The sequence below is a fragment of the Carassius auratus genome, chromosome 24, assembly GCF_003368295.1.
Source record: "Carassius auratus strain Wakin chromosome 24, ASM336829v1, whole genome shotgun sequence".
Taxonomy (NCBI): Eukaryota; Metazoa; Chordata; class Actinopteri; order Cypriniformes; family Cyprinidae; genus Carassius; species Carassius auratus.
Window position 1 is genome coordinate 1793192 of NC_039266.1, and position 288358 is coordinate 2081549.

General features: G+C 37.4%; 12 protein-coding genes, 3 long non-coding RNA genes and 22 gene segments (V, D, J or C); 22 read left to right on the plus strand and 15 right to left on the minus strand.

Annotated features, from left to right (window-relative positions):
* Positions 1-4239, minus strand: part of LOC113041824 (immunoglobulin kappa light chain-like) — a 17315-nt gene extending 13076 nt beyond the window's left edge. Inside the window, exons 1-2 of the mRNA XM_026200414.1 lie at positions 4174-4239; positions 2855-3038 (exon numbers count right to left, since the gene is read on the minus strand). Coding sequence (XP_026056199.1) covers positions 2855-3038; positions 4174-4239 — 250 coding nt within the window. The remainder of the gene's footprint in view (positions 1-2854; positions 3039-4173) is intronic.
* Positions 4184-5539, minus strand: LOC113041825 (Ig lambda chain C region-like). The segment is given in 3 exon segments: positions 4184-4602; positions 5390-5441; positions 5531-5539. Coding segments are annotated over 3 exon segments (378 nt in total).
* A 386-nt stretch (positions 5540-5925) lies between these two features.
* LOC113041826 (immunoglobulin lambda-1 light chain-like) lies at positions 5926-18133 on the plus strand. The gene is made up of 4 exons (XM_026200415.1): positions 5926-6099; positions 6189-6517; positions 17625-17718; positions 17817-18133. The coding sequence occupies exons 1-4, from the start codon at positions 6051-6053 to the stop codon at positions 18131-18133; spliced, it is 789 nt and encodes a 262-aa protein (XP_026056200.1). The 5' UTR covers positions 5926-6050.
* Positions 18134-20070: 1937 nt separating this feature from the next.
* LOC113041828 (Ig lambda chain C region-like) lies at positions 20071-25185 on the minus strand. The segment is given in 3 exon segments: positions 20071-20489; positions 25036-25087; positions 25177-25185. Coding segments are annotated over 3 exon segments (378 nt in total).
* Positions 25186-30541: 5356 nt separating this feature from the next.
* Positions 30542-31271, plus strand: LOC113042028 (Ig kappa chain V region 3547-like). The segment is given in 2 exon segments: positions 30542-30594; positions 30684-31271. Coding segments are annotated over 2 exon segments (387 nt in total).
* A 7187-nt stretch (positions 31272-38458) lies between these two features.
* LOC113042053 (uncharacterized) lies at positions 38459-40208 on the minus strand. The gene is made up of 3 exons (XR_003275520.1): positions 40190-40208; positions 40061-40109; positions 38459-38684 (listed from the first exon to the last, which is right to left on the minus strand). It is a non-coding gene; the product is annotated as an uncharacterized LOC113042053 (long non-coding RNA).
* A 572-nt stretch (positions 40209-40780) lies between these two features.
* LOC113041829 (immunoglobulin kappa variable 1-8-like) lies at positions 40781-41272 on the plus strand. The segment is given in 2 exon segments: positions 40781-40830; positions 40920-41272. Coding segments are annotated over 2 exon segments (402 nt in total).
* A 4442-nt stretch (positions 41273-45714) lies between these two features.
* LOC113042031 (Ig kappa chain V region 120-like) lies at positions 45715-46435 on the plus strand. The segment is given in 2 exon segments: positions 45715-45769; positions 45869-46435. Coding segments are annotated over 2 exon segments (384 nt in total).
* Positions 46436-49052: 2617 nt separating this feature from the next.
* On the plus strand, positions 49053-49740 carry LOC113042021 (immunoglobulin kappa variable 1D-13-like). The segment is given in 2 exon segments: positions 49053-49290; positions 49370-49740. Coding segments are annotated over 2 exon segments (396 nt in total).
* A 2765-nt stretch (positions 49741-52505) lies between these two features.
* Positions 52506-53332, plus strand: LOC113042027 (Ig kappa chain V region K-25-like). The segment is given in 2 exon segments: positions 52506-52861; positions 52965-53332. Coding segments are annotated over 2 exon segments (387 nt in total).
* Positions 53333-54157: 825 nt separating this feature from the next.
* LOC113041830 (Ig lambda chain C region-like) lies at positions 54158-55520 on the minus strand. The segment is given in 3 exon segments: positions 54158-54576; positions 55371-55422; positions 55512-55520. Coding segments are annotated over 3 exon segments (378 nt in total).
* A 315-nt stretch (positions 55521-55835) lies between these two features.
* On the plus strand, positions 55836-56466 carry LOC113042024 (immunoglobulin kappa variable 1-8-like). The segment is given in 2 exon segments: positions 55836-56022; positions 56120-56466. Coding segments are annotated over 2 exon segments (387 nt in total).
* An 826-nt stretch (positions 56467-57292) lies between these two features.
* Positions 57293-58929, minus strand: LOC113042052 (uncharacterized). Its single transcript, XR_003275519.1, has 3 exons — positions 58911-58929; positions 58782-58830; positions 57293-57518 (listed from the first exon to the last, which is right to left on the minus strand). It is a non-coding gene; the product is annotated as an uncharacterized LOC113042052 (long non-coding RNA).
* A 322-nt stretch (positions 58930-59251) lies between these two features.
* Positions 59252-59856, plus strand: LOC113042026 (Ig kappa chain V region K29-213-like). The segment is given in 2 exon segments: positions 59252-59402; positions 59507-59856. Coding segments are annotated over 2 exon segments (387 nt in total).
* Positions 59857-62720: 2864 nt separating this feature from the next.
* LOC113041831 (Ig lambda chain C region-like) lies at positions 62721-64126 on the minus strand. The segment is given in 3 exon segments: positions 62721-63139; positions 63977-64028; positions 64118-64126. Coding segments are annotated over 3 exon segments (378 nt in total).
* Positions 64127-64635: 509 nt separating this feature from the next.
* LOC113042038 (Ig kappa chain V region K29-213-like) lies at positions 64636-68415 on the plus strand. The segment is given in 2 exon segments: positions 64636-64688; positions 67967-68415. Coding segments are annotated over 2 exon segments (375 nt in total).
* A 2397-nt stretch (positions 68416-70812) lies between these two features.
* LOC113041832 (Ig lambda chain C region-like) lies at positions 70813-72239 on the minus strand. The segment is given in 3 exon segments: positions 70813-71231; positions 72090-72141; positions 72231-72239. Coding segments are annotated over 3 exon segments (378 nt in total).
* Positions 72240-74677: 2438 nt separating this feature from the next.
* Positions 74678-75620, plus strand: LOC113042036 (Ig kappa chain V-III region VH-like). The segment is given in 2 exon segments: positions 74678-74743; positions 74823-75620. Coding segments are annotated over 2 exon segments (375 nt in total).
* Positions 75621-75988: 368 nt separating this feature from the next.
* Positions 75989-77353, minus strand: LOC113041833 (Ig lambda chain C region-like). The segment is given in 3 exon segments: positions 75989-76407; positions 77186-77237; positions 77327-77353. Coding segments are annotated over 3 exon segments (396 nt in total).
* Positions 77354-77854: 501 nt separating this feature from the next.
* LOC113041834 (immunoglobulin kappa variable 4-1-like) lies at positions 77855-78321 on the plus strand. The segment is given in 2 exon segments: positions 77855-77903; positions 77993-78321. Coding segments are annotated over 2 exon segments (378 nt in total).
* Positions 78322-81287: 2966 nt separating this feature from the next.
* On the plus strand, positions 81288-81764 carry LOC113041836 (Ig kappa chain V region K-25-like). The segment is given in 2 exon segments: positions 81288-81340; positions 81430-81764. Coding segments are annotated over 2 exon segments (384 nt in total).
* Positions 81765-85162: 3398 nt separating this feature from the next.
* Positions 85163-85633, plus strand: LOC113042043 (immunoglobulin kappa variable 1-39-like). The segment is given in 2 exon segments: positions 85163-85217; positions 85311-85633. Coding segments are annotated over 2 exon segments (378 nt in total).
* Positions 85634-86848: 1215 nt separating this feature from the next.
* LOC113041837 (Ig kappa chain V region K29-213-like) lies at positions 86849-87470 on the plus strand. The segment is given in 2 exon segments: positions 86849-87031; positions 87136-87470. Coding segments are annotated over 2 exon segments (387 nt in total).
* Positions 87471-88841: 1371 nt separating this feature from the next.
* LOC113041838 (immunoglobulin kappa variable 1-27-like) lies at positions 88842-89311 on the plus strand. The segment is given in 2 exon segments: positions 88842-88890; positions 88980-89311. Coding segments are annotated over 2 exon segments (381 nt in total).
* A 9844-nt stretch (positions 89312-99155) lies between these two features.
* On the plus strand, positions 99156-99644 carry LOC113042037 (Ig kappa chain V region K29-213-like). The segment is given in 2 exon segments: positions 99156-99205; positions 99295-99644. Coding segments are annotated over 2 exon segments (375 nt in total).
* A 5747-nt stretch (positions 99645-105391) lies between these two features.
* LOC113042035 (immunoglobulin kappa variable 1-39-like) lies at positions 105392-105889 on the plus strand. The segment is given in 2 exon segments: positions 105392-105441; positions 105531-105889. Coding segments are annotated over 2 exon segments (375 nt in total).
* Positions 105890-112012: 6123 nt separating this feature from the next.
* Positions 112013-118395, minus strand: stub1 (STIP1 homology and U-Box containing protein 1). Its single transcript, XM_026200618.1, has 8 exons — positions 118134-118395; positions 117465-117696; positions 115845-116043; positions 114699-114864; positions 114540-114615; positions 114392-114448; positions 114176-114292; positions 112013-113058 (listed from the first exon to the last, which is right to left on the minus strand). Exons 2-8 carry the CDS (start codon positions 117576-117578, stop codon positions 112933-112935), a joined length of 855 nt encoding a protein of 284 aa, XP_026056403.1. The 5' UTR covers positions 117579-117696; positions 118134-118395; the 3' UTR covers positions 112013-112932.
* Positions 118396-119057: 662 nt separating this feature from the next.
* On the minus strand, positions 119058-125261 carry luc7l (LUC7-like (S. cerevisiae)). Of its 5 annotated transcripts, none has more exons than XM_026200609.1 (11): positions 125064-125261; positions 124018-124084; positions 122630-122724; positions 122456-122554; positions 122231-122341; positions 121820-121963; positions 121505-121681; positions 121334-121422; positions 120775-120804; positions 120030-120194; positions 119058-119767 (listed from the first exon to the last, which is right to left on the minus strand). In XM_026200609.1, exons 1-11 carry the CDS (start codon positions 125064-125066, stop codon positions 119644-119646), a joined length of 1104 nt encoding a protein of 367 aa, XP_026056394.1. In that variant the 5' UTR covers positions 125067-125261; the 3' UTR covers positions 119058-119643. The 5 variants fall into 5 exon arrangements, with proteins under 5 accessions (XP_026056394.1, XP_026056396.1, XP_026056395.1 ...); XM_026200611.1 differs by lacking the exon at positions 125064-125261 and adding an exon at positions 123654-123734 and having other exon boundaries at positions 124018-124143; XM_026200610.1 differs by lacking the exon at positions 124018-124084.
* An 890-nt stretch (positions 125262-126151) lies between these two features.
* On the plus strand, positions 126152-135003 carry fam234a (family with sequence similarity 234 member A). 2 transcript variants are annotated; one of them, XM_026200596.1, is made up of 13 exons: positions 126152-126306; positions 126778-126887; positions 127831-128105; positions 128177-128284; positions 128532-128714; positions 129584-129729; positions 129805-129937; positions 130020-130146; positions 130233-130373; positions 130451-130532; positions 131573-131725; positions 131805-131898; positions 132068-135003. In XM_026200596.1, exons 3-13 carry the CDS (start codon positions 127856-127858, stop codon positions 132295-132297), a joined length of 1647 nt encoding a protein of 548 aa, XP_026056381.1. In that variant the 5' UTR covers positions 126152-126306; positions 126778-126887; positions 127831-127855; the 3' UTR covers positions 132298-135003. The 2 variants fall into 2 exon arrangements, with proteins under 2 accessions (XP_026056381.1, XP_026056382.1); XM_026200597.1 differs by having other exon boundaries at positions 131811-131898.
* A 1634-nt stretch (positions 135004-136637) lies between these two features.
* Positions 136638-138776, plus strand: cox6b1 (cytochrome c oxidase subunit 6B1). The gene is made up of 4 exons (XM_026200627.1): positions 136638-136794; positions 137440-137560; positions 138344-138444; positions 138532-138776. Exons 2-4 carry the CDS (start codon positions 137455-137457, stop codon positions 138583-138585), a joined length of 261 nt encoding a protein of 86 aa, XP_026056412.1. The 5' UTR covers positions 136638-136794; positions 137440-137454; the 3' UTR covers positions 138586-138776.
* Positions 138777-139633: 857 nt separating this feature from the next.
* katnip (katanin interacting protein) lies at positions 139634-160601 on the minus strand. Of its 2 annotated transcripts, XM_026200571.1 has the most exons (27): positions 160502-160601; positions 158785-158870; positions 156199-156371; positions 156026-156123; positions 155756-155857; positions 154675-154776; positions 154316-154535; positions 153948-154076; positions 152803-152948; positions 152600-152673; positions 151895-151979; positions 150596-150787; positions 150372-150509; positions 147608-148433; positions 145797-146513; positions 145097-145311; positions 144142-144220; positions 143793-143970; positions 143557-143722; positions 143254-143444; positions 143101-143165; positions 142002-142112; positions 141730-141869; positions 141450-141551; positions 140822-140982; positions 140254-140339; positions 139634-140173 (listed from the first exon to the last, which is right to left on the minus strand). In XM_026200571.1, the coding sequence occupies exons 1-27, from the start codon at positions 160511-160513 to the stop codon at positions 140115-140117; spliced, it is 4653 nt and encodes a 1550-aa protein (XP_026056356.1). In that variant the 5' UTR covers positions 160514-160601; the 3' UTR covers positions 139634-140114. The 2 variants fall into 2 exon arrangements, with proteins under 2 accessions (XP_026056356.1, XP_026056357.1); XM_026200572.1 differs by lacking the exons at positions 156199-156371; positions 158785-158870; positions 160502-160601 and having other exon boundaries at positions 155756-155895.
* LOC113042061 (uncharacterized) lies at positions 156303-160025 on the plus strand. Its single transcript, XR_003275529.1, has 4 exons — positions 156303-156439; positions 158773-158927; positions 159263-159453; positions 159698-160025. It is a non-coding gene; the product is annotated as an uncharacterized LOC113042061 (long non-coding RNA).
* A 5937-nt stretch (positions 160602-166538) lies between the features above and the next one.
* On the minus strand, positions 166539-174447 carry LOC113042010 (DCN1-like protein 3). The gene is made up of 4 exons (XM_026200615.1): positions 174043-174447; positions 172897-172968; positions 169136-169680; positions 166539-167744 (listed from the first exon to the last, which is right to left on the minus strand). The coding sequence occupies exons 3-4, from the start codon at positions 169552-169554 to the stop codon at positions 167291-167293; spliced, it is 873 nt and encodes a 290-aa protein (XP_026056400.1). The 5' UTR covers positions 169555-169680; positions 172897-172968; positions 174043-174447; the 3' UTR covers positions 166539-167290.
* Positions 174448-174494: 47 nt separating this feature from the next.
* Positions 174495-176610, plus strand: lyrm1 (LYR motif containing 1). Of its 2 annotated transcripts, none has more exons than XM_026200624.1 (5): positions 174495-174616; positions 175038-175196; positions 175277-175337; positions 175456-175487; positions 175964-176610. In XM_026200624.1, the coding sequence occupies exons 2-5, from the start codon at positions 175047-175049 to the stop codon at positions 176075-176077; spliced, it is 357 nt and encodes a 118-aa protein (XP_026056409.1). In that variant the 5' UTR covers positions 174495-174616; positions 175038-175046; the 3' UTR covers positions 176078-176610. The 2 variants fall into 2 exon arrangements, with proteins under 2 accessions (XP_026056409.1, XP_026056410.1); XM_026200625.1 differs by lacking the exon at positions 174495-174616 and adding an exon at positions 174623-174780.
* A 53-nt stretch (positions 176611-176663) lies between these two features.
* Positions 176664-210526, minus strand: dnah3 (dynein axonemal heavy chain 3). 2 transcript variants are annotated; one of them, XM_026200549.1, is made up of 61 exons: positions 210347-210442; positions 209767-209862; positions 209496-209691; positions 209355-209409; positions 209113-209230; positions 207426-207618; positions 207095-207290; positions 206145-206270; positions 204540-204735; positions 202946-203125; positions 202448-202581; positions 202267-202363; positions 201993-202171; positions 201120-201304; positions 200831-200954; positions 200606-200759; positions 200244-200388; positions 199795-200006; positions 199571-199662; positions 199323-199437; positions 198898-199014; positions 198405-198584; positions 198155-198291; positions 197852-198053; positions 197447-197539; positions 197261-197371; positions 197053-197167; positions 196780-196978; positions 196459-196567; positions 196209-196322; positions 195943-196119; positions 195709-195800; positions 195419-195638; positions 195207-195341; positions 194832-194943; positions 194020-194261; positions 193831-193931; positions 192807-192912; positions 192598-192727; positions 192277-192513; positions 191902-192005; positions 190965-191259; positions 190116-190295; positions 189918-190041; positions 189580-189736; positions 189344-189487; positions 188256-188922; positions 186851-187016; positions 186545-186761; positions 185275-185457; positions 184720-184918; positions 182489-184630; positions 182140-182365; positions 181437-181681; positions 179667-179783; positions 179309-179466; positions 178629-178796; positions 178400-178542; positions 178063-178267; positions 177327-177464; positions 176664-177037 (listed from the first exon to the last, which is right to left on the minus strand). In XM_026200549.1, exons 2-61 carry the CDS (start codon positions 209860-209862, stop codon positions 176684-176686), a joined length of 12054 nt encoding a protein of 4017 aa, XP_026056334.1. In that variant the 5' UTR covers positions 210347-210442; the 3' UTR covers positions 176664-176683. The 2 variants fall into 2 exon arrangements, with proteins under 2 accessions (XP_026056334.1, XP_026056333.1); XM_026200548.1 differs by having other exon boundaries at positions 176684-177037; positions 210251-210526.
* A 20096-nt stretch (positions 210527-230622) lies between these two features.
* kcnj12a (potassium inwardly rectifying channel subfamily J member 12a) lies at positions 230623-240636 on the plus strand. Its single transcript, XM_026200602.1, has 2 exons — positions 230623-231291; positions 238659-240636. The coding sequence occupies exon 2, from the start codon at positions 238820-238822 to the stop codon at positions 240134-240136; it is 1317 nt and encodes a 438-aa protein (XP_026056387.1). The 5' UTR covers positions 230623-231291; positions 238659-238819; the 3' UTR covers positions 240137-240636.
* A 6232-nt stretch (positions 240637-246868) lies between these two features.
* Positions 246869-288358, minus strand: part of mprip (myosin phosphatase Rho interacting protein) — a 43561-nt gene continuing 2071 nt past the window's right edge. Inside the window, exons 2-27 of one of the 15 annotated variants that reach the window (XM_026200556.1) lie at positions 284875-284952; positions 282829-282894; positions 274941-275092; positions 274273-274357; positions 273258-273311; positions 272554-272731; positions 270445-271153; positions 266562-266724; positions 266170-266277; positions 264178-264234; positions 263967-264035; positions 263808-263897; positions 262072-262181; positions 261519-261557; positions 259231-259939; positions 259017-259133; positions 254560-258258; positions 253135-253282; positions 252738-252843; positions 252433-252592; positions 251133-251240; positions 250966-251052; positions 250725-250890; positions 250228-250304; positions 249672-249731; positions 246869-248031 (exon numbers count right to left, since the gene is read on the minus strand). In XM_026200556.1, the coding sequence (XP_026056341.1) occupies positions 249699-249731; positions 250228-250304; positions 250725-250890; positions 250966-251052; positions 251133-251240; positions 252433-252592; positions 252738-252843; positions 253135-253282; positions 254560-258258; positions 259017-259133; positions 259231-259939; positions 261519-261557; positions 262072-262181; positions 263808-263897; positions 263967-264035; positions 264178-264234; positions 266170-266277; positions 266562-266724; positions 270445-271153; positions 272554-272731; positions 273258-273311; positions 274273-274357; positions 274941-275092; positions 282829-282894; positions 284875-284952 (7368 nt within the window). In that variant the 3' untranslated portion in view covers positions 246869-248031; positions 249672-249698. Of the gene's footprint in view, positions 248032-249662; positions 249732-250227; positions 250305-250724; positions 250891-250965; positions 251053-251132; positions 251241-252432; positions 252593-252737; positions 252844-253134; positions 253283-254559; positions 258259-259016; positions 259134-259230; positions 259940-261518; positions 261558-262071; positions 262182-263807; positions 263898-263966; positions 264036-264177; positions 264235-264994; positions 265297-266169; positions 266278-266561; positions 266725-270444; positions 271154-272553; positions 272732-273257; positions 273312-274272; positions 274358-274940; positions 275093-282828; positions 282895-284874; positions 284953-288358 lie in introns of those variants that run through there. The other 14 variants (XM_026200554.1, XM_026200560.1, XM_026200559.1 and 11 more) reach the window with 14 other exon arrangements.

Below are 288358 nucleotides of genomic sequence, written 5' to 3' on the forward strand. Positions count from 1 at the left end.
TCTGAACCAACAGCAACCATGAGCTTCATCACCATCTTCATCTGGATCTTCACTAGCTGCTGTTTCACAGGTGAGGAGATAGACATGCTCTATTCTTACTGATCATCTGTGCTGGAAATATTGTCCTCCAACTGATATTAAATTATGAATGTTTATTCATTTTTTTAAATGTAGAATCAGTATCTGGAGTGACAGTCACTCAGACGCCTGCAGAGAAACCTGTTCAACCAGGAGACACAGTTACTATGTCCTGTAAAACCAGTCCTGAAGTTTACCAGGGTTGGGGTAATCAGCCTCTTTCCTGGTACTTACAGAAACCTGGAGAAGCTCCTAAACTCCTGATTTATGCTGCAAAGCTCCTCCAGTCAGGAACTCCATCTAGATTCAGCGGCAGTGGATCTAACAGTGATTTCACTCTGACCATCAGTGGAGTCCAGACTGAAGATGCTGGACATTATTACTGTCAGAGTTACCACTGGATCAACAGTGTTAATGTGTTCACACAGTGATTGTGAGTGATACAAAAACCTGTGTCAGTCAGAGTCACAGTGACTGAACTGATGCTGCAGCTGATCAAACACTATCACTCACTACTGACACACAGAGACCAAACACAGAACTACACATGAGCTCACAACTCATGTCCGTCCACTTCATTTCGGTACCTCGAGGGAGAGTAACAGAAATAGAGGAGGAGATGGGGAGGTGGAGGGATGCCAAAAGAATTGATGCTGGGACGCTGCATGAGTGCTGCTTACCCTTGTGACAAACAACTGCACTTAAGTATACTTTTATAAAGTGTACTTATTGCAGAAAAATATATTTTAAAAGAACACATAAGTACATTATATTTGTAATTAATTTAAAATTTATCACAAAGTTTTGAAAATATGTAAGCAGTTGAAAAATACAACACTAATGTTCACCCGAGGTTGTGACGTATGTTTTATTTGCCATTAAAAATCACTTCTTTAAGTGCGTGTGTGTGTACATGTTAAAGTTTAGTCATTCTTTTATTCAGACAACAAATGTGGCTTGACTGTCTAATTCTAGGTGCATCTATTCTATGAGCATCTGATTGCCTTGTATAGTTTACATCATCATTCAGGTGTGAATCTGAGCTTTAATTATGAATGTTTTAGACTGTCCTACTGTTTGGCGACGATGTGCATGGACCGAAAGTCCTTAAAGCTTGCCGTTTGTTCACATATCTCAGATTTTCTTCTTGTTAAATGTGTTTTAAATAACAGTGATTTGAAACAGATGATAAAATGACAGGCTTGTGCTGCAGTTCTAGAGATGTTTTGCCGTCTAACCTCAGGACGCTGATTACAGGATGTTTTTCAGGCCTCAAGCTGGTGCATTTATTCAGCTGCAGCGCCATCTAGTGATCTGCACTTGTAAATGTGATTTAATGTTTAAAGTTATATGTTTTTAATAATATAAATAATAATTATTCATATAATATATTATATATAATAATATACATTAATAAAATACTAAGATATATTTTGTAGAATTATTTTACAATAATATTTTATACACAAAAATGATTGCATTGATGCATAAAGTGCTGTTCATGTTAGAAAGCGAAACAAAAGAACCAAACATTTAAACGTTTAATGAATAATTATTCTAATATTTAAAACATTAAATGAACATAGGCCTAATTTCAACTAATTAAAAATATTTTTCAAACAAATTACATAATTTATGGTGAAATGTCTAAATGTCAACATTTTATTTTAGTGTGTACATTCTGTGTGATTTTGACATTGTAAAACATTTGTTTAATAGAATAAACGTGTAATCTTGTCATGTCAAAGATCAACTATCATTCATTATTTTAATGCTAGTATTTTTATAGAATAGTGTAATTATTGTTCTTATGATTATCTAGGCCTACTGCCGACATGTGTTTTATAATCATACTCAGAATATAATATGCTAATAACTGTAGAACTTAATGAGCTTAGAGAGTAAAGATGAAAGTTTTGACCCCAATGTGATTTGAACACACAACCTTGTGACCTGGAGTCAGATGTGCTACCGTGCCCTGATTCAGGATTTTCGGTGGAAAAGTCTGAAATTGTGATAGCGATTAAAAATGCTCTAAAAACAGATTTTGATGTACAAGTTTCGACAGGGAAACTTTCTCCTTTTCCTTTTCTCTTACTCTGCTTCTCCTCGGGGCAAATAATAACCCCCTGTAGCTCATTTGTGAAAGCGTGCCTGAAGACCAAGAGCATATTGGGGAAGTTCATACTCTGCCTGGAGACACACTTCTCCTCTGCTCCAGACTGTTGTGCTGGCTTTTCATGCAGGGATAAGAGTTGTGTTTAGCAGTGGCTAATTTAGTTTCTTCATGGACTGTTAATGGATGTTGTTCCAGGTTGTGATTGAGCAAAAGCTATTGTGGCTCTTTTGTCTCAAGTGATTTTAAATAATAGTCTGTGTGTTATGAGGGATGCTGTAGGAGGAGAGTGCCTTTTTCTGTTTCTACTGTATTTTGTATAGCAAGGGAGATTTTTCCTTATTTTTGTTACTTCATCTTCTGACCCCTAGACACTGAGGGGAACGTAACAACAGTCTGATAAAAAAGCTCATAATAAATGTTAAACACACAGAAAGTATAAGTATAAGTATAATTGAGTCAAACCCGTCTGTCACAGGACAGATCTGAGTCTAATAGAGCTGATGTGAGTCCTAACTCAGTTGTGAGCTCATGTGTAGTTCTGTGTTTGGTCTCTGTGTGTCAGTAGTGAGTGATAGTGTTTGATCAGCTGCAGCATCAGTTCAGTCACTGTGACTCTGACTGACACAGGTTTTTGTACGACTCACAATCACTGTGTCAGGACATTTCTGCTGTCGAATACATGTCCAGGCTTACAGTAATAATGTCCAGCATCTTCAGTCTGGACTCCACTGATGGTCAGAGTGAAATCACTGTTAGATCCACTGCCACTGAATCTAGATGGAGTTCCTGACTGGAGTCTGCTTGCCCAGTAAATCAGGAGTTTAGGAGCTTCTCCAGGTTTCTGATAATCACTCAGTAACAGACACAAAACACTGTTACTAATTAATTTTTCAATATTAGATCTTCTAATAACCAAGCTGTTATAAATTATATCAGATCATTCACTTCTGATGCCGATGATCCCCTTCAAGTTCCCCCCGGGTGTTCAGACTCACACACTTTATAACACACACTCAACAGTGAAGAAACACACATATGAATTCAATGCACTGCAAGAATGCAAAGCACTGAATTCAATGATGAACTGCCTTTAATTATCAGTTTGCATTATTGAGACACTGTTTTCCAAATGAATGTTGTTCAGTGCTTTGACGCAATGTATTTTGTTTAAAGCACTATATAAATAAAGGTGATTGATTGATTGATTGATTGATTGATATGATCTTGATATTAATGTCCATCATTCTTTTTTTTTTTTAAAGATTATTAAATTAATTTAGTAAAATATATTTTATGGTTTATCTCTAATACTTTCCACTCACAAATTTTTCAATGATGTATTTCAAATGATGTAAGTTTTCATAAATAATTTTATAAATGCAGAATTTCTTTTTTATTATAGATTCATATTCCAAAAAGAATCAGCAGGACACAAAGATTAATAGTTTATTCATCATCTTCTAGTCAAAAGTCTCCATCCGTAAACGGTTAATTCATAAGTTGTGTAAGTTTTATAAAACTATCTCTCAAACTCTAAAACTGTCTCATCAGTGCATGAGCAGAAGTGAAACTGATCCAGTTCAGAGCGTTTAACCGATCAAACAGAGAAACTATGTTTCTGAGCTTTTCATTTTCATGGATATTAAATTAAATATAAAGCATTCAATGAGTTTTCCACTTGCTTCAGTAAATATGTTAATCTAACACTATTTAACACATTAATGTAACACTATTTTTGTGAGGTTCATAATGTTTCATCGTCTATCTGCAGGTGTTTTTTTCATGGTCCACTGAGTTAAGTTTCTAAATGTGTTTTTAAATATGAGTTAAAACCTCGATCCAAAGAAAGACCTGAAACAAAAATGACAAAAATAACAAAGGTATAAGTTATGATAGTATTTTATTTTCATTGAGCACATTTTTATAGAATCATAACTGAATGATAAAGCAGACACGTATGTTCTTGTATGAAGCACACAAAGCAGAGCAGATGCAGATGCGAGCGACTGAAGCTGGATGTGGAGAATGAAGGAGTCGCTCATGTGCTGTTAGTCTCCATGTGAGACATGAGTGAGAAGAGCAGCAGATCTACTCTGAACACTGCTGTCTCGTCACGTGTCCAGTGAGCGCAGGCTGACCGCTCCGTGTGGCCTCACAGCTCACTGAGACGCTCTCCATCCACTCCTGCTCAGAGAGAGTCAGGCTGCTGCTCCAGCTGTACAGACCGTCCTTCTCCAGGAGCCCAGCGCTGCTCTCCTGAGACCTGCTGCTCCCGTCCACCTTCCAGCTCAGGCTCCAGTCTGACGGGAAGCCCTTGCTGGCCACACACACCAGTGTCGCTGTCTTCTTTGAGGAGATCTCTGCACTGGAGGGCGGCAGGACGCTCACTTTAGGACGAGTGACGCCTGACAAACACACAACACTCACCTCAGTCAAGAACAAAGCTTTTCTCTGCTTTCAATAGCTTTTCTATCATTGTAAAATTTTAACAACATTTAACTGCAAGTCACTGGAATGAATTTTTACTGTGATCAACAAAGCAATGAAAGTTTGGTGAAATTCATAATTTTTATTATTGACTTCAGTTTTAGTCACTTTGATTAAATCCCTCAAAGATCAGATGTGAAAAAACTTAATAACTGCAGAATTTCATTACAGTCTTGATTCAAAATTGGGTAAAAAAATAGTTTTAAAATATAGAAAATATAACTTTGTCTGGCGTGTCTACTATAAAAAATATTAACCTTTTAAATATGAACAAAAACACAATTAACCAACCATAATTTCCGGTTTTTAAAATATCTGCAGGCTTTAATTAAAAATCAACACACTAATCTGAAAATTTAAGTTTAATAATGTCTTAAGTGTTCACATAAAATCAGAGTGGTGCCAAAATGACAACCAAATGTAAATTTTATTTCGGTGCACGTTTTTAACCATTTATTATTTAATTAGCAATGAGGAATAGAGCTGAAGTTTTGAAAACTCTAAAATCAAGTTAAGAAATAACAAAAATAACTGTAGTTTACAGGATGAAAACAAATATGCCATGACAATAAAAACAAGGTTGACTGCCAAACATTCAATGACAACTAAAAATAGAATTAAAATATATAAATAATCCTTTCTATAGCGTAACAAAGTGTTTGTCAGTCAGTTGTTGTATTAATAATGAAATGATGATCGACTTACTGCCAACATCCAGTTTGGTGCCGCTGCCGAAAGTCCACCACAGTGATACAAACTAATAGAGCAGCTGAACAAAAACCTCCTGAACGCTTCACTAACTGAACAAACACACATCAACTGAGTCTCCAACAAACACACACTCACAGCACACATCACCTGCATTTACTTCATCTGTCTTATTACTAAAACATCAACCTCAATTATTGAAAGAAATTCACTTTTATATCAAGTGTGACGTGACTCACAATCAAACTCAGTTGATTCAGTGATTGACAGAGACACGTGTGATGATCCTCATGTCTGTAAAAACCTGCACAACATCCACGGATTTGACATCAAATTAATGAATTAACATTAATCATGTTTCTATCAAACTACAGTCAAAAATATTCTCAAAGTCTCTCAGGAGAGAGTCAGGATCATATACTAAAGTTGTACTTAATTTATTAAAGTTTTTAATAGTTTGGCTAATAGAAGATTGAATGATTTTTTTACCAGAGGAATTGTTTGTATTTCAGGCCTTTAACTGAGACTGAGCGACTGTCTGCAGGTAAATGATGTGAGAGTGTTTGCATATTGATCAGATGCTTCAGTGCTCTGAGAGTGTTTATAGTGCTGTGAGTTTAACACTTCATCACTGACACACACAACAATCTTCATCAACATGACCTTCATCATCATCTTCATCTGGACTCTCACAGCGTTTGCTCAAGGTTTGTGGAGCACAAGTTTGATATCAATTCATTTCTTCAAGTATATTGTCAAAGTTTTGAGTTGATTTTCTTCTTGTTGTGTGTTTCAGAGTGTAGAGGACAGATCAGCGTCACTCAGAGTCCCTCAACGACAGCAGCTCAACCAGGAGAAACAGTGAAGATCAGCTGTAGAACCAGCAGAGATGTGTTCAGATATAGTGGGTTTTATGATTGTTTAGCCTGGTACTTACAGAAACCTGGAGAAGCTCCTAAACTCCTGATTTATTATACAAGCAGTCTCCAGTCAGGAACTCCATCTAGATTCAGTGGCAGTGGATCTAACAGTGATTTCACTCTGAGCATCAGTGGAGTCCAGACTGAAGATGCTGGACATTATTACTGTCAGAGTTTTAATTGCAGAACAAATTATTATGGTTGTGTGGGTGATTATGTGTTCACACAGTGATTGTGAGTCGTACAAAAACCTGTGTCAGTCAGAGTCACAGTGACTGAACTGATGCTGCAGCTGATCAAAAAAGGAACTGAAACAACATCGTCACAAATGCATCTGAAAAAAATAATAATCATAAAATATATATTAGATTAGATTAGATTAGATTAGATTCAGCTTTATTGTCATTGCACATGTAAGGTACAAGGCAACGAAATGCAGTTAGTATCTAACCTGAAGAGCAATAACTAGTAAATACAGGATAAAGAGTGTCTACAGTATGTTAAAAATGTACAATAAATACACAAATAATGCAGTACTATGTACATAATTTACATATTTTAAATACTATCAGCATGATATACAGATAGGTGTACTATGAACATATATACAGATGGATCAATAAGTGTATGTACAATATAAGCAGAAACTGTGAACATATGAACATAAATTACACTAGTGCAATGGACAGTAAAAAGTGCATAGAAAAATTGGGTAGTGCTAGATGAAAGACAAAGAGCTTGAGGAGAATCGGGATCAAAAGCGGAGTTTACTGACAATAGGTTAGGATACAATACAAATAACAGCATTAACATAGACATTCACATTGAGTATACATTCAGAAGTGTTAATACAATCACAGACGAAGAAGAACTAAACAGACAGGGTGTTTAAGCACACAGAAGGTAATGAGGGAAATGGAGACAGGTGGGGAATAATCAATTAACAAAACAAGAAAAGGAAGGTGACCAAATGAAGGAACAAAAGTTCATTAACGTGACAGTGTGTGTGTGTGTGTGTGTGTGTGTGTGTGTATTATAAGTTTAAGAGTATGATTATTTATAACACACAATGAACAGTGTTTCTAAATAACACTTTATGAACGGACTAGTTTCATCACGGAGGAAAAAGACAGACAGAAAGAGGAAAAACATATCAGACATGCACTTGCACGATGCAAATATCCGATATGGGCCATAAACAAATGAAAAGAACAAGTCGCAAACAAGCAAATTGAAACCAGAAACTGGAAACAAGGACATAATAACCCTACCATATATCAGAGGCATAACAGAACCACTACAGCGGGCAATGAGAAAATACAACATAAACACAGTAGTAAAACCATACACAAAGTTAAGGCAGTTACTGGTACACCCCAAGGACAAAATAGAGCAAGACAAAAAATGTAATGTCATATACGAGATACCATGCAAATCATGCAATAAAACATACGTAGGAGAAACAGGCAGGTCATTCAACACAAGAAAGAAAGAACATCAGAAAGAATGTGAAAAAGAAACAACAGGACGACTAACTAGATCGCAAAAGGAAAAAGCACAACAGGAACAACTAAAATCAGCTATATCAGATCATTGCAAACGAAACAACCACATTATGGACTGGGACAACGGACACATTATCAGATCAGAACCAAACAGATACAGAAGATGGATAAAGGAGGCAATTGAAATTAATAAGCGGGCCAAGGATACCATCAACCGGGATGAGGGAGCCTACATGCTCTCACACACATGGAACACCATCCTCCAGAGACCATCGAGCGACGGGGGGGCAGGGCGTGGCCACACCCAGAAAATAACAGCTGATAAACGACACGTCACAGCTGTCAGATGACGCTTCTGAGGAAGACTGCAGGTTGCAGTCGAAACATGTCAAGGTAAAGAAAAAGTTTTTTTCTCCACCTGAACGTTTTTTGTCTTTCTAGAAGAAAACTGCCTGGATTTTAAATCTACTTCATTTTCCAGTATAATGGACTGTATCATATCTTGACATTGTTTATTTAAGATCTGCACAGCATCTTATTATAGCTTGTGAGTGGTTAGATGTTGAGTCTTTTTGAGTGTTTCCTATAGAGCTAATGTAAATCTATTGATGTGAGCTTAATACTTCAACTGAAAAAAATGCAAAGTTTTATATAGTTACATTTTATTTTGATGGTTCCCTTAATCAATCGACTATAAGCAACTTTGCAACTACATGCCAACTAACTGTCATTAGAGTACTTAATATAAAGTGTAACATTCTGGACACCAATCACAATTTATATGTAAACCATAACTTACTGGCCGCTGCTGTGTAATATCAGATTAATTTCATGATAAATCTAATATAAAGTGTAACACTTCTTTACAAAAAAGTGTCGTAGTCTTGTTACACATTTGTAGTTACACAAACCATTCAGTGGGTTGTTACATATCTGTAGTTACTTTAACACTAGAGCTGTAGATACTATTTACCAATGTGTACTTACACTGTGGTTACATACTATGTACACATCTAGTTACTTTGTTAAGTTACGCAGGTATTAGGGACACTTAATATAAAGTGGGACCAATTTTTTTGTTAACTAAATTATTGTATAAAGGCAATAACACATTCACAATCATGCTGTTTATCTGATATTCAGAAGAAACAGTCCTCTTGTGTGATTTTGCTTTATATCAATAAGGGATAATATTAATATGTGAACTCGTTAAATATTTTCTAAAGCATTACGTCGAGCGCAAAAGAACCGGTGATCCGTTTTCTTCAACCGGTTTATTGAATCGAACTGTCCGAAAGAACTACTGGTGATCCGAAAACTGATGCAACCGGTTCTTGACTCGTGAACGAGTCAATGTTTTGTTCGTTATCTGGCTCGGCTCGGTGTTCATCTTCAGTTCTCTCTTCACAGCAGTTCAGTCAGTGTACTGTTTGAGTACATGAATTACTCTGGGATATTGGTTTGTTTGAACTCAGAGGGAGTGTCAGACACATTAAACAAGTTAACAGCAGTTAACAGCAGTTCGATTTGGTGAACTGGTTCAAAAAGATCCAGTTACATCGAGTGATTCGTTCACAGACCGGATATGATCAAACTGCTTTGTTTTGAACTATCTCTCACAACAGACACGGAATAGAAGACAATGCTGAATAAAGTCGTGGTTTTTACTGACCCTCTAACTGACCCTCTGATGTCACATGGACTACTTTGATGATGTTTTTCTTACCTTTCTGGACATGGACAGTAGACCGTACACACAGCTTCAATGGGGGCACTGAGAGCTCTCGGACTCAATCTAAAATGTCTTAAACTGTGTTTCAAAGATAAACTGAGGTCTTACTGGTTTGGAACGATATGAAGGTGAGTTATTAATTTTGCTATTTTGGTGCACTATCCCTTTAAGTCTCAGCACAATAAACCAAATTAAACTTGTTGAAATTCTCCTGAAGTGTTTGCATAGAGAGTGTGTTTTACATGAGCGACACACACTTCAGTGCTCTGCATGTGTTTATAACTCTGACAAACATCAAACATGATCAACAACTGTTTCTCACTAGAACTGAACCTACAACCAACAAAAATGACTTTCATCACCATATTGATCTGGACTCTGACTGTATTATGTAGAGGTTTGTGTCTGGAAAGATATATTTGTTATTTTTAATGTAGTGAAGATATATGTTTGTAAAAGTGTTTGTGATTTCTAATCTTTCTCATTTGACAGAATCTATTGGGCAGGTGACAGTGACTCAAACTCCCTCAGTGCTGCTCGCTCAAACTGGACAATCAGTCACTGTGACCTGTACATTTAACACAGCTCCAGACTGCTGTGTTAGTGGAAACCATTTTCTTGGCTGGCTCTTACAGAAACCTGGAGAAACTCCTAAATTCTTGATTTATGCATCAATCAGTCAGCTATCAGGAACTCCATCTAGATTCAGTGGCAGTAGATCATCTGGGAGAGATTTCACTCTGACCATCAGTGGAGTCCAGACTGAAGATGCTGGACATTATTACTGTCAGAGTTATCACAGGATCAGTGGTAGTGGTGTGTTCACACAGTGATTGTGAGTCGTACAAAAACCTGTGTCAGTCAGAGTCACAGTGACTGAACTGATGCTGCAGCTGATCAAACACTATCACTCACTACTGACACACAGAGACCAAACACAGAACTACACATGAGCTCACAACTGAGTTAGGACTCACATCAGCTCTATTAGACTCAGATCTGTCCTGGGACAGACGGGTTTGACTCAGTTATGCTCTGAAGTGATATGAAATCAAACAGAAAACAATGATGCCATATTTCTCAGTTCCAGTGTTGTAGTTTTTGTGTTTTGTTAAGAATATATATTTTTAACCCTCTTTTTGTATTACCAGGAATATAAAGCTGTTTTATCAGATTTATAAAACACAAATACAGCTTTACCATTTCTCTCCTGGAGGTGTGCTGTGAGCGGAGCTAAATAGTCAGGAGCGCACAAAGCATTTCAATTGCTATCATCTGCAAGCTGTGACACCGACATAAATAAAACAGGAATGGAAACTTTATTGATTAAAATTAACTATGGCCAAAAATCAGATCCAGTCATAATATATTCCATCCAGAATTAACTTTCGTAACCCATATGATACGTGTTGATGCACAGACACTCTGGGGTATGTTTCCCAAAACCATCATCAGCTTACTTTGGTCTCAAGCTCCACTAAACTCTATTGGCAACAACAATACTTGTTAATTGGTCTCATCTAAAGAAGCTATGGGAATCATTTTTGTGCAAAAAAAAAAATAAATAAATAAAACCTTTATTCAACAATTGGTCTCCTCCACATCACCATGGCACCATTATGGTATCACGACGTATGCGTCTGCTTTGATCTGAATGTAAACTGTTTCTGTGTCCGCAGCAGCACACACATACTTTATGTTCAGGATAATGCACACTATACGTTACATCATGAGATCAAAAATATACCAGGGTTACACGGAGGAGACAAATTGTTGAACAAATTCATTATTTTTTATTTTCTTTTTGCACAAAAAGGATTCTCATAGCTTCTTAAAATTACGGTTGAACCACTGATGTTACATGGATTATTTTAACAATGTTCTTGCTGTGTTTCTGAGTCTTGATCGTGGTAGGATCCTTGTTGTCTATGGATCGTCAGAAAGCTCTCGAAGTTCATCAAAAATATCTTAATTTATGATCCTTAGATGAAAAAAGATCTTATGGGTTTGGAACGACATGAGGGTGAGTAATTAACGACTGAATTTTCATTTTTGGGTGAACTATACATTTAACATGATAATCCAACTCTTTAGCAGAATAAATAAGTCAGAATGCATGAAATAGCATTAGACATCATCTTTAAACAGATATTTACCACTATTTATCAGAACATTTACTCTCATTTCATGTGGTTTGGATTTTTTTTTTTTAAAGTTCACTCTTATTGTTAAACCATGATTTGTGCATCAATCATCAGTCAGTCGTTAAGAGTGTGTCTCAGTCAGTCCCTTAGTTCACTAGTCAGTGCACTGCTCAGGGATCACATAATGCTCATGCTCAAAACATTCCCACAATGTGTCACACCCTCAGCTCGTTCCCTCAGCCCCAGTCACCATTGCCAGTCACCATCCACTCAATCTCCCATGCACCGCCCACGTGAACCGTCACCTGAATACTAATTACCTGCACCTGCACCAGCAATCACCACACCTTTAAATACTCACCTCACTCACTCACTCACCGGCTGGAATCAAGATTGCATGGACATCTTTGTGGATCTTCTGCCTGCTCCTTGTGGACCGTATTGTGACTCTGTGGAGATTCAGACACAGCGATTAAGGGAAGTGACTCTTTGTTGTCTGGCCTAGCTTTGTGCTTGAACTCACCAATTGATCAGTGCTTGAAGATTCACCGTCTGTGACCACACTTACCTGCTCTGTTAAAGTCCTATGTTAATAAAGCTTCACGAAAATACTTACCCGTCTTCTCCTCTCCTTGTGTGGATGTGACAGGATTCCAGCCCCAAAAAACAGAACTCAATCTCCCATGGATGTTAACGCTGCAGCTCAGGGAGCGGCTCCGGACCCGTTCACCGAAATGGTGACTGCCCTCCGCCAAGTACTACAGTCAGTTTCACCACCCACCGAAACTGGTGCTTCCGCCACCAACAGCACGCCCCTTGCACGTCCCATGTGCTATACGGGTGAACCGAGTGGCTGCAGTGGGTTTATTCTGCAGTGCTCACTGTTCGTCAACGCAAATACCTGTAAATTCCCCAATGAGGCCACCAAAGTCGCCTTTGTGATCTCTCTTCTCACCGGACGGGCGCTACAATGGGCAGAGGCTCTTTGGAGCTCCCAAAGTCCAGTTCTATCCTCATTCGACGCCTTCGTCACCCACCTCCAGGAAGTGTTCGGGGTGGCTCTAACTCCTCTCTCAACCCATGATGAACTCTTAAATCTCCAGCAGGGAGCCGCTGAAATACACGACTACACTCTCCGTTTCCGGACATTAGCCGCCACCAGTGGTTGGAACCAAACTGCCCTACTAGCTGCATACCGTAAAGGTTTAAAACCCCAGATCAGAAAGCAAATGGTCATTTACGACGATAATGTCAGTCTAGAGACATTCATTAGAAAGACTATAAATGTTGCTCAGCACCTCTCGGCTTGTGCCTCCCCGGCTTCATATACCATCTCTCCATCGGCCAGAACGCCCTCGCCCCAACGTGACCAGGAGGAACCCATGATCACCAACTCCTACCGCCTAGATGCCTCTGAACGGAGACGCCGCATCCAGGAGCGGCTGTGTTTATACTGTGGCGAGGCCACTCACCTGATCCACGCCTGCCCGGTCCGTCCGCCTCGCCCAATGGTGAGTACAGTCTCAATTACCCCATCTGTATCTCACATACCTCATATCAAAGCCCAGATAACAATTAACTCACGTAATCTTTCCATCCTTGTCCTGGTGGATTCCGGAGCCGCAAGCAACTTCATCTCATCTCACTTCGTAACCAAGCACCGTATACCCATCATCCAGAATGAGACCACTTACCGTATCACTACCATCCAGGGATCACCATTAGGCGGTGGCAAAATAACTAGAAGGACACACGAGCTACAACTCGTTCTGCCCCACGGACACCGGGAACAACTGGCCCTCCTCGTACTTCCTCGCGCTACCGTTGACGTCGTCCTGGGTAGGCCGTGGCTGGCCCAACATAACCCACAAATCAACTGGAGCACAGGGGAAATCCAGGCATGGGACCCGGGATGCCAGAGTCACATTCACCGTTCACCAGTCCAGAGTTCACAGTCTGCGCCACCGCACCTTCAATTGCACTCCACCTCCATAGGAAGACCTGCCCTTTACTCCTCCTACTCCGATGTGTTCAGCAAGGAACAACCCACCCGATTACCGCCACATCGGCCCTGGGACTGTTGTATCGACCTGCTGCCAGGTGCCAAGCTACCACATGGGAAAATATATCCACTCTCCCGTCCTGAGCAGGTGGCGATGGAGGAATACATCCAGGAGGCTCTCGATCAGGGGTTCATCAGACCATCCACATCTCCAGCTGCATCCAGTTTCTTCTTCGTCCCCAAAAAGGATGGCGGACTTCGACCATGCATCGACTATCGGGTGCTAAATGACGCCACCGTCAAGTTCGCCTACCCGTTACCACTCGTTCCGGCGGCTCTGGAGGAACTGCGCGAAGCCAAGGTGTTCACCAAACTCGACCTCCGCAGTGCCTACAACCTGATCCGTATCCGAGAGGGAGACGAGTGGAAGACTGCCTTCATCACCCCTGCCGGGCACTACGAATATCAGGTTATGCCCTATGGGCTTGCTAACAGTCCATCCATCTTCCAGAGTTTCATGAACGAAATATTCCGTGATTATCTCCACCAATTCGTCATTGTCTACATAGACGATATCCTGATCTACTCCCGGAACATAGAAGAACACCAAACCCATGTCTGCCACGTTTTACAACGACTCCGAGAGCATCACCTCTACCTAAAAGCTGAGAAGTGTGAGTTTCACTGCACTACCGTCTCCTTCCTCGGATACGTGATCTCTGCGGAGGGAGTTCAGATGGAGTCAGCCAAGGTAGATGCTGTGGCCAACTGGGCGGAGCCCACAACGGTGAAAGAACTCCAGCGTTTCCTTGGCTTTGCCAATTTCTACCGGCGCTTTATCAAGAACTACAGCATGCACTCGGCTCCTCTAACATCCCTCCTAAAAGGAGGTCAGCGCCAGCTGCGCTGGACACCCCAAGCTCGAGAGGCCTTCAGCCATCTTAAACACCTCTTCACCTCAGCACCCATTCTTCGACATCCTGACCCGTCCAAGCCTTTCGTCGTAGAGGTTGATGCGGCCAATCACGGCATTGGAGCCGTGTTATCCCAAAGGTCTGGTGAACCTTGCTCACTCCATCCGTGTGCGTACTTCTCTAAGAAACTCTCTCCTGCCGAATGCAATTATGGAATCGGAGACCGTGAGTTGTTGGCCATTAAACTCGCCCTTGAGGAGTGGCGGCACTGGCTAGAGGGAGCTCAGTTTCCATTCACTGTTGTCACCGACCACAAAAATTTCCAATATCTGCAGAACGCCAAAAGACTCAATGCTCGTCAGGCTCGTTGGTCACTCTTCTTTGCTCGCTTTAATTTTCAGATCACGTATCAGCCCGGTCACAAGAACACTAAAGCAGATGCCCTGTCCCGTATGTACTCACCAGAACCAGACACCAACAAGCCTGATTCGATTCTACCACCCTCCGTTTTCCTCGCGCCCATCCTCTGGCAGATCGACGAGGAAATCCGAGCCGCCACCCTCGAGGAGCCTGCACCTCCGGAGGTTCCCACGGGTCTTATGTACGTGCCCACAAACCAGCGACTCCCTCTACTGGAAAGTGCGCACACGTCACCTGGCTCAGGACACCCTGGCAGCAGGCGAACCCTCTCGCTCATCCAGCAGAAGTACTGGTGGCCAAACATGGTTCGTGACATTACCCGGTACATCCTCGGATGTTCGGTCTGCGCCGTTACCACCACACCTCGTCAACTTCCCGTGGGTAAATTACAACCACTGCCCATTCCTCGCCGACCCTGGACCCATCTAGGGGTGGATTTCGCCACTGACCTTCCCCCCTCACGGGGGTACACTACCATTCTGGTTGTTGTAGATCGTTTTTCTAAATTCTGCAAACTAATCCCTTTAAAAGGTCTTCCCACAGCGTTCGAGACCGCCGAAGCCCTCTTCACCAACGTGTTCCGGAATTATGGCACTCCAGAGGACATTGTATCGGACAGAGGTCCTCAGTTTATCTCCAGGGTCTGGCGAGCGTTCTTCCAACTCCTCGGAACATCCGTCAGTCTATCTTCTGGATATCATCCTCAGACCAACGGCCAGACCGAGCGGAAGATTCAAGAAATCTCACGGTACCTCCGTACTTACTGCTCCCAACACCAGGATACCTGGAGCCAGTACCTGCCGTGGGCTGAGTATGCCCAAAACTCCCTTCGCCAAACCACTACAGGCTTAACCCCTTTTCAATGTGTTTTAGGCTATCAACCACCGCTGTTTCCCTGGTCAGGAGAAGTCTCTGAGGTGCCCGCGGTAGATCACTGGTTCCAGGAGAGCGAGAGGGTGTGGGACTCAGCTCACATCCATCTCCAACGGGCAGTTCGGAGGCATACAGAGACCGCTAACCAACGCAGATCGCCTAATCCCGTCTATCTGCCTGGAGACAAGGTTTGGCTCTCCACTCGGGATATCCGCCTCCGACTGCCCTGCAAAAAGCTGAGTCCCCGCTACATCGGGCCGTTCACCATCCATTCCCAGATAAATCCCGTCACCTACCGCCTGGACCTACCACCACGCTACCGGATTTCACCCACGTTTCACGTCTCACTGCTAAAACGTCACACTGATCCAGTTTCTCCTTCCTCCACAGAACCAGAACCGCCTCCCCCTCCAAACCAACCCGAGATCCTCGGAGACAACATCTACCAGGTCCAAGAGATCCTCGACTCCCGGCGGCGGAACGGCCACCTGGAATACCTCATAGATTGGGAGGGGTTCGGTCCCGAAGAGAGGTCGTGGATACCACGCAATGACATCCTGGATCCGGCTCTCCTCGAAGAGTTCCACCGACAACACCCGGACCGCCCGGCTCCCAGAGGTCGTGGTTGTCCCCGTCACCGCTCTAGGATGCCTGGAGTCACCCGTGGGGGGGGGGGGGGGTAGTGTCACACCCTCAGCTCGTTCCCTCAGCCCCAGTCACCATTGCCAGTCACCATCCACTCAATCTCCCATGCACCGCCCACGTGAACCGTCACCTGAATACTAATTACCTGCACCTGCACCAGCAATCACCACACCTTTAAATACTCACCTCACTCACTCACTCACCGGCTGGAATCAAGATTGCATGGACATCTTTGTGGATCTTCTGCCTGCTCCTTGTGGACCGTATTGTGACTCTGTGGAGATTCAGACACAGCGATTAAGGGAAGTGACTCTTTGTTGTCTGGCCTAGCTTTGTGCTTGAACTCACCAATTGATCAGTGCTTGAAGATTCACCGTCTGTGACCACACTTACCTGCTCTGTTAAAGTCCTATGTTAATAAAGCTTCACGAAAATACTTACCCGTCTTCTCCTCTCCTTGTGTGGATGTGACACAATGCACCATGAAAGCCAGTGTGCATCACTGCTGTCTGTTGTTGTGTCCCTTTTTTCAAGTGTTTTCTTTTGCTTTGGGAGGAGTTTGTGTGTCTCTGTCCAGGAAGAAGACTGATTGGTTCCTGCAGTCTAATTAGTGACACGCTCTGCCTGGTCAGCTGACTCCTAGCTGCTTATAAAGCTCCTTCATCACTTCCTGCTCCAGCCTCATGTCCTGCTTTTCAATAAGAAACTCTTTCATGATTCGCCTTTACCCTAGACGGGGTGTAACACTGTAGTGATGTTTCTTAAGGTACCACAAACCAACTGAGCTGAAATACATGTGTTTAATTCATATACAAAAACCATGAATGATCATTTGTTGAACAGTTTAATATATCCATAATCATAGTCAATCCTTAATAAACTGACAGATGATGAAACACCAGTCAACATAATTATACAAAACAAAGATTAAACAGTTTGATGTGCAGCTGCAATGATGGACAGGATGAAATGAACGAGCAATCTTCATTTAGAAGCTCATTTAAATACAGCATCAGTTCATTTGCATATTGATCAGATGCTTCAGTGCTCTGAGAGTGTTTATAGTGCTGTGAGTTTAACACTTCATCACTGACACACACAACAATCTTCATCAACATGACCTTCATCATCATCTTCATCTGGACTCTCTCATACTGCTTTATACTACAAGGTGAATAGTGTATATTTTAAATAAAATTAATTAAATAATTGCATTATGTGTCAAATAATATATTTATTTTTTAGGACTAATAAATGTTTGTGTTTCAGGATGTAAAGCTCAGATCACAGTCACTCAGACTCCTTCAGCTAAACCTGTCACACCAGGAGAAAATGTTAAGATGAGCTGTAAGTTTAGTTCTGCTCCATCCTATGTGTCCTGGTACTTACAGAAACCTGGAGAAGCTCCTAAACTCCTGATTTATGCTGCAAACACTCTCCAGTCAGGAACTCCATCTAGATTCAGTGGCAGTGGATCTAACAGTGATTTCACTCTGACCATCAGTGGAGTCCAGACTGAAGATGCTGGACATTATTACTGTCAGAGTGCTCACGTCATCAGTAGTAGCTGGCTGTTCACACAGTGATTGTGAGTGTTACAAAAACCTGTGTCAGTCAGAGTCACAGTGACTGAACTGATGCTGCAGCTGATCAAACACTATCACTCACTACTGACACACAGAGACCAAACACAGAACTACACATGAGCTCACAACTGAGTTAGGACTCACATCAGCTCTATTAGACTCAGATCTGTCCTGGGACAGACTGGGTTGAATTAATTATGCTCTGGTTTTGTGATAAATTGATATCAAATCAATCCAAAAACACACAAATGTTTCTCTGTTACAGTTTGATAGTTTTATGTTTTTATGTGTACTTACAATCATACTGATAAACTTCCTCATGAAACTATCACTCAAACTTCATAACTGTCTCATCAGTGCATGAGCAGAAGTGAAAGTGTTTCAGTTCAGAGCGTTGAACCGATCAAACAGTGAAACTGTGAGTTTGAGCTGAAATCAGATTTGCATTGACAGCTTTAGTGATTCTGATGGTCTCAGAATAGAGCAGCTCCGTCTCCAGAGACCATGTTCAAACCCCAAGAGCTTCAGTTCACATTTACTGCTAAACACAGCTGTTCTCAACTATTACAATTAAACAGAACAATTCTCAGAATCTAAGTCTAATTAAAATTTAGCTCAGTTCAAAATGATGCAACAAGTCATAATCATCTGGTGCTTACCTGCAGAGCTACAACCAAAATGAAAAAAACTGTGTATCTGCTGTCTGCAGGTAAATGATGTGAGTGTGTTTGCATATTGATCAGATGCTTCAGTGCTCTGAGAGTGTTTATAGTGCTGTGAGTTTAACACTTCATCACTGAGAGCTTTTCTAAATTTTAACTGAAAGAGCAACCAACAAGAAGAAGATGATCATCAGCGTCTGTATCTGGACACTCATTCTTTGTGTTCAAGGTTAATTTATTACTCAAAATGTGGTTTATATGCACGTGTTTGATAGTAAAACTGATTTTGTTCAGGATACTTTGAATTTAATAACTGTTGATTATTATCTGATTAAATATTATTCACAGGAACTACAGGACAAGTTTCTGTGACTCAGACTCCCTCAGCAGCTGCTGTTCAAGCAGGAGAAACAGTTACTATAAACTGTCAAACTAGCAGAGGGATTGGAGATCGATCACGGGGTTGTAGTTCCTGTCTCGCCTGGTATCTGCAGAAACCTGGAGAAGCTCCTAAACTCCTCATTTATTACATTAGATCTCTACAGTCAGGAACTCCATCTAGATTCAGTGGCAGTGGAGCAGCTTATGGAACAGATTTCACTCTGACCATCAGTGGAGTCCAGACTGAAGATGCTGGACATTATTACTGTCAGAGTGCTCACGTCATCAGTGGTAGCTGGGTGTTCACACAGTGATAGTGAGTCGTACAAAAACCTGTGTCAGTCAGAGTCACAGTGACTGAACTGATGCTGCAGCTGATCAAACACTATCACTCACTCTACAGAGAAGAAACACAAATTCTTTTGAGGTCCATAATTTTTTATTTAAATTTTTGTTTTGTTTTTTATATAAAAAAAATTAAGATATTTTATTATGTATCTCTTCTTCATTCCACTCACTCGTTTTCATATTGCATAATTTCTTTCTTCTTTCTAATTAATTGTTGATTGATTGATAACAACTGTCTAATTGTTGTTATCACTTTTGTTATTAGTCTTGTTATTGTATTTTCTTCCTAAAAGCCTCTTGTGGACAGGTGTTGAAAATTACCATTTATGCTATAACACTAAAACCAATGCACATGGTTCATCCAATTTAATTGTATGTCCATGTCAAATAAAGACATAAATAAATAAATTATAGATTCATATTCCAAAAAGAATCAGCAGGACATAAAGATGTAGTTGTATTTTATTTATTGAATGAATCGTAATAGAATCATAACTGAATGATAAAGCAGACACACATGTTCTTGTATGAAGCACACAAAGCAGAGCAGATGCAGATGCGAGCGACTGAAGCTGGATGTGGAGAATGAAGGAGTCGCTCATGTGCTGTTAGTCTCCATGTGAGACATGAGTGAGAAGAGCAGCAGATCTACTCTGAACACTGCTGTCTCGTCACGTGTCCAGTGAGCGCAGGCTGACCGCTCCGTGTGGCCTCACAGCTCACTGAGACGCTCTCCATCCACTCCTGCTCAGAGAGAGTCAGGCTGCTGCTCCAGCTGTACAGACCGTCCTTCTCCAGGAGCCCAGCGCTGCTCTCCTGAGACCTGCTGCTCCCGTCCACCTTCCAGCTCAGGCTCCAGTCTGACGGGAAGCCCTTGCTGGCCACACACACCAGTGTCGCTGTCTTCTTTGAGGAGATCTCTGCACTGGAGGGCGGCAGGACGCTCACTTTAGGACGAGTGACGCCTGACAAACACACAACACTCACCTCAGTCAGGAACAAAGCTTTTCTCTACTTTCAGGTTATATATATACAATATAAGAACAATAAATACAAAACAAATTTTCTTATTCATTTTAGCAACATTACACTGCAAGTCACCTGAATTAATTTTTACAAAGTCTGTGATCAGCAAAGCAACGCATGTTTTGTGAAATATATTAATATACTAAAGAGTCATTTTCATTATCAAATTTAATATTACTTTGATTAAAAGCATGACAGATCAGATGTGACCTGATGAGCATGAGAAAATCAGATACAAAACTTTGCTTTAAAAATAGAAAATAAAACAAAATGTCTCGGATGTGTATTATAACTTTAAAAATAAATTATTCAAATATTATTGTTAAAAAAACATACAATTAAGCCATTTCCAGTTTGAAAATATCTGCATGTTACTTAAAAATCAACACACTAATCAGAAAATGTACGTTTAATTATTTTTTCATTATCACTTACTACAATCAAAGTGGTGCCAAAATGACAATCATATAACACTGATTTCAGTGCATTTAAAATTTAATAATCAATAAATATCAAATTAACAGAAATTATTATAGTTTACTGGATGAAATAAAAAATGCCATGACAATCAAAACCATCTTTACAATGTTGACTGCTAAACATTCAATGTGAACTAAAAACATAAATATATATGAATATAAAAATACATAAACAAGCATGCATCATTTCTATAGTGTAACAAAGTGTTTGTCAGTCAGTTGTTGTATTAATAATGAAATGATGATTGACTTATGTCACAGTGTGACAAATGGCATGTGGAACTTATTCCCGCTGAAGCAGTGTTCCCGGGGGAACGCTTTGAGTGTAACCCTGTTCCCAGGCCTGTGTGTGCGTTTGTTGCTGTGACAACCCCAAATGATGGATTGGCAACAGGTGTGGGGGATTTACTCAGAGTTTGCGTGATGCCTCATCAACAGTGGAGAGGATAAAAAGCAAGAGAGAGAGGTGGTGCGTGTGGTTTTTCTCCCTTGTGAAAAGTCGTTTTATTGGGTGGTAATAGTTACTGGAGGACGGGTGAATGAAGAGGACAGTGTTGCTTGATGAGGGATTCGAGAACAACAGCAGGAGAGCGAATTACCCTGTTTGCATTGGAGAGGAGCTGAGTAACTGAGAACTGAGTCTTGTAATTGCACACGTTTGACACTGAATTGGATGTGGTTTGGAGTGTTTGGATCACGATCATAAATATCACTGAGTGGATTGTATTGATTCATTACCGATCTCTTACCTCTCCCTCCTCTATAAATGGTGATGTGAACTCTGCCTGTGACTGTGAAGAAAAACATCTCAGAACATCCTCAGTGGCAGTGAGGATTGCGCCCTCCCCCTTCCCTTCGGACAGAAACCCGAATGTGAGTGCTGGCTTTAAATTGCACGTCGTGAAGTGAGTTTGCAGTGGCTAAAATTGATGTTTTCCCCCACAATATATGTTTGAAGTGGAATTGTCGTGTGTGTGTGTAAGCTACATTCCTGTTTGCCATGCACTCTCTATGTGTCATGAGGGCTGACTGTCAATAGTAAGGCCGGATTCACACCGCAAGTTGCAGCAGAGCAGAAGCAGCGCGTTAGCAGCAGGTAGGCAGAGCAGAAGCAGCGCGCGCCTATTTTGCTTTCACACCGGCAGCGGAGGCAGCGCGCAACTGAACAGCAGATTTTGGTCAGAGTGCTCTATAATGGGTACGTTCGCATTGCTTTATTTCCCCATTTAAAATACATTTAAATAAAAAGACTTGGCAAGAAGCTTTTTTAATTAATAATTTCATTGTTACTTTTGTTGGATCTTTGTTTTGCTGTCTTTGTCTTCCGTGCAGTATACGTGTTGTTGATAGAAGAAAGGCCATTGCGCTATATTTGTTATTAAGGAGACTAAAAAGACGCAGACTTTGGGTTCATCCCATTAACCGACGTAGGAGAGAACATGGTGCATATTACCATCTTGTCACTGGGTTTGTTTGCAATCAAATTTACCAAAAAACACCCTGAAAACCAATTTAATAAACGGTTTTAAATTATGTGTATTGTAAATGGTTCACAGCCTTGACTTCCTGCTCATCTTGAAATCAGCATTTACTTGTTTATTATAAATGCATGTATCACCTGCTTTTGTTATTTGTGTGCTTATGTGTAATTTAGAAATTGTAAATGAATGGTTCCAATTGAATCAATTTTGAATCAAATATTGAGTTGTTTGCTCGTGTGCCAGCGAAAGCGTCAAAAACACTATAAAATGTATTACCATCTGCAATAAGAGCCGCTGCAACTTCATCCCATGCTTTTTCCTTCTCCTGCAAGTCTTTATAAATTACATTGTGTGGATCATAAAGAACTTGATATTTCTCAACTTCCACGATGAGACGAGTGTCGTCCATTATTGTCTTTCCAGGTGCACTCTGAAGACCACTGCCTGTGACACCACGTGCTGTTGTTTATGATTGTCAGCACGACATCCGTTCTTCTGCCAATATATAGTCCTAGTTAAAAGAATACGACAACTACTAATAATAAATAAATCTCCAAGGCTAAACTAGCAATATAAATTATTTAAAGTTGTTTTTGTATTTCGGCAAAATGTCTATTTTTGGATAGAACTGTAAGTACTTTAACAGATTTTGTAAAAAAAAAGAAAAAGAAAAAAAACAATATATGAAAAAAAATATAATAAAAAATTGAAAAATATGTGGTTTAAAATATCATAATTTTTTAATGTAATTTGCTAAGAACACAGTAGATATCATTAATGCAAATTTTGGGCAACATTCGTTTAAGTACATGTGTATTTTGGCCATGATCATGATCATTTTGGCCATGGTCACTTTATCTTCTATACATATTTTTTTTATAATAATTTCCTTTTCGTAACATACTCTAGTTCTTGTTAAAACACCCTAGATGTGCTTTATTTGTGCAGTTAGAGCACTTTTTGTGTGAAATCATATTTATTTTGTCTATCAAAGGTGTACTTTCACTTTAACTGAGCGTCAGCAGAGCAGCAAAAATAGACCCAGCGCCGAAACGATCGCGGCACTGCTGCTTCTGCTCTGCTTCTGCTACGCTCTGCCGCGCAGCCTCTGCGTGCGGTGTGAACGCTCTCATCTGTTAACATAGGCGCCGAAAAAAATACGCGCTGCTTCTGCTCTGCTGCAGCTTGCGGTGTGAACCCGGCCTAAGAGTCCTGCGACACTGATTTGTCCCAACTGTCTGGATGTTGAGGATTTATCATCTGGGATGTGAATTAACCCCTCTGTTGTGCTAATAGGAGAAGAGATGCCCTGTTGAAATATTTACTATCTGCCTCAGAAAGGCTCTGTGCAACCTGTTGACTTCGAGTCTGCTGTATCCCTGCCATTCAACTGTATGGTGAGAGGTGTTCGCTCCTTCCAATACATGTGAACTGTATACTTGCCTGAAACATCCATTCTGTCTGTCTCAGAAGAAGCCCCATTCAGCCTGTTGACTTCGAGTCTGCTGTATCCCTGCTATTCGCCTGTATTGTGAGAAGTATTCGTTCCTTCCAATGCATGTGAACTGTATACTTGCCTGAAACATCCATTCTGTCTGTCTCAGAAGAAGCCCCATTCAGCCTGATGACTTCGAGCCTGCTGTATCCCTGCTACTCATCTGTATGAGGAAGCCCCATTCAGCCTGTTGACTTCGAGTCTGCTGTATCCCTGCTATTCATCCGTATTGTGAGAAGTGTTCGTTCCTTCCAACGCATGTGAACTGTATACTTTGTCTGAAGCATCCATTCTGTCTGTTTCAGTAGAAACCCTGCTCAGCCTGTTGACTTAGAGTTTGTTGCATCCTTGTGGCCCACCTGTGCTGAGAGAGGTGACTGTCCTTTGTCACGAACGTGAGAGGGGCACGCTTTGTCTGGAATATCCACTCTGACGGTGTCAGGAGAAGCCACCTTACTGTAAGACCGTGCACCTGCCGTATACGTACTTGACTGATATCATTCACCTCAAATTCCGTACCTGTGGAAGAAGGAAGGAAGGCTGGAATTACATACTTACCGGAGGAGACTTACCGGACCCCTCACTTGCCAAACACATCCCCACCTCAAGGCTGTGTATCTGCCGTGTACGGACCTGACCGATATCCATCCGTCCCAAATTCTGCATCTGTGAAGAAGGGAAGGGAGTTTGGAAGTATTTAATTACCAGAGGAGACTTACCAGACTGCGGGCTTGCCGATTGTATTCCCACCTGTGAAATACCTACTTGACCACCCATCTGTCCATCTATTGCGGGGCCCGCACAGAGGAAGAGGGCGGGAGAGTCCCCGGTCGCTGCATTGTTTACCTTCAAGCCCTGAGGGTAACAAAGAAGATTTTAGTTTAGGATTCCCAATTTGTTTTTACTTCAAAATAAAACTTGTTAAATTTATTCTCTGTCTCCGACTCTTCCCTCTGATACGCTCCTCGAGGTGGTCCTGGTTTAGGGGAGGGCGCAGTCCAGCTTGGCCCCCCTGACCTGTGACACTTACTGCCAACATCCAGTTTGGTGCCGCTGCCGAAAGTCCACCACAGTGATACAAACTAATAGAGCAGCTGAACAAAAACCTCCTGAACGCTTCACTAACTGAACAAACACACATCAACTGAGTCTCCAACAAACACACACTCACAGCACACATCACCTGCATTTACTTCATCTGTCTTATTACTAAAACATCAACCTCAATTATTGAAAGAAATTCACTTTTATATCAAGTGTGACGTGACTCACAATCAAACTCAGTTGATTCAGTGATTGACAGAGACACGTGTGATGATCCTCATGTCTGTAAAAACCTGCACAACATCCACGGATTTGACATCACAAGAGTAAAGTTAATGTACTAAAGTTGGTCTTGAAGATGTTTTCAGAATTAAAGTGAATGATACAGTTTTTTATAGTTTGGCTAATAGAAGACGTTCAGTAATTGTTTTTTTTATTTCAGGCCTTTGTCTGTTAATGAGCGACTGTCTCCAGGTAAATGATGTGAGTGTGTTTGCATATTGATCAGATGCTTCAGTGCTCTGAGAGTGTTTATAGTGCTGTGAGTTTAACACTTCATCACTGACACACACAACAATCTTCATCAACATGACCTTCATCATCATCTTCATCTGGACTCTTTCATACTGCTTTATACTACAAGGTGAATAGTGTATATTTCAAATAATATTATTTAAATAATTTTATTATATATGTCAAATAATATATTTTTATGGACTAATAAATGTGTGTGTTTCAGGGTGTAAAGCTCAGATCACAGTCACTCAGACTCCTTCAGCTAAAGCCGTCACACCAGGAGAAAATGTTGTGATGAGCTGTAAGTTTAGTTCTGCTCCAGTCTGCAGCCCAAACCCCTGTGTGTCCTGGTACTTACAGAAACCTGGAGAAGCTCCTAAACTCCTGATTTATTTAACCAAAAAAAAACCAAAACCAAAAGTCCAGTCAGGAACTCCATCTAGATTCAGTGGCAGTGGATCTAACAGTGATTTCACTCTGAGCATCAGTGGAGTCCAGACTGAAGATGCTGGACATTATTACTGTCAGAGTTATCACAGTGTTTATGTGTTCACACAGTGATTGTGAGTGGTACAAAAACCTGTGTCAGTCAGAGTCACAGTGACTGAACTGATGCTGCAGCTGATCAAACACTATCACTCACTCTACAGAGAAGAAACACAAATATAAACTTTTTTGTATATCATGAGTATATTTGAAAATAGAAATGATTTTGACGATCAGATTTTCTTCTTTCTAATAATACAGTCATACTGTAAAGTGCAAACCAGCATATTCGTGCAAAATAAGAGTTAATTGCACATTTGTTATATTTGCACTCTTTGTTATATTTCAAGCATGTACTTGTATATGCGTTTGCTTTTGAAGTAACCGATTTGAAGTAGTTTATTTAATCTGGTTCTGTTGTGTTTGATGAGGGTTGGAGCTGAACTTCACAGCAAAGTAGATCTCCAACAGGATTGAGTAATAATAATAATGATAATAATATTTAATGAAATAATTAATTAATCATAATCAATGTAAATTAAAGCATTCTGAATTATCAAAAATAATTTATGAAATTCTGTCTACTAAAATTTTTTACCACTATTGGATCCAGTTACATATGTATCTACCAGTGAAGAGTCTCCGTCCAGTGAAACTACTCATTAAAACAGTTTTGAACTGAGCTCAAAATAATGCATGTCATAAGCATCGTTTAGAAGCACAAACAAAATTGTGCATCTCTTCTGTCTCCAGGTGAATGATGTGAGTGTGTTTGCATATTGATCAGATGCTTCAGTGCTCTGAGAGTGTTTATAGTGCTGTGAGTTTAAAACTTCATCACTGGGAGCTTTTCTAAATTTTAACTGAAAGAACAACCAACAAGAAGAAGATGATCATCAGTGTCTGTATCTGGACACTCTTCCTTTGTGTTCAAGGTTAATTTATTACTCAATATTTATATGCATGTGTTAGATGGTAAAACTGATTGTGTTCTGTATACTTGAATAACTGTTGCCATTATTATTATATGAAATATTATTCACAGGAACTACAGGACAAGTTTCTGTGACTCAGACTCCCTCAGCAGCAGCTGTTCAACCAGGAGAAACAGTTACTATAAACTGTCAAACTAGCAGAGGGATTGGAAAACGTTCATGGGGTTGTGGTGAATGTCTCAACTGGTATCTGCAGAAACCTGGAGAAACTCCTAAAATCCTCATTTTTGGCATTAGAGAACGATGGTCAGGAACTCCATCTAGATTCAGTGGCAGTGGAGCAGCTTATGGAACAGATTTCACTCTGACCATCAGTGGAGTCCAGACTGAAGATGCTGGACATTATTACTGTAAGCCTGGACATGTATTCGACAGCAGAAATGTCCTGACACAGTGATAAAGAGTCATACAAAAACCTGTGTCAGTCAGAGTCACAGTGACTGAACTGATGCTGCAGCTGATCAAACACTATCACTCACTACTGACACACAGAGACCAAACACAGAACTACACATGAGCCACAACTGAGTTAGGACTCACATCAGCTCTATTAGACTCAGATCTGTCCTGGGACAGACGGGTTTGACTCAGTTATGTTCAGAATCAGAGAAAACTGGGTGTAAGTTGATATAGAGTAAACATAATTTAATAAGTCATTGTATAGCAACATAAAGATGTTTTTAACAGTTCCTCAAGTAGCTCTTTCATCTCAAGCTGATGATGAATTTATTATTCATGTCTCATCAGTGCATGAGCAGAAGTGAAAGTGTTTCAGTTCAGAGCGTTGAACCGATCAAACAGTGAAACTGTGAGTTTGAGCTGAAATCAGATTTGCATTGACAGCTTTAGTGATTCTGATGGTCTCAGAATAGAGCAGCTCCGTCTCCAGAGACCATGTTCAAACCCCAAGAGCTTCAGTTCACATTTACTGCTAAACACAGCTGTTCTCAACTATTACAATCCATCAACAGCAGCTGAAACTTTAGTGAAGGAAGGACACACTGATCAATGATGCAGTCGAACACAAATGGAAGGCGTTCAGAAGCTTTATTGAATGAACAGCAATGGCAGCACATTGAAAGACTGCTTGAGTATTGAGCTGTAAATCAGGAGACTGCTGTGAATCCTGCTGCTCTTCACTGGAGAAACATCAGCACTCGGAGCTCTTGAGGAACGAGGTCTCGTGATCAGCTCCGTCATGTGTTACTCTGCAGACGAAGCGCTCGCCGGCTTCCCAGCGTGCTTTGCTGAGGCTCAGGACGCTGCTGCGGCTGTAGCGTCCGTCCCGCTCGCTCTCTGCGCTGGTCTGAACCCCCTCGGTGACCTCTGACCCGTCCAGCGTCCAGCTCACCTGCGCCCCCTGTGGAGAGTAAGAGCTGAGCAGACAGAGCAGTGCGGCTGAGTCTCCAGAGATCTGCAGAGAAGAGGGAGGCAGCAGAGACACGGAGGGCTTCACTGCGGGACCAGCTGCAACACACACACACACACACACACACACACAACACACGCACGCACACCCACACACACACACACACACACACACACACACACACACAACACACACACACACACACACAGAGAGAGAAGCAGAAATGAAAAACTGATCAGTGGAGTTTAATTTTATAAGATGCATATGAAACAATCTTCAGAGTTTTGAAAAAACATTATTCAAGAAAATGTATGTTTATATTATGATGTCTCTATATGACTTAGAAAAAAAATTATCATTTCATTATTAATGATAGTAATATTCATGCTATTCAGACTCACAATCATGAATATCAGCAAACTTGAGAGTTTAAATAGTTTAAATGATTAATTTTCTAAATGCTCTTCAAGTTCCTTGTTGTCTGATGACAAACACTTTATTGTTAAATGTGCCAAGATTTTAGACAAAATCATATCAAGAAATAATTAAATTGATTTGAAAGTACTGCTATCAATACATGTAAATGCATGTAATTAATCATATAAATAAAAAAATAACATTTAAAAAGAATTTTAAATTATAAAATGTAAATAAGGATGAAATAAATGCAAAAAATACACTAATAAGATTTATTTCAGAAATAGTAAGTTACAGAACATGTGAACTTTTAACTTTTAATCTCAATCTAATAAAAAAATACTGTCCAACTGAAAAATAATTAGTATATTGTGATTTTGTCAAAAGGTATGTGAAAACAAATTTAAATAATTGCAATATTATTTGTATTTTACAAATATTATTCTTATAAGACACTAACAATTAATAGTAATTTTCAGTGTAATTGTAAATGTATGTTATGATGTTGTTGTTTTTAAATGATCAGCAGCAGATGCAAACTTGATTCTGAACATGTTCATTAACTACATTTCTCTTTGTCTGGTGACGACGTCTACACAATTACATTTAGTATTATCAGACTTTTTCATGCATCTAAAAACACCATAATTGTTAAATTTACCATTAATTGTAGTCAAAATTATATATATCAAGAATTAATTGACTATATATCATGTCATGTAAAGATACAATATTTTTGTACTGATAATGAGTTAAATTATTCATGTAAAATGACAAATGAGATTTAAAAAAAAATACGAAAAATATATACAACTTAAGTAAATGATGAAATAAATTAAATATTGCAATTATTAAAGAAACTTTACAAAAACATTTTTTTTATATAATAAAAGGACTAATTTTAAAATGTTTTTGCAGAAATAATCTAAAAATGAATTAAAATGAATGAATCAAATATCATATATTTTAATGACAGAATTGAAGAGACTTACCGATGGTCAGTTTAGTTCCTCCACCAAAAGTGTACCACAGTGCTTCATTCTAGTGAAAGCGTCGTACAAAAACCTCCGTCACACTCAAATAAACACAAACTCCAGCAGAGAAAGAGAGAAGAGACTCACACACTGATATCAGACTCAACAGCAGCTCTTCTCAACAGCACTCATCAATTATTATAAAAAACAGCACAAAATCTTCATCTTTAATAATTAATCCTTGTTATTACATTAAGACTAAAATCTAATAATTTGTTTCATCATCAGTCCCAAAAATCATCATATTTACAAAACACCTGTTATTTAAAGCTTTGTGATGACCAAGATTTAGAAGGTGACTCCCTTGAATGACCTTTGACCTGTTATACAGTATCATACTAGACCTATCATGGATGACATCAAATCTGTAACACAGTTATTAAATGATCTCAGCGTGAAAAACTGACTGAAACTTAACATAAAACAGTATTTGGAGAGAGAAGCTCGACCTGAAATAAATAATTAAATAACATGCGATAAATCATGAGTGTTTGTTTCTGAAAATGGATAAAATGAATTTATTAGAAAGATATTAAACAGTAAATGATGAATCTGCTGTCTCCAGGTAAATGATGTGAGTGTGTTTGCATATTGATCAGATGCTTCAGTGCTCTGAGAGTGTTTATAGTGCTGTGAGTTTAACACTTCATCACTGACACACACAACAATCTTCATCAACATGACCTTCATCATCATCTTCATCTGGACTCTCACAGCGTTTGCTCAAGGTTTGTGGAGCACAAGTTTGATATCAATTCATTTCTTCAAGTATATTGTCAAAGTTTTGAGTTGATTTTCTTCTTGTTGTGTGTTTCAGAGTGTAGAGGACAGATCAGCGTCACTCAGAGTCCCTCAACGACAGCAGCTCAACCAGGAGAAACAGTGAAGATCAACTGTAGAACCAGCAGAGATGTGTTCAGATATAGTGGGTTTTATGATTGTTTAGCCTGGTACTTACAGAAACCTGGAGAAGCTCCTAAACTCCTGATTTATGCTGCAAGCAGCCGTCAGTCAGGAACTCCATCTAGATTCAGTGGCAGTGGATCTAACAGTGATTTCACTCTGACCATCAGTGGAGTCCAGACTGAAGATGCTGGACATTATTACTGTCAGAGTTTCCACTGGCCGGGTAGCACTAGGCTGTTCACACAGTGATTGTGGGTCGTACAAAAACCTGTGTCAGTCAGAGTCACAGTGACTGAACTGATGCTGCAGCTGATCAAACACTATCACTCACTACTGACACACAGAGACCAAACACAGAACTACACATGAGCTCACAACTGAGTTAGGACTCACATCAGCTCTATTAGACTCAGATCTGTCCTGGGACAGACGGGTTTGACTCAGTTATATGCTCTGATTTTCAGAAAAAAATATATTAAATCAAACAAAAATGCACAACAATTTTCTCCGTTCCAGTGTTGTAGTTGTTTGGTTTTTGTAGATTTTACTACAATCATAATGTATCTCTGATAAACTTGTCCTCTGAAACTACCACGCAAACTTCATAACTGTCTCATCAGTGCATGAGCAGAAGTGAAAGTGTTTCAGTTCAGAGCGTTGAACCGATCAAACAGTGAAACTGTGAGTTTGAGCTGAAATCAGATTTGCATTGACAGCTTTAGTGATTCTGATGGTCTCAGAATAGAGCAGCTCCGTCTCCAGAGACCATGTTCAAACCCCAAGAGCTTCAGTTCACATTTACTGCTAAACACAGCTGTTCTCAACTATTACAATCCATCAACAGCAGCTGAAACTTTAGTGAAGGAAGGACACACTGATCAATGACGCAGTCGAACACAAATGGAAGGCGTTCAGAAGCTTTATTGAATGAACAGCAATGGCAGCACATTGAAAGACTGCTTGAGTATTGAGCTGTAAATCAGGAGACTGCTGTGAATCCTGCTGCTCTTCACTGGAGAAACATCAGCACTCGGAGCTCTTGAGGAACGAGGTCTCGTGATCAGCTCCGTCATGTGTTACTCTGCAGACGAAGCGCTCGCCGGCTTCCCAGCGTGCTTTGCTGAGGCTCAGGACGCTGCTGCGGCTGTAGCGTCCGTCCCGCTCGCTCTCTGCGCTGGTCTGAACCCCCTCGGTGACCTCTGACCCATCCAGCGTCCAGCTCTTTTACAAAAACAGCCTCATTTTAAATGTCTCTTGATGCATGAACATTAGTTCATTCTAAATAAAATAAAAAAAAGTAAATTAAAATTAAAATTTATCTATTAATCACATTTTCATTAGACATCCTAAGCTTAGAGACCAGGACAACTAGATAAGCCCCAGAGAGACACCCCCATCTAAGACCACGTCACCTAGACGGCCATCGGCACAAGACCACGGGAACCAGTCGAGTCCTCTGCACAATCTGACTTCGCTGCCGCTTAGAATTAAACTGCTTGTCAACTTGATTGCACAGATACTAAACGAACTGAACTGAGCTGGATGATGACATCACTAAATCAATAATGAACTGACTTAAACTGAAAATTTAATGTTTACTGTTTGCATTATCACACACTGTTTTTCCTTTTTAATACTCTAAAACTGTCTGCATTGTTAAAAGTTCTATAGAAATAAAGGTGTCTTTACTTTGGTTTCTAAATGATCATGCATTTCTCAATGCATTGGTAATAATTAAAGCAGGTTTAATAATAGATTTTTGTTTGCAACTCAATTGTTTGAATCACCAAAAAGCCTGAAGCTTCAGACACTTGACTCCATGTTTTTGACACATAACAGGAGAAGAGATCCTAAACACTGTTATGATTTATGTGCATATGTTATTATCAGCTGTATCTCGTACACAGATTTACATCGAGATGATTTGCATCGCAGCACAAGCTTCAGCAGGTTTTATATCTCTGTGAGTCTGAACTCTGAGAATCTGAACCAACAGCAACCATGAGCTTCATCACCATCTTCATCTGGATCTTCACTAGCTGCTGTTTCACAGGTGAGGAGATAGACATGCTCTTTTCTAACGGATCATCTGTGCTGGAAATACTTTCATTCAACAAATACTGATTTCTGAATGTTTGTTCATTTTCTTGATATAGAATCAGCAGGTGAAGTGACAGTCACTCAGACGCCTGCAGTGAAACCTGTTCAACCAGGAGACACAGTTACTATGTCCTGTAAAACCAGTCCTGAAGTCCGGCAGGGTTGGAGTTATGAGCCTCTTTCATGGTACTTACAGAAACTTGGAGAAACTCCTAAACTCCTGATTTATAAAACAAATGTCCTCTGGTCAGGAACTCCATCTAGATTCAGTGGCAGTGGATCTAAAACTGATTTCACTCTGACCATCAGTGGAGTCCAGACTGAAGATGCTGGACATTATTACTGTCAGAGTTACCACTGGATCAACAGTATACGTATGTTCACACAGTGATTGTGAGTCGTACAAAAACCTGTGTCAGTCAGAGTCACAGTGACTGAACTGATGCTGCAGCTGATCATACACCGTCACTCTCTCTCTCACACACACACACACACACACACACACACACACACACACACACACACACACACACACACACACACACAGAGAGAGAGGCACACACACACACACACACAGGGAGAGATTTCAAAAGTTTTCTCTTCCATCACAATCCACTAGAGCAAACATATCTGTATACAAACAAAATGGGCCTGATTGGCAAAGATGATTGACAATTAGTTTGGATTGGAGGTATTGTTAACGTAACGTATAAAGTTATCGTAAATCTAACAAAAAGTATCTTTGCTTTGATGTAACTTGGAATAATTTGGTGATTTCAATATGAAAAATGTAGACTGCAGGTTGAGTGACAGTTAAATAATAATTTGTCTTATATCACTCCAAACCCATGCCTGTGGGGAACACAAATAGTGTTGTGGTTTAATAGTTTAGCAGTTTAGTAGAAAGTTCAAGCTTCTCATATTTTCCACACAAAGGCAGTTGATGACTCTGGATGTCAAACTCTAAACTGAAAAAAAGCTTCATAAAAGTAGTTCACATGACTTATGACTTCTGAATCCATGTGTGAGTGGCCTATACAGAATTGAATTAGAGAAATCTTGACTTCCACTCTACATCTAGTAAAGTAGATCCATTTGTCTCAGTTAACAGAATTTTTTAGCTTGTTTGTTTGTTTGTTTGTAGCAAACAGAAATCGGACAAATCAGTTCCGATGCAACAAACTCAACTCTATTCTGGCGGTTTTGATTCATCAAAGTGTTACAAGTTATCAAACAAGCGCATCAAAGCACATTTTCGCAAATAGACGTCAGTTAGTCATGCGCTAATTAGCATATTTATGACGTAAGTGCGTCGTATTGTATTGCTTCCCTATGCTCACATACTGCAGACAACAGTCAGACAACATAATGAATATTACAATGACTGAAACGCGGTCCATTAAGACTACACAACCAGCTCTCAAACATTAATCTGCACTAATGAAATCAAATACATATACGATAAAGTCAGTGGTTGTGTCGTGACTGATGTCGGCTATACTTGCTTGTAAAATAGAGTTAGAAGCAACAGAATATATATATATATTTGTTAGTTTTTTTGTTTTTTTACTGAAAGTGCTCTTCCTCTCTGCGTTCGCTAGACGCAGCAGATACAGAGAGAGAGGCTCGCGCTGGGAAAGAGAGACCTCCCACTCGTGTGGCAGCACCAGAGAGTCTCAGAGATTAAATAATGATTGTCCAAAAAATCGCTAGATTTGTCGCTAGTCGCTTTTTTTTTTAATCTAGCGACAAAGTCGCCAACTTAGCAACTCCACTGACCAGCGGACCCCGCTTCAACCGTCTCACAAGTGTTGATAGGCTATTACTCATGAGGTGTAACCAATCAGATAGCGCCGTGGGCGGGACAAGTCTGCAGAGTGGTGAATACAGCGAGGAAGCGCGCCAGCCAAAGTAGCGCATTTCAAAATAAAATTGACTTTAATCAAACCATGGATCCGTGATAAGTTTTGAGATCCGTCTCGCCAATTGTGTAGTAGCTCTGATCACTTTGAGGGGGGGATAAATTTATATTAGATCAAAATAAGCAGAGGCAGGCCACATTGACCAGAAAGGGAGAAATCTCACGCATCCCTCCCGGCAAATAGCACCCTGCAAATTTATATCTTGGACAAGATGATAAAAAAAAAAAAAACAGTAATGTTATTACCGTAATGCTGGAAATACCTTTTTTTTAAAAATGTTTTTTAAAGATGTTACAATGTTATATCATAATGTTATTGTTGTTTTACTTCTTCCCTTTTAGCAATGGGAAGTTCGGTTCTTTTCCGCAAACCGGTTCTTTCAGAGAGTTCGATTTAATAAACCGGTTGAAAAAAATGGTTCACCGGTTCTTTTACGCTCTACGTAATGATGTCATTGGCAATGATGTAATGGCGTCAAGTCTATCAAACATTCAAATATAAAAAGTCAGTAATCTTAACTTTAGCCAGCTTGCGCTTCATTCAAGCCTTCGGTTTACCCACGTCAGTCTGATTCATGCTGAATCACGCTGCGCAGTATCATCAGCTCCTCGGGTCTCAAATTGGACGCGTCTGACAGAAACGGTTTACGGTTCAGTGTACTGATGATCCGAAAACCGATGCAACCGGTTCATCGGATATTGGTTTATTTTGACTCAGAGGGAGTGTCAGTCACATAAAACAAGTTAACAGCTTAAGTCATTTGTGGATTAATGCTTATTGGAGATGTGAACCGTTTCAAATGATTCAGTTCGATTTGGTGAACTGGTTCAACCGGTTCACCATGAAGAACTGGTTAAATCGAACGATTTGTTCACGAATCAAACATCACTATTCCTTTTATCTCATTTTACAATTACATTAATTTCGCAATCTGTTCCTTTGTGCCACCTGGCGGTAGTTCGTGAATGATTTTAAGACGTGACTGACTTGCAGTTAGCACCGCGGTAATACCAATTTTGGTTGTCAACCGACTGTATGTGTGCTGTTGATTTATACCAATAATGGATAATATTAAAATGTGAACTCATTAAATATTTTCTTAAGTCTCGGTGAAACAGCACATTAAACCAACTTACACCTGTTCACTGATGCAGTGTTTGCATAGAGAGTGTGTTTTACATGAGCGACACACACTTCAGTGCTCTGCATGTGTTTATAACTCTGACAAACATCAAACATGATCAACAACTGTTTCTCACTAGAACTGAACCTACAACCAACAAAAATGACTTTCATCACCATATTGATCTGGACTCTGACTGTATTATGTAGAGGTTTGTGTCTGGAAAGATATATTTGTTATTTTTAATGTAGTGAAGATATATGTTTGTAAAAGTGTTTGTGATTTCTGATCTTTCTCATTTGACAGAATCTATTGGGCAGGTGACAGTGACTCAAACTCCCTCAGTGCTGCTCGCTCAAACTGGACGATCAGTCACTGTGACCTGTAAATCCAGCAGTGATCCTACCTGCTGTTGTAGTGGAAAGCAGTGTCTCAGCTGGTACTTACAGAAACCTGGAGAAGCTCCTAAACTCCTGATTTATGGAACAAGCAGCCGTCAGTCAGGAACTCCATCTAGATTCAGTGGCAGTGGATCTAACAGTGATTTCACTCTGACCATCAGTGGAGTCCAGACTGAAGATGCTGGACATTATTACTGTCTGAGTTTACACTGCAGAACAGATTCTCATGGTGTTTGTGCAGGTGATGTTGTGTTCACACAGTGATTGTGAGTGGTACAAAAACCTCCATCAGTCAGAGTCACAGCGACTGAACTGATGCTGCAGCTGATCAAAGGAGGATCTGAAACAACATCTTCACACATGCATCTGAAATAAAAACATATAAATGATTCTATCATTCTTATTAATGGAGGTCAGAGGTCAAAGCATTAGTCGAGAGAAACATCTAGACACAAGTCCATCAGTGTCTCTGCAGAGTCTCTATCAGACCCAAAAACACAGACTCACTTTGTAAGGAGAATTAAAAGTGTTGGAAATTTGAATGATCGAATCTGTGTAGCTTTTAGAGATTATGTGATTTTATAAATCAGGACAGATTTTTATTATTATTATTATCATTATTATAGTGCCAAACAGTGTCACATGAGCTCATCAAACTGTCATCATCGTGTCTTTAACTGATAAGAACAAGACAAGAATTGTAGTTTACAGCTTTACCTGAACTTTTTGCCATTTTTGTTGAACTTATTCCTAAAACTATGAGAAAGTATACAAACCAGTATTTGATGATAAGATGATAAAGCTGTAAACTGATGAATATGAGCAAACCTGGTCTCTCTGTTTGTCGAACTGACCCTTTTCACAGAATAAAGAGTGAAACAGTGAGTGATGTTCCTCTCAGAATAGAGCAGATCTTCATCATCTTCAGAGGAGTTTGATGTTCCTGTAACACCAGAAACACTTCAAAAAACCATTAAACATCAGAACAGTGAGAGATGAATGATATGTGTCTGTCACGCATGTTTATCTTCAAAACGATTACATTAACTGTCATTTTGCATTATCGACACACTTTTTTCCTAAATAATATTGTTCAGTTGCTTTGACACAATCTTTTTTGTTTAAAGCGCTATATAAATAAAGGTGACTTGACATACAGTCTTGTATGAAATGGAAAAAGCAGAGCAGATGACTGAAAACCCCTTACAGAACAAAATATAATGCTAATGTATTGCATAATACATTTCGATATATTTGGAAACTTGTGAAAAATGTTTCAATATACAGCAATGTATGTAAGGAATAATTGACGACGGGCCGTTGAATTATTAGAAAAATAATGCACACCCGCGGTGGTGATGCGGCCACCACGCAAATGATTTTTCTAATTTTCAACTGGCCGGAGTCAATTATTCTGCTTATACTACGTTTACCACACCTCAAGACATCAATCAGATGATATATTTAAAGGGATTCGTCCAGTTTTTGTACTTAAATCGCTATTGTGAGTAGGATTATTTCTTTCGTGTCTCATCCAATGCCTCTTTTGCTAGTACCAAAACATAATTTTAAAGCTAATAGTGGAGGCTTGAGCCATTGATAGCATTCTAATGCAGTTATTAATAAAGTTTTTAGAAAGAGAGGTAGAGGGACAGAAACACACACACACACACACACACAGAGAGAGAGAAAGAGAGAGAGAGAGACCTTGTGTGAATTAGGCTAACTGTATGGGAGGCCGTTTGAGATGAAACCCATTGAAACACTCGCGTACATGTGAAACACTATATATCTGTGAATATACAGTATATGAAAGACATGTGGTTTCATAGAATCACAGTTGTTCTCAACGATTACAATCCATCAACAGCAGCTGAAACTTTAGTGAAGGAAGGACACACTGATCAATGATGCAGTCGAACACAAATGGAAGGCGTTCAGAAGCTTTATTGAATGAACAGCAATGGCAGCACATTGAAAGACTGCTTGAGTATTGAGCTGTAAATCAGGAGACTGCTGTGAATCCTGCTGCTCTTCACTGGAGAAACATCAGCACTCGGAGCTCTTGAGGAACGAGGTCTCGTGATCAGCTCCGTCATGTGTTACTCTGCAGACGAAGCGCTCGCCGGCTTCCCAGCGTGCTTTGCTGAGGCTCAGGACGCTGCTGCGGCTGTAGCGTCCGTCCCGCTCGCTCTCTGCGCTGGTCTGAACCCCCTCGGTGACCTCTGACCCGTCCAGCGTCCAGCTCACCTGCGCCCCCTGTGGAGAGTAAGAGCTGAGCAGACAGAGCAGTGCGGCTGAGTCTCCAGAGATCTGCAGAGAAGAGGGAGGCAGCAGAGACACGGAGGGCTTCACTGCGGGACCAGCTGCAACACACACACACACACACACACACACACACACACACGCACACACACACACACACACACACACACACACACACACACACACACACGCACACACACAGAGACACACACACACACACACACACACACACACACACACGCACGCACGCACACACACACACACACACACACACACACACACACACACACACAACACAGAGAGAGAAGCAGAAGTGAAAAACTGATCAGTGGAGTTTAAATTTATAAGATACATTTTGAAAAAAACATAATTCAAGAAAATGTATGTTTATATTATGATGTCGCTATATGACTTAGAAAAAAAAACTCATCATTTCATTATTAATGATACTTTTGAAATATTCATGCTATTCAGACTCACAATCATGAATATCAGCAAACTTGAGAGTTTAAATAGTTTAAATGATTAATTTTCTAAATGCTCTTCAAGTTCCTTGTTGTCTGATGACAAACACTTTATTGTTAAATGTGCCAAGATTTTAGACAAAATCATATCAAGAAATAATTAAATAGATTTTAAAGTTCTGCTATCAATACATGTAAATGCATGTAATTAATCATATAAATAAAAAAATAACATTTAAAAAAGTTTTTTAAATTCAAAAAAGTGAATAAGGATGAAATAAATGCAAAAAATACACTAATAAGATTTATTTCAGAAATAGTAAGTTACAGAACATGTGAACTTTTAACTTTTAATCTCAATCTAATAAAAAACACTGCCCACATGAAAAATAATCAGTATATTGTGATTTTGTCAAAAGGTATGGAAAACATATTAATTGCAATATTAATTTTACTTTAAAAATATTATTCTTATAAGACACTAACAATTAATAGTAATTTTCAGTGTAATTGTAAATGTATGTTATGATGTTGTTGTTTTTAAATGATCAGCAGCAGATGCAAACTTGATTCTGAACATGTTCATTAACTACATTTCTCTTTGTCTGGTGACGACGTCTACACAATTACATTTAGTATTATCAGACTTTTTCATGCATCTAAAAACATCCTAACTGTTAAATTTACCATTAATTGTAGTCAAAATTATATATATCAAGAATTAATTGACTATATATCATGTCATCTAAAGATACAATATTTTTGTACTGATAATGAGTTAAATTATTCATCTAAAATGATAAATGAGATTTAAAAAAAATAAGAAAAAAATATACAACTTAAGTAAATGAAGAAATAAATTAAATATTGCAATTATTAAAGAAACTTTACAAAAACATTTTTTATAATAAAAGGACTAATTTTAAAATGTTTTTGCAGAAATAATCTAAAAATGAATTAAAATGAATGAATCAAATATCATATAATTTAATGACAGAATTGAAGAGACTTACCGATGGTCAGTTTAGTTCCTCCACCAAAAGTGTACCACAGTGCTTCATTCTAGTGAAAGCGTCGTACAAAAACCTCCGTCACACTCAAATAAACACAAACTCCAGCAGAGAAAGAGAGAAGAGACTCACACACTGATATCAGACTCAACAGCAGCTCTTCTCAACAGCACTCAGCAATTATTATAAAAAACAGCACAAAATCTTCATCTTTAATAATTAATCCTTGTTATTACATTAAGACTAAAATCAAATCATTTGTTTCATAATCAGTCCCAAAAATCATCATATTTACAAAACACCTGTTATTTAAAGCTTTGTGATGACCGAGATTTAGAAGGTGACTCCCTTGAATGACCTTTGACCTGTTATACAGTATCATACTAGACCTATCATGGATGACATCAAATCTGTAACACAGTTATTAAATGATCTCAGCGTGAAAAACTGACTGAAACTTAACATAAAACAGTGTTTGGAGAGAGAAGCTCGACCTGAAATAAATAATTAAATAACATGCGATAAATCATGAGTGTTTGTTTCTGAAAATGGAAAAAAGTAATTTATTAGAAGGATATTAAACAGTAAATGATGAATCTGCTGTCTCCAGGTAAATGATGTGAGTGTGTTTGCATATTGATCAGATGCTTCAGTGCTCTGAGAGTGTTTATAGTGCTGTGAGTTTAACACTTCATCACTGACACACACAACAATCTTCATCAACATGACCTTCATCATCATCTTCATCTGGACTCTCACAGCGTTTGCTCAAGGTTTGTGGAGCACAAGTTTGATATCAATTCATTTCTTCAAGTATATTGTCAAAGTTTTGAGTTGATTTTCTTCTTGTTGTGTGTTTCAGAGTGTAGAGGACAGATCAGCGTCACTCAGAGTCCCTCAACGACAGCAGCTCAACCAGGAGAAACAGTGAAGATCAGCTGTAGAACCAGTAGAGATGTGTATTACAATGGTGGTTATTTTTTTTTAGCCTGGTACTTACAGAAACCTGGAGAAGCTCCTAAACTCCTGATTTATGCTGCAAACCTCCTCCAGTCAGGAACTCCATCTAGATTCAGTGGCAGTGGATCTAACAGTGATTTCACTCTGACCATCAGTGGAGTCCAGACTGAAGATGCTGGACATTATTACTGTCAGAGTTTTCACTGCAGAACAAGTGGTTACAGCTGTGCGGGTGACTATGTGTTGACACAGTGATTGTGAGTGGTACAAAAACCTGTGTCAGTCAGAGTCACAGTGACTGAACTGATGCTGCAGCTGATCAAAGGAGGATCTGAAACAACATCATCACACATGCATCTGAAAATAAAATGAATCCTTCACTCTTAATAATGAAGGTCAGAGGTCAAAGCATTAGTCGAGAGAAACATCTAGACACGAGTCCATCAGTGTCTCTGTAGAGTCTCTATCAGACACACAAACACACAGACTCAGCTGTGTTGGTCTTTGATTATTATTTTGTACTTTACTTCTCTCACACTTTAAAATTGTGTGTTTATATTATTTCCTCATATTCATACTCTCTGTAGAGAGAATAAAGGTATATTGGAAACTGGACTGATTGAATCTGCACAGCTTTGAGATTTTGTGCTTTTATAGATTAGAGACACGAGTGAGATCTGACTTATTTCAGTTTTTTATTATTATATATATTTTTTATTAATAACAGACATTCATTTTCATAACACTGTGAAAAAATCTAATCAAGAGGCAATAAAGGCACAAAAATGTGTATCTAGAGACAGAGGTGTGATGCTTCTGGAAATGCAGAATCACCAAATGAGATCTGATTCTGTATAATTCATGATTGTGTCTACAGAGCCTTCAGATACAAGCACTATAACAGCTCCAGCTTGACCTGTGACCTCTGAGATGACCTCTGACCTCTGCCAATATGAGTGATTCACTACAGGAATCACAGTGAGCTGCTTCCTGTTGTTAGAGTTCGATATTCACAGAAGACAATGCAGTTTTTGAAACAGTACGTAAAACAGTAGCCATTTTTCCACTTTAAATGTGTTAAACATTGTCACATGAGCTCATCAAACTGTTATCAAGGTGTCTTTAACTGATAAGGACAAGATAAGAATTTTTATTTACAGTTTTACCATGAACTGTTACATGTTTAGTTGTACTTATCCACAAACGTATCCACTTGTCTCTCTATTAGTCAAACTGATAAATTTCACAGAATAAAGAGTCAAACAGTGAAATGTAGAGGGTTAAACTCATCATCACAAATTCATCTGAAATAAAATCATCTAAATAAATGGGTCATTCTTAATAATCACTGAGGTCAAATCATCAGTCGAGAGCAACAGCTGAAGTCCATCAGTGTCTGTTTCTGGAAAGCTCTGGGTCAGATGTATTTGTGATGCTCGAGGAGTCCTGCTACACAAGCTTTCTCCTGCACACACACTGAAGCTCAGCAGGGTTGAGTCTGGTCTGTATCTGGATGTAAGACCTTCAGAGAAGACCAGGTTTCTGCTGGAAGAGATGTTAGAGAGGACAGCAGGTGGAGCTCATCCTGTGGTCAGAGTGGATCCTAACGGGTCAGTACGGTGTTAATAAACTGTACTGTAAAAAGGCACATCTGTAGTTAATAGAAACCCTGCAGCCCTGGTCTAAAATAGTCCCTACATCACATTGCTCAACTTCCCCAATTGTCCACACACACAATCATAGCATGTAGTAAGTTAGTTTGACATCACATGTGATGCACATTTTCTATTTCTTACAACTTGTGCCTTTCATATGATTACTATGATTCCTTGGATTATTCATTATAAAGTATTAAAAACTGCAATCAGTTATATTGTGAACACGAGAGCACATCTATCAGTGAGGTTTCAGTGATCATTAAACCAACTTACACCTGTTCACTGCTGCAGTGTTTGCATAGAGCGTGTGTTTTACATGAGCGACACACACTTCAGTGCTCTGCATGTGTTTATAACTCTGACAAACATCAAACATGATCAACAACTGTTTCTCACTAGAACTGAACCTAAAACCAACAAAAATGACTTTCATCACCATATTGATCTGGACTCTGACTGTTTTATGTAGAGGTTTGTGTCTGGAAAGATTAATTGTGTTATTAACTTGTTATTTCTATGTTGTTGATTTCTGATCTTTCTCATTTGACAGAATCTATTGGGCAGGTGACAGTGACTCAAACTCCCTCAGTGCTGCTCGCTCAAACTGGACAATCAGTCACTGTGACCTGTACATTTAACAGAGATCCCAACTGCTGTCACAATGGAAACCATTTTCTTAGCTGGCTCTTACAGAAACCTGGAGAATCTCCTAAACTCTTGATTTATGCATCAATCAGTAAGCGATCAGGAACTCCATCTAGATTCACAGGTAGTAGATCATCTGGGAGAGATTTCACTCTGAGCATCAGTGAAGTCCAGACTGAAGATGCTGGACATTATTACTGTATGAGTGCACACTACATCAACAGTAAAGATGTGTTCACACAGTGATAAAGGCTGGTACAAAAACCTGTGTCAGTCAGAGTCACAGTGACTGAACTGATGCTGCAGCTGATCAAACACTATCACTCACTACTGACACACAGAGACCAAACACAGAACTACACATGAGCTCACAACTGAGTTAGGACTCACATCAGCTCTATTAGACTCAGATCTGTCCTGGGACAGACGGGTTTGACTCAGTTATGCTCAGAAGTGATATGAAATGATGCCATATTTCTCAGTTCCAGTGTTGTAGTTTTTGTGTTTTGTTAAGAATATTTTTTTTAACCCTCTTTTTGTATTACCAGGAATATAAAGCTGTTATATCAGATTTATAAAACACAAATACAGCTTTACCATTTCTCTCCTGGAGGCGTGCTGTGAGCGGAGCTAAATAGTCACGAGCGTACAAAGCATTTCAATAGCAATCATCTGCAAGCTGTGACACCGACATAAATAAAACAGGAATGGAAACTTTATTGATTAAAATTAACTATGGCCAAAAATCAGATCCAGTCATAATATATTCCATCCAGAATGAACTTTCGTAACCCATATGATACGTGTTGATGCACAGGCACTCTGGGGTATGTTTCCCAAAACCATCATCAGCTTACTTTGGTCACAAGCTCCACTGAACTCTATTGGCAACAACAATACTTGTTAATTGGTCTCATCTAAAGAAGCTATGGGAATCATTTTTGTGCAAAAAAACAAAAACAAACCTTTATTCAACAATTCGTCTCCTCCACATCACCATGGCACCATTATGATATCACGATGTATGCGACTGCTTTGATCTGAACGTAAACTGTTTCTGTGTCCGCAGCAGCACACACATACTTCATGTTCAGGATAATGCACACTATACTTTACATCATGAGACCAAAAAGATACCAGGGTTACACGGAGGAGACAAATTGTTGAACAAAGTCATTATTTTTCTTTTCTTTGTGCACAAAAATGATTCTCATAGCTTCTTAAAATTACAGTTGAACCACTGATGTTCCATGGATTATTTTAACAATGTTCTTGCTGTGTTTCTGAGTCTTGATCGTGGTGGGATCCTTGTTGTCTATGGATCGTCAGAAAGCTCTGGGAATTCATCAAAAATATCTTAATTTATAATCCTAAGATGAACAAAGATCTTACAGGTTTGGAACGACATGAGGGTGAGTAATTAATGACTGAATTTTCATTTTTCATCTCTTTAGCATGATAATCCAACTCTTTAGCAGAATAAATAAGTCAGAATGCATGAAATAGCATTAGACATCACCTTTAAATAGATATTTACCACTATTTATCAGAACATTTACTCTCATTTCATGTGGTTTGAATTGGTTGTAAATGTTATGCATTTTTTTTAAAGTTCACTCTTATTGATAAACCATGATTTGTGCATCAATCATCATTCAGTCAGTAAGAGTATGTCTCAGTCAGTCCCTTAGTTCACTAGTCAGTGCACTGCTCAGGGATCACATAATGCTCATGCTCAAAACATTCCCACAATGCACCATGAAAGCCAGTGTGCATCACTGCTGTCTGTTGTTGTGTCCCCTTTTTTCAAGTGTTTTCTTTTGCTTTGGGAGGAGTTTGTGTGTCTCTGTCCAGGAAGAAGACTGATTGGTTCCTGCAGTCTAATTAGTGACACGCTCTGCCTGGTCAGCTGACTCCTAGCTGCTTATAAAGCTCCTTCATCACTTCCTGCTCCAGCCTCATGTCCTGCTTTTCAATAAGAAACTCTTTCATGATACGCCTTTACCCTAGACGGGGTGTAACACTGTAGTGATGTTTCTTAAGGTACCACAAACCAGCTGAGCTGAAATACATGTGTTTAATTCATAGACAAAAACCATGAATGATCAAAATGTTGAACATTTTAATATATCCATAATCATAGTCAATCCTTAATAAACTGACAGATGATGAAACACCAGTCAACATAATTGTACAAAACAAAGATTAAACAGTTTGATGTGCAGCTGCAATGATGGACAGGATGAAATGAACGAGCAATCTTCATTTAGAAGCTCATTTAAATACAGCATCAGTTCATTTGCATATTGATCAGATGCTTCAGTGCTCTGAGAGTGTTTATAGTGCTGTGAGTTTAACACTTCATCACTGACACACACAACAATCTTCATCAACATGACCTTCATCATTATCTTCATCTGGACTCTTTCATACTGCTTTATACTACAAGGTGAATAGTGTATATTTTAAATAAAATTAATTAAATAATTGCATTATGTGTCAAATAATATATTTATTTTTTAGGACTAATAAATGGTTTGTGTTTCAGGGTGTAAAGCTCAGATCACAGTCACTCAGACTCCTTCAGCTAAACCTGTCACACCAGGAGAAAATGTTAAGATGAGCTGTAAGTTTAGTTCTGCTCCAGTCTGCAGCACACCCTGTGTGTCCTGGTACTTACAGAAACCTGGAGAAGCTCCTAAACTCCTGATTTATAGAACAAACACCCTCCAGTCAGGAACTCCATCTAGATTCAGTGGCAGTGGATCTAACAGTGATTTCACTCTGAGCATCAGTGGAGTCCAGACTGAAGATGCTGGACATTATTACTGTCAGGGAAGACACTACATCAGTAGTAGCTGGGTGTTCACACAGTAATTGTGAGTGGTACAAAAACCTGTGTCAGTCAGAGTCACAGTGACTGAACTGATGCTGCAGCTGATCAAACACTATCACTCACTACTGACACACAGAGACCAAACACAGAACTACACATGAGCTCACAACTGAGTTAGGACTCACATCAGCTCTATTAGACTCAGATCTGTCCTGGGACAGACGGGTTTGACTCAGTTATGCTCTGATTTTGTGATGAATTGATATCAAATCAATCCAAAAACACACAAATGTTATCGCTGTTACAGTTTGGTAGTTTTTATGTTTTTATGTGTACTTACAATCATAATGATAAACTTCCTCATAAAACTATCACTCAATCTTCATAAGTGTCTCATCAGTGCATGAGCAGAAGTGAAAGTGTCTCAGTTCAGAGCGTTGAACCGATCAAACAGTGAAACTGTGAGTTTGAGCTGAAATCAGATTTGCATTGACAGCTTTAGTGATTCTGATGGTCTCAGAATAGAGCAGCTCCGTCTCCAGAGACCATGTTCAAACCCCAAGAGCTTCAGTTCACATTTACTGCTAAACACAGCTGTTCTCAACTATTACAATCCATCAACAGCAGCTGAAACTTTAGTGAAGGAAGGACACACTGATCAATGATGCAGTCGAACACAAATGGAAGGCGTTCAGAAGCTTTATTGAATGAACAGCAATGGCAGCACATTGAAAGACTGCTTGAGTATTGAGCTGTAAATCAGGAGACTGCTGTGAATCCTGCTGCTCTTCACTGGAGAAACATCAGCACTCGGAGCTCTTGAGGAACGAGGTCTCGTGATCAGCTCCGTCATGTGTTACTCTGCAGACGAAGCGCTCGCCGGCTTCCCAGCGTGCTTTGCTGAGGCTCAGGACGCTGCTGCGGCTGTAGCGTCCGTCCCGCTCGCTCTCTGCGCTGGTCTGAACCCCCTCGGTGACCTCTGACCCGTCCAGCGTCCAGCTCACCTGCGCCCCCTGTGGAGAGTAAGAGCTGAGCAGACAGAGCAGAGCGGCTGAGTCTCCAGAGATCTGCAGAGAAGAGGGAGGCAGCAGAGACACGGAGGGCTTCACTGCGGGACCAGCTGCAACACACACACACACACACACACACATGCACACACACACACACAGCAGAAGCAGAAATTAAAAACTATTCAGTGGAGTTTAATTTTATAAGATACATATGAAACAATCTTCAGAATTTTGAAAAAACATTATTCAAGAAAATGTATGTTTATATTATGATAAAAATCCAAATTTCATTATTAATGATACTTTTGAAATATTCATGCTATTCAGACTCACAATCATGAATATCAGCAAACTTGAGAGTTTAAATAGTTTAAATGATTAATTTTCTAAATGCTCTTCAAGTTCCTTGTTGTCTGATGACAAACACTTTATTGTTAAATTTGCCAAGATTTTAGACAAAATCATATCAAGAAATAATTAAATAGATTTTAAAGTTCTGCTATCAATACATGTAAATGCATGTAATTAATCATATAAATAAAAAATAAATTTTAAAAATAATTTTAAATTATTATGGAATAAATGCAAAAAATACACTAATAAGATTTATTTCAGAAATAGTAAGTTACAGAACATGTGAACTTTTAACTTTTAATCTCAATCTAATAAAAAAACACTGCCCACATGAAAAATAATTAGTATATTGTGATTTTGTCAAAAGGTATGGAAAACAAATTTAAATAATTGTAATATTTTTTGTGTTTTAAAAATATTATTCTTATAAGACACTAACAATTAATAGTAATTTTCAGTGTAATTGTAAATGTATGTTATGATGTTGTTGTTTTTAAATGATCAGCAGCAGATGCAAACTTGATTCTGAACATGTTCATTAACTACATTTCTCTTTGTCTGGTGACGACGTCTACACAATTACATTTAGTATTATCAGACTTTTTCATGCATCTAAAAACACCATAATTGTTATATTTACCATTAATTGTAGTCAAAATTATATATATCAAGAATTAATTGACTATATATCATGTCATCTAAAGATACAATATTTTTTTTACTGATAATGAGTTAAATTATTCATCTAAAATGATAAATGACATAAAAAAAAACAATACGAAATATACAACTTAAGTAAATGATGAAATAAATTAAATATTGCAATTATTAAAGAAACTTTACAAAAACAATTTTTATAATAAAAGGACTAATTTTAAAATGTTTTTGCAGAAATAATCTAAAAATGAATTAAAATGAATGAATCAAATATCATATATTTTAATGACAGAATTGAAGAGACTTACCGATGGTCAGTTTAGTTCCTCCACCAAAAGTGTACCACAGTGCTTCATTCTAGTGAAAGCGTCGTACAAAAACCTCCGTCACACTCAAATAAACACAAACTCCAGCAGAGAAAGAGAGAAGAGACTCACACACTGATATCAGACTCAACAGCAGCTCTTCTCAACAGCACTCAGCAATTATTGAACTAAAGAGACTTTCACAAAAACAGCTTCATCATCTCTAAATGTCTCTTAACTAGGAATTAAATCTAAATAAATAATATAAACAGAAAGTCTCTATTATGATGCATTTTCTTTACACGTCTTAATTTGGCTTCTATATAAGATTATACATAATTCTCAAAGCAATTTTAATATGTTTTGATGACCTGTGACCTCTGGAATGACCTTTGCCCTCTCATTGAGTTCACAGAGACAAACTTGATTCTCTGAATGATTCAACTCTGTCACTGAATCATCAGAAAGCCTGCAGTCTGAACCAGAGACTCACACAGAATGATAAATAAATGATTTCCAGATTTTTAAAGAAGTGAAACACTCATCATTGGATCATGAGACTTAAAAGCATTTAAAGGCCACAAAAACAGGAACTGTTTCCATGTGTATGTCATGTCTGTTTTCCTCCAGGAGGGTTTTTCCACACACAGAGTCACTTTGCATCAGCACAAGCTTCAGCGCTCCGAGTGTTTATATCGTTCAGACTCACACACTTTATAACACACTGCTGTTTACCACGGTACACAACCAGCAAACACAATGAATCTCTTCAGCAGCTTCATCTGGATTCTGACAGCTTTTCTTCCAGGTAACAGAAGAGAAATATGCTCATTTCTGACTCTTTATTGTTGATTTAATTTGATTAACTCATATAATGTTGTTGTCAGCAGCATCCAGAGGAAACACTGTGACTCAGCCTGAAGTTCTGACTGTTTCTGAAGGACGAGACGTCACTATAGAGTGTAAAACTGATCCTGGAATATATGGCGATGCTTTAGCTTGGTATCAGCAGAAATCTGGAGAAACTCCTAAACTCATCATTAAAAAAATAAATGAACTCTATGATAAGAGTTTCAGACGATTCAGTGGGAATGGAGTACGAGATGGGACTGATTTCACTCTGACCATCAGAGGAGTCCAGACTGAAGATGCCGGACATTATTACTGTATGGGTTTTAACTGCAGACAAAATTCTGTTGGTGATTGTGTGGGTGGTGATGTGTTCACACAGTGATTGTGATTCGTACAAAAACCTGTGTCAGTCAGAGTCACAGTGACTGAACTGATGCTGCAGCTGATCAAACACTATCACTCACTACTGACACACAGAGACCAAACACAGAACTACACATGAGCTCACAACTGAGTTAGGACTCACATCAGCTCTATTAGGGTGTACACCAGGGGTCATCAACTATATTTGTCAAAGGGCCAGAATTTTTCTCGGCAGACACTGTAAAGGCCAGATACTCGTAATATAAAATAAAAAATTCGAATTGTACCCTAATATGTTATTATTTGATATACTAATTCTAATTCCAAATTTATGTTATTTTTTACATATTACCTGTACTGCAGAAAGCCACCAGGGGGCGATAGCGAGATTTTAGGCTTCATATTTGTAAGGATGTCAATTGTCCATCACTGTCACATGCAGGCTTTCTTTTACTGTCTATGCATGCAGGTCGTAGTTTGTGGAGAACACTAGAAGAAAGGCCTTCTGAATATATTTGAATGAAAAATGGCACTCTCAAAGAGCCTTAAGCGAAAAGTTGATTCAGAGAACCATAGTTTTAATGAAGAATGGACTTTTAAGTACGTATTCATGTACTGTTAGAAATGCTGTACCTGTGTGCCTCATTTGCTTTTTTTTCATTAGATTTAAAAATGAATAAATATGGAACGGAACGGACCCGAATATTCGAATATTCGTTCGGTGGGTTGGTATTCGATTTGAAAATTTGACATTCGAAGAATTTTTTATTATTTTTTTATTTATTTTTTTGCACACATTGGATAGCCCGCGAAACGGTTCTCATTCCCCCTTGAATAAGGCCGGCGACACACTGCGTGAGCGTCTCAGCTGCGTGATGTGTCCATTTTTTATTTCGGCTTCCATATTTAACAGATGGGAGTTTGCACACTGAGACACGCGTCTCAGGCACGTTCGAGCCACGCGGAAAACGGGTGCATGCTAGAAATAGAACCTACGCGTGTTCCAGCAACGGGAGTGTTCTCTGGCTAGAGCTCAGAACAGCGGAGTTTGTATTGACCAAAGTGCTTGTCTGAGCTTGTGTTTTCTTGCTTTGACATTGTGGAAAATAGAATAATGTATTAGCATTTTTACCCGTTATTATCAATCTAAATTAATCTCGTTTTTAATTTAACTTAATTTAGTTTTTTTCTTTATTTAAATTTCGTTTTTCTTTATTTAAATTACGTTTTTTTTTAAATATCGTTTTTTTAAAATATCGTTTTTTTTCGTTTTTCTTTATTTAAATTTCATTTTTTTTCTTTATTTAAATTTCGTTTTTTCTTTATTTAAATTTCGTTTTTCTTTATTTAAATCTACCCTTACTGTGCCAATTTGTTAGTCAGAAAAATATTAGACTACCTTAAAAGTATTGCTTAATTTAAAAGACCTGTGTGTGTGTGCGTTTTATATCACTAGTGCAGTGTCCGTTCTTGGAGCATAAGCCCTGCCCGCGTGAGGTGCGCCGCTTCCCGCTCGCGCTGTTCTGACTGTAGTTTACTAAATGTTAATTAATTCTGAATGTGTTGCGTCTCGCGTGTCCATCTATATTGCACCAAATGCGACACTGAACTCCCTCGTGAAGATGATTGGATGAACGGTTCTCCTAAGCTTCAAATAGTCGATGTTCATTACTCTCACAATATAGCCTATAACCCCAGACAGTAAACTACTGCCTCGCTCTATTTATGACGTACTGACACAAAGATCAAATAATTTGCAACAGTAGCATTGTTGTGTCTAGTGTAGACAGCAGCCCTATCCCAAATCACACCCTAGACCCTCGCAGTCTTCCTCTGAGTCCACACTGCAGTTATGTGACTGTCGGTAGAAGTCTGCCGCAGAGCTCACCTCGGTGCGGAGTCGAGAGAAGCGTGCATAGTGGCTGCAAAAGGGGCACTCATACGCACCCTTCTAGAAGCCAAAATGATGAATGGGACAATCTATGGACTCGTGGACTTCATGGACACGCACATACGGTGGCAACTGTAAGGCCGCAAGACGGCAAGTGCACATGAAGTAAGCCATTTCTGACTGGGAGTCAAGCTGTTGCGACGTGTGTGCTGCATGTTTCCAGTTCAGCACTCGGATACATTTAGCATTCACACTACATGTGTACCGCGCCCAATCCGTATAAAATTATAGGAATGCATGAAATAGCATTAGACCTCCACAGAAGTCCACAGTAACAGATGGTGCATGAAAATGTTCACACGTGAGTAAATTAAGCCCCTTTCAAACTGCGATTCCGGCAAATACACGGGTAATGTGTCCCGGTAGTTGTTGCCGGGTCGTTAGATTTTGCACTTTCACACTGCCAGTGATTACCCGGGATATGTACGTGCTTTCACACACAACCCGTAAAGGTTCCGTAACAGAACGTGACATCAGTTCTGGCTTTAGTTCACACAGCGCTCGTTCCGGCACTGAACCCGGCAATGTCACTAGGTCCCCGACCCAGGATCAGTCCTGGAATCAATCCCGTGACGTGTTTGCTTTCACACAGAAGGCGATCCAGCAATGTTCTGGCAATTTACCGGGTCTGACGTGCAGTGTGAAAGGGTTTTTATTAAGAGTGTGTCTCATAATAATCACACTCAAAAAATTCCCACAATGCACGATAAATGCTAGTATGCATCGCTGTGGTTTCTTAAGGTCTAAAATTTGTTTTTATTTTTTTAAGTAAATAATTCAATTGCATTATTCAGGAAATGCATGTATTAATCACATTTTTATCTGACATATTCATTTTGGATAATTTTTGGTAGCTTTTAAAGGATGTTTTGTTGGCATGACCTCTGACCTGACCTTTGCCCTCTCATGGAGCTCATAGTAACATACTTGTTTCTTGATGCAACTTTCATTTGAATAATCAGAAAACCTGAAGCTTCAGATACATGAATCAAAGTTTTTGACTCATTACATGAGAAAGATCCTACACTGTGATGTATTATGTGCATCATCAGCTGTATCTCGTACAGATTTACATCGAGATGATTTGCATCGCAGCACAAGCTTCAGCAGGTTTTATATCTCTGTGAGTCTGAACTCCGAGAATCTGAACCAACAGCAACCATGAGCTTCATCACCATCTTCATCTGGATCTTCACTAGCTGCTGTTTCACAGGTGAGGAGATAGACATGCTCTTTTCTAACTGATCATCTGTGCTGGAAATACTGTCCTTCAACAAATACTGATTTCTGAATGTTTGTTCATTTTCTTGATATAGAATCAGCAGGTGAAGTGACAGTCACTCAGACGCCTGCAGAGAAACCTGCTCAACCAGGAGACACAGTTACTATGTCCTGTAAAACCAGTCCTGAAGTTTACCAGGGTTACAGTTATCAGCCTCTATCCTGGTACTTACAGAAACCTGGAGAAGCTCCTAAACTCCTGATTTATTATACAAACCGCCTCCAGTCAGGAACTCCATCTAGATTCAGTGGCAGTGGATCTAACAGTGATTTCACTCTGACCATCAGTGGAGTCCAGACTGAAGATGCTGGACATTATTACTGTCTGAGTTACCACTACATCAACAGTGATGATGTGTTCACACAGTGATTGTGAGTGGTACAAAAACCTGTGTCAGTCAGAGTCACAGTGACTGAACTGATGCTGCAGCTGCTCAAACACTATCACTCACTCTACAGAGAAGAAACACAATGTTGAGCTCCATCATTCTTTTTAAGATTATTAAATGTATTTTGATAATTTAAATATATATATATATTTTATGGTATATCTATACTACTTTCCACTCACTAATTTTTCAATCCATGACGTATTTTTATGATGCATCATTTCTTTCTTCTTTCTAATTATATAAAAATAATCATCAGGACATAAAGATGCAGCTCCTGAATAGTTTATTTATTATCTTCCATCTGATCTTTCCCTAAACAGTTAATTCATAAGTTGAGTAAATCTTATAAAACTATCTCTCAAACTCTAAAACTGTCTCATCAGTGCATGAGCAGAAGTGAAACTGATCCAGTTCAGAGCGTTGAACCGATCAAACAGAGAAACTGTGAGTTTGAAGTTTGAATTTTCACGGATTAAAAAAAACAAAAAAAAACAAAAAAAAAACAAACAAACATATATATATATCAGTTTTTGCACTTGCTAAATGTTAATCTAACTCACTTAATCTTATTAAATGTCTAATATTTGTGAAGTTCATGTTGTTTCATCGTCTATCTGCAGGTGTTTTTTCATGCTTCATTGAGTTTAGTTTCCATTTTTTTTATATGTGAGATAAAGCCCTAAACCAAAGAAACACCCAAAACAAAAATGAAAAACAAAAAGAACACAAAGGCATAAAGTCACAATTGTATTTTATTTATTGAGTCAATTGTAATAGCATCATAACTGAATGATAAAGCACAGACATATGTTCTTGTATGAAGCACACAAAGCAGAGCAGATGCAGATGCGAGCGACTGAAGCTGGATGTGGAGAATGAAGGAGTCGCTCATGTGCTGTTAGTCTCCATGTGAGACATGAGTGAGAAGAGCAGCAGATCTACTCTGAACACTGCTGTCTCGTCACGTGTCCAGTGAGCGCAGGCTGACCGCTCCGTGTGGCCTCACAGCTCACTGAGACGCTCTCCATCCACTCCTGCTCAGAGAGAGTCAGGCTGCTGCTCCAGCTGTACAGACCGTCCTTCTCCAGGAGCCCAGCGCTGCTCTCCTGAGACCTGCTGCTCCCGTCCACCTTCCAGCTCAGGCTCCAGTCTGACGGGAAGCCCTTGCTGGCCACACACACCAGTGTCGCTGTCTTCTTTGAGGAGATCTCTGCACTGGAGGGCGGCAGGACGCTCACTTTAGGACGAGTGACGCCTGACAAACACACAACACTCACCTCAGTCAAGAACAAAGCTTTTCTCTACTTTCAGATTTATATAAAATATATATGAACAATTAATACAGTGATGATTTTATTAGTCATTTTAGCAATATTAAACTGCAAGTCAACTGAATAAATTTTTACAAAATTGTGATCAGTAAAGCAATGAAAGTTTGGTGAAATATATTGATTTAAAGACACATTCTTTCACAGAGACACAACTTCAATGACGGTCCCTTTGATTAAAATCATTAAAGATCAGATGTGGAGAAAACAGAATAGAAAATCGTAAATTTTTGATGGCAGCATGAGAAAATTGGGTACAAAATTTTAAGTTTTGGTATTTAATTTAACAAATATTAAAAATAAATTAAAGTAAAAATAATTTCCAGATTGAAAATATCTGCAGGCTTTACTTGAAAATCAGCACACTAATCTGAAAATATAAGTTTAATTACGGTCAGAAATGTTCAAGTAAAATGAAAATTGTGTCATAATGACAAACTAATTTTTAACATTTAGAATTTAATTAACAAAGAAGAAAAAAGAGCTGAAGCTCTGAAAAGTCATCAAATTAAGTTGAAATAACAGAAATTATTATAGTTCAATGGATGAAAACAAAAATGCCATGACAATCAAAACCATCTTTACAATGTTAAACATTGTGTGAACTAAAAATACAAATATATATAAATATAAAAATACATAAGCATGCATATTTTCTATAGCATAACAAAGTGTTTGTCAGTCAGTTGTTGTATTAATAATGAAATGATGATTGACTTACTGCCAACATCCAGTTTGGTGCCGCTGCCGAAAGTCCACCACAGTGATACAAACTAATAGAGCAGCTGAACAAAAACCTCCTGAACGCTTCACTAACTGAACAAACACACATCAACTGAGTCTCCAACAAACACACACTCACAGCACACATCACCTGCATTTACTTCATCTGTCTTATTACTAAAACATCAACCTCAATTATTGAAAGAAATTCACTTTTATATCAAGTGTGACGTGACTCACAATCAAACTCAGTTGATTCAGTGATTGACAGAGACACGTGTGATGATCCTCATGTCTGTAAAAACCTGCACAACATCCACGGATTTGACATCACAAGAGTAAGGTTAATGTACGAAAGTTGGTCTTGAAGATGTTTTCAGAAATAAAGTGAATGATACAGTTTTTAATAGTTTGGCTAGAAGATGTTCAGTAATTGTTTTTTATTTCAGGCCTTTAACTGAGACTGAGCGACTGTCTCCAGGTAAATGATGTGAGTGTGTTTGCATATTGATCAGATGCTTCAGTGCTCTGAGAGTGTTTATAGTGCTGTGAGTTTAACACTTCATCACTGACACACACAACAATCTTCATCAACATGACCTTCATCATCATCTTCATCTGGACTCTCACATACTGCTTTATACTACAAGGTGAATAGTCTATATTTTAAATAATATAATTTAAATAATTGTATTATATATGTCAAATAATATATTTTTATGGACTAATAAATGGTTTGTGTTTCAGGGTGTAAAGCTCAGATCACAGTCACTCAGACTCCTTCAGCTAAACCTGTCACACCAGGAGAAAATGTTGTGATGAGCTGTAAACTCAGTACTCCTACACCCTGCAGCCCAGACACCTGTGTGTCCTGGTACTTACAGAAACCTGGAGAAGCTCCTAAACTCCTGATTTATTATGTATACCATCTCCAGTCAGGAACTCCATCTAGATTCAGTGGCAGTGGATCTGGGACTGATTTCACTCTGACCATCAGTGGAGTCCAGACTGAAGATGCTGGACATTATTACTGTCAGAGTTACCACTACATCAACAGTATACGTATGTTCACACAGTGATTGTGAGTGGTACAAAAACCTGTGTCAGTCAGAGTCACAGTGACTGAACTGATGCTGCAGCTGATCAAACACTATCACTCACTACTGACACACAGAGACCAAACACAGAACTACACATGAGCTCACAACTGAGTTAGGACTCACATCAGCTCTATTAGACTCAGATCTGTCCTGGGACAGACGGGTTTGACTCAGTTATGCTCTGATTTTGTGATAAATTGATATCAGATCAATCCAAAGACACACAGATTTTTCTCTGTTACAGTTTGATAGTTTTTATGTTTTTATGTGTACTTACAATCATACTGATAAACTTCCTCATGCAAACTTCATAAGTGTCTCATCAGTGCATGAGCAGAAGTGAAAGTGTTTCAGTTCAGAGCGTTGAACCGATCAAACAGTGAAACTGTGAGTTTGAGCTGAAATCAGATTTGCATTGACAGCTTTAGTGATTCTGATGGTCTCAGAATAGAGCAGCTCCGTCTCCAGAGACCATGTTCAAACCCCAAGAGCTTCAGTTCACATTTACTGCTAAACACAGCTGTTCTCAACTATTACAATCCATCAACAGCAGCTGAAACTTTAGTGAAGGAAGGACACACTGATCAATGATGCAGTCGAACACAAATGGAAGGCGTTCAGAAGCTTTATTGAATGAACAGCAATGGCAGCACATTGAAAGACTGCTTGAGTATTGAGCTGTAAATCAGGAGACTGCTGTGAATCCTGCTGCTCTTCACTGGAGAAACATCAGCACTCGGAGCTCTTGAGGAACGAGGTCTCGTGATCAGCTCCGTCATGTGTTACTCTGCAGACGAAGCGCTCGCCGGCTTCCCAGCGTGCTTTGCTGAGGCTCAGGACGCTGCTGCGGCTGTAGCGTCCGTCCCGCTCGCTCTCTGCGCTGGTCTGAACCCCCTCGGTGACCTCTGACCCGTCCAGCGTCCAGCTCACCTGCGCCCCCTGTGGAGAGTAAGAGCTGAGCAGACAGAGCAGTGCGGCTGAGTCTCCAGAGATCTGCAGAGAAGAGGGAGGCAGCAGAGACACGGAGGGCTTCACTGCGGGACCAGCTGCAACACACACACACACACACACACACACACACGCACACACACACGCACACACACACACACGCACACAGAGAGAGAAGCAGAAGTGAAAAACTGATCAGTGGAGTTTAATTTTATAAGACACATATGAAACAATTTACAGAATTTTGAAAAAAACATTATTCAAAAAAATGTATGTTTATATTATGATGTCGCTATATGACTCAGAAAAAAAATCATCATTTCATTATTAATGGTACTTTTGAAATATTCATGCTATTCAGACTCACAATCATGAATATCAGCAAACTTGAGAGTTAAAATAGTTTAAATGATTAATTTTCTAAATGCTCTTCAAGTTCCTTGTTGTCTGATGACAAACACTTTATTGTTAAATGTGCCAAGATTTTAGACAAAATCATATCAAGAAATAATTAAATAGATTTTAAAGTTCTGCTATCAATACATGTAAATGCATGTAATTAATCATATAAATAAAAAATAACATTTAAAAAGAATTTAAAATTATAAAATGTAAATAAGGATGAAATAAATTCAAAAAATGCACTAATAAGATTTATTTCAGAAATAGTAAGTTACAGGACATGTGAACTTTTAACTTTTAATCTCAATCTAATAAAAACACTGCCCACATGAAAAATAATTAGTATATTGTGATTTTGTCAAAAGGTATGGAAAACAAATTTAAATAATTGCAATATTATTTGTATTTTAAAAATATTATTCTTATAAGACACTAACAATTAATAGTAATTTTCAGTGTAATTGTAAATGTATGTTATGATGTTGTTGTTTTTAAATGATCAGCAGCAGATGCAAACTTGATTCTGAACATGTTCATTAACTACATTTCTCTTTGTCTGGTGACGACGTCTACACAATTACATTTAGTGTTATCAGACTTTTTCATGCATCTAAAAACATCCTAATTGTTAAATTTACCATTAGTTGTAGTCAAATTTATATATATCAAGAATTAATTGACTACATATCATGTCATCTAAAGATACAATATTTTTGTACTGATAATGAGTTAAATTATTCATGTAAAATGATAAATGAGATTTAAAAACAATACAAAACATACAACTTAAGTAAATGATGAAATAAATTGAATATTGCAATTTTTAAAGAAACTATACAAAAACATATTTTTTGTAATAAAGGAATAAAAAAAAAGTTTTTGCAGAAATAATCTAAAAATGAATTAAAATGAATGAATCAAATATTATATATTTTAATGACAGAATTGAAGAGACTTACCGATGGTCAGTTTAGTTCCTCCACCAAAAGTGTACCACAGTGCTTCATTCTAGTGAAAGCGTCGTACAAAAACCTCCGTCACACTCAAATAAACACAAACTCCAGCAGAGAAAGAGAGAAGAGACTCACACACTGATATCAGACTCAACAGCAGCTCTTCTCGTCATTTCTGAACGTCTCTTGATGCATGAAAACTTGTAATTCATTTTAAACATATATAAAAAAAATGCATTTATCACATTTTCATTAGATACAAAACATGTTGAGTTTCTAAATGATCATGCAGTTTTGTGTTGTTGACCTGTGACCTCTGGAATGACCTTTGCCCTCAGTGACAAACTAGTTTCTTCTTATCATTTGAACCATCAGAAAGTTTGTAGCTTCAGATGTGAATAAGTGTTTTTGACTCATAACATGAAAATATCCTAAACACTGTTATGTATTATGTGCATCATCAGCTGTATCTCGTACACAGATTTACATCGAGATGATTTGCATCGCAGCACAAGCTTCAGCAGGTTTTATATCTCTGTGAGTCTGAACTCTGAGAATCTGAACCAACAGCAACCATGAGCTTCATCACCATCTTCATCTGGATCTTCACTAGCTGCTGTTTCACAGGTGAGGAGATAGACATGCTCTTTTCTAACGGATCATCTGTGCTGGAAATATTGTCCTCCAACTGATATTAAATTATGAATGTTTATTCATTTTTTTAAATGTAGAATCAGTATCTGGAGTGACAGTCACTCAGACGCCTGCAGAGAAACCTGTTCAACCAGGAGACACAGTTACTATGTCCTGTAAAACCAGTCCTGAAGTTTACCAGGGTTGGGGTAATCAGCCTCTATCCTGGTACTTACAGAAACCTGGAGAAGCTCCTAAACTCCTGATTTATTTAGCAAACCGTCTCCAGTCAGGAACTCCATCTAGATTCAGTGGCAGTGGATCTAACAGTGATTTCACTATGACCATCAGTGGAGTCCAGACTGAAGATGCTGGACATTATTACTGTCAGAGTTACCACAGGATCAGTGGAAGTCGTGTGTTCACACAGTGATTGTGAGTGGTACAAAAACCTGTGTCAGTCAGAGTCACAGTGACTGAACTGATGCTGCAGCTGATCAAACACTATCACTCACTACTGACACACAGAGACCAAACACAGAACTACACATGAGCTCACAACTCATGTCCGTCCACTTCATTTCGGTACCTGGAGGGAGAGTAACAGAAATAGAGGAGGAGATGGGGAGGTGGAGGGATGCCAAAAGAATTGATGCTGGGACGGTGCATGAGTGCTGCTTACCCTTGTGACAAACAACTGCACTTAAGTATACTTTTATAAAGTGTACTTATTGCAGAAAAATATATTTTAAAAGAACACATAAGTACATTATATTTGTAATTAATTTAAAATTTATCACAAAGTTTTGAAAATATGTAAGCAGTTGAAAAATACAACACTAATGTTCACCCGAGGTTGTGACGTATGTTTTATTTGCCATTAAAAATCACTTCTTTAAGTGCGTGTGTGTGTACATGTTAAAGTTTAGTCATTCTTTTATTCAGACAACAAATGTGGCTTAAATGTCTAATTCTAGGTGCATCTATTCTATGAGCATCTGATTGCCTTGTATAGTTTGCATCATCATTCAGGTGTGAATCTGAGCTTTAATTATAAATGTTTTAGACTGTCCTACTGTTTGGCGACGATGTGCATGGACCGAAAGTCCTTAAAGCTTGCCGTTTGTTCACATATCTCAGATTTTCTTCTTGTTAAATGTGTTTTAAATAACAGTGGTTTGAAACAGATGATAAAATGACAGGCTTGTGCTGCAGTTCTAGAGATGTTTTCCCGTCTAACCTCAGGACGCTGATTACAGGATGTTTTTCAGGCCTCAAGCTGTTGCATTTATTCAGCTGCAGCGCCATCTAGTGATCTGCACTTGTAAATGTGATTTAATGTTTAAAGTTATATGTTTTTAATAATATAAATAATAATTATTCATATAATATATTATATATAATAATATACATTAATAAAATACTAAGATATATTTTGTAGAATTATTTTACAATAATATTTGATACACAACAATGATTGCATTAATGCATAAAGTACTGTTCATGTTAGAAAGCGAAACAAAAGAACCAAACATTTAAACGTTTAATGAATAATTATTCTAATATTTAAAACATTAAATGAACATAGGCCTAATTTCAACTAATTAAAAATATTTTTCAAACAAATTACATAATTTATGGTGAAATGTCTAAATGTCAACATTTTATATTAGTGTGTACATTCTGTGTGATTTTGGCATTGTAAAACATTTGTTTAATAGAATAAACGTGTAATCTTGTCATGTCAAAGATCAACTATCATTCATTATTTTATTGCTAGTATTTTTATAGAATAGTGTAATTATTGTTCTTATGATTATCTAGGCCTACTGCCAACATGTGTTTTATAATCATACTCAGAATATAATATGCTAATAACTGTAGAACTTAATGAGCTTAGAGAGTAAAGATGAAAGTTTTGACCCCAATGTGATTTGAACACACAACCTTGTGACCTGGAGTCAGACGTGCTACCGTTGCCCTGCTTCAGGATTTTCGGTGGAAAAGTCTGAAATTGTGATAGCGATTAAAAATGCTCTAAAAACAGATTTTGATGTACAAGTTTCGACAGGGAAACTTTCTCCTTTTCCTTTTCTCTTACTCTGCTTCTCCTCGGGGCTAATAATAACCCCCTGTAGCTCATTTGTGAGAGTGTGCCTGAAGACCAAGAGCATATTGGGGCAGTTCATACTCTGCCTGGAGACACACTTCTCCTCTGCTCCAGACTGTAGTGCTAGCTTTTCATGCAGGAATAAGAGTTGTGTTTAGCAGTGGCTAATTTAGTTTCTTCATGGACTGTTAATGGATATTGTTCCAGGTTGTGATTGAGCAAAAGCTATTGTGGCTCTTTTGTCTCAAGTGATTTTAAATAATAGTCTGTGTGTTATGAGGGATGCTGTAGGAGGAGAGTGCCTTTTTCTGTTTTCTACTGTATTTTACCTCTGCATTTTGTATAGCAAGGGAGATGAGGATTTTTTCTTATTTTTGTTACTTCCCCTTCTGACCCCTAGACACTGAGGGGAACGTAACAACAGTCTGATAAAAAACTCATAATAAATGTTAAACACACAGAAAACATATTTTATATATATATATAAAAACTGCAATCCAGTGATTCTCAGATGCTCAGTGAGACTTTGTGCATTTGTGTTTTTCTCTGTATAATGTGTTGATGATGAGAGTCGTATGAAGAAATGGACCGACTGAAGGAGGGGTTTTCCACAGAGAGAGTCACTTTTTCCACACAGAAAGATGCAGCTTGTGAATAGTTTATTCATCATCTTCCAGTCAAAAGTCTCCATCCTTTAAACAGTTAATTCATAAGTTGTGTAAATCTTATAAAACTATCTCTCAAACTCTAAAACTGTCTCATCAGTCCATGAGCAGAAGTGAAACTGATCCAGTTCAGAGCGTTTAACTGATCAAACAGTGAAACTGTGTTTCTGAGCTTTTCATTTTCATGGATATAAAAATATATTTATATATATAAAGCATTTATTCAGTTTTACACTTGCTAAATGTTAATCTAACCCATTTAAATGTATTAAATGTGTCTAATATTTGTGAAGTTCATGTTGTTTCATTGTCTATCTGCAGGTGTTTTTTCATGCTTCATTGAGTTTAGTTTCCAAATGTTTTGTTTTAAATGTGAGATAAAGCCCTGATCCAAAGAAAGACCTAAAACAAAAATGACAAAAGAACACAAAGACTTAAAGTTACTATTGTATTTTATTTATTGACTGAATTGTATTAAAATCATAACTGAATGATAAAGCACAGACATATGTTCTTGTATGAAGCACACAAAGCAGAGCAGATGCAGATGCGAGCGACTGAAGCTGGATGTGGAGAATGAAGGAGTCGCTCATGTGCTGTTAGTCTCCATGTGAGACATGAGTGAGAAGAGCAGCAGATCTACTCTGAACACTGCTGTCTCGTCACGTGTCCAGTGAGCGCAGGCTGACCGCTCCGTGTGGCCTCACAGCTCACTGAGACGCTCTCCATCCACTCCTGCTCAGAGAGAGTCAGGCTGCTGCTCCAGCTGTACAGACCGTCCTTCTCCAGGAGCCCAGCGCTGCTCTCCTGAGACCTGCTGCTCCCGTCCACCTTCCAGCTCAGGCTCCAGTCTGACGGGAAGCCCTTGCTGGCCACACACACCAGTGTCGCTGTCTTCTTTGAGGAGATCTCTGCACTGGAGGGCGGCAGGACGCTCACTTTAGGACGAGTGACGCCTGACAAACACACAACACTCACCTCAGTCATGAACAAAGCATTTCTCTGCTTTCAGATTCATCAAAATATATGAACAGTTAATACAATGATAGCTTTTCTTGGCCATTTTAACAACATTAAACTGCAAGTCACCTGAACAAATGTTTAAAAGCCTGTGATCAGAAAAGCAATGAAAGTTTAGTGAAATATGTTGATTTAAAAAGACATTTACATTATCAACTACTACAATGTTAGTCACTTTGATTAAAAGCATGAAAGATCAAATGTGAATAAACATAATAACTGCAGGAATTAATTAAAATTGTTGATGGCAGCATGAGAAGATTAGGTACAAAAGTTTGTTTTAAAAATTATAAAATAAATTTTTTGTCTTGCATGTCTTCTATAAATTATTACCCTATCAAGTGAGCAAAATACAGATAAGCAACCATAATTTCCAGTTTGAACATTTCTACAGGCTTTGCTTAAAAAACAACAACCTATTCTGAAAATTTGAGTTTAATTAGTCTTAAATTTTAAAGTAAAATCAAAGTGATGCCAAAATGACATATTAATGTACATTTGATTTCAGTGCACCTTTTTAACAATTAGGATTTAATTATCAATGAAGAATAAAGAGCTGAAGACTGAAAACTCAGAAATAACAGAAATTATTTTAGGTCATTTGATGAAAAAAAGATGCCATGACAATAAAACCATCTTTAAAACGCTGACTGCCAAACATTCAATGATAACTAAAAATAGAATTAAAATATATAAATAATCCTTTCTAAAGCGTAACAAAGTGTTTCTGAGTCAGTGGTTGTATTAATAATATGAAATGATGATTGACTTACTGCCAACATCCAGTTTGGTGCCGCTGCCGAAAGTCCACCACAGTGATACAAACTAATAGAGCAGCTGAACAAAAACCTCCTGAACGCTTCACTAACTGAACAAACACACATCAACTGAGTCTCCAACAAACACACACTCACAGCACACATCACCTGCATTTACTTCATCTGTCTTATTACTAAAACATCAACCTCAATTATTGAAAGAAATTCACTTTTATATCAAGTGTGACGTGACTCACAATCAAACTCAGTTGATTCAGTGATTGACAGAGACACGTGTGATGATCCTCATGTCTGTAAAAACCTGCACAACATCCACGGATTTGACATCAAATTAATGAATTAACATTAATCATGTTTCTATCAAACTACAGTCAAAAATATTCTCACAGTCTCAGGAGAAAGTCAGGATCAAATACTAAAGTTGGACTTGTAGATTTATTCAGAAGTGATACATTTATAACAGCTTGGCTATTAGATTATATAATATTATGAAAGATTAATAGTAATTGTATTTTGTGTCTGTTATTGAGCGACTGTCTCCAGGTAAATGATGTGAGTGTGTTTGCATATTGATCAGATGCTTCAGTGCTCTGAGAGTGTTTATAGTGCTGTGAGTTTAACACTTCATCACTGACACACACAACAATCTTCATCAACATGACCTTCATCATCATCTTCATCTGGACTCTCACAGCGTTTGCTCAAGGTTTGTGGAGCACAAGTTTGATATCAATTCATTTCTTCAAGTATATTGTCAAAGTTTTGAGTTGATTTTCTTCTTGTTGTGTGTTTCAGAGTGTAGAGGACAGATCAGCGTCACTCAGAGTCCCTCAACGACAGCAGCTCAACCAGGAGAAACAGTGAAGATCAGCTGTAGGACCAGCACAAATGTGTACAGGAATTATTGGGGGGATGAATATTTAGCTTGGTACTTACAGAAATCTGGAGAAGCTCCTAAACTCCTGATTTATAAAGCAAGCAGCCTCCAGTCAGGAACTCCATCTAGATTCAGTGGCAGTGGATCTAACAGTGATTTCACTCTGACCATCAGTGGAGTCCAGACTGAAGATGCTGGACATTATTACTGTCAGAGTTACCATGAAATCAGCAGTCAAGCTGTGTTCACACAGTGATTGTGAGTGGTACAAAAACCTGTGTCAGTCAGAGTCACAGTGACTGAACTGATGCTGCAGCTGATCAAACACTATCACTCACTACTGACACACAGAGACCAAACACAGAACTACACATGAGCTCACAACTGAGTTAGGACTCACATCAGCTCTATTAGATTCAGATCTGTCCTGGGACAGACGGGTTTGACTCAATATGAAATCAATCCAAAAACACCAAAATGTTTTCTCTGTTAAAGTTTGGTAGTTTTTGTGTTTCTGTTTAGGTTGTACTTACAATCATACTGATAAACTGCCTTATGAAACTATCACTCAAACTTCATAACTGTCTCATCAGTGCATGAGCAGAAGTGAAAGTGTCTCAGTTCAGAGCGTTGAACCGATCAAACAGTGAAACTGTGAGTTTGAGCTGAAATCAGATTTGCATTGACAGCTTTAGTGATTCTGATGGTCTCAGAATAGAGCAGCTCCGTCTCCAGAGACCATGTTCAAACCCCAAGAGCTTCAGTTCACATTTACTGCTAAACACAGCTGTTCTCAACGATTACAATCCATCAACAGCAGCTGAAACTTTAGTGAAGGAAGGACACACTGATCAATGATGCAGTCGAACACAAATGGAAGGCGTTCAGAAGCTTTATTGAATGAACAGCAATGGCAGCACATTGAAAGACTGCTTGAGTATTGAGCTGTAAATCAGGAGACTGCTGTGAATCCTGCTGCTCTTCACTGGAGAAACATCAGCACTCGGAGCTCTTGAGGAACGAGGTCTCGTGATCAGCTCCGTCATGTGTTACTCTGCAGACGAAGCGCTCGCCGGCTTCCCAGCGTGCTTTGCTGAGGCTCAGGACGCTGCTGCGGCTGTAGCGTCCGTCCCGCTCGCTCTCTGCGCTGGTCTGAACCCCCTCGGTGACCTCTGACCCGTCCAGCGTCCAGCTCACCTGCGCCCCCTGTGGAGAGTAAGAGCTGAGCAGACAGAGCAGTGCGGCTGAGTCTCCAGAGATCTGCAGAGAAGAGGGAGGCAGCAGAGACACGGAGGGCTTCACTGCGGGACCAGCTGCAACACACACACACACACACACACACACGCACACACACACACACATTACATGTACTGTTAAGAAATGTACACTACAAAAACAATCATAAATTTAATGTCAAAAGACTGTAAAATGGTGTGGGAAAAACTGTTAATTAGTTAACAGTAAGTTCTATACAGTTCTATATTTCACTATATACAGTGAAAAACTGTAGTAAATCTAAAAATGACATTTCATGTTATTTTACAGTAAAATATTGAATGCAGTTTTTGAAAGTAAAAGAACAAATCTGAAAATCACAGCTGTTTTTTTACTATAATTTTTTACAGTGTATCAAGTACAACATACTGTAGAAATATAATTCAGTAATCTTAAGCAAATATGATATACTGTAAAATATATGCTATTTTTTACCGAATTAAGTAACATTTTTAAAAAGATTTTATAAAACAACTCTGACCAAGTGCAAATTGCTATTTTGTGTGTGTGTGTGTGTGTGTGTGTGGTATTGTTTTAAGATTTAGGAAACAAATTGAACTCTTATTTCTATTTTGAAAATTGTCAACATTCAGGACATTTTCTCATAAAGATAATTATACGTAAACTTATAGTTTAAATAATACATTTAACATGCCTATCAGATAAAAATTGTTTTGACTCATGAAATTAAATATATATATACTGTCTATATTATATTAAAATAACACAAATAAGAACTATGGCTTAAAATGGAAAAATATTGAATATATACCAAATATGACTTGTGCATAATATAGCAGACAAAATATAATATTTAAATACATCAATAGGTGCAATAAATCAATAAAACTAAATGAAAATTTACAATTAAATTTGAAATATTGTTGCAAAATGTTCCTAAATAACCTTAAACCTCTTCTAAAACACACACGTTATATATTGATGTTAGATAATTTAAGAAAGACTTACTTCTGATGGTCAGTTTAGTTCCTCCACCAAAAGTCCACCACAGTGCTTCATTCTAGTGAAAGCGTCGTACAAAAACCTCCGTCACACTCAAATAAACACAAACTCCAGCAGAGAAAGAGAGAAGAGACTCACACACTGATATCAGACTCAACAGCAGCTCTTCTCAACAGCACTCAGCAATTATTATAAAAAACAGCACAAAATCTTCATCTTTAATAATTAATCCTTGTTATTACATTAAGGCTAAAATCAAATCATTTGTTTCATCATCAGTCCCAAAAATCATCATATTTACAAAACACCTGTTATTTAAAGCTTTGTGATGACCAAGATTTAGAAGGTGACTCCCTTGAATGACCTTTGACCTGTTATACAGTATCATACTAGACCTATCATGGATGACATCAAATCTGTAACACAGTTATTAAATGATCTCAGCGTGAAAAACTGACTGAAAATTAACATAAAACAGTGTTTGGAGAGAGAAGCTCGGCCTGAAATAAATAATTAAATAACATGCGATAAATCATGAGTGTCTGTTTGTGAAAATGGAAAAATAATAATTTATTAGAAGGATATTAAACAGTAAATGATGCATCTGCTGTCTCCAGGTAAATGATGTGAGTGTGTTTGCATATTGATCAGATGCTTCAGTGCTCTGAGAGTGTTTATAGTGCTGTGAGTTTAACACTTCATCACTGACACACACAACAATCTTCATCAACATGACCTTCATCATCATCTTCATCTGGACTCTCACAGCGTTTGCTCAAGGTTTGTGGAGCACAAGTTTGATATCAATTCATTTCTTCAAGTATATTGTCAAAGTTTTGAGTTGATTTTCTTCTTGTTGTGTGTTTCAGAGTGTAGAGGACAGATCAGCGTCACTCAGAGTCCCTCAACGACAGCAGCTCAACCAGGAGAAACAGTGAAGATCAACTGTAGAACCAGCAAAGATGTGTACAGTGGTAATCGTTTAGCCTGGTACTTACAGAAACCTGGAGAAGCTCCTAAACTCCTGATTTATAAAGCAAACCGTCTCCAGTCAGGAACTCCATCTAGATTCAGTGGCAGTGGATCTAACAGAGATTTCACTCTGACCATCAGTGGAGTCCAGACTGAAGATGCTGGACATTATTACTGTCAGAGTTTATACTGGCCTGAGAGCATTCAGTGGTTCACACAGTGATTGTGAGTCGTACAAAAACCTGTGTCAGTCAGAGTCACAGTGACTGAACTGATGCTGCAGCTGATCAAAGGAGGATCTGAAACAACAGCATCACACATGCATCTGAAATAAAATCAAATAATGAATCTGTTGCTCTTAACCCTCTGGCCCTCTTCGTTTAGGAGTCACACTTACCTTCTTAGTGGTCAAAAGTGACCGAAGCCTTGAAATGTTACTTTTTTTTTCTTCACTAAAAACAATTTAATATATTTTTTTCAATAATACTTTTTGATTATTATTTATGATTTTTAGGGAATTGTATGATACTATGCAATATTTAAACACATTTAAATTAGCTATTTTCTCTATTAGAATTAATTTTTTTTATCTCTTTATTTATTTACTATTTTTTATAAATGCAATAGTTCACATTACAATAGAGTGAAAGCATTTAAAATCCTTTTTTTGATGTGAGAATTGGGAAATCTGGAGGCATTAAAAAAGTAAAAACTTGTGTAATGTTGCGTAACCTCTTGTATTAACACCCTATATAGATATATACAGAGGCTTTTGGATTCCCATAGTTTTTAGACCTCATCTCTTCATTTTTTTAGGTTTTGCATTTAGATCTATATCTAAACATTATAAAAGATTACTTTTTGTCAAGTTTCAGATATTTTTGGTTAGAAAAGTATCAGTTTTTTATTTTTTATTTTTTTTTATTCTGAATAAGACAGAGATATTACTTTTGGACCAAAAAAAAAAAAAAATCCTCTACAGTCAAAAATATCTGTGTTATATTAGACTTGTCTTTTGAAAACCATATTTCCCAAGTTACAAAAACTGCATTCTTCCATCTTAGAAACATTGCCAAGCTATTTGGAAATGAGCGACACCTGTGCCACTCACCAGTCTCGAGTCCCACGGAGGAGATTGGAAGGATACAAAAGAGGAGCGATGACAGTGAAGGACGAGACAGGACCAGGCCTGGATTTTATTTGGTGTTTTGGTTTTGTTTGTATGTGACAGTCGTCCGTGAGGGGCGGTCGTGCACAAACAAAACCAAAACACCAAATAAAATCCAGACCTGGTCCTCTCTGTTCCTTCACTGTCATATGAAACATGTTATCTGTTTCTGATGCAGAAAAGCTAGTTCATGCATTCATGACCTCTAGACTGGACTATTGAAATGCACTTCTAGGTGGTTGTCCTACTTCTTCCAAAATGCAGCAGCTAGAGTCCTTATGAGGTCAAGAAAATATGATCATATTACGACAATTTTACAGTCTCTGCACTGGCTACCTATTAAGTTCCGTATCAGTTACAAATTATCATTACTTACCTATAAGGCCCTAAATGGTTTAGCTCCAGCGTACCTAACTAGCCTTCTACCACGTTACAATCCATCACGCTCCCTAAGGTCACAAATGCTGGACTTTTGGTCGTTCCTAGGATAGCAAAGTCCACTAAAGGAGGTAGAGCTTTCTCACATTTGGCTCCCAAACTCTGGAATAGCCTTCCTGATAATGTTCGGGATTCAGACACACTCTCTCTGTTTAAATCTGGATTAAAAACACATCTCTTTCGCCAAGCTTTCGAATAATGTATCTCTTAAATTGTGAGTGTAGTTGTATTTGATCAAATGTGCATTATTATTCATTAGCTTGGGTTAAACTAATTAATATAACTTTGTTGGATCAGCAGCTATGCTAATGATGTCTCTATTTGTTTCTATGTTTTGCCAAGGGATCTTCATCCCGTAATCTAGGATTTACACAAGCTCCAGTCTGGATCCAGAACACCTGAGAAGAGATGATGCTGACCCTCAGAGGACCTCAGATGATGCTGACCCTGAATCAACAAACAGAACTAACAATTATTGCTACAAGTGTGACTGCATCATATAATAATTGCTTTTAATAATGTTCATCGTCTGGCTGACTACGTCTTGAATTAATTTTTCTGAAAAATCCTGTCATATGCGCTCAAACTGACAGTCACCACTTATAAGCTACTAAATATTGTAGAAACATAATTTTCTGTAAAGTTGCTTTGTAATGATTTTTTATCTTAAAAAGCACTGTACAAGTAAACTTGAATCTAGATTCAGTGATATTGGATCTAACAGTGATTTCACTCTGACCTTCAGTGGAGTCCATCACTCACTCTACAGTGTACATTTTCATAAATATTGAATTAAATATAAAGTATTTATTTCAGTTTTTTTTTTTTTTTACATGATAAATACTTAAATCTACAATACTTTATTTCATTAACGTCATCTACCATTTTATCGTTGAGGTTCATAATCTGACAGCATGTTCTTGTTTCATCATGAATCTGCAGGTGTTTTCACGCTCCACTGAGTGAAGTTTATTTATAAAATGTGAGCTAAAGCTCTGAACCAATGAAAGACCTGAAACACAAACGACACACAATAACTGAAATACAACATTTTATTGATTAATTTGAACTATAATAAAATCATAACTGAATGATAAAGCAGACACATATGTTCTTGTATGAAGCACACAAAGCAGAGCAGATGCAGATGCGAGCGACTGAAGCTGGATGTGGAGAATGAAGGAGTCGCTCATGTGCTGTTAGTCTCCATGTGAGACATGAGTGAGAAGAGCAGCAGATCTACTCTGAACACTGCTGTCTCGTCACGTGTCCAGTGAGCGCAGGCTGACCGCTCCGTGTGGCCTCACAGCTCACTGAGACGCTCTCCATCCACTCCTGCTCAGAGAGAGTCAGGCTGCTGCTCCAGCTGTACAGACCGTCCTTCTCCAGGAGCCCAGCGCTGCTCTCCTGAGACCTGCTGCTCCCGTCCACCTTCCAGCTCAGGCTCCAGTCTGACGGGAAGCCCTTGCTGGCCACACACACCAGTGTCGCTGTCTTCTTTGAGGAGATCTCTGCACTGGAGGGCGGCAGGACGCTCACTTTAGGACGAGTGACGCCTGACAAACACACAACACTCACCTCAGTCAAGAACAAAGCTTTTCTCAACTTTCAGATTATATATATATATATATATATATATATATATATATATATATACACAATATAAGAACAATAAATACAATTAAAATTTTATTATTAATTTTAGCAAGATTAAACTGCAAGTCACCAGAATTAATTTTTTACAAAGTCTGTGATCAGCAAAGCAAGGCATGTTTTGTGAAATATATTAATATACTTAAGAGTCATTTTCATTATCAAATATAATATTACTTTGATTAAAAGCATGAAAGATCAGATGTGACCTGCAATTTTTGATGACATCATGAGAAAATCAGATACAAAACTTTGCTTTAAAAATAGAAAATAAAACAAAATGTCTCCGATGTGTATTATAACTTTCAAAATAAATTATTCAAATATTATTGTTAACAAAAAATGCAATTAAGCCATTTCCAGTTTGAAAATATCTGCAGGCTACTTAAAATTCAACACACTTATCGGATTAATCATCACACACTAATCATCTTATTCAATTAATTTTTTTAATTATCACTTACTACAATCAAAGTGGTTTCTAAATGACAATCATATAACACTGATTTCAGTGCATTTAAAATTTAATAATCAATAAATGTCAAATTAACAGAAATTATTATAGTTTACTGGATGAAAACAAAGATGCCATAACAATAAAACCATCTTTACAATGCTGACTGCCAAACATTCAGTGTGAACTAAAAATATAAATATATATAAATATAAAAATAAATAAACAAGCATGCATTATTTCTATAGAATAGCAAAGTGTTTCTGCGTCAGTTGTTGTATTAATAATGAAATGATGATTGACTTACTGCCAACATCCAGTTTGGTGCCGCTGCCGAAAGTCCACCACAGTGATACAAACTAATAGAGCAGCTGAACAAAAACCTCCTGAACGCTTCACTAACTGAACAAACACACATCAACTGAGTCTCCAACAAACACACACTCACAGCACACATCACCTGCATTTACTTCATCTGTCTTATTACTAAAACATCAACCTCAATTATTGAAAGAAATTCACTTTTATATCAAGTGTGACGTGACTCACAATCAAACTCAGTTGATTCAGTGATTGACAGAGACACGTGTGATGATCCTCATGTCTGTAAAAACCTGCACAACATCCACGGATTTGACATCACAAGAGTAAGGTTAATGTACTAAAGTTGGTCTTGAAGATGTTTTCAGAATTAAAGTGAATGATACAGTTTTTTATATTTTGACTAATAGAAGATGTTCAGTAATTGTTTTTTATTTCAGGCCTTTAACTGAGACTGAGCGACTGTCTCCAGGTAAATGATGTGAGTGTGTTTGCATATTGATCAGATGCTTCAGTGCTCTGAGAGTGTTTATAGTGCTGTGAGTTTAACACTTCATCACTGACACACACAACAATCTTCATCAACATGACCTTCATCATCATCTTCATCTGGACTCTCACAGCGTTTGCTCAAGGTTTGTGGAGCACAAGTTTGATATCAATTCATTTCTTCAAGTATATTGTCAAAGTTTTGAGTTGATTTTCTTCTTGTTGTGTGTTTCAGAGTGTAGAGGACAGATCAGCGTCACTCAGAGTCCCTCAACGACAGCAGCTCAACCAGGAGAAACAGTGAAGATCAGCTGCAGAACCAGCACAGATGTTTATGAATATAGTGCGCCACAATACTATTTAAGCTGGTACTTACAGAAACCTGGAGAAGCTCCTAAACTCCTGATATATTATACGATAGACCGTTACACTGGAACTCCATCTAGATTCAGTGGAAAGAGTTCATCTGCAACTGATTTCACTCTGACCATCAGTGGAGTCCAGACTGAAGTTGCTGGACATTATTACTGTCAGAGTTACCATGAAATCAGCAGTGATGATGTGTTCACACAGTGATTGTGAGTGGTACAAAAACCTGTGTCAGTCAGAGTCACAGTGACTGAACTGATGCTGCAGCTGATCAAACACTATCACTCACTACTGACACACAGAGACCAAACACAGAACTACACATGAGCTCACAACTGTTTCCAGCACGAAAATTTTTTAAATAAATTGGGGATATATATATATATATATATATATATATTATTATTATTATTTTATTTATTTTTATATATACATTAAAATCTCATTTATTCCTGTGATGCAAAGCTGAATGTTCAGCATCATTACTCCAGTCTTCAGTGTCACATGATCCTTCAGAAATTATTATTATATGCTGATTTATTATCAGTGCTGGAAACTGTTGTGCTGCTTAATAACCTTTGAAACCTGCGATAGTTTTTTCAGGATTGTTTAATGAATAAACAATTAAAAAGAGCCAAATTTATTCAAAATAAAAAACTTTTCTAATATACACTATTCTGTTCAAAACTTTGGGGTCAGTACATTTTAATTCTTTCTTTTTTGAAAGAAATTAAAACTTTTATTCAGCAAGGATGTGGAAAATATTTATATTTGGAATAAATGCTGTTCTGTTTTTTTTTTTTTTTTTACGTTTTATTCATAAAAAATTCCTGAAAAAAGTACCACAGTTTCCAAAAAATATTTGGCTGCACAACTGTTGCCAACATTGATAATTCTAATAATAAAACAGATCATGTGACACTTTATACTGGAGTAATGGCTGATGAAAATTCAATGTTTCACAGAAATAAATTATATTTTAAAGTATATTGAAGTATAAACCATTATTTTATTTTGTAAAAACATTTTGCAAGAGTAATGTTTTTAGTTTGCTCAAATAAATGCAGCCTTGATGAGCATATAGGAGAATTCATTAAAAAAATAGGTATATACAGTAAAAAAAGTCTTACTGATCCCAAACCTTTAACCGTGTACATAGATCATTTAAATGTATTAATGTCCACCACCTTCAAAAACCAGCAGCATCATCAGAAATCCTTGCGTGAAAGTGATTTTTCTGATCCAGTGACAAATTGAGAAAGAATAATGACACTTTCTCAAGAATCATCAGTAAAAAGTAAAAACATGTCATGTTTTCATCTCCATGTGGGAATTTTAATTTCTGAGTGTTAAATTTCACCAAATACATTTAAACGAGCAGATCATGCTATCAACATGTCAAACCACTGCACGGTTACTGATCTTCAGATTTGAAATGTTGATTAACAGTCTGACATCTTATAAAACTATTGAGTGTTAAACAAACTCAACATCATAAAAACAGTGATTCTCATGAGCTTTTGTATTTTTCTCTGTATAATGTGTTGATGATAAGAGTCTTATGAAGAAATTAATATTTAGTCAACTCGACTCACTGAAGGAGGGTTTTTCCACACACACACAGAGTCACTTTGCATCAGCACAAGCTTCATCGCTCCGAGTGTTTATATCGTTCAGACTCACACACTTTATAACACACTGCTGTTTACCACGGTACACAACCAGCAAACACAATGAATCTCTTCAGCAGCTTCATCTGGATTCTGACAGCTTTTCTTCCAGGTAACAGAAGAGAAAGATGCTCATTTCTGAATCTTTAATGTTGATTTAATTTGATTAACTCATATAATGTTGTTGTCAGCAGCATCCAGAGGAATCACTGTGACTCAGCCTGAAGTTCTGACTGTTTCTGAAGGACGAGACGTCACTATAGAGTGTAAAACTGATGCTGGAATAGATGGATGGGGCTTATTCTGGTATCAGCAGAAGACTGGAGAAACTCCTAAACTCATGATTACTGGAGTAAACGATCGCTATGGTAACAGTTTCAGTCGATTCAGTGGGAATGGAAGATCTGGTGGAACAGATTTCACTCTGAGCCTCAGTGGAGTCCAGACTGAAGATGCTGGACATTATTACTGTCAGAGTGTTCACGTCATCAGTGGTAGTGGTGTGTTCACACAGTGATTGTGAGTGGTATAAAAACCTGTGTCAGTCAGAGTCACAGTGACTGAACTGATGCTGCAGCTGATCAAACACTATCACTCTCTCTACAGAGAAGAAACACAATGTTGAGCTCCATCATTCTTTTTTAAGATTATTAAATGTATTTTGATAAAAAAATTTGATCTTTTATGGTTTATCTCTACTAATTTCCACTCACTAATTTTTCAATCCATGACGTATTTTTATGATGCATAATTTCTTTCTTCTTTCTAATTATATAAAAAATAATCAGCAGGACATAAAGATGTTGCTGCTGAATAGTTTATCATCTTCCATCTGATCTCTCCCTAAACAGTTAATTCATAAGTTGTGTCTTATAAAACTATCTCTCAAACTCTAAAACTGTCTCATCAGTGCATGAGCAGAAGTGAAACTGTTTCAGTTCAGAGCGTTGAACCGAGAACAGAGAAACTGTGAGTTTGAAGTTTGAACTTTCACGGATAAAAAAAAAAAAAAACATATATATATATATATATATATATATATCAGTTTTTGCACTTGCTAAATGTTAATCTGACTCACTTAATCTTATTAAATGTGTCTAATGTTTGTGAAGTTCATGTTGTTTCATCGTCTGTCTGCAGGTGTTTTTTCATGGTTCATTGAGTTAAGTTTGCATTTTTTTTTTTTAAATGTGAGATAAAGCCCTAAACCAAAGAAACGGCCAAAACAAAAATGAAAAAAAAGAACACAAAGGCATAAAGTTACAATTGTGTTTTATTTATTGAGTCAATTGTAATAAAATCATAACTGAATGATAAAGCACAGACATATGTTCTTGTATGAAGCACACAAAGCAGAGCAGATGCAGATGCGAGCGACTGAAGCTGGATGTGGAGAATGAAGGAGTCGCTCATGTGCTGTTAGTCTCCATGTGAGACATGAGTGAGAAGAGCAGCAGATCTACTCTGAACACTGCTGTCTCGTCACGTGTCCAGTGAGCGCAGGCTGACCGCTCCGTGTGGCCTCACAGCTCACTGAGACGCTCTCCATCCACTCCTGCTCAGAGAGAGTCAGGCTGCTGCTCCAGCTGTACAGACCGTCCTTCTCCAGGAGCCCAGCGCTGCTCTCCTGAGACCTGCTGCTCCCGTCCACCTTCCAGCTCAGGCTCCAGTCTGACGGGAAGCCCTTGCTGGCCACACACACCAGTGTCGCTGTCTTCTTTGAGGAGATCTCTGCACTGGAGGGCGGCAGGACGCTCACTTTAGGACGAGTGACGCCTGACAAACACACAACACTCACCTCAGTCAAGAACTAAGCTTTTCTCTGCTTTTAAAAAAGTTTTTAAAAAAATTATGAAAGAGAAATACAATGATAGCTTTTCTTGGCCATTTTAACAACATTAAACTGCAAGTCACCTGAACAAATGTTTAAAAGCCTGTGATCAGAAAAGCAATGAAAGGTTAGTTAAATATGTTGATTTGAAAATATATTTACTTTATCAACATCAGTGTTAGTAAGTTTGACTAAAAGAATCAAAGATCAAATGTAAATAAACATAATAACTGCAATAATTCAATAAAGTTTTTTTTATTATTATTGTAAAATGTATTTTATTGTCGCCCATGTGTAATGTAAATTATTACCCTTTGAAATATAAACAAAAATACAATTAAGCAACCATCATTTTCAGTTTGAAAATACCTGCAGGCTTTGCTTTAAAATCAACAAACTATTCTGATATTTTTAGTTTAATTACTGTCTTAAATTGTAAAGTATTTCAGTGCACCTTTTTACCATGAGGATTTAATTATCAATGAAGAATAATGAACTGAAGCTCTGAAAACTCAGGAATAACAGAAATGATTTTAGTTCAATGGATGAAAACGAAGATGCCATAACAATAAAACCATCTTTACAATGCTGACTGCCAAACATTCAATGTGAACTAAAAATAAAATGAAAACACTTAAGTGTAAAAGTGTCTCCTTTCTATGTGCGTAACAAAGTGTTTGTCAGTCAGTTGTTGTATTAATAATGAAATGATGATTGACTTACTGCCAACATCCAGTTTGGTGCCGCTGCCGAAAGTCCACCACAGTGATACAAACTAATAGAGCAGCTGAACAAAAACCTCCTGAACGCTTCACTAACTGAACAAACACACATCAACTGAGTCTCCAACAAACACACACTCACAGCACACATCACCTGCATGTACTTCATCTGTCTTATTACTAAAACATCAACCTCAATTATTGAAAGAAATTCACTTTTATATCAAGTGTGACGTGACTCACAATCAAACTCAGTTGATTCAGTGATTGACAGAGACACGTGTGATGATCCTCATGTCTGTAAAAACCTGCACAACATCCACGGATTTGACATCAAATTAATGAATTAACATTAATCATGTTTCTATCAAACTACAGTCAAAAATATTCTCAAAGTCTCATGGAAAAGAGTAAGGTTAATGTACTAAAGCTGGTCTTGAAGATGTTTTCAGAATTAAAGTGAATGATACAGTTTTTTATAGTTTGGCTAATAGAAGACGTTCAGTAATTGTTTTTTATTTCAGGCCTTTGACTGAGACTGAGCGACTGTCTGCAGGTAAATGATGTGAGTGTGTTTGCATATTGATCAGATGCTTCAGTGCTCTGAGAGTGTTTATAGTGCTGTGAGTTTAACACTTCATCACTGACACACACAACAATCTTCATCAACATGACCTTCATCATCATCTTCATCTGGACTCTCACAGCGTTTGCTCAAGGTTTGTGGAGCACAAGTTTGATATCAATTCATTTCTTCAAGTATATTGTCAAAGTTTTGAGTTGATTTTCTTCTTGTTGTGTGTTTCAGAGTGTAGAGGACAGATCAGCGTCACTCAGAGTCCCTCAACGACAGCAGCTCAACCAGGAGAAACAGTGAAGATCAACTGTAGAACCAGCACAAATGTGTACAGGAATCTCTTTGGGACACACTTTCTTAGCTGGTACTTACAGAAACCTGGAGAAGCTCCTAAACTCCTGATTTATTGGACCAAAAGCCTCCAGTCAGGAACTCCATCTAGATTCAGTGGCAGTGGATCTAACAGTGATTTCACTCTGACCATCAGTGGAGTCCAGACTGAAGATGCTGGACATTATTACTGTCAGAGTTATCACAGTGGTAATGTGTTCACACAGTGATTGTGAGTGGTACAAAAACCTGTGTCAGTCAGAGTCACAGTGACTGAACTGATGCTGCAGCTGATCAAACACTATCACTCACTACTGACACACAGAGACCAAACACAGAACTACACATGAGCTCACAACTGAGTTAGGACTCACATCAGCTCTATTAGACTCAGATCTGTCCTGGGACAGACGGGTTTGACTCAGTTATGCTCTGATTTGTGATGAATCGATATCAAATCAATCCAAAAACGCACAAATGTTTCTCTGTTACAGTTTGATAGTTTTATGTTTTTATGTGTACTTACAATCATACTGATAAACTGCCTCATGAAACTACAACTCAAACTTCATAACTGTCTCATCAGTGCATGAGCAGAAGTGAAAGAGTTTCAGTTCAGAGCGTTGAACCGATCAAACAGTGAAACTGTGAGTTTGAGCTGAAATCAGATTTGCATTGACAGCTTTAGTGATTCTGATGATCTCAGAATAGAGCAGCTCCGTCTCCAGAGACCATGTTCAAACCCCAAGAGCTTCAGTTCACATTTACTGCTAAACACAGCTGTTCTCAACTATTACAATCCATCAACAGCAGCTGAAACTTTAGTGAAGGAAGGACACACTGATCAATGATGCAGTCGAACACAAATGGAAGGCGTTCAGAAGCTTTATTGAATGAACAGCAATGGCAGCACATTGAAAGACTGCTTGAGTATTGAGCTGTAAATCAGGAGACTGCTGTGAATCCTGCTGCTCTTCACTGGAGAAACATCAGCACTCGGAGCTCTTGAGGAACGAGGTCTCGTGATCAGCTCCGTCATGTGTTACTCTGCAGACGAAGCGCTCGCCGGCTTCCCAGCGTGCTTTGCTGAGGCTCAGGACGCTGCTGCGGCTGTAGCGTCCGTCCCGCTCGCTCTCTGCGCTGGTCTGAACCCCCTCGGTGACCTCTGACCCGTCCAGCGTCCAGCTCACCTGCGCCCCCTGTGGAGAGTAAGAGCTGAGCAGACAGAGCAGTGCGGCTGAGTCTCCAGAGATCTGCAGAGAAGAGGGAGGCAGCAGAGACACGGAGGGCTTCACTGCGAGACCAGCTGCAACACACGCACACACACACACACACACACACGCACACGCACACACACACACACACACACACACGCACGCACGCACACAGAGAAGCAGAAATGAAAAACTGATCAGTGGAGTTTAATTTTATAAGATACATATGAAACAATCTTCAGAATTAAAAAAAAAAAACATTATTCAAGAAAATGTATGTTTATATTATGATGTCGCTATATGACTCAGAAAAAAAGATCATCATTTCATTATTAATGGAACTTTTGAAATATTCATGCTATTCAGACTCACAATCATGAATATCAGCAAACTTGAGAGTTTAAATAGTTTAAATGATTAATTTTCTAAATGCTCTTCAAGTTCCTTGTTGTCTGATGACAAACACTTTATTGTTAAATGTGCCAAGATTTTAGACAAAATCATATCAAGAAATAATTAAATTTTAAAAGATTTTAAAGTGCTGCTTACAAAACATGTTATTCCTCATATAAATAAAAAATAACATTAAAAAAGAATTTAAAATTATAAAATGTAAACAAGGATGAAATAAATGCAAAAAATACACTAATAAGATTAATTTCAGAAATAGTAAGTTACAGAACATGTAAACTTTTAACTTTTAATCTCAATCTAATAAAAAACACTGCCCACATGAAAAATAATGAGTATATTGTGATTTTGTCAAAAGGTATGGAAAACAAATTTATATAATTGCAATATTATTTGTATTTTAAAAATATTATTCTTATATGACACTAACAATGAATTGTTATTTTCAATGTAATTGTAAATGTATGTTATGATGTTGTTGTTTTTAAATGATCAGCAGCAGATGCAAACTTGATTCTGAACATGTTCATTAACTACATTTCTCTTTGTCTGGTGACGACGTCTACACAATTACATTTAGTATTATCAGACTTTTTCATGCATCTAAAAACATCCTAATTGTTATATTTACTATTAATTGTAGTCAAAATAATATATATAAAAAATTAATTGACTATAAATCATGTTATCTAAAGATACAATATTTTTATACTGATAATGAGTTAAATTATTCATCTAAAATGATAAATGAGATTTAAAAACAATACGAAATATACAACTTAAGTAAATTATGAAATACATTAAATATTGCAATTATTAAAGAAACTTTACAAAAACATTTTTTATAATAAAAGGACTAATTTTAAAATGTTTTTTTGCAGAAATAATCTAAAATTAAATAAAAATGAATGAATCAAATATCATATATTTTAATGACAGAATTGAAGAGACTTACCGATGGTCAGTTTAGTTCCTCCACCAAAAGTGTACCACAGTGCTTCATTCTAGTGAAAGCGTCGTACAAAAACCTCCGTCACACTCAAATAAACACAAACTCCAGCAGAGAAAGAGAGAAGAGACTCACACACTGATATCAGACTCAACAGCAGCTCTTCTCAACAGAACTCAGCAATTATTATAAAAAACAGCACAAAATCTTCATCTTTAATAATTAATCCTTGTTATTACATTAAGGATAAAATCAAATCATTTGTTTCATAATCAGTCCCAAAAATCATCATATGTACAAAAAAAAAAAAAAAAAAAAAAATGATCTCAGCGTGAAAAACTGACTGAAACTTAACATAAAACAGTGTTTGGAGAGAGAAGCTCGACCCGAAATAAATAATTAAATAAAATGCGATAAATCATGAGTGTCTGTTTCTGAAAAAAATAAAGAAAATAAAAAGTAATTTATTAGCAAAAATATTAAATATTAAATGATGTATCTGCTGTCTCCAGGTAAATGATGTGAGTGTGTTTGCATATTGATCAGATGCTTCAGTGCTCTGAGAGTGTTTATAGTGCTGTGAGTTTAACACTTCATCACTGACACACACAACAATCTTCATCAACATGACCTTCATCATCATCTTCATCTGGACTCTCACAGCGTTTGCTCAAGGTTTGTGGAGCACAAGTTTGATATCAATTCATTTCTTCAAGTATATTGTCAAAGTTTTGAGTTGATTTTCTTCTTGTTGTGTGTTTCAGAGTGTAGAGGACAGATCAGCGTCACTCAGAGTCCCTCAACGACAGCAGCTCAACCAGGAGAAACAGTCAAGATCAGCTGTAGAACCAGCACAGATCTGTACAGTTTTTCTGGAACATTCCATTTCAGCTGGTACTTACAGAAACCTGGAGAAGCTCCTAAACTCCTGATTTATGCTGCAAACACTCTCCAGTCAGGAACTCCATCTAGATTCAGTGGCAGTGGATCTAACAGTGATTTCACTCTGACCATCAGTGGAGTCCAGACTGAAGATGCTGGACATTATTACTGTCAGAGTTACCACTATATCAGTAGTAGCTGGCTGTTCACACAGTGATTGTGAGTGGTACAAAAACCTCCATCAGTCAGAGTCACAGTGACTGAACTGATGCTGCAGCTGATCATGAGGATGTGATACAATATCGTCACACATGCATCTGGAATAAAAATATCTGAAAGAATCCGTCACTCTAAAGTATAATAGAGGTTAAACTATTAGTTGAGGGCAACCCATCGACAAAAAGTCAATCAGAGTCTCCAGCATATAGACTCATTGGAAATACGTTCCTCTACATACATTTCTGCAAAACTGATTACCAGTATGTACAGTACGAACCACTACCGTTTCCAGTTGAAATAAACACTCAGTAAAGTAAAGTAACTTTTATTCCTTTTCACACAAAGTATGATTTACAGGTAAAGAGTTTTGATTTATAAGGAAGTTAAAATAGCACGGCTGCATCCACAAATTAATTTTATATCAGTTTTGCATTTGTTAACACTATCAGGTAGGTTATGTGTTTGGATTTGGTGTAGGGGATATATACAGGATAAAGCATTAACCCTTAGCTACACTGCCCAGATTTTTCAATTTCTGAACAGCGGCAATAAGTACCTCAAGCAGTGTAATAAAGACACAGGAATACGTGCCTGTCCCAAATTATTCAAAATGTGTCATGGTCGCGTATTGAATGAGTGTTTTAACTTTCTGGACATTTCTCTTTGAAACTGTCACGACTCGTGCAGTAAGGCATATAATAACAGTGACGCAGACATGTATTTAGAGGCACATATTTCCAATTAGTCTGAAAGCTCTGGGTCAGATGAATATTGGACGCTTGAGGAATCATGTTAAACAAGCCAGTAGTGACCAACATGAAGCTTTCACCTGCACACACACTGAAGCTCAGCAGGGTTGAGTCTGGTCTGTATTTGTGTTTGTATTCGTACTGGTCTGGATGTGAGATTTTCTGAGAAGACTTGCTGCTGAAAGAGATGTTATTGAGGCCTGCAGGTGAATCCTTAAACCCCAGTGTTGTGTTAATAAACCATACTGTAAAAGACACATCTGTGGTTAATATCAACTCCAGATTAGTGATGGGAAGTTCGATTCTTTTCCGCGAACCGGTTCTTTCGGACGGTTCGGTTCAATAAACCGGTTGAAAAAAACGGTTCAGCGGTTCTTTTATGCTCGACGTAATGACGTCATTTGTGATGACGTAATGGCGTAACGTGTATCAAACATTCAAATATATAAGGTCAGTAATCATAACTGTAGTCAGTTAAAAACCTCATAATAATGAAAAGTTTACATTTGAGTTTTGCAACAACACCTAAATACAGCAACAGCAATAATGTGCATATGAGGATGTCTTGAATATATAAAGTAAATAAATTAGGTGTCATCAGCGCAGAAACCATGATCCACTTACTATACATAATCCATTGCGATGTATTTGTTATTAAATGAATTTACATTTCGCCAGATTGCCCTTCATCCGAGCCCTCGGATGATAACATTAGCACAGAATCAGAATCAATCACCAAAATAATCAGTTTGGTTCAGACATGCTGTGAGTCAGTTGGCTTCACGCTGAATCGCGCATGCGCAGTATAATCAGCTCCTCGGTTTTAGAATCGGACGCGTCCGAAAGAAATGGTTTTCAGTTCAGTGTACTGATGATCCGAAAACCGATGCAACTGGTTCTTGACTCGAGAACGAGAATCGCTCTAACCGGCACGTGCTGCAGTTCAGTATCATCAGCTGCTCTACTCGTGTTCATGTTCTGTTTACTACAAACTCAATTTGTGAATGTGTCATCATTAACTATAAATACAGTACAGATAGTTCATAAATCATCCCTTATTCCTATTAAACATAAGAGTCTTTAGAGTCTTAATTATTGTCCAACTTCCCTGAAAACCCATTTGGCCTATAGTCTGACATAATCTACAATGTAACAAAATACACAGATTAGATACTTTCATTTAAAAAAAAATAAAATAAAATATAGTTATTTTATCACACTTTCCTATGTTTAAAAAAATACATGAAAAGTTACATGCATGCACAGTACCATCAGTTCATCTGTTCTCAAATCGGAAGTGTCCGACAGAAACAATTCTCGGTTGAGTGTACTGGTGATCCGAAAAACGATGCAACCGGTTCTTGACTCGAGAACGAGAACTGCTCCAGCAGTGGGCGTGTTCGTTCATTATCTGGCTCGGCTCGGTTCATCTTCAGTTCTCTCTTCACTGCAGTTCAGTCAGTGTACTGTTTGAGTACATGAATTACTCCGGGATATTGGTTTATTCTGACTCAGAGGGAGTGTCAGTCACGTTAAAAAAGTTAACAGCTTAAGTCATTTGTGGATTAATGCATATTGGAGACGCGAACCGTTTCAAACGATTCAGTTCGATTTGGTGAACTGGTTCATCAGTTTCTTCTTAGTGAATTAAATTCACGTTCACGAATCAGCCATCACTACTCCAGAGGGGTACAACCTTGGTGTAAAATAGTCCAGAAATCACATTGTCCAACCTCCCCAATCCCACTGCACACAGTCATTACAAGTAGATAGACATCACAAGTGATGATGTACTTTATTTAGTTCTTGCAACGCCAACTTGTGTGAAAAAAAGCACATTGTTATGATTGAGTATGTGACTTTTTATATAATTTCTGTGATTGCTTGGTTCAGTTATGAGGAGTTTCTTTTTTTTTATTCTTTTTTTTTTACAGTCAGCGATGTTTCAGTGACCATTAAACCAACTTACACCTGTTCACTGCTGCGGTGTTTGCATAGAGAGTGTGTTTTACATGAGCGACACACACTTCAGTGCTCTGCATGTGTTTATAACTCTGACAAACATCAAACATGATCAACAACTGTTTCTCACTAGAACTGAACCTACAACCAACAAAAATGACTTTCATCACCATATTGATCTGGACTCTGACTGTATTATGTAGAGGTTTGTGTCTGGAAAGATATATTTGATATTTTTAATGTAGTGAAGATATATGTTTGTTAAAGTGTTTGTGATTTCTGATCTTTCTCATTTGACAGAATCTATTGGGCAGGTGACAGTGACTCAAAGTCCCTCAGTGCTGCTCGCTCAAACTGGACAATCAGTCACTGTGACCTGTACATTTAACAGAGATGCAGACTGCTGTTGTAGTGGAAAGCAGTGTCTCAGCTGGTACTTACAGAAACCTGGAGAAGCTCCTAAACTCCTGATTTATGGAACAAGCAGCCTCCAGTCAGGAACTCCATCTAGATTCAGTGGCAGTGGATCTAACAGTGATTTCACTCTGACCATCAGTGGAGTCATTAACACATAAATGATGTGAGTGTGTTTGCATATTGATCAGATGCTTCAGTGCTCTGAGAGTGTTTATAGTGCTGTGAGTTTAACACTTCATCACTGACACACACAACAATCTTCATCAACATGACCTTCATCATCATCTTCATCTGGACTCTCACATACTGCTTTGTACTACAAGGTGAATAATTTATATTTGAACCATTTAAATTATTTAATTGTATCATAATTTTAATTTTATATTTTATAGACTCATAAATGGTTTATTTTTCAGGGTGTAAAGCTCAAATCACAGTGACTCAGACTCCTTCGGTGAAACCTGTCACACCAGGAGAAAATGTTAAGATGAGCTGTACATTCAGTAGTAGTGATACAGGCTGCAGCCCACCGTGTGTGTCCTGGTACTTACAGAAACCTGGAGAAGCTCCTAAACTCCTGATTTATGGAACAAGCAGCCTCCAGTCAGGAACTCCATCTAGATTCAGTGGCAGTGGATCTAACAAAGATTTCACTCTGACCATCAGTGGAGTCCAGACTGAAGATGCTGGACATTATTACTGTCTGGAAAGCTTCTGTGGTCCAGTGTTCACACAGTGATTGTGAGTGGTACAAAAACCTGTGTCAGTCAGAGTCACAGTGACTGAACTGATGCTGCAGCTGATCAAACACTATCACTCACTACTGACACACAGAGACCAAACACAGAACTACACATGAGCTCACAACTCATGTCCGTCCACTTCATTTCGGTACCTGGAGGGAGAGTAACAGAAATAGAGGAGGAGATGGGGAGGTGGAGGGATGCCAAAAGAATTGATGCTGGGACGGTGCATGAGTGCTGCTTACCCTTGTGACAAACAACTGCACTTAAGTATACTTTTATAAAGTGTACTTATTGCAGAAAAAAAAATATTTTAAAAGAACACATTTAAGTACAAATTAAATGTAATGTTTTTCACCACTTAATTACATTATATTTGTAATTAATTTAAAATGTATCACAAAGTTTTGAAAATATATCTAAGCAGTTGACAAGTACAACACTAATGTTCACCGGAGGTTGTGACGTATGTTTTATTTGGCATTAAAAATCACACACAAGTGTGTGTGTGTGTGTGTGCATGTTAAAGTTTAGTCATTCTTTTATTCAGACAACAAATGTGGCTTGAATGTCTAATTCTAGGTGCATCTATTCTATGAGCATCTGATTGCCTTGTATAATTTGCATCATCATTCAGGTTTGAATCTGAGCTTTAATTATGAATGTTTTAGACTGTCCCGTAGTTTGGCGATGATGTGCATGGACCGAAAGTCCTTAAAGCTTGCCGTTTGTTCACATATCTCAGATTTTCTTCTTGTTAAATGTGTTTTAAATAACAGTGGTTTGAAACAGATGATAAAATGACAGGCTTGTGCTGCAGTTCTAGAGATGTTTTGCCGTCTAACCTCAGGACGCTGATTACAGGATGTTTTTCAGGCCTCAAGTTGTTGCATTTATTCAGCTGCTGCGGCATCTAGTGATCTGCATCTAACTTTGATTTAATGTTCAAACATTGTAAATAAAATATAGTAATATGTATTTAATAATATAATTTATAATTATTTATATAATAAATATGCCTTTTTTAATCATTAAAGAAGATGTTTTGATGACCTGTGACCTCTGGAATGACCTTTGCCCTCTCATGGAGCTCATAGTGACGTACTTGTTTCCTGATGCAACTGTCATTTGATTCATCAGAAAACCTGAAGCTTCAAACACATGATTTAAAGTTTTCGACTCATAACAGTAGAAAACATCCTAAACACAGTTATGTTTTACGTGCATCATCAGCTGTATCTCGTACAGATTTACATTGAGATGATTTGCATCGCAGCACAAGCTTCAGCAGGTTTTATATCTCTGTGAGTCTGAACTCTGAGAATCTGAACCAACAGCAACCATGAGCTTCATCACCATCTTCATCTGGATCTTCACTAGCTGCTGTTTCACAGGTGAGGAGATAGACATGCTCTATTCTAACTGATAATCTGTGCTGGAAATAATGTCCTTCCACCAATGCTTCATTCTGAATGTTTGTTCATTTTTCTTGATGTAGAATCAGTATCTGGAGTTACAGTCACTCAGACGCCTGCAGAGAAACCTGTGCAACCAGGAGACACAGTTACTATGTCCTGTAAAACCAGTTTTGCAGTGTACCAGGGTTGGGGTTATCAGCCTCTACATTGGTACTTACAGAAACCTGGAGAAGCTCCTAAACTCCTGATTTATGCTGCGAACCTTCGACCGTCAGGAACTCCATCTAGATTCAGTGGCAGTGGATCTAACAGTGATTTCACTCTGACCATCAGTGGAGTCCAGACTGAAGATGCTGGACATTATTACTGTCAGAGTGTACATGCCATCAACATTCAACATATGTTCACACAGTGATTGTGAGTTGTACAAAAACCTCCATCAGTCACAGCGACTGAACTGATGCTGCAGCTGCTCAATGCAGGATCTGAAACAACATCATCACACATGCATCTGAAATAAGATCATCTAAATGAATCTGTCGCTCTTAATAATCATAGAGCTCAAAGCAATAATCAAGAGAAACAATGAGACAAAAAGTCCCTCAGTGTTTCTGAGTGTCACTGTGTCAGTGATCAGTGTCGTCAGAGTCTCTATCAGACACAGAAACACAGAGACTCAGCTGTGCTGGTCTTTGATTATTATTACTTTTTGTCTTTGTATTATTTTTCTTCTCTCACACTTTGGAATTGTGTGATTTTATTAGTTCCTCATCTGATGCTATTGACCTTGCAGATTCACTAAATGACCATTTATAGAGTAAAATTCATGATTATGTACAGAGCCTTCAAATACAAGCACTATCACATCTCCAACTTGACATGTGACCTCTGAGATGACCTCTGACCTCTGACAGTATGAGTGATTCTGTATAGTTTTAACTTAACTTTAATCAACTTTTTTTTTTTTTTATCATATCCACAGAACTATGAGAAGGTACAAACCAGTATCTGATGATAATGCTGCATGCACATAAGAGGCAAAGTTTTCTGTTTGCACATATGGTCTTTTATTACAGTCACACTGCAAAATTAATATACACAAGAAGAAATTAGACTTAATTTTACAGCATGTTGAAATGACTAGCAGTGTAACTTCTTCATAAGTGATACTTATTATTCCAACAAACACATTGACTCACTGCAGAAATTCAATTGATTATGTGCAGACTGCATTATTATTAAAGCATGAACTTGAATATCTGAAAATACATTTGACTGTATATCATGTAATGCAGCAGTTCTCAATTCCAGTCCCCTCTTCCTACACCCTGAGCTGGGGAAATATTTTGAGCTTTTTGTCATTTCAGCACATTCATTCACATATTAGCGCTACACCACTGCCTGCAGCCTCTTCACACACAGACGAGCTGAAGAATTGAAATTCAGAGGACTGGAATTGAGAACCGCGGATGTAATGATGATCCTGTCTGTAAAAACCTGGAAAATCCATCAAATTTAACCGTCATGTTTCTATCCAACTACAGTCAAATATATTCTCAAATGATGAATGATCTGAAATATAATTTATAATAGCTTGGATATTGAAAGAGCTTATATTGAAAGATTAATTAGAAACAGTATTTTGTGTCTGTTAATGAGCGACTGTCTGCAGGTAAATGATGTGAGTGTGTTTGCATATTGATCAGATGCTTCAGTGCTCTGAGAGTGTTTATAGTGCTGTGAGTTTAACACTTCATCACTGACACACACAACAATCTTCATCAACATGACCTTCATCATCATCTTCATCTGGACTCTCACAGCGTTTGCTCAAGGTTTGTGGAGCACAAGTTTGATATCAATTCATTTCTTCAAGTATATTGTCAAAGTTTTGAGTTGATTTTCTTCTTGTTGTGTGTTTCAGAGTGTAGAGGACAGATCAGCGTCACTCAGAGTCCCTCAACGACAGCAGCTCAACCAGGAGAAACAGTGAAGATCAGCTGCAGAACCAGCACAAATGTGGCTGAATGGAGTGCGCCACAGTACTTTTTAAGCTGGTACTTACAGAAACCTGGAGAAGCTCCTAAACTCCTGATTTATTTAGCAAACACTCTTCAATCAGGAACTCCATCTAGATTCAGTGGCATGAGTTCATCTGCGACTGATTTCACTCTGACCATCAGTGGAGTCCAGACTGAAGATGCTGGACATTATTACTGTCAGAGTTATCACAGCAGTGGTGTGTTCACACAGTGATTGTGTGTCGTACAAAAACCTGTGTCAGTCAGAGTCACAGTGACTGAACTGATGCTGCAGCTGATCAAACACTATCACTCACTACTGACACACAGAGACCAAACACAGAACTACACATGAGCTCACAACTGAGTTAGGACTCACATCAGCTCTATTAGACTCAGATCTGTCCTGGGACAGACGGGTTTGACTCAGTTATGCTCTAATTTTGTGATGAATTGATATCAAATCAATCCAAAAACACACAAATATTTACTTATTTACTTATTAATATTTACTGCTTTTTGAAACTATCACTCAAACTTCATAAGTGTCTCATCAGTGCATGAGCAGAAGTGAAAGTGTTTCAGTTCAGAGCGTTGAACCGATCAAACAGTGAAACTGTGAGTTTGAGCTGAAATCAGATTTGCATTGACAGCTTTAGTGATTCTGATGGTCTCAGAATAGAGCAGCTCCGTCTCCAGAGACCATGTTCAAACCCCAAGAGCTTCAGTTCACATTTACTGCTAAACACAGCTGTTCTCAACTATTTCAATCCATCAACAGCAGCTGAAACTTTAGTGAAGGAAGGACACACTGATCAATGATGCAGTCGAACACAAATGGAAGGCGTTCAGAAGCTTTATTGAATGAACAGCAATGGCAGCACATTGAAAGACTGCTTGAGTATTGAGCTGTAAATCAGGAGACTGCTGTGAATCCTGCTGCTCTTCACTGGAGAAACATCAGCACTCGGAGCTCTTGAGGAACGAGGTCTCGTGATCAGCTCCGTCATGTGTTACTCTGCAGACGAAGCGCTCGCCGGCTTCCCAGCGTGCTTTGCTGAGGCTCAGGACGCTGCTGCGGCTGTAGCGTCCGTCCCGCTCGCTCTCTGCGCTGGTCTGAACCCCCTCGGTGACCTCTGACCCGTCCAGCGTCCAGCTCTTTTACAAAAACAGCCTCATTTTAAATGTCTCTTGATGCATGAACATTAGTTCATTCTAAATAAAATAGAAAAAGTAAATTAAAATTAAAATGTATGTATTAATCACATTTTCATTAGACATCCTAAGCTTAGAGACCAGGACAACTAGATAAGCCCCAGAGACACACCCCCATCTAAGACCACGTCACCTAGACGGCCATCGGCACAAGACCACGGGAACCAGTCGAGTCCTCTGCACAATCTGACTTCGCTGCTGCTTAGAATTAAACTGCTTGTCAACTTGATTGCACAGATACTAAACGAACTGAACTGAGCTGGATGATGACATCACTAAATCAATAATGAACTGACTTAAACTGAAAATTGAATGTTTACTGTTTGCATTATCACACACTGTTTTTCCTTTTTAATACTCTAAAACTGTCTGCATTGTTAAAAGTGCTATAGAAATAAAGGTGTCTTTACTTTGGTTTCTAAATGATCATGCATTTCTCAATGCATTGGTTATAATTAAAGCAGGTTTAATAATAGATTTTTGTTTGCAACTCAATTGTTTGAATCACCAAAAAGCCTGAAGCTTCAGACACTTGACTCCATGTTTTTGACTCATAACAGGAGAAGAGATCCTAAACACTGTTATGATTTATGTGCGTATGTTATTATCAGCTGTATCTCGTACACAGATTTACATCGAGATGATTTGCATCGCAGCACAAGCTTCAGCAGGTTTTATATCTCTGTGAGTCTGAACTCTGAGAATCTGAACCAACAGCAACCATGAGCTTCATCACCATCTTCATCTGGATCTTCACTAGCTGCTGTTTCACAGGTGAGGAGATAGACATGCTCTTTTCTAACGGATCATCTGTGCTGGAAATACTTTCATTCAACAAATACTGATTTCTGAATGTTTGTTCATTTTCTTGATATAGAATCAGCAGGTGAAGTGACAGTCACTCAGACGCCTGCAGAGAAACCTGTTCAACCAGGAGACACAGTTACTATGTCCTGTAAAACCAGCCCTGAAGTCCGGCAGGGTTGGAGTTATGAGCCTCTTTCATGGTACTTACAGAAACTTGGAGAAACTCCTAAACTCCTGATTTATAAAACAAATGTCCTCTGGTCAGGAACTCCATCTAGATTCAGTGGCAGTGGATCTAAAACTGATTTCACTCTGACCATCAGTGGAGTCCAGACTGAAGATGCTGGACATTATTACTGTCAGAGTTACCACTGGATCAACAGTCAACGAGTGTTCACACAGTGATTGTGAGTCGTACAAAAACCTGTGTCAGTCAGAGTCACAGTGACTGAACTGATGCTGCAGCTGATCATACACCGTCACTCTCTCTCTCACACACACACACACACACACACACACACACACACACACACAGAGACACACACACACACACACACAGGGAGAGATTTCAAAAGTTTTCTCTTCCATCACAATCCACTAGAGCAAACATATCTGTATACAAACAAAATGGGCCTGATTGGCAAAGATGATTGACAATTAGTTTGGATTGGAGGTATTGTTAACGTAACGTATAAAGTTATCGTAAATCTAACAAAAAGTATCTTTGCTTTGATGTAACTTGGAATAATTTGGTGATTTCAATATGAAAAATGTAGACTGCAGGTTGAGTGACAGTTAAATAATAATTTGTCTTATATCACTCCAAACCCATGCCTGTGGGGAACACAAATAGTGTTGTGGTTTAATAGTTTAGCAGTTTAGTAGAAAGTTCAAGCTTCTCATATTTTCCACACAAAGGCAGTTGATGACTCTGGATGTCAAACTCTAAACTGAAAAAAAAAAGCTTCATAAAAGTAGTTCACATGACTTATGACTTCTGAATCCATGTGTGAGTGGCCTATACAGAATTGAATTAGAGAAATCTTGACTTCCAGTCTACATCTAGTAAAGTAGATCCATTTGTCTTAGTTAACAGAATTTTTTAGCTTGTTTGTTTGTTTGTTTGTAGCAAACAGAAATCGGACAAATCAGTTCCGATGCAACAAACTCAACTCTATTCTGGCGGTTTTGATTCATCAAAGTGACTCCAATCTTTATCAAATCCTTTCACCAAAATTATTTTTTCTAATTTTATGAGAAAATGAGATATTCCAATTTATTCAGTTAATTCACCAGATGACTCATTCACTAAAAAGTAAATTAATCAGTAGTAACTTTTTGTTTAATAAATGTATAAAAGCAATATCACATTCACAATCATGCTGTTGGTCTGATATTCAGAAGAAGTGCTCTTGTACAGTAGGGGGGCATCCAAAACGCCCCTTTTACTGCCGCGGGTACCGCCGCTGCGGCGTTTGTAAACTGCATTTGCAGCTTTTGACCGCTGAGTGGCGCTTTAACTACAAGTTATCAAACAAGCGCATCAAAGCACATTTTCGCAAATAGACGTCAGTTAGTCATGCGCTAATTAGCATATTTATGACGTAAGTGCGTCGTATTGTATTGCTTCCCTATGCTCACATACTGCAGACAATAGTCAGACAACATAATGAATATTACAATGACTGAAACGCGGTCCATTAAGACTACACAACCAGCTCTCAAACATTAATCTGCACTAATGAAATCAAAATACATATACGATAAAGTCAGTGGTTGTGTCGTGACTGATGTCGGCTATACTTGCTTGTAAAATAGAGTTAGAAGCAACAGAATATATATATATATATATATATATATATATATATATATATATATATATATATATTTGTTAGTTTTTTTGTTTTTTTACTGAAAGTGCTCTTCCTCTCTGCGTTCGCTAGACGCAGCAGATACAAAGAGAGAGGCTCGCACTGGGAAAGAGAGACCTCGCACTCGTGTGGCAGCACCAGAGAGTCTCAGAGATTAAATAATGATTGTCCAAAAAGTCGCTAGATTTGTCGCTAGTCGCTTTTTTTTTTAATCTAGCGACAAAGTCGCCAACTTAGCAACTCCACTGACCAGCGGACCCCGCTTCAACCGTCTCGCAAGTGTTGATAGGCTATTACTCAAGAGGTGTAACCAATCAGATAGCGCCGTGGGCGGGACAAGTCTGCAGAGTGGTGAATACAGCGAGGATGCGCGCCAGCCAAAGTAGCGCATTTCAAAATAAAATTGACTTTAATCAAACCATGGATCCGTGATAAGTTTTGTGATCCGTCTCGCCAATTGTGTAGTAGCTCTGATCACTTTGAGGGGGGATAAATTTATATTAGATCAAAATAAGCAGAGGCAGGCCACATTGACCAGAAAGGGAGAAATCTCACGCATCCCTCCCGGCAAATCGCACCCTGCAAATTTATATCTTGGACAAGATGATAAAAAAAAAAAAACAGTAATGTTATTACCGTAATGCTGGAAAGACCTTTTTTTTTTAAATGTTTTTTAAAGATGTTACAATGTTATATCATAATGTTATTGTTGTTTTACTTCTTCCTTTTTAGCAATGGGAAGTTCGGTTCTTTTCCGCAAACCGGTTCTTTCAGAGAGTTCGATTTAATAAACCGGTTGAAAAAAATGGTTCACCGGTTCTTTTACGCTCTATGTAATGACGTCATTGGCAATGATGTAATGGCGTCAAGTCTATCAAACATTCAAATATATAAAGTCAGTAATCTTAACTTTAGCCAGCTTGCGCTTCATTCAAGCCTTCGGTTTACCCACGTCAGTCTGATTCATGCTGAATCACGCTGCGCAGTATCATCAGCTCCTCGGGTCTCAAATTGGACGCGTCTGACAGAAACGGTTTATGGTTCAGTGTACTGATGATCCGAAAACCGATGCAACCGGTTCATCGGATATTGGTTTATTTTGACTCAGAGGGAGTGTCAGTCACATAAAACAAGTTAACAGCTTAAGTCATTTGTGGATTAATGCTTATTGGAGATGTGAACCGTTTCAAATGATTCAGTTCGATTTGGTGAACTGGTTCAACCGGTTCACCATGAAGAACCGGTTAAATCGAACGATTTGTTCGCGAATCAAACATCACTAATCCTTTTATCTCATTTTAAAATTACATTCATTTCGCAATCCGTTCCTTTGTGCCACCTGGCGGTAGTTCGTGAATAATTTTAAGACGTGACTGACTTGCAGTTAGCACCGCGGTAATACCAATTTTGGTTGTCAACCGACTGTATGTGTGCTGTTGATTTATACCAATAATGGATAATATTAAAATGTGAACTCATTAAATATTTTCTTAAGTCTCGGTGAAACAGCACATTAAACCAACTTACACCTGTTCACTGCTGCAGTGTTTGCATAGAGAGGGTGTTTTACATGAGCGACACACACTTCAGTGCTCTGCATGTGTTTATAACTCTGACAAACATCAAACATGATCAACAACTGTTTCTCACTAGAACTGAACCTACAACCAACAAAAATGACTTTCATCACCATATTGATCTGGACTCTGACTGTATTATGTAGAGGTTTGTGTCTGGAAGGATTAATTTTGTTATTAACTTGTTTTATGTAGTAAAGATTTATGTTCGTAAAATTGTTTGTGATTTCTGATCTTTCTCATTTGACAGAATCTATTGGGCAGGTGACAGTGACTCAAACTCCCTCAGTGCTGCTCGCTCAAACTGGACAATCAGTCACTGTGACCTGTACATTTAACAGAGATGCAGACTGCTGTAATAATGGAAACCATTTTCTTAGCTGGCTCTTACAGAAACCTGGAGAAGCTCCTAAACTCTTGATTTATAAAGCAAGCAGCCTCCAGTCAGGAACTCCATCTAGATTCAGTGGCAGTGGATCTAACAGTGATTTCACTCTGACCATCAGTGGAGTCCAGACTGAAGATGCTGGACATTATTACTGTCTGAGTTTACACTGCAGAACAGATTCTCATGGTGTTTGTGCAGGTGATGTTGTGTTCACACAGTGATTGTGAGTGGTACAAAAACCTGTGTCAGTCAGAGTCACAGTGACTGAACTGATGCTGCAGCTGATCAAAGGAGGATCTGAAACAACATCTTCACACATGCTTCTGAAATAAAAACATATAAATGATTCTATCATTCTTATTAATGGAGGTCAGAGGTCAAAGCATTAGTCGAGAGAAACATCTAGACACAAGTCCATCAGTGTCTCTGCAGAGTTTCTATCAGACCCAAAAACACAGACTCACTTTGTAAGGAGAATTAAAAGTGTTGGAAATTTGAATGATCGAATCTGTGTAGCTTTTAGAGATTATGTGATTTTATAAATCAGGACAGATTTTTATTATTATTATTATCATTATTATAGTGCCAAACAGTGTCACATGAGCTCATCAAACTGTCATCATCGTGTCTTTAACTGATAAGAACAAGACAAGAATTGTAGTTTACAGCTTTACCTGAACTTTTTGCCATTTTTGTTGAACTTATTCCTAAAACTATAAGAAAGTATACAAACCAGTATTTGATGATAAGATGATAAAGCTGTAAACTGATGAATATGAGCAAACCTGGTCTCTCTGTTTGTCAAACTGACCCTTTTCACAGAATAATGAGTGAAACAGTGAGTGATGTTCCTCTCAGAATAGAGCAGATCTTCATCATCTTCAGAGGAGTTTGATGTTCCTGTAACACCAGAAACACTTCAAATAACCATTAAACATCAGAACAGTGAGAGATGAATGATATGTGTCTGTCACGCATGTTTATTCTTCAAAACGATTACATTAACTGTCATTTTGCATTATCGACACACTTTTTTCCTAAATAATATTGTTCAGTTGCTTTGACACAATCTTTTTGTTTAAAGCCTTATATAAATAAAGGTGAATTGACATACAGTCTTGTTTGAAATGGAAAAAGCAGAGCAGATGATAGATTACTGAAAACCCCTTACAGAACAAAATATAATGCTAATATATTGCATAATACATTTCGATATATTTGGAAACTTGTGAAAAATGTTTCAATATACAGCAATGTATGTAAGGAATAATTGACGACGGGCCGTTGAATTATTAGAAAAATAATGCACACCCGCGGTGGTGATGCGGCCACAACGCAAATGATTTTTCTAATTTTCAACTGGCCGGAGTCAATTATTCTGCTTATACTACGTTTACCACACCTCAAGACATCAATCAGATGATATATTTAAAGGGATTCGTCCAGTTTTTGTACTTAAATCGCTATTGTGAGTAGGATTATTTCTTTCGTGTCTCATCCAATGCCTCTTTTACTAGTACCAAAACATAATTTTAAAGCTAATAGTGGAGGCTTGAGCCATTGATAGCATTCTAATGCAGTTATTAAAAAAGTTTTTAGAAAGAGAGGTAGAGGGACAGAAACACACCCACACACACACACACACAGAGAGAGAGAAAGAGAGAGAGAGAGACCTTGTGTGAATTAGGCTAACTGTATGGGAGGCCGTTTGAGATGAAAGCCATTGAAACACTCGCGTACATGTGAAACACTATATATCTGTGAATATACAGTATATGAAAGACATGTGGTTTCATAGAATCACAGCTGTTCTCAACGATTACAATCCATCAACAGCAGCTGAAACTTTAGTGAAGGAAGGACACACTGATCAATGATGCAGTCGAACACAAATGGAAGGCGTTCAGAAGCTTTATTGAATGAACAGCAATGGCAGCACATTGAAAGACTGCTTGAGTATTGAGCTGTAAATCAGGAGACTGCTGTGAATCCTGCTGCTCTTCACTGGAGAAACATCAGCACTCGGAGCTCTTGAGGAACGAGGTCTCGTGATCAGCTCCGTCATGTGTTACTCTGCAGACGAAGCGCTCGCCGGCTTCCCAGCGTGCTTTGCTGAGGCTCAGGACGCTGCTGCGGCTGTAGCGTCCGTCCCGCTCGCTCTCTGCGCTGGTCTGAACCCCCTCGGTGACCTCTGACCCGTCCAGCGTCCAGCTCACCTGCGCCCCCTGTGGAGAGTAAGAGCTGAGCAGACAGAGCAGTGCGGCTGAGTCTCCAGAGATCTGCAGAGAAGAGGGAGGCAGCAGAGACACGGAGGGCTTCACTGCGGGACCAGCTGCAACACACACACACACACACACACACACAAACGCACACACACACACACACACACACAGAAGCAGAAATGAAAAACTGATCAGTGGAGTTTAATTTTATAAGATACATATGAAACAATTTTCAGAATTTTGAAAAAACATTATTCAAGAAAATGTATGTTTATATTATGATGTCTCTATATGACTTAGAAAAAAAAAATCATAATTTCATTATTAATGGTACTTTTGAAATATTCATGCTATTCAGACTCACAATCATGAATATCAGCAAACTTGAGAGTTTAAATAGTTTAAATGATTAATTTTCTAAATGCTCTTCAAGTTCCTTGTTGTCTGATGACAAACACTTTATTGTTAAATGTGCCAAGATTTTAGACAAAATCATATCAAGAAATAATTAAATAGATTCTAGAGTACTGCTATCAATACATGTAAATGCATGTAATTAATCATATAAATAAAAAATAACATTTAAAAATAATTTAAAATAAATGCAAAAAATACACTAATAAGATTTATTTCAGAAATAGTAAGTTACAGAACATGTGAACTTTTAACTTTTAATCTCAATCTAATAAAAACACTGCCCACATGAAAAATAATTAGTATATTGTGATTTTGTCAAAATGTATAGAAAACAAATTTAAATAATTGCAATATTATTTGTACTTTAAAAATATTATTCTTATATGACACTAACAATTAATAGTAATTTTCAGTGTAATTGTAAATGTATGTTATGATGTTGTTGTTTTTAAATGATCAGCAGCAGATGCAAACTTGATTCTGAACATGTTCATTAACTACATTTCTCTTTGTCTGGTGACGACGTCTACACAATTACATTTAGTATTATCAGACTTTTTCATGCATCTAAAAACATCCTAATTGCTATATTTACCATTAATTATTGTCAAAATTATATATATCAAGAATTAACTGACTATATATCATGTCATCTAAAGATACAATATTTTTGTACTGATAATGAGTTAAATTATTCATCTAAAATGATAAATGAGATTTTAAAAAAATACGAAAAAAATATACAACTTAAGTAAATGATGAAATAAATTAAATATTGCAATTATTAAAGAAACTTTTTTTGACTAATTTTAAAATGTTTTTGCAGAAATAATCTAAAAATGAATTAAAATGAATGAATCAAATATTATATATTTTAATGACAGAATTGAAGAGACTTACCGATGGTCAGTTTAGTTCCTCCACCAAAAGTGTACCACAGTGCTTCATTCTAGTGAAAGCGTCGTACAAAAACCTCCGTCACACTCAAATAAACACAAACTCCAGCAGAGAAAGAGAGAAGAGACTCACACACTGATATCAGACTCAACAGCAGCTCTTCTCAACAGCACTCAGCAATTATTATAAAAAACAGCACAAAATCTTCATCTTTAATAATAAATCCTTGATCTAAAATCAAATCATTTGTTTCATAATCAGTCCCAAAAATCATCATATTTACAAAACACCTGTTATTTAAAGCTTTGTGATGACCAAGATTTAGATGGTGATTCCCTTGAATGACCTTTGACCTGTTATACAGTATCATACTAGACCTATCATGGATGACATCAAATCTGTAACACAGTTATTAAATGATCTCAGCGTGAAAAACTGACTGAAACTTAACATAAAACAGTGTTTGGAGAGAGAAGCTCGACCTGAAATAAAAGTGTCTGTTTGTGAAAATGTAATAGAAATAATTTATTAGAAGGATATTAAATAGTAAATGATGCATCTGCTGTCTCCAGGTAAATGATGTGAGTGTGTTTGCATATTGATCAGATGCTTCAGTGCTCTGAGAGTGTTTATAGTGCTGTGAGTTTAACACTTCATCACTGACACACACAACAATCTTCATCAACATGACCTTCATCATCATCTTCATCTGGACTCTCACAGCGTTTGCTCAAGGTTTGTGGAGCACAAGTTTGATATCAATTCATTTCTTCAAGTATATTGTCAAAGTTTTGAGTTGATTTTCTTCTTGTTGTGTGTTTCAGAGTGTAGAGGACAGATCAGCGTCACTCAGAGTCCCTCAACGACAGCAGCTCAACCAGGAGAAACAGTGAAGATCAGCTGTAGAACCAGCAAAGATGTGTACAGTGGTAATCGTTTATCCTGGTACTTACAGAAACCTGGAGAAGCTCCTAAACTCCTGATTTATAAAGCAAACGTCCTCCAGTCAGGAACTCCATCTAGATTCAGTGGCAGTGGATCTAACAGTGATTTCACTCTGACCATCAGTGGAGTCCAGACTGAAGATGCTGGACATTATTACTGTCAGAGTGCTCACGTCATCAGTGGTAGCTGGGTGTTCACACAGTGATTGTGAGTGGTACAAAAACCTGTGTCAGTCAGAGTCACAGTGACTGAACTGATGCTGCAGCTGATCAAACACTATCACTCACTACTGACACACAGAGACCAAACACAGAACTACACATGAGCTCACAACTGAGTTAGGACTCACATCAGCTCTATTAGACTCAGATCTGTCCTGTGACAGACGGGTTTGACTCAATTAAACTCAGAATCAGAAAAACTAAAGTATGTAAAGTGATATCAAATCAAACAAAAAACAATGGTGCCATATTTCTCAGTTTCAGTGTTATAGTTTTTGTGTTTTGTTAAGAATATATTATTTAACCCTCATTTTGTATTACCAAGGACCTAAAGCTGTTCTTGAGCAGTTTCTCAAGTAGTTTATTCATCTCAAGCTGCCAATATACAGCGACTACTAAATTGTCCCTAAAAAAACTTTGATCAAACAATTAAAGTGGACATTACACAGTTTCCGAAGAATCTTTAGTTTTATCAGATTTATAAAACATAAATACAGCTTTAACATTTCTCTCCTGGAGGCGTGCTGTGAGCGGAGCTAAATAGTCAGGAGCGTACAAAGCATTTCAATTGCAATCATCTGCAAGCTGTGACACCGACATAAATAAAACAGGAATGGAAACTTTATTGATTAAAATTAACTATGGCCAAAAATCAGATCCAGTCATAATATATTCCATCCAGAAATAACTTTCGTAACCCATATGATACGTGTTGATGCACAGACACTCTGGGGTATGTTTCCCAAAACCATCATCAGCTTACTTTGGTCACAAGCTCCACTGAACTCTATTGGCAACAACAATACTTGTTAATTGGTCTCATCTAAAGAAGCTATGGGAATATATTTTGTGCAAAAAAACAAAAACAAAAACAAACCTTTATTCAACAATTTGTCTCCTCCACATCACCATGGCACCATTATGGTATCACGACGTATGCGTCTGCTTTGATCTGAACGTAAACTGTTTCTGTGGCAGCAGCAGCACACACATACTTTATGTTCAGGATAATGCACACTATACTTTACATCATGAGACCAAAAATATACCAGGGTTACACGGAGGAGAAAATTATGGAACAAAGTCATTATTTTTATTTTCTTTGTGCACAAAAATGATTCTCATAGCTTCTTAAAATTACAGTTGAACCACTGATGTTACATGGATTATTTTAACAATGTTCTTGCTGTGTTTCTGAGTCTTGATCGTGGTAGGATCCTTGTTGTCTATGGATCGTCAGAAAGCTCTGGGAATTCATCAAAAATATCTTAATTTATGATCCTAAGATGAACAAAGATCTTACAGGTTTGGAACAACATGAGGGTGAGTAATTAATGACTGAATTTTCATTTTTCAGCTCTTTAGCATGTAAATCCAACTCTTTAGCAGAATAAATAAGTCAGAATGCATGAAATAGCATTAGACATCATCTTTAAATAGATATTTACCACTATTTATCAGAACATTTATTCTCATTTCATGTGGTTTCAATTGGTTGTAAATGTTTAAATGTTTAAAGTTCACTCTTATTTATAAACCATGATTTGTGCATCAGTCATCATTCAGTCAGTAAGAGTGTGTCTCAGTCAGTCCCTTAGTTCACTAGTCAGTGCACTGCTCAGGGATCACATAATGCTCATGCTCAAAACATTCCCACAATGCACCATGAAAGCCAGTGTGCATCACTGCTGTCTGTTGTTGTGTCCCTTTTTTCAAGTGTTTTCTTTTGCTTTGGGAGGAGTTTGTGTGTCTCTGTCCAGGAAGAAGACTGATTGGTTCCTGCAGTCTAATTAGTGACACGCTCTGCCTGGTCAGCTGACTCCTAGCTGCTTATAAAGGCCTCCTTCATCACTTCCTGCTCCAGCCTCATGTCCTGCTTTTCAATAAGAAACTCTTTCATGATACGCCTTTACCCTAGACGGGGTGTAACACTGTAGTGATGTTTCTTAAGGTACCACAAACCAACTGAGCTGAAATACATGTGTTTAATTCATATACAAAAACCATGAATGATCAAAATGTTGAACATTTTAATATATCCATAATCATAGTCAATCCTTAATAAACTGACAGATGATGAAACACCAGTCAACATAATTGTACAAAACAAAGATTAAACAGTTTGATGTGCAGTTACAATGATGGACAGGATGAAATGAACGAGCAATCTTCATTTAGAAGCTCATTTAAATACAGCATCAGTTCATTTGAATATTGATCAGATGCTTCAGTGCTCTGAGAGTGTTTATAGTGCTGTGAGTTTAACACTTCATCACTGACACACACAACAATCTTCATCAACATGACCTTCATCATCATCTTCATCTGGACTCTCACAGCGTTTGCTCAAGGTTTGTGGAGCACAAGTTTGATATCAATTCATTTCTTCAAGTATATCGTCAAAGTTTTGAGTTGATTTTCTTCTTGTTGTGTGTTTCAGAGTGTAGAGGACAGATCAGCGTCACTCAGAGTCCCTCAACGACAGCAGCTCAACCAGGAGAAACAGTGAAGATCAACTGTAGAACCAGCAAAGATGTGTATGAATATAGTGCGCCACAATACTTTTTAAGCTGGTACTTACAGAAACCTGGAGAAGCTCCTAAACTCCTGATTTATCTAACATCAGACCGTTACACTGGAACTCCATCTAGATTCAGTGGCACGAGTTCATCTGCGACTGATTTCACTCTGACCATCAGTGGAGTCCAGACTGAAGATGCTGGACATTATTACTGTCAGAGTTATCACAGTGGTGGTGGTGTGTTCACACAGTGATAAAGACTGGTACAAAAACCTGTGTCAGTCAGAGTCACAGTGACTGAACTGATGCTGCAGCTGATCAAACACTATCACTCACTACTGACACACAGAGACCAAACACAGAACTACACATGAGCTCACAACTGAGTTAGGACTCACATCAGCTCTATTAGACTCAGATCTGTCCTGGGACAGACGGGTTTGACTCAGTTATGCTCTGATTTTGTGATAAATTGATATCAAATCAATCCAAAAACACACAAATGTTTCTCTGTTACAGTTTGATAGTTTTATGTTTTTAGGTTATACTTACAATCATACTAATAAACTGCCTTATGAAACTACGACTCAAACTTCATAACTGTCTCATCAGTGCATGAGCAGAAGTGAAAGTGTTTCAGTTCAGAGCGTTGAACCGATCAAACAGTGAAACTGTGAGTTTGAGCTGAAATCAGATTTGCATTGACAGCTTTAGTGATTCTGATGGTCTCAGAATAGAGCAGCTCCGTCTCCAGAGACCATGTTCAAACCCCAAGAGCTTCAGTTCACATTTACTGCTAAACACAGCTGTTCTCAACTATTACAATCCATCAACAGCAGCTGAAACTTTAGTGAAGGAAGGACACACTGATCAATGATGCAGTCGAACACAAATGGAAGGCGTTCAGAAGCTTTATTGAATGAACAGCAATGGCAGCACATTGAAAGACTGCTTGAGTATTGAGCTGTAAATCAGGAGACTGCTGTGAATCCTGCTGCTCTTCACTGGAGAAACATCAGCACTCGGAGCTCTTGAGGAACGAGGTCTCGTGATCAGCTCCGTCATGTGTTACTCTGCAGACGAAGCGCTCGCCAGCTTCCCAGCGTGCTTTGCTGAGGCTCAGGACGCTGCTGCGGCTGTAGCGTCCGTCCCGCTCGCTCTCTGCGCTGGTCTGAACCCCCTCGGTGACCTCTGACCCGTCCAGCGTCCAGCTCACCTGCGCCCCCTGTGGAGAGTAAGAGCTGAGCAGACAGAGCAGTGCGGCTGAGTCTCCAGAGATCTGCAGAGAAGAGGGAGGCAGCAGAGACACGGAGGGCTTCACTGCGGGACCAGCTGCAACACACACACACACACACACACACACACACACACACACACACAGAGAAGCAGATATGAATAAATGATCAGTGGAGTTTAATTTTATAAGATACATATGAAACAATCTTCAGAATTTTGAAAAAAAAACATTATTCAAGAAAATGTATGTTTATATTATGATGTCGCTATATGACTCAGAAAAAAAAAATCATCATTTCATTATTAATGGTACTTTTGAAATATTCATGCTATTCAGACTCACAATCATGAATATCAGCAAACTTGAGAGTTTAAATAGTTTAAATGATTAATTTTCTAAATGCTCTTCAAGTTCCTTGTTGTCTGATGACAAACACTTTATTGTTAAATGTGCCAAGATTTTAGACAAAATCATATCAAGAAATAATTAAATAGATTCTAGAGTACTGCTATCAATACATGTAAATGCATGTAATTAATCATATAAATAAAAAATAACATTTAAAAAGAATTTAAAATAAATGCAGAAAATACACTAATAAGATTTATTTCAGAAATAGTAAGTTACAGAACATGTGAACTTTTAACTTTTAATCTCAATCTAATAAAAACACTGCCCACATGAAAAATAATTAGTATATTGTGATTTTGTCAAAATGTATAGAAAACAAATTTAAATAATTGGAATATTATTTGTACTTTAAAAATATTATTCTTATATGACACTAACAATTAATAGTAATTTTCAGTGTAATTGTAAATGTATGTTATGATGTTGTTGTTTTTAAATGATCAGCAGCAGATGCAAACTTGATTCTGAACATGTTCATTAACTACATTTCTCTTTGTCTGCTGACGACGTCTACACAATTACATTTAGTATTATCAGACTTTTACATGCATCTAAAAACCCCATTATTGTTATATTTACCATTAATTGTAGTCAAAATGATATATATCAAGAATTAACTGACTGTATATCATGTCATCTAAAGATACAATATTTTTGTACTGATGAGTTAAATTATTCATGTAAAATGATAAATGAGATTTAAAAAAAATACGAAAAAAATATACAACTTAAGTAACTGAAGAAATAAATTAAATATTGCAATTATTAAAGAAACTTTACAAAAACATTTTTTATAATAAAAGGACTAATTTTAAAATGTTTTTGCAGAAATAATCTAAAAATGAATTCAAATGAATGAATCAAATATCATATATTTTAATGACAGAATTGAAGAGACTTACCGATGGTCAGTTTAGTTCCTCCACCAAAAGTGTACCACAGTGCTTCATTCTAGTGAAAGCGTCGTACAAAAACCTCCGTCACACTCAAATAAACACAAACTCCAGCAGAGAAAGAGAGAAGAGACTCACACACTGATATCAGACTCAACAGCAGCTCTTCTCAACAGCACTCAGCAATTATTATAAAAAACAGCACAAAATCTTCATCTTTAATAATTAATCCTTGATCTAAAATCAAATCATTTGTTTCATAATCAGTTCCAAAAATCATCATATTTACAAAACACTTGTTATTTAAAGCTTTGTGATGACCAAGATTTAGAAGGTGACTCCCTTGAATGACCTTTGACCTGTTATACAGTATCATACTAGACCTATCATGGATGACATCAAATCTGTAACACAGTTATTAAATGATCTCAGCGTGAAAAACTGACTGAAACTTAACATAAAACAGTGTTTGGAGAGAGAAGCTCGACCCAAAATAAAAGTGTCTGTTTCTGAAAATGGAATAGAAATAATTTATTAGCAAAAATATTAAACAGTAAAACTGTGTATCTACTGTCTCCAGGTAAATGATGTGAGTGTGTTTGCATATTGATCAGATGCTTCAGTGCTCTGAGAGTGTTTATAGTGCTGTGAGTTTAACACTTCATCACTGACACACACAACAATCTTCATCAACATGACCTTCATCATCATCTTCATCTGGACTCTCACAGCGTTTGCTCAAGGTTTGTGGAGCACAAGTTTGATATCAATTCATTTCTTCAAGTATATTGTCAAAGTTTTGAGTTGATTTTCTTCTTGTTGTGTGTTTCAGAGTGTAGAGGACAGATCAGCGTCACTCAGAGTCCCTCAACGACAGCAGCTCAACCAGGAGAAACAGTGAAGATCAGCTGTAGAACCAGCAAAGATGTGTACAGTGGTAATCGTTTATCCTGGTACTTACAGAAACCTGGAGAAGCTCCTAAACTCCTGATTTATGAAGCAAGCAGCCTCCAGTCAGGAACTCCATCTAGATTCAGTGGCAGTGGATCTAACAGTGATTTCACTCTGACCATCAGTGGAGTCCAGCCTGAAGATGCTGGACATTATTACTGTCAGAGTTTATACTGGCCTGCCAGCATTCGGTGGTTCACACAGTGATTGTGAGTGGTACAAAAACCTGTGTCAGTCAGAGTCACAGTGACTGAACTGATTCTGCAGCTGCTCAAAGAAGGATCTGAAACAACATTGTCACAAATGCATCTGAAAAAATAATAATCATAAAATATATATTAGATTAGATAAGATTCAGCTTTATTGTCATTGCACATGTAAGGTACAAGGCAACGAAATGCAGTTAGTATCCAACATGAAGTGCAATGACCAGTAAATACAGGATAAAGAGTGTCTACCGTATGTTACAAATGTACAGTAAATATACAAATAATGCAGTAATATGTACATAATTTACATATTTTAAATACTATCAGCATGATATACAGATAGGTGTACTATGAACATATATACAGATGGATCAATAAGTGTATGTACAATATAAGCAGAAGCTGTGAACATATGAACATAAATTACACTAGTGCAATGGACAGTAAAAAGTGCATAGAAAAATTGGGTAGTGCTAGCCGAAAGACAAAGAGCTTGAGGAGAATCGGGATCAAAAGCGGAGTTTACTGACAATAGGTTAGGATACAATACAAATAACAGCATTAACATAGACATTCACATTGAGTATACATTCAGAAGTGTTAATAAAATCACAGACGAAGAAGAACTAAACAGACAGGGTGTTTAAGCACACAGAAGGTAATGAGGGAACTGGAGACAGGTGGGGAATAATCAATTAACCAAAACAAGAAAAGGAAGGTGACCAAATAAGGGAACAAAAGTTCATCAACGTGACAGTTCGCCCCCTCCCGGAAAGGTACCTCCTTGCACCGCAAGAGGAATACCAGCGGAGGGAGGGTGGGGGTTCTGGAGGCGGGGGCGAGGAGCAGGTAAGGAGCAGGTGACGAGGGAGCATGGAGGTAGGAACCAGAGCGGAGTGGATGGAGGGAGGAGCCAGGGAGGAGCCCGGAGCAGGAGGAGCCAGATGGTCCTCCAGAGAGCAGCCAGGATGAAGATCCAGGGTGGAGTCGATGGCGGGAGGAGCCATGGTGGTGAATGAGCAGACGACACCAGGGGGCCGACAGGCGGAGACTGCACCAGTGGGTGAGGAGCCCAAGATGGAGCAGCGCAGCCGCAGAGCCAGGGTGACGTCGAGGATCTGGAGGGCCTAGGTGGAGCTGAAGGCTCAGGCGACCAAGGTGGAGGCGGAGTCCTGGAAGACCGCTCTGGATCTGGAGCGACCAAGGATGGAGGTTGAACCAGGAATAGAGGAACCTGACAGAGCCGGAGGGATGGAGTGACGAGGAGAAACCAGAGGAATGGATTCCCGAAGCGGCAGATGGTCGACGACTGACCAAGGTGGAGCCGGAGGGACGAGGGAGCCCGGTGGAGCAGGTGGGATGCCAGGCCACGGTGGAGATGAGGGAGCTAAGAGCCAAGGCGGAGCCACTGGGTCAAAGGACCGAGGAGGAGTCCAGGGCTCGGAGGCTGGAGGCGGAGACGGGCCCTTAACACGCCAAGGCGGAGCTGGAGACTGGCAGTCCAACGGCGAACCATCGCGCCCATATGGCGCGGACTGAGGGTGAGCTGAGGGACTGACCGGCACCAGCAGAGATGAGGTCGATGAAGGGTTTGGTCTAGGAGGAGGAGAGAGAGGAAGGATGGGAGGAAACACAGGAGGATCAGGGCTGGACAGAACCAGCGGAAGTGGAGCAGAGAGACTGGCAGGTCTAGGAGGAGGTGGGAGAGGGAGGCTGGGAGGGAATACAGGAAATTCAGAGCTGGGCGGAACCAGCGGAGAACAGAATGTTTGAGGACATGAATAACTCCGGGATATTGGTTTGTTTGAACTCAGAGGGAGTGTCAGCCACATTAAAAAAGTTAACAGCAGTTGACAACAGTTCGATTTGGTGAACTGGTTCAAAAGGATCCAGTTACATCGAGTGATTCGTTCACAGACCGGATATGACAAACTGCTTTGTTTTGAACTCTCTCTCACAACAGACACGGAAGAGAAGACAATGCTGAATAAAGTTGTAGTTTTTACTGACCCTCTAACTGACCCTCTGATGTCACATGGACTACTTTGATGATGTTTTTCTTACCTTTCTGGACATGGACAGTAGACCGTACACACAGCTTCAATGGGGGCACTGAGAGCTCTCGGACTCAATCTAAAATGTCTTAAACTGTGTTTCAAAGATAAACTGAGGTCTTACTGGTTTGGAACGATATGAAGGTGAGTTATTAATTTTGCTATTTTGGTGCACTATCCCTTTAAGTCTCAGCACAATAAACCAAATTAAACTTGTTGAAATTCTCCTGCAGTGTTTGCATAGAGAGTGTGTTTTACATGAGCGACACACACTTCAGTGCTCTGCGTGTGTTTATAACTCTGACAAACATCAAACATGATCAATAACTGTTTCTCACTAGAACTGAACCTACAACCAACAAAAATGACTTTCATCACCATATTGATCTGGACTCTGACTGTATTATGTAGAGGTTTGTGTCTGGAAAGATATATTTGTTATTTTTAATGTAGTGAAGATATATGTTTGTAAAAGTGTTTGTGATTTCTGATCTTTCTCATTTGACAGAATCTATTGGGCAGGTGACAGTGACTCAAACTCCCTCAGTGCTGCTCGCTCAAACTGGACAATCAGTCACTGTGACCTGTACATTTAACACAGCTCCAGACTGCTGTCACAATGGAAACCATTTTCTTGGCTGGCTCTTACAGAAACCTGGAAAAACTCCTAAATTCTTGATTTATGCATCAATCAGTCAGCTATCAGGAACTCCATTTAGATTCAGTGGCAGTAGATCATCTGGGAGAGATTTCACTTTTACCATCAGTGGAGTCCAGACTGAAGATGCTGGACATTATTACTGTATGAGTTCACACTGGATAAACAACAACCATATGTTCACACAGTGATAAAGAGTCATACAAAAACCTGTGTCAGTCAGAGTCACAGTGACTGAACTGATGCTGCAGCTGATCAAACACTATCACTCACTACTGACACACAGAGACCAAACACAGAACTACACATGAGCTCACAACTGAGTTAGGACTCACATCAGCTCTATTAGACTCAGATCTGTCCTGGGACAGACGGGTTTGACTCAGTTATGCTTTGATTTTGTGATGAATTGATATCAAATCAATCCAAAAACACATAAATGTTTCTCTGTTACAGTTTGGTAGTTTTTATGTTTTTATGTGTACTTACAATCATACTGATAAACTGCCTTATGCAACTATCACTCAAACTTCATAACTGTCTCATCAGTGCATGAGCAGAAGTGAAAGTGTTTCAGTTCAGAGCGTTGAACCGATCAAACAGTGAAACTGTGAGTTTGAGCTGAAATCAGATTTGCATTGACAGCTTTAGTGATTCTGATGATCTCAGAATAGAGCAGCTCCGTCTCCAGAGACCATGTTCAAACCCCAAGAGCTTCAGTTCACATTTACTGCTAAACACAGCTGTTCTCAACTATTACAATCCATCAACAGCAGCTGAAACTTTAGTGAAGGAAGGACACACTGATCAATGATGCAGTCGGACACAAATGGAAGGCGTTCAGAAGCTTTATTGAATGAACAGCAATGGCAGCACATTGAAAGACTGCTTGAGTATTGAGCTGTAAATCAGGAGACTGCTGTGAATCCTGCTGCTCTTCACTGGAGAAACATCAGCACTCGGAGCTCTTGAGGAACGAGGTCTCGTGATCAGCTCCGTCATGTGTTACTCTGCAGACGAAGCGCTCGCCGGCTTCCCAGCGTGCTTTGCTGAGGCTCAGGACGCTGCTCATTTCATTGTTACTGTAGTTTCACTTCACTGCTTTCATTCATATGCCACATAGACACTATCCTACATTAAATCTCTTTCAAATAAGTGTTTACCACTACTGAATGTATTATATACATCTTATGTAAATATATTTTCTGAAGCAAATATAATATACTTTGAAAAATTATAACAATTTGATATTTTCTAAATTAAATTATTGTCAAACTGATAATATATAGAAAACATAATATTATAATTTAAGTTTGAATTGTATTTTTAAAAGGTCATATCAGAAACTCACAATAATAATTATATGGAAATGTACATACTCAATTAATTTTGTCTGATGACGATCCTTACAAATTTTATTTTATTTGCATTATGAAACTTGTTTCATGCATTTCAAAAACTCTTGTTTGTTAATTTTATTAAGAATTATGAACACAATTATATTACAAAATAATTTAATATATATAACTATTTCAATCAATGAGTTAAAATGCAGTTAAATGTTAGCAATAATAAGAAAAGATAGATTTGAAAAGATATGTAATATAAATTTAAATGAAAAAACTAATGTCATAAAATATCACTGAATATTACATAGTTTAAAATAGAAGACAAAATTAACTATAAACTCAAATTAATCACGAAAGGTTGCAATTCACGAATAAAACCTTTTATGTTATTCTTAATTTCAATAACAATTTATAATAACTTTTGCCAAATGTTAGCTTAATAAAATTTTGTAAATGTTAGTAAATAAAGGCTGAAATCATAATCAGTCCTAAAATGCATTCATCAGATTTTCAGTACACATGATTTTAAACTCTGTTAATTCTATTTACCTGCAATGTAAATCTTTAACCAGATTTAGCTCATATTATATGAACTTTGACCTGTTATTCAGTGTCATAGATGATATAGTTGAATTATGCACAACAAGTATTAAATGCTCTCAGCATCAAAGTCTGAATGAAACATTAAACAGTAATAAACTAAAAAACATGAAGAACATCATAAATTTCTGTTTCTGAAAATGGAAAATAAAAATGTATTAGCAAAGATATTGAAGAAATAAAATAGCAAAATTGTGCATCTTTACTGTCTGCAGGTAAATGATGTGAGTGTGTTTGCATATTGATCAGATGCTTCAGTGCTCTGAGAGTGTTTATAGTGCTGTGAGTTTAACACTTCATCACTGACACACACAACAATCTTCATCAACATGACCTTCATCATCATCTGGACTCTTTCATACTGCTTTATACTACAAGGTGAAAAGTGCATATTTGAAATAAATATATAATTTTAAAACTGCTTTAAAATATAGACTAATAAATAAACTCCATGGACTAATAAATGTGTGTGTTTCAGGGTGTAAAGCTCAGATCACAGTCACTCAGACTCCAGTGAAACCTGTCACACCGGGAGAAAATGTTGTGATGAGCTGTAAACTCAGTGAATCTTCGCCCTGCAGCCCACCCTGTGTGTCCTGGTACTTACAGAAACCTGGAGAAGCTCCTAAACTCCTGATTTATTATGTAAACCGTCTCCAGTCAGGAACTCCATCTAGATTCAGTGGCAGTGGATCTAACAGTGATTTCACTCTGACCATCAGTGGAGTCCAGACTGAAGATGCTGGACATTATTACTGTCAGACTTTACACAGTGGTTATGTGTTCACACAGTGATTGTGAGTGTTACAAAAACCTGTGTCAGTCAGAGTCACAGTGACTGAACTGATGCTGCAGCTGATCAAACACTATCACTCATTCAACAACAGGTTTTTAAATATTTTAAAACACACAAATGTCTTTGACATATTTAAAAAAAAAAGATGCCAATAAAACATTATTCACACTTAACATGACAACAACGTCACACGTTTGCACTGTTTGCATAATTTACAGTGCATATTTTGCAGCATTCAGCAATATCCCAAAGGATCCTAAACTTAATGAACGATGACTTTCGGTAAATTTCTAATTTTAACAATAAAATAAAAATTCCATTCGCAAAAAGCTAATTCTGACCAATATAAATATTTAGACCTGCGCTTCACTCTGTGTTTAACGTTCTCTATGTTCCTGATGCATTGTCTCTTGCTGCCCCCTGTTGGTCACTGGCCATAGCCACCACATAAGCATCCAGCATTTGAAGGAGTAGCTCACACAAAAATTAAGACATAAAAAAAAACATATTTTGTGTTTTGCACGAAAACGAAGGTTTGAAAATGATGGTAGGATTTACATTTTTAGGTGATCTGTCTCTTCTGTCTCTTAAAATAGAGTGGTTGAAAATTCGTACGGCACTTCCAAAATGCCTAGTTTACTTCAGGGCTGCAACTTCAACACTATTGGAAAGAATAAGACTCAACTCAACCCATTTTTTACAAAAAGAAACAAAAAGAACATTTATTGAACATGCATCCAGCCTAAACTCGTTACACCTGGGGAATATTTGAACCCAGCCGGACAAACAGTTTGGGATCTCTGAAGTCCAGCGGCTAACAAGGGCTCTCTGTAAAATAATGATACTAAACAGGAAGTGTGTGTTCATGACAGGAAACAGAAAACTCCCCACAGGTCCAAAGAGATAGACAAAATCAATAGTGTGAAATAATCACTTACCTCTCGTTATAACGCACAGACACACACATAGTGAGACTTAACATATAATACACCATAATGATGATGATGATGTCATCTGCATGCCACAGATTCTCAGTTCGGTTTCAGTGATTGGCAGCCGGTACATGGATGTCTGAATATGTTTTAACGCTCTTTACAAAAAAAAAAAAAAAAAAAAAAAAAAAAAAAAAATCGGCATCTTGCTAGAACCCGAAGCTCGAGAAGCATCTTAGAAACATTCTACTTACGTTAGAACTTTTTACACTCGCATATATCGCATTCATTCTGCATATAGATCTCGTAGGTGTCATACACACACACACACCAACCTGCGCAAGTTTCCTCTGAATGATTATTAGTGAAGTGTCATCAATAATGTTGCTATTTTAACATTCAATGAGAAATTACAGCATCATAACGTGCAGCTAACATTAGCCAATGTTTCCGATTGAAAGCAAGTGTCTGAACTAAACCTGCAGGACGGGGCGATTATTCTGTCTGGAAAAGAAGGACAGTGGAAAGATGGCGAGAAAGAGGGTCAGGTGACTCCTGCAGGTGAGATACTCCACAGCAAAGCTCCACTGATTAAAGTGCATGAACATACAGGAGAGGATTCGATTGGGCGTGAGGAGACCGCTGGGGTCCGCTCGAGTGTGTGTGTGTGTGTGTGTGTGTGTGTTCAGTAGTCCTCCACCCAGCCGTTCTCCAGGATGAAAGCATCGATCACCTCCTTCATGGCCAGATTGGGGATCAGCTGATCCTGGGTCAGCGGGCTGCGGGTCACTGGATCAAAATGGCCAACACGCTACAGAGAGAGAATACTTCACTAAACGCTTCGAAACCTAGTGATACTACCCTAAACATACAAAAAAACTTACTCAAACTTGAATTAAAATTAAATGGAAACAGAGAATATAAAAAAAATATATATATGAAATCTATTTCTACAGCCTATGAGCTCGATGTTGTAAATAATGACACCAAACACGATAATTGAAATAGCACTAAAAAAAAATAGAATATTAGATGAAAAGATGAACATTGTCTTGGCAGCTAACTGAAAAAAGTTTAAATTGAAGTACTAAAGTTACTAAAACTAAAAGACAAATAAAAAAAATAAAGGACAAAAAAAAAAATACTATAATGTATTTAATAATAATAATTTTCTGAATAAAAAAAAAAAATCTGATCCGCCAATCTGTCATTTTTCAGCCATTAACAGCATCATTTTCCTGACCCTCTAAAAAGAGAAGTCTATGAAAGCCCATTTCCACCAATGAATAAAAAAATTAAAAAGGTAACTGTGATTTTTTTAATCTTACAATTCTGACATATTTTTCTCAGAATTGTGTATAAACTCACAACTCTGAGAACATATCAGTCTTTTTTTTCTCTTCAGAACTGAACTTTATAAAACAAAAAAATTTTGAATTGTAAGGTACAAACTTGCAATTGCAAAAAAAAGTTATGACCTTATATCCCAAAATTCTGACTTTATTTCTCAAAATTGTGAGTTTATATCTAGCAATTCTAACTCTATATCTCGCAATTCTAAGAAAAAAAATCAGAATCGAGGTACAAACGCGCAATCGCGAGAAAAAAAAATGCTTTATATTTTATAGTTTATATACCACAATTCTGACTTTATTACTTGCAGCTGCAAGTTAATATCTCGAAATTTTTAGTTTATATCTCCCAATTTTGAGAAAAAAGTCAGAATCGCGAGATAAGAAGTTGCAGTTGGAGGAAATTGGCTTCCATAGAAGTCACATTACTCAAAAAACTAAGATAAAATCTGACATAAAAGACAGAAACCCGGCAGAAATCGGAGCGCCTCAAAAATAGCAGAATTGTTGCACTGGCCAAACCAGCTCCACTGAGATGACGGTGATCACGAATGCGATGCGTGTTTGTGCACACACCTGTAGATGCTCCTCGATGTCCTTGCGATCGTAGGTGATGCCGCTAGGAGTAATGCAGGGCTCTCTCATCAGCTCAAAACTGATCTTCCCACACAGATAATCCGGGATCTCTCGCTTCTGCACAACAGCCAATCAAACACACACTGGTGCTTAATATACAGTTATTTTGACCAATGACAGATGTTAATCACAACATCTGACATGATCTCTCCATACCTTCCTCTTCTCATCTACTTGAGAGAAAAGCTCGTCCATCTCCATCAAATATTTATCCTGCAGGAGCAGCACAGAGCACAGGAAATGACATCAGTTCATCAAGCATCCACCGTTCAGAGATGTTTGTGTGTTTGAATGTGTGTCTCACGTGTTTGGATCTGAGCTTGTTGATCTCGCCTCCGTTCTGACTGTCGTCGGACTGCTTCACGCTGTCGTCTAACTCTCTGAACACACACACACAGACGGACAGATGTTACAGCTCAGATTCTCTACACAGATCCGCATGACTGACTGATGTGAGCCTCACCGCTCTTTCTCGGCCAGGATGAGTTTGCTGAGATAAGCGTGCAGCTCGTTTTCTTGGCTGATTCGCTTCTCTTCAATGCTGTTCCAGCGTTTCTTCTTGGCAATGCGAAGAGCACTTGGGATATCATCTCCAAAATTCAACCGCTGTTCCTTCGCCAGGTTATAAGCTAAAAAGCATTTCAAAGAGCGAGTTCATCACACATGCATTCATGAGTTCATGCATTTGAACACTGACTGCAACCGATGTCTGATGTCTGTTTAGGCGTCTGGATTATACCTATGATTGTTTATAGGCATGCACAGATGATGTACATTATTTTATTACAAAAACAAGTCATTACTAACTGCATCAAATGACACCAAACATCACATACAACAGAAAACTGCTTTTAATCGTTAAATCATATGCTGATTTGCTGATCAATCATTATTGGTGTAAATCAGTATGGTGTCAGTTTTTAATATGGATGTTTTTTCAGGATTCTTCGATGAATAGAAAGTTCAAAAGAACTTTTATTTGAAATAGAATATTTTGTAACAAATGTTTTTTCAGTCACTTTTGATCAATAATGTGTATTTGCTGAATAAAAACATTATTTTTTATTAAACAAACACACACACACAGCATTTGAATGATAGTATATCATGCTTTCTGAATACATAGCAGCACAACTGTTTTCGAAATTGATAAACGGGAAATGTTTCTTGAGCAGCAAATCAGCATATTAGATTGATTTCTGGAAACTGGAGTAATGGTGCTGAAAATTGAGCATGGTATCACAGGAATAAATTACATTTAATGAAATAGAAAACATTTATTTTAATTTGTAATATTATTACTGTTTTATCCTGTATTTTTAAGCACATAAATGCAGCCTTGGAAAGCATGACACTTAATAAAAATATTTAAATTCGTAATTTTCGTAAACATTTGACAAGTACTTTTATATACACACAAAAAAGATAGAGCAAGAGAGCGCCATAAAAAAAAAATAATAATAAAAAAACATGTTTGCAAAAATAAAACAAGTCGGGTTAGGAATTGTTAATTTTAGGGTGAACTGTGCTATTAAAGTCATCCTAAAAAATCTATTTAATCAATATTCTAATTCCAATGTTTAGCTCATATTTCAAATTCCATATGTACCTCTCTGTAGATTGCCGATGGCCTCTTCATAATTCTCCAGCTCCAGCTGACACTGGCCCAGGAAAAAGTGTGCCTTCACTGATTGGCTGTCGAGCTCGAGGGCGTGTTTACAGTCGGCCAGCGCCTTGTCGTACTGCTGCAGCTTCACGTAGCACAGCGCTCTGTTAGTGTAGTACACGGCCACCGACGGGTTACGATTCTACACACAGCAGAAACACATTCAGTACAGCACATGTAGGAATCATGTGAGTTTTTAAAGAATATCCAAACAGTCTCCACTTGAGGAGTTAAATGTATTCCTGGATGTCAAACATGAATGAACTTTTCATCTAAACGGAGAACAGTTGAGGTGCTTCGTCATTTTTTTAAAACCTGTTATAGCTTTATTAGCTTTATTTGGTGAATATAAAGCTGTAATATTTTGTAACATTAGAAATGTCTTTGCTGTCGCTTTTGATCATTTTAATGCATCCTTACTGAATAAAAACATGAATAAAAATTTTTAAAATTAAAATAAAATAATCCCAGTGAAAGAGGTTAATCTGAAATGTAAATTTAGTCTATGATTTAAATACAGGCACATTAACATTTAAACATAACAGGATATAATTTAATCAGTCTAGATTTTAATGAAAGGTAAAGATGTTTGAGAAATTCATAGAAATACTGAATGATAACCCTATTAATTACAATAAGTATTACATTTAAAAATATCACAAATAACAAAATGTCACTTGAAGCTTTCTTTGCAAAATCTGGTGGGCCATTTTACCCCAAAGGATGAATTTTATAATTACAAATAATTGTTATAAATTGAATTACTCATTAACAAATAGACAAAAAAAAAAAAAACCTTGGTTTTCAACAAAATACAATATCACTGGTCACAATTTAAAAAAAAAAAATTCTCCAATGTACATAAAAATGTGATCCTGGACCACTATAAGGGTCAATTTTTTTTTATTGAGATTTATACATCATTTGATATTGTCCATGTGACATCAGAGAGTCAGTTAGAATATGTTGAAGCATCGAAAATACATTTTGGTCCAAAATTAGCAAAAACTACGACTTTATTCAGGATTGTCTTCTCTTCCGGGTCTGTTGTGAGTATGTTCATGATGCTGCCTGTTATCTTTGTTATTGGGCGCACCAGAAAACACATCAGCAGCATCATACGTCAGCAGTCGTCATTTTTTGACCAAAATGTATTTTCGATGCTTCAAAATATTCTACCTGACCCTCTGATGTCACATGAACTACTTTGAAGATGTTTTTCCTACCTTTCTGGACATGGACAGTAGACCGTACACACAGCTTCAATGGAGGGACTGAGAGCTCTCGGACTAAATCTAAAATATCTTAAACTGTGTTCTGAAGATAAACGGAGGTCTTACGGGTTTGGAACGACATGAGGGTGAGTGATTAATGCCATTAATTTTGACCCTTTAAGTGCATCAGCACGATTACCAATCCAGCCTTGGCTACAAATACATCTGTGCTACTGATAACTGTTTTTGTGGTGCAGGGTCACAAATTTTTAAAGTAAGGTGTTAGTAAGGTATTTGTTATCCCTCAGATGTAATTTTACATTACTGTGCAAACTCGTGCTCCACTCACAATGGCTTTGCTGTAGCAGGTGGCAGCCTCCTGGTACTTTCGGCTGAGGAACATGCGGTTGCCCTGCTCCTTTAGCTCCTGTGCCGAGGAGCTTTTCTCGGGGCTGCTTGCCATCTTCTCCACAGGTTCTGCGGTGGCCGCTCCCCCCTGCTTCCCGATCCTGTTCCCCGTCTCTTCGGTGAGCACCGGCCCGTCCCGGGGACCCAGATACCTGCCTGGAGCAAACCTCTCACTACACACACACACACACACACACACACACACACACACACATACACACACACACATCAACTAGATTTTCACTTGATAAAACACATTAAAGGACTACAGTACACACTACATGTGTGCAATAACACTCAAATATAGACTGCATAATTGATATAACACACACATCTGGACTCTGATCAGCCCTTGACAGCTGTGGAAGATGATTCAAACTCGTCTAGCATCACAGTGAACATAAAACTTAAGTAATTTGAACAAACAAGATAACGAATCAACAAAATCGAGTCAAAATAATCTAAAACATATGGTGATTAGAAGAGAAACTGTATAAAGTAACATGTGACGGACACATCTGTGCTCTGTACGTCTACAGGCGCTTAATGAAGCCCATTTGACTTTACACTTAATGCTTTAAAAGTAAAATGTGAATGATTTCAAGCCTACCGGGTTTAACTACTGGACTGACGCCTGTCGTTAGCAAACCGGTCGCGACGCTCGTGTTCTTATGATCACTTTTTGATCCCTTATTCCGAATAAAACGCTGCCAAACTCATAGTCCACCACGATCATGACATTAAGATGTCAAATCTCTGACGTTTTCATCGGCGTTTGTTAAAAACACGACATTTTACTCGCGGGTTTGAGACGCTAGCATGATGTTTCAGTTGTTTTGACTGTAACGTCACGGTGACGTCGCCCGGAGGTGACGATCTACAGCGTAATGACGTACAGAAACGGAACACTAGCGGCAATTTAAACAAATAAAACCTATTATAAATTCATATTATTATATACAACAACTTATAGATTTAAGGTTGATTACTAATTAAAAACAATTCCGGGTAGTATAGTGATATGAATCCATGGCATTAACTGGAAAAAAATATTGCTAGACGTTCATTTAATCAACAGTAATCTAACATGAAAGAGTAATATTTTTAAATACATCAAACGCCTATTTTGTATTAAAATAAATGTACAAAAATTTATAATTTTCTCGATTTTATTTTCTATCTATTATATTATTTTATCAAGTTCTACTTCACCGACTCCTTACAATAATGCAAAAAAATAGTTGTACAGCGCGACAAAAATTATGCTACATTGATGTGCGCATGCTCAGTAGACAAATCTGTATACCATTTAGCCTTTACCCACTTAGCTTCAACTATGAAAAAAATATTTTGTAAAGTATTTCTAAATATTTACTGCATATCAAATTAAACAGGCTAAAGGAATAAATAAAACAGGTTCAATGTTAAATACACAAACACTCATCTTATTTGGTAAAAAGTGACCAAACCATTAAAGTGACTTTCAACTAATACACTGAATATGTAAAAGTTCCCTGATTAATGACAAACACCATTTAAATTCATAAAACCATTTAATGCACTTTGATAAGGACAACATTAAATCAAACCAGCCTTATAAAAGATCATGTACATGGTAAATCTGAAACAATATGCCATGACGGATTCACTCGTTTAGATTAATTAAATTTCTACGCCTCTGCTATTGATACAAAGAGAGTCACTCTCCGTCTCTCTATGAGGGAATACTGCAGCTCTAGTTAAACAAAGGGGACTTAAACTGACCTCAGAACAGCCTTCAGCAAAACATGCACATCCACTCAGGACAAACAGTACAAAATAAAATCCCAATCCCCCCCAAAAAAAACACATTATGGAGGCGCAACAAAAAGTGGCAGTACATACTTTTGAGAAAAGGAACTAAATAATTAAAAATACCTCCACATACAATTGTCCTTTCAACATTTGACAGTGAATCCGACAGGTTTGAGTCTCACAGGACTGAGATATTAAAGACTACAAAGACTGTAATGAAACAGGGCACGGGCAGTTTACTACAGACCAAGCAAACATGATAAATAAAAAGTGGGTATATGTACGAGAGCGCGCTGTGTGTGTTTGTTATGGTAGAGTGAGATGATTCAGATCTCTCCAGCCTCTCTGTCATCATGACGGCGAGACTCCGTCCTCCCGTTCATCCCGTCTGATCTCCGCTCGGAAGAACTGTGCTTACTGTCTCTCTCGCGATCACGGTCCCGTGAAGACCTAGACACACAGCAATCAACCGTTACTGCAAGATGACTGAGGGTTTGTTTGCTTTTTAATGCCAATCTTGCCTATTTTGATGGTGAACACCATACTTGAAATATTAACTTAAAACAGAAACTAAAAGAAATTTAAGAACAGTTTCCCTTAAAGATAAAATAAATCATAACAGCAAAGAATTCATTTCAGAAACTATAATAAAGCAAAATTCAGGCTTTTCAAAGCTTCATATGAATGAGAGAGGAAGAGTATTCATTGTTACTTGTGTGAGTGTTCTCGGCTGTGGCGCGAGCGGGATCTGGAGCGAGACCGGTGCCGCCGGCGTCTGTCGCGCTCTTTGGAGCGAGAACGGGAACGCCGCTTCTCTCGTGATGCGGATCGGGAACGCCGGCGCTTGCGCTCTCGATCACGATCGCGAGAACGAGACCTAGAAACAGTGGCAAAAAAAAAAAAAAAATGAACAACTGCTTGAGAATAGAGAAATGTCCAATGCTACAATAAAAGCCTGTTTTCTTTGATCTTTTAGTCATTTGCAATTCTAAGATATGGATTTTATTTTGATCTAGGCTGATCTGAGAATTAATCATTCTGATTAATATGCAAACTAGTAAGTACTAAAAGTACAACTGAAAGAACTATTTGTTCAATGCTATGGCTTTTTAGGGTCGTTTTAACATTTAAACCCAAAAGCAGTTGAAAGGCCAATGAAATATTTTAGAGGTGAGCCTATTATAGGAGAGAGGAGAGCCTAAATCTACTATAGAGCAGAGTACAGAAATTCTAAATGTTTCAAGATTTTATTAAATCACTTCGAAGTTCCAAATTTTAAATGCCTTGACATTTCCATGACTGTCGAAACCATTATTCTTACGTAGCACTATGTACTTTTGGCCAATGCACAATGTTCTTTGACTCAACCTCAGATCTTGATTTGCATGTTTGTTGTAATAAGTGACATAATGGACATGAAAATAAATGCTGGATGAACAAGTGGATGAGCAACTGACCTCTTGCGTTCTCGGCTGCGTGACTTAGTCCTACAGGGAAAACCAGACAAGAATAACAATTATTTTGGTCAACATTGCAATCACTATTATTTAAACTGACTACTCACTGACTTTGGAAACTTCATGCACTTATTAAATCTTTAAATAAATAATAAAAATTTGTCTTTTTAATAGTGGGTTTCCTTGAACTTCAAAAACTGAAAGACAAAATGTTGGAAAAAAAAAGAAAATTTACATATTTATAATTATTATTAATAAATAGCATACATTTAAATATTGTATGAAAATAAACTAGCAAACCAGACTTTTTTTTTTTTTTTACAGAATTTTACAAAAGTTTAGTATCTTAGAAATGCACACGATCACATAAAATAGTCTCAAAACTAATGATTTTAACAGGTGATTTCTTTGAATTTTTAATTCAAAACACACACAAAAAATAAAAAATTAAAACAAATAGGCAAACTAGACAAAGATAATGATTCTACAGTATATTTCACAAAAATTAGGAATCTCAGAAATGCACCAGATCATATGAAAATGTTGAAAACATTCTCACCGTTTTTTCATTTTCTCCTCTTTCTCCCGCTCTTCCCTCCTCCTCAGTCGCTCCTGGTTCCGTTTCTCCTGTTTGTCCTGCACAGTTTTCTGTAGAGAGAAAATGCTCCACTGTCACTTACTATTCTAAACCAATGACCCCCACGGCACCTGATTCTGACCGACCCGTTACCTTCAGCTGTTCCAGCTTCTCTCTGATCTGGATGAAGCCCAGGTGCAGTTTGCCACCAAAGTGGTCAGCGAGACGCCGGTCGTTGTCATGAAGACCAAGATAGGCGGAGCAAACCTCACAGACGCGCAACTTCTGCTGCTGGAAACTGGAGGCGGGCATAGAATTCCTGTACTCTTCCTGTACATCAAACAGAGAAAATACTACCTATGTCAGAGAAACATCCAGAAAACACTACAAACTCACACTAGAGTAAGAGAGAGATAAATGGGTAAAATCTGACAGCTTGCAAATAAATAATATAGTGTGTTGATGAACCTCTGCATCCTTCTTCTTAGTTCGGACTCTCTCAACCTCCTGTAGGACTGTCTGGGCTTCATCCACATTCCCCTCAGCGCCGAGCTGTTCAGCTTTCGCCAGCAGCTTCCCGATCTCCTCGTTCAACTCGTGAACCTTTTCTGCCTGCCAACCAAACACAAGGTAAATGAGACACAGAACTCCATCAGTTCTTTATATAATCTAGGGACTTTAATACACAGCATCAATTTTCTCATTTTATTTGCTCACAAAAGATCAGATTATTCATAAACTGAGAAAAGTAAATAAAGGCTCGATAGTGGCAAAAATGATTTTTTTTACATTTAGGGTTGTAATAATCAGGGCTATTATAGTTTAAAAACTTTTTCTTTTTTTTATCACCGTGACTTACAATTTTTCCACACTTCATACCTTTGCGGCCACCTCAGCGCTGATCTCTTCCTGTGTCTCAGCGAGACGCTTCTTGGCCAACTCAGTCCTGCGGTCACAGTCAGCTATAAATGACTCCAGGTGATCCACCGCCTGCACAACACAACACAACACAACACAGATTGAGCATCAGAATTTAAAAACCCCTTGCTGCAAATTCATTGAAAGCTCTAGCAGATGAGCTCGACTTAATACCGAATCACTTACATCCAGTTCGAAGAACAGGTCTTTCTCTTTAGACGCGATCTCATAGTCTGCTCTCAGCGCCAGGTCATGGATCTTAGAGCATTCGCCTAGGTCCATGCGCTACAAACACACACAGCTTCATCAATGTGCTGCACAAACACTCATCATCCACTGCTGTAATATGTTTTCTCTTACCGTTCCAGAGAGGATGTCATGCGGGCAGCAGTTGAGCAGGTGCGATTTGCAGACGCGCTCGTCTGTGAATTTAACCCGCTGTCTCGTCTCATCTCCTGTAAGGACACAGCACATAAGAGACACTGAATGAGACCACACACACACACACACACACTGCTTCTGCTACACACTGCTAACTTTGCGGCCAAGGGTCACACACCTGCCCGTCACTGCAGTGAAATCATGAGTTCTGACATATACAGAGTGTGTGTTTGACAGTGTCAGATATAAACTGTGTTTCACAAGAAAGTAAAGGCTTTTCAGTCAGGTAGATTGGAGATGTTTAACTTTCACTGACCCAAGGCCGCTTTTTTAAACTGGCTTCTTAATGTGAATGTCTAAAAATAAAGAGGTAGGGTCTGATCATGAACCCCGGTTATTATTAGTTATTTATTCTGTACAGCCACCATATAAATGGACTGATGTTTTCTACAGTGAGCATTCGGACTGGGTGATATAGCTAAAATAATTAAATATATTGATATTTTTCTGCATTTTAAGGCATAATTTAGTTAGATATTATTATTTATAAAATGATCGCAAGACATTTAGTTTGCATGCACCAACATAAGCAAAAAGTATTACAAAATCAATTAATACATGAAAATGTAAATGTGCAAATTAAATTTAAATCAGAAACACTACGTTTGAGAAGTTAAATGGTTACAATATAAGGATTAGAATTATTGCACTGCTATTCAAAATGTTGCGAAATATTATAAATCCAAGGGAAAAAACCCAAACATCAAATGTTTAAGATCACCCAGCCCTAGTTTGCATGATGCATCTATGCTTTTATAACAGCCAATTGAGTGCAAACATGTATGGGATAACAGATCAGAGAGAAATGTTTCACAGAGCCATCTTGTACTCAGTAATAGCACTATCCCTCACGAGTACATAATCTAATGTGCATATTAAACCACAGTTGACCAAGTTGAAATAAGACATAGAGAACTAAAGTGAAAGGTTAATTGATACACACTGCGAGGTCTCTCCCATTCAGAACCCCTCCTGCGGTCCCAGCCTCTAAAAGTTTAAAGGGAAAAGCTTTTCTTGCCCAAACCTGTAATGAGGAAGTTGGGAATGATACAGAAGAATAAAGGTGAAGACGTCGGCGGAGGTATTTGAGTTTTCTTTCCTTTATTTTTTGTTAAAGTTAGATTTGAGGAAAGCCGCTCAGGCGCAGCATCACTGAACTACATCCGCCTGGGCAGGAGCTTCGTATCCTCTCTGCTCACTCTTACGTTACCAATTAGCGTGATGTGTAACACAGTTACTGCTGGAAAGCAAACAGTATTTTTTTTTTTTCATATTCATAACAGCTTTAAAAAGCATTGGTGACTCACGGCTCGATGAACATGAGGCTTTTCTGCAACTCCCTTGCAGATGTAGGCTGGCAAACATACACTGAACCTTAATGAATAGAATAAAGGGGCCACAATTGTTCAGTCTGTATGAAACAAATGTACGGGAAGCATATGAATTCATCTCAGCATTCACACAGACAGTCGCTTCATTCACACGGAGGGTGAGATTTCTTACAGCCAGTAAAACTCAATTTAACAAACTCAAGTGCATCTGCTCAAGTCCCTTCTGTTGTTTACTTATCTTAAGCAAAATCCTCTTGAGCTGATTAAAATCACTTCACAAAATCTAAAAGTCCTATTTCCTCTTGGCAATGCTCTTTCAGATTTGATGCTTGCATCCATTTTCGGGGGAATTAACTTTCATATACGAAATCCCATTATTAATAGCTGATAAGGAGGAGAGGAGGCTGAAAATGCTTCATGTATAAATCTTCATCTTTTAAAATATATTTTATACATATTTGAATTTGCAAAATATTGATTTACTAAAGATATTTTCCAACTGCCCAAACATATACGCAGCATTCACTACTCAATAATATTAACTGTAATATTTTACAATAAAAACCACTGACAAGGCTGTCAAATTTATCAGCTAATTAATTGACATTGACGTCATAATGACCTATCACTCACTAATAATAACAACATTAAAATTTTTAGTAGTTTTACCAAATTACTTACGAGTTACATATGAAGGCACAATGGGATGTCTGTATGTTTTCAATTCTTATATAATCTAAAAAAAAATAGAATAATTTCTCAACCTACTGATTATTATCTGAGCATACGGAGCCGTGACGTCGTCCCGCTGACGTCATCACTCCCCTTCATGGACACAAACATTAAACTGAAGCGTTTCAAGAGGAAGTGTTGCTGCATTTAGCTAATCTTAAGACTCTGATATATCGCTTAAGACATTGATTGTAATATTTGTCTGTCTTATTATATTCTGGATTGGGTTAATCTGAGCGCGCGGCCTTCAGAAATCCTCTCAGAGCCGTTAGCACGCGGCTAACACTCACCATCCCTCGACGTTCCCATCAGCTGGTCCAGCAAAGCTCTCATCTGAGCCTGGGCCGACATCCTGAACGATTAACTCGTTCGCCTTACAAAGGTGATGGTGATTTTACCCTAAAATGAAAGTTTTAATCATCGGCGAACCACTTCGCTACAGTATCTGTCTGTCTGTCGCCGCCGCCGTCGTCTTTCTCTCTCTCTCTCTTCACTAGCGAAAGAGCAACGAACTCAAACGAGTGAGCGGCCAATAAGAGCGCGCTACGCAATCTTAAAGGGGAAGTGTCTTTTATAAATATGTTTTACTATATTATAATTGTTGTTGTTGTTGTTGTTGTATTCTTTTTATTTTATTTTTATAAATAATAATAATAATTAGGAAACTCAAATCTAACATACTAGCATCAATAATATTTAATTTAACAAATGGTTTATATTTTACTATATTATTTTTATTATTTTTTTTGTTTTTGTATTATGTTTTTTTTAAAATAAATAATAATAATAATTAGGAAACTCACACGTATAACAATACTTGTAACATATTAGCATCAATAATATTTAATTTAACAAATTGTTTAAATAATATATTTTTATATATATTATAATTAATATTATTATATATTTTGTATTGTTTGTTTTATTAAATAAATAATAGTAATAATAATAATAATTAAGAAACTCAAATGTATAACAAAACCTGTAACAAATTTACTAAAATGTAGCAATTACAAATATAAATTGTAACTAATCTTTTAAGTAATATATTTTAAGTAACTAAGTAAAGTATTACTTTAATACAGTTATTATTATTATTTTATTACATTTTTGTATTGTTTGTTTTATGATATAAATAATAATAATTAAGAAACTCAAATGCATAACAAAACCTGTAACATGCTTACTAACGTCAGTAATATTAAATGTAGCAGTTACAAAATTATGCTTTACTAATTAACTAATTTAAAGTAATTTATTTTAATACAGCAATTTTTGCAAGACATTAAGACGATAGCCTTAACACAAAAAAAATACTTACATTTCTGCGCTATGCGTACAATTAGTAAAACGCTTTCTTTATAATTTCTCAGCGTGTAATTTTAAACGACGTTACATTTTTGTCCTCCTCGCAGAATAATCCATTGTGACAAACTCGCTCTTTTGTCCCAGTCGTGTCGCCGTACGCGGAGGTCTCGTGGTCAAACCCGCTCAGCAGCCCCTCGAGGAGCAGAAGCATCTGTCATTCACCAGGTTTGTTTTGATCAGACAAAGATGTGTCTTACCAAAACTACCGCTATTTAATTAATTTACTTGGTTTCTGTTTGGTCTACAAGAGAGGCTTGTTGATTAAAAATAAAAAGAGATGCGCTAGCTGATGTCATATTAACTAAGATTTAAGACAAACCTAGCAATTTTTCTACAACAGGTGATCTCGATTTCTGTTTATGTTAGCCACAGCTTTGTTTTTTAGCGAATGTGAAAAGACATATATAAGCTTTGTTTAGTTAAACTGTGGTTGCTATTTAATGCCATGTAACAAGTTAAGGATGGATTTTATACCTTAAAAATCATTATATATACACATGGTGCTGTGTGTGTGTGTGGTGCTGTTGTTAAATGTTGTTGTCATCCTAATGACAGTTTCTAGAACAGAGGTGTTTGTTTGGCCCCGGGCTCTTCTAGGTGTTATGTTGATGTGTTTTTGGTTTGGATGTTGAACAGCAGTTCCTGTCTGTCGCAGAACACTCTGGATGGGAACAGAAGCAGGATCTGTTGAGTGTGCATGAGTTTAGATGCTTCTGCTGTCACTGAACATACACGGTTGAATTCAGGTAGGAGAGAAGAATTAGATACTCTTTCATTGTTTACTTGATTATGGTGATTAACCACGTAGATTACATTAATTTGAGTCAGCTATTACGGAGATTTGTGTTCTTTTGCATGTTTGGATTCATGCATTTTGTGACCTGAATCTGTTTCATTGTTATTTTTGCTCAGTATTTGAAGAATAAAAAGACATCCTATGAGTGCCATATGAAATTACTATTACTGGATTTTAATTAAGCATTAAATATATATTTTTATATTATTTTTTTTAGTCATGTTTAAAATGATGTCATTATGATTTTTTAAATAACATTTGGTCGGTCTTAACATTTTGTGCTTAAGTAGACTTGCAGATAATTATCTGCAGAATTAAAATTGATTTTAAGATTACAAAAACACATATTTGGATTTATCCAGTAATGCCTAATAGTCAGATTTTTTTTATGGAACAGTTTATTAAACCTTTAGTATTTATTTATTTTTTATCTGTAAAGAAAGTTTGCATGTTTTTTGTTTTTTTTTGTTTGTTAAGTATCTTATATGATATGTCAGGCTTTTATGGCTCATATAATACAATCTCATTCTCATACTCATACTCATACTTAAAAGAGGAAAAAACTGAGCAAAATATGCTTTTTAATACAGATGCTAATATTTATATGGCCAGAAAGTAAGATGAAATTCTGATCGGTTGTAAATCACTGAGAGTTGTCACTCTGTGACAGTTATTTTCCCAATTCAGTTTTGATCATTTAGATGCTTTAGAACTATATCAAATATGAAACAGTAGGCTTGTTAATGTCAAATGATTAAACTGTATTCTGGAATACAACCCAAATATTATGCACAACATATGATTGACTGTTTTCTAACTGTGCTAGTTTCTTGTTTTTCCTCATTTTCTGATAATCATCAGATGATTATGTCTCACCTGCTTCTGTGTTGCAGTGCTGTGGAGGTCTGCTGCTCTGAGATGGCAGATGCACCAGGGAGTGGTTTAGAGGCGGAGCCTCTGAAGGGTGAAGAGGCAGAAGGGGGCGTGTCTAAGAAGAAAAGCTGCTCAGAAAAGCTTGGCTTGCCTCACCTGACGGGGTGGCGCACCGCTGCATTACTCCTCTCTCTCCTCCTGTGTCTGGCAGTGGTCTTCACCTTTTCATTCATCCTTCCCTGCCCCGTACGGCCTCAATACTTCTCCACCTGGAACCACACGTTACCTGACGCAGGTGAGCAACATGCACAATACAGGAGTTACATTCATTTCTGATGGGACACTGACACTGTTTCTCTCCTGTAGCCACGTATGACTTCCTGGCTGTTGAGGACACAAATGAAGACAAAGTCTTGGATGTGTTGTTCATCTACAAGGACTCTGAAGCCAGCCGCAACACGTGTTTGAGTGAAGGTAAGCCCAAAAACACACCTGTACTAAACCGCTTGCTGTTGTTCATAGAGACAAATCTATTCAATAATGTGTAAAACACCACAAAAGCATCTTAAAAGAAGTTCAGATGGCTGAATTGATCAGATAGTTATGTAAGAGGATCAGACCCAAATTGAAGTCATTATCCCCTAAAAAAATCTTCACAAGGGACAAGAGAGCTGCTGCTATATTGTGTATTATGCTGCCGGAGATCATGTTTCTTTTTCAGATTTCTCAATCCCATGTCTGGTTTTAACGGCTGTTGATGGCACTGATGGGAAGGCGCTTTGGGAAAGACCTCTAGCTGCTGAATTAGATTGGGTGGAGTGTGGTGTAAAGGGCCTCGGACGTCAGGGAACAGGATGTTTGGTCGCTCACGCAGACAATCTCACAGCTGTTGATAAAAAGACAGGTACAGGAAAAAAAAAACACCATGTATTTGGAACAGTACTATTTAAATATTATGGTATAAACTCCTGTTTTTAATGTTTTTGAAAGAAGTCTGTTATGCTTATAAAGACTGCATTTTTTTTTTAGTTAAAAATACAGTAAAAAAAAAAAAGAAATATTATTACAATTTAAAATACCAGTTTTTGTATGTGAAATATATTTTAAAATGTAATTTCTTCCTGTGATCAAAGCTGAATTTATCAGCATCATTACTCCATCACACGATCTCCAGAAATCATTCTAATATGAGAAAACATTTCTTATTATTGTCAATGTTAAAACAGTTCTGCTGCTTCATAAAAACCATGACAAACCTTGATTATTTGATTAACAAAGTTAATAAGAACAGCTTTTATTTATAACAGAAAACTTTTTAACACATTACAATAATGTCTCATTTGCCAATAGTCAATGCATTAACTAACAATAATCTTTTTTATAGCATTTATATAGTTTACTGTGTTTTTTGTTAGTTCACAGAGCTAATGTTAACAGATACAACATTCGATCTTATTTATTATTAAATGTTGAGATTAGCATTAGTTAAGATGCATAAATCTATAAGTATTGTCCATTTTTACTTTAACTAATGTATGTAACTAATGTTAACAAATTAAACCTGATTTTTAAATCTTTTGTAACATTATGAATCTCTTTACGGTTACTTTTGATCAGATTAATGCACCTTTGCTGAATAGTAGTATTATTTTCTTCTTCTTCAAAATACAATGCTTGAGCAGTAATGTATGACTATCTTAATAATACAGCCTCAGTACTTTCTGTCTGAATCAACAGTGCATTCAGACAGGTTTTGATGTCTTGTTTCATCAGGTGTGGTCAGGTGGCAGCGGTCACGTTCTACTGTGCTGAACGGAAATCTGCCGCTGATCAGCATTCAGGATCTGAACGCTGATAAAGCAGACGACTTCGCCATACTTTCATATAATCCTGACGCGACATCATTCACATCCGTACCGGTACGACACACACACACACACACACACACTGAAGACTGTGTGATAACGTACATTCTGATCCGTTTCCTCTTTCAGAGCGAGCTGGTGTTTTTCTCAGGACAGTCAGGTGATCAGATCGGCCTGAAGGTGAATGTTGATTTGTACGAGGTGTTTGGTCACCAGCAGTTCAGAACGGCCAGTGGTGCTCCGTACCTGCTGTTACTCACAAGTGTGTAGTGGATTTCAGCATCTCTTCTCTACTGTTTCTCCTTTATGTCTCTGAACTGCAGTTTCTCTCTCTCTCTCCACAGAATCTGGACTCTATGCGGTCAGTTTGCGACATCTGACAGCTCTGGCCGGTCTGAAGTCTGAGCTGAAGGAAGAGAAAAGCTGGAAGGAAAAATCTGATAAAACCACTGGATTGATCTCCCTCTATCAGTAACACACATTGGGTGTTAAACCGTATCCTCTTTCTTTCTCTGATTTTCCTTTCTCATTTCTCACTTCTGCTGGCTTCACTGCAGGTCTGATTCTCTGAAGCGTGTGATGGTTGTTCCTGGCACTAGTTCTCCATCACTGCTGGTCCAGACGAACTCCAGCGTGTCTCTGCTGCACACAGACAAACTGAAGATGGCATGGAGCACCAACACCAGCGATCTGCTCAGGTGCCATTAAAACACCGATCCAAACCACTGGAAGGTTTCTGTGCCGTACATTGATTTATTCCTCTGTGTTTGTCTAGTGTGCCAACATTTGGACAATTCGACAAAGATGGAATTCCAGACATATTGATAGAGGAAAAGATTGGCAGAGAAACCAAAAGAGTAAGTGATTAAATGTGTTATAATTGATAATTTTGTAATTGAAAAAAAATAAATTATATATATATGTATGTATGTGTTGATTTTTTTTATTGTTTTTATCATATGTAAAAACACTTCTGTTCAAAAGTAAAATGGGATCAGTAAGATTTTTTTAAACAAATTAATAATAATTTATATTAATACTTTTTTTTTTCAGCAAGAATGCATTCAGTAGATCAAAAGTGACAGTAAAGACAATACAAAATATTTGTATTTCAGATTCTTTTGAACAATCCATTCATCAAAGAATCCCGAAAAAAGCACTGATAATCATCAGAAATGTTTCTTGAACAGTAAATCCTCATGTTAGAATGATTCTGAAGATCATGTGACACTGAAGACTGGAGGAATGATGCTGAAAATACAGCTGCGCATCACAGGAATAAATTCCATATAAAGATTTAATATAATCAATGACTTAAAATGTGGGTGGAGGGATTGAATCAATGCACTAAAGAAGACCTTGAGCTGAAATGTTTGTGTTTTGTCCTATTGGTAATTTTTACAAAACATTTTATTAAGTAAAGGTCAGGTTTTTTTTAAATTGAGAATAATTTATTAATAAATCATCTCTCCATTGATGTGTGGTTTGTTAGGAGGACAATATTTGTCTGAGATACAACTATTTGAAAATCTGGAATCTGAGGGTGCACAAAAAAAAAAAAACAAAAAAAAATTGAGAAAATCATCTTTAAAGTTGTTCAAATTACGTTCTTGGCAATGCATATTATCAAAAATGAAGTATGATATATTTAGAGTGGGAAATGTACTAAATATCTTCATGGAACAGGGTCTTTACTTCATATCCTAGTGATTTTTGGCATAATAGAAAAATCTATTTTTGACTCATACATTTTTTTGGCTATTGCTACAAATATACCCCGGCGACTTGAGACTGCTTTTGTGCTCCAGGAACACATATGTGATTAAAATACAAACTGACCCTAGACATTAGTGCATGTTTATATCATCTCTCTCTCTCTCTCTCTGGTGTGTTTTAGGTCTTGGTCCTCAGTGGAAGCTCTGGAGTCATCCTGTGGGAGATGAATCTGTTGTTCTGGACTCCGAATCCTCGTCCGGCATCCGTCCTCACACTGAACACCTACTCAGTGTTCATGATCTGGGGACGGAGTCCGAGTCACGACAACCAGACTGTAAGAGCGTAAATACACACACACAAACACACACACACCTGCAGAAAAGAGACACTGATGTGTGTTTGTTCATACTCCGAATCAGATGCATTCATCATTCCTGCTGCATCCTCGATATTCCCAACTGCTGCTTGAAAGAAGAAATCCTGCACAGAACATCATATCTTTTAAAGGTATCTCTCTTTTTTTTGCTGCATTATAGATCGTTATACATGACGATTTTCTCTCTTTATTTGACACTGTACCTTTAAGGCATATATGGAGTTAAAAGTTTGCATCTTTATATTGCAACATGTTATAAGTCAGGCTCATTCAAAAATAAAGATCTCTGCATCTGTTTAGCGACACTGTTTGAGCGAGGCCGTCATGCTGGCTACCTCGTTCTGACGGGACCGGACGGACGAGAGCACGCAGAATTAAGTGAGATGGATCCAGTGATTCTGACCAAGAGGAAGATCAAGGGGGACGTCCCGGATAGCACAGTTCTGAGAGTAGGAGCCGAATCAGCCGTTGGAGAAAAAGAGGTGAAGGAGGCGTTCTACAGGCTGCGCTTCAGTGATGCACTTTTCTGAAACACAGCACTAATCTTCATCACAAAGGTCACCCGCTGCATGTAGAACTTCAAATTCACTCTTGAAATCAGATCTTCTAGTTTAAACTGTGCTTGAGAATGATGTCATTACACCCAAGACACTTGCAGGAAACTAAACCAAATCAGCAGGGTTTTGTCCCCAATGCATTTATTTCGAACATATTAATTTATACGTGTATTATTTTGAGACAATCATAAACTACTGTAAAGTATTTCAGATTTTTGCATAGCCGGAGACTATCAGGAGGTACATTTATTTTAATAATGATCAGGGATTTCATATAAAGGTGAGTCTCATGCAGAACGGTCTGGGTCAAGATGATGTCATTTGGAAATTAGCCTAAAGGAACAGTTCATCAAAAAAGGCTGTGTTCACCCTCGGGACATCCAAGAATTTGTTTTTGCTTGTTTTTTCATCAAAACAGGTTTGGAGAAATGTCGCATTGCATCATTGTCTCATCAATGGATGCTCTGCAGTGAATGGGTGCCGTCAGAATGAGAGTCCAAACTGCTGATAAAAACATCACGAGTAATCCAGTCTAGCAGTTAATGTCTTTTACATTGAAATCCACCCACATATTTGTTTAGAGCTCTTTTCTTTCATAATCAGTGTTTGTTTTTATTTATTTTTTATGCATTTAACAGTTTTACCTGACATATGTTCCCTGGGAATCGATCCCACAACCTTACGCTGCTAACGCAATGCTCTATCACTGAGCCACAGGAACAATGTGTATTATCTCTGCATTATCCATCTACTTATCTATCTACAGATCCACTAAAACAATAAAATAATACAAATAAAATGAGAAAATATCATAATAATAAAAATATATTTTAATCATAGCTCAGACAAAATCATGCTGCTTTTCACTTCTCCAGATATGAAGTGATGGACTGGATTACTTGTGGATTATTGTGATGTTTTCATCAGCTGTTTGGACTCTCATTCTGGCGGCACCCATTCACTGCAGAGCATCCACTGATGAGCAAGAGAATTCTCCAAATCTGTTTACATGATGAAGCATGAGTAAATTCTCATTTCTGAAATGTCATAAAAGTAATGCCACAATCTTAAAAAGTAATTGTCCTAAAAATGGGCTTCATTTTCTTTTGCAAAACATAATTTCTTGTGTTTTCCTTTTGATTTGGGTATGAAATGTGACCTGGACTTGAGTTTGTTGTTTGGGTAATTGTGCAGATTTGATTGTAGTGCTGTAGTGGAGTGATGTCTTGTGTAACACTATAACGGAGGAGTTTACTCAAACCTCATCGTGTTTCAGACACACTATTCAGCTGCATTTTACGGCAACACTAAAAACGAGGCGGTTGTGTGTGTTGAAAAAGAAAAAAACAAGTGAATATTTTAGATTTGCAGTGCAGTGTTGCTCCTGTATCACAGGGGTTTGTTTGTTAGGATGGAGACTTTATGCCTCTATAATTAATGTTTTAAGAGTTTGAGTGAGTTAAAACAAAGTGTTTAAGTGTTCTGCCGTTTTATGCTGCTGCTTTTGTTAAAGATGCACCTTTGTCGTTCTTGTTAACTCACTGTGCTGATTTGTTAGCATGAAGGACTGTTATCACATAGTGCTGTACATTCAGAGTAAAAATTGTAAAACTTTTTTTTTTTTAAATCATATAAGATGCAATAATATGTGACCCTGGACCACAAAACCAGTCGTAAAGTCAAATACTTAAAATTGAGATTTATTCATGAATGATTAAATAAGATTAATAACTGAGCTCTCCATTGCTGTAGGGTTTATTAGGATCTGACAATATTTGGGTGAGATACAAATATTTGAAAATCTGGAGCCTGAGGGTGCTAAAAAAATCATAATAATAAAAAAAATATCTTTAAAGTTGTCCAAATTAAGTTCTTAGCAATGCATATCATTAATCACAAATTCAGTTTTGATAGATTTATGGTTGGAAGTTTACAAAACATCTTCATAGAGCATGATCTATACTTAATATCCTAATGATTTTTGCAATTAAAGAAAAATCAATAATTTTGACCCATACAATGTATTTTTAGCTATTGCTACAAATATACCCCAGAGACAAGACAGTTTTTGTGCTCCATGGACACATATAAGATTAAAAGAAAAACTGACCCCAGACACTGGACTGTTACATCTGGACTGTTATCACATCGAGCTGTACATTATGTGCCTTAAACAGGGACCCGAAATCACTACAGATGAGTAATAATACATATTCTGTCCATATGCTGTTTAGAATCATATCTTCAAAATGTGGGTTTTATTTAAAGCAGGGTTGTGGATGTCTGAACCAATGAGCAGAATTGTACCTTTAGTTTATCAAAGCCAAGTCAGAGCTTCATGATATCTTTGGTTTTCTGTGCATCGTCTACATCCACAGAAGATCAGGACGATCAGCTGCACCAAAACAACATGCCTTTGAATCTACAGGAGCCGAAATAAATGAAACACTGTGCATCGAATACATGTGAAGGTGTAGAACATGAAGTTTAAAATAAATCAGCTAGCTTTCATGCATTGTATTTATAATTCAAGCTGTATTATTAACTGGTTTAGATTCACTGATTTTGTTAACCTGTAGATCAGGTAGAAAATGTAGCTTGTGCTATTTTCATGTCTTTATTTGAGAATACTCTATTGCATTGTTACACTGTGTAATAAATAGAATGCTTTCAGTGCTATTTTTTTCCAGTCCTTAATGCAGTTCTCATTTCTTTTTTCCCTCCTATTTCATGTTCATCTAAGACACATTTTAGAGTTACACTTAGCTCGTGAATATTAAAAAAAAAGAAAGAAAAAACTTAGCTCATGAATATTTATTATACCAACTAAATATTAATATGGCAAGCTTTCAGAATAGTATTTTTTTTCCTCCGTTCTCTTTTCTGTTATTTTACTCAAAAATGTATAATAACCAATACAATCAACTATGCAATTTATGCACCATTAAAAAAAACAAATGAATAAAATAGCTCACAGTATTTTATTAATTTTAATAAAATCAATACACCACATTACTGTATTAAAAACGTATGACACGGCTTGTTTTTAATAATAAATAAAATGCTTCGTCATTAAAGCTGACGTGTACATAGCATGCATGTTTTACGTGTCACATGTACCGCGCAAGGGAGGTGCGCTCAGCTCGCGCGCTCTGGTGTCAGATTCCGGTCACGTGCACGTACAGTAGGTTCATGTCGGTTTACTGGACCACAGAGACAGTTAATGCAAGGAGAAAAGAAAAAGAAAAAAAAAAAAAAATATATATATATATATTGTGCGAAGAAAATGTAAAACCGAAAGTTCACTGATGCTCGTTTATGAGCCACTGATGTGTTTATAGCGACGTTTAATTCAGTCTAATTAGCGTCAGAGAACGGAAAACTCCGTCGTGTACCCAGACACAACAAACATCATGTTTCTGACATGTTATCACAGTAACAACATGCTATAGCTATTAGTACTAGACATGTTATGAAGTAGGCCTAGTTCTTTAAAATGCCGTTCACTAACTTACAATGCAAAGAGCCGACCATTGTATGAATATGGTCATCTTTCTGGTGTTGCCATTTGATACACCTGAGCTGCATGCCAATACACTCTTCACATGCAAAATACTTTCCATTTATCACAGCAGCAGGGCATTAGCTGGGAATGATGCGAAGCGTCCGCGGGGTCATATGCCCACAAACATCTTTCCATTGTATTTCTACAGTTAATAGACGGAGAGCACCAGTCAGGGCCCAGAATTCCTAGAAAGGGCCCTGTGTGTGAACCTTGAAGCTATTTATTGACTGAGCACATGCAACTTTATCATTATTTCTGAACGTTCTAAAACAAGCAACATTTAAAAATCGGAATTGAGAAGAAATAAAAAGTTACATGCACGATGTTTAAATCGCGTTTTGGTTCTAACGATCTGAGAGGACTCTGAACGAATGTTCTATTCATGTTAACAAAATAATCTGTTTACATAACTTTGAGAGAGAACCTTCCCAGAACGTTTTGGGAATAATATTTCAATCAATATGTTTAGACAAACAAGGTGTAATAATAATACACATAGTAACTAAACAAAACGGGACATACGTCACAAACATCTCTCCAGCTGGTTATCAATCCACCGGTTAAATAATAACCTGTTGTTGTGCACGTGCTCTATGCGGATGTGACATGATTTGCTTTTCTGAAGGTTTCACGAATTCACTTATAATAAATACATGATATGGCTAAGTATTTGCTGTATTTCTGTGTATATGCACATGCGCTAATATGAGTGCGTCTGGTGTGTGTGTGGGTGTGTGTGAGAAGGCATCGCATCTCAGTCGGTTCAATGTGACCCGGTCCGCCATACCGTGAGTAAAGGACTGCACGCCAGCGCTCAAGTGCACTAACCATCTCACACAGCTAGTGAATGAGGATTGTCTGTCACTGAACTAAAGTCACTTTGAGCAGCCAGCCGCCTCAGACAGGTAAAACACATAATGGGACAATAATGCTTTCATTACCTGTGCTAATTTAACGCGTTCTATTCAAATGCATGCATTATTCTCCGTGAAGTCTGATACTGATTCTCATTGTAAAAGCGAAAGTGTGTAACAATGTGATGATCTCAATGCCGAAGGCATCTATTATTTTGGATCTTTTTGAAAACCTAAACGAATAACCATATACATTTTGTAATATAACCATACACATATATAATATAAAACATAATACATATGTGCGCTTGTAATCCTAATGGAATTAATGAATGAGTTTATTGCTCATACACAGCGCGCGCGGCCTTTCCTCTGTATCATTTAGAACAAACGTTAATATAAATACAGTAGTGACTCATGTTTTTTTTTTTCATGTTGAAATGAAGTGCACTCTGGTCCGTATATGGTAAAGTTATGGACATATATGGGCATTTTTCTGAAATATCTCTTGGCATTGCGCAGCGTGCTATAAATCAATGATCTATTGGTGAAAATGAAAATGCATTTACTTAAGTTCGTTTAATGTCGATATACTTATAGGAGGGTGTTATGCCGTTATGGTCCTCGTAGGGCGTCATAGATGGGGTTTATTTTCCATGAGAATGCGGTTATCTCAATCTGCATGATGTCTTAAAGGGACACGCGCGAGTCATGGCCGAGGACATTCAGCAGAAGCTGGAGAAGTACCGCACGGCGCCCTTCGACGCCCGCTTCCCGAACCAGAACCAGACCAGAAACTGCTGGCAGAACTATCTGGGTGAGGCATTTAAAGGACACATTATTTAGAGAGTATCCAAGTGCGAGTAATCCACTGCAGCAAGTTCTGTGGTAGTGCAATAAACACTGAACGACGGTCAGGTGGGTCGACATTTTAAGGGAATTTATGTCAGTCATCTGAATTGTCTTTTTAGAAACTTTTTTTTTTTGTTGGAAAGTTTAAGGTCAACTTTATTTTTTTTAATAACAAATATTTTGATTCAGTAAGAACTACGGCTATCAAATCAATTAATTGCATCCAGTATACATTTTATTTATATTTTTAATTATATGTTTATTACACACACATGCAAACACAATCTTTTATTTTGGATGCGATTATTCATGATTAATCGATTTTACAGCGCTAGGAAGAACGCATTAAATTCATCACAAGTGAGAGTAAAGACATTTATAATGTTACAAATAAATTCTATTTCAAACCCTTATGCTTAGAACTTTCTGTTCATCAAATAATCATATAAATATTTTACTTCATTATTTTAAATGTATTCAAATTATTGAGTATTTGTAATCAAATAATGCAGCCTTGGTGAGACTTTCGGAAACATGTTACACCAAATATGAAATAAATTATATACATAGTAAAAATGTTAAAAAAGTTTATTTTCATATTAATTAATTAATTAATTATTTTTTATAGAGCAATGCAAAATAGAAAATGTTTTTTTTTTTTTTTTGTCAATTCACCTTTTAGAAATATTATGGTACCATGTAAAAAAAAACACAGTAATCTATAAGAATCTATTTATTTCATGTATAGATTATTATCGCTGCCAAAAAGCACTGGATGCCAAAGGTGTGGACACAGCTCCATGTGACTGGTACAAGAGGGTCTACAAATCTCTCTGTCCTCTTTCCTGGGTAAACATTCCTGCTTCTCCCATCGATGCAAACATCAGAATTGTGCTTAAAGATCATTTACTCTCAACATTTTGGTGTTTTGCTCAGATCGAGAAATGGGACACCCAGAGGGAAGATGGAACGTTTCCAGGAAAGATCTGAAGATGGCAAAAGGGAACCGAAACGCATCTGTCTGTGGTATCGTCTCACCCCAGCCGAGCAGGGCCTTAATAATGTTTGTCCAATAATGCTCCTGTAAGGCTGCAGGATGAGATAGATTGTTAACGTCATTCCTTATTAATATGAAAGTATTGCAGATTCTGCATTAAAATCTCTCAGGCTTTGAAATGTGATTCTTTTGTGGTGTGCTTCATGGAGTTTTGACTTGGCATCCAATGCATGCACATTACACAAAACCAAAAGGTTTTAGCAGAAAATTGGCTGTTACAGTCGTAATGGCTGGGTTGTACAGAAAACACTGCATAAGTTCACCTTCGTTTGTTCTTTGGAACAAATTTTGAGAAATGTAACATTCCATCACTTGCCCACCAGTGAATGGGTGCCGTCAGAATGAGTGTCCAAACAGCTGTTAAAAACATCAAAATAATCCAGAAACAATCCACACCACTCCAGTCCACCAGTTTACACCCTGTGAAACCTAAAGCTGCATGTTTGTAAGAAACAAATCCATTTAGACGTTTTAACTTTAAACCTTCTCATCTGGCCAAAATACATAATAATTGCTAATAAGTCTATAATCACGCCTCCTCCAGTCAAAAAGTTTCTCTTGTAATTCCAGGAATGACTTTTCACTGGAGAAAGCAAATATTATTTTGTGGATTACTGTGATGTTTTTATCAGCTCTCATTCTGACGGCACCCATTCACTGCAGAGCATCCATTGATGAGACACTGATCCAATGCTACATTTCTCCAAATCTGTTCTCATAAAGAAACAAACTCATCTACATCTAAACTGAGAGCGAGTAAGTTTTCAACAAATATTAATTTCCAAACATTGTTTCACCTTGATGCCACGTCCAAACTTAACTCAGAAATATTTTAAGACTGACTCACAATCTTATTATAATCATCAAATCAGAACAACCGTTTGAACCTAGTCATAATAAATGACCATTTCTAAGAAGTTTTCTTTCAAGGTAAAGTTGCATATAAAAATGGGATACTCAAATGAAAATAGGGACAAACAATAAAGAGATAGGTGATATTTAATAATAATTACAGTGGCTTTAATATGAGGTAAACTGGCAGTATTTGCATAATATTTGTAAAAGTGTTTTGAAAGGACTGTGAAAGACGGTGTAAATCTGAAATATTGTAAACACTTAATGTTACTAATATATTCGACAATTAGACTGTTTAAATATGGCTGCAGGACATACAAGCTACAAATTCTGATTATCATGAGTGTATCTGACGTGAAAAATCTAAAGTACTGGTGTGCATGGTATTATGCATTAACTTCCATCCAGAATCACATGACATGGTCAAAGGACACTTACTTAAAATAAAATATATAATACAACAACGTCATAGCAAAAACAAATATACAGATTTATGATACAGTTTGAGTGTGTGTGTGTGTTGAGGTTACTGAGTTTTCCAAATATTCCCAAAGGGGAAAAAGAAAAAAAACCTGCTTTCAAAATCCCTGAAGCCTGCTGTTTTCTCTCAGTATCGCTGCTTTCCGTGTTTCCGCACGTCCGTCATGCAGGTTTTGGGCCGTAGAGCTGAAAATAAAAGGTTTTTTATATTAGTTTCACATAAAGCAACTAATCAAGCTAATTAAACGTGTGATGCCTGTGAGCACCTGGGTCAGCTGTGGGTTTCTTCTTGTGCTGGTGAATTATTTGTTTATCATTGGTCAACTTCACATCCTGGTCCTCCACATGGTTGCTTTAACGACAGACATTTCCTCAGTGAGTTTCACTGGCACCGACATGTTTACATGAACAAAAATGTAGCCTGAATGTGAACCGTAGGCTGGATGGGTGAAGATAAGAGTGATCATAGCTTCTCATACAGCTCATTAAACACACACACACACACACACACACACACACTCTGTTTCTCAAGTCATCATCTGGTCTGTTTAGCATCACGCCCAGGGTATAATCAGGCCAGAGTCAGTCAACAGCAGTAGTGCGTGTGTGTGTGTGTGGGTGTGTGTTTTTTCTGGGTTTGGCATTGAGTGCTCACATTCATCTGTGTGTGTGTGTGTGTGTGTGTGTGTATTTAATTCATCTTAAAAATAGAGCTTACAAAAAAGTTAATTCCAGCCTGACGTAATGGAAAAACCCACATTTCTGAAAAACAAAGTTGCTCAAATTGCTTTCAACAAAAAAGCACCAGAGAAATATTACATGTAGTGTGTGTACCTGATGATAGTGCTCTTCTCCCGGTGTGTGATGTGTGTGTTAACTGTGAACAGTACGGTGTGGTAAGGAACAACCGGATCCAGGGTTGGCAGAATCCCTCGTGAAACGTTCTTCACACTCTCTAAAATCCCGTTATACACTAACAGGTCATCCACTAGGAGCTAAACACACACACACACACACACACACACACACACACGACTGAGCTCAGGTCATCCGATAAAGAAAGACCAGAGAATGAAACACTAATCAAACACAATCAAATAAATGCTGTTATCTTAAACATTATTCAAAGATTATGTTTTTTTTACATTGGTAATAATAAGAACTGTTTCTTAAGCAGTAAATCAGTATATTTTCATGATTTCTGAAGATCATGTGACACTGAAGACTGGAGGAATGATGCTGAAAATACAGCTGTGCATCAAATAAATTAATTACCTTTATAATATACTCAGCTAGGAAACAGGTATTTTAATTTCTAATAATATTTCACAATATTTCTGTTTTTAATGCATTACTGATCAAATGAATGCAGTGTCGGTGAACAAAAGAGTCTTTCAAAAACCTGAGAACTTGCAGTAAAATCTTTAAATGACAGTAATTTGTGTGCATGTGTGTGTTTTACCCCAAACTCCTTGACTCCTCGCTGAGGTGTTTTGGAATAGTTCCAGAGTTTAATCATGGAGACGGTCATTGGCTGGTCGAAGATGACATAGACACGGTTCACCTGGGAAACATGCAACAATAAGATCAGATTCTGACCACTTCAGAGCAGGTTTGATTGAAAAATCACACTGTTTATGGTAACGTCCTGATGATTCCTATGAGATTATCTTCTGTAAGGCTTGTCTGGGGTTACAACAGTAATCAGGGGGCGGAGCTTAGCTGATAAAGTTTGTGCTCACCAGTCCAGGCAGCACCGGTGCGAGCCACATGTGTTGCCCGTCATGTGTGTTATTGACCCCATCTATCAGTTTATCAGGTGTACGGACGTCCCCACACACGCTTTCTAATACATTGACGCTGTCAGGGAACGCAGCGATGTCTGTGAGACATATTAAAGAGAATGATTCGAGCTGAACAGTGTCTCAGTCTTGTTGAGTGCTGTGTGTGTGGATCCTAGATTGATCGCTCTGTGTGTGTGTGTGTGTGTGTGTGTGTGTGTTCATAAGGATACTGTTGTCACTGAGCGGGATCTTCTGCTCATTCTGGTCGTAGAACTCCAGTCCATTAAGGCCGATGTAGTACGGGTCGCCCCACGTCGTCAACAACTGCAGCTGGAAGATAACTGACACACACTCAGTCGAGGAAAAAACTCAGGATCAATCAAAGAACGGAAATGTTGTAATGCTTTGATGAACTGTAACACTTGCTAATGTTTAATCAAATGTGGCAAAAAGTAATTCTTCAAAAGTTTATTATCATTGTTAGATGATTACTTTTTTCTTTTATATATAATTTCTAGTGTTGTCAAACGATTCAACGCGGTTTTTGTTTACAAAATATATGTGTGTGTTGTGTATATTAATTATGCATATATAAACACACACACACACACATATAGCATTAATTAAAAATATTTACATGTATATATTTATATTCATATACTTAATGTTAAATATTTCTAACATTTTTCTAAAATATATACATTCATTTGTGGGTTTTTATATGTACATAAAAAATATACACAGCACACACACATATATTATGAAAACTAAAACTTTTATTTTTGATGCGATTAATCGCGATTAATCGTTTGACACCAATAATAATTTCTAAAATAAATCATGAATATTTATTTGAAATCATTATTTATATAATCTTTATTTTTGATCTGTATAATATTTTATATATATATATATATATATGAATGAAATAACTCTGATTCATGAATCTATCCTCTCTCTATAGTCAGATAAAAAAAATCAGATTTGATTATTTTGAAAAATAATTAAAAATTAAAAAATAAATAAAAGATTTATAAATGAAAGGAAGAATGAATGAAATACACTCAAAGACACACACACACACATTAATACGTCTTATTTGTCAGATCTCACAGGGAATTATCTAATGAAGTAGATTATTTTATCTAATACAGGCAAAAAATATATATTTTATATTTTTTAAAGTTATTTTAATGGATAACTGAAATCTGACCACACCTTTATGACTAATAATGTTACTAGTGTTCAGCTGAATTTGTGTTAACACATGAATCAACAGCAGAAACTGATGTTTGTAATGAAGCGTATAGTGAGCAGAAGTGAGGATACATCCGCATGGCATCAGTGGAGCCTCATAGTCCATACTGACCAACTCATCTCTCCGGTTCCCACGCCTGAAAGAGAACGGGCAAACAACTTCATCCCTCAAGACGAGAGTCAAGACATGTGGAGTCAAGACATAATTTCAAGAGCGTGCTGTACCTGTGAGCATGTGTGTCCTCTGTGTTTTTCCTGCTCGTAGTGAGTGATCTGTTATGGGTGGACTGTAGGTAGTCTATGAACAGAATCTCTTGTGCGAAGTCAAAGTGGCAATTCCCCGGACCCTTGCGAATGAGAAACCCACCGATTGGAGAAATACACACACCGTCCAGGAACACATGCACAACCTTCAACTGGAGGAAACACACGGCACGTGAGGTGTGTGTGCTGGAAAACACTAGTGAACACACCTGTTGAACTGAAAAAACACACTCCAGAAAAGCAGAGCCCAGATTTTACTCTCACCCCTCTATAAGAGTCTTCAGGAGATTTGTTGTAGTTCCATATCCTGAACCCGGCGATGGTCTGCGGCTGAGTGAACCGTACGGTGAGTGTGTGATCAGAACCGGACGTGAAGGGAATCAGCCACATGTGTTTATCATCTGTGGTGATGTTCATCCCATCAAACAACCTGACAGAGGAAGAAACCTGGATTAGAAACTCATCTAAATTCTCATACACAGAAGGTGTCTTTCACTGACTTGTCCAGAGTTCGAAGGTCGTTGCTGTACTCCGGGAGGTCGTTGAGGTCACGAGGTGATGCGGTTACCATAGAGACATCAACAGGAATACTCTCGCCACCCTTACCTACGACCTCTAACCCCGTCAAACCCACATAGTGAGGGTCACCCCACGACGACAGCAGATTCAGCTGCAGAACTAGAGAGAAACAGAGTTCAAACATTCAATCCCATTTGTGTTTACTTGTGCATTACACATCATCCCCAAGCAGCTTTACAGAAAATGCATGAAATATTACCAAGAGACATAAACTGCATTTTTTCTGCATTTTATACACACACATACACTTAGTTGTGTAAATTTACTCACTACTGCCAGTATGAAGTCCTGTAGTTGCGTCTCCAGTATCAGCACACAGTTCAGCTGCAGCGATGGGGTCCAGATCCATCTGAAGAAAAACACATCCCGTCATTCATTCTCACATACTGTTTGACCTCAATACTGCATAAAAACAAGAGCAGAACTTTATATAGGGCCCATTTATATATATATATATAAAAAAAAGATTAATTAAAAATTGTATACCGTATTTTTCGGACTATAAGTCGCACCTGAGTATAAGTCGCATCAGTCCAAAAATACGTCATAATGAAGAAAAACATATATAAGTCGCACTGGACTATAAGTCGCATTCATTTAGACCCAGGAGCCAAGAGAAAACATTACCGTCTACAGCAGCGAGAGGGCGCTCTATGTCTTCAGTGTAGACTACAGGAGAACTCAGCAGCATAGAGCGCCCTCTGGCGGCTGGAGATGGTAATGTTTTCTCTTGGTTCATTTCTCTTGGTTCATGTCAAATTAATTTTGATAAGTTGCACCTGACTATAAATCGCAGGACCAGCCAAACTATGAAAAAAAGTGCGACTTATAGTCCGGAAAATACGGTACATTTTATTTTCTTCTTTCATAATGTCAAGTATATGGTTTAATAAAGCACAAATCACAACAGCATCATTCCTCCAGTCTTCAGTGTCACATGATCTTCAGAAATCATTCTAATATGCTGATCTGCTGCTCAAGAAACATTTATGATTATTATCAATGTTGAATAGCTTTTGCTGCTTAATGTTTCATGAAAACATTTTTTCAGGATTCTTTGATGGATACAAAAGTTCAAAAGAAATAGAATCTTTTGGAACGCTCTAAATGTCTTTACTGTCACTTTTGATTCATTTAATGTATCTTTAAAATATTTTCTTTCATAAAAAAAACATTAAGCCCAAATGATCTACAATAAGAGCGCTTTAGAGGCAGCATCACATACGCGTGTGTGTGTGTCCTCCTTCCTGAACCCAGCCTGTGTGAACGGTCTCTCCTCTCCTTCACCGTCAGCCGTCCGCGGCCGCTGTAGCTCCTCCTCCTCCACACCCGCCCCGCCCATCTCCATCTCACTCCCAAACGTGTCATCATACCGCGCCATGGCCTCCAGGATCTCATCATCCGTGGTGAACAGGATCGTATCGCCAAACTGATCCAGCGCTGAATAACGTTAAACCGTGATGAAGTTCAAGTTAACATTAAATGATGTAATAATCAATTACACAGCTTTGCTTCTTTAAAAAAAAATCTGCTTTGCTGTTTTGCAAATAAAGCCTAAAATCTCTAAATTTAATGATGCAGAGTTAATATACTAATAAATACTTTAAATATATATTTTTTTTGCAAAATTGTATATATATTATTTATACAATTGTATATTTATATATTAAAAAAATATATTTTTTATTTTTACATTTTATATAAAATATATATTTTTTATTTATTTATACATTTTATATAACATTTTTATATATATTTAATATTAATTCCAACTAATTCCAGGATCAATATGGATAACATGAGTCTGATCCATATTACAAATTGTAAGATTGTCAAAAGCAAAAGTGCAATATTTCTTGAGAAAGTGCCACTATTTTCGGCATCAGCACCCCATAATTAGTAAGAAACGTGATGTTGGTCCGTACCTCCTGAAAGCGTTCCTGAAGCTTTGGCGATCTCTCCTCGGAATATACAACGACCGTCAAGAATCATCTCCATTTCTCTCGCTCCTCTGAACGAGTGGATCCTAGACTTGTTGTAATTCCAAACTCGGATCATGGCCAGGCAACATCTACCGCCCAGATCCATGCTGATGACGTGCTTGCGACCCGGAGAGAACGGGGCGAGCCAGAGGTGCATGTCGTCCTGCGTCCGGTGTACTCCGTCTATCAGGTTAGTAACGACGCGTGGATCTTTCCCGTAGGCCGGAAGGATGTTGATGTCAGGCGGGTCAGCCGTGATGTGGACCGGGGTCACCGGCTCACCGCTGGAGGAAAAGATCTCGATACCGTTGAGGCCGACGTAGTGACGGTCGCCCCACGTGGACAGGATGTTAATGACGAGGTGGCGACCCTGCGGGAGAACCGGGATCTCGAAGTCCTCGTCCCGAGGGTCGTCTTCGGGTTCGTCAGAATCAGGGAGAGCCGGAGCAGAGGGCCGTCGGGTGGAGACGGGTGTCAGACGAGACTGACGCTGAACAAACTCGTCAAAAATATCTCCCTCCAGCCCCATGTTGGAGATCCGCCCTCGCTGACTCTGGTTAAACTTCGTCAGCGAGTCCCAGGACTCCATCAACGGGTCGTCTGGTTCACACCAGTGAGGTTTCGGTCTTCTGTTACAGACGGACGCCGGGCTGCTTTGCTCTGTGGCAGGAAGAAACAGATCAAAATAAGCAGTCATAAATAAACTACAAATGTGCATAAATTCATGGGGAAGTACGAGAAGCTGCATCTGGTGATGGGAAAGTATGCAGGGTTTATTAAGATAGCATAAAATTCATGAAACCACCTATTGAACTCTCTACTGAAAACCTATTTTGCCTCAGTTTTCTGACATAATTCAATGTGAAACGTGATATCAACAGGAAAAAAGAAGAGGTGCGGAATTAGATTTGGTCTCTTGGAAAGTAGTGGGAGTTTCACACCATTTCAGAGGCAAAACATTACAAAGATAAGCATTCATGTCTTCAATAATTTTCCTGGTCTCAGGGTCTTTTTCCCATGTGTTTGTTAGTCCTATATCATTCATATTTCCCCCCTAAAATTATTTTACGATGTAAAACTGATTTATCAAAAAAAGTCAATATATAAATATGTATTTTTTTAAAACTTTAACAGTTCAATCTTTCAAAATGTGATTAAATTAAAAATAATTACTTTTTACTTTTTCAACTTAAAGTGCTTGTCGTCAAAACAAAAAGTGCAAGTAATTAAATTAAAATGAAAATATAACAATTAATTAACAAAAAAAAATATTGAAATGTTTTTGGAGAATAAAGTGCTGCTAATTAAATAAAAATAAAAATACAATTAACTATTTTTTGCACAACTTAACAAGCATCCTGAATAAATTAGAAGAGTGATGGAAAAGTATCTGTATAATATATAATATCTCTTAATTATTAGTAGAATTAGAATTATGGTTGTCATTATTATTACCACTTTGAGAACTACTGTAGGTTTTACTACACAATAGCAATATAATGCAAACCTAATTGTGATTTGTTTCAAAAGTTTTTGTCAAAACTGCACCAATCACTCAGTCTAGGCTTAATATGCACTAAAGGTTACTTAAGTTACTCAATTATTAATTTTTTATATATACCTAGTCCTAGAACCAAGTGCCACAATCCTGCCTAGCAATTGAGATTGTGGGTAAGATTATACCAGAAAAGCATGAGTAGATGATCTCAGAAGCTCTGTCATATGTTCAGTGCAGTGTTTGTTCAGAAGTGCACCTGTCGCGGTGAAGTCTCTGCTGCGGTCCGGTTGTGTTCTGTTTACAGAGCGTGCTGAACCTCTCCTGCCACTGATGGGCCGCTCGGTCCTCTCAAACCGCTCACCACACAGGTCCAAACCCCGGTCTAACCGATCGCTTAAGTGCTGCTCCATGTGCGGTTCTTGCTCCGTCCGCATGCTGCGATTCAGTCCCAGATCGGGATCCAAGTCCAGTGAATCAGAACTCAATTCGGCAGACGCTGTCCTCTGCAGGGCTTTGTTGCTGGAGGCCTCTTTGCAGGAGCGCACAGGGTTGCACGAGATGTCAGGCAGCACCGAGTGTTTGTGTTTGGCTGTATTCTGTGACTGGAGCCACTGAGGACGCTCTAGATCTCGAGACGCTTCGGCCTCGTCTGCCGCAGTTCGATCCAGCTCCTGGAGCCAGTGTGGAATCCGACTGGAGGATGGCTGCGTGGTCACCGTCTTCATCGCTTCGGTCCGTCCGGCGGGTAACGTGAGGTCCAGAGGAGGCGAGTCGTCTCTCTCTAGAGAGTCTCTCTGCATTTCTGCCACACAGCTTGTGTCAGATTTGTCCTGGCTCGTTTCTAACACTGAAACAGCAGCGTTCGACTCCTGGGGCTCTGGCTCATGTGGGCTGCAGTCTGGCAGACTGTGTCCTGAAGAGACCGGGCTCGGAGAGGTGCACTCTGGGAGATGTGGCTCCTGGAGCTCAATGGAGCTGCTGTAGTCAAAGACCTGGTTACCACAGCCCTTCTCCAACTGACCCTCGAACACCAGAGTACTGTTCACATACAAGCGCACGTGTCGCACACCGACGTCCAGATCCTGTCAGAAAAACACAGGCATATTCAAACAGATCATTAAATGTGAGTGATAGCAATGTGCAAACACATCTGGGTATTTATATAACATGACATGAATTTCCATAAAACAATACACTACTAATACTGCTCCTAATGAGATGAATGATATGAAAAACACAAAAAAATAACACCTATACACACACACACATATATATATATATATTGAAAATAACATGAAACACACAGAATATACACACACATATACATATTTACATATTTTTTTGTTAAAGATGCATGCGAGTCTTAAATCGGAGAAGTTACAGCACACCGATAAAACGAGCAGGCAAGTTAAAGTCTAATACTTGTGAGTTATTTGAACACAGCTCTATCTCCTATATTAATAGTGATGCTTGGGTCAGCCAACACTACATACTGTAGACTAGAAATGAAATGAAATAGATCCAGGAGGCACATCCATACAGCGCTATCTCAACACTCACAGAGAGACAGAGTCCGTCCCTACCGTTGAACCCGTCCGTATCTGTAAGTCAGTCAGTCAGTGTGTAAAGAGACGAGTGCAGTGATCAGACTGACAGAGAGCGGTGTGTGGGGGAGCTAAACTCAGATAATCCTGCAGCTAATCTCCAACTGTTCCACATACACACACACACACACACATTTGTTCTGTTTAGCATGAATTGATATCTTCATATAGGGCAAGAGAGCACAATAGCTCTTCATTACATTTACATTACACTGGCGTTTGCTCACAATTTCTGACGCACATCTTCCCCCCACAGATGAACATTAAAGAACTCTTCATTCAGACCCAACAATTTTGGTCCTTTGTTTCCTCCCAAGCTTCCTCTCGTAAAGTCCTTCATTTAACCAGGTAAGATTAACTTTAACTGCTATAAAGATTTATTTGAACTGGTTGCCTTTAAGAAACTGATCAATATTGAAATAACACAATTATACTGTAAAATAACAAATGGGTATTTAATAGGTATTCAACAGTGTTAAATCTTTTTAAAAATAAAACCATTTTATTATCATATAATAATGGTGTGCTATAGTTTTTGGGTTGCATTTATTGTAAATTTACACAAAAATGACACTACATTGTGTTTAAAATTTGGGGGAGGTACTTTTTTTTAAGGAATTATTATTAATATTATTACTACTATTACAAAGACAGCAATAATACCAATAATATTATTATTTAATATAATTACCACTATTTAAATTTTATGAATTAAATAAAGAAACTGATTACTATTAATATAGTACTAACAGAATAATACTATTGTTTCTCTTGATCCTAAAAGGCTTTTCTAAAACAAATACCAACACAAATATAATTGACTAAATTTGTAGCCTACCAAAAAATTTAATAAAATTCATACAATATCCTCATACATTACCAACAGAATCCAGAACAACCACATGCCCAGTCCTAATAAATAACTAGTTTAAAAGCATATATAAAATGTAAATATGTGTACCAGTCTGGTCTATTTTGAGCCAACGCCAACCGTGCATGTAAAAGACTTTATATCATGTATCACTTTAAACTCATTTGGCAACATATTCCAAAGTTGGGATCCCTTTACAAAAAATGCTCTTTGTCCTTGTGATGTTCTACAAAACCCAGTCCTACAATTTCCAACAGCAGATGATTAGATTCACAATGATTCCCATCACACATTGCAGCTGCTTGGCATGTGTTGCATTGCTTGAGCAGATCAAGTCAGGTCGGAAACATCCATATAAATATGTAAAATAGAAAGTTTTAAATAGCAAGCGCATTAGCTGGCTCGCTGATGTGTTTTGTAAGTGCTTAATCTGCAGGAAGTCAGCAACCATTCTTGCTGATGTACACTGAACTGATCGTTTGGATTGACGGATGTGCTGCTCTTGCGTTCAGTAAACACTGTTTTATCGATCAGCTTGTACTTACATTAAGGCTGTGGTTATAATTCCAAATTTTGATCCGAGAGATGTTAAAGTTCGGAGTTCGCTCCACGTTCCTGATGATAAAATACAGCTGGACAGGAGGATGGAATGGACAAGTCCACATATGACGCTCTTTTGTGGTCTAAAAGCACACAGATGTGGAACACATGCTAATTATTTGCATTGATTATTATCTCTGTTCTGCAGTAGTGTGATTTCCTCACTTACTTTGGTTTTTCCGTTGACGAGGGCAGACAGATTCCCCGGCTGGTCCGTGTTGCGAATGTCCAGGTCATGTGGAGACACGTAGAGTTTGCGATTTTGTCGACAGAAGAACTGAACTTCTGTGAGCCCCACTTGACCCGGGTGACCCCAGTTTGACAGGATCTCCATTGTAACGTAAAGAGTGGGCGTCACCTCCTGTCACGTAACCAGAAAAGATTTAGTCAGATAAAGACATACAGTGGGGCTCGAAAGTTTGGGCAACCCTTCTGTGAAAATGTGAATCATTTTTAAAAAAATAAGAGAGATCATACTAAATGCATGTTATTTTTTTATTTAGTACTGTCCTAAGTAAGATATTGAATATAAAAGATGTTTGCATTTAGTCCAAAAGACAAAAATAACCCCATCCACGCAAACAGAACTATTAAAAAAAAGGTTCAAACGTTCACTGATGCTCCAGAAGGAAACAAGATGAATTAAGAGCTGGGGGGTGAAAACTTTTGGAATTTGAAGATCAAGGTAAATTGACCTTGATCTAATTTGTGTTTTCCAGGAAACATACAAGTATCTTCTGTTGCTTACGAAGGGCAGAACTAAATGGAAAAAAATTATATTTCAACAAAATAAGAAAAATTTGGCCATCTTCATCGTGTTCAAAAGTTTTCACCCCCCAGCTCTTAATGCATCTTGTTTCCTTCTGGAGCATCAGTGAATGTTTGAATCTTTTAAAATAGTTGTGTTTGAGTCCCTCAAATGTCCTCAGTGTGATTAGATGCATCTCAAAATCATGAAGTCACTGATGGAAAGGGTTAAAATATGTAAAGATGTTGGAAAACTGAAGAATCTGCAGGACTTTAAAGATTTTTCTGAAGAACGCTGCTCAGTTTAACTGTTCAGAACAAACAAGGGACTCATGCACAACCATCACAAAACAGAAAGACAGTCGAGGATCATCAGGTAACAGAACACAGTATTAAGAACCAAGGGTTCACAAACTTTTGAATGGAGTTATTCTAATAATTTCAGCAATTTTTTTGGTCTTGTGGACTAAATGCAAATCTCTTTTATGTACAATATCTTACTCAGAACAGTACTAAATAAAAAATAACATGCATTTAGTATGATCTCTCTTATTTTTTGAAAATTATTCACATTTTTACAGATTCTGCAAGGGGTGCCCAAACTTTTGAGCCCCACTGTACTAGCGGTTTGTAAACTAAGCAAGCCATGATGGTTCCAGCTGTTGTTTTTTCTGATTCATCGGTCACCTGTCTTCTGTACAGTTAACACAGATACACTCACAGTCAGAGTGAAGCTGCTGTCCGTGACATCAGACTGACCATCAGCATCGATCCTCTCGAGAGCCTTTAATAAACACTTCTGCTGCCTGAGAGACAGACGGAGAAAAAGTCTGATAGTTATAGTGTTAAACAGTGTTTAAACTTTTCAAAAACAGAACCATTTATTTGCATTCTGCAGTTTATCATTTCATTATCATATAATAATGTTGTGCTATAGTTTTGTGACTTATTTATTGTAAATCTACACAAAAATGACACTACATTGCTTTTAAAAGTTTGGGGTAGGTACTTTATTTTTAAGGAATTAATATTTCTATTTATGACAGGACAGGCGTTTAATGTTACAAGAGATTTCTATTAAAAACAAATCCAGTTGTTTTTCAAAAATTCCATTCATCAAATAATCCTGAAAAATAAAATGCATATTGTTTTCCACAAAACAGCATCTAAACTAAATCAGCATATAAAATTCAGCTTCGATCACAAGAATAAATGACATTTTAGAAACATATGCAGATTTAAAAATAGTTATTTTAAACTGCAATAATATTTCACTTCTCAACTGTTTCTATTATATTTATCAAATAAATGCAACCTGGGAAATCAGAACAAAAAATAAACCATACGGACCCAAACTTTTAACCTCATTTATCTACTTCTAAAGCAGCTTCCACTACACTATTAAACATGCTTTAGGACTGTATACCTTGGCTCCATGAGAGAGATTCTCCGCATAGCTTTGATAACCCGGATCTGATCATCATCATCATCATCATTGTCCTCCACCACAAGAAGATGCAGGCAGACATTTAATAATTTTAATTAGACTCCATTATCTATTATTTATGTTGGAGTATGACAAAGCATTTTCTATGTGCTGTAACTGATGTGTTGTAAGTGAAGCTCTACCTGCGTGTGTTGGGTCGTGCTTCTCGACAGCGGTGAGTTTTCTCTCTGCAGAGCCTGAAACACACTGGCAGCCGTTTCCTCCGAATCTGGCTCCTCCTGCACCTTACGAGCCGCAGACAGGGGGCGCTCTACACGACTGCACGGCCCTACAAGACAACAAATCATATCTGACCCTGGAGCACAAATCCAGTCTGAAAGTCTCTGGGGTATATTTGTAGAAATAGACAAAAATACATTGTGGGGGTCGAAATTATGCATTTTTCTTTTATGCCAAAAATCATTAGGATATTATGTAAAGATCATGTTCAATGAAGATATTTTATAAATTTCCAAGAGTAGATATATCAAAACTTAAAAATGTTAAAGATGTTACTTTATATATATATATATTTCTCTATAAACTGTTAATGAAGCATTCACTGATAACGAGTAAAGGTCATTGCACACAGAGTCCCAAATTTCACATGTAGAAAAATAAATACAACACTGTGTCAATCACGTTTACACACTGCACTCTGAAACTTTCGTTCATCATAAAAAAAAAATTGGATCGGGTTACACATACATCCGTAGCAATCATTTTGAGACATTTCAGAGCCACCGTACAAGCAAATGCAAAAATCCAGAATGGGGATTGTCAAGGTCATCTACTTCGTCTTGCAGCACAAAAAACTAAAGATCCTCCCTCATCAACCTCACAGAAATGATTGCTCTTCTTTCTAATATGTGGCTCTAGTATCGCTAGCCACTGACATCCTGAAGAACACTTTGAATCCCCCTCTTAAATAAGCAGGAGGAATCTCAGGATTGGATGGACCCAATAAGAAGCAAGAAGACAGCAAAATCCTCTTCACTGTTTGAAGACTCCATTTAGTACTGTTTGCATTTTTTTTGCTAATTAATTCATATGCAATATGTTAGGAAAAAATTGTTAGCCTGAATGCATTGTAAATCGCTTTGGATAAAAGTGTCTGCTAAATGCATACATTTAATTTCATTTTAATTTATGCAAGGTGCGTGCAAGTGTGCAAGGTTTCGGTCAGTGATGAATTTTTAGGAAACTGAATAAAAAAAATGAATAAAAAAAAAAACACATGAAAATTTCAGACTCCGTGTGCAATGACCTTCAGTGTGAGTACACGTACGTGACTTCTCCTGTCTGCTAGCAGATGTTCTCTCTGTCGCTCTCCTGACCGTCACTGGTTTGGTAGAGATGTACGACTCCACGTTCTCCTTTCTTTTAGCTGAGAGACAGTGTTCGATCTTACGCCCACCTGCACACACACACAAAAACATATATATTAATCACCACTGATTTTCACTGATCTAACATCATCATGTTGAGAAATCAAGAACAGAACTAGACTCGTGCAACTTGGCGGGAAATTTAATTTAATCATCAAGTATTATTAGTGAATAAATAAAAAATTATTTAAAAATATTAAACAAAATAAGAAATATTATTGTTTATGAAAAAAGAACCTACTTTGAGACTGCGGTCAGAAATCATTACCTTGCGAGGGGGAGCTGAATTCCAGCATGATGAGGTCACCACGGCTGAGCTGCTTGCTGATTGGCTGGTTTGTGGGCTGGGCAGGAAGTGTGAGGTCAGGGAGGCTGTCGCTGCTTTCCTCTCTCTCGATCTGCTCTTCGATCCATTCCTCCTCCGACTCCTCTCCGGCTGAGTCTCGATCGCTGCGTCTGACGCTCACCTCCAGGCTGCGTCGCAGTGCCTTAAACACACAAGCACTGGTCAAGCACGGAGTAGGAAGATTTGTTCACATGATTGTTGGGTGAACAATCCCTTTAAGAGCAATGCAATGTTTGTGTCTATCCTCAAGTGTAATCATACCAGTGACATTTCCTCCTCACCTTGACCTGGTCAGTATTTAGAAGAACCCTGTCGACAGACTCCGGCTCGCTGCGTGACCTCAGGGCGACAGAACGTGACGCTTTACTGCCATCGTGAGCAGACTGACAGACAAACACAAGGTTTTACAGGTGTTAAAACTGGTCTGGGGATCAGAATGATATACTAAATACTAGTTCTCAAAGAAAGCAGGATGTAGCATGTGCAACGTACACAATTTTCTAAATGCGCTAAATACCCAAATGACACACTACATTTGCCCAAGTGTGCCGGAGCATCTCACAATGCAATGTGCTAGTGACAAATTTTTTGTGCAGACTGCCATAAAGACGTTTTAACACCTCATGTAAATACAAAATTAGCATAATTATGAAATATTGGAAATTCAGAAATAGTTTTATATGGCAATGCTCACAAAACAGGAATTTGGAGTTTTCTCTGTTTTTAAAATAACTTTATAAATCAAGATATTATTGCTACTTTTCTTTGTGCATAATTATTACCATTTGAAGAATTATTATATGTGTGTAAAAGCATAATAAATAATAATATCTTTTTATGAAATAATATAGATAAAATATACATTTATGAAAATGTAAACAAATGTAAAAAATAATATGAATAAAAAGTCTCATATTTTCTGACCAGTAAAGATGTCAACAGGTTAAATGAAAATCTAAATTACTGGCCCAATTAGACAAAAATAAAAAAAATTAGATACATAAATAAATAAGTAATAAGAAGAAGAAGAAGAAGAAAAATCCTTTTTGTGAAACCTTGTAGTGTTACCTTACCACACAAAATATACTGTCTATCTCTTATATATTTAAATATAAATGTTGATGTTTTTAAAGTCAGAAAGAATATATTACATGGCAATGCTCATAATGGATTCACGTGTTTTTAAAAATACCTTACTACATGAACTCACCTTAAAATACTAAAAAGTAAGAATCACAGTTGCTAGGTGGAGCTGGAGGTTGGAGCTTATAAACTGTAATTAATCTAGATTGGTCGGAGTCGAGAACTAATGCAACATTATCCCGAGATGAAAACTGGACATTCATAGAGACATACTCTCACCTCCATATCTGCACTCTCGCACGGCTCAAAGTCATGGGAGTATCTGTGCTCTGGGGAAATCTTCACTCTTTTGCCTCTCTCACTGCAGATGTACACAGATTCCTACAGCAATGTGCATAAAGTTAAAATGCAGTGCCATACTGAAGAAACAGAAAGGGAAGAAATTCAGTTCATGGAGTGGAATGAGTGTTAGGGGTTTGTGATAGTAAGAGTGATTTGTGAAGCCATTAGCAGTAACTGGACAGTGTGTGTGTGTGTGTGTGTGTGTACCTGCATCCATCGTCGTCTCTGTGTCTTCTCAGGCGCCGTGTGGCTCCTCTGTTTCTGTCGATCGACCGCACACTTCTCTTCACTCTCTCTGGATGAATCTGTGGACACGGATGCTATATTTCAGACGTCACAGGAAGCCTGCGCTCATACGTCAGTGTAGGGTGAGTGAGTACCTGAAGTGTGTGTGTTTCTCTGTGAAGGCTGGACTGTTTTCCTGCTGGATCGGCTGTTCTGAGGAGCATTAGCGGAGCTGACATGAGCACCGTTGATGTATAGATTGAAGCCCTGCTCCAGAAGCTCCAGCTCTGTCTGGCGAGGGTCCTTCCTCTGCAGTCTTCTCAAAGCCCTGAGAGAGGACGTTAAACACACACACTAGCTGATTGGCTCACATTGAGAAAGGCACACTAAATACAGGTATTTAAATACAAATCTTTTAACCATGAGAAATATACATGTATATTTACCAGCTTACATTTTTGAACACGTGCATGAGGATTGGTAAAAATTTGCTGATTTGCTGCTCAAGAAACAGTTCTTATCATTATCAATGTTTAAAACAGTCATGCTGCTTCATTTTTCGTGGAAATCGTGATACATTAGATTTTCAGGATTCTTTGAGGAAACAGAAAGTTCAAGTGCAGCATTTATTTGCAATATAAGTCTTTTGTACCATTATAAATGTCTTTACTGATCATTTTGCTTAATTTTATGCATCTTTCTGTATTCATTTCTTTAAAAATGCTATTAATTTAATATATAATTAACAGCTATTATTGCTCATTTGCTTGATAAAGAATCCCTAGGATAATAACTATTAAATAGTAAAAAACAAATAAACATTAAATAATAAATGTTAAATAATACATTTAAATGTAAATCAGATTAAAAAAAAATAAAAAATAAAAAGGTGAATAACTGAATATCAAGCCTAACCAGACAAACCATAAAAAGCCTTGTCACTAAACCCCACCCTATTTTATTAATAGATTTCATTTTAAACAAACATATTAGTAATCAGTGTTGTGGGTAACGGGTTACAAAGTAACGCGTTAGAGTACTCTAATTACTTTTTTCCTGAAATGTGTAACTTAACGCGTTAGTTTCGTGCGTAAGTAATCAGTAACTTCGTTATTTTTAAAAAAAAGTAATCCGTTATTTTAAGGAAAGGAAAATCCCGACTGCAGCCTGCTTTTTGTCAGACAGTAGTCCTAGGTCTACTGTGCCACCTGCGGATGTATCAGCGGAGCCGAAGCTCTGTGATCGTAAAGTCAATGGCTGTGATACATCTGTGACCTGCGCCTGACCCTGTGTGTGTGTGTTTTTTTTTTTTTTTCGAACTCCTGGCAAGATAGCAGAGAGGACAGCGTTTGGTTTATGGAAGTATGCACATTATTTTCAATTTGTCAACGAAAAAACGGTAAAATGCACACTCTGCTTTGGTGAAAAGCTTCTGTCGACCGCCAAAAATTCTACCTCAAATTTAACGCTACGTTTTAATCACTACTTTGAAGAGTAAATGTAAGAGGACTGTGTTAAAGCGAATTTAGGCTTGTGACTGTGAGTGACACTTTAATAAGAATTATTTCGGCTATTAAGCGATTTGTCATTTGCCTGTGTGGCGGTGAAGGATTTAATTCGGTTTGTTATCATTTTTGTTTGACAGGCAGCTGTTAATTTCTGTTAGATCATTGGCTGGCTGGTTGTTCATCATTTCTAAATTGATTTAAATCTGCGAGCCTGTTTAAGGTTGTGTTTACAAGTAAGCATACTTGTACTTTGATAACTGCATTATTTAAAGTTAAAGAAAAATCAGGAGTTATCTTGTGGTGCCCATAATATACAGTAGCCTAGGCTACCCAGGCTGGGTAATGTTAGGTGAGAATTTTGATTAATAATATATTCTGTGATAATAAATAAATAAAACGCTATGTGGAATAGCCGATTGCTGACTGTCTTTCCTGTTATTGTTATCCTGCAGTGTTAATTTAGTCGGATGACTGACGTTATTCATTGTCGGGAGTCACGACTTCTAGGTGCATTTAAAGGGGCCGGGGGCTGTGTCTGTCATGTGTGAGCCGCTGCAAACGGCTTTTAATTTTTGGTAACGCATGAGTACTCTAACGCGTTACTTTTATGAATAGGTAACGCTGTATCATAACTGATTACTTTTAATTGATGGTAACGTTGTAACCTAACTAACTACTTTCCAAAGTAACTATACCCAACACTGTTAGTAATGAATCATACTGGCAAAAAAAAATGTATAGCCTGAATGCACTGTAAGTCGCTTTGGATAAAAGCGTCTGCCAAATGCATAAATGTAATATTACTAGATTTTACTAATTACTAGTTTTAGATTTAAATATAAATCATTTGACTTGTTTGCATGCCGTTATCTCTAATAAAACCGTAAACAAGTAGAGATTTGAGTGTTACCCAACAGAGAATTCAGCTTTCTGAAAGACAAGCTTTGGTTTCACTGGCAGCTGGTTATTCATGAGTTCAAAGACAACACATCACTTAAAGCTACAAATTTCCACGGCCAGTTTGAATTTCACTCTAGTGGGTTTCCAGCCAATCAGAGCAGCTCATTAGAGGGTTCTAATCTTGTAGAAGGTCACATGGACGAGAAGCGTTTGCGTGTGATTCCTGCTGTGCTTGTAATAGTAGCCATAACGTTCAACCTGAGCTCACACAGTTAACCTATTTTTGCGTTATCTGACCTGTGTTTGTTCGTTTGTGTTCAGGTGTCATCAAACCTGTTTTTGTGTTGGATGTTGATTAAATATTCATCCAGCTTCTCCTCAGCCGAGGAGTGTTTCCCTCCCCTGCTCCTCCTGAGCTCCTGCAGACAATACAACTCTCAGTCAATCTGAACAATATCAGACACAGAGAAACAGAGGTGACTAATGGGATGGAGAGGGAATTTCCTATTCATTTGACTATTATGGTTCCTGAACAATTATTTTAGCAATTTTGAGAAAGCAACAAATATGAAAAAATAATGACAGGTTGGACAAACTGTTGACTCTGCATACTAACCTGTGACCGGAGCAAGCATTTTAACAGAGAAAAGAACTCCTTCACCTACAAAAGTCCATAATTGTAGTTACAATGCCCATCCACTGTTGTATCTCACATTATATTTGTGCAGATTTCTCTCCTGATTCAGACCAGAAATTCTCCGCAAATTTAAGCGCATTAAACATTTCTTAATTGTGGATTTGTTTCTTACAGACATGCAACTTTTGTCTTCTCAAAAACAGTAAATGATGGACTGGAGTGCTGTGGATGATTGTGATGTTTTTTATCAGCTGTTTGGACTCATTCTGACGGCACCCATTCACTGCAGAGCATCCATTGATGAGACACTGATGCATTTTCACCAAATTTTACGAAATTCCCCAATCCGTCTTCATCTTGAATGGGTGAGCACATTTTTAGCTGATTTTTTATTCATGGGTGAACCAATAACTCTTGAGTCTAAGACTGATTTGTGAGTCTTTTAGAACAATTCATTGAAAGTAAGGAGTTATTAAGAGTCATTTGGATTATATGCTTGTTCTTGCATGCAACTAGCAAAGATGACCCTCACAACAGAAAGATGCAAGAGACACAGACATGAAAGAAGAGAGACAGGATGACTCTTACAGAATCTTCTTTCAATCACAGCATCTGGATACTAGAGAGGAGCGAGAAACCAGAAGAGAAGAGAGAAAACGGACAGAGAAGAGAAGATAAAGTGTAAGTAAGGTTTACAGCGAACAAACTAGGAGTTTTGCTCTTGATTTGGAAGAAGATGATTTCAATACGCAGCTTGTGTGTTTCTGTCAGGTGTCCACTGCACATGACGCATCCAATCACAATTCAGAGAGGTGATTATGATTACAATCATCATCATTTTTTGCTTTGTTCCTCCATGTCAAATTTGTGTTATGCATTACTTTATTATTTTAATATTTTCTTTTCGTTTTAATTTAAGTTTAAGTCATTTTGTTGTGTACCATTGTCATTTTTTCAAGTTTTAATTATTTTAGTACATCAAGTGAAATGTTAAAACAAAAATTTATTTAAGTTCTTTTTATTTTTTATTTCAGTTTACACAAGTTTTTTCCAAGTAACAGAACTTTTTTTTTTTAATGGTTAACAATAAAAACCCTGGTCTGAACAAGTTGTTTCTGGTTTTATTCTCAGTATTCAGTCTTCCTCTATGGATATAACATGGAAACGATAACGTTTTATAATAACTATTTGGGCAAACATAGGATAATAAACTTGACTAGTTTTATGTAAGTTAGATGAAAAGCAAACAGCGATATTATCAGATGTTCACGATAATTAGCCTCTCTGCTAACAACACACACACAAACACTTTCCGCTATTAAAATTTACAACACAAATCATAATATTAACTCTAGTATTCATTTCTACATAGCCTGAAATATACGGGTTGAATAATAAAAGGTGTCAACTTACAGTCCATGACATTTCTCAGCTGAAATCGCCCTTCTGTTTGCAGCAGGAGCGGCTGTGTTGTTGCGTTCAGCCAGCGCTTGTAACCAGGAGAAACACTGACCAATCAAAGCACGTTCTCTAAGCACATTACCCGCCCATCTAACGGTAACGACGAGAAATGGACCAATCACAGCTCGCTATATAAAAACAGGCTGCCCACACAGCGACAACGCGCAAACACGCCGACCAATCATAACTTGCCTTCTCATTAGAAGGTTGAACGCAAAATAATCAGAAAAAATTAATGTATTTTTTTTTTTCACACAAAAAAAAGGAGGTCATTTGTGATCCTAAAAAACAACGGGAGGTTTTATATGATCTTACTCTCAATGACACTTTAAAAATTAAATGGCTGATAGAGTTTATGAAGAAGGGGGGAAAGTCATTGGAATGCATTTCCTTATTATATATTTAATACTCTTGGATGCATAGACTTTTTGTTAAAAATGTAATTTTTCTGTTGAAAAAATTGGCCGGTTTCAGCCCTGTTAGCGTGGAAATTGGTGTATAGGCACTTTTTTTTTTTACCCCAAAACTACTGCATATGGAATAACAAGGAGATACGATTTTTAAAAAAATCGCAATTCTATCATTACTTGGCTCAAGGAAGGAATTATTTTAGAAAGACGCTTTTTATTCCGATGGGTAGGCCTACTTGTCATATACCGACATATAATTTCTTCATAAATTCCAATTAATTAGCAATTAAACCAAGATAATTTGTTAGGTTGCTTTTGGCACAATTCCAAAGAGTGTGATGTTACTTTAAAAAACAACAACAATAATAATAATAATAATAATGACAGTATCTCAGGAGAAATCAGTATGGAAACATTTTGATTGGAAATGTTGTTTTAAATCAACAGTGTAGCAATAAGATTATGAGGAATGCTCTTTGTTCTATGTCCTTATTTGTAGCAAGATCTTTTTGGTCTTCTTTATTTAGTTATATCTCTTGGGTTAAAGCATGGAAACCGCCAGATAAGTTCGAATCAATAACAAATTTAAGGAAGTGTCTTACAAAATACTTCAGAGAATTTACCCTGCTAAGGATGTTTTGGAAAGATATTGCGTATACCTTTGAATTTTGTGGTCAAGAAAAGCAAACTATTTTGCATCTTTTTGTTTTTACATTTTTTTTAAAATATTTATTTATTGTATTCACTCGAGATTATTTCCGAAAGATTTGGAATTCTATATCAACAGAAAAATGTAGTGTACGATGTGTCTATTTGCGTATTTGCACATTTTATAAATTACTACATGTGAATATGTAATACCTCTTGTTTTAGTGGCCTTCTATAAAGCATAAAAAGAAAAAAATTATCAATCATTTTTTTATAAATGAATCGATCAAATGAAAATAAAGGTGTTCTTTTTACCCTTGATAGAATTCACATTGAATACAGCAACAAGTTTGAAACAATGCATTTGAATATGTTGAAATACTATTCTATTCTATAAGATTACATTTTATTTAATCTCCTACTACTGACCTTAACACTTTAAAATATGCAAAGTGGTCAAAAATAAAATATTTAAATAAATATATATGCAAAAATATATAACATCTCAAATATGTTTTTAATAAGTTGGTAAATGCTCCGTTTTTTTATTTATTTGTATTATTACCAGTACTAATATTTGCTCTGTTTATGCATAGGCTATTTGTACTCATCAGGGGTGGATCTACCTGGGTGGCATAAAAGAAAGCCTTGCCACCCTAGTTGGCAGCAACGAATTAAGGTTATGGCCAATTTGAAAATTTAAGAGCGCGAATCTTTCTTGCTCCGAACTACCGAACTGATTCAAATGATTTGCGATCCCCGAACTGACTCAAATGAATCGCGAACCCGCTCCGAACTCCCGACCTGATTTAAATGATTTGCGATCCCCAAACTGACTCATATGATTCGCGAACCCGCTCCGAACTCCCAAACTGACTCAAATGATTCGCGATCCCCAAAACTGATTCAAATGATTGGCGATCCCGCTCCGAACTCGCAAACTGACTCAAGTGATTCGCGATCCCCATAACTGATGATTCGCGATCCCGCTCCGAACTCCCGAATTGACTCAAATGAATCGCGAACCCGCTCCGAACTCCGGAACTGATTTAAATGATTTAGGATCCCCAAACTGACTCAAATGATTCGCGAACCCGCTCCGAACCATAAACAGTAAAAGAAATGGACACAGCGACCCCATTGGAACTCAACAGACAACTGAAGCCCATTTTCAGCGTTTTTTAGCACTTCCGTTTCTGACGTGCGGACTGCGGACTCAAACGAACCTTGACGACGTCAGCAACCTGTCTGACAGATGTAAATCTTCTAAGGGGCTGCAGTGCATGCAAACTGCCATCGTTAATCTTGCAGAGACGGCGAGCTTGAGCGGGGAGTTCTTTGTCGTGAGTGAGCAGGAGTAAGTATTCTGATTAATTATTTTGTATAGTATTTTAAAATGTAACGCCAGTACGCCATATTAAGTTAATTGCCTGCGAGCTTCTCCTCCTGTCTATACGGTAATGCGACAGCGTGGTTATGACGCAATCGTTAGCCTATTTTTTACAAAAACTGTTTCTATGGGGCCATAATGTAACATAGAAGGTAATGGAGCCCTTTATACACTGTCGTGTTTCTTTAGAAATAAATAATGGACAAACCGAGTCTCTAAACGCCTCAGATGTAAAGTTATTCGCTGTCAAAGTGACGCCAAAATGAATGGGAGTCAATGGGAATGCTAACGCAAGTGAAGTTCTGCTACAAGATGGTAGCACCATAGACAGTAAAAGAAATGGACACAGCGACCCCAATGGAACTCAATTGAGACAAGTGAAGCCCAGTTTTAGCGTTTTTTAGCACTTCCGTTTCTGACGCGCAGACTCAAACGAAGCTTGACGACGTCAGCAACCTGTCTGACAGATGTAAATCTTCTAGTAGCGGTGCGTGAAAACTGCCATCGTTAATCTTGCAGAGACGGCGAGCTTGAGCGGGGAGTTCTTTGTCGTGAGTGAGCAGGAGTAAGTATTCTGATTAATTATTTTGTATAGTCTTTTAAAATGTAACGCCAGTACACCATATTAAGTTAATTGCCTGCGAGCTTCTCCTCTTGTCTGTATGGTAATGCGACAGAGAGCCGAGTGGTTATGACGCAATCGTTAGCCTATTTTTTACAAAAACTGTTTATACAGGGCCATAATGTAACATAGAAGGTAATGGAGCCCTTTATACATTGTCGTGTATCTTTAGAAATAAATAATGGACAAACGGAGTCTTTAAACGCCTCAGATGTAAAGTTATTCGCTGTCAAAGTGACGCCAAAATGAATGGGAGTCAATGGGAATGCTAACGCAAGTGAAGTTCTGCTAAAAGATGGCAGCCCCCACCCGACTTCAACTTCCGGTCGAGTTCCTTGCCCCTTGGGTAGCACGCAGCCGACTTCAACTTCCGGTCGACATCCTTGCCGCCTGCTCCGAACTCACAAACTGACTCAAATGATTCGCGATCCCCAGAACTAATTCAAATGATTTGCGAACCCGCTTTGAACTCGCGAACTGACTCAAATGATTTGCGATCCCGCTCCTGACTCCCGAAATGACTCAATCTGCCTAGGGCACCAACTCCCAGAGGGGGCACCATCCCAGTTGCTCCAAATAAAAAAAACTTCCTCTATTCTCCCATCCGCGCTCGCGACAGCGAGGGAAAAGAAAACTATAAACAAAGTTGGCTTGACATTGAACGTTCGAGAGTCTCAAATTTAGGGGCCGTCTCTAAAGTTAATGCGATATTGGTATACACTTTTCTAACGTCAGTAGCATTTAAGGAGAATGACTTATAGTCATAAAAACAACTGTAATCGTTCATGTAGGTGTCAGCTATAATGCACAATTGAATTAAATGTTTGATATTTATTAAAATAAACTGTAAATCATATGTAAATTATGCTACTCTTTCACTTGGGCTCAAACGCAAATTTGAAGCTCAATAGCATTTGAGGAGAAAGACTTGCAGTCATAAAACAATTGTAATGTGTTCATTTAGGTGTCAGCTACAATGCACACCTTATACATTTTTAATATACATTAAAATAAAGTATAAATCATTTAGGTAAAAATGAGGCCAGTTTTTTTTTTTTTTTTTTTTAGTTTCCCTTACGAAAATTACCCATGGTTTTATCAATAAAAACATTAATCATCGTTCTTGTAGCCATGGTAACTGCAAATTAACCATGGTTTTGTTCCTTCAAATAATAATTTACAAAGTATTAATATACTGCATTTTTTTGTTGTTGTTGTAGCCTTTAAAATGACTTAAAATGCATTATATAAAAAAATAATGATGCAATAATGATTAGTTAATAATAACACGGTTACAATACATAATGTAGGCAAATACAAAATGAACAATTTATGTACATTATTACAAATACCATGTGATTGCTGCTGTTACACTAACAGGACGATCAAATCCTTGTTTAGGCTACTGACCAAACATTTAATTCAAATATTCACTAAATCTTTCATTTTTGGACACTTTTTTGCTATAGATGACACAGGCTTTATAATTTATTCAACAAAAAAACGTGCATATCACAACCCTTACAAAAATAAACCATGGTTTTATCATAGTAAAACTGCTTAATTTCCTTTTGCATGATTTCTGAATGCTTGGGACTATAAAATAGAGTCATAATAAAGTAACAGCCATAGGTAAATGTCGAGAGCTACAATTGTAATTTGTAAATAATACAATTTATTCATTTATTTGATTAAAGTTCTTTTTTCACCCCTATAGTGGGTGTTTTTTTCATCATCATATTTGAGGAAGGGGGCACAACAATACAGTCCTGCTCAGGACACACACTTGGCCAGCAGCGGCCCTGAAGGTGTTGTTATACACGTCTCTGGGAACGTGTGCTCTACTACACACACACACACACACTGAAGCACGCGTGGTGTTTTCAGCTCTTCACTATATTGACACATGATGTAGGCTACTCATGTGCACGTCAGCGCGCTATGAGAGGATTTCACCATGTCATTTGCTAAAACTATCGTCATTAATTCGTATCGTATACACAGACTGACAGAAATGGCAATGTCTTTACGACTAAAACATTATTTTAAAGGAATATCACACAAGTTTTCATATTTGTTTTTATTTAAACTTGCCAAAACAATAACACCATATTTTTCAGAAACAATTTCTAAAAGTACATTTGTATTTGTGCCTATAATGCTTATTTATTTATTTTTATTGTCAGCTAATAAAACCTATGCTTCAGGGACCATATTCATATAACATCTAAGGCTAAATGTAGCTCTTGACTGGTTGAGTTAGATGGGGATTAACATTAAACAGTAGAAAATCAGTTGAGTGATGCATACTGTATGCATTAGTGAGTGTGGTGGTGCTTAAGGGGTATGGTCACTTATTCCTTATACGAACTGTTTCAAATGCAAGACATTGATTGCATGAGATTAAGTTTGTAAATGCAGCCTGTGTCCTTTCGTAGTGTGCACATATTTTTATCATCAAACTGTGACTAAATTCAGTACATATACATCTGAAATATGTTGCCACCCCTCAAAAATTCCTGCCCCCTTCTCGCCACCCCATCAATATTTTTCTAGATCTGCCCCTGACACTCATAAAATACAAATGGACCATTCCTTTTGAACAGTTAAATAAATAAATAGGATAAAATTGAAATAAAAAGCTACTCACTGTGATTGTTGTTTTCCCTCCAAAACGATGTCACTTCCTGGAGGCTGGTGTCATAAAGGACAGATTTCTATCTATACATTCCAAAGGATATACATCATGTATTACAACATATATAACAGGGTCATGTTAATGGTTAAAATATGAATTTAACAAAAATGACTCCACAGATCCACATCATCTCTGGTCAGATGATGCATTGTACATTAGAGATCAAAAATGTAACAAATCCAACGTAAAACAAACAGAATAAAAAGACACTCAAATCCAAGTCCAATGTTCAACACATTTTTATTACTTATAAACTGTATCATTTATATAAAACCAGACACAAAAGACTGAATGAAATCACTTTGAATTAAAAGAAAAAAAATGTAAACCATAAAATAACAGTAATAGCTCACAGCAGACATCCAACTGCAAATGAATCTGTATTTCCCACTCCGCTGAGAATATGAGAATGAATGCATCAGAAGAGACATGAATGAGAAGAACAAAAGAAAGTCAGAAATTATTAGGGAAGCACATGAGAAATGAGGTTTTGAATCACCGCAGTCTGATGTTAAACAGAGCCACCACACACCCCTCAACTAAAAGAACCGTTAAAACACGTCCCCTGCAGCGTTAATGCTGGGATGTGTGTGTGTGGGTTTCTTTCGTGCATAAATATGTGTGTGTGTGTGTGTGTGTTCATACTCAGTAGACAGCTGACAGAATTCCCTTTTCTTTGGCGTGTTGGTCAATCCCAAAATATTAGCGCAAGGAAACCGCTCTGGATGAAATGTGAATGTTAAAACAAATTAAATGAACAATAGCAATAACTTAAATAAAAGTGCTTAAAAAACTATTTGTTTGGAGCCCTTTCAATACAACAAGAGTCCGAGAGCGCACCGGGATGCCCAATGCGGTAAGACCGGAAAATTTCATAACAATAATTCGAATAAGAGGATGGAGAGTGACGGGCTCAGAAACACCTCCGCACGTCATCGTCCAGAATTCACCACCATCCCGAACTCGGCCGCCCTCAAGATCCACATGCGGCCTCAGAGTCCGACTGTTCTCTCCGCCGTCTCTCCGTCTCCCACTCCACGAAGGAGTCGAAGAGGCTGGGCCAGGCCTCGTCCTCGCTGTAGTTGCTGAGGTCCTGGCCGATGCTCTGCGTGAAGTTCAGAAACATGTTCCAGGTGTCGCGAGAGATGCCGCGCACGGCACACGGGTTCTCCGACAGGAAGTCCAACCAGTGCTCAAGCAGCGGCGGCGTGTCCAGCGTGAAGACGAGCCGCCACAGTGCGATGGCGATGGAGCGCTGCAGCGAACGCTGACCCTGCTCTGCGTCCAGCCCGAACTGGAAGGTGAAGCGGTAGAGATCTTTAAAACTCTCTTCTCCACGGGACTCCTCTAGCAGCATGGAGAACCGAGAGCAGATCCCCGGGATACAGTCGGCTTGGATCGCCTTACAGCCGTCCACAAACTCCCTCCTGAGACACACAAATGCAAAACATGATGGTCTGGGATGTGGCGGATTTCCAGTGGAAACCATCTTCAATAGGGCAGGATTTGTTCAGAATTCAATTGATGATGAATTCTTATGCAAAATACAAGTATAACTGGAATTTAGCAAATTTGTGAGTGTTGTATGAATTACTTTTACATATTTGTATTATTCTTTTAGTCATTTTTTGTTTTTTTAATGTCTATATTAGTATTTATTTCTATTTTAGTTATTTTAGCACATCAACATTAGCAGTGTTGGAGAAAGTTAATTTTAAAAGTAATGTCTCACAATATTGTGCTGCTCCCTAAAAAGTTACTTATTGCATTACTTGGGTACTTTTTATGGAAAGTAATGCATTGATTTACTTTTGCATGTCTTTTCCTCATCTGGCCTGGGCTGCTCGTTTGTTTTTGCAACACAAAAACAAGTCATTGCAACACTTTGAGGTGATGAAGCATTCTTTGCATGTTTCTATCTGTTTCTGGAGGAACTACAGTGACTAATGATCTCTCATGCTAGGGATATTCAACGAGAACCCTTTTTTACTTAGTTTTCTTCAACTTAACTTTTTCAATTTTTAATATCCACAATGATGTGCTGTAGAACTCTATTCAGAATGCAATATTAGTGTATTATGGTACAATAATTACATTTTGACTGTTGAATGATCAAAGAACTGTTACAAATGATGATTCATGTCACTTCCAGGACATCTGTTGCACATTAAATGGAAGATCAAGCTCTGTGCATTGCATTCTGGGATACGGCAATCAACTGCACAGTAAATACTGAATGACACCCTCAATAGCATTAAAAAAAAAAAATCATATAGCTCATAAAAACGCTTCACCTGCCATCTTGGATGGATTTTTATTATAAAGCAGTGCATTCTCAAAGTTTTTTTTTAAACAAATTACCATAATACTTTTATTAATGAAGGATGCTTTAAAATTATATAAAATAGTGTCAATAAAAACATTTATAATGTTTGATCTTCCATTTATTTAATTTAATTTTTTTTTATTTGCTGTTCTTTTTTTTTTCTATTTGTCAATGAATCCTGAAAATGAAAACATATCATGGTTTCCACAAAGATATGCAGCTGCACTGACATTAAACTGTTTTCCACACTGATAATAATCAGAAATGTTTCTTGAGCAGTAAATCATCATATTTTCATGATTTCTGAAGACTGGAGGAATGATGCTGAAAATACAGCAGTGCATCACAGGAACAAATTACAGTTTACAATATATTAGAATAGAAACCAGTTATTTCAAATTGTAATAATATTTCACATTTTTACTGTACTTTCGATCATAATAAATGACACTTTTTTTTCGAAAACAGTAAAAATCTCAATTTCAGACTCACCTTGTAAACTTGCACATGGTAGCAGCCTGGAACTTCCACGCCAGCACCAGCACTCTGAACTCGGCCGGATCGACACACAGATCATTGCAGAAGCGCTCCATCCCCTCCTCCAGGATGGCATCTTCATGCTCGTCCTTATAACACGAGAACAGCTGGTCGATCCGAGCCAGCGACACTCCTTCCCCGTCCGGTGCGCTCTGCTCCCGCCACACGTCTGCAGAGACCGCCGGAGCTGTGGTGCCCTCCACCGTCACCTCAGACACTTTGGTGCCATTGAATATGACGTCGGTGGAAGACTTGGCCACTCCCTCCTTGTGCGCGCCGCCTTTTTTACCATGCGATTTCCCAGCATCCTTTTCGCCACTTTTACTGCCCAGAGAGGATGTGGGGTTTTTACATTTAGTCACACACTGCCCCATGTCTCTCTCACTCTCGTTCCTGTATTGGTGGTCCCGTCCGCGTCCTCTCTCGGAGGTCTTTCTTCAGGTCCAGACGGCCCCTGCTAGACGCCGCTGCTCTGGCTGATGGACAGCAGTCACCATGCCCTAAAGATTCAAACAGCGAGTTACCTTAAAGGAGTCAGCGAGTGCCCGTTTTTTACAAGTTTCTTGAGTTTGATTCTTTAAACTCTTAATGAAAAGTCTATAACACCGTTTGGTTAAAATTTCTAAATAGTAGTGTAAAAAACAATTTTTTTGGCCTGTCATAGACAGCTCTTTTTCAGAGCAAGCCATTTTGTAGCATTTTCCTTTAAATGTTAATGAGCTCTGCTGACTCCGCCCCCTCTTCTCAGAGAGACTGTTTGCTTTAACCGCATTCATCGTGTAACTTGCTAGTTAGCACATTATTAAGAAAGGTGATTTGCAATGATTCATTAAAAACCTTACACTCACTTCTGTTGGTGAAGCCGGATCACGAATGATTCACGCAAACATTAACAATATAATATCAAATATTTAGGTAGATCGGAGATCATCCTATTCCCTTCAGAAACAAACGTAATCCACTGTGTTTTCAGCAGCTCAGATGTCAGGAGTAAATGACGATTTGTTATTTAATACGATATGTATGACGTATGTATGACATATTATGACGAAATGTTCAATAATACATCCAACATAATTAAATCGCTTAGGAGTCTTTCTTGTCTATTGCGGTGAAACAATGGTGGACTGATGACAGTCACTCATGGGGCGGAGCTAAGGTAAGACGCCGTTCCAGTCTGTGCTGAAACCCTACTGTCAATCAAACTATCGTGGGAGGGGCCTGCTTTAATTGCCACTTTGAAAAATTATGTAATTCTAGCATCCTTATTTGTAATCGCGATTAGAAATGTGATTAATTGTGCAGCCCTACAATAGGTGTCATCATCGTACAGCCTACACACACGTCGTAGCCAAGTTTATTAGATCTATTTGGCACAGTGTGATCGGCAACGATCTTATAGGATTGCTAAAATCGTGAAGTGTGTCTCTGCTAAGTGTAAATGTAAAAGAAAGAGGCTTTCACAACCCTTTTCATCCCACTTCCAAAGAACAATGATGATCAGATTAATCTATATAGCACGTATATCGTTCCTCTTTTCAAAACCACAAACACAAAGTTCCCTAGATGAACCTGAGCTTCACTTCCTTCCACACAGCGTTGCCGTATCTCACTGCGGTTAACACTCCCTGTTCTTCAACTGTTATTTTTTTGGAAAAGCAGATCCATTGAATCATCTTGTATGAATCTTCTCCAGCCAAACAAAGAAAAGCAGAAATACAGTGTGTGGTAAATTGCAGCCTGCCAGTGAATCAGAGGCAGGGCAGGACGTTAACTAACCAGTGTGAAGAAATCAGTTCATTGTGGTGGCTGAACTAGTAATCAGTGTATGATTCTGATTGGCTACATGAAGAACTCACGAATGCTTCCACCACGGCAGGAGCAAACGTACTGAAAAACTGTGTTACTAGGCCGGGGCGATCCCATCTGAAGAACCCACTCAGAATAACACATTAATAGTGAGCCGCTTGTGTCTTCAGAGGAATGAGAACAATGCATGTCCATAATTTATCACGTGGGTTTCTTTGTTTCTGGCCTTTGTTTATGTGTTTAATATAAAAAAAGACAGATTTATTTTTCTCTCAAGCACAGAAGAGCCACGAGACACAGCAGTTTACTTATGAGCACCATTTTTTGACATCAGTAGTATCAAATATGAATTATTGACATAATCAGTAGTAGCAGTAGTAGTATATTTTTATTTAATGCCATGTCAGCATCTTAGGCTATTTTCATGGCAAAAACAAAAAAAATACAAATTACAAAAATAAAGTAAATGAAAACCAGCAAGCAAACAAACACGTTATATTACACAAGATTTTTTACATTAACAAATGCAAAAAGTTCAAAAGAGACAGAATTTTAAGAGTGTACTTACAAAATTATAAAAGTATGGTATTAACATCGTTAATAATTATTGATTATAATATTTACAAAATTATAGAATATTTCAAAATCAATATTCATATAATACCATTTATGAAATTAGTTTAATATTTTATACAGAATTTAAATCGAGAGATTATTTTAATGCATCATATTTACAAAATTAAAACAATTTGCATTGCACCTTTACATTAGTAACGATAATTATTTATCATTATATATTTTTTTATTTATATAGTATAATTGTAGACAAGAGAGACTATTTAGAAAATGTTAAAGTATAATATTCACTTAATATATTATTTATTTTATATAGAATGTAAATAAGCAGAATGTTTAATGAGAGAACAATACAATATTATAAATTATATTTGTATTAGTTCATTCATAATTAGTATTATAATTTTACATAAAATCTATATTACAAATAAAGGACATTGATATTCTTAAAACGCAGCGTTCTTGAGTTGCTGCTCCATAATAAAAATATTACGGACAGGGAAAAAAAACTTTATTTCATCTAAATGAAGTGCCAACCTTATGTTAATCGATCTAGTGTTGACATGTAAGAGATCCTTAAAGGGATAGTTCACCCAAAAATGAAAATTATGTCATTAATGACCCTCATGTCGTTCCAAACCCATAAGCATTGAAAATACATTTTGGTCCAAAATTAACAAAACTGACGACTTTATTCAGCATTGTCTTCTCTTCCGGGTCTGTTGTTGAGTGTGCTCATGTGACTGTTGACGTATATCGCTGCGGACGTGTTATCTTTGTTATTGGGCGCACCAGAAAACACATCAGCAGCATCATGAACACACTCACAACAGACATGGAAGAGAAGACAATGCTAAATAGAGTCGACATTTTTTGTTATTTTTGGACCAAAATGTATTTTCGATGCTTCAAAAATTTCTACCTGACCCTCTGATGTCACATGGACTACTTTGAAGATGTTTTTCTTATTTTTCTGGACATGGACAGTAGACCGTTCACACAGCTTCAATGGAGGGACTGAGAGCTCTCGGACTAAATCTAAAATATCTTAACTGTGTTGCGAAGATAAATGGAGGTCTTACGGGTTTGGAATGAGATGAGGGGGGAGTCATTAATGACATAATTTTCATTTTTGGGTGAACTAACCCTTTAACAGCTGGTCTCTATATGTGGATATGGTGCAGTGACATACACTGCACAGCTGCATCAACCAATCAGCATCCAGCAAATGAATGATGCGCTTCATAACGAGCACTGAGGTGAGCAGCTGTTCTCAGAGCGATCACGATCAACACACGTGTGGTGTAGTAGTGTGTGACGCACAGACTCACCCAAATCCCTGAGCACTGAAGCGACGTGTCATCTGAGGAAACTCCATGGAGACGGCCGGATCATCCGCTAGCCTGCGCACAAGCAAACCAAAGAGGTGTTAGAAAACAGAAATAACACACAACACACCTCAGTCCTCCAACACACTTTCACACACACGATCACAAGACTGGAAACAGTTTCCTCACGCCCTAACTAACTAACCCACTCAAAACACAATACCCATGAGGCCACCTAAATAAAACAAAGTAGACGGGAGCCTGGTTACATTAGAGGTGTTGGATTGCTGGTGTGACCGATGCCACGATTAAATGACATATAACCTGACAGGGGTCATGTGATGGGGATGTGGCCTGCATCTGGGGTCAAAGGTCAAGATTGAGAACAAATTCCCATCAACAGCATCCACAGTCTAATTTACTTCCATTATGACCAACATATAACATTGTAAGAGGATACAAGAAAACTTGATCAGACGGTGAAAACTAGCTATTACATTCAAGACACGTTAGTCATTTTATATGTATTGATGTACTACATGTGTACTTTAAATCCACAATATGATATAGTCCACAATGCACTTACAGTTAACATGATATGGACTATTATTATTATTTATTAAATAGATGCTCTATCTAGTCAGCATTTATGGGCATCACAGAGAAATACAGTCTTTTCAGCATCTAAATAATACAAAACACCCTTACATTAGGGTATATGTTTTATGTATATTATTATACAGCATTTTTAGGCATCATAAGCGATATCTGATTCTGATAATGATGTCTATGTAAACTACTCACTAGAAAAAAAGAATCTCTATTAATATAAATAAGAAACTTTTCCTTTAAATTACGATTAACTGTCCTTCTATACAGCAAAACCCCCAAATATCATTAATAAATGAGCTCTAGAACCATACATTTTTCTGCTATATTAATATGTGACTGTGTTTTGAGTACTGAAACATTTAATGTGACAGTTAAAGTCTTTTAAAAAGCTGAGCTCGTATTAGCAGCTTAGCTGGTTAGCTTCAGACGAGGCAGGTTCATTTATACACACGAAACTTGATTTAAACTCTAAAATGTGTGGGTTTTGGTCAGAAAGGCAGCAGAGATGTGAAATGGAGGTGTTTTGTGTTGGTTTACCTGTGGAAAGATGATGAAATGGATCGGAATCAGCGCATCGCTGTGGTCATGCTAAAGCTAAAGCTAATCCAAGCCTCCAGCCGAACCGGATCGGTTCTGAATCTCTGTGTATAAGCGGGAGAAGAGCTTCTGTTTGTGTGCTTCTGTTGCTCTTTGGGTCAAGTGATGATCATAGCGGACAATTCCCCCGCATCACTTCCTACAGACCCGAACCGAACCGAACCAGCGCCGGCTCCGGTAAAACTTACGGCTTCAGCAGCTCCCGTACTGCTCTGGATCGCTGCTGGGGGTCTGAGAGGATCGGGGTGGACTTTACACGGAACCACAGAGACGCGGATCGCCCGCTGATTGATCGCAGTTTCTTTTTTTGTTTGGGTTCGAGAAGGTCTGCGCAAAAGCCGCGCAGAAATAGCTCCGCCAAACATCTCTGACTGCGCAGCATTGAGAGCGTTAAGGACTAGTTTGAGACAAAACGCTCCGCGGTTCGAGACGTCACTGTTCGCGAGCACGTGGACGACGGAGTGCGGAAGTGCGGAGATCCTCACATAAGCTGTTTTGATCTAATCACGCATAGGTAATATGGTTTTCATCAGGAACTAGAGCTGATGAGCAACAAGATTCCTACTGAATAGAGCGAAAATACTAATAACTATAATGTGTGTCGGATAGATTGCAAACCTTATTGACATACATCTAGTTCACCTGATAGTAACACAGAGGTCACGCAAGATATTTTTTGTACGTGTATGAATATTTGATAATCATTAATAATGATTATTCCAACATAATTCACTATTCAGTGTATGTTTATTTTGTTTTTAATTGTATTTAATGCATTTTCCATCTAAATAATTATGAGCATTACAAATTAAGAGAAAGGGTACACATGAATTTAAGGAAAATCTAAAATTATTTTTGGAATTCTATAATGCATACTGTCATTATAGAATGCCAGATTTATATATTTGCTGTATTGTTGTGTTTGGTCTTCACAGGTGGTCCGGATGTCTCGTTCAGACGTGCTGTCTCTCTACAGGACGGTCCTGCGCATCGCACGCAGCTGGACAGCGCAGTCTGCTCTTCCACACGACACTGACACCGAGAGGAAATATATCACTCAGGAGGCTCGAAGCCTCTTCAGACAGAACCAGCAGGTGTGCACTGACCTCAGATCAGCGGATGAGCTGCTATAGGCCTCATATCTGTCACATCTCTCATAACTTCTCTGTTACAGATAACAGAGCCAGAATCAATCAAGAGATGCATTGAAGAGTGTGAAGCTCGGATAGAGATAGGTGTGCATCCTACATCTAATAGTTACTGCATGTCCTCTTTCATCAATAATTTTTTAGATGCTTGGTGTTACCAAATAGCAGGCGAGCAGCTAAAAATGTTTTCTGCGTTTCATGTCAGGACTGCATTATAGGAACCCCTATCCAAGACCAGTAAGTATCTCTACATATTATCATAAGCAGTAATAATAATACTACTATATTTGTAAATAGAATATGATCTCATATGATGAATATGATGGCAGTCACATTTCTCATAAACTGCTCAGAATAAATGTAGAATTTAGATATAATCTCAGAATCCTGAAAACAAAAAGACAGAACTGAGAAAAATCAGTTGTCAGATAAAATGTTGCAATTACCTTTTAACATTTTTATTCCACAGTGGAAACAAAGAAAACTGAGTTGCGAGATGTAAACTTAGAATTCAGAAATAAAAGTCAAAATGTGAGAATAAACTCAATTGTGAGGAAAAAAAAGTCTGAATAGTCAGAAAGTCTTAATGATCCTATAAAGGCTTTGTTGTCAGTTCTTCCGAGTTTGGGGTGAAATCTTACTTGATACAGAACAGGTTCTTTGTCGTTCCTGTGAGATTAACATAGAAATATTTCATATATCTTCTTTCTCAGACGTATCTTCCTCCGATGGGTCTGGCCACTCAGAAAGGCAGAAAGCTGCGAGCTCAGCAGAGACTGAGGAAACAAGCCAAGCCGCTGTACCTACAGTCTCACGATGACACCTGACACACACAGACTGCTCAGAAGCACCTGGATCATTATAAATTCTTGTGTGTTCATGTTATTTCTGGCTACAATGATAGCATTATGAAAAAGATCACAGTGAAGTTTTTCTCACTGCCAGTGCAGAGCATGAATGTTATATTAGGGATAGTTCATAGTTTACTCGCCCTCATGTTTTTCCAAACTTGTATGAATTTCTTTCTTGAATAGAAAAAAATCATATGGAAGTGGTTTGAAACAACATGAGGGCGAATAAATGTTGAAAGAAATATAATTTTTGGGTGAACTATTCCTTTAATGTGAGCTGTTTTGTTTGATGTTAAAGGTGTATTTATTATATTTGTCATATACTGCATTGTATAAAGGTATAAAGTTAAACTGTGCATTAAAAGTATCTAGCTGTATTTCAGTTGAAGTCTATGTTGAGTTTACACCCTCAATGGTTTGTCTCTGCACATTTACCTCTCATCGAAGTTATGTGAACATGCATCGTTGTTTTATTATTCTATTCAGTTAAATTAAACTTAACAACAATAGTGCTGCAGTCTTATATTTGATCAGTTTTTGGCATGTTGAAATGTAAACACATGAATTCAAACGCTGATATGCTCAGTTGTCTAGTTGGCAGAGGCAGGCGACTCCGCGGTTGATCCAGTGTTTCTGTGGCTTGTCCGAGGGCAGCTCGATGGACAGCACGTAGTTTGTGGAGTGACCAGTGGTGGAGAGAGTCCCACGCCTGGCGCTGGTCTTGTACACGGGGCACACGTAAACCCTCTCGTGCAGGAAGCTGGCGCTCTCTCCGGGCTTCAGCCAGATTATGGGCAGCGTGTCGAAGAGGACTTTAGGAACAGACTCGCCGATAACCATGTGCTCTCGATCCCAGCGCGCTCCTTCAAGGAAAAGCCCATGGACGTACGCACCATCCTCCGGCTTCTGCTCCATGTGAGTTTCCTGTTTACAGACCTAAAAAAGAAGCACAATTTATTAAGCAAGGGTGCATTAAATTGATCTGAAGTGAGGGAAAAAGATTTCTCTTTCACATAAATGCTGTTATTTTGAACTTTCTGTTCATCAAAGAATCCTGAAAAATTGAATGCATCACAGTTTCACACAAAAAAGTTTTGATCACAGAAATAAATTCTATTTTAAAGTATATTGCAATAGGAAACTGTTATTTGTACATTTCACAGTATTACTGTTTTTGCAGTATCTTTGGTAAATAAATGCAGCCTTGTTGAGCATTGGCACACACCTCAAACTCAAAGCCGATGTAGTCAATGGGGATGGTGTACTTGCGAGCGAAGTTCTGAGACACACCAGTGAGGAATGACTGAGTGAAATAAAACGCAGATATCCAAAAGACAGACGGAGGGCCATTATCAATCCAGTCCTGAAACACACACACAAAAAGATGGTTTACAAATGAGAAAATTCTTGGTTTGTATTGTTAAACTGTCCTAGGAAGTGGACAACTGGTTTTAATAGTACCAGTGCACACACCGGCTGACCGAGTGTCATATTTCAGCACTACACATATTTAAAAAGACAGTGTTCTTTCATGTTGATAGTAGTGATATTAATTGCAATCTAGGCAGGGTATAATTAAATGAAACTAAAATAATAAAAAAAAACTAAAATTAATTTACTAAAAATGAAATAATTGAAAATATTTAAAAACTCATTTAATTTTAGCTAGCTGGCAAGGCAACATTTCTCATATTAATTTAGTTGAACTAAATTTACCACACTACATAAAAATAATAATTACAATTGAATAAAAACTTTATTGACTAAAGCTAATAAAAATGTCAAAAATAAAAAAAAATCTAAAACGTGAACTAAAATGAATTCAAAATATGAATACAATTATAACAGCATCTCATTTGACTTTATTTTCGCTGAAACTAGGTGCATCAGTTGGAAACAATTGAAGTTTTTTGTAATAAACATTAAATGACCACGAGCCTCTCGTAACTACTACTGTTCACCTGTAGGAACTGCAGTCTGGCGAGGAAGTCAGACACATAGCTTCCGAGGGGTTTGAGGGAAGGGTAGGACTTTGCAGCCCACATGGCTGGCACTTTCCCAACAAGAAGACTGTTGAAGACATTCTCCAGCTCGGCTGACATCACAACCTGCCCCCGAAGTGCCTTCTGGGTGTTTATCAGGCTGCTACGGACCACCTTTGACAGCCTGTACATTTATGCATTTGGCAGATGCTTTTATCCAATCAACTTGTACTGTATTAAAGGTATAAAAGTTCATGCATTCCTGGCAATTGAACCCATGATTGCAAGCTCTACATTTACAGAATAAATCTAGTACCTGTTGAAGCGAATTAGTTCCTGCCGTAAGACGGTGTTCATCGACTCCTCATAAAGGAGAGGGTATTTATTAGTCACCATCTCAATGTCAAAATCAGGAGGGAGTTTGGCCAGCATTCCCCCGGCCAGCTCGTCCACTATTTCCTGTGGACACAGACAAACCTGCTGTCAGAGAGACCAGCTACACAAAACTGCCAATCATTTATCATTTCTGATTTGCATCCTGCCACCTGTGGTGATTTGGCTCCGCTGCTGGTTTGCCTCGGCAGAGTCAGCAGCACTCCATCTAACAGCTGATTGGTCTCCTGGTTGTCTTTGGTGATGTTAGCGTTGCTGTGGAGGCCGAAGACCTCAGGTTCAGCAGTGATGGGAAGGTTGCGGATGTAGTCCACGTAACTCTACATACAAAAGAGAGCATCGCAGAACAAGATTTTCAGTGAATTACAATGAAATCTGTGTCTGTTTTGTGCATGAATTTAAAACAAAAACTGATAAACAATCGACTCAATCTATAAAATGCACACTTTATGTTGCCCTTACCAGTTACAAATAAATAAATGCATAAACACATAAAAAATATATAAAATTAAATGAATTAAAAAATGCATAAATAAATGCATACATTATATGAATGAATGAATAAATAATTAAAAGAAAATACACAAACACATGCATGCATGATGACTTCATAAAACTTTTAATAACGAGAGACTACGTTAATGATATGTTTATGGCACTTTTTGGCCAGTCACTGTCTAAGAACTGCTTAAAAAAGGTTCTGAACAACATGAGTATGAGTACATGACAGAATTATAATTTTTAGCCGAACTATCAATTTTAACATCAGTGGAATCCATGTCGTCTGTTAATGTCAAATGTTTCTCTTTTAATGGATAGTGTTTGTGTGTACCTGGTATGGACCGTGTGATGGCACATAGTACAGATCTCCCTCACACACACAATACTGGTCCTGTTCAATGAGCTCCCAGCTGTAGAAGATGGAGAGGAGGGACATCAGCAGTCTCCGGTCCTTATCGTCTGTTACCCTCCCACCATAATTACACTCTCCTACAGAGAACATGAGTACAGAAGGGATGAAAAAATGATGTTAGTCTAACTAGATTTTTATACTATGGTTGCTGTGCAGTTATTGAGCAGAAGAGTGAGTGTTTGGACATTGCTATGTGGTTTCTAGAGCATTCTGGGTGGTTTCTTGGGCATCGTTAGGTGGTTGCTAGACTGTCCTGAGTGTCTGTCTGTTGAATCACCTGTCAGGTAAGTGATGGCCTCCAGTGGAACCTCCTCATACTCATCCAGGAACATCTGGATCTGACGAATGCTGATTCTCAGGTCAGACTCATTAAACTCATATGGAATATTCCAACCTGCAGAGAGACACAACTTTGATGACACAATTAAACCCCCCGGAGAAGACAAAACTCATCTCGGACAGGACATTCCAGTATTGATAATGAGTCTTAATACTAGTGATCGACCGATATTGATTTTTTTATAACCGATACCGATTATTTGTATGTTTATGTACCCGATAACCGATATGCAGAACCGATATTTATTTACTGTTATACTTCTGTTTCTGACAATTATTACAAAACAAATGAGCTGAACAAACCATTTTATTTATAACAATCACTCCCTCCTTGCATACAAAAAAACAAAGCATTATATTTATACACAAATAAATAGAGGGGTCTGAGTGCAAAAAATTTAAGCGCACTGTTACTAAGTGTCTTTGTTTTAAAATAAAAGCTTTGATGAGGTAAAAAAATAAAAACAGGTAAAAAAATAAAGCACAAAAATTATTCTAACATATTGGTGGGGGCGGGAGGGCTATTTACAACAGATACAACAGATAGAGCAAATACAACAGATAGAGAATTAAATTCAACGCTTTTATTTTCAACATGCACTCATTCATATCTGTTTTATTTAATTCATGTAAAGATACGTCTTTATTGGGGCAGGACATGACGAATTGCACTACGTGACTCAATGAGTTCGTCTCAATTGTTTAGAAACAATCTGCATAAATGAACTATATCAGGAATTTATGTCTCAGATCTCATTTGTGCATGTCTGTTATGTTAAATAAAGTTGATTAATTAAAGCAAACCAAGTAGAACATATATTTACCTATGCACTGAGTTGTTGTTGACTGATCTCCTCAGACGCCCGGGCTGCAATGGCGGAAATCTCAAAACAGCCACAAGATGGCGCCGTAAATCGGCGAATCCGATATTACAAAACCGATACCCGATTATGGAAAAATGCTTAAATATCGGGAAAAATATCGGTAAACAGATACATCGGTCGATCACTACTTAATACTTTTTTTTTAAGTCATAAACTAGGCTCCCATATATATTTAGTGATTCCACCAAAACCATTACCGTATTTTCCGGACTATAAGTCACACTTTTTTTCATAGTTTGGCTGTTCCTGCGACTTATAGTCAGGTGCAACTTATTTATCAAAATTAATTTGACATGAACCAAGAGAAAACATTACCGTCTCCAGCCAAGAGAGGGCGCTCTATACTGCTCAGTGCTCTTGTAGCATATAATGAGCAACATAGAGCGCCCTCTCGTGGCTGTAGACCGTAATGTTTTCTCTTGGTTCTTGGGTCTCAATAAATGCGACTTATAGTCCAGTGCGACTTATATATGTGTTTTTCTTCATCATGATGTATTTTTGGACTGATGCGACTTACACTTAGGTGCGACTTATAGTCCGAAAAATAAGGTATATGTTTTTGGGAGCAACCATATATTGATGTTGAATTTTTTTTCCAATACATTTTTGGTTGTGCACATCATTTTTGCTATTTTTAGATGTGTGTGCTTTTTATTTTATTTTCTACAATTGTTGGATATTGATGATTAATTTTCCTACTATTTCCCAGATCATCAGTATAAATAAATCAAAATTAGTTTTATGTGATTGTTTAGAGATGGAGGGTGAATCAAATGAAGGATGACCGACAGGAAAGCAAACTGCATTACAGATTCATATCTGACCGAGTGGGCCGAATGTTCTCCTCTCCTGGACCAGAGCGTGGAAGAAACAAAGGCCGAACAGCAGCTTCTGCCAGATGTTCTGCTTAGCGGAGCTGCTGAAGAAGGCAGGGTCTGAGATGGGGTCGCTGAGATAAGAACGCAGTAAATTTGCCCTCAGTCCTTTGGGAGGCTCATTCGTCATCTTCACCCCATTCTGCAAAACACTCACTGGAAACTTGTCAGACGGCTGACTGGTCAACCACAACCTAAAACAAAAGGAGTTTGGTTATCAGTTTAATTAATAATATAATTTCATTAAAAGAGGTTGGGGTGCGACCCTGTTGGCAGTGTGTGTACACAACCAGCTTATAATGATAAAGATCCACCCAGTGGTTTACACTACCATTAAGAAATATTAACTAAAGTATGTTAAAGACTTTTTATTAAGAGACCCTAAAGAATCATATCAACTTGTGAGAAATGGCCCCTTTAAGAAGTACAATTTTAAGTATACATAACTTTCTTACACTAATGGGAATTTGAGAGATATTTTTTTTGGATAGATTTTAAGATTAAACATGTCCAGGATATGTTCTTTATCTTCCACTAATTCCACTAATCCACTAATTTTTAACTCTGTGCTGAAATTAAGTGTGGCCATAATAATTCATGTGAAACAGCATAGTGAGTGTGTCAGATGCACACACAATGTTGTTATTTTTACCTGAAGCTGGTGTGTGTGTTTTCAGGTGTGATGACCTCCTCACAAATCTTCTCCAGCGTTGGCATCCAGCTGGTCGCGAGGTGACAGTTCTGCAGAACGACCCAGGTGCCGTCGGTCAGTGCTGCTCTGATCAGCTGCTCAGCTACTGGACCTTGACCCTGACCCAGAGAGATCGTCTGTGTCTTACTGCCGCCCATGCCCAAGTCATCTGCAAACTTCAGAAGTCCTGAGTAAGACAAAGAGTGAAAAAACATCATTGAGTTGAAAATGCTTAGCGTTGCGCTGAATTTTTACATATTACATAGAACGCCCAGATTTATACATTGGTCTTAACTTATTTCTATTTTACCTGCTGTAGGGTCTGATCCTGGAGAAAGGACAAAGATTAGTGGAGAACAGCAGTTGGAGTCACTGTAGCTCTCTGCCAGGTCAAAGGTCGGTGGCTCAATGTATGTCCGGCTCATTTTGTCGACGATGAACTGTTGTACTGCCAGCACAAGTTTATCCGGTCTGAAGCAGCGCAGCACCACCATGCGCTCCATGCCCACTACTGTGCGCCATTTCCCGGGTAACTCCTCGTCCTGCGGATGACCCGAATCGTAAATCTGCTTCCACTGTGTGATATTCTCCTGCACATGTTCAAACAATCCTTCCAGGCAAGGAAGCTGAGAAGCCCGAACCACTTCGGACCACGATTTATCTGAAAGCCACTCTGGGGCCGGGTTGGGGTAAGGGTTTTCCAGAGCAACGCCTCCAGTGAGAAGAAAGCGCCAGACGAGGTCGTCGACCTGACCTTTGCCCTGCATAATGCCGACGGTCAAAAGCAAAGAGAACAGCAGCTTGTCCTTCTCGAACAGAGAGCGGCACACGTTATAATAAACACGCATGGTGAAGTGATCCAAGATGTTAGCTATGCGGATCTGTAGGTCATCGCTAGGCGTGCTGTGAGCGATGGACTGCAGGTACAGATTGATGAACCACGTGAGAGAGTATTGGTACATGGGATCGATGTTTGCCAGATCCGAGATGCAAAAGAACAGAATGGATGAGTGTTCTGCAACCGGCCGGTAACCCATTCGAGTTTCGTCAATCTCGTTTTCAGTCACGCTCGCTATTTTCTGCTTCTCGGAAATCTCCTCTGACAATATCTTAGATGACGAGAGAACCTTAATAGCGGTTTCGTCTTCTAGGATGTTCCCTTCAGAAGAAGAAAGAACCTCCAGGATTTTGTTCTCGATCTCCTTCAGCTGCTTATTGTTGGCTGCGCTTTCGAGAATCAGCTGGTTTTTCTTCTCCTCGAGTTCTGGTTTCTCTTTAGCGGCGACGATCCCTAGAAGCTGATCTTCCAGACCCAACGGTGTGATCATGAAGTTCAAGAGACACACTTTTACCGCCACCTCCGGCAAGTAATGTGGATTCCTCAATCCTGTTGTGATGTAGAACCGGAAATCGCTTGAATACTCCACAGTGTTTTCACCAAGTTTCATATACTCCACACCCTGCTGCTTAAAGGTCTGTTTTAGGAGAACCGGCTCTAAAATTGCGTCTAACTCCTCCCCAACGTTCTCCAGGAGGACTGGCGTGCCGAACTGGATGGCGTTCTCGAGGGTACGGACATAGTTGCTGTCTGAGAGCTTGATGATGGACAGTTTATTGGCCTTGTTCATGTTTTTGACCCATTTGTTGGCTTGTCCCTGTGGGTCGATCATGAGTGGCCAACGGCGAGAGTTTGAGACAATAATCCCATTGTCGGTGGAAAACAAGTCCACTGGTAATCCAGCGATCTGCCACGATCGGATCAGCACCTGGTTTCCGAGAGTATTGCTAAGTGTGAAATCCTTCGAACATGGTATGTTTTTCTCATTGCACAGTTTGTGCCACTCTCGCTGACACTCCACTCGGTAATCAACAGTGAATGCGCCAAGATACGACACCATAGCTGAGGACAAAAGCACGTCGCCGGTAAGGTTGGTGTATTTGATGCCAAGGAGCCGAGCAGCTTCCGTCCACCTGTCTTTTTCTCCTCCCAGACCACCGATTAATTTTTCAGCTCGTATTAGCTTTTGTGAACAGAGCTCTATGTTTGCTTCCAAGTCTTTTTTCTTCTGTATCATCCCGTCGAATGTGTCATTCAGTGCCTGCAGACGATCCTCCACCTCCTTCAGCTCGGCACGTTTCACAGATAGCATCTGCATCTGCACGGCTAACTCCTCTTCTGCTTCCTTTAATCTTACTTGCTTTGGGGCAACGACTTTCGCCACACGTTCGTATACTTCCATGGCACGCACCCATTTGCAAAGGCCCTCGCAAGCAGAAGACACGCTTTTGATTACTGAAGGCTGAAATTCTGGGTGGTCTATGAACTTTTCTCTGATTTTCTTAATGTTAGGTGCAGGTATGTTGTCTTTATCGAACGTCTTAAGGCTGTCGAGGAACTTCATGTCACCAAGAAGCTTCTTAGATGGTCCCCAGAAATCCTCAACCATCTTTCCTGTACAAATAATGTCAAGCAAGTGTATTTAATAATCTTGTGCGTGATATATTTCACCTGTGTTTCTCATGTGTGCCACATTCTCATACCTGATCCACCGGGGTCTTGTTTCCTCTCTGGTTTAATGCCCTTCATGACACAGATGGACTCCATGACCAGTTTGACAGCACCAGGAGGATTCTGCATCGTCTTCAAGACAGTAATATCAGCCGGCTTCAGTGTGTCTAGAGCAGAGAGAGCCGCTTCCAGCGCTGGCATCGCTTCTGCAAGATCTCCCTCACACTCATCCTATCCAACAATAAATTAACTGATAGAAACTTCTTGATCATAACTTAAAATTTCCTAATACCCCAAAATATCCAACTGCTAACAACTTTCTGAAAATCCTCGACTGAAAGAGTGCAACTAGTCCACCAACATCATTAAAGACTTGTTAATTCCAATATGTTTTTTTGTTTTGTTTATCTATTTATGTATTTTCTAACTTATCACGTAGATTGAGAATTGAAGGAAAAATCAGGAACATGAGAACATCTGTATTATTTTTTTCACTTGCATAGCTAAAATTTATACTTTAAACATGTATGTACAGATAAATGTTAATACATGTGTTTGCCTCCAATTTGTGAGCCTCCCAACTTTACCTTGATGGCTTTAGCAGCAGCTGCTGCATCATTGGCGACTTTCTCATCAGCACTGACGAGCTCTTTCTTAGCATCCACCTCCACCGTCTCTTTCTCTATCTTCACCATCATCTGATCGGTCTGTTTGGCTGTCTCGATCAGTTCTGGCTGAAGAGCTGTGAGCTCCTGCTGCATGACTGCTACCTGCACATCACAGACAAACAGCACTATCAACATCAATTTATTCAGAGATAATAACTACTGTATTTTCCGGACTATAAGTCGCACTTTTTTTCATAGATTGGCTGGTCCTGCAACTTGTAGTCAGGTGCGACTTATTTATCAAAATTAATTTGACATGAACCAAGAGAAATGAACTAGGGGACATGAACCAAGAGAAAACATTACCGTCTCCAGCCGCCAGAGGGCGCTATATGCTGCTCAGTTCTCCTGTAGTCTACACTGAAGACATAGAGCGCCCTCTCGCTGCTGTAGACGGTAATGTTTTATCTTGGTTCTTGGTTCTAAATAAATGCGACTTATAGTCCAGTGCGACTTATGTTTTTTTTCCTCGTCATGATGTATTTTTGGACTCAGGTGCGACTTATAGTTCGAAAAATACGGTATGTAAATCATCAAATAATGTATTTAGTATTTAAATAATGTATTTAAATAATGTACCTCTTGTTCATAAAAAAAATCATTATAAATAATTTATCATGATAATATATAATTGATAATTTGATGGAATGTGTCTGAAATCTACATATTTATCTGAGACCACCTATGAAAATGGTTCTATTTCACATTTTTCTAATTTTAATACAAATTTTAATAAAACAGTTTGAAAATGTATATTTTTTGTTTTTAAAAATCTGAGAGAAAAAACAGTAATTTAAAATTTTAATATAAATAACAAACAATGGTGAAAAGAAAAAAAATTATATTGTGTTATACAATTATAAAATAATATATATACATCGGGTAAAATAAGTATTGAACACTTCACCATTTTTGTCAGTAAATATATTTCTAAAGGTGCTGTTGACATGAAATTTTCACCAGATGTCGGTAACAAAACAAGTAATAAACAACATATAGATACAAAGAGAGAGAGTAAATATTAAACTAAACTAGATAGATATCTAGATTCTACATTAACGTAACATAATTAATTATATGTACTGTATGTATTTCAGGACATGTATTACAACAATGATTGCAGATGAACATGTAGAATAAAGAGAGTATTATGAAATGACTGATGAAGCGTTAATATCTTCAGTCTCACCTGAGAGGCAGCAAAGTCCAGTTTCTGCAAGCCGACTATGTATCGATTCCTGAGCCCATTCACCTCATTGCGTTTGGAGTTAAGCAAGACTTTAAAGGTCAGGATGAGCTCCAGGTAGGAGGTAGGAGTCACATAATTATGTCTGCGCAGCTGGGAGTAATAGCGCTCAGACAACACTCTGACACTCTCCTGGAACGTCTTACACATCTCCACCACCCTGAGAATAAAGCAAAACTGACAATGTAAGTCTTTATATCTGAACACAGTCAACTGTTAAAGGAAATAAATGCAGTCTTATGACCGCACTCCATCCGGATGTTGTCTTCCATGTCCAAATCCTCAAGGAACTTGTCGGCGACCATCTCCAGAGCGTCTTTGGGCCAGGCCTGAAACCAGTCTATGGTGCAGCAGTTAATCAAAGATGGGAACATCCTCAGACGATTGCGGAAGCCTTCACCTATTGGGCTCATTGCTATTGGACAAACATGAAAACAGTTTTACACAAGCTTAGAGAAGTATACATCAAAATATTATATCAGTCAGTTGATTACAATTTTTAATCTAATTAATTACATGATGTGTTGATTAATTTATCTAATTAATTGCTAAATAAATTTGACTAATATTACCAAAAAAAAAAAAAAAAAGATTATTTAAAGCAATTTTCGTGTTAAATGCATTTTATTTTATTTGCATTGTATTGCTTTTTTGTTTCTTTTGATTGCTTCTATTGATAAATGTAACTGAGAAAGTATCAAGTACACATTACATATTGTAACTTTAGGAAGAAATATTTTATCTGATTCAGCATAAAATCGACAACATCGTAACATAAACAATTGAACATAAAAGAAGATAATTTGAGAAACATCTCGTTACTTTTAACTCATACAATGAAAGTCATTTAGTAACAAAACAGCTTTGTTACCAACAGTCTTCAAAATTCCTTATTTTATTTTCCACGAAAGACAGATTTGAAACGACGTGAGGGTGAGAATTTCTTTTTTGGGAGGCTGAACTATCCCTTTAATGTTTTTATTATTTGTATTATTATATTCGTATTTTCTAATGAAATGATACTCTAAATAAGAACCTACATCAGCCAGCAGGTGGCGGTCTTCATTTAATTAATTCAAGTGACTGATTAATTCAGGAATTCAGTAAATGGCTCTCTCTATGAATGGGGCTGTGAATGGATTCATTCAGAAACTAAAAGACATGCAAGACAATTCTGCTGTAACTTTAAAGGTAATATGTTCACTGCAAAATTGAGCAATCAATGTTGTGTTTAAAATATAACACAATATCAACTTATTTACTGAACTGCTGTATAAAATCATATTTAAACTTGTGATATTAGGGACAAAATTGCGTGTATAATATTGCATGATATAAATATGAGACAAAAACTCAAACAGAGACATTTTTTGATCCAGTATCTTGAACTGTATTGCATAAATGCATTTATGAAGTTGTAGCCCTGCGTTAAATTTGTCAACTGTATTAAATATAAGATGAAGTACAGATTTGGGGGCGGGACCAGTACGTTAATTGCATAAAAATATTTTAATTGCGTTATTCTTTCATAACTAATTAATTTAGTTTACACATTAAACTGATAGCCCTAAATATAATATAATATAATATAATATAATATAATATAATATAATATAATATAATATAATATAATATAATATAATATAATCAGTACCAAGAACTATATGAAGGTTGGCTTTAACTCTGTCGATGAAGAAGTTGTACATGGAGAGTGGTGTGATGTCCATCTTCTTCCCTTCCATTTGGGCGATTCCCTGCATTTTTTCGATGATGTCAGCTCGCTCGTCTGATGGGAAGATGTTTGGCACGTCTCCTGTGTTCAGCAGCATGTTGATGTCCTCAACGAAGGCTTCATCCTTGATTTGGTTGTCGCTGAAGAGAAATGTAGTTTTCTTCCCCTCTATCCCTGCTTTCAGCATCAGGTTCTTCAGATTGTCCCGCCAGTCAGACATGCTGTAGTTCTTGGTCAGTTCGATCTGAAACAGCTCGTAGTCATTGATGAAGGTGGCGAGTTTGGTGGTGCTCTGTCGCCCCGATCCGCCGATGCCGACCAGCAGCAGGTGGCCATTGTCTTGTTTCAGCACACGGCAGATTCGTGAGATGTGTTCGATGGCGAACTGAAACATGACGAGGTTCATGGGCGCTTTGCTGATGTTATTAAACTCCCTGAGGTAGACATCCATCACCTCCGTTAATGAACTCAGATCTGTGATCTCGTCGTACGGTTTACTAGCTGAGTCTGGTTTGGCGTAGTCACCAAAAAACAGGCTGCGAATGCTGTCATCTTCAACTTTACCAGATAGAGTGAGATGACTGAGGAGCTAGTTAGGGGAAAAGAAACATGCTATTAAAATAATAATTCAACTAAAGCCAATTCTACTACTAAAGATACTAGATAACCAGTTCAATTTTTTATAAATTATTTAATCAGTTTCCTAGGTCATATTTCACCTCAAAATATTTTTTTTTAACAAATAGTTTTTATCAATAAATATGATTTTTTATTTGATTTTTTTTTGTATATTTCACAATGTTACCATTTTTTTTTTTTTTACAATATTAAGATTTGCAGATGGCTTTTTTTGACAATGACAAGTTTGTAAAATATTTATTCATTTTTATAATAAAAAATTTATATAACAAATATTATATATATATATATATAAATGAATTATCAGTATTTTTATTTATTTGAATCATTTTGGATTTTGGGGGTTAAATATTTCACAATGTAGCTATTACCTTATCGATGCTTTGTTTGAAATATTCTGCTGTCCTTTCTTTTACGATGTTAAAAAATGTCTGTCTGTCGTCATTATCAATCAGTCGATCATAAAACACACGATACACCTCATGGATCCATAAGCGGATGAGTTTATCACCTTCCTGTTGAAAAGAAGCACAAAACTCATATTATGAAAACCATTTACTGTATTTACTTTGCCTTTACATTGACATACACCAGTGTGTATGCTTACCTGCATGTGTGTAGATGGACAGAGCATTACGCCCCTAATCACCCTCGCAAAATCTCGCAGATTGAAAATATAATGCGATTTAGATGGTGTTGGGAGGAAACTCTCGATTGCATCCTTATATACTGCCATAGTAGCTTGAATCATGATTTTACCCAACCTACAACAAATACACATACACAGAAATATTTAATCCACACAGTGGCGACAAAAAACTATCTGGAGTATGCTTATTGGGTTTTTATTCTAAATATATGTTACAAAAATATTTTATATATATTTTAGTGCAAATAGCACTGAGACATTTTTACATCAGATTTCAACTTTCTTCATGAACACACCTGTAGAAAGAGGCATCAAAACCACTGCTGAAGTGCCAGTCTGTGATGGATGTGAAGATGTTGCTTAGAGTCTCATCATCGAATGTATCAATCGATATAATATTTAGGTGACGTGTAAATCGTCCTGTGAGGAGGAAAGATGCAAAACAGTGACAAAGACTATGATTATGTGATGAGCATTTAGGATCAGAGATTTACCTGTAATGTCGTTTCTCCCTCCACCAGGGGGCCCCATAGCAGACATATACAGAACATCCTCCACGTCCAGTCTGGACGTGTCTTTTTTATCATACCAGTGATGATGATCGATCCACTGGCGCAGCAGTTCAATGGGCGGCTGAGCACCGTATATCTCCTTTGCAGGCATGTTCAGATCATCTACAGAATGTTTTACAGCAGACAATTCAAATTTAAAGGAAATTTGCATGTTATTAAGTTAATTATGAACATAATATGCTTCATATTGTAATAAGTGTTTATTTTGACTTTATGAAAAAAATGTATTTACAATTTTTATGTAAAAAAAAAAAAAAAAATACCAAAAGCTGTGTCAATACAATAAAATAATTTTAATTTTAGTTAAATTTTTAGTAATTTTATTGTGTAAAGAGTTTTTAAAAAGTTTTACTTTTTGTTGGATCCAATATCAAATTAAAGGAAAGTAGCATGTGATTTATTAGGTTTATTAATAACTTAATCTATTTGAACATAATATGTGGCACACTGTAATTTAATTAGAGTTTTTCTCTTTCTACCAAAAAAAATGTTTTTGTAAAAAAAAACAGTACATAGAGCTGTATAAATACAATTGTATATTGTGATTATTTTTCTTATGTTACTGCATCAATACCTACATTTCTAATCTTTATTTATTTATTTATGTATCTGTGCATTCATACAATTCTCTAGAGCTTAATTAATACAGAAGAACTGAAAGTGCAACCTAAAACTTTACTTTATATTTAAAATGACAGAAAAGTAGGTAGCTCTGCTTTAGCTGTTGAATACATTTACCCAATCAGTGTCTGTACTGAATCTACTTCTTACCAACATAGATGATGCATTTCTTCCCCATCGGGGGCCCAAACACACCCCTGCGGCGGCGGTCCAGCTTAGACATGATGATGTCCTGGGTTTGGTTGGCAGAGGTCCGGGCGGAGAAGTTGATGCAGATGGGAGTGTAGCGCTCCTTGGGAAGCGACATCAGGAAGTTGTTGTTGATCACAGATTTTCCGGTTCCTGTGGGTCCCACGATCAGTATGGGCACCTCATGTGACAGATACGTCCTGAGGAAGAAGAGCTGGCGTGACGTTTCTGCCGTGGGTATGATAAGATCAGACACCTGAGAGAGAGACAGACATCAGACCCTGTGAATACATTACCCTGCACCCCTCTATATGTTTACTTATGTATTTACAATTAACGTTCAGATTCATTTTTAGAGTTTATGATTAGATTTATAAATTATGTTTATATTAAATATTTACTTTTAGATTTAACTTTTATTTTTAATATTTAATATATAATTAATATTTTATAGCTAATTTAATATTTTTTTCATTTTTCATTTAAAATCGATATTTGAAAACTGTTAAAAATGTAAAATGTAATACAAATATAACTTTTTTTAAGAAATTTATTGCAAAAAAATTATGTTATAGTTTTTATTCATATTTAGGTTTTTGTATATATTTAGATTTTTTTGTTGTTATTTCAATTTTAGTAACCTTTTGTGTATATATATATATATATATATATATATATATATATATATATATATTAAATAATGCTATACAGTTTCATTAATTTTTATTTAAGTTTTAGGTATTTTATGACCAAGTTTAACCAAATGAAAATAAGAAAATAAAAGTTTGAATTTTCTTATATATATTTTTGTTTAATTTCAGTTAACAAAAATGTTGATTTTAGTTGCAGTTTTATAGTTTAAGTTAACTCTAATAACCCTTGATTTTTGTGAACTAACTTTTGCGCTGGCAGGTATGACTTTATCTTCTTTAGTGATGGATTCGGTCCAGTTGTTCCACTGACCAGGACCCTGCTTATGGAAATAATAATCATAGACGGTGCCTGTGTGGAGAACAGAACAAACAGACAAGATTCAATAAACATGTTTTTAAAATTACTGTATATGACTCTTAGCTTTGACATTTGGTTTTATCAGGTTCTTTATGCATAAAAATATCCTCTCTTGGAATCCACTAAATAGTTAATAATCTACAGGGACCGGAATAGGAGTTATGAGAAAATAGTAATATTTTTTGCTTGTGCCTGGGAATCAGAATTGTCCTATATTTACAGATATGACAGATTAAACGTCAACCAAAAACATTGAGTAGACCTCTCTCTGGGAACACGTTGCTCTTAGTGAGTTTCACACTCTGGGGTCGTGGGTGATCGGTGTTTGTGCCCATGATAAGGTTTCGATAGAAGATGTCAAACTTCTTCCTGCTGTTGCTGTTGATGGTTCCTCCCAGACTCCAGACCACAGCGAACACAAACAGGGCCTGAAGCCACAGCGTCACCTGCTGACTCGTCATAGATTCTGCTCCTTCCTGTCCCGACTGAAAAATCTCATCTGCACAATAAAATATGGCATGAGCAAACAGATCACAAAATGATTGAGGATATGTGTACTGTACATATTTGTATGTGCATGTACCCAGTAGGCAGGTATATAGGCGCATCAGACTATAGGCCAGGTGAATAGGTGACGTCTGAACTAAGAATCCACACTCGTGGTAAATAAAGTCCAAACAGGGTTGAACCAGCCAGTTAAAGAGATCAGTAATCTAAAACAAAACACACACAGGTGATCATTACATTCAGAAGTGTTTATTACTTTAACAGCATGTGGATGATCCCTCTCACCAGGGCTCTGTGGTCATCTGCCAGGGTCTCAGGTAATGTGTTCATGTAGGAGTCTCTCAGAGGCGTCCAGCCCAACTGATGTGGCTCCATGTAGATCATACCACATCTAAACATAACACACACACACATACACTCTATCACAAGGCAACAAACATATTAAAATAAACAAATAAAAAACTTGGAAAGTAAAACCAAAGGTACATTTTATGCACATATTATAATAACGATTTGTTTCAAACTTATTTGCAAAATTTAGTAATCAAATTACTCCGAATTAGAAATTTGGTTTTTTATTTTTAAAGGAACACTCCACTTTTTTTGAAAATAGGCTCATTTTCCAACTCCCCAGAGTTAAACAGTGCATTTTTCGAATTCATTCAGCTGATCTTCGGGTCTGGCGGTAGCACTATTAGCTTAGCTTAGCATAGATCATTGAATCTGATTAGACCGTTAGCATCTCGCTCAAATATGACCAAAGTGTTTCTATAGTTTTCATATTTAAAACTTGACTCTTCTGTAGTTGGTCTTATTACACGATGTAACTACAGAAGAGGAATAGTAAAACTACAGAAACTCTTTTTGGTCATTATTGACCAAGATGTTAACAGTCTAATAAGATTCAATGATGTATGCTAAGCTAAGCTAAAAGTGCTACCGGAGATGGGCTGAATGGATTCGAAAACGGTAAAACTAAACTGTTAACTCTAGGGAAGTTGGAAAATTAGCCTATTTTCAAAAAAAGTGGAGTGTTCCTTGAAAATAAAAAAAAATAAAAAATATATGAAATCTTTTGAAATAAGTCAAAAATCATACTGACTGCAAAACCTTTCAACGGTAGCCTTCATAATTATTTAAGCTGAATGTAGGGAGAGTCTGTTAACAGTATTTTTAAAAATAATTCATACATTTTATGTTAAATATAAAGATTAAATATGCTACTGCTAATAAAAATATCAGGGGAAAAAATGAATGGGCTCATTATTGTTTTACTTGAACAACGTGGAGCTGAGTGTTCATTGTTCACCTGCTCACAGTAGCGGGTGACGCCTGCTCCAGATCCGCAGGCTCGAAGATCAGACTCATTTTAGGACTCATCTGAATGATCTCACCACTCATCAGACACAGCTGTTCAACAAGCAAAACACATCAGACACCAGCACTGAACCTCAAGTGCTTCACAAGTGTTCATTGCAATATTAAAATGCAAATGTACCTTCTTGTTATCGTCCAAAACGGTGTTCATGTTCTCAATCCAGACCGCGTCGATTGGCCCATCGAATATGATCCACTGGCGGTCGTCTGTGGTGCACTGGGCCTGTTGTCTGAATGAGGTGGCCAAAACGCCGTCTGACCACTCGTGACTCACTGGATCGAAACAGCCATATAGCTGGCCCATAGTGATCGCCTTCGGATTAATGATGCGGAAATCTACCGCAAACTCTTCCATCAGACCTTCTACATAGACAAATAACAATCGCACATACTTATGATTCCATGTCATTTCAGCACATCATATTAGATTTTTTTTTGGCATATGCATGTAAAAATGTAAATACACAACTGTTCAAAAATGTTTGTAATTTTGAAAAAAGACACATCTCATGTTCACCGAAGCTGCATTTATTTGATGAACAATATCGTTAAAACAGTAATATTGTGAAATATTATTGTAGTTTCAAATAAATTTTTTTCTCTTTGAATATCTTGTAAAATGTAATTTATTTCTGTGATCAAATCTGAATTTTCAGCATCATTCCTCCAGTCTTCAGTGTCACATGATCCTTCAGAAATCATTCTAATATGCTGATTCACTGTTCAAGAAACATTTTTTTTATATAATTATTATTCTCAATGTAGAAAACTGTGTTTCACTTTCATTCATCTCTGCCATTTCACAATATTACAGCATTTTTGATCAAATAAATCCCATCTTGGTAAGCATTACAAACTTTTAACTGGTAGTGTATATAAACACACACGAAAAATGTTAATTAATGAAAGATAAAAATGCTATGGATTGATTACCCTTATAAAGGTCTCCCAAAGCTCCCGCCAGAACTTTATAAGCTGAAGTTTTTCCACCCATAGGCTCACCAACAACCATAAAACCGTGTCTGACGAGCATCATCTCATACACCTGAACACACGATACAACTGATCAACTAGTTACTTTTTTCATTTAACAGTTTCAGCTTTAAAAACAAGCCTCAGTTCTCACAAAATTATAAAATATAGCTTTTCTTTTTGTAAGAACTGCTCACCAAATCACCAAATTTTATAATGGTTTAATATTTCAAATAGCAGTGCTCATATATAAACGACAAGGCGAAATTTGAGGAAAATAATATGAACGATTATAAAGATTGAGTAGATAGACTTGGCATTGAGCAGATTCTGTACTTGTATAATTTTGCTAATGAACCACGGTACAGGCTGAAGTTTCATCTTGGCGATGTTGTCATTCAAAGCTTTTAACAGTAACTCATAATCCGGTTTGGGCAGCACCACTCCAGGAAACAGGTCAGTGATGATTCCCTGAAACACACACAAACACAAATCAATAACCACATGCAAAGCCAGTCAAGATGAATATGCAATTGACATCTACACACCTGAAACAGTGGTAGATCCTGCGCGAGGAACTTGGCCATGTTGACATCCATGAGAGCTCTGAGCAGCAAAACGCTCTCGTCCTCTTCGGGGTATTTGAGTTTCAGGTTTCCCGCTGCAGTCAGAACAGATTTTACCGCACGCATCCCATAATCGTAGTGCGGTTGAGACGAGAGCTGCTCAGAACACAGGCGATATGTCGCCACGATCTTCTGAGCCAGGCTGGAACACACATAACAAAGGGAAACAACTGGAACACTTACCGCAAAAGTTAAACTAGAAATGATTTTACCTCCGTGATGCTGTGAATCCCATCGAATACAGTGATATCTCTCCAATCAATCCATAATCTGGAACCATCATTGCAACTGTACGGAACAAAGCCTACAGACATGCAAATACATAAAGTACACACAAAACTTCATGAACGGACCATGACATAAGAAAACAATTCCCATTATCTCAAAATGAGCCCAAAAAAAAAAAAACAGAAAGTAAAGTTACAAGATTGTTTGTTTTTGGTTACTTTGAGGTTATCGGGCAGCTCTGCTCGTCCTGCGTATCCTGGGTTCATGGTGATAAACACACAGCAGGTGGGATTGAGAGACAGCTCGGTTCCCTCGAACATAAACGTCTTCATGTTTCGCATTACGGCCTGCTGAATACTCAAAATCTGCTGGGCCACCACAGACAACACTTCTACCTGACAGTGTGCAAAAAACATGTAATAATTGTTAACTATAAAGTAGTATTAGTTTAATTTACTAATTAGTCTGTCACATCATTACAGACCTCTATCCGGTTGAACTCGTCGAAACATGCCCATGCTCCGGACTGAGCTAGACCCTTGAAAAATTTACTCATCGCTTTGTAGTCCAGTCCATCAGAACAGTTGAACACCACACACTAAACACACATTTACAGTTATCACTTACTGTACATACAGTGGAATTAACTTATTAGAATCACCTAAACCAACATAATCAGTGTTTAGACCGAAATAGTAGCTTAATATATATCGGAAAAAAAATATTGTGAGCACCTGTTTGGCGAGCGCTTTGGCCAGATCTTTGGTCGTCTCTGTTTTTCCAGTTCCTGCAGGACCTTCTGGAGCTCCGCCAAGATTCAGCTTCAGAGCGCCCATCAGAGTCCTGTGGACCAATCAGCATTCAGTAGGTATGTTTACATGCACTTTTTTCTAACAGTCTTTTTTTCTATAAAAATACAGCCGAAATTTGTGTCTGAAGTAAATATTTAGTAAACATCCAGTTGGTAAGACATAAATAAACAAACTCATGTCCATATGTTGCCTCACGGCATTTAAAATGATCATATCAGCACACATGATTAAATGTCAGAGCACCTGTAGCAGCGGTCAGTTAGTGGTGTTATGACCAGACGTGGAGAGTTGCCGAGATATTCGTATCCGTATCTGATCACAGTGGTGATCATCCGCAGCATGACCTCTCCGTCCTCCCAGAAATACCGCAGCTGAGAAATCCACTGGAAATCATTCAGAGACGAAACGCCATCCTGTGCAAGCTTGCACACAACATCACGTGCTGTGTGAGAGAAAGAGTCAAAGCTCATGAACTATACAGGCAATACAGAGACAACATGCAGGAATGACACTTACCATGAACATCAATGACAATAAGAGCTCCCAGAGTCATCCTGGCCCCACCTGGCAACTTCCCTCTTACCAGCTCGACTATATCAGCGATCTGAGCATTACTCTGCTCAACATAAGCCTGAAACATATGCATGCCACCATATTTAGACTTTCTGACCGGCTCCACTCAATCTGATCTGCCCTGAATGAGTTTGTGTGCACATGTGCTCACAGGAAGAGTGTTGTTCTGTATGGCGTCAGATACTTCACTGGTCCAGAAGATACAGGACGCACAGATCACGACCTGACCAGGCCACAGCAGCACCCACTTCTTCCTGGGCATCTGAAACAAGCAGAATCAAGCACACATGATGGGCTGATCGTACTGTATATGTGCAGTGTTTGTGTGTGATTATACCTCTGAGTACTGCTCCATTCCTTGTTTTATGACACCTCTGATGCTCATCAGCATTGTGTTTTCAACCTGCAGGAGCCACTTCTCAACCATTCCCTAAAAAACACGATACAAATAAAAAAATGTGGGTATATTCTAATGACAATTGATCACTTCTCCCCTGAAAATTCCATAACTTTTTAACTACATGCAAAGTGATGATTTTATTTAAATGAACACATTAAAGACTGTACAACAATAATGCACAAATACTTAAATTAATTAGTTTTGAGAATTGTGAGGAAAATGTTAGAAAAATAATGTCACAATGCAAAAAAATCTTAATGGTCCTAAAATAAGGCTTCATGCTTTAAAGGAGTATATCCATAGAGTTTAGCTATCTATTTTAGCTAAAAACGCCATCAGTACTTTGGCTTTAGCTGGGTAGATGGTCTCTATTAAGGGAACGATCTCTTTCTCTGAGCTGATCATTCCTGTGATCTCCAGATCAGGGGTGAATTCAAGCTTAGCGATGCCCTCGAAACACTTCTTAAGATGAGGCTGGACACGCAGTGGATCCTTCGTCTCAGACAAGATCTCCAACATCTCATCGTTAGACAGGAAGAAAAACCTAGACAGTGAGAAATAAAGTTGAGTAATAGTGACTCTAAACTGAGATACAAGAAGGTGTTATACCATCATAGAGAGCTAGATCTAAAAGTTTAATCGTACCGAGGGAAGAAGAGTCTCTTTGTTTCCAGGTATGAGTTCAGACCCTGCTGTATTTCCTCCAGGAAAGTGTTGGACTCCTGAAGGCGACCCAACATGTTAGGCTGCTCTGTGGCCACCAGCGAACGTGTGTCCTTCAACTGTTAAAACATTTAACGTGAGTATGGACATCTTGTTTATTTATTGATCATTACTTGCTGCTGGTCTTTAGTTGTAGATACAGTGATACAGCTAATAACGATCACACACACACCGCTTCAGCAACAATGTTTTTCCAGTAACTGTCTACGATGGCAAACTTGCGTCCGTTCTCTGGCATCTGAGCAATGATGTCCTCTGAGCTGAAGATGGGCTCTAGATACATCCACATGCTTTGACACTGCAACATCGCGTCCAATATATCCTGCATGCTCTGCAACTTCTCCTCCCAGGTCTAAAGAGAGACAAAGCAACAGAACTATATAAAGGGTCAAGATTCATATTATTATCATTTGATTTGGTCATATTATGTAAGTTATTCACATCTTATTATTTACAGGATCATACTGCATCGTGTACAACCAAAAAAACTGAATGTTTTCATTGTGCAGAACTAAACTGCATCAGTTGTCGTGGATGCTGTTGTTACTCATTCCATAAAAAGCTTAAATCATAATAGAAGTCATGATGATTTCGTGGCAGGAAATAAACTGAATTGATTACTAAAACTAAAATGCTTTTAACACAAATCTGTGCAAGTTATGCACCTTTGCATCGGCCTCGATTGGCTTGATGAATGGAGATCCTCTCATAGTCTGTGTCTTGATAATGTGATCATCCAACAGCAGCTGAATATCATCTACTGCCGACAAAACACTTGTACCCTTTATGGACAAATATACATGCACAAATGCACAATAAGAATAAGAATAAAACTGCTTTATATAACAAGCAAAGTCATTTTTAATGATAACTTTTTATATATCAGTAGTGATGCACCAGAATATGCATTGAGTTTCATTTAGCTGAAAATCAAAATAGAGAATAAAGTACATTTAACAATACATTTCCTTAATTTATTTAATAATCAACACTCAAATAAGAACAGAGTTGTATTTTAACAAATACCATTACATAAAATTAACATTTCCAGTTTTATATCAACTTTCAAGCAAAAGTGTGTTTTACCGACCGTGTCCTTATACGGGGTAAACCCAAAGCGGAGCTCAGCCCACTCTTGTTTCATTTTCTCCAGAGACTTTTCCAGAGAGAATTCCTTACTGGCGGAAGCACCGATTTCCTCCAGCCTTCAGACAGAGAGAGATTCATAAAAGAGTCAGTCTGACACAATCAGATTCACACTGCACTGCTCAACGAAAATAAGAAAAATACGTTTTTTACAACCACAAATAATTTGCGATTGTCAAAGATCAGCCTTACTTTTCTGAAAACTCTGACAATCCGAGCTCCACCATCTTGAGGAGTGGGGTGTCCTTGTCCGGCTTAACATCAAATCCCACTGTATCACTGATCTGATATCAGCCAAAAAATTCATCAAAACGAGTAAATGCAACTTTAATGGTAAATATCACAGTAACGAAGGCAAAACAATAAAAGTTTCACTGACAGAGATCAATAAATCTTTGTGTATATTACTGTCATACCATCTCCCAGTGTCTGTCCTTCAGGCCTGGATTGCAGATAGTTGTCAGAATAGGAAGGTGTTGTTTGAATTTGTCAATCTTTTTCTTGAAGTTTTCTGTGACCCGTCCGGGAGACGTCCGATCGGAGAAGAGCTTTGCGAGTTTGTACATGGTGCGCCACATGTTTCCCAACTCCTCTGACACCGTTTCTGCATTCAGGAGCTGGAATGGACCTTGAGAGTGCATGCACAAGACATGAAAACACACATGTTAAACTAATATTCAATGTCACTGCTATAGATGCTTTGAAACATTTGAGACAGAAAACAATGCCTGAGACTGAAAAAAAACATCGTCTAAAGCAACTAAATGATGTCTTTCTTTGTAACACAAATGTTTATCCAATCAAATGCATTAAATTATGGCTGTGATGTGAATAGGATCAAGAAATATGACAGCATGTGCTTTACCATTCATCCACACATCAGATTTGGTCAGAAAATCAAGAGCTGTGATCCACAGCTGGTCATACGGCTGTTTTTTGCCCATTATTGTCTGTAAGATGGAAAACTGACTCTGTTCTTTGTCCAGCAAAACCTCTTCTTTATTAATGCACTGAAATAAATGCAAATTTTTACATTCCATTAAAATACACTCATACTTGAAAGACTAAAAGCACATGAACAGCTTATATGTATAAGTAATAGCTACACATTTTTCAGTATTGAATGAAATATGACTTTTTTTCTTTCTTTTTTACCTGCAATGCATATCATACTGTTCTTGCAACCATAAATTCATGTTTATTAAATACACAATTTCAAGCACAAACCTCTATCTCTTTGACAGCGGCCTCCAGGCTGACGCTGATCTTATTGAGTCTCTCAACATTGAGCTTGCTCTCCTCCAAAGTCATCTTTTCTTTCATCTTAAAGATGTCCACCTCTTTTTCCAGGCCCTTCAGCGTCTCTTCCAACTTCCCTATTCTGAGGATGAAACGTGATCGCTATTAGACATGTTTACATGTAGTGTTTGATGTGTGTATGCGTTTAAGCACCTTTTTATCAGATCGATCTCAGCCTGATCTTTCTGAGTGTTCAGTTTATCCTTACTGACTTCAATCAGAGACAGAATCTGTTCGGGCCAGTGGATCAAAGAGCTAAACAACTTCATATTCTCCTCTGTGAAGAGACAAAGATTTTAAAGGTGGGTTTTAAAGAAAAAGTGTTCCCACAAATCCCAGACAGCCCCAAATTCAAATCTAGACTGAGGAACTGTGAGTGAAACAACATGACTTGTTGAAACACAGTATGTGCACGCACACATTACACAAAGGATGTTTGTACCTGGAAGAGTGGCGTAGTCAAGCAGGAAGTCGAGTCTCTTGACAGCTTCCTCAATCTCATGGTGGAGTTTGTGTACGGTGACTTCACTTGTGTGTCTCAGGTACTGGTTTAACTCTACCAACTCCTCTGTGGTACTCAGCTTGTTTGTGATTCTGTCCGTAATCTCATCGTAACGACGGCATATACTAGACGAGAATAATAAATGTTATCTAGCACATACGTATAAATGGTATATGATGTAATATAATACCTCATACATACAAAATGTTTTTGTTATTCAACAAAAAAGCAGCTCAAAACAATCACTTTTTATTTAAGTTGAATGGGAAAAATAATGGAAAATATAAAACCAGATTCACCAGATATCATCATACATTCCCCAGTTGAATATTCACAGTACATTTAGGCAATTTTTTTGCATTACAAGTTTCTGAAATGTTATAAACATGCAAGTGAGTTATTGTCTATTTTTTTTATCTGAAAATCATATAAAGACAAGTTCTAAGTTTTAAATTCACATTTTAGACTTTGGATTTAGGATTTCTCTTTTTATATTCCATGTTTTTTGGAGAAAACTGTTGTTGAGGTGAATGAAGTCTTAACCCCCTGTAAAACCTTCACTCTATAGATATGAATAAAACTGTAAAGTTTGCTGTACGTTACTTTATAATCAAAGGAAATAATGACATTTGATGAAAGATTACAAAAACAATCTTTTGGAGGTATAATTTTTACATATCTATTTCATCACTTGCATGTAGCAAGGTATTCTGGGTAGTATACTTCCGACAGAGCTGTATATTAATTACATAGTGACTGATTCATTTGAAGAGAATCCATTTCTGAAGAATATTTCAGGCTGTTTTCTCCCACCTCCTGTTAAGTTCTCGGTTCTCCTCCATCACAAATGTTGTGAGAAGATCTATGAGATGGTCTGCCTTGTCACACAGATCTTGGTTCAGGTTCACCGCATCCAGACAGATCAGGGACAGAGGAACAGTCGCATGCAGCGATGCGATCTCCTTCCACAAATTCTGCACACCTGTGATTTTCTAAAGGTCACACAGTAGAAACATCTGGCTTTACAAGGAAGAATTTCACCCTTGTGTTATCTATAAGGATACAATGCACACATGAGAAAGGCTACCTTAGTAAAGCCCTGCAGTGAGTGTTTGGCTTTAAGGAAGTTGAGTATGTCCTGACGGTCCAGTAAATCAGTGTACTTCTTATACACATCCAGATACCTACACAACACACCACAGATTCACCCACAGACAATCTACAGTGTGATTCAGTCTTAATTTGGAAAATATGTTATGATAGTGGACCTCTGGGGCCCAACGGTGTTCCTCTGAAAGATCTCCCTGGCTCTGTTCATGATGTCTGTCACCAGCATCTCATCGTGTCTCACTGTGCGCAGCATTAGAGTTTCTCCCACCTCCGAGAAAAGCTTACACTCCACCTGTAAGTGTTTTTAAGATTTTTTCAGTTTTAGCTTTAAGAAATGACGCTTTAAGTGTTCCAAATCCATTATTCTGCTTTACATTGTGCCTAAACATTTAATTATAATGGAAGCAATCTAGTTTGTGTTGTGTTTGTGCATAATTTCTGTTTCTGTATTTCATATAATTATCTCTTGCCGATGTAAATAAAGATTCTGAGCCACTTAAGTCTTAAACTTACAGATGTAAATAATGCGAGAATAAAGAAATCATCAGCAAAATCTCTTGCATCTTCTAACGTTCACCTCAGATCAATTATTGTACTATAACAACAGAAATCAGTGGCAAGTCCTCTTTTAGTTTAAGAAGTATATGTGTGTGTACCCGTGGTATGTTGTGGGCGCTGTCGATGATCTGGGTGAATGCTTGTTGTATGAGCTCCCAGCAGCTCTCCAGTGAAGGATCAAATGCAATTTTGGGGTCCTCAAGTCTTAATTTCACCAGTAATAATGGACGCTGCGTGTACTTCAGCTCATCAAAATACTCCCCAAAATCATTACCATCCTGACAGAAAAACACATACATATAGTACACACACACACATATATATATATATATATATACAAATGCACATATGCACAGAATTGACTCTAAAACCGGTTTGGATGAAGTTCAAATCAATTGTAAAATATCTAATATATGCACTGGTGATCTTGCATCAGTTGAAATGTATTGTATATAATATATTACCTTTCAAAGTTTGGGGTCAATGACAATAAAGATGGAAAACGCATAATGTTACACATTTTTTTTTTTACTATAAACAGCTGTTGATTGTCTGTTGTTATTATTATTATTTAGTTTATTAATAAACGTAATTGTTGAAACGTGTTCCTGTTTTATGAAATCCACAAGATACAGAAGGCGCAATGCTAGACTCTAGAGTGACTTTGCACTGGTAAAATACCTGTAAAATACAGTCTTCAGTGGTTTGCAAACAGACATACAGTAATGTGCAAAAGTCTTTGGCTACTAGTATTTTCATCAACAAAAAATGCTTTTAAGTCAGTTGTCTGTAATGTGTCACTAGGAAATATCAGTTTACATTTCCAAATATTTTTCTTGCCATTAATTGTAATAATCCATAGAGTTTTTGTCTGACAGCAGCCAGTGCTCCACACAGAGATCTGATCTGATCATCATCATCCAGTCTGGAATAACATGAAGAAACAGAACAAACTGAGACAGACTCAATCCAGAAGAACACTTCAAGAAACCTCCCAGCAAAGCTACCAGAAAAACAATGTGCAAGTTAACCTAGAACAAAAGCTTTTTTTAATGCATAGTGTGGTCACACCAAATGTTGATTTAATTTAGTTTAGTTAATAGAAATTAATTAATAAAATCTATTTATGTGTTATTTTCGACGGCATCCTCACTTACACTTTGTACAGTGCTGTAGCTTTGCAGGTTTCTTGAAGTGTTTTGGAGACAATGCCACAGTTCTTCTGGATTGAGTCTGTCTCAGTTTGTTCTGTTTCTTCATGTTATATCCGGCAACACATGAAAGGTAGCCTGAATGCACTGTAAGTCCCTTTGGATAAATTTTTATTTTTTATTTTATTTTATTCCAGACTGATGATGATGATGATGAGATCAGATCTCTGTGTGGAGCACTGGCTGCTGTCAGACTCTTTGTGCAAACAAAAATCTCACTGGATTATTACAATTAATGGCAAAAATAATGTTTGGAAATGTAATCTGATATTTCCTACTGATGCACTACATCAAAACATAGAAATAACTGACTTGAAACCACTTTTTGTTGGTGAAAATACTAGAGGCCTAAGACTTTTGCACAGTACATCTATGCCCATAAATGCAAGCAAATGCTCAGTAACTAGGTTGTACAACATCTACTGTATAAAGCATTGGTTTAAACATATTTGCAACATCTCAGTGTCACTGGTTTCAGTACTTGATGTAGCTGGAAAAACTGCAGCAGATCCTGCAGCGATGCGACCACCAGACTGCGCAGCTGCAGTGACATCAGAGCAGCCACACTGTAGAAGAGTTTCTGTGCCTTTACCGGGGAGATGCTTGCTTTCTTTGGGACCAGTGGCAACCAGGAGTCTTTAAAGGTCACAAAAAGAGAAGCACAGCGGGGCAACCAACTACACAACACACAAACACAAACAACAAAGGCAACAGGTGATACATTATTCTATTTCACTGCTTGGCTGGATATAAAATTCAAGTTGGTATGTTCATAAAACAAATTAACCAAGTTGATTTTATATATATTTAAAAAGTAAAAAAATATTCTCAAATGTCTCTAATTTCAAAAATTAAGGAAGAAAAGGTAAATCTCATTGAATATGATTTCAAATCAGTAATAAAAGGGTCTCTGAAATAAAAAGGTCAAGGATGCGTCAGACTGCAATTCACACTTCCTGCAGTATATCTACCGAACACTTCACTCTGATTATTGCTGTAGAGTCGCTGACACCCTGCGTGTTAAAGCAGGTCCAGATTGCTCTTTATTTCCCCATTGTTCAAACCCTCATTCAGGGCTCGTATTGTGAGCTTGTCTCTGGGTGGTTTGAGGAGACCATGGATACAGAGTAGAGAACAAAGGTAGTCAAGACAAGGAGAACTATTCAAACAACAACACATTGGTCCGCACACAACATTGACCTTCTTCAAACACACATTTACAAAAGTCCAGTAAATGTTCAGTATATCCCATGAGAGCATTAAGCTAGTAACTGCTTAAATGGACAAACATCATTTTTTTATATTAGTGTTATATTTTCTTATCTGTGAATACAAACTCGTTTTGTTAACCCAAGTAACAAACAGGAGCTCTGTTTTGTTTCTGTCAAATCAATAAGTTTGAATGAATGACTCAGAAGACTCATAAAGACTGAATGAATCAGTTTTGAACAATAGTTGAGTGAATGATTCCAATTTTTTTTACAGTTTTTTTTATATAATTTTCTTTTCTTCTTATATTTTCTTTTTAATTTGAGCTAAAGTTGCAATCATTTTGTTGTGTGTTTATGTAATTATTTATTTTTATTTCAGTTTTAGTTCAAGGACAACTAAACCAAAATAAGAAACATTGCCTTAAAAACTAACTTTTTTATTTTATTTCAAGTTTTTTAACCAATTTTTCTAGTTATCAAAAACAACTGTGGTTTGTTAATTCCTGAATTAATCAATCAGTGTTGATTAATAAATCATCTCAACCACTCAAATGATCCACTTATCAGTGGATCTCATCGGGAATCAGTGTATTTGAACGAATCGGATGAATGAATGATGCAAATGACTTGTATCCTGCCAGACATACTGTACAGCTCTTCCATTGAGTGCATAGCGAGCTGTAATTATAGAGCTGGATTCAAGTGACAACAGTGACAGGTTTACAGAGAACATGAGAATGAAACCTACAGACACCAAATATATCATGTTCTCAGTCTGTACTGTTTCCTTTACTGTCCAGGGCAGGACGTTACTTAAACCCGACCTCACAAAAACACAGGCCCACAGGTCTGGTGATATAGAGAAAATCTCTTACGTGTTAAGCAGTTCATCTCTGGTTTTCTGACACTGTCTCCACACCAGCTTCTCAAACTCTGCCGGCAAGAGCGGAAGATCGGCTGAGAGCAGATCGTCCAAACACACAAACCGCAGAGACGTGAAACTATAAAAGACATAGAAAGAGATTAGAAATGGGATCATGATGATTAGGAACCTGATGGAGGAATTACAGTGGTGGACAAAATTATAAAACACTAGTATTTTCAATAGAGATAAAATGGTTTTAAGTCAGTTATGTTATGTTTTGTTGTAGTGTGTCATTAGGAAATATCAGTTTACATTTCCAAACATTAATTTGCTAATAATTGTAATAATCCAGTGAGATTTTTGTTTGACAACAGCAGAGATCTGATCTCATCATCATCAGTCCATCTGGAATAACATGAAGAAACAGAAACTGAGACTTAATCCAGAAGAACTGTGTCAATGTCTCCAAGACACTTCTAGAAAACTATGGGTAACTGCACCCAGGCCAATAAACTGCTTTAAATACAAAGGATGCTCATGCCAAATGGTGATTTAATTTAGTTGATAGAAGTTAACTGATAAAGAAAATCTATTTATGACATCTTTGACGACATCCTCATTTCACAGCATTCGCAAATGGCTAAAACTTTGCAGGTTTCTTGAAGCGTTTTGGAGACATTGCCACAGTTCTTCTGGATTGAGTCTGTCTCAGTTTGTTCTGTTTCTTCATGTTATTCCAGACAGACTGATGATGATCAGATCAGATCTCTGTGTGGAGCACTGGCTGTTGTCAGACAAAAGTCTCAATTAATGGCAAGATAAATGTTTGGAAATGTAAACTGATATTTACTACTGACACACTACAGCAAAACATAGAAATAACTGACTAAAAAACATTTTTTTAGCTGACGAAAATACTAGTGTTCTAATAATTTCAGCCACTTCTGTATAGATGCCAACCTGCTCATCCAGAGATCCTGTACAAGGAGCATCATAGGGCTGACGGTACAGAGGTTCTCCGTCTGCCAGCTGTGAGCCTCTCTGTAGCTCTCAGACCAGGGAACTGGTGCACGGATGACACGGGACGGGAACAACCGGGGGACAGCAGAGATCGACAGACGCTCTCGCTCCGCTGGATCTAGCAGGATATAATCAACTACAAAAAGAAAGCGGTTAGTGACTTATTTAAAAAGCGACATACATGATTCAGGCTAAAAAGACAGTAACATGAATTAGATGCCAGAATGATTTCACAAAAAGTCAACAAATTGGCTGGTGTTGTGCTTCATACCAATGCTCTTGCAGAGACTGAAGTCATAGTCTCTCTGGACCTCCTCCAGAAGATCCTCCCGCATCTTCTGCATCTTCCGCTCATCACCTTGTAAAAGGCTGGGAAGCAGCTTCAGGATAGCGGTGATCTGCTCTGGTGGCTGGGGGGTCAACATGTGGCCGTAAACCCCCTCAGTGATATAGTGCACATACCTCTGAGAGAGAGAGAGAGAGAGAATTAATACAGACGGGAGGATGGAAGAACAAGTGAAGGATTTCATAAAACACTAAAAATTTACATTTAATCCTTTAGCATATGGTTTTATCCAAAAGTGGCTTACAAATGAATTTAACCAACAAAAGAGCAATAATTTGTAAGTGCTGTGACAAATCCGGGTTAGTCTAATACAGAATGTCGAGTACTTTTTTTATAATAAAAAAACAATAGGTAAAATAGAAAAAGGATGTAGAATGCTAGCGTTAAAGGGTTAATTTTTATAATAAATAATAGAAAACAAGTAGATATAATAGATATAGAATGGAGAGTACATATATACACAGTTCTGTGTAATAAGTCTTTTGGTCAACCTCTGAAGGCCCTGCAGCCTCAAATGAGGACATTATATTTTAGTGAATTTCTCTGAAACTTTAAATGCCACAGTTTTAAGTCTGGATGTCCTGTACAGAGCCCTTTAGGGGCTTTTCAAAGATACCAAATGATTGGATGTTCCACCATGACCACTCCCTCTCCTTGGTCTTCAAAAATGTCTGAGATTAATTTAGTGACACTCTTATGGAAATTTGATAATATTTTGTATTTATTATTTAAATCCGTCTAATTTTTAAACTGTGTGTCATAAATCAACATCTCAGGAAAATGTTATTGATTTCATACATGTCCCCATATGAGGACATCAGGACTAAAAGCATGTTTATTAAGCATATTGGGAACTATAACAAATGCATTTAAAAAAAAAAAAAATTTAAATATTATTTATTATTTTGAAAATCTTGTCAATTATTACTTCCATTATTACACTTATTTTTTCATTACACGTTGCCCAAAAAACACATTAATATGCACATTAGATTTAGTTTATATATACTTTGTATGTAATGAGAACACCTGTTTATGGCCGTTTTACACACATTTTGCAGAAAGAAAAACAGTATATTGAATCATTCTGTTATAACATAGTTGAGAATCATCTTTATACAAAGTTTGGTAAAAAAAATAAATAAAATAAAATAAAAAAATCTTGAAAGCTAAACATGTATTGGTGATAAATAGTTTTTGCCTATGGATGTTCATTCATCTCTTTTTATTTTTTTTTAAAGAAACTGAGTCCCGATGACATAGCATCACATATATATATATATATATATATTTTTTTTTTACATTATTTTTAATGCTAAACAATGTATAGACATGGAAAAAATATTTTTCTCGGGTCTTAAGAGGTTAAACTAATTTGTTTTTTTTTTTAAATCAACAAAAATTATTTCCATCTTTTGCTGTGTGTCAGTAGAAAATATCAGTTAAAATTTCCCCAAAAATATTTTGCCATTAATTAATTAAACTGGTATTTCCTAATTGACACACTTACAGCAAAAGATGAAAACAACTGTAAAATAAAAAGAATCAAAGTGTGCTTTAAAAACCCATGAAATCATTATTGACTCTATGAAAGACAGTTGCTGATAATGACCTCTAAATCTCTCTCTGTGGGCTCCGTCTGTTCCCTTTGACTTCGTGTCTCCTCACGCCTCATGATTTCAAGCTGCTTGTTCGGTGACAAAGGACGACTTTTGTGAATCACAGATGTTCTGTTTGTTAATAGAAGAAAAACATGATGGTCCCTTGCATGAATATTGCAATACTAAGTTTAGTAAACTCAGTATTTTGTTCAAGAAACACACATGCATGAATTAAAAATCTGCTACTAAAAACCTTTGTGCATGGGTCACAGGCTGTTCCTTTCTTACTACTGGAAAATCACTGTGGTCTTAAATGTGAAGTTAAGAACAGACACACTGAAAGTGTTTGTGTATGCATGTATTTAAGCATGTATAAGACATTTCTAAAGGATACATGCAACTGGAGGGCACTGAAGCGAATGATGCCTGCGCTTCAGATGTTGGATTTTCAGGTTTTGGCCTCTCGGACTGTAGTTGTTCCCGATGGACTCGGAGGGACTTCTGTGATGCCGCAGCTCCTTGTAGGGAACCGCACGAGTCCGAGAGTGATTCTGCAGAAGGGGCGGGTATCGACTGTTATGGAGATAAATCTGAAACAGAGAGCAAGTTAGAGTGAGCAAAAACACATCAAGTAGCCTAGATCTTGAGACACTTTATATACACACCTCATACAGGTCAGAGGGCTTCTGGGATGCGGGTAGAGGCAGCAATCTAGGGAGCTTCCCAGCACATCCCACATCATGACTAGAGTTAGCATTCATCTGTGAGAAACACAAGAACATTTTAAAGCACAATTTGCTTAAAACTGCCTAATTTTGAAGCCAGAGGACACTTATCTAAAGCATTTCAATGTATCTCTCTATAAAAGACACACATTTGGACACATTTACAAAATACTGTCTGGATACGCATTACAATACCATGCTGTCTAGGTAGGGAGTTTACTAGATTTTGAAACACTGACGGTTTGTTTTCAAGTTTAAATGTCTTAACTGCCACTACAGTACGTTATACGTTAAAACACCGGGTTTGAATTATCTGCTAACTTTAAACAGCTTTAAATTTATACTTTAACTTTTAAATGAGGGAAATACCACTGAGATCAATGATAGTGAATACTTATTAAAGTAACAATGTTCACTCTTTTACCACAACGGGTCACTTTGAGCTTCAGGTAAGGAGGCTTCGTTGGCGTTCGTTAACAAACAGTGTTTTCATCCCCCAAAACGGTTATAACGGTCTTACCTTCAGTCATTAGTCTTATAATCCGAAATTAATCGCGTCAGTTAAATACAGTTTGATCATATGAGCTAAGCGCCTCGCAGCCGTTATACGCCGAGTCGCTGCCAATGATCCGCCGGTTGTCAATATAAGTGTTTGTTCACGCGCTGTTCATGGTGACAGTCCTGCTAGAGTTTCACTATCGTCAGTAAACAAAGGGTTTGTACAGCCGTAGGGCGAAAAAAATTATTACTATATTTCTTAAATAATAATGTAAAAATTATAAAGCCATTAAAACAACTGTCAATAGTTTTCAAATAATAATATTACAAACATTTTAATTGCAGTTGTAATACCTCTTTGTGAGCACACGGTGTCGCTATTTCACTAATTGTTAGAAGGTCTCTTCACCGAGATGTTAAAACACTGACAAAATGCTAATGTTGAAATTACTTTTTATATAAATATTGTATTTTTATTATTATTATTGAATATAAAATATAAGATTATATATAGGATTATTTAAATAGTTTTAAAGTATCAATATGTTGAATTCGTTTTTATTTTTATGTTTTCAGTCATTTTACTTTTATTTTAATTCTCATTAATTAAATTACATTTATTTGATTTTGTAATTTTTATGTTTTTAAATATTTACGCTGTTTATATATTTGTAGTATTTTATTAACAATTGTAGTATTATATTCTATTAAATATATTTAAATTAATATTACATTTTTAGTGGGATAACTTTTTTTTTAAAGCTTCTGTCATTTTTATAAATGTTTTAACTGTTATTATGTCTGATACTTTAAATGCAAAACATAAACAGGTCACTAAGTTTAATAATAAGTTTTTAAGTGAGTGAAGTATTTGTTGTAGTTTTTTTTTTTTTGCATTTTTAATTCTATATATATATATGTATATTCACTGGAGGAAAGAAGCATGTAGAAGTTTCTGCCCCACATATGGGAGAGTCTCTCCATAATAAAAGTCTGTGTGAGTTGCCTTTCTCATTGTCCTGATTTAGATCTAATTATAGACCCCATAACCGGCTGTAACAATGCAGTTTCAGCACTGTATATATATATATATATATATATATAATGTACTCTCTCTATATTAACAAAAATACAGTATATGTGTGTGTGTGTGTGTGTGTGTGTGTGTGTGTGTGTGTGTATGTGTATGTGTGTGTATGTGTACAGGTGAGTGTGTGTTTTGAGGTCATGCTGTTAAACTCTTGAAATAAATAACCACAGAACTGGCAAAGGACCCGAGAGCAGACAAGGGCCATTCATCACCAGACCTCTACAGGGCAATCACCTATAGTATTGTCTGCATTATTTAAGAGAGAGAAAGAGAGGTAAATCCTACCGTGTCCGATATTCCAGTTCCTGTCCTGTCAGCAGTTATTCTGTATTCCACACCTTAACCGCCAGCATCAGCTGGAAAACACTTGTGCACAAAGACACCGCTTATTGACAGATTTCTTTACGTACTTTCACTAACACACAAGGTCATCAGTAGAAGTGATCAGACACTAGTGAGTGATCTAGCACACGTAGATCAACTAACTCAGCGCTGTCAGCATCAAATAAACATGACTTCTGTGTTTACTGCTTTCAAATGTCTGAACAAGGACACAGTCAAGCTGCACAACTAGATTACACCACGAGACTGGACTAGATTACACCACAGATTACACTGGATCTCACAGAGTCTGACAACCAGTCTGACATCCAGGGACAAATCAGAGTCAGAATTACACTAGCGCTCAAAAGTTTGGAATAATTATGATTTTTTTTCATAATTAGAAGTCTCTTCTGCTCAGCAAAGCTGCATTACTGTTTTAAAAGTAAATTCATTTTAAAATGTAATTTATTCCTGTGATGCAAAGCTGAATTTTTAGCATTATTCCAGTCTTCAGTGTCACATGATCCTCATGAAATCATTCTGATATGCTGATTTGCTGCTGTAAAAAAATATTGCTATGGTTGAAAGCAATTGTGGTGCTGCTTCATATGTTTTGAAACTACACTTCCATTAAAAAAAAGTGTATGGGTTACATAAAATAAAAAAGAAAGTGAAAAGACATGAATGATACAGTTAAACTGATACTGTCGAAAATGTCAGTAAAGGCATGTATAATGTTATAAAACATGCATTTCAAATAAATGCTGTTCACTGAGCTTTCTGTTCATCAAAATGTATAATTAAAACCACTATTTATAATTTAACACCAATAATATTAGATAATAATTAAGCAGCAAATCCTCATATTAGAATGATTTCTGAAAGATTATACAACACTGAAGACTGGAGGAATGATGCTGAAAATACAGCTCACATTCACATAAAAAAGGTGTTTTAAACTGTAATAATATTTCACAATATTATTGTTTTTCCTGTAGAGACTTCTTTCAAAATCTTACCGACCCCAGACTTTTGAATGATATGGTGTACATACAATAAAGTCTATTAATCGTTAAATTCGTTGTTATCAATATAATACATGGTTTGAAAACTCTGATGCATGAAAAGCTAAAGTGTCTGGGCACAAAGTAACATTCAGCAAATCTTTAAGCATCTGAAAGCATCTGCTGCCCATTTGAAAGGGATTTATGAGTGAAAGGATGTGTAAGAGGGAAAAATGTATTTCAGGACTTGATTTCATAACTGATTATTGGATAGTCCAATGTGCTAAAGTTAGACAAAGAGAAAAGTCGAGAACAGAGATCCTGTGCTTTAGACGTGCAACACATAACTGTGCACAATAAGACCAGCAACCTGCAAGAAAGGGGTAATATTTTGACTGTATTTCACATTCTGACAGTCATCACAGCTCACAGAGCTCATATCACATCACAACTAAACCCAGCTTTCTCTATATAATCTGTTAAAACATAATATTTCCTGCTTTGAGCTTGATAACACATCAGTTCTGGAAATAGAAATGGTTATGAGTGGGAGAGACGGAGCAAGAGAGAGAAAGAAAGAGAGAGAGAGAGAGAAAGCATGTAATTAGATGACTAAAGACTTAATTGTCTCTCATCTATAAAGACATTTAGAACACTCAGCTGTTCCAGCATGCAAATACAAGAGGACACATTCCCTCGCTCGCTCTCCCATCTCTTTTCATGAAGTCAGTGAATCAGACACTTATTGTAAGCGTGATACACTAATAGCTTTAACTGATTTCTTAACTGTTCTCTCAGGAGAGATCCCTCCAGGGGTGTTACACCAGCTCATGTATGCATGTTTGAGTGATATTTAGACTTTAATTGCTTTAATAAAGTGGTGCACCTTCATCCCAAACCTTTCCAAACTCATAATTAGAAGTTGACAAGTTGAGGTTAAAGCGATCGTTTACCTGACATTGAGATTCTGTCATCATTTACTCATCCGCATGTCGTTGCAAACCCATTACTTTCTTGTTTTATCTTTGGAACATAAAAAAATATGTTTTAAAGAATGTTCATGCTGCTCTTTAATATGCACTAATATTCACCGTCGAGCTTCAAAACAGAAACATAAATCATTTTACAGAATAAAGACCATCATAGAGGTAAAGTTAAACTTTAAAAGTGAGCTAAATTTCACAAAAATCTGTCTCTGATGCTCTCTTGTTGACAGAAAAGTACATACAGTACATGGCGTATGCACAGATTTGATCTTAGTGTGTTTGTGTGTGTGTGTGTGTGTGTGTGTGTGTGTGTTCACTTAAATTGACGTCAATGCTCATATTTGTAAAAACTGCCTATGACATGGAAAGTTATACACACTTTTCTATTTGGAGTATTCCCTCTTAAGGTGTAAAAGTTGTTTTTATTAATTTAATTTATTTCTTGTTTGTTTATTTATTTTTTGCTATTTTGGAATCACATTTGTTTTATTTCACAGGGAGAAAACCACAAATTAACCATGATTTTTTTCTAAGTTAGAGGGTAAACTTTATCAAGTAGACCAACATCCTTGAAAGCACACAGTTTTCTAACATATTTTGTTAACTTCTTAGGTAATGATATGAGATAATATTTCAGATGCAGTCGAAATTACAACAACAGTGGTTACAAACAGTTTTGTAGTTGGATCATGTGACACTGAATACTAGAGAAATGATGCTGAAAACTCATCTTTAAACACAGACACAATACATTTTTGAATATAATCAAAAAGAAAAAAAATATGATAAAAGTAATAAAGTTTCACACTTTTATTGTATTTGGGGTTTAAAAATACAATCTTGATGTGCATAAGATTATCCTTTCAAAAACATTTTAAAATAGTATAACCTAAAAATCTCGAAAGGTAGTGTATACATTGCTAAGTAGTCTGAGAATGGATCTCAGTGGAGAAACTAAATGTGATTTTTACTACCGTTACCATATGAGTCTTGCTTCAGATGTAGAGGTCCAGAGTTCAAATCCCAGACAAGCCCCCGATTACGGCCCACTTGAGCTCAACGGTGCAGGGGGTGCAGAGACTGAAACAAGCACTAGTTTCACACAGACTTTAGGTCAGAACAGTCACATTCACGAGTAACTTGATAATGACATGAAATATTAACACACCCACATCCCCCGTCCCCCAACAAGCACACACATTGAATATTAATGATCTTGCAGATTGCATGTAAACATGCATGTTGTGTATGACACATGATCGTCTACTCCGAGACATGCCGCTTTTCTTCAAGGAGTTGAGACTGTGTTCTCTATCTATCTGTCTGTCTCTCTCTCTTTTTCGGAGATCACTTGTGGTAGCTGTGTGAATTTAAGTAGTGATACATGGTAAGTGCTTTCCGTTAATTACGGCAGAGTGTGTGTGTGTGTGTGTGTGTAGGAGCGATGGAAAACTCATTAATGGGGCGGTTAATATTTGATGTGGGTTCTGCTGGTTTGGTTACGGGCTGAGTGGGTCGTAGCGGTGATGAGGAGGGTGAGAAAGGGATGCCGTCGCTGTGGTCACCCAGTGAAAGTGAGAGAGGGGTGAGACAGAGGAGATGATCAGAGGAGCAGCAGATTCATTAAGAGAGAAATGGAAAAACGCCTCTGAGGCCAGATACCTCCTCCACACCTGTGTGTGTCTTTGTGTGTGTGTGTGTGTGAGGGAGAGGACAAATATGTGTGTTAGTTCTATACAAAATCATCTTTACAAAATGATGATTATATGTCTGCTTCATGTTTCTCATATTAATCCACATTCTGTAATAAAATTATTTACGGTTAATATTTAATTTAAAGCACATTTGTTTGGAAAGTCATAATTGCAAAATTAGGCATAGACTGAAATCTGTATCTGATAATCAATATATACTGCAGTTCAAAAATTTGGGGGGCAGAATTTTTTTTTTAAAAAGAATTATCTTCTATAAAAAGTATTTTCTGAAAAAAAAAGAATACAGTAAAAACAGAAATATTGCAATATTTTATTGCAATTTAAAATAACTGCTTTCTGTTTGAAAATGTTTTATAATGTAATTTATTCCTGTGATGCTCCGCTGTATTTTCAGCATCATTCCTCCAGTCTTCAGTGTCACATGATCTTCAGAAATCAGAATAATATGATGATTTACTGTTCAGGAAACATTTCTGATTATTATCAATCTTGAAAACAGTTCTGCTTAATAAGTTTAAAAGTTTTGTTCAAAAAGTTCAAAAGAACAGCATTTATTTGAAATAGAAATCATTTTTAAAATTATAATTATCTTAACTGTCACTTTCAATCAATTTCATGCATCCTTACTAAATAAAAGTATTAATTTCATATGATTTCTCATTTGCATATATGGTCTTTCTAAAAGTACCTTTGAGTATCATAACATGACATCAGATATGATATATCATAAGCATCATGGTATTACCATCTGATACAACACACTTTTGTTGGTTACACTTTATTTTAAGTTGTCTTTGTTACAGTGTAATTATACATTTAAGTACTGAGAAATATTAATTACCATAACGAAATGCACTTCCCTTATGGTTAGGGTTAGGATTAGGGTTTAGTTTAGTGTTACTTGCTTGTAATTCTGCATGATTAATTTCAGTTATAATAGTATGTAAATGTAATGTGTAACAAGGACACCTTAAAATAAAGTGTTACCCTTATGTCTCTATCTCCTGTTCCTTTTCCAAATAACATTAATTATGTCCAAATTGGATTTGTTAATTAAAGTTTCTCTCTCCCAGAAGACATCCCACAAGCCCCGGCATTTCTGCTCATTAGTTTCGCTTCTGAAACAGACACTTGTTCCATTCAGGCAAAGGTCAGGAGGTCAGTCATTAATGCTAAAGGAAAAAGGAAAGGTCTCCTTACGCAGAGCGTGACCTCTGACGGCGGGCCGTCCCGTCCCTGTGCAACCTGAAATCCAAGAATGGCTCAGCCCTTGACCTTGGACAACACTTTCACCGTCACACACACACTTTAAGAGCTGTCAACCCTGCAAAACTCTACATTGATAATAAAAGAGGGCGAGAGAGAAATAGAGGGAGAGATAAAGGTCTTTAAAAGCTCGCAGCGCTCCCACTTTCCTCTCGGGAACGACAGGCCTAATGCAGGATGACTGCACTCTTTCTGTAAAGGAACGACAGACGCACAGAATGAAAAGAAGAACTGTCTGATGCTGAGCTGTAGTGACTTGTGTAAAAGACTGACTGAAAAAGCAGTGAAAAGAAGAAATGACGTAATGAGAAATTGTATGAACTGAAAAGCATAACAGGGCTCAATAGAAGCATTACACGGGCCTAGAAAACCTCATGAAGCTGAAGGGTCAGCTTTCAGATCATAATGTACTACTAATGTAAAAGCTAAAACAGATATTTTAATATGTGTCTTATGAAAATATGCTTGTCAAAGATTCATCCCAGAGGTCCATTGTTTTCAGAACTATTTTTAATTTGATATGGAATCTTAAAAACACTATTGATCAGCATTTATGTTAAATATCTCTTTTTTTTTCATTTTTATTTACTAGTGCTATTTTTGTAATTTTATGAGTTTTTAATTTTGTATAGCTTTAATTCATTTTTATTTCAGTTTTAGTAATTATTTTTGAAACCTCAAAAGGCAACATTTGCAATTTTTCTTTGAGTTCAAGTTTTCCAACTTACATTTTGATTAATTACAGCTTTTTTATTATTAATAATAATAGCACTAAGGGATTTTGATTTTGCTGATGCTTTCACCTGACAAAACCAAATTTAAACTGTTTTAATTGTAGTTTATAATGCGGATAATTCCGGTCCTTGATTCTGATTGGTTGAGCCAAGTTCAAAGCTGTTGTAAATTACTCTAAAAAAACATACACCTTTGTTTACTTCTGTGTGTTGCTCGGCAACCACTTTGTTGCAACAACAACTGTTTTTGAGGAACTACATTGTTTGGTGGAAGAATACTGTTTTTATTCGGATAAAATACTCTGCTTTGCATCGTGCCTAACAACGCCCCATAAATTCACAGTAAACCACGGCTTCTCAGAGCTCATAGCTTTACAATAACAACACTTTTTGCCACAAGATGTTGAAATGGCAGTGAGATTCATTGTAATGGCTAAATATGTACATGCAGGACATTTAAATGGAGTAACAATTTAAAGATATATTATAAAAAACTAAAAAACTTTATTAGTGAAAAAAAAAACGTGAAAAATCTATGGAAATCTCATGTCTGAATAGAAAAACAAGTACTACAAGTACAAAACTAAATTCTTTGTTAATTTGTGAATCTGAGCGGAACATACTGTACACAAACACACACACACACACACAATTGTGCAATGATATTTACGTATTTTGACCTTCCATGTGCTCTTTGTGTGGGAATTCCAGGAAGTGATATGGATGTGATGTAACGCTCTAAAAGCAGTGTTTATATGGAGCAAAACTCCATTCACAGGAATAGCATCAGTAATGCATGACCACAAGTTCCTCCACCTAGAAAATTAGGACAATCAAGAAAGTTTACAGCTTAAATAACAGCTGAACAATTGTTTTAACAGAAGTTCAAGTTTGACATTTCTGCTTTTAAACCAATTGTAATTTGCAATCTAAACACCTATTCTGCGGTATGTGTATTGTGTGCAGAACTGTGCATGTGTGTATTGTGCATGTTTGTGTTGAGCATCAGCTGTGTGTCTGTGGGTGGAGCAGCTGTCATTCATTCCCCTGTGAGGGTGCTTCAGACATGTAACCTTGCTGATCGTCATCCAGTCGGCAGCGATTCAGAGGCGTTCAGATCTGACGCCGTTAAATAATAACTTCATGCACGCTGATGGGTTACAGCAGGTCACATTATACAGCCAGACACAAACATGCACATTCAAATATTATGTGCAGATCACTAAATCATGTTCAGATCTAGACACAATCACTTATTCTCTAACAATACTAAAGCATTTATTACTTGCAATGTTAATCTCAACAAATACTAGAACATTATAAAAATCTAAAGTTGTATCTGTTAACATAAAAAAAGCTATAATGAAGCTGTATTTTCATAAGGAAGTCTGTTTAAAAAGAAAAGGTGATTGCGACTTTATCTCACAATTCTACCTTTTTTTCTCATAATTCTGAGTTCATATCTTGCTATTCAGATTTTTTTCTTGCAACTGTGAGTTTATATCATGCAGTATTAATGAACTTTATATTGCCCAATACTGACTTTATAATATGCAAATGTGATTTTACATTATACAGTTCTGACCTTAACCATGCATTTGCTATTTTATATCACACAACTCTCACTTTATAACATGCAATTGTGAGAAACAAAGTCGTCATATTTGTGAGATAAAAGGTCACAATTACCTTTTTTATGTTTTGTTCAGTGGCAGACAATGCTGGGTAGTAACTGATTACCAGTAATCTGGATTATGAAATCAGATTTTAAAAATTGCAGTACTTGTAACTGTTTTATATTACATTTTAAAGTGTTCATAATCAGATTACAGTTACTTTTTTATGGATTACAACTTCCGCTGAAATTTAAAGTTAATATTTCAATAATTTAACAATTGTCTTTTAATGGTTATTTTGACAGGCAAACAAATACAATACTTCATTTTTTTTTTAGATAATTTAAATTTGACATTTTTAAGATTTAATTATTAGTTTTACATCAACTCACACACCCCTGAAGTTCTTTAACTTACCCCAGTTTGGGAAACCTTGGTGTAATGTAATTTTGAATGCATTTGATGATGTTTTTTATTATTTATTTAAAAAAGAATCCCATTTAAAGTTAGGTCAAAAGTAATCCAAAAGTAGTCAGAATACATTACCTGAAGAGTAATCTAGATTACATTACTGACTACAGTTTTCATCATGTAATTTGTACAAAAATGTGATTCCATATTTTAATGAACTATTGTTAACAAAGATGAATAAATACTGTAACAAATGTATTGCTCACTGTCAAACGTTAACTAATAATACTTTTTGTATTCTAATAGTCTTATAACGCTTTTCTCTATATTTTGCCCTATATTATGAACCATATAAAGAGCCATCATTATTTTTTAATATCAGCCCATATGCTGTAAAACTGAAACATGCAAACATAGACAAGCAGATATGAAACAAATGTGTCAAGACACAAGAAAGAAAACCTACGAAGTCGAAGAAATGAACTAGGCTGTGTATTAAACTGAAGCATTCTGAGCAAAAACAAACCAGTCAATGGCTTCAAAGATGTTTCAGTTCTTGGAAATGAAGTTGTTTGCCTTTGTTTCCGTGTTATGACACATGAACTACCCAGAGATGGCTTGTTGATTTATTGATGAACTCCTATAAGAGGTGGATCTCTGTCTGTCTGGAGAGATTGAGAACGTCTGACAGTAAAGGTGCTCTGTCTGAAGTCTGCTCATCTCTCCAAACTTTCAGATTTATGCTTTATGACAAGGTAAAGGACGAAGCCACGGGTTAGTGTGTGTGTGTGTGCGTGTGTGTGTTAGTCCTGTCAGGGCCGGTTTTGTTTATTCGTGTGTCCTGCGAGATGTCAGACTGTTATCTGGAGGTATAAGTGTGTGAGGGTGTTATAGCATCATCTCAAAGATATATACAGTAGCATAAAGAACAAATGTGAGTCTAACACACACACACACACACACGCAAGCAGATGCCAACAAAAAATACACCACATATTGCATCATATTTCAGTGCTTCCAGCACATTATTTGATTCTAATTGTGTACTATAACGAGAAAAAAAATATTAAAGCAATTGTAAAGCATCCTTTTTAATATTCAAGGTATTTGATGTCCTGATTTCCTTAATCCTAAAGTAATATTAATAATTAACTAATATAGAAACCATTTCCTTCCAACTGTGCACTATAATGTGAAAAAATAGTATTAATTTATGCAAAAATGTATGTATGTATATACACTGTAGATCACAGATCATAGGTAAATCACATATATGTGATTGTGATTTTAATAAAACTAAAATAAATAATTATGTCTGAACAGAATGATTTTTGTAACAGTTAAACAGTAATGAGTGTATATGTATACAAAAGCAAAGTCAAATGTCAAAAGTATTGACATATGTATACACATTTCTTCGTGATCCCCCGTATTTTTCCTTATGAGATTCACCCACTAATATCTACTCAGACTTTTTTGGGATGAAGGTGAATATTTAGATGAGAAGAAGTTCAAGATTTTAAGAAGAGTTCCTTTCTTAGATTATTACTCCAACAGGTGAGTCACTTCACAATCCTGCACTGCAGTAACAGTTTTCTTTTCTCATCTGAACAGACTCTGTTCCTGTAATGACTTACTCCTGGCCCAAAATATCAGCAGCTGCGCACCTGGAAACCTCTGGCACCTCCACCTGTCCTCGTCCTGTATCAGCAGCAATGTCATGTGATTGAATGTGTCCTCCACCCACAGCACCGCACACACACACACACACACACACACACACGGTTACTTATCAAAATGAGGACGCACCATATGCTTCTACTGTTTATATATAGACAATTATAATCATCCCTGGATGTCCAGAAAGATAGTTTTGGCAGATTTAGCTTGCTTCTGGACACAAATAAATGCTCAAACTAGAGAAAAGTAAATCTATACCCTCAAACGCTAGACAATTATTAATAATATTAATACTTTAATCCACTTAAATGTATTTGTGAACATTTTATTTAAGATCAAGAATATCATAATTTTCATTATTAGTTATAAAATAGATATATAATAATAATGATATTATTAAATGACAAAATATTATGATTTCATTTAATACACTTGCAGTACATCTTTTAAGAAAAATGATTAAGTGTTTCCTCTGGTAATTCATTCAGGTAATTTCTTCAGGTATATATCATTTTGTGATTTTTCTTTTTTAAATATGGTTTGCTTGTTTGTTCAGGTTCCTGTGTGGAATAAAAGAGTCGTGTACCCTCCAGTGTTTGTGATCTTCAGGTAAAGCATCATTCATAGTCATGTGAAAACACTGCAGGATGAATCACATGCTAAAGTTAATACTGACTGTTAGAGATCTGCTCATGAGAGAGAGAGAGAGAGAGAGAGAGGCACCATGGGAAAGGCCTACTTTTCTGCCCATAGACACACAGATTAAAATAACCCAAAACCAACAAAACCGTCCTGCATGTGCATTTCTGTGTGTGTGTGTGTGACACCTGGGCATCAACCGGGGACACATCCGGAGTGAGGCAGGTGTGTGTGTGTGTGTGTGTGTGTGATGTGTCCAGGTTGTATTTTGGGGCTTTCTAAAAGCGGGCAGCATGATAAGTGCCCTACAGTCATGTGAAACAGCAGAATTGTGTTTAACCCTGCAGTGAATGTGCCGAGCAGATAAAGCTAACTTTTCTCTTTCTGCAGAGTTGTCAAGTTTGTCCTGTTTTCTGATCAGGTGCTTTCAAATAAAGGGGGGCGGGGGATGGGGGGGAGACAAAATTGGACAAAAAACACAAGAGACAAATAAACATGCCAATTAAGCAATTTTTTGCATATAATAAAAATGATTATCATTGTGTTTAATTATTATTTCACAATGCAAGAAATAAAGATAAAGCATTTAGTTTTTCGTGGTTTTTACATAATTAAAATAATAACTTAAATGTTATAAAAAATAATATCATAATGCAAGACATAATGATCCTAAAAACAGATAGGTATCTGTTTTTCCTGTTGATTTTTGGGGTTAAGTACATCTTTTTTGCACAGTTTAAAGAATTACTTAAATGAAAATAATGTCACAATGAAAGACGTCATTAGACTCATAAAATTTAATTAATTATATGCATTTTTAAAAAATAACCGTTTGCTTAAAGAAAATGAAGCTTTCGATCCGTCATGAAAACATTCACACGATGCAATGATTCAAAAAATCATGCAAAATGTTATTCATTGTTTTTTCTTTCTCTTTTGTGGTAAATTTGATCTTACTTGATTATTTTTATGAGATTCACACAGTAGAAGTGATTTAAGACACATCTGCTCTATCCCGGTGTATAAATCATTCGCACTTACACTCTCACACACTCACACACACTCACAAATGTGTTTGTAACTTTATCCAAACTCTTCTAATTACAATACCCCACACAACTAATTGATATTCCCTCCAGTAGAGATGAGTGTGTGTTAATCCACTAATTCTTTTCAGATATCTGTTACTCATTGGTAATCTTGATGCCATTGTACATAATTGGTTGCAGTGTGACATGATGCACACACACACACACACAGGCCGCTGATGGGAGCGTCACCCCCGCGAGGAATCGTCCGATCACCCGCGATCAAACCCCACACAGCTCTTCTGAGGTGTTCATGACATGTGACCTCAGGTGACCTTACAGGACCAGCACTAAACTAACAACACCAAACACTCAGCACTGGACCAAATAGTTAACTACTATTTATGTTTCAAGAAATTAAAACTTGTATTCAGCAAGGACGGATTGAATTGGTCATTTAAATCATTTACAGTCTTACTAATGGTTTCTATTTCAAATAAATAATGATCTTCTGAACCTTTTATTCACAGAAAGATTTTTTTTTTTTTAGAAAAATAAAATGTATCACCATTTCCACAAAGGTATTCAGCAGCAGGTATTCAGTGTTTTCAACAATGATAATAATCTTTTTTTATTTTTCTTAAGCAGAATATCAGAATGATTTCTGAAGATCATGTGACACTGAAGACTGGAGTAATGATGCTGAAAATACAGCTTTGATCACAGAAATAAATTACATTTGATAAGATATCCACATATAATAAAGTTCATTTAAATTGTAATAATATTTAATAATTTTACTGTATTTATAATCAAATAAATGCAGCCTTGGTGAGCAGAAGAAACTTCTTTTAAGAAAAATCTTTCTGAAATCATTAGTGCACTATAAGGCTACAGAGGAAAAGTGAGCGTGATGTACAGAGAGATCCTTCTCATAATGAAGCTTTAAAATTAAAAAATTAAGATTTTATTTCTGGCCATGTATGAAGCAGTATCTATGACAATGTGAGGATCAGTAAAGAGAGCAGCAGTGTGTTGGTGTGTCCATGGTCATCACATGTTAACCGCTTCCATCACAATCAGTGCTCTTAAACTCACACATTTACAAGAAGTTGACAAGAAATCCTTCAGAAACGATAGTCTTACTCAGCCTGTGAATTCCGACTACAACTTCTCTGTTTTGTGTGACTCCAGTGAGATCTCAGAAGCCCAACTCGCCCGACAGAGGTTCAGAGCCTGTTGAAAAGTGCAAGCCGTGCTGTGCTGTGATGGATAAGCACTGAATTAGTCCGGCTAAATCCATGTGCACTGATGGGAACAAAGAGGGAATGAGGAGTCCGGACATGGAGCGGAAACACTGCATTACAGCAAAGCCTGGGAGAATGAAGCTGATGCAACAGCCCAGAGATGACCAGCACACACACTTCACACGCCAACACATCAATTTATCAACACACTGCTATTTATACCATATCTTTTGACCAGATCCTTAGAATTAAAAATAACACAATAACACAATTTAACACAATTTCTTTTTTTAAATCACCATTTGAGCAGTAAAACAAATGCTGCAGTACCACATGTTAAATATTATAACAAATACACTATTTTCAGATGTTTAGGGGCTTTTTTCTGCTTATCAAGGCTGCATTTATTTCTCCAAAAATACTGTAAAAACAGAAATATTGTGAAATATGTTTACCTACTGTAAAGTATGTTTTCTAGTGTAATATATTGTACAATGTAATTTATTCCTGTGATGCTCCGCTGTATTTTCAGCATCATTCCTCCAGTCTTCAGTGTCACATGATCTTCAGAAATCATGAAAATATGATGATTTACTGCTCAAGAAACATTTCTGATTATTATCAATGCTGAAAACAGTCATGCTGCTTCATATTTCTGTGATACATTTTCTTTTTCTGGATTCTTTGATTAATATAAAGTAAAAAAAAATAATAATTTATTGAAACTGAAATCTAATATATCATTATAAATGTCTTCACTGTCACTTTCAATTTAATGCAGAATAGAGGCAGTATTTTATTTTATTTTAAACAGTAGTGTATGGCATAATCTGAATTTCTGGAAGCACTTTATATTACAGTCCTGTTACTCGTTTACTATTATAGTAATTAGTTACTAACCCTAACCCTACTCCATGTAGTTACCTTAAATTCCCCATACTTTCTTATGTACTGTAGGTCCACTGTAAGGACATGTAAGTGCACGTACTGTAAAATAACAACAATGCAACCAAATCTGAATATTCTGTTTTCTTTGTTTGAGTATTTAAAAACATATTATAATCATGCTATTATAGTGTAGAATTGGTATGAACAGACTCAGTTACATCATCATCATCTCTCTCTCTCTCTCTCTGTGTGTGTGTGTGTGTGTGTGTGTGTGTGTGTGTGTGTGAATGGTGGATGTCCAGAACTGCCTGAAGTTAGACCTTCTTGTCACTCCACCATATGCCTCAGCCAGTCGGCATATGTCTGACCAACCCATTTACCACACACACACACACACACACACACACACACACACACACACACACACACACACACACACACACACACACTGCCAGAGACCTGCTGCTTTAAACATTTATTTCATGCCGCATTGTCCATTTAAACCACTTTAAATTAATTGTTCACCACCCAAAGATCTATTTAAAACTCTTATACAGCTTATGCCATAAAACACAGTTACTACATATGTCAAGCTACAAGAAAGACAAAAACATACATATATAAAAAACATATTCAAGCTTCATCAACTACTGTCAGGTAGCATTGTTCAATTAAAGATTTTTGCACTTTATTTATACACACACACACACGTCCAATTTTTTTGTGCTCTACAGTATATATTTTGAAAGAATTTACATGTGTATATTCATACAATTTTTTTTTATAAATAAATAAATGTAATATATAAACATAACCTATTTTTATATATTATAAAATATATACATCATGTGAACAATAGGTTATGTTTATATACATGTGAGTATATTTACATAATACATATATACAGCACACATACAAATATTATGTAAACAAAAACCTTTATTTTGGATGGAATATATTGTGATGAATCGTTTGACAGCATTCATTTATTGCATCAATACAAATATGCATTATGTTTTCAGTCCTTTTCAACAAGTTCACAGAAAAAGGTCAAAATTGATGTTGTATTGTTCTATACACTATATACTCATTATTCTCTATATTAGAAAGAAAGACCAAGCAACTACCTGAATTAAACATGACATTTTAAAATAGAAAGATTAAAATAGTATTTTCCTGTAAGATGCACACAAATAATCTTTATTTTATGTACAAACTTTTACAAAAGTTTAATGTGCACCCAAGATAAACTAAAGCTTTAAAACCATATTTTTAATGCAAGTTTTGCATCAGCAGTTTTCTGAAAGTACTCATAAAGAAAATAATGTAGACAAGAACAGATCACTTGCAGTGTGTGTGTGTGTGTGTGTGTGTGTGTGTGTGTTCTGGACTAAACTGGGTTCTGCTGGCAGATGGATTTAACTCCCTGAGAGCCTAACCAGCTACAAATAGCACCAGTCTCTCTCTCTCTCTCTCTCTCACACACACACACACACACACACACACACACACACACACTTGTCATAGCATAGACAGACACAAATCACTCTCTGGATTTATCACTTTTACACACACACAGACACGTGTCTCTCGAGCGTGAGAGCTACTCATTGTTAAGGAGGCTAAAATAAGCACTAAAAAGCTGATGAAGTTTACAGCCAAGAACACATTGCTGGACAAACAGGTGGGAAAAAGAGAGCAAAAGAGGACATTCTCTTGTCCAAATTTTCTCCTGATGCTCTGAGGCTGGCACACTCACAGAGACCCTGCTGAGAAACGGCCAATCAGAGGGAAGATCCGCCCCCAGGAGCCGTCCAAACACATCACATCTCATGACCAGAGAACGTGGCACCACACTCCAAACTGACCAGCTTCATATACACCCATCCATCCATCCAGATAGATAGATAGATAGAAGAAATAATCTTACACTAAACATGCTTGAATTATATAAATTAATACATTTTATTACCATTTTACAGTTAAGAAAAATTATGTATTTATACCCAAGTAAAATTATATAATTTGAAGGGATAGAAATTATATTAAATGGATTGCTATGATCACAAAACAGTCTGAAAATGTTACAAGCAAAAGTTCTTAATGAAACTAAAATATGCAAATATTACATTATATATATATATATATATGCACCCTGTGAGCTGTGAGACTCGCGCGCGTGTGTGTGTGTGTGTGTGTGTGTGAGTGAGTGTGGGTCTCTGTCAGTCACAGGGTGTTTAGCGCTGATCTCTGTCTGTCATTGTGACTCCGCGGGTGTGAAAAACTATCAGCCATTAGATCCGCGCTGCTGTCACCTCTGTCCTCACTTCTGTCCTCCTCCATCCCTCCATCTCTCTACAGACTCCCCTCTACGTCACCTTTAACATCTCTCAACTCCACATGCACATTTCTCTGGATATCTAAATAATCAAATCTAAATGTGACTGAGATGATCTACTTATAATTATTGCAGATGAACTCAAAAAAACTCAGCAGGAGAAGACTTTCAGGATTGTTAGAATAAAGATAATGTGATGTACTTTGTGTATAAATTGTGTTTTACAGTTGAGGATAGGAGATGCTTTTCAGTTCAGTTTTCAGTTTTGCTAAATTTGAGTTATTTCACACACACACACACACACACACACACACAGAGAGAGAGAGAGAGAGAGAGAGAGAGAAAGAAACTTTTGAAACAGTCACACCATGCAGTTATATCTTTGGATATTATAATTATGAAGAATACTGAAGAAAAAAACAATAAACAATGCATGTAGAGGAGTCTGGACAAATAAAATAAAATAAAAATAGCAGATTATAGGTAAAATGTCAACATTTTGTTTTGGCAAAAATAAACTATAATTATTATTGAATAAATGTACAAGATTTAAATATTTAATTTGCACCATTAGACAAGAATAGGTCCGTTCCATTCTTAAGAGTCTCCAAAATTAATGTCACTTATATATATATATATTTACAATAATATTTAATCAGAACTTTTGATCGGCTGAAGGTTTTTTTTGCATCTACCAGCAGAGGCAAACTGAACCAGGCCAAAGCCTAAACCCACACACTTTCTCTTTAAAACCAAATCACAGCAAATCCTGTTGCATAAATTGTCGAGTGCTATGGCTCAGGCAGGTGTGATTTCTGCTCCGTCAGTGATGTATCTGTCAGGTAGTAGTGGGGTACTACACAAAAATCACTTACAGCACTACGAAAAGAGCAACATCTGAGCAATTAAATATTCCGACTTACACAGAGTCACACTTAGTCACTGAATGTTCAGTGCATCCCAGAACAAAAGCTTCACTGCAAAGACCACGCAAAAAGAACAACAAAACATGATGAAGGTGTGAAAAGAGAAAATGGATAAGCAACAGAAAACACACATTAGAAGAGAAACAATGAGAACTGGCTCAAAGACTAAACCTGAAATAGAGCAGAAAGACTAGAGAGAGAGGAATGGGCTCTGAACAATAGTCTGCATGTGGGAGGACGAGAATCTCCAGAAGCAAACACAGCACAAGAGAAGAGCAGAGGGATGCTGAGTAAAGCAGCAGCTGCTTAGTTAGAGGGCTTTTAGTCAAGCATCACTATTGGATCTTATCTATTTCTCCTACTTAGGGTTAGTGATTTGAAAACAACAAATAACCCCATCTTTTCCCATCTGAGTCATTGAATCATTCCCTAAATCATTACGTTTCTTGTAGAAAGGTGTACTTTACCCAACTTACCTGAGTAACTGCATAGCAATGTGTTAAAAACACACTCTTAACATCCACCTAGCAATGCTCTAACTTCATAGCATTATGCCAAAACCACCCATAACACCCTAGCAACCCTCAGAATAGCACATGGGACATTATAGAAACTGTATAGTAAAATAAAACACTCCTTTACAACCACAAAGCAATACTTTAGCAACCACACATTATTTCTGTACATTCTAACAGAATTGTGAATGGTGTTATCTCATGCAATTTATTTTTTATAGTGTTCAGGGTAAACTGGCATATAGTTGCTAGGACATTCTGGTTGTTTGTGAAGATGTTACTTTGTGGCTGTTTAGGTGAGTGTTTTTTTTTTCAGATGTTGCAATGCAGTTGCTAAGCTGTTGCTAAGACGTTGTGAATTTTTTTTGCATGTTACAGTGCAGTTTATACGCGGTTGTGATGCTTGAGTACACATCACTTGTTAGGTGTTATCTAATGCATTTTTTTTTAGCATTATAGAGAATCTCCCAACTGACTGCTGCACATGACATTAATGACAGCAACAGTGTGAGACAGCGCTTCAACAGGTGTGTGTGTGTGTGTGTGTGTTTACCCCTCCAGTACTTCATGTTCCATCCATCTTCCCTTTCTCTGTCCGTTTCATTTTTGGAAAGCGTGATGCTGAGCTCTAGATCACCATGGAGACCCTGACTCTCTCCAGGAAACACCTAAAAATGCTTCAAAGCGCTGATGGTATGCCAATCACCATGGAGACTTCAAGTGTTCAGAACCTGCCCGCCGGACACACACACACACACACACACAACAGTTTTAATGAAATCTGACATCTTCACAGTTTCGTGGGTAAAAACAGAAGTGCTGATGTTTGGTTGTTATTGAAGATTCTGAGCTAAGATTAAATTTAGTTTCACAAAAACTGTTGTGGCAAATACTTCAGAAACAGACAGAGGGAATGCAAGCAGTGGCAAAACTGGAAGAAAAGCATCACCATTGCTAATGCTTATAATTAGAACTAGCATTGTGATCAAGTGTGCTAAAGTTCAGTGGGAGTGATTCAGACATATTTAACAGAGCAGAAGATCACAGATCAATTTATTACACAATACTTCATGAATGCACCCTTCACTAAACATTTATACTTTGCATTAAGAAAATCAAACCCATTCATATTTTTTTGCATTGCATTTAAGCACATGAAATCTGATTGCATTATTGTAATCCAAAAAATTATGTATTATTTAAATTGTTGCATGTTTATAAATTGTGAAAGTATTTGTTGTGCTGCCTTTAATTTATGCTGATATTAAAATTAAATGCAATTATTGCACTATAATACTCTTTACTATGATGCAGTAAAAATTATATTTAAATTGTAAAATATATATACAGTACATCATGAAAATGAATTTGATAATGAATTTGTTTACTGCTACTGCTAATTTATGCTTTTTATAAATAAAAATGTACTATAATACTTGTTACTGTAATGCAGTGAAATATTTAAATTGTAAAACATTTATAACTTGTGATAATTTGATGTTCTGATTTTAATTTATGCTGAAAATGTATTTATTTACTATAATACTCTTTACCACGATACAGTAAAAATTTAAAATGAAAAAAAAAATCAATTGTAAAATATTCATGATTTATGATAATATTTGTTGTACAAATCTAACAAGAATTTAAGACGGATTCCTAAAAGACTTGAAAGTCAAACCCCCAGATGCATTACAGTGATGAGGATTTGGTAATGAAATGTGCTCAAATATCATAAAATTGTCACGAGTGCTGCTGGAGAAGATCAGGCACTCACTGAAACAGCATTCACACACACAAGCAAATAAAAAAGCTCTTCATACAGGAAGATGGAGAAAGTTAGTGAGCCTCTGTGTGTGTGTGTGTGTGTGTGTGTGTGTGTGTTTGTGTGTGTGTGTGTGTCTATATGACCACAGCAGAGCATCAAGTGACACAACGCTGGAACACTTGTGCCGTGGGAGGGAGAAAAAGAGCGGGAGGGGTGAGAGAGAGCCAGAGGGATGGAGAGAGATGAGAAAAGTGCAGCACTGATAGATCTGATGGCAGATGAAGATGAAGCCAGCAGGTGCATGAGAGAATATCCCTCGCTCGTATTGGGAAGAAAAAAAGATCTGAGTGTGTAGAGAAAGAAAAGAGGACAGTGGAGTGGAGGAGAGAAGCAGGAGGACACGCACGACTCCAAACTCAAGAGTTTCTTCATGACTTTCTGTCCATCATGAGCTCACTGATGCTCTGATTGAGTCTGAACTCACTGTCCGTTCACTAGAGAGACTCTCGGAGCGTTTGGGGCCGTTTCTCCTCCTCTGATCTGGAATATACATGCTTTTACAAGGGGAAGAATGAAAAAACAGGTGGAACGTAGGATATGAATGTGAGATGGACAATGTGTGTGTGTGAGGTCGAGATGGCAGAGCTCTGGATCCCCATCACGAGCTGCACAAGCGCTCATCAAATGCTCCAGTTTGGATAACGCACCACAACGCCACAGCACACTTGCCTTGTCTTTGTGCACACACACACACACACTTTCAGAGGGCGAGGACCCCTTACAAAAAGCAAGGTAAGCAACATCTCTCTAAACTTTACTACTGTTTTCAAACGTGTTACTGTTTAATATGATCCTTTCACTGCTAGAATCTTAGTTATATGCACAGTTATTACATATTACATCATTGCTGTCAATGCAAATTAAGACAACGCTCTAAAAATAAATCGAGAAAGTTTGTAAAGGGTTAATCGTGATGCCTGCATAACAGCTGGGGTCTGTGAATACGGCGGGTCTAAACAGAAGTATGAAACTAAAAATTATTTTAGAAACAATAAACATAGGGACTCGGTATGAAATAATCAGATTAAAACATTTTTTTAAAATGAAATTGTATAATTATTCAATAAAAAGACAATATTTTAAATCATATACAATATTTACATTATTTTAACTCCCCGAGTTGAGAGTTGAGAGTGAGTTATTTTAACTGCAAGTGCATAAATGTTTTAATGTGTGCTGGGAATAATCAGTCTTCATAAGAACATCGTTAACTGACCTGATTATGATGACCTGATATTGAGCAGAAAGTTATGCATACTAAGTGCTTTTCAGAGCGTGCTGTAAGTAAAAATGAGCCGTACTGCCATTCTGTAGTGCAAGAATGAACTCAATGAAGCTGTAAACTTTCACACGTCTTTATCTCCAACGAGTCCCACCTTTATTATCTCCCTGACATTTAGAGATGCCAAAAGTGAAGTCCATCATAACATAACACATACGAAACAAGCACGTAATACACAGACTCCAGACAAACCAAAATGCTAAAACTTTCTGCATTTACTTATGAATCATTTTCTGAAAATGAGGACGTCCTGAAGTGTCCCCAAAGGGAAGTTTTGTCCGATTTTGCTCACTTCTGAGGACAATTTTGTCTCCAGAGTCCCGCTCTCACACACACTTCTGTTCAGGAACTACTTCAGATGTAGAAACACTGTGCAGATGAAAGTGTGTGTGTGTGTGTGTGAGATAGAGTGCGTGACAGTCCTGGTCATCTTGCTGGAGAGGTCAGAGCTCCCCTGACCCCTGGTGGTGCTGGACTGCGCAAACTCATCTGCTATTTTAGTGATCTACAAAGGTTTAAATGCTAAAGAGTCATCACTGTCAGACCAACAAAACAATGTAAACAAATACAGAACACATTCAATCCACATATGCATATGAATAATTCATGCAAACGTGTAGAAATGCATCTCTGATCACTTTCACATGGACACAATCCGACCACAGGCTTTACTTTATCTAATTTTTTTTTTTTGTGCTATTGGGGCATGCAAATATCTAGTATCTGTCCATTAACTGGTATCAGTTAGTTTTTTTGTCTGTGCATAATTACAAAAATGCTAACAATAGAATAATAAAATAGTAGAGTTGCACTTTTGATAATATTTTTTATAATACTACAGTATACAGTATAAGATGCATACAGTATAAGTGACATTTCCAATAATAATTGTATGCAACAATTATGTATTTTGTATAAAATCGAATAAAAAAAGTTTACGTTTTAATATGAAAATGCATGAAAAAGATTTTTAACAATACAGGCTGGAATATTAAGTTTGAATTGCTGAGTATAATTTAATTGAGTTCTATGACGTTTGAATGTACGTTATTTAATGATCTGTCAAACATTGCATAATGCAATTTTTTTTTTTTTTCATGCAATCAGTAAATCAAAGTGTTACCAATATTGCTGAACTTCTTGGCACAGGAAGACACTGCAGAAAACAGCAGGTAATGTGACAAAAAGCTCAGCGTCAAACACTGCGGAAAACTAGGCCGCAAGCAGCGCGCATGGAGTCATTAATCATCATATGCTTCATATCATAGAACTGCTGTGTTAAGATGTCAAAAGATGTTACAAGAATACTGTCACATTTAAATGAAGTCAAATACTGTTCTGGTGAGTTCACTGTCAAACCAAATCAACACATGCAAGGTCAACGTTTGCTTTAGAAAATGTCTGTAATTCTGATCTAAGAGTACTGCATCTCATCTACAGTTTCTGAACAGAATCTCACCTGCCGTCTCGAAGGTTCTGCAGAGTCAGATGATGATAAAAAAGCAATTCAATCCTGCAAATGATTCAATAATTCATTGACCACACAGTAACCTGATTAAGAGCTGGCAGCAAGAATTTGAGAGTGACAAACCGTCGATTTTATCAGTCGTGACTAGAAACACTGTCAACATTACAGCGTTACACCACACTGTTGACCTTACGTAGTCTAGTCTTTTCAATCATATTAAATATTTTTTTATGGACTTGACATAACTGTAAAAAAAAAAAAAAATCTAAATTTCTACACAATTGTTCAGTGTACATTAATGTCACAAAAATAAAAATTAAAACGCAGTTTGAGTAAACTATTGTACACTATAAAAATGATTTTACTGCTGGTTTAATTAATTTAACTTAAATATGTAAGTTTACTTTTTTGTAGCATTAAATTGAGTTCCCAGCATGCTTTGCATAGGGCTGCATCAGAAAAGTAAACGTTGTAATTTTTTATTTTTTTTTATTTTTTATGTTTTTGGGGGAAAGCCCTAAACCTAAGTTAAGTGATTTTATTCAAGTCAAAAATATTATTTAATATTGCTAAATTTACCTAAAGAACTTTTTGAGGGACTTTTAAGGGTTAAATCAGGTATAAATAGTTATTTCGGGTATATTTATGACAGGCAAAAGAGTTATTTTAAACATGCAATCAAATGTACATAATACTTGCTTTTTATAAATATTAGTTTGAGAAATGTAGACTTCTTTATCTGTTAAATTTAGGAAGTCTTTCTCAACGCGGGATGAAATCTACCCGAACAAACTAATTGCAAGTGGTAAATTCTATAGGTTTCTATTTTAGTGAGGTTCAAGGTTTTTTTTGCAGTGTAACATTGAGCATTACTTCAGTGAATACAGAAAGCTAATAGCAAACATTGTAAACTTCAGTTATCTTTACTTTCATGCAACAACAGTTCATTTGAGATTGAGTTCAAATTTGCAACTTTCCCATAAAACACCACCTCTGTCATAACCGTGACCCATATTCTGTTCCACTTGGGTTCACGGACAGACATCATGACATTCTCCGGTCAAATCTGCTGCTACAACCTAGAACTCACTGTTCCCTCACAAGTCAACTACCTCCTGAGGGTGCACCGTAGCCCAAAAATCAGCAACACACCACTGTACGTCACAACTTACATCCAGTTTGGAACCTTCTGCTAAAAGAACGCCTCTTGTTCATGCATTCATTCACGTTAGAGCTATTTTAACCCTAGTTCACCTTTGGTGTAATTTTATGCATTTTTAACTTGAATAAAAATTACATTACGTAGAAATCACATGCAACACATTACAAGCATTTGCATTATATTGCATTGAAATTAAGGTTTTATTCTGTGTCATTTATTTGCATTTAATTCTGTTGCAGGAATTTGTTCTAAAGCGTTCACAGGCTTTCTGTTTCTATCTCTGTTATCTGAGACAGCTGTGGTAAAAGCCCTGACAATGCTGCCACTGAAATGATGTGAGACACCGAGAGCTCAGATACAGGCAATACTGCAGTGTTTCTGTGTGTGTATGAATGCATGAGTGAGTGTGTGTACAGATCAGGTATCATGTTGTTCAGCCACTAATTGTAACCCTTCTGCCTTCTACCTGCAGACAGCATAGAGACGCTTCAGCCGCTGTAATTATGTAATGATGTTATCAAGTATCACATCCAACAAACAGACCCTGTCCTGAAAATTGTGAAAAGGGAGGAAACTGAAAAATAACAAAAAGTGCATTCTCTTCAAGTTAACCACAGTATAGACCCAATAAACACAATCTCTGTAATCTTTTATCTAGAAAACAGAATTGCAACACCCAGGTAAACTAATAAAATGACAAGCACACAAAATAATTACTAAACAAACTAAAATTAAAATGAAAATATAAAATATAAAAATGCAAAATATTAAATACTATAAATAATACCAAAAATAACACTGAAGAACAGTTTCTTAAGAAAAGATAAAGAAAATATATATAAAAATATCTTTAGGGTAATATTCTCATATATATCTCATTTTAAAACAACACATAGGCAAATGGTGAGCAAAATGTAATACTGAATATTAAATTGGCATATGAGTTTTAATTAGTCGTGATATTTTTCATAAAAAATATGAAAAATCCTTTTTTTATTGAAATGAAGCTGAAATAAACTGAAATACAAATATTAGATAAAACTCAAACTTACAAATTTGAAATTCTGCATTCTGCAATAAAATAAATAAGTTAATCTAAGAAAACAAATAATGAAAATGACTAAGCTACATGAAGTTAAAATTAAGACTTTAGTTTGAAGGACTTCTATCAAGATTTTTCAGTAATCTGTCATGCAAATTATAAGTAATAATTTACTCAAATAAATCGAGTGTTCTCCAGAAGAACAGGTATTAATCTGAAGAATAAGTGAAGAAAAGCCAGCGGTAGTGTAACTGTGACAGTAATGACGACTCTGTATGGTTCGCAGAAAGAGGCCAGACAAATAAAGCACCAAACCTCTCTGAGAGCGGACTGTGTATATTTAGATTTCAGGCCACGGGGTTTCCTCCCTTCTTGGTCTTTGTCGTACATCAGCTCTGTCTCTCTTCCCTACTTTTTGCTTCATAACCTTCATTTATTCCACGTCTTATGTTAATTTTCTGTCTATCCCCAGCCAACTCATGGCCCTCCCCCTCTTCAACCCACTTAGCATCTCTAGAGGATTGTGGGATGGCACCCATGGCCAATGCCTCATGCAGACAAAGGTCTCCTGAGTGTCTGAATGATGTGTTTAAAACTCAAGCGCGTGTGCCAAACACTCTCAAACACACACGGGGCACAAGCACAAATTCCCAAAAAGTTAACACCCCTTTTACGTCATTTTTACTTTGGTGCAAATATTTCAAAGGGTAGGAGTTGGGTCTCCTGAGGGACATCTGCGGTTATGTGTGTGTGATTTGATAGCCAGAACATATCTGTTGTGTTAAGCAGCTTTAAAACAGAGCTCTCATCAATAATGCACAAGCTGAGAACAAAAACACATACATGAGAAACCTGAAATGAAACCTGTGTCCCGCCTTGACCTGTACACACTGCTATCATACAAAGTTCTGTGCAACGACAAGCTAATGTCAGACAGAGAATCTGATTGTTTCCTTAAAATGAGCCAAAAACAAAACAGCCTCTATCACTCTTCATGATCAGTTTTTGTATGAAGATAAAACACACACCATCTGAAAACCAGGTGAAACTAATGTAAGAAAATAAATTCCATATGGCACGTTTTAGCTATAAACCCTAGTGAGCTGCCTTCACATAAAGCATTTTAAGGCATCATAGAAGCAATTTTGATGTCAAAGATCTCCTTTCACTTACATTCTAAGGTAGTATTCTTTACAAAGAAAGCAATCCTAAAAAGACCTGCAACAAACTCAAAGAAAACAAAAATGAAAATAATCAAAATGGCAGAGAATGTAAGAGAAGTTTTGGTTGTAAATACTTATATTTTTTACAATGCAGAAAAAAATAGAACTTCCATCCATAGCCTAGCATCTTGCAAACATACAGAGCACCCTAGCAACCACCTAGCAACACCCCAAAAAAATGAACACTGTGACAACCACTTAGCAACATCCTATAAAACATCCAGAAATCTTAGCGACCACCTACAGTAGGAACACCCAAACATTCAGCACACCGCAGTAACATCCTAAAAAACAACGTCCTAAGAAAGCTTAGCATCCACCTAGCAACACCTTAACAACTAGCAACTATCTAGTAACACCCTAACAAACATTCAGAACACCACAGCAACATCATAGAAAACACATAGAAAGCCTAGCAACCAATTAGCAACACTCTAACAAACACTCAGAACATTATAACAACATCCTAGAGAACACCCACAAAGACTGGAAACCATCTAGAAACACCCTAACATCCATCAACCTCTTAGCAACACACTAACAAACATTCAGAACAACGCAGCAACATCCAAGAAAACACACAGAAAGCTTAGCAACACCATTGCAACACCCTAACAACTAGTAACTACCTAACAACTATCAACTACCTAGCAACACCCTAACAACTAGTAACTACCTAACAACACCCTAACAACTATCAACTACCTAGCAACACCCTAACAAACATTAAGAACACCACAGCAACATCCTAGAAAGCACCCACAAAGCCTAAAAACCACCTAGAAGCACCCTAACATCCAGCTATCTCCTAGCAAAACCCTAACAACTATTGACCACCTAGCAACACATTAACAAACATTCAGAACACCGCAGCAACATCCTAGAAAAAACACTGAAAGCTTCGCAACACCTTGCAACACCCTAACAACTAGCAACTACCTAGCAACACCCTAACCGCTGGCAACCACCTACTGTAGCAACAACCTAACAACTAGCAACCACCTTGTAACACCCTAACAACTAGCAATCATCTACTGTAGCAACAACCTAACAACTAGCAACCACCTACTGTAGCAACAACCTAACAACTAGCAACCACCTTGCAACACCCTAACAACTAGCAACCACCTACTGTAGCAACAACCTAACAACTAGCAACCACCTTGCAACACCCTAACAACTAGCAACCACCTTGCAACACCCTAACAACTAGCAACCACTTACTGTAGCAACAACCTAACAACTAGCAACCACCTTGCAACACCCTAACAACTAGCAACTACCTACTGTAGCAACACCCGAACAAACATTCAGAACACTGTAGCAACCCCTGGCAACATACTAGAAAACACACAGAAAGCCTAGCAGCCACATAGCAACACCCTAAAAAAAAACACCCAAAAAAGCCTAGCAATGTCCCAACAAACCATCAGAACCCCCAGCAATGCTGTAGTAAACACTGACAACACATAAGAGCAAACACATAAAATGCCCTTAGCAACACCTGGCAGCGCCCTAGTAAAAAACTCTGAACACCCTAGCAAACACTCTACCAAAGATTCAAGACACCCTAGAAACCATCAATGCCCTAGAAAACATTTAGAATATGGTCACAACCACCTGGCAACATCCTAACATACATTTCAGAACACTCTAGCAAACACTCAGAATGCCCTGGTAATGCCTAGCAACCACATGGCACTTCCCTAGAAACCACCTATAAATGCTCTAACAAATACTTTTAACACCTTTTTTATAATTATAAATGCAGCAAATTACTTAAAATAATATCTGCTGAAACAATTACTTTGATATATGAATGTTTATATGTGCAGCATCTCTCTCAAACGGCACCATTCTTATTTTTAGCTTTATGAACTGATACAAACATGCAGCACTAATGATGTGTTTCATTTCTCAAGGGTCTGAGGAAACCGAAGGGCTTCTACTTGGGATTGGACTTGTCCCAACAACACTACAACTGAACCACCCACCACCCTGGACTCGTACTACTACTAAACCGCTCCAAAAGAGAGGAAACACCAGATCGCAAAGATAGGAAGGCCAAGGAGTGCTAAAGAGAATGAGCGTGGGTCGGATCGGTCGCTACAGCATCGTGTCGACGGAGGAGGATGGTCTGCGCTTGACGACCATGCACGGTGGAGGGATGAATGGATACGGCAATGGCAAGATCCATACTCGGCGGAAATGTCGAAACCGCTTTGTAAAGAAAAATGGACAATGCAATGTGCAGTTCACCAACATGAACGAGAAGTCCCTGCGGTACCTGGCGGACATATTCACCACTTGTGTGGACATCCGCTGGCGCTACATGCTACTTGTTTTCACGCTAGTCTTCGTGATTTCTTGGTTAGCGTTCGGGTTGGCATTTTGGGTCATTGCGCTTCTTCACGGTGACTTGGACAACCCGGCAGGGGACGACAACTTCACGCCATGCGTGCTGCAAGTAAACGGCTTCATTGCAGCATTCCTGTTCTCCATCGAGACGCAAACAACCATCGGTTATGGTTTCCGCTGCGTGACGGAAGAGTGTCCTCTCGCAGTGTTTCTCGTGGTCTTCCAGTCCATCGTGGGCAGCATCATCGACTGCTTCATGATTGGGGCAATCATGGCCAAAATGGCACGTCCCAAGAAGCGAGCACAGACTCTGCTGTTCTCGCATAACGCCATCATTGCCATGCGTGACGGAAAACTGTGCTTGATGTGGCGGGTGGGGAACTTGCGAAAGAGCCACATTGTTGAGGCACATGTCCGAGCGCAGCTTATCAAGCCGAGGGTTACGACCGAAGGCGAGTACATCCCCCTCGACCAGCTGGACATTAACGTTGGATTCGACAAAGGACTTGATCGCATCTTCCTAGTCTCGCCAATCACCATCCTGCATCAAATCGACCAAGAGAGCCCTTTGTTCGGCATCAGCAAGCAGGACCTAGAAACAGCGGATTTTGAGATCGTGGTCATCTTGGAGGGAATGGTGGAGGCCACGGCGATGACGGCGCAGGCGCGAAGCTCCTACTTGGCTAGCGAGATCCTCTGGGGCCATCGATTCGAGCCGGTGTTGTTCGAGGAAAAGAACCAATACAAGGTTGACTACTCACACTTCCACAAGACGTACGAGGTGCCGTCCACACCGCACTGCAGTGCCAAGGACATGATGGAAAACAAGTACCTGGTGGTGCCCAGCGCTAACACCTTCTGCTACGAGAACGAGCTGGCGATCCTGAACCACGAAGAGGAAGAGGACGACGTTCCAGAAGGGATAAAGCCAGAGCGAGCAATGAGCCTCAGCCCAGAGAGAACCCCTCGACATGAATTCGAACGACTGCAGAACCCTCGCTGCACAGAGCAAAGGTCATACCGCAGGGAGTCGGAGATATGAACCTTTAGTACGAACTTTTTGATACTCAAATTTTGTGTCGCATTCCTGGAGATACTGGAGCTTCTACAATGCAGAACAATGCAAAGTGCCAAACGGAGAGAGTGAGCGCATGAATGAGCGAAAAAAACAAATGGGTGAATGTGTGAAAGCTGGAGAGACGCTTCGTAAGAAGATTCGAGAAAAAGAAGGGCAGTAGGAATCTTTTTTATCCTGCATGGAAAACTTGAATCTTTTCCTCATTTTGTTTCATGAAAATAGTTTAGATGTTAAACTCTTCATTCTTAAAGAGATAGTTCACCCAAAATCGAACAATCTGTCGTCACTTACTCGCCCTTGTGTCGTTCCGAAATGGTATGACTTTCTTTCTTCTGTGGAACAAAAAGGAAAGATCTCAAAAATTAATATAATTGTAAAAGTGCATATTGTAAAAGTAAAGAAACAATTATCTATTTATAAAAAAATTATACACTTCCATAGTATATATTAGTGCTGTGAAACCATTAATCACGATTAATCACATCCAAAACAAAAGTTTTTGTTTACATAATGTGTGTGTATTTATATTTATTATGTATATAAAAATACACATACATGCATTAAAAAAATAAGTTGAATTTATCTATTGAATATATTTAGAAATAATATAAATTATATGGATATACATATACTGTATGCATGTAAATAAATGTAAATATTTTCAGAATATATACATGCATGTGTGTGGATTTAGTATACAGTACACGAACATATATTATGTAAACAAAAACTTTTATTTTGGATGCAATTAATCGTTTGACAGCACAATGTATAATATAAAAGTGTTTTATTATATTTTGTTTGTAAATGTAAAAAATCGTATTTTACATAAAAATATTTAAAATTTGCATTCCACAATAAATTAATAAAAGCATACACGTTTGAAACAACATGAGGGCATGAAGACAATGACAAAACAATGAAAAAAATATTGGGTGCACTATTCCTTTAATGTGTAAATATTTCTGCATAGATACATGGTTTTGTGTGCGGTATTAATTTCTAGTGAGAGAAAAGCAAAGGCAATGCTACCTATACAAAGAATTAAATTAATATTTTTATTTTTGCATTCAATCCGAGCACAAATGACAAGCAATGTCACACTATCCCTGGAGGTCTACACACACATTGATCAGTGAGACATGATAAATTCCCCTTTACAACTGCACTAACTAGACAGACCATGTGAACAATGTGAGCACCTGAGTGTGAATGTGTGTGTGTGTGTGTGTGTGTGTATTTTTTTGTGCAGCTGAGCACAATGCCTCATGTGAGACGCACAAGGAGATGGTTAAACGGCAATCACTCCTAAAATGATGACAACATTCTCTTGCATATGTTATATAGATATATTTACAGCAAACAGATATTTATATATTTAGGTAGATAGATATATAATTTAGACATTATCAGTTTGCACCACGTAACCGAATATAGCAGCAGATCTTCAGAGAAGTCAATGGGTAAAATCGTGTTATTTAGATACTTACATCTATTTTCCCTGAGGCTCTGACAGAAATGCCTGATAGAAAACTCTGTGTGGATCCAGAAACTTCCCTTCAAAGGACGTACTTTAAAACATTTACCTCCGTCTTAATGTATTTCATATTTCTGCTGAACTTTTCCTGAACAGAACGGGATTCAAGAATGCCAACATTTTTGCATTTCTATAAACATACAAGAAAATTACACACCTACAGTAACTAATTTGAAATGTTAAGACTGAGAATGATAGTGTAAAATATTCACTGATCTATGCACACTGTCTGTCTGAGTGTTAAGTACAATCTGCATTTCACTCTCTCTTTTCTATTATTGCGACAAAAACCTCACTTGAAGCATTTGTGACACTTGACCACAAAACCAGTCATAAGATTTATACATCAGAGGATAATAAATAAATAAGCTTTCCATTGATGTATGGTTTATTAGGCTCTGACAATATTTGGCCGAGATACAACTCTTTGAAAATCTGGAATCTGAGGGTGCATAAAATTGAAATATTGAAAAAGAAATATTGAGAAAAGTTTTGATATATTTACAGTAGGAAATCTACAAACTATCTTCATGGAACATGATCTTTACTTCATATCCTAATGATTTTTGGCATAAAAGAAAAATGTATAATTTTTACCCATAGAATATATTTTTGGCTATTGCTACAAATATACCTGTGATAATTATGACTGCTTTTGTGGTCCATGGTCACATTTTAGCAATTCAAATAAGGAATGCTTCAGATTAAATAAAGCTGTCAATGATTACAGAAAATATTCAAATTTAATTGGCATCTCATGTAAAAACAGACAAAAATCATGCAATAAGAAAGTAGGCTGTATGGGGCAAGGCATTAAAATACAGTGTCTTTGTCTCAAACCCTAATGAGCTGTCTACATAGGGAGACTTTGAGGTGATCTCAATGTAAAAAAAAATAATAATGAAAAGAAAACGTATTTTGGCCAAATTCCAAAGCACCATCTTTTTTTGGTTCTACACAGCGAATAATTTTGCAAATTTGTTCAAATGATTGGATTCAGGGTTTTGGAAAACTACTCCCACAATGTTGGAAGAGGAAAACTTCATTCAATCTGTTTAAAAAGACTACATTATCCAATATCTGTACTACATTTTATGTTTAACGTTATATTTTATGTTTATCACATGAATTCATTGTGGGTCTTGTCTGAAATTACCTCTATGTAAAGCCAAACTGATCACTTATGAGGTCTCTAAATTTGAGTTAAAATGCTTAGAAACAGACATCAGGGCTGCTTACTAGGTTTAGGGGCAGAGATATTGCTTATGAAAGTATCACAAAACATTATATATGCTGACATGAAACTACAGTGTGATAAAATCACTGTTTTATTTGATGTCTACTGTACAGTTAAATCCAATTTCTCAGATCCTGTCATGACCATTTGAAGGCAGTAAACACATGAACTTATCCACAGCAGAAAGTGACTTTTACCTAGAGAAAACGCCACCTATAGGTGTTAGAGGGGTAGGGCACAAGCTTTAACAGAGGGACAAATTTATAATTTGGTGTGTCTGATAACATGCCACAAATAATTATGGTGGAATATTCTATTAAGAAGAAAGACTAAAGACAAAATTCACAGACAGAAATAATCACTCATTAGACAGTGTGGCTCAGATTGAATGCTGCTGCATTTCACAAAATACAGTACATATGTGTGTGTGTGTGTCTTATGCCATCTGTTTATGACTGAATGATAGCATGAAGGGCACATTCATGAAGCAATAATGAAAAGATCAAAGCAATACATTATGCATCAACCACAGTTTATCAGGACAAAAATATTTCGATTTTACCAGTTTGAAGTGAAGCAATGTATTCCTTAAGAAAGCACAGAGAATTATAACTTTTGTGAGCTGTACAGTACAACTTTTTTTTTTTATAAAAGAAAAAAAAGAAAAAGAAATGAAGACTAGGTCAGTCTCTGCTTCTGCTGTTTCACTATTATTCCAAAGCCTTTTATATGAAATTATACGCATTCACTTCTTATATGGATGAATGATTGGAATTTTAATATCTTATATAAATATTAAAATTTGATTCATTCAAAATCATTCAAAATTTACAATCAAGGGAAACTGCAATGCAAAAGATCTTGGATAGTAACTATGAGCCACAATAACAGAAACCTACAGGTCAGGTTTGTTCTTATGCGAATCGCTTTGACCCGATGCATGGAAGATGACGTATAAAGAAGCAAAGTGGTAATGCTACCTTAAGCTTTGCAGGTGTTTGTTAACAAAAATGCCTCCAAGAAACCAAACTGTAATGGATGAACACTGTAATACACTTTTTATACATCAGTCTTTGCAGATGTTATCATTTAACATCACAGCTTTGACTCTATGATGCATTTTAATGGCTTAAAAGTGAATGTTTATCATAAACTGTGTAGAAGAGTTGGATGTCTTATGAACTGCAAATAATAATTGGGGAAATATTTTAAACCGAGACTGCTTTTCTAACTTTGCCTATGTATTCAATATAAAATACTGCATTATACAAGGGAATTATACAGGCCATGTTAAACCTGAAACTGAATATATGTGGGTCCCACAACACAAAATTAACAAAAAGAATGATTGGTTATGGAACAGCCACACAGCTGAATTATATAGAAATGTTGTGGGGAGTTGAGTTACTGTAGGTAGAAATGGGCAAAAACAGCCAATTTAGGAGACTGAAAGACAATGACAAGAAACGCCTACGAGACTACGTGATTTCTGCCAAAGAGAACGACATGCTACAGAAGCGAATGTGTTTTTCTGTTTCATAGCAGAAAACTGGATTTTAATTTGTGTTGTACTGGGATTTTTTTTTTTACCGAGACTCATTGGCCTGGTTATTACAAATTAAATCACATACAGTATTGCTGACATGAAGATCAGTGTAAATGTTAATGGGGTGTACTTACTTTTTCACATCAACGTCATCATGGTTGTGCACTATTCATGCCTTTTGAATTCATTCTGTTCCTGACTCTGACCTGAGAGAGCAAACATGATGAAGAACTGCAGTTTGGATTCAAACTTTAAGTGGAAGTAGAATTAAAGGGCTAGTTCACCCAAACATCATTATTTCTCACCCAAACATTGTTCCAAACCTGAATGAGTCTCTTACTGCTGTTGAACATGAAAAAAATGGGTTACTTACCAGACAGTTGACTTCCATAGTATTTTCATTCCATACTATGGAAGTCAGTGGCTACCATGAATATGGCTACGTAAATTCTTCAAAATATATATCTTTTTTTATGTTCAGCAGCAGAAAGAAACTGCTACAAGCTTGGAACCACTTGAGGGTGAATGAATAATGACTCACCATTCAACCGGAAATGAAAATCTTCTGACTATCGTTTAAAAGAAATTCATATTCTGTAACTTTTAACTACAAGGTAAAGTGTAAATGTTGGCTTGACATAGCCTTCTTTGAAAGTTTTAAATAATGCTCAAAAAGCCTTTTAAAAGAATGTTTGAATGTTTATAAGGCTTGCAAAGAGTTAGTTGCTACGTCTGACAAAGCCATGGTGCTCTCACGCTACACATCACGTTTAAACACAGTGAAAAATACAATCACAGAGAGGACACTGACAACACACCGACAGACAAGACACAGCAGGTTACTTTCAGTGTGAAGCAAATACTCAGTTTTAAAATCTGGTCTTTTTAAGTTAGAGCAACATGTGAAGCGATTACCTCTTGCACTTTGCTAGTTATAACACAAAATAAACATGAATGAACATCTGATGGTATCCTGTCTCAAGCTCATAAAGAGGTTACCTTTTTTAATTCAAGTCTAGTAATGTTAATCTACTTTTCTGTCTGTTTATTTTATTTTGATATCGCCTGTTAATCAACCTCCAGGACAATTATCCACCATCTTATTTTTTTGGTACAAAAGCTGCGTGTTCATTTTAAACTTGAATGTGTGGGGCTTCCGGTCTCATTCCTTCCAGTTATAAAGTTATTAACTCTACACAAACAGTCCATGGTTGTTACTTGATTTTGCAAATTAGTATTTGTTATCATATTATTTTAATTAATTATCGTGATAATAAACTAACTGGTATCGTTTATCGTCTAAGGTTACTTATCTTTGTCATTCACCAGTTACTCGCCGATCGTGGGAAATGAACCGTAAGTCTCGCACGTTCACATAAAATAGCTTACTTCTGAGATGAAGAATGAGGTGGATACAGTTTAGTACTGTACATATTTGAGACTGTGAAATGATGCCATCTACTTGTCTCCCAATGAAATCATCAAACAGGAAATCAAAAGTCAAATAAAACAAGGAAGGAGATACAGGTAAGACATCATTTGCATACATTTCATACTCTCCATCTCGTGATTTGTCCTCCAGAGTTCAACTCAATCAGTGGATCCTTTCAGAATGTATTTAAAATCTCTCTCTCACTCTCTCTATATATCATAGAAATAAAACTGTAACTGATGTATAAGCAGACATTTCAAATAGAAAACAATTATCAACCACTGAATAGATCAAATTGAATGCAATTTCAAGATTAAGTTATTTACTAATTATTTACTCTCCTCACATTATTTACTCTCTTCGTATTTCTTCACAAACAGGTTATATGTGTTGTGAAAGATCATTGCATATCAAAAATAAAGTTTCCTAGTGGGAAATAAATGATCTTTAAACTTAAATCAAGCTATGCAAAAAAAAAAAAAATCTAATAAAAATAGTCTTGTTCTTTTTACCATCACTTAAATTATGCATTATCATGAGCGGATTTTAAACTAAAAAGGACAAATGCATCATGCATGTTCAAAGATAACATATTGTTTTTCTAAAATGCGAAGGCATTTTTGCAGCAGAAATCAAGATTTTTAATTTCACAAAAGATGTCATTATCAAAATGTCAGAGATTCTTTTTCATATAAAAAGCTGCATAGTTACCGCTGGCTGTCAAAGTCAACTGCAATTGTTCAATTCACTTGAGGTAAATTAAAGACTGAGACAAAATAAAAGACCTGAATCGTGACTGCCCTCTGCTGGCCAGGACAAACATTACTTCTTTAAAATCTGAATTTGCATTTCTCTTTTCTCTACTCAAAGCTGATCTAGACAAGTATATGGAAACTATCCGAAGCTCTGTTAATTAATACTGAAACAGTGAAAACCACACTGTATTTTTGATTCAAAAACATTTTTATTATTACAGATGTATCACATTCAACACACCAAAATAATTTGTTTAGGTGAGATTAGGTGTAGACATAACGCTTATAGATAGATATAAAGATTTTTTTTTTTTCCTCTATGCAGACCGAGAGAACAAGATAAAAGGAATCTTCTCTAAAACCAATTATTTACAAAGCAAATATCGAATATTATTATACAGTGAGTTTTCTTTGTTGTGTGTTCAATACTTTCTGAATTCTGGAGCAGAAGGAATATGGAATCACGTTTCAGAACCAGAACACAGAAATTAACGACTCAAAGTGCTTCATATTCATGCAAAGGCCAGTATTAAACAGCACGAACGCTGTCCCGCGTTCAGATCGAATTACAAGACGAAATAAGCTCACTATCAGTAGCAGAATGAATTTATGCCAAAACAACCCACAGCAGAGATCACGTTTGGATGCTCGAAATTTTGCACGTCCGAATAAACCAGAAGCAACACAAAAGCACTTAAAACAGCAATTAGATTCTCCTTATAAGTGAAACTCTCTGACGATCAAAAACACTCCACAAACACACTCACGTTACCCAGCTTATAGAAACCACCTCATTTCATCTCAAGGTTACAGTACTAGAAAGTCTGAAAAAGTGTTATCACGTACACGACGTTACTCATATTTACAATATCATTGGCAAAATAACATCTCTCTCTGTCAGTAATTCTTTTTTCTCTCAGAATAATCATAAAAATGTCACCAGGGCAGCCCTATAAAGACAAAACAGCAGCCATTCAGAAGAGACTCAAATGAGAAACACACACACGTCTTGTAAGTGTCCTAGTTCAATACTGAGTGTGTTCATATTTACTGTGATGATGAGGAACAGCTTCAGGACTTCTAAAGACTAAAAAACACCAAGCATATAAGGTTCACCGGAGCTGAAGGTTGGCAAGAATGGTCTGTGTCAACACTGAAACATGTCATTCCCTTAATTCACACAGACAATATTAAAACACAATCAGCAAGCTACCAACCAAGAAGATCTAAACGAAGAGCGAGAATACAAAAAAAAGAAGAAAGAAAGTGTGTGAGGTGTGTTATATCTTTCTGGAGTCTTTAGTTTCGAATAGCTTCATCCTCTCCTGTACGGTCAGTCCCTCTTTCAAACTCTGAAAAAGAAAGAGAGAAGAAGTTGAGATTACAATTTTTTCCATATTAAATATGAAAATAAAAACAATCTTTAAAGACTTCAGTTTGCACACAGAATACACTGTACACAAAATTTGCAACTTTCATTGCAAAATTCAACTTTGATATCATTGCTAGCTGAGGCCATAAAGGTGGTTATGCCAGATATTGAAAAATTATTTTACATTTCCAAAAATATTTCCAAATTTGATGCCAGTATAATTTTGAATTCAACTATATTTGCTGCTTTATTAAAAAATACATATTCTCTGCTTTATATAATAGCCTAAATTAAATTGTAATTAATAAATAACTAAAAATAAAATTCAATAATTTAATCTAAAAATGCTAAATATAAACATAAATAAACACATAGATGAATAATAGACTGCATGTAATGTTACAGAACTACACACTGCAAAAATGATTTTCTGCTTAGTTTTTCAAATTAAGTGGCCAACATAATTTCCAGTTAAATGATATTTAACTCCGCTGTAAATAAAAGACTGTGGTCTGGACATGCACATTTCTTAAAGGGACATTCAGGGAGTTTTAAACCAAAGCCCGTTTCTATGTTCACTTGGTTTTCTCTAAACAGTTTTAGATCCATTGTCTTTATGTCTGTAATTCACTGGCTGGGTTTCTGTCATTTTGCAACAAGACACCAGCGAAAGACGTTCACATGAACACACTGTACACACACACACATGCACGCACCAGTGTCCAGTTTCTGTATTATTACACAATTAGATCTGTCTCAATGCCTTTGAGACCTAAACAGGACACATGACTCTTCATTTCCTCGAGTCTTTAAATAATGAAGAATATTTCAGCAGGATTCGAAGATGTTATTTAGTGGCAGTTTACCCCAAAACTACACCCAAATGCATTTAAAACTAATTAAGAGTGTCCCAAGTACAGTTTGGAAGTATTAAATATCCTTAAATATCCCTTTAAGTCGTATAATATATTCACAAAAAACGATGACACACAAAGTGTATTCAGATGGTAAGTGTTTTACACACGAGCTACTTCAGCATTTACAGGAGCTGGTCAAATCACATCTCAATAAGTCAGTGTTTTTATTTCCTGAATGAATTTTTGTCACATGTGAGCAACTTAAATGCATTGTAAATGCAACTGTTAATTCACAAACAATTACCGTCTAAATATAACAAATTTATACTTAAACACCAGAACACAAACCACACACAGAGAAAACAAGAAGAAACCCAACATAACACTCAGATAAATGTGATCTGTGCTGGTTATGTGTCGACCAGCCAGACCGGGTTAAGTTACAGCTGATTTGTTAAACTGTCAGGGAGTGTAGGGCTCATGCCGGATTCAAAGGCTGTGTTCACAATGGACTAAATACTGCACAGTATACAATTCATACCGCCTGGCATCTTAAAAATAATACTGCATTTGAAACAGTATGCATTTTTTATGCTAAAGCTTCCAAACTATATTGTTGAACTCAGAGCATGTGAGTGGCATCCAGTGCTTCTGGGTAACTCACAAAACTGGGACTGAAAGGTCAAGTACAGTATGCTGTGCAATAAGCACCATATCCCATGCAAACACAGCCGTACTCTCACAAGAGCGATACCTGCTTCACCTGTAGGACCTGATGGGGTCACAGCGGTCAGCTACACCCGACCAACCCCTCACTCTCTGCCTGACAGGACAACGCACACATGTGAAGATACACACACACACACACACACACACACACAATGTATACAGTGTTCCGTAATCCACACACAAAAATACCAGGGCTGTCACTTAAAAAAGTACAGCTATTTTAAATTCTCTAGCATTTACCTGTTTACATTTATCATTTATCAGGAAAAAATGTGCATTAAAAAAAAAAAAATAATTGTAAGTACATGCATACAAGAATTTGGTCTGCCACAAACAAGCCAAAAAAAAAAAAACCCCGGAATATACTATGGACTTTTTGTAGTTTATTCGATGATTTATTCAAATATGATTTATTTTAATCGACTGACAGCCCTAATAAACACAAGTATATCTTTCTCAAACACTCATATACACGGCATAACATCAAACAATCACACAAGCAACATCATTTTCTACATAAATGTACAGAGGAATATCAATAGAATCAATGGATGACAAGTGTATATTTATGACACACTTTGACCTCTCACCTTTGACCTGACCCCACGTATCTGTTTGGATTTCTCTTTCTTCAGGAAATCTGGGTTACTCTTTGACTTCATAATGTCTGCAAAGGACACAAATAAAGAAAAAAATATATAATTTAGTTTTTGTAAACACTCTTACTGTAAAAAATTAGATGATCAAATATGAAATTATCAGCATTAGCCAATAATAGAATACGCTTGATTAAGATTAACATGGACAATTAACAAATGTAATCTAGGTTTTTTTATTTTTTTGTGTTAAACAATTCTAATTGTACAGCATATAGCATATAAAAATAAGACAATAAAAATAATAATCTGTTTGATTTCAGTCTATGTAATCTCAATTAAACTGAAAATTAAAAATGTAATACTCCAGCATCAGACACTGAATAATTGTGCCTTTTTGTACATTTGTGCACTATTAAAGAAAAAGTCACACAGAACATGGGGATGGTTAAATAATGAGAGAATTGTGTAAATTTCTGTAAATCTCTCACCATATCCGGGAGTAACCGCACTTCCTTCAGCGTCTAATTCCCCAAGAGCTTCTGTAGCAGCCAAAAGTTTCTCCCTCAGCTTGTTAATGTCACAGTCCGCTTTAGCTTTGACGATACTCAGCTCTGTGTAAATGTCCTTGTACTTATCCGAAGCATACTTCTTATCCTGAAACACATGTGAGTGACATTGAGCACTTAAAGAGAAACACGTACAGAGCGTGTAAGTGTGCGTGTATATTACTCGAAGTGCCGACTGCAGCTCGTCTTTGAGAGAGTTTATTTCCTGTTTGAGGTACTGGATCTCTGACTCCTTCACTCGCAGCAAAACCTGCAGCAAAACAATGTTTAGATGTTGTGCATGATGACATTATATGATCTAAATTTTAGATGACAGAATGGGTGATGTACCTCCAGTTCATAGATGTCTTTGCCTTGTGTCGGAGAGGAAGTCGATTTGTCTTCACTGATGCATGAGTGCATTCTGGTGATCTCTTCATTCAGACGATGATTTAGTTCCTGTAAACATAAACCATGCAATGTTTTGTTTATATGATGGTGGCAAAATGTATTAGCTTCTACCAATCCTAAGGCAAGATCATTTTTCATGCACTGGTCATTTTTGAGATTTTGGCTTTTTGTAATGTGTTGTTTTCAGAAAACATCCAAAAACCACATTTAAGAGTTTATGTTATTGCACTTTATTTTTGCATCTGTAAACTTCAATTACAATACATACATAAAGGCCATTTGCTTCAACAGCACTTGCATACACCAAATTTTACAGGTTGATTCCCGTTAATATTCTGATGGTGTCTGCTGAAGGGGTTTGTTAATATATAATTTGCCTATATATTATATTCCTAAAAATGGTTTAAATGTGTTTTATTCTGGCTGCTGATTAGGTTTTTCTGATTAATGGAATATTTAAAAAAGATCCTCCGAAAATCCTCTCTAACAATCTTTGACCCTCATGTCATCAAAATGAAAAATTTTGGACAATGCTTTATTTGCATATTTTAATGATAACATTACACAACAAAAATGTTTGCAATTATTAATGTACCGTATTTTCCGGACTATAAGTCGCACTTTTTTTCATAGTTTGGCTTGTCCTGCGACTTATAGTCAGGTGCGACTTATTTATCAAAATTAATTTGACATGAACCAAGAGAAAACATTATCGTCTACAGCCGCCAGAGGGCGCTCTATGCTGCTCAGTGCTCCTGTAGTTTACACTGAAAACATAGAGCGCCCTCTCGCGGCTGTAGATGATAATGTTTTCTCTTGGTTCATGTCAAATTAATTTTGATAAATAAGTCGCACCTGACTATAAGTCGCAGGACAAGCCAAACTATGAAAAAAAGTGCGACTTATAGTCCGGAAAATACGGTGTTTTCTCTTGGTTCTTGGTTCTAAAGACATGTGACTTATACTCCAGCGCGACTTATATGTTTTTTTCCTCATCATGACGTATTTTTGGACTGATGCTACTTATACCTAGGTGCGACTTATAGTCTGAAAAATACGGTAATCAGTCTACCTTGGGAAGTATGATTATTCAGTGTCTAGCCTTAAATTCTGATTTTCAAACCCTAAAGAAAATTGTATTTCTATCAACTTGTCAATTATTATAAGACGTTTTATTTTCTATTTCAAGCTGTTCCTCTAAGAAAGCTCATGGAGAAATGTTCTTAAAGTTCATGTTGACCTGGTTGTGTATATGCAATTTCTGGTTCTCCCGCTGGCACTGTCCTAGTGCCTGTCTCTCAGCTTCCAGCGCTTGAGCCAAATGTGCGTTTTCTAAACACTTCTGAGAATACTGCTCAGACAAAACCTCCAGCTCACGATGGTAAGACTGCAACTCCTCTCTACAAGGACGAAATGTAAAAAAAAATAACACAGCAGAACTACTGCATGACCACTCGCTTGGTAAAAAGCATCAGTGAATAAAAGCAGATCTTCCTAGTGACTAATGAATGTTTTGTCCAGATAAGGTGATGTTTAGCATCTTACTCGTACTGTCTGTGCAGCTCCTGAATGTCTGTGCTCACTCCGCTCATCTGCGACCGCTGCGTTTTCTCCAGTTCCTCGCGATGAGCATTTTTCATGGCCTCAATCGCTGTGCACAAACAAAACAACCTACTGTGATGCTTCAATTCCATGACATTAAACATTCATTATACAACTAGATATAATATTGCATTAAACATTACACTCCTCAATTAGCATTCACACTGACATAAATTTGGTGCCAAAAGTAATTCACTTTCATATTTGTACTTTCACTCCCCTCACCTACAATTCCTGCCGGACTGAGACTCAAACCCACAGAATTTGGATTATGAGTCCGAATTTCTAACCATTAGGCCATAACTTTCCCTTTTGGTGTATACAGTGATGCATTCATTACCAGCAATAGTGGCGTTTGTTTCCTCCTCCAGCAGTCTTTCTTTCTCCTCCAGAAGTTTCCGGATTTCTCGCTGATGCTGCCTTTGGATGTCCTCGATCACCTTCTGATGCGTCTCCTCCATCGCCGCAAAACCACGCTCGCATGTCGCCTGCATTCCACATAAAACATCCGATCACATATGCATACAAACACCAAACAGTCTCTACTCTAAGCAGGCTATGTACTAGGGCTGGATATCTCTAATTGATTCCCTGAATCGATTTAATTTGGATTCAGATTCAGTTCATTACATCTTGGGTTGATGGTGGACAAAGTGTATGATTCACTCAGCGAAGCCAATATTTTCACACTTTTAATAATCAATTTTGGAATCTGTTTATTCATTCACTGAAAATGTAGAGGTTAAATTATTTTAATCAATATACCGAATTTTCCAGACTTTTTTCAGAGTTTGGCTGGTCCTGCGACTTATAGTCAGGTGCGACTTATCAAAATTATTTTGACATGAACCAAGAGAAATGAACTAAGAGACATGAACCAAGAGAAAAAATTACCATCTCCAGCCGCTAGAGGGCGCTCTATGCTGCTCAGTGCTTCTGTAGTCTACACTGAGACCATAGAGCGCCCTCTCGCGGCTGTAGACGGTAATGTTTTCTCTTGGTTCATGGTTCTAAATAAATGCGACTTATAGTCCAGTGTGACTTATGTTTTTTTCCTCATTATGATGTATTTTTGGACTGATGCAACTTATACTCAGGTGCGACTTATAGTCCGAAAAATACGGTAGTCAAATTGTACAAATTCAGAAAACCAATATCTACCCAGCCCGACTCTTTAGAAAGCTACGCCAACTACGGTGTTCACATATTTAAAAATGTATTTATGAGATGAGAGATGAAAGTAAGCACAGAGGAGTTAAAGGAAAGCAGCAGCATCGACCGGGTTACTTAGAGAACATTTATGTATTCAAACACACAACAACACAATGCTAAAGGTGTTTTTGAACAGAGGAAGTCCTCAGCAAGCATAGTACAATTATTTATGATACTTTTGTCTGTAATCATTTGTACATTTGTCGTGTGTGCTCAAGACTCCCAGTGCTGCTAAGGTGCACTAAAGCATAGGAAAAAGGGGAAAGCATAATGGTTATGAGGCTACTGGGTTGCAATGGTAATCTTAGCTTTATTTTTTAAATAACATTTCAAGAAGCAAAACCCACTTGATGGATATAATAAATAATAGTGTAGATTTATAATTTGAAATGTGTACTGTTTCTGAAAATTGTATAAACAAATACAATAAGAAATACTCAGCTAAAACCACTGCAACCCAATCTAACAGTAACAACCTACTGAAGGTCCTACAAACATGGCGCTATGGTGGTGAATGGGTGTGACATTCAATTTGAAAATTGAAAGGTTAAACCTTGAGGCTGTCCAAGTCTCGCTGGTATTTCTCCTTCAGGCTTGTCAGATCTCCATCCAGTGGTTTCTGATCCAGCTCCTCCCTCATGCTGCTCAACTGCATTTCAAGCTCCCGGATTCGGAGGAGCGACTCCCTGCACGTTACCTGATCAGTTCCATCCCCTTCCTCCATGGGACACGAGTCAGCCTCATCTTTATTCTCCACTTGTTCGCTTCTCTCCTCTAGCGAGCAGACGGTCTGGCTGTAGCATTCTTGTAGCTTGCGGAGCTCCTCTCTGTTGGCGTGTTCAAGTTCCTGGACCTTACTCTGAAATTCCTGCTCAAGTTTTTGGATTTGCTCCTTGTGTCTCAACTCAGCATCTTCCATTTCTAGTAGCAGGGTCTCCAGCCTGTGTTGGCTATTGGCAGGACTCTCCATTAGTTCAAGCTCTTTAGTTATCTGCTCCTGCTCGGCCCTTCCCATCTCAACTGCATGCCTGCTCTTGAGCTCTTCTTTCTCCTTATGAAACGCCTCTTCCAGCTGGGTTAAGTTCTGCCGTTGCTCCTGGAGCTCCCTGAGCTTATAGGATAGTTCTCCTCGAAGCATGTTGTTCTCCTCCTGCAAGGAACTGATAGTGCCAGTAAAGCTAAGATGTTCTTTCTCCAAGCAGCTCTGGTAGTGCTTTTGGATGGCTGCAACACTCTCAGCATGTTCCTGGACGAGCGCTGCCATGTTGCGGCTAGTCTCCTGGCAGAGAGAAAGTTCCCTTGTGTGACCTGCTCGCAACCTGCAAGCAACATATGCGACCTGCGCCTGCATTAAAGCTTCTCGCATGCAAGCAGCGCTGGAGTCATCGCGCCACGAGCTCATCTGGATGGCATCCGCAAGTCCAGAAAGTGAATTTTTTTCTCCTTCCTCGCAGATCTTCTCAATTTCCTGAGAGAGACCACGGAGGGCTTTCGCTTGCTTTTTGAGCTCAGCGATCAGATTTTCCCAGCTTGTTTGCAGATGCGATTCTGATTCTGCAGTATAGGATAACATGCCGCCTGCTAAATGTCTGTGGACAATCTCTGCCGCTAAACTCTGAGCTTCCTCAATCTCAATCTGCTCCATATAGGGGACTAGTTCAGGAGGGGCGATGTCACCAAGATGACCAGAATCACTTTGGGTCATACTCTCAATGTAAGCGCATTCGGATGCACTAACAGCATCTTTCACAGCCATGTCCCTTTGTTTCAAAGTCTCGTTCGCCTGGAGCAAGTCCTTTTGAAGCTCATCAAATTTTTCCTGGAAGTTCATTGTCAGATTCTGAAGTGAATAGGCAAGCTCAGCACTAATGCAGACGTTCTTGATGACATCCTGTGAAAAAGCACTATTTGATAGTTTACTCGTCTCAAGCTTGTCCATCTCTTCCAAGAACATGGTCTCCAGCATAAGTTTTCTTGTAAGTACATCAGCATAAACAACTGAGAGACAGCCATTGCAGGTCTTCTTGATGTTTTCAGCATCCTTGTGAATGGAGTTAAGGGCTGACATAATATCAGAGTTCAGGTCTTGCAGAGAGAACCCCATCTTCTCCAGAACCTCAGCTTCGAATGTTAATGTTCTGGCAAATCGCTTTATACCTTCCTGCATTGATTGCATATCTGGTGCATCAAAGATCTGGCACGACTCATACAATGTGCCTCCCTTCCTCATGTACATGGTGGCACAAACCAGACGCTTCTCTACTTCTGCAAGGGTACAAATGAGAGATTCATCAGAACTGGTATCTTTCTGATTACTGAGAATTTCTCTGACTCTTTCTGTGCATGACTCTACTAGTGCCAATGCCCTCTCATATTCCTCACTGTCCTGCTCGCCAAAAGTCTTGTTGAGGAATTTCTGACTGGGTTCATCCATTGATAATTCATCACAGGTTTTAGTTGTGTAGTCCTCCATGGTTGCTCTGGTGCTCAGGTGTTCCTGCATCACTGAAAGATCTGGCTGGTCCCGTATCTTCTCTGTGAGGTGCCTGAGCTTCTCCTCTGTGGCCAATAGCTTGGTTTCCAGAGCGTGTATAATGGAGAGGAACTTCTCTGGATCTCTACACTGCTGGAATGAACTGTCACTGACTACACTGATATCTTGGGACAGGCTCAGGTCATGCATGTGGTCTAGGCTCAGATCTTGTGTCAGATCCAAAGATGTATTTTCTGTCTGGAACTTGTCTGCTCCCTGGGACCGGTGATAGGATTGGCACTGAATGGTGGAAAAGCGAATCCTCTTGCGTTTTACCAAGGACATTTCCGTCTCGGATCTGCTTCTTGCAAGCAGGAGTTGGGAAGTGCTTGATGATGAGGAAACATCATGTTGCATCTCTTTCAAACCATCAAGCAGGTCTTCCTGCGAGCGACAACGTCGCATCCGGAGATCTGCATAACCAAGCCGCAGGGCGTTAAGGTGTTCCTCCAGCTCAGCAATCCGATCCTCTGCAACCACCAGTTTTGCCTGAAGTTCCTGTTCCGCTTTACAAGACTCTACCAGTCCTGGATAATCACACTCCATTTTTGAAAGAAGTTCCTCTTTTTGCTGCAAGCAAAGTTCTGTTTCTTCTAGACTACTGCCTAAGGCTGCCATCTTGATGAGGGCCTCGCTCAAGTCCTGCTCCTTCTGCCTGATTAGCTGCTCGTACATTTCCTTTGTCTGCTTCACTTCCTCTTCCTTCTCTCGTAGCACATGACTTATCCTAGCAAATTCTTCTGAGACACGCTCATACGAGCTCTCAAGAGAGTGATAGTCTGTTTCCACCGTCGTTAAACATGCCTGTTGCTTTCCTACCTCTCGGTCGGCCTCTGCAATCTGATTGAGGAGTTCCTGACAGCGGCACGTAAGCTGGTCACGTTCCTCCTCCAGCCTCCTCACGCTCTCTCGCAGCATTTCCACCATATTCGTCTGCGCCTCCAACTCCTGCTGAAGACGAAAAACTTCCTCCCTGAGTCCCACAGTTTCCATCCCACCGCTCCCTCTCAGCAATGCCTCCACTTGTTCTTGAGCCTCTTGCAGTTGCTCTTCTATTTCACGCCTAATCTCTTCAGATTCCGCCAATCTCCGGGTCAGTCCCTGCCGCTCCCGCTCGTGTTTCTCCTCCAGGCTCCGCTGGTCTTTCCTCTCCCGCTCCTCTCTCATATTTTGAGCTTCCTCCATGGAAATCAGACGTCCCGTGGCCTCAGCGAGTCTCTCTTGTAGCCTCTGCACCTCTTTGTGTTGGTCCCTCTGCAAAGCTTGCTTCTGCTCGAGCTGTCTCAGTTCCTGGCTCTTCTCTAACAAACTTGCCTCGACTTGCCGAAGACGTTCCTCACTCTCTCGCAGCTGCGACCGTAACGTCGTCTCATTGCGGACACATTCTTCCTCACGTTCCTGACATCGAACCCGCTCGATTTTTAGCTCACTACGCATTCGTGCCACAGCCTGCTCACTCGCTATAATATCTGCCATGGCAGCCGTTAGCTTATCCTCCAAGGCCTCGATCTCTGCCTCATGGTGTCCTATTATATCTTTCGCTTCGCTGTAGCTACGCCGCAAGCTGCTAACTTGTTGATTGGCCTTATCCTGCTTCCATCGCTGGGACTCCAGTTCGGACTTTAGATCCTGGTTCAGCTTGCTGAGTCGCTGCCATGGTGCTCGGTGAACCGCAGTACACACAGCATCAGGCGAAGGCTTTGTAGCGGTCGTGTCACTCTTTAAGAGATTAAGAGCAAAAAGCAATTAGTAAAAGGAAGTCTTCTTTTTTTATGGCCACAGACATGATGCTCAACATCTTCTGGGCTGTGGCTGGGAACCCGGGAACATTTGGAGTTAAATTTCTGAAGTTACATACTTACTCAAGCTTTCCACTGTGCTTTTTCAAGATGACATCAAAGATGGAGAGAATGGTGCTCAAAAATGAGGGAAAAATGTGAACAACACAATTAAAAAGGGAAATAAGTGATCTAAAGAGGAACTATCGAATGCAACTATGAAATGCAACCTTGTGTTGATGGATAACACAAATGGAACTGTACAGAAAAAAATACAAGAGGGAACAAGAGAAGGAAGAAGAAACTAATGGAATAACACGACGCCAGATTATTACACCGCAACTAAAGAAAAATGAAAAACAGAGTAATGGTAACACCATGCAAATTATGCAAAGAAGAGAATGACAAGAGATACAAAGCCAAACAAAAAGTAGAAAAGCACAGCTGAAAGCTTGTCAGATGTTGTTATCTTCAGCAAACTTGTAGTTTGGTTACAAGAATTTTAACCAAAACCCAGTCAGAGCCCAGGGAGAGAAAGACATTGCAGTTCAGTTAGTAGCACTCATGCAGTTTCATTAACACCCCAAAAATTATATTAGTTTTGAAATAAAAAAAAGCGAGAGATACAAACACAAACACTACAGAAGATTTAGATTTTTGTTTGTTTTCTGACTAGGTCCAGTTGATCTGTTTGGGTACCTGGAGTACGTATCCTTCCCTGGCACTCTGTTCTCTTCCACGGGCATCCTGAAGTTGCTCCTGTAAGATGCTGTTCTGCTGCTGGAGTCTCGCCAGCTCCCTTTGTGCCTGACCTAACTGTGGACATCAGAGGAAGGCAAAAGATCTGAAATTATTACTTATCAACATTTTAAGATGGAAAATGAGGAAAGAAAGAAATTCTGATGTTTCTTACCTCTTTTTCCAGTGCATTGGTCAGCTCTTGCGGAAGGGCTCTTTCTCCAACAGGTACATTTGAGCTGCCAGTGATCGGTACCTGCTTTTCCTCTCTGAGGGGTGTTGTTTCTACCTGATGCCACCTCTGCTCAATTTCCACTTGGACATCAGAGTTTCTGCGGGCCGTGCTTTGACTGTCAACCTCCTGTGCGACTCTGGCATGATCTACATCCATTCTCACCTGTTCCTGTGGTACTTTATGGGGGAGCTTTGATGGGGGCTCTGCCATCGTTGTCGCATTGACTTTGCCTATATATTCCTGCACAACTTCTTCATCTTGCTGTGGCAACTTATCAGTATGGCTGGTGGTAGTAATCGAAGAAGACGTCTGATGAGAGGAGGTGCTAGAGATGGGAGAGGAGTCACCAGAGGACGTGGAGGAAGAGGAAGATGAGATAATGACTGAAGTGTCTGCCCTCTTTATTGAGGGTGGTCCGCTCTCGTTTTCCTGTCCTGGGCGGAACTCAGACCAGTCGAAGGTTTTAGACCGTCCCTCGCGCTTGTTTACCCGGCTCTTACGGTGATCAGAAGTAGGCACGGAGTCTGTGATGTCCTCGTGTGACTTTTTAGCTCCAACTACAGAGCTGTTAGAGAGTTGCGAAGAGTTAGATGGTGGCTGGATGTAGTTTTGCTCCACATTTGATCTGGTTCGCTCTTCTGGAAGGGAACTGTGAGGCAAAAAGATACTGAATCAATACACTAAGTATCTGAATTACTAGTGGTGTTTGCTAAGGCGAGCATCACAGCTACTACTTCAATGTGTGTTTTATCGCAAAGCATTGAGGCATATGGCATTGTGGGGAAATCTGAATTATTCTATAATTGTGGACATAACTGTAGCAAGATGTGTTGTGAAGATATGTGCAACAGCTGTCGAAAAACACATACCCAAACCGCTGAAGACAGAATGGTTTGATTAATGGGTAGTAGGGTGAGGAAAACCATCTGGTCACTGCATGGCATTCAACTACTGTCAAACATGTCGGTAAACACTCAAGTGTGCCTGCGCTGCAGGGTGCAATCTAAAAATGGGCACTGATGCAATGCTATTTTTTCATCTCCTTCAAAGAAGCAGCTGGTGTAACTTCACAATAGATGGAGAGACACTGGAAAGTCGTGAACATCAAAATGCATTGTACCAGTCTAACCTAACTAGCTGCAAATAACTGTTTAGTTTTAATGCACTAAATTCTTTCATTTAAGGGAAATCTTACAACAAAATTCGCCTTGTTTTTCAATTGGATGATTTTATTACTGGATGATTTTTTTTCTTTTGGGCCAAAAACAATAAGTATCATCCAATAATACATGACTGACAACTTTGAAAACAAATGACTTTGTTAGTTTTTGTTAAATGTCCACAATTAAGAGGTTTAATTTAGGTATATCTAGTGTGAAGCTGACAAAATGTCCATTCGTTCAGACAGGATTTCACACATATGACTTAATCGTCTCGCGTCTGGTTAGCAAGTGGTGTGAACCAGCTGGGAAGTCAAATAAGGTAAATGTGTTAAATGCACTGAATAAATTAAAATCTGTAAAAACGGTCTCAAAAATGAAAAGCCCAAAACAAAACATCAACAACAATACCGTAAATACACTGTCCAAATACACAAAGCGATGGTGTAAAAACTCCAAAATAACCAAACATACATTGCAAAGGCTCTTCTACTCCATTTATCGCATTAATCGTAATAACACCATTAAAAATACTTAATTAACATGCTAAATTAAAAGCTCCATTATAAACAGAGCAGACAACACAGCCAAATGGGAACAGGAATTATTGACATAGCAGACAGAAGCCAGAACATCATAAAAGCACATTTCTACATTCAGCTCAGACATGACAGCAAACACACACATACACACACACACACACACACACACACACACGGTTGTTTTTGTGAAAAGTGTGTTCATCCCATAGGTGTAATGGTTTTTATACTATAGAAACTGTATATTCTATGGCCCTACACCAACCCTACCCCTAACCCTAACCCTCACAGGAAACTTATTTTTTTGCATTTTTACTTTCTCAAAAAAACTAATTCTGTATGATTTATAAGTGTTTTGAAAAATGGGGACATGGGTTATATCCTCATAAGTCACCCTCTCCTTGTAATACCTGTGTCATACCAATGTCATTATAAAGAGTTGTGTCCTGATATATCACAAAAACAAGAGTACACACACACACACACACACACACACACACAGGTTAGAATAAGAACTGGAAATGCCAACCTTGGCATAAGAACCGAAAGTTTCAGAGACACATTTTTCCTGTAACCGAAGCAGGCAAAACACAAGGAAAGAAATTATACATGTAAGTTGGGAACAGAAGAAAAGAGAAATAATTACAAAAAAAAATAATAAAATTGTGGAGTTTGAGGAACCATTTAGGAGACAAAAAAACCTCAAGAGGAAATATGAAAGTTGACATGCGCTCAAATGCTTGGTATGTATGTAAAGTATGTAGGTAAGTATGTACAGTTTATGTAAGGTTGTGGATCTTTAAAGGTTAAATTTGTCATTTCTCTGCCACTAGCCGCAATAAACCGAACTGGTTCACCATTGGACAGACAAACAAGTAGTCCAAGTCCTAACCCACAGCATTAGTGGAGCCAGTGTTGTTGTTAAGCTAGTCGAATAGATTGAAAAAAACAAGGTCCAAAAATGACAGACTTAACTTTAATATATTCTAGAATAGTCTAATTAATACAGAGGGAAGTTTACTGTATAAATGTTTGATGTTCTCTCCTTTTTTTTTCACACTAAACATGATGTAGAAGCTCACCGTGTGACATCAGGAGCGACAGTAGGCCGCATGTTCTTCAGAATGGCCTGAATCCAGTTCCGACGTATCCCAGAAGTCATAGCAGACAGCGTGAATGCCCCTTCCTTACTCTGAGAGGAAGACGAACACATGAAAGATCAGATCAGTTAACACATGCATGACAGTTAAACAAACATTTCTGATATTGCTGTTCAATTACAATACAACTATAAATCCATGTTTTGACCAATGAGTTTCTATAACTGACTTTTCCAGACATGATTGGACAAGGATTATTTAAAAAATAATAATGATAATAATTGAAATATAATGTTGTACTATATTTTTAATAGCTTGCAAACATCCAACAATTCCTAAAATATTTTAGATGCAAAGAAATATACTGTAAACACATATAATAAATTGTCAGAGCATAAAAATGCTATTAATTACAGGAAATCAGATTTGTAATAATTGTAAATATTTTTACAGGCCTAGAAATCACTATTCTTTGATATTTCTACATGCTACGACTGTGGGACACTGTAAATCACAAAATAAATCAACAAAAGAGTGTCACAGGCCTCACATCTTTTATTCAGAAACAATATTATTCCACAAGAAACTGTCCAATCACATATATGAATAAAACTGATATATAGAATAAGTGAAAACTAAGATCAGACGAGGTAGAGGAGTTTCAGACGTGAGTTTAGCATTCTGTATCCAAGGCATAAAGATAGCAGGCTGAAGTTATATTTACAGTTGTTATTCATTTCTTGACTCTGACGCCCCGCTGTTCGTCTGTACACAGAGACGGCCAACGCTTTCTGCTATTTCTGACATCTCTAAAATAACTTTCAAAACAGCACCGGGGAACCTACAGTTATTCGCCACCTCGATGAACAACACAGCATCAAGTACATCTCAACAGCTTTATTAATAAAATACAGGAGCAAGCATTTGTAAATGTAAACTACTGCATTATATTTGTACTTCTTTTGAAGTCTAAGTGGTGCTTGCCTGTGCAAGATTTGATGCCAGGATGTTAAGGTGTCCTGAAGGTTTTTCAATGCACTGCTAGGGCATTATGGGGGATTGCAAAGTGGCCCATATCCAAGCATCCATGTGATATTGTGGTCTCTAGACATGGCCTGGGATTCTAAGTTAATGTTTGTATTTTTTTTTGCATTGACCAGATGAAATATAGAGTCAAATCTCTTATTTGCAATTATAATCCACTAATGCCATGTATGAATTTTAAAGTAAAATTGTTGTTTGAAATAAACCCATTAATTAAAATGGTAATAAGTGATGACAATCTGAAAAATAATGTAATTTTTATATTAAAAACAACTATTTGATATTAAAATACATCTATTTTCCCCATTGTGAAGTCGAAAGAGTTTCAGACGAGCGTCTGATGTGTGGCATTGGACCTGCAGGGTGTTATTTCATAGAGATGTGATGATGTCACCGCTGCTGACAGATCAGGTGACATTAGTGATGAAACAAAGCTTAGTGAGGAACAGCGTTAAGGTTACAGATAACATCACCTCAGCTTTATTTAGGTGGGAAAACATACCATTGCAAACCTACCAGACATATTTGTCTAGCATCAATACCTCAAGAGCGCGGGGATGGGCGGAAACATATATTGAAGTATGAGTTAGGGTTAGCTAAAATAGTCCTGTCTGTTGCCCTGATGTGGTTCATTAAGCAGTTTTGGTAATATACATTATACCAGTCCTACTCACAAGGATTTGGAAGCCATAGTTCCTCTGAACTTGGAATTCGGTCACATCGTAGCACGCTGACAGATCGATCTCTCCGTCCAGATCAGCAGCCTGAGAAACATGAGGGACATCGTTAAACAGTCACATGATCAGAGTTTATTGGCTGATGAAAACACGTACCTCTTCAGCGATGGAGTCGCGGTAGAACCTCAGGCTCTGATCGGTCAGAACAAACCAGTGTTTCTTCCACTGAGAGACGAAAGCAGAACAAACTTTTTGAATAACCTCCATATTAAATATTATTATGCCCTTGTGCTTCATATTAATATGAAGCACAAGGGCATTAATTCCTGGCTTGAAAAGCTCTTTGAAGAAATTATTTTAGACTCACCAATCCATCTTCGTATAGTTTGGTCATCCATCCTTTCTTAAAGTTCAGCAGGTCCGGCTGAAAAATAATAGATGAAATTAATAAACTACCAACATTAATAAAAAAACACAGTGCTGCAACAAATGTTTTTAAGCAGGGACTGTTTATTTAAAATAGATTAAATATTCAATTGAAAAATAAATTTTATTATGTATTTTTAAAATCTAATCCAGTTTGATACTCATTTAATTAAATGCTATAATTCACTGGAAATTGTTTATATAAAAAAAAAATATTGTGTTTTTCTGATTTGTAAGTATATTTTGCCTCTCAAATATAATTTATCTTGTAGCCAGTTCATTTCAGACCATCAGAAAAAAGAATAATATCTTGCCATATTTTATATGTAAGATTTTTGTTCACTATTCATGATATTTAATCTATTTGCTATTTAAAAGGAGTTAGGGAAATGTTGTTTTAAAAAACTTTGCATGCAATTTGAAACACACAAACACCTTTGAATAAGACATTTAAGAGTTAACATCTCTTAAACAAAAAATAATGTAACTCATGCATTAAATATGCAAAATATTAGTACAACGCAACAAATATGTATATTCAGGAGAGTCTGCATTTAAAACCCAGTCAGAAGGGTCCCGCACAAATACAGGCAGTGGCACCTCACAAAGCAGTATACAAACTAATCTACAACCTAAAACACCACAACCAATAATAATACAAACCCTCTACCATCTAATGCAGGTGTTTAGAGCAGATCAAGTCAGGCTGAGATCACACCCACCGGCCGTTTGCTAGTTAGCCGTTAGGTTCACAGTACCTTAGTCTTGTTGAGTTTCATCTGTGACCTGTTCTTCACACGCTTCTGACTCACATGCCGTCTTTCTGTGTGTATGAACATGAATCTGTGTTCTCGTGTGTGTGTGTGTGTGTGTGTGTTTGGGCATGTGTCGGGGTCTCTGGTCCTAACACTCGAGCGAATGCTATTTATAATCAGGGGTGGTGTAGTGGTTCTGTGTTGGGTTCGTATGAACGAAGTACTAACAGCTGAAACACACAGACACTCCTTATAAATAATTATGCTGTGTTCTTAAGAGCAATTAACAATAGAAGAATATTTTATAAACACACTTAAGTTTATATGACACTAGCATACATATTTTTATTTTAAAAATTATAAATTAATTTCATATTTTTTATATAAAAATATGTATGCAAGTGTCATATAAACTTAAGTGCGTTTATAATTTATTTATTTTTTATTTAAAAAATGTTCTATGTTGTATGAGTACTATGCCATACTTTTTTAATTTTGCATGTAATGCGGTCTAATTCTAACCAACAATGTAAAGGTGAAATATTTATTGTGAAAATCATAGTCATAGACTCTTGCATCTTAATGAACTACAGCAACACAAAAGGAAAGCTGATCCAGAGGTCAAGTAAGTCTTTGGTCATGCACATCAGTTTTCAAAGGCCCCCTTTGGGACTTTCACACTGTAATGTACATTAAAATATGACACAGACATGCACAACAAATTGTTTCTGACTAAAGTCATAAATTAAATGACGATGATACTGAAAGATGTGGCATTATTTGAAAAGAAACTCAACTTATTCTTAATGAAAAAAAATGACATTTCTATATATTCACAAAATGTACAATATGGTGAATTTTTCACTGATTTTAATTCAATTAAAATAAATAATTACTTTATTTAAAATAATAAACAAATCATTTTTATTTGATTTATTTACTATATTTTTAATTAAATTATGCCTTATTGTTCACCTACATAAGTTACATTTGTTTATAATTTAATAAAATAAAATAAAACTAAATCTAAAATCATGATACCTCACGATCATGTCATGCATCATAACCAGTGCTATATGATAAAATACATTAATGTATACACAAAATTGCAATTAAAATTCTTGTAAATTATAGCCACGATTTAAAGACAATGATGTATGTTATATGTGTAGTCTTACAGTCATGAGTGTCTCTGTGGCTCTGCGATCCAGACTTTTGGCCCTGCGATAACCAGCTAGTGAAGAACCTTCATCTGTCCGGCCTTTAGATGAATCCAGTGAAAATTCCTATAACAGATTAAGAAAGAGATGAGAAATTAATGAATTCAAGGAAATTTTACTGCTATTAGGCCTTCTTGAAATTTCATTACAAAACATACAGTGACAATCCAATTGGATGAGATTAAAAGCTCTTAGAACTGGCAGACTGCTTTAACAATACAAAGCAATTCACTGAACATTAAAAAATTTTTGTTTATTCATTACTGCACACACAAAGTGCTAAATACTGCAATTTATACATCAATTTCAACAGATGCAGTTAAATCAGAAAAAAAAAGTTAAATGAGTACCTGTTTCTGATTGGAGAGGCGTCGCTCATTGCGTCCTGCTCTCTGATTGGCTGTTTTAGAATAAGAAGGGGCGGGGTCTGTTGAAGAATTAGTTGTGTCCATTTGCTCTGGAGTGCTGATAGTGTCATGACACTCAAATCTCTCGATGACCTGTGAACGTCTGCTGTAAAAAACACCCAGAGAGGTCAGAAGAGAAACACAGGGAAAATATTGCATAAACACATGCTTTCCTTTCATCACAGATCTCCATACTCTATCTCTGACTCCAAGAAAATGCTATAAACTATAAAGTTAAATGCAATGGATAATTCATTAGGCTGGTAATGCACATACATAATAAAAATTTTCATTTTCAATAATAAGCAATAAATGCACTCAACATTTCTGTCTAACACTGAGGGATGTTTACATCTACTGAGGAAGGATGCTGGAGAATATTTCATGGAAAGATGGGAAAAACATTTCCTCTGTTCATTTCTGGTCAGTCAGCTGAAACTGACCATTGTGAATGACCTTGACACGGTCATAAATCAAACAGGAAATGTGGCTGGAAGTTGTTTCTCACTGTTTTCCCTCTATTATGATGTTAAAGCTCTCTAGATTGCCTCAGAATGGCTCTGTTTTAATGAATTACATTCAAAGCTGATGTAATGTAATTATAGCCATCTTTTTTATAATGCAGCAACTCTTTAGTGTTTGAGCCTGTAAGGCTTTTCTCAACAGCGAGTATCTGAGATGTTAGCATGTCACTGATTTGTGATTGTTTGTCTTATAAGAGCAGATGGTAGAGCAGAGGGACAGACACAGGAAACCAGCGACAAGAGCCATGAGCCGAACCCCAGACAGAAATCAGTCTTTGTCCCTGTGTACACCCATGTGTTAGTAACAATTCATCTTTTACACCTGTTTCACACCGAAATGAAGCAGCAGCATACATGCATTGTTTTCACACAGCCTTTCTGATGCACAGAACTAAAATAATTCATTAAAATACATAATGTCTTTACTTAAAATAGATAAATTAAGATAATTTTCTTTCACCCCTTCATATTTACCAACATAATGGTTCCATTTTATTGTTAATTTAATTAGAAAAATTAGAAGAATTACATCCTAAAACCTTCTACCTCTGTATCACAACCATTAAAATACAACGCTATTTGATATGACATTACCAAAAATACAATACTGTAATTAAAAAAATATTTTATTTATAGCAATACACTAATGTTTTTATATTTATTTGTGTGTTATGAAAATTCTGAAATAAATTACTAGAATTTAATGAAATTTTAAAATATATTCAAATAGAATACATTTCTTTTTAATTGTAATAATAATCATAATATTACTGTTTTTACTGTATTGTTTAATCATATAAATGCAGCCATGGTGAGCAGAAGAGACTTCTTTAAAAAAAAAAAAACTTAAAAGTTCCACAATTTTATTAACAGAACTGTACTTATATAAAAGCTATTTGTTATACATAAAAAAATAATAAATATATATATACATTATATTTATTAATATGAATATGTATTATAAATTATATATACATATATATTAAATATATATACATATATATTATATATATATATATATATAATATTATTAAATATTTATTTGGAGGGGCCCGAGAATTATTATTTAATAAAAGTATCTAAAATCAAATTTACATAATCACATTTACATTTAAATGGTACAAATCTCAGCTAAATACAACTTAAACCCTAAGGTCAGGTTATAAACTGCTTAATCATCTATGCATCACTGTGCTGCTTAGGTGGCCAAAATAAATAACTATGTGCTGCTTGCGTTGTGAAAAAGGCCTTTGTTTTTATGTCTCTGATTCTGAGATGTACGTGTGTGTTATAGATTGGCCCCAGCAGGTGGAATGAAAGTAAGCAGTGGGCGTGTCAGTGGGCGTGGCAGGGCGCGGCACAGGGCAGGAAGTGCAGAGTTTCAGAAGAATCCCTGAAAAAAGAGAAGAAATAGATCAAATAAAAAGCATGAGAGAGAGAAAAATCTGAAATGAGAGGAAAACAGTGCAGAACATTTTAAATCGCAGATACAGAACTGAACTGCACAGCATTCAGGACTGCACTGAGATTCCAACAAAATGTAAGAGAGAGTAGGCTGGAAGTTCAGTTCTACACAGTGTTCACTAGGTGGCGCTAAAGCTGCGAGAATGAGATGAATGTAATGATTCTGAGTTTCTGCATTGGCTTGTCCTGACTCTCACTGACAGATTGTTCCTGCCGGCTCCAGCAGGTGGAGATATAACCTTCACGCTCGCTCTGAGACGTAAACACAGCAGGCGTGTTGGCTCGGATTGAACGAGCAGATTGTGTTCATACTGCAGGGGAAGTAGCTGCGTATCTTTAGTTCCCTGTTCAGAACTGTCTCTCCTCAATTACAATCAGACTACGAACTAGGTTAATGATGCTATAAAACATGAACGTCTCTTAACAAACGCTTCATTTATTTAAGTAGAATGTGTGTGTCATTGGCTCTGGTACAAACTCTAATGACTTATCTACCTAGACAGCGTTTTTAGGCATCATTATCACAGTACCAATAATAGATAATGTAACCTTTCGCATAAATTAAATTATAAGATTATTGTACTGAAAAGTACAGATAGACTCTAAATGCAACTTTATTTGGGTGTGCTGCGTATTTTTGTGCCAGTTAGAGCATCAAGTAATTAACTTAATGTTAATAACGCAATTACATTTCTTCTATTGGAATACACTGAGAGCAAAATGTATTTTATTCAGAATGGATGAAAAAAACACATTTAATTAAAAAATTAATGATTTAATGGTAATTTTGTTATAATATTACTTGTTAATATTCATTTTAATATTTTTTTAAAAATATAATTGATATTAGTTTGAAATACTGATATTATTATTTAAAAATATTATTGATAATAATATTATTTGTGTTATTCGTTAATTATATTAATTTCTATTATTAACCCTTTAAATATGGGCATTAAGCCTAAATATTAATACACAGTTAACTGAATCTTAAAAAACAAAAAATTGATATATCAAGCTTTTATGGCTCATATAGTATGATATAGAAGAAAATGTAGTCAGGATTATATTCAGAAGCCATAATTGAGCAAAGACATGCAATTTGGTGCAGTATATAATGTTGATCATTTAGTAGAAATTTGTGTCTCAAATGATACAGGAGGCTCAGAAAACCAGACTACTGGAATCAGCTGAATGTGTTTTAAGTGCTGTTTAAAGGCTGGGAACACACCAAGCCAATGGTTGGCCGTCGGTGAGAAGCTGTAAAGCTAGTTGTGTTGAATCAGCATCGAGGCGAGTGAAAACTCTTTAGACTGGATCTTCAGTTTACTGAATGAGTCAGTGTCTGAGAATTAAAGCAAAAGTGATGAAAACTAGCAAGTAAACAGAACAGACAGAAGGCTTATCTAATGTTACGTGATCATTCCATTTTCATAATAACATGAGGTGCTTAAAATGAAGAAATTTATCAACATAACTGATATTCAAAATGGTGAGCAACCGGTGCTTTGTTTACGTTTCGTCTATCTGTGTATATCTCGTATATCTTTGTTTCGGGTTCTCCTTTTGAATGACAGCTGCTAATGTAGACAGCTAATTCCTCTCACGTTTGCAGTTCTTTGTATCAAGTTATCTAGTTCTAGTTAGTATCTAGTACTTAATGTACTGTATATGGTTCTTTGAAGTCGGCTTGGTGTGTCCCAGCCATAAGCGTGCCAATTACAAGAGCTGCCACTCATGTAGAGTTTTCAAATCAGTTACTCATAAAGATGCTGTCTAAGAAGATAGTGTTTGGAACAGAGCCTTTGCATGTGAATGAAACCGTACAAGGTCATCACCTGCGTTCACGTCCGAACAGCCGTTCCACTTCCTCCCTGCCCGGGCTCCTCGTGCGTGCTCGCAGCTCCTGCCGTTTCTGACTGGATCGGTATGCATCCCGGTGACTGAGTCTCCGTGCTCGGGGCACATCTGCCAGGGTGGCATAACCCTGCACACCTCGCCCCGCCCTGCCCGAGGCTCCGCCCACACAGCTCTCCGGACCCTGCTCAGAGTCTATAGAGCTCTGAGAGGAAGACAGGGACGATGGGAGGACGTTTGCATGTGAGTTTGGACTGGAGAGCCGGTCTGGGCTGGGAAGGGGACAGAGAGTTGCATCCGAAGAGGGCGGGGAATCCAGCGCTAGAACGTGCTCCTCTGATTGGCGGAGTCTCTGTGTGTTGTGTTTGTGAGCGCAGGCGTTATGTGCAATGCTGTAAGTCTGTGTGCTAGCAAGGCTGTGTGGGTCATGTGACGTGTGTTTGTGTGAGCTGATTGGAGAGCTGAAGAGCTTGTGATCAGAGGAGAGATACCTGGAGCGAGAGGAAGAGGAGGATGTGGTTGAGGAGGAAGAAAGCAGATGCTGCTGTTGCTGATGTGGTGGTGGTGAAGGCTCTTGCTCCTTCTGGCGATGCTGCTGCCGTTCCTCATCATCTTCGGGTTTCGATTTTTCCAGCGAAAAATATCCACTCTCCACCCGTGGCTTACGACCAGCACTTGCATTTCCTGAATCTGAGCGTGAGAAAGAATGAAAAATCACAGTCAGTACCTTTATAAAAATACACCAGGGTAACATTACAGCTGCCAAAATACCTAGTTACTACTGCAAAATCATACTAAATGAATCTGGGATCTCTTTCAAGCCAGTGTAAGACGTTTTCAAAATCTGTCATTTAGTTTAATAACAAGAGTGGTGACTAACAGCAGGTCACCGCAGTTTTATTGAGGTAACAATCACTGTAGAATTTTGTCTGAAATGATGGTTACTGTGGTTTTTGTGATGGCAGTGGGCAAATGTAATTAAATGTTCTTTTCTGTGTTTACCCAGAAATCTGAGGTCAACTGATTGTATTATGTGTGAAGTGGACATTTTCCTGTAAGATCAAAAAAGCCAGTTTCCTGGGGATGTAAATCATTTTTATAATCACATGTATTGAACATGATGGCATGTGACGCTACAGTCAGAGTAGATATTTAACAAGATATTAAGAAGAAAATATGACCAAAACTCACCACCACAACATAATGCAAGTGTCTGCCCATTTTTTTTTAGAGGCCTTGGTTCAAGAAGCATTTTTCCCATTCATTTCTCTCAGAGATTTTTAAAACCTCTTTGTTTAAGAGTTATAAGCCATGAACAGAACCAACTAGCCATAAATCACAACAGTACAAACTGATTTGAAGCAAAAAATAAAAATAAAAATGACAGAGGCACAAGAATGTGACCTTAAAGGCTTTAATCAGGGAAAGAACTACAATCCCATGAGGCACTGTGAATGACAATTGAAAAATGAATGTAATACTATTGATTGTGTATTTAGAAAACATATTTTGCATTTATTGCAAAATATGCACACATATACAAATATTTAAGTAGACTGATTATGCCATTTGCAGTTAGTTGACTGGTGCTTAGGGCCCTATCATACACCCGGTGCAACGCAATACACTTTGTGTTTAGATCATTAAAATAGGGCCCTAAGAGTTCTTCTCGTTGTATTTTCCTTGTTTTAATTTTCTGACTGGTGCCAGAATCAGGAGTAATGCACTTTTAACACTAGAAATTTTGCTTTTTAGGATGAACAGTTCAAATAATGCAAACTGATGTCTTCACCAAACAACAAACTTTTAGCTAACAGTGGGTCTGTCTTTAAAGGTCCATAAAGTTACAAATGAATGGGATTTTTACTTTTGGAACTTGCTACAATGTTGTGGGTGGTTGCTATGAAGTCGCTAAGGTGTGTCGAGTGGCTGTTTGAATAGAATGTTTCTGTACTATTTTTCAAATTTGAATTTAAAATGTATTTTGTGGATTGCAAACTTTTTTTCGGTTGAATGACTGGCACCCAGGTTCACACAGCATGTCATAACCTTGTTTTTGTTCATTTCTAATGAATTCTGAGTGTTGGTACCCAGCTGACTCAGGCTGCCGGTGCTGCAGCTTGTGGGTAAACTGGCTCGACTCCATGTTTCCTCCTGCCACAGGGTGGCCCTGGTGGATGGCACTCGCTCTGCGTGAGCTATAGTGCTGGGGAGACACACCATACTGCTGCTGGTACTGGTGACCGTCACCTTTGCAGGACCTGGCTCCTGAACACAGAGAGAAAGAAAGAGACATACAGACAAGCATAATATTTAACTAACCCATAGTCAAGAACAAAGAGCTCTTTGATGTCAAAAACACCTGTGTGTATGTGTGTGTGTGCAGACAGATACACACATGAATGTAACTGTCTAAACTTGCAGGCTGATAACAAATGAGCTATTGTGCCATGATTTCATACACACGCTGATTTACACTCAGCACCACACCCCACACTAAACACACACTCGCAGATTAGAGTCTGTGTCTTTCCTGTTTCCACCTGACCGCCCACTAATACCTTTTTGATTAAATCATAAAGTCACTCAGTGCATTTTTCTGCATGAAACCAAACACACACACACACAAACACACGCCTGCGTGAGCCACCCAGCGTCCCAGCAGAAGCACACACATGAGAATCATTTACTAGATAAATTACAATGAGGTTTCCAAAAACACCCAGAATTCATGTATTGATCAGATCCGTGTGCTGCACTCTGATTGGTTGGATCATGCTGGTCCTGGACTTACAATAAAGCCATTGATGTTCTGCTGGGAGCAATGACCTGTTAGCAGATCAGCAGCCTGACAAAACACAGGTCAAGAGGTCAGGGCAGATGTAAAGCAATCCTAACGCTACAAACACAATCTGCTTAAAACGCTTCATTAATGTATTAATTAGAGGATTGAGCAACAGAGTGCTGCGCAGGACAAAACTTGACGGGCGGGTAGAGACTTGTGTGTGCGGGATCTGGGAGAATAAGGGTGTACTCAACACTAGGCTATCTTAACAGTGCCTGAACGCATTTGACCCAAAAGCCAAGTTCGTTTGACTAGTGTGATCACTCCGTGTCATTCATTTAGCCGTCCTTGGCTCGGTTGGAAAAGGTGGGACAGAGTGCGGTTCAGTTGGGCCTGCATTCTTAGGTCCTCCCCAAATGCTCTCATTGGCTGAGATGGTCTTGACAACCATCCCAAGCCAGTACTGATCAACATCCCACCCTCTTATATAAATATATATATCAACTTTTCTCCTAATTTATGTCCTGGTTTTCCAAGCAAACTAAGCCAATAAACCATATTATCTAAGGAATATGAATAAAGGATTTTCTGAGCTACCGGTGCATGAAGATGAAGAAACACCTTCAGACTCCAGAGTAAGATCTTTTTGCAGTCATTCACCAAATGAGGTGAGTGAAAAACTTTGTGAGGTTTTGCATGTAGGTGTGTGTGTGTGTGAGTTTGTAATTGTAGTTCAAGAATAAAGACAAATCTCATGATTTGTACAGCAAACCTCACATCTGTTACAACCAGACGAGGACACTAATTCCAAACTCTAATAGATACAACACTGGTCTTTTTAATTTTGGTCTAGTGATGGTTTAGCTGGAGGACTAACAAGTTACCCAGTAATATACTGGCAAAAATGCTTGCTGGTTAAGCTAGTTAAAGCTAAAACTAAAACGTTTAAGCTGATTTTAAGTGACTAAATGATTCATCTGGGGTGAAATTGTTCTTTTAAAACCTCTCGAGTATATACGTGTACCTGTGGCGTTGGTGTTTCCACTTTCCGTTTCTTCTTCTGGTTTTGTTTGTTGGTTCGTGGGAACACCATCAGAGCCTCCTGCCACCTTAAGACACAAACAACACTTGGGAATTATTTCAAAACACAATTAGTTAATAATTGCTTATATAATTATATAGTCTGAATGATGAGTGTAGTTCACTAATTACAATCAGTGAGTGATAATATAATTTATGTTTTAAAACCAAACCCATATCAAGCTTTACCAGATGAACAAATGAGATAAACACAAATTTTCCTTTTAATTAGGATCATGACGTTCATAAATAAAAACTCTTTTGTGTTTCTTGCCAGTTTTGACATCTCGATTATAAATTGCTTGATATTGCACATTTGTACTGTAAGTCACTTTAGATAAAAGCGTCTGCTAAATGAGTAAATGTTAATGATTAAATGCATGCAAGTCACAATCAAATCTCCAATAGTTCAAAGTGAGAATGTGCATGCAGAAATGAAAGGGAAAAGATGTTTTTTACTCAAACATAATTAATCGTGGGATGTTAAATTTACATTTTTGTCCCTCAGAAGCTCATCACATCATATCTTATGATAAACTGTGACAAAATATCTTATGATAAACTGTGAGATATGAATGAATGATGCTTCATCTGTGTGTGTGTGAGACTCACCCATGTATGATCTCTTTGCTCTCAGCACGTATGTAATGGTCTTTCTCTGGCGTGCAGATGCACAGCGAGTGTTTCTGACCCGTCCGGCTCTCACCGTCCACAACATCCACACACTGATTCAGGTTTATGGTGCCCTGTGGAAGAGTGCTGGCCTGAAACACACACACACACTCAATTAGATACATAAACACATTTGATAACAATAATAAATGTTTCTTAAACAGCATATCAGAATGATTTCTTAAGATCATGTGACACTGAAGACTGGAGTAGTGATGCTGAAAATTCAGCTTTGATCACAGGAATAAATTATATTTTAAAATATATTCAAATAGAAAATGGTTCTTTTAAATTGTAATAATATTTCAAAATTATTCTGTTTTACTGTATTTTTAATCAAATAAATGCAGCCTAAGTGAGCATTCAGAAACATTAAAACTGACTCTTGAGCTGCAGTTCAAGCTAAATATATCCAATCACACGTGTTATGTCTGATTTTAATCAAGTATGTCTACATAAATAATGTCATGAATAATGTTTTGTACAAAAAACCTCAACAACAACAAAATCTCCAATTCATCATTTGACGAAGTCAGACAAGATGTGTTTGATTACACGGGTTTAGTTTGATGAATGATTTATGAATTACATAAAATAAGAGCATATTCTTTTAGAATTATTAGGTTAGGTTATTCTAATTATAATTGGCTTAATATCAAATCAACAGAAGTCTATGCTACGTGCCCAAATTAGGGAGGTAGTGTAAGTAAACGTGTGTGTTTGTGTAAACGTGGTGCACATGACCTCCCTCAAACACACACCACAAAAACACCACAAACTGGTTCATTCTCTCTGTATTTGTCATTCCCTGACGATCTCATCCAAGTTTCTCTCTCACCTTCTTTCACAACATCTCTCGATATTTTACTACTTGTTCAAGACTAGTTGCAAAATTCCTTCTTTGTTGTGCAGCCAGCATTAACACACTCTCTCTCTCTCACACACACACACACACACGCAAACACACACACACACACACACACACACACACAATAACTCTTTCAATGGGAAAGACTGACACACACAGAAACAGTGACCAAGCAACACACACATACTCATCAGAAATTTGGAAAGACGAACAGCACAAAACCCTGAAAAAAAGAAAAAAAACAGGCGTTTCTTTTCCAAGGTTGAGTTTCCAGCTTCCTTTTAATGGCTTGTTTACCATGTTTCACTCCGGTGCTGCTGTTGAACGAGTTTGTTTGTTTTAAAACCACTGATGACACGATGCCGACACGTCTGAGTGATGACAGCGGAGGTGCAGATAAGGCTGCTGAGGCATCATGGGACAAATTCAAGTTCCATAAAAGAGACATCATCCATTTTTAAAGAACTGTGGGGGGTTTTAGTCTACGTAATAATCCCAGCAGGGTTCACTCGCAGCCAGAAAAACCCTTCACCTCCCTTATCATGTGGCCTAACCAAACCTGACATCTATCAGCTGCTTGCTTTCTGTTTTTCAGAGTGAACTGCTTCATATAGTAACATATTTATTATGACATACCTTCTGATTGAGCATTTTCATTTCTTATTCAAAAATACTCTTCGCAGCATACATTGAACTGTTCATGTTCAAAGTCAACAAACACATTTTATTACAGACTGATTTTCTGTGAATCATATTTGCAGATCAAAGTTCCTCGAGCACAAATATTGTGTTTGACTTCTGCCCTCTATTTACTGCCAGACTAGTTCCAACTAACTAACCACCGCTGAACTCGTTCATCCACCACCTGTGCTCATTGTGGTGCTACATATTTAAAATAATAATAATAATAATAATAATAATAATAAAAAGTGACATTTAGATCTGGAACCACGTTTGAAAGTATATGTGCTCCTGCAGTTTAACAAATTCATTTAAAAAAGTATTCATACTCTATGTAGTTCACTAATAAGTTCATTAAAACTTCCAGTTTTAAAAGTAATTTTAAATTAAATTTACATTTTAAAATTTAAATTGTAATCATTGTAACATTCTATAATTCACCTGAAAAAAAAAAATTATATATATATATATATATATATATATATATATATATATATATATATATATATATATATATATATATATATATATATATATATATATATATATATTTTTTTTTTTTTTTTTTTAAGTTTAAAATAATTGTACTTTAAAAAACTAAACATTATTTTCAGGTGAATTATAGAATGCTACAATGATTACAGCAGGGCACTTCTTGAAACTTTGTCAACTAATCATAAAAAATATTATCTAGATCACCTTTGACCTAAATGGTTAAATGGTTTATTTAATTTAAGTTAAATAAAAAAATTGTGGACACACTTTATTTCAAAGTCCAATTCTCACTATTATCTAACATATTTGTCTCAATAAACTAATCTGATTCTTATTAATACTTAGGTAGTTGTTTAAGTTTAGATATGGGGTAGGGTTAAGATATCTTAAATATGGTCATGCAAAAAAAAAGGAATTAATAAGCGCTTATAAGTCAATTCACCTTTATTTATATAAGGCTTTTAACAAAAGAGATTGTGTCAAAGCAACTGAACAACATTAATTAGGAAAAAAGTGTGTCAATAATGCTAAATGACAGTTAAAGGCAGTATAAGTTCTAATGAACATCCAATATGCTAGAAATATTAATGCTAGATAATAGTGGGAATTGGTTCTTAGGAAAAAGTGACTATATTTTATCAAAAAAACCCAGTTTGGAAATCTCTGGTCTAAACGGTTAATAAACTAGGAAAAGAAAGACATGCGAATGAACTGGGAACGTTGTGATGATGATGATAAATCGCATTAAAACTCCTCTAGTGCTGCTCTGCGTCCCGTTGTCTTTAGAGAAGTGTCTCTGGGAACGCTGCCCGACTGACTGAGCGTTTTTTTACGCATCACAAAGAGACTGCTGAATCTGTGTTCAGCAAAGCCATGTCCACAGGTCAGCATCAGGGGGCGATTCTGGTGAACGGGTCACTGAGAGCAGGCATTACAGCATGTGCGTTCAATAACCGGCCGTTTAATCGCAACACAAGCATGCATTCACACACAGATGCAACTGGTCTGAAAATAGCAGCCAGGCTTCTGTTGTAATCTTCCTCTCATCCTGTTCTTCCCTCCTACACATGTCTCTCTCTTTCTCATGGCTCTAAGTCCAACGGGGGCGGACAGCAGAGGAAGAGGAAGGTGAACGAGAGGATGATAGGGAGACGAAAAGGCTGTCAACTGATTTTAAATATGCAGCTAAATTAATTATGTAGCCGAACATGCTGATTAATTCATGAAAGTACTCCACTCATTGCATACATCACCCACAAAATAATACTAAATAAGCACCATCCTACATTTTTTTCAATTGAATATCATGTTTCAAATTATATATCACAATTTCATATTCACTTTAAAGTCCATTTAAAATTAAATTTAATGTTGTTGTATTTCCTATTGAGATGTACAAACCCGTATATTGGGTCAGTTTACCAGATGTCGAATGCTTATTTGGTGACAAGGTTAACATTTGTAAACAACATCGGTTAACATGGATAATACTTTTAAGCATTTATTAATCTTTGTTAAATGTACATTTAAACATTCATTAATATATCATTAAAATTTAAAGGTTGTTAATTTTATTTAATGGAGCTCAGCTAACATGAACTAACAGTACAGTTCGATTTTTTATTAAATGATATTATCAAAGATGAATAAACACTAAAAAAATGTGTTGCTAATTTTTAGATAGTGATAGTTAATGTATTAACTAAAGTAACTAATGGGAATTTATTTAGCAAACATAAGTAAAAGAGAGAAGTGGTGCAATTGATCATTAATCTCACAGTTCGGATCATATTACATGTTTTGAATCACAGATCGAGTAATTTTCTTTATTTTTTAACACTAAGCACTTCATCGGGACCACAGCAAAAACTAATTGCTTAATATTTTCACAGACAAGTGAACAGTCCGTAATAAAATGAGAACAAATAAACAAATTATAACAAAAAAAAAGGGACAGTTTAAGAGAGTCAGTGGGGTCCAAACAACAACAAACTTCCTCTGTACTGACAAAAACACAGTCATGTTTTCATAATATCTTCTTTTGTGTTCTGCTGAAGAATGAAGGTTGGTTTGGAGAGACATGAAAGTGATTAAACAATGACTGAATTCTTCCTTTAATGTTCGGAATAATCCTTGATGGTCCTAAACAAGCCTTTCTGCTTATTTTTCAGTAGATTTAGGGGTTTCTTAGACATGTTTTCTAATATTCACCGCTACATTCTGTATAGTAAGGTTTGAGTGGTCATTATGGAAACACATGCTGAAGAGCAGCTCTAAATATAGTGTGAGACTCTAAACGTGTTCAAGCATTAGGCGTCCAGTCCACACCAGACATCCTGACCTCTCACGAGACCTTTTCATCCACTTCAGCACCTGTTTCTGAAGGGACCGAAACCCTGCTGATGACATCACAACACACACTCACACGACAAAATCATCTGCATTAGAAAGCATTTCAAGAGGGTCTGTGTGTGTGTGTGTGTATGTGTGTAACAAATAGCAGTGCTGTTAGTCTGAATTAAACAACAACTCTATCTGTGTTATTTTAATATTATTTGTGTGCTATTACAGAATTTATTAATGTTTTGAACTAGCTTTTTATTTCCATCTTTTATCAATTTTAAGTTTTAGTAATTTTGTTTCATGTGTACGTCATTTTGATTACTTTTAGTGTAGTTTAATCTTTTTTCAATTTAGTTTTATTTAGTACTTCAGTTTAAAATTAAATTTTTTGTAGGCAATGCAACATTTCTCATTTTCATTCAGGTTTTTCATGTGATAGTTATATCTTAATTTCAATTACCATATATAAGTTGCTTCATATTAATTACATAATTACATATTACAATTACATTAAAACACTTAAAATGCAGAAATTCACTTTATTTCTTATTTAAATGTGCTGCAGGGATTCCCAAACTTTTTTTTTTTTTGTCAGCAGAACATCTTTCACTTAATATATTTACTTCAAGATTTTAAGGTAACTAATTTTTTTTTTTTTTTTTACATTTTCATGTTCACCTAACAAATGAAATTTTTAATGTAATGGTTTTATGATTTAATTGATTGCTTTTCATTAAACTTGATGTAATAATGCACTATAATGTTGTTTCTAACAACAAATAGAATATATTTTCTTATTTTAATACAAGATTATGCTTTTAAATAATGTGTTAAACGACTAGGGTCAAAAGTAATCCAAAAGTAATCCAGAAGTAGTGAGATTATATTACATAAAATGTGTAATGTAACAGATATCGTTACTAACTACAATTTTATTCATGTAATTTGCAATCAGTAATGGACTATCACTCGAATATCACGCGATTTCACGCGAGAAATATCACGCGATTTTCTCATCGTTTCTAGGAGTTAGCTCCGTAAAAATGTTTTCGAATACAAAAGGTAAATTATTGAAGCTGTGACTACTTTTTATTAGTCGTGTTGTTTTTCTTGTTTCATGTGTCAAAGTAATGATCAATCTACAGGTTATTTAGTGCTTTAACACATCCTAAAGTTTGCATTTTCAATTTTTTTTTATATAAAATTAAATCGAGTTTAAATGTCAGGAGTTCCTGTCGGGACGAAAGTAACAGTTGTTATAGTTTTTTTGTTAACAGTTGTTACAGGTTTTAGCCATATCTTAGCCTTTACACCTCCACCTGTGAATTTGCAGTGTTTCCAGATGTTTTAATGCACATTTTTAATTTATGCATAAAAACAACTGGATGGAAACATAAATAGGCCTACTGTTACATTGTGTTTAGAGTTTTTTTTATTATGCCAATGTGATTAAATTTTTATATTGTGCATTCTGTATAATTTTTTTATTATTATATAAAAATACATTGAAATTTACAATAAAAAAAATACAGTCAGGTTTTAAGACATCTGATGAAACTTAAACTTAAATTTAAAATGAAAATATGAAAATGTAATTTTTGAAAAGATAAAGGACAAAATATGTTTGCAGTTATTTATTAACAAGGTCACAATTAGGTATACTTAAGAAAAATAAGACTAACAGAAAAAAATCTAGCTTATATTGTTGTGTTACTTTTGACCCACCTGTGTGTTACTTTCGTCCCAACCGATGGGGTTGAAAGTAACAATGTGCAACTTATGTTCAAAGTGAAATAATACTGAAGTCTTTCTACATTTCTACAAAATACCACCTGGTATTGTTAGACCACACTTCTGACTTATTGGCCACAGCAGAAATATATCTCTGTCTACAACATTATCTTTTAAAATGAAGTTTTTCTGAAAAATGGTACTTTCGCCCCTGCTCTCCCCTACAAGCAACTGACTGCAATGTCCATCAATCATAGCCTCGTTTGTGTCAAGTTAAACACAGCATCTGACTACAGTCCGTATCTACTAGAGAATATTATCACTCTCTTATCAAATACTTCTTATTTGTTCTTCTTTCTCTCTCGGCTGCGAGCGCTTCTCCAGTAATGTGTACATTTATCTCTGTTCCTGGATGTCTGAGTGTAGGAGGGAAGTGGGCACAGATGGATTGTGGGTAGCTTTCGAATGCAGCGCCGCTTCACCCACCCACATACATACTCACATAGAGATCATCATCATCCAAGCCGGGTCGGACCTGGCCTTCATCAGTTAAGCAATGATGGACTTTATGTTCATTTAGTTCCAGAAACACAGTTATGTAAACACACACACACACACACACACACACACACACACACACACACACAAAAGAACTCACGATCACGTGTGGGCTGAAGTGGTGCTTAATAAGAATCACAAACACGCATGAATGCAAATAGAGCCAAACTGCTTTTCATCCTTTATGCTGCTCTTTGTACATCCATCACTCACTTCCCTCGTCCTCTCCGAGAGAAAGAGAGATGAAAGAGAAGTGAATGAGATGAGCGAACAGAAGAGGAGGAACCAGCCATCAGCTGAAAATACACCTCTGTATATGAAAGCCTTTAATGATATTCTAGATTCACCTTATGACGGAGTTATTTGATCTGAAATGGCTTGCATGAAATGCCTTTTCAGTCAAAATATCTATCATTTCAGCCATCTTTGCCAAGAAGATAAGGAATATTCCTGGTTTAGTACAAGTTAAGCTCAATTTGTGGAGTCAATTAACAGAAAAAACAACGTCAGCATCTTAAAAACAAAAACAAATGATTAATCTGGTTTACAGCAAAGCACTTACAATGGAAGTGAATGGACAATCTGTAACATTCAATGTTTCAATCTCACGTCATGTTTTGTGTAAACAAAACAAAACAAAAAACAATACCTAAAACCCTAAAAAGACCCAGAAATGACAAGAATGATTAGACAGCTCAAATAATACACAATAACATTTAATTTTAAGTGCTTTTATAAAACTAAGAGCTTCAAAATTTTAATACCTCTAAAAATTGGCCCCATTCACATCCACTGTAACCCAGATTTTGGTTTTTCTAAAGAAAAACAAGGACAAGCTGAACTTGTATTGAACTTGGCATATCCTTCAAAATATAATATTCAATGAAAGAAATACTTTCAAATGCTGTAAAGTTGTGCACTAAATGAAGTAGTATGCCATTAGGAACATCGTGTTCTCTCTCACGATTATGCATCATGAATCCCTGAATCCAGCCATATTATACCAAACAATGCATATACAAACACACACAACATACAACAGACAGGCAGCAACATAAACACCCTGAAGGTCTGTCCACACAGAGCCGCCCACATACTGCAGACAGAACATGGCATCAAGTACACAACCGTATGAGAATAGTACACACTCACCATGTCATCCAGCGCGTAACGCAGGAGTCCATGCTCATACAGAAGGAAAAAACGCCTCTGCCATTTCTGCAAGAGAAGACATTGACACTGCATGAGTGAAAGTGATGCCACCTTCATGTTTTAGTTCTGGAAGGAGTTTTAAGTTTGACTTAAGTGTCTGAATAGCTTTTTAGGGCCGGTTTATATGTATATATCATCACACAAGCTGATTGATATGGTACCTGCATGACTGATTTACAGAAGTCAACTGGCATTTTCCTCAATTAATAACATTTTCTGTTTTCAAATATGTTCATTTGGGGTAAATATTTAGTAATAATTTATTTTATTTACAAACACAATATATTGTGTGTATTTATTTGTTTATTGACTTTGGAGATTAGCACTAGCCATTTGTTTGACCACCTCATCCTACACGTACATAATTGTATATACTACATATTCTTTGGGTTATTTTTATCATCTTTCCATTGTTTGTCAATCTGTGATTTCCTGTTTGCTGTCGAATCGTTTCTCATCCCACAAACTCCCTCCTGCTGTTTCTCATGAGTTCAGCTTGAGAGAGAATGAGAGTGAGTCAGCGACTCTACGGCCCCCTCAAACACACACACACACACACACACACACACACACACACACACACACACACACACACACACACACTTGACTCTTCGTCCCTTAACAAGCATTCATACTGTCCAGTAAACACACACACATACACACACACACGACTTGTTTGTCCCTTAACAAGCATGCATACTGTCCAGTAAGCACACACACACACACACTTGACTCGTTCGTCCCTTTAACAAGCATGCATACTGTACAGTAAACACACAGAAAAGCAATGTGATAATAGTGCCCCTGTTTATAAAGAGTGCATAGAAAAGGTTCTTTATTTTGTCCTACGAATGAAATTTAGAATGTTTGCAAGTACAAAAAAATATGTATTTATCAAACATGTGCAAACGTGTGCACCAGTAAGTAATCGTTGTTAATAAATCCCACTTTTTCTTAAGCACCATGCTTGATCATGTTCCTGGTCATTTTCATTCAGATATCCCTCCAATAAACCATATATGATGATAAAAAAACCTCCCTTTATCATCACGTGAACATATACGTAGAAGAAGCCACTCGGTGTTCTCAAACACGTTCTCTGCCCAACGCATGGTTCGCCAAATCTTCCAGCAAAGCGAGATCAGCCATGACCATATGACTACATTTTAAATTGACTACTGTCCTTCATAGCTTTTCACTCTAATTGTGCAAATGTTTAAATTGAAATATGAAAAATATTAATTGAGTATTTGCAATTAAAGGACACATACGGCAGCACTTTCTTGTTGTAGTGTCGCCATTCTACCACTAGATTCTCTGCGTAAGCATTTACACACATTCTTATGTATAAGATCCCACACATCTGTGCATACACACTGTTGATAAATATTATGCATGACATCTAATATGTTCTTGAATATATTAAACGACACTAACAATCATAATTTATCCCACGTTTGTTAAGATGGATTTTTTTTATGTCCGAGCTTCCAGAGAGCCAATGACATACATGTATAATTAACCATAATACATATATTACATAATTAAAACATACATTTTGAATTAAATAACTGACTAATAAATTATAAAAGAAACATTCATAAATATAGCTTTAAAATAAGACCATATAATAATCATGCTCTAGAACTGATCTAAAATTATTTTACTAACTTCATAATCAAAGAAATTGAATTGATAATCAAAAAAATTTTTTTATTTTTAATTGTATTAACAATCACATCTAATTATATCTATCTATCTATCTATCTATCTATCTATCTATATATATATATATATATATATATGGACCTGGACTTCAATAATATTTAATGCAGGTAAGAACTAAACTTGACTGAAAAGCACATTCTGGAAAATGTCAAAAAAAAAAAAAAAAAAAAATTCTTTAATAGTTTTGCCAAAATGAATTTGCTAGGTACATAAGTGCAGAGCTGCATTATAATCCATATGCAGAGCAATTATACGAACCCGTGATCTGTGTAGAGGATTGTCAAAGTTTGTTCCTTCAGGTGCCAGGAGCAGCCATCCACCGTAGATGGGTTTTGCCTGAAAAATCAAACACATATGACGTAAAAACAATGAGACCATGCTTCAAAACAACTGATCAGTTTTTATATAAAAAAAAACCTGATCCTAAATATATATAAATGCACATAAAAACAAGACAAACTGTGGTTGGTTGTTTTAAATGTCAGTCAGATGGTCTTTTTTGTCTGCAGTGTGGAACAGACTTCACTCCTACAGTATGTGAAACCCTGGGATATGAGAAAGTATCTTAACATTGAAAAGCACATTTCACCTTTAAAGAAACATGCCAAAGAAAAGCACCAAAACAGGAATAACTTTCCTGCATGTGACCCTCCTGTGACTGCACAACAAAGTGCCGACGGACGGATTTGTAATATTACAGAAACATCAAAGAAAGCACGCATGAGAGAAAAATGAAACGCTAGGGGAAAATTAAGGTTCCTCTTCCAAAGCTCAGCAGACTTACTGGAGATCTCAGATAGATTTCATTTTAGTACCAACTTGTTTTTTTTGTTTCTCCTAAAATCTAGAAACAAATGAAATATGAAAGTATAAAGCTATAAAATAATTGGTCAAGTTCTTTTTTTTTTTTTTTTTTTGGCAAATCTTGTCCAGTTAAGTTGAAATCTCTTTTGAAACTCCAGAAAAGAAACATGAGATTATATAAGTGTCTTTTTGTCTAAGGAGAAACATCTGAGAAGCAGAACACTTCTGTCTGTTTGGGAGAAACAAATGAGGAACTAAAGAGATCCGAGTTGATTTTTCTCTCCTAAGGTATGGAAAAGAAAGAGCGAGCGAGTGAATGCCAGTTTATCGTCTGGTTAAAGGAATGTCGGTTTGACAACTTGAACGATGGCCCGTGAAAACGTCTAGGCAAAAGAAAAACGTTAGAAAAAAGTAAGATCAAGTGCAAGAAGAAGGAGACAAAAGTGAAATTGATTCTTCTAGTTCTTGCACAGCTTCACTGTACTGACTCTCCCAAAAATAACCCTAAATATTAAACATATGCGATTAAATAACCCAAACAAATTAAACAGCACGTGCATCGTTTCAGACTGAGTTTTGTAAACTTAAGCTCAGCATTCAAAATAATCTTCAATAACAATGACACAGTGAACTGTGCTTGCTACAGCCTGATGAAAATAAAACGTACCGAAAGGTTTAAGACTATGCTTTTCCTTCAGGAAATGCAAATCTAGTTTCTCCTGATCTCCTGCTAATGGGAGACTCTGTGCTCTGGGAAATCAGTGATGAGGAGCGGACAGGGACGCAGAGAGAGAGAAAGAGAGAGAGAGAAGGGCTAATGTAGGCCAGATTTTCCTCTTCAATGGTTAAAGTTTGTTCTGTTTATTTTTACAGCCCCCCTTTTTCTCTCATAACAGCAGAACTGAGTGCCGACTGTCTCACAGAGAGTGTGTGTGTGTGTGTCAAGGGGGAGGGTGGATTCTAATAGCATGACAAAAAGCATGGACATAAATATGTGTGGAATGAACAACTCGGAAAAACCTGACCAACTGCAGCGAGACAGAAAGAGGGAGAGAGAGACGGATATATTGACGTCTCTCGGACCTGAATCATTATGACACCTGAACCTCAACAGCTAGCATAGGGTTTTGCATTTTCTGATGACAATGTGAGCAATGCTTGCCACGCATGATGCTTTCTGCATCTGAATCAAACTGTGCATTTAAGTGAATCGATTCATAACACAACAGTGCACTGAGGTCTTTGCACAGCTTTTTCAAGTACTGCAATGTTTTAGTAAAGAATATCATATTGAATGCAATCAAGTATGCATGAAACTCTAGACTCTGGAGATAAACCTAGTTATGTCTAGATAAAATCAAAACTGACTGAAGATCTAAAGATTAGTCGTAATATGCTGAGATTAAAACTGTAATATTCTGAAAATGAAGTCATAATATTACAAGAAAGTTGTAGCATTAGTAGAATAAAGTTTCAATATGAATAAAGTTATAATATGAATATTTTGAGAATGAAATATATTGCACAAGTCCAAGAGGCATTATATTCATTGTAATAATGATGCGGTTTCTCCTACTATTGTGGGTTTTTATATTACAAAATAATTCACTTTAACACACAACATACTACTTTATTCTCAATTTTACTGCATCACTGTATCCTCATAATTATATTACTTTACTTTTATTCTCATGTCATTTTCAAAATACTGCTCAAAATACATTTTAACCTTTAGCCTAGGAATTTATATTATATCTATCTGATATCTATATGATATTTATCTCATAGTTTTGACTTCATATTCAAAAGTTACAACTTTTAATCTTGAATGTCTATGCCTTTAATCTTGCAATTTTGACTTGATTTTCAAAATTACTACTTTATTTAATCATATAATGCTATGACTTTATTTTTGAGTATTTGAGCTTGTATTTTTTTCACTATGCTTACAATTTTACAACTTTATTCTTGTTTAGCCATGTAATTTTTTATATTTGTTACATTTTTACATGACACTAAAAATCCAGTGGATATAACTCCCTTAACGTTATTCTAAAATAATAATTTCTAAAACAAAAACAAAAACATACTCGAACACCTGTAATTCAGAGACATTTCTCAATGGATAAAATTAAGCCTGTAGTTTTTAATAATCAAATATCTCTGATTTTTTTTAGAAATACATCACATCTCAGAAGTAGAATGGGTTTCTTTAAAGCAAGAAGACAGCAGAAATTAGAATTAAATGCAAAAGAAATTCTGAACCTTTAAAAAAAACATAAGATCCATAAACATGAGGATAAGACTCTTAACATATGACTGTGACTGCCTTAACAGGTGCTAAAGACCTGATTCACTTCACTGTCAACTCAATTTCTAAGTGCTTTCTAAAAAAAGACTTCTGTGCCGCTGTGAGGCTCATTTCTCCGGCTTTCTCCCTCACATTCAAAGACACAAGCGCTTGCTTCCACGTCCAAATATTCAGTCTTGCTTTGCTTCATCACTTCTCTCTTTGATAACAATCCAACCTATACAGTGAGACAGATGGCAAACGGAGGCCACGTCACTTAGTAATATAGCCGAGACCCAGCTGTGTGTGGTAATTTTGAAGAATCCCGTCTGGAAACCCCCCTGTATCTGCGTGTGGGCTTACTGTAAAACAATTCTGAACTTGGAAATAAAGCTTAAAATAGTATAAAGCTCCGATATGACACATACCTTAAGTCTACAGCTGGTGAAACAACACTAAACTATGCAACTAATTAGTAAATTAGCAGACACTTCTCTAGTCAAACAGGGTCAATTCTCTTGGACTTGATCAAGGTCACAATGGCAATGGGTTCGAACCCACAACCTTTTAATTACAGCCCAGATATTAGCCATTGCAAAGCTAGGTGACTAGTTTAAAACTTCTAAACAACGAGCGCAGCAGCTTGAA

Coding starts and splice junctions, on each gene's coding strand:
- cox6b1 (XM_026200627.1), top strand. CDS start 137,455: ATGGCCGAGGACATTCAGCAGAAGCTGGAGAAGTACCGCACGGCGCCC. Junction 137,561..138,343: donor CTGCTGGCAGAACTATCTGG/GTGAGGCATTTA, acceptor TTTCATGTATAG/ATTATTATCGCTGCCAAAAA. Junction 138,445..138,531: donor CTCTCTGTCCTCTTTCCTGG/GTAAACATTCCT, acceptor TGTTTTGCTCAG/ATCGAGAAATGGGACACCCA.
- kcnj12a (XM_026200602.1), top strand. CDS start 238,820: ATGAGCGTGGGTCGGATCGGTCGCTACAGCATCGTGTCGACGGAGGAG.
- stub1 (XM_026200618.1), bottom strand. CDS start 117,578: ATGGCAAGCAGCCCCGAGAAAAGCTCCTCGGCACAGGAGCTAAAGGAG. Junction 114,293..114,391: donor AAGTAGATGAGAAGAGGAAG/GTATGGAGAGAT, acceptor GCTGTTGTGCAG/AAGCGAGAGATCCCGGATTA. Junction 113,059..114,175: donor ACATCGAGGAGCATCTACAG/GTGTGTGCACAA, acceptor CTCTCTCTGTAG/CGTGTTGGCCATTTTGATCC.
- luc7l (XM_026200608.1), bottom strand. CDS start 124,159: ATGAATTCATATGCTTCCCGTACATTTGTTTCATACAGACTGAACAAT. Junction 121,964..122,230: donor GCGCTGAGGTGGCCGCAAAG/GTATGAAGTGTG, acceptor TTTGGTTGGCAG/GCAGAAAAGGTTCACGAGTT. Junction 119,768..120,029: donor AGCCGAGAACACTCACACAA/GTAACAATGAAT, acceptor CTGTGTGTCTAG/GTCTTCACGGGACCGTGATC.
- lyrm1 (XM_026200624.1), top strand. CDS start 175,047: ATGTCTCGTTCAGACGTGCTGTCTCTCTACAGGACGGTCCTGCGCATC. Junction 175,197..175,276: donor TCTTCAGACAGAACCAGCAG/GTGTGCACTGAC, acceptor TCTCTGTTACAG/ATAACAGAGCCAGAATCAAT. Junction 175,488..175,963: donor GGAACCCCTATCCAAGACCA/GTAAGTATCTCT, acceptor CTTCTTTCTCAG/ACGTATCTTCCTCCGATGGG.
- LOC113041826 (XM_026200415.1), top strand. CDS start 6,051: ATGACCTTCATCATCATCTTCATCTGGACTCTCACAGCGTTTGCTCAA. Junction 6,100..6,188: donor TCTCACAGCGTTTGCTCAAG/GTTTGTGGAGCA, acceptor TGTGTGTTTCAG/AGTGTAGAGGACAGATCAGC. Junction 6,518..17,624: donor GAACAAATTATTATGGTTGT/GTGGGTGATTAT, acceptor TGCTGTGAGTTT/AACACTTCATCACTGACACA.
- LOC113042010 (XM_026200615.1), bottom strand. CDS start 169,554: ATGGGGCAGTGTGTGACTAAATGTAAAAACCCCACATCCTCTCTGGGC. Junction 167,745..169,135: donor ACCATGTGCAAGTTTACAAG/GTGAGTCTGAAA, acceptor TGTGTGTCTCAG/GAGGGAGTTTGTGGACGGCT.
- fam234a (XM_026200596.1), top strand. CDS start 127,856: ATGGCAGATGCACCAGGGAGTGGTTTAGAGGCGGAGCCTCTGAAGGGT. Junction 129,730..129,804: donor CATCATTCACATCCGTACCG/GTACGACACACA, acceptor TTCCTCTTTCAG/AGCGAGCTGGTGTTTTTCTC. Junction 130,374..130,450: donor AACACCAGCGATCTGCTCAG/GTGCCATTAAAA, acceptor GTGTTTGTCTAG/TGTGCCAACATTTGGACAAT.
- dnah3 (XM_026200549.1), bottom strand. CDS start 209,862: ATGAATGCTAACTCTAGTCATGATGTGGGATGTGCTGGGAAGCTCCCT. Junction 200,007..200,243: donor ATCTGATGTGTGGATGAATG/GTAAAGCACATG, acceptor TGCACTCTCAAG/GTCCATTCCAGCTCCTGAAT. Junction 179,784..181,436: donor GAGAACATTCGGCCCACTCG/GTCAGATATGAA, acceptor GTCTCTCTGCAG/GTTGGAATATTCCATATGAG.
- katnip (XM_026200571.1), bottom strand. Junction 154,077..154,315: donor ATTCAGCTCCCCCTCGCAAG/GTAATGATTTCT, acceptor GTGTGTGTGCAG/GTGGGCGTAAGATCGAACAC. Junction 143,445..143,556: donor CTGAAGACTCTTATAGAGGG/GTGAGAGTAAAA, acceptor TGTTTCCTCCAG/TTGAAGGTTGTGCATGTGTT.